This window comes from Chiloscyllium plagiosum, unplaced genomic scaffold, assembly GCF_037043375.1.
Source record: "Chiloscyllium plagiosum isolate Xiang-an unplaced genomic scaffold, Cpla_swu_hap1 HiC_scaffold_4, whole genome shotgun sequence".
NCBI classification, from domain to species: Eukaryota; Metazoa; Chordata; class Chondrichthyes; order Orectolobiformes; family Hemiscylliidae; genus Chiloscyllium; species Chiloscyllium plagiosum.
In genome coordinates this window covers 33,567,781-33,856,138 of record NW_028270142.1, presented here as the reverse complement: position 1 = coordinate 33,856,138, position 288,358 = coordinate 33,567,781, and the positions used below count along the sequence as shown (strand labels likewise).

The window sequence follows — 288,358 nt, the reverse complement described above, 5'->3', positions numbered from 1 at the left end:
GCAATTTAGCATGGCCAATTCACCTGACTTGCACATCTTTGGACTGTGGGAGGAAACCGGAGCCCCCGGAGGAACGTGCAAACTCCACACAGTCAGTCGCCTGAGTCGGGAATTGAACCCGGGTCTCTGGCGCTGCGAGGCAGCAGTGCTAACCACTGTGCCACCGTGCCGCCCAAATTCTTCTGTCCCAATACAAAAAACTTAGTGAATGATGGCAAATCCCCACTGGGTAGCATGAATCTTGGAGATTTTCATTTCTACCTTTCAAAACTGCCTTTTTTTAATCCCAAGTTTTACGCTCAGCTGCACGTCGGTAATTTGCCTCACTCTTCTCCATCTGCAGGTATCCTGCACAGAATATTTTAAATCAGACTAAAGTTCTTTGGGTTTAATCCCTGCATGTCTTTCTACTGATCCAAAATACTGCAATTTTACATTGAGCAGGCTGATTCCCTGATCCTCTTCCGGAGGAGTACCATTTCACACTGAGTGGGGTGGACAGCAGAGCTGATTGCCAGGGGATGGAATTACTGAGCTGATTCAAACACCAACCAGAACCAGAAACTCAAGGATAAATATCATCATGTGAACTGCAGGCCTATAGCCACTGAAAAGAATAGGTCATTAAATAGTTTTTTAAATTAATTATTTGTTCATTGGATGTGGGTATTGCTAACTAAGTCATCATTTACTGTCCATTTATAATTGTCCAGGAGGTAGTTAACAGTCAATTACATTGCTGTGGAGCTGGAGAGATATCTAGGCCAAACCAGGTGAGGATGGCAGATTTTCTTCCTTCAAGGATATTAGTGAACAGGTTGGATTTTTATGACAGGGGGATCCAAGATGGCAGCTATCTGAGCAGACTGCGTTGCTGGACTCTGCACCTCAGCACAAGCAAAGCAGTGCGTTGACCCACCCCACTCAAACCATTTCATTAAATCTAAACACTGAAATAGCCATAGAATCTTTATCAATCACTTCTTTGTTGCGTGGAAAAGAACAGAAAAAAGTTGAGTAAGTCCCAATACGTGTGGGGCACTTTCTGGAGGCATTGAGTTCATCTGCGGCTGCGGACCCCGGACCAGTCCAATGGACTCGATTACTCACCAGGCTCTTATCACGGAGCTCGCAAAGATGCACAAAAAGCTCGAAGGCAGGATCGAAGAAAAGTTGAATAGTAAGTTGGACCCACTCCCTGCCATAATTCAAAAACATAATCAGCAGCTTGAGGACCTCAAAGAAGAGGGCAGATGATGGTTGAACGCTGAATCACAATGGCAGAGACAGCAATCGATTCATCCAAAGATCAGATCCAAGCCCTTGAAAAGCAGGTCCATAACTTAACTGATCAAGTTGACGATCTCAAGAATAGGAGCAGGACGAAAAATGCTTGCATCATCGATCTACTAGTGGGGATGGAAAGCAGTCAGCCAGTGACATTTTTCAAGGAACTGGCTGCCGCGATTCCTCAAAGTGGAAGCCGAAATGGGGAGGGTGGAAATTGAAATTGAAAGAGCTCGCCGAGTTATGGCACAAAAGTCAGGTCCAAACCAGTGCCCACGTGCGGTTTCACAGCCACGGGGACAAATGAAGAATCACGGAAGCCTCTAGAATCCAGGGAAAAAATCCAAAGCTTTACTTCACGAGGGATCTATGATCATGACTTTTCAGGACTTCTCAGCGGCGGTGGTCCGATAAAGAAAATCTTATGTTGCTATTTAGAAAAGTCTAAGGGAGCTTTGGATCCAGTACTCTTTAAGGTATCCAGCAGTGCTTCAGTTTAGATTAGATTCCTTACAGTACAGTGGGCGGCACGGTGGCACAGTGGTTAGCACTGTTGCCTCACAGCGCCAGAGATCCGGGTTCAATTCCCGCCTCAGGTGACTGACTGTGTGGAGTTTGCATGTTCTCCCCGTGTCTGCGTGGGTTTGCTCCGGTTTCCTCCCACAGTCCAAAGATGTGCAGGTCAGGGGAATTGGCCATGCTAAATTGCCCGTAGTGTTAGGTATAGGGGTAAATGTAGGGGTCTGGGTGGGTTGCGCTTTGGCGGGTCGGTGTGGACTTGTTGGGCCGAGGGTGGACCCATTGGCCATTGCACTCTTCTCTTTCTATCCGATTTGTAGGGACTGTCTATTAATGTGGTCTTCTATATATAATCTCATATTTGGAAATACCAAAAAAGGTCTCCATTAGGCAGTCCAAACTTCTGGTGTAGCTGCTCAAAAGACATCATAAACTCCCGATCAAACAGGTCCCCTAAGTGAGAGACACCTCTCGACCGCCAGGTTTTAAATGTAGCATCTGTCTGCCCTGGCTGAAAATCCAATGCTCCCACTATAGGAGTATAAGGAGAGGTTGTTTGTAAATTACCCTCATCTTGCCGCATTATCCTCCAGGCTTTAATTGTATTTAATACAATAGGGTTTTTACAATAGTCCATAATAGCTCTCATCTTATCTACAAATAAAAGATTGATGAGGGGACACTTTGCTTGGAAGGTCTCGATGTCTGAACAGATTGATTGTGGGTCACAAGCGACCCAATCGGCTTCACAGCCTAATAGAGAGCTCAACTGATACCTCCTAAAGTCTGGAAACTCCAGTCTTCCCCTTGCTTGTGGAAGCTGTAGCTTTTCTAATTTGATAAGGGGCCATCTATGATTCCAAATAAAGGAACCAAGCCAGCCATGTAGTTTACGTAATGTCAGTCTCAGCAACATCAGAGGAGCATTCTCATAGGATATAAGAGAAGAGGCAGATTATTCATTTTAACTAGAGCTACTCTGCCTAATCAGGATATTGGGAGATCTCCCCAGCCTTGAAGGTCCTGCCTTATTTTTGTTTTAGTCTTTGTAATTTTTATGTTCTGTGGATTCACTTTCATTGAGGCTCAGCAATTTAAGATTCGAGCTCTTCCTCTCTGGAGTCCAAATGTTACTACAGTGTGTTATGGCTAATGACATGCGTAAATGGTGTACTTGGAACATCAAAGAGAGCCACTCACCAGTCAAGAGGAAAAGGGTAATTTCAAGTCTTAAAAGGGAGAAGGTGGATATTGCCCTATTGTAGGAGATGCACCTGGATGATAAGAAGCATTTGAAATTAGAACAGAGTGGGCTCGATCGGATTTATTTCTTATCTTTCAACATGAGGAGTAGGGAAGTGGCTATACTTATTTTAGATTACTTACAGTGTGGAAACTGGCCCTTCGGCCCAACAAGTCCACACCGACCCACCGAAGCGCAACCCACCCAGACCTATTCCCCTACATTTACCCCTTCACCTAACACTACGGGCAATTTAGCATGGCCAGTTCACCTAACCTGCAAGTTTTTGGACTGTGGGAGGAAACCGGAGCACCTGGAGGAAACCCACACAGACACAGGGAGAATGTGCAAACTCCACACAGACAGTTGCCTGAGGTGGGAATTGAACCCAGGTCTCTGGCGCTGTGAGGCAGCAGTGCTAACCACTGAGCCACCATGCCACCACTTGGCAGGAATAAGTTTAAGTTATTGGGTCATATTAAAGATATGTACGGGAGGTTCATAATTCTCAAAGCCTTGATATACGGAGAAGAATATGGTATTTTAAATGTTTACTGTCCCCTGGCCTACCCTCTTAAATTCCTGGTCGATGCATTTTCCAAACTCATTAACGTTACATCCTGACACATTATCATGGGGCTGATTTTAACTGTCTTATGGAACCCACAGGAGACAGAATGCCCAACGGCATCCCCCATACCCTCTTTACAATCTAAACAATTAGTGGATCTGTGTGTAGAATCAGGGCTGTTGGATGTCTGAAGGTGTCTCCACCCCACAGGCAGGGATTTTATATTCTTCTCCAACCCACACAGGTGCCACACCAGGATTGATTTCTTTATAACCCCCGAAGCACTCCTGAATTCGGAGGCATCCTGTACAATTGGGAATATTGCTATCTATGATCGTGCAGTAGAATATTTACTGGTTAAGATTAAGGGCAATGTAACAGATCGGGGACACTAGCCAATGGATCCCTTCTTTCTTAAGGATAGTAAGTTCACTGAGTATTTTACCAATGAATTCAGAACTTCCTTCGCTATTAAAACAGACTCAGCCAGCATCCCATCCATTCTCTAGAAAACTGCTAAAGCTTATGCCGGGGGGTTTTACGCCAATTAACAGTGGTTACATAGTTCCCTTTCAGTTGGCTTCCAATTCTATTATGAAAATGCTTTATATTTAATATTGCTTGTAAGACTTAAGCTTTGAAGGATTGTGGTGAAAAGGCCACAAAGTTCACTGCAGAAATTGGATTCTTTTTTAACAAGCTTTCTGGAAATCACATGACTGGTGATGCCAGCTTTCTTTGCTGTAGACCTTGCTGGGGCTGTTTTAGAACAGTGACTGGCTTGAACAGGCCGAACTGGGGGGCAAAAGCCTGCTAAGAACACTCTGAGTTGGTGAAAAGCCTACTAAAAACTTGCTGAGCTGAAGGAAAGCTTCTTATGAACAAACTGCCCAGCCGACCTCTCCCATTACGACAAACAAAATCCTCTACTGCTTGTTCTTTTGAAAGAATGAGTGAAATAACATCTAATGATGCTACCTCCAGAACAAACTCTGTCTGCAAGCCTTTGAACACAACCATGCACAATTCATGACTTGATTGCACATGTCAGAATGTTAGAGAAACAGACTCTGGACCATGCAGTCGTTATCCTTTTGTCTTCAAGAATAACCCATTAGCCAAAGGGAATTTTTTTTCAGAAAGCCAGTTCTGAATAAAGTATCCCATGTTTTATATTATGTTGCAATCTGATGGTGTTTTCCTACAACCTCAATTGTAACAATAACTAATGATATTTATTAAAGTACAAAATCAGAAAATGTAAGATCTGTGTTCTCTACAGGAAACCGATCTGTCAGTTATTGGCTGAGTAGAGACAAAATTGTGACTCAGTTTGAACTTTTACACAGGAAAATATCTTCCCAAAAGCCATGCACAAATGAGGTACCTCTTAAAATGCAAGGACAAGTGAAAAGCTAAGACATTCACTAATTGGTGTCATAGCATTTTGGTAGGTTAAAAGTCTAATAATTTGTAAATTGGAAACTGCTGAGGACATCAAGAGGGGTAGCATGTATAGCAATATTTTATTCACTTTTGCTGCAAATTTCTAACAGAACACTGGGAAGAAAAATCAATTAGTCTGACTCTCACGGCCTGGGCTTCAGGTAGATTAATTTCTCTGGAAGGCCTATTGAATACGTATCTGGGCTGAGTTATTGAGGAATCTAAAGCAAAGTCGAAGAGTGTGGTGCTGGAAAAGCACAGCCGGTCAGGCAGCATCCGTGGAGCAGGAGAATCAATGTTTCGGGCGTAAGCCTGATGAAGGGCTTATGCCCCAAACATCGATTCTCCTGCTCCACGGATGCTGCCTGACCGGCTGTGCTTTTCCAGCACCACACTCTTCGACTCTGATCTCCAGCATCCGCAGTCGTCACTTTCTCATAGGAATCTAAAGCAGTAGAGTTTTGATTACCCAACACAATCGACATACTCTGTCCTCCCCATCTAACTTTGTTGGGTTGTAACTTGTTTTTCCTAATTCCAGACAAGGAAACATTAATAAGGAACCCAAACTGAGTGGCTAAGATCCTACAGCTTGGGAGTACAAAGTCTCCTTCTTTGTTCCAACACAAGCAACCCTCCAACAATCTGGGTCATTACACAGGAACTATCCCCACCTATCGTTTGCTCCTTACTCCCTCCTCCCCACCCTTTCCTCTGCATGAGGAAAAAACATTTTCCTAGCTACCATCCATTCTGAGGAAGGGTCACCGGACCCAAAACATTAACTCTGATTTCTCTTCATAGGTGGTGCAAGACCTGCTGAACTTTCTCAGCAATTTTTATTTCTGTTCCTTTTCACTACTGCTTGTGAAAAATCACTTCACAATGGCATCCCACCAAAATTAACAGAGCTGGCATAAGAACCACTAATCCAGCACCACTAATCCAGAAAGTGAAGTTAAGCAGTTCCAGGCCATCCGCACCAATAACACTTTGATAATTTGGAAGAATTAACAAAACCCACCACAGATTTCTTCAGAGTGAATCATGTTTAACCAACTTCATTTTTTTTTAGAAAGACAGTGGAGAGCATTGACGTGGGCAAAACAATTGATGTATTCTACATGGGCTTCCACATTGGGAGAGAAGGTTGTACAGAGATATTCAAACTCATGAGAAGTATGGACATTATAATTAGGGTGAAACTGTTCACATTCGCAGAATAGGCTAGAACCAGAAGACGAGGTAAAAACAATGACTGCAGATGCTGGAAACCAGATTCTGGATCAGTGGTGCTGGAAGAGCACAGCAATTCAGGCAGCATCCGAGGACAGGCAAAATCGACGTTTCGGGCAAAAGCCCTTCATCAGGAATGTGCTCTTCCAGCACCACTGATCCAGGATCTAGAACCAGAAGACGCCAATTTGAGGTTTTTGGCTAATGAACCAAAGGCAACATAAGGAATGATTTTCTTAATGCAGTGAGGAGTTAGGATCTGGAATGCACTCAGAAAATGATGGATGCAAATTCAAAACAAGAATTGGGTAATCATCCTCAAATTTGCAGGCTACAGGGAAAAGGTGGGAACAAGCTGAGTTGTTTTTGTTGAGCAGTACATGGACATGATGGACATTTTTCTATACCAGAGTAAGTCTATTATTCTGCAGCTTTTTTGGGAATCAGTTAGCTGAGTTGGTTTGCAATGTAGAATGATGCCAAAGGCATGGGTTTAATTCCCAAACTGATTGACACTCCTTCTCAATCTCTCCCCTTGCTTGAGGTGTGCTGATTGTCAGGTTAAATCACTGCAAGTCATCTCCCTCTAATGAGAAATAAATCCTATGATCTGGTAAGACAATGGCAAGCAATATATACTGTGCATGTGATCTGTACCAAACATTGATCCATTGCACACCCAAAAACAGATGGACTGTCATGCCAACACATTATAAACCCAAGTTATATATGGAGGTTGAACTTTTAAGTATAACAAGTATTTTGTTTTCAAAGAAAGGCATATAAGTCAAAAGATGGCTGATGATGTAAGTTCAGTGGCTGTGCGGTATCCCTGCATGGATTACATGTAGCTGAAAATGTGTTGCTGGAAAAGCGCAGCAGGTCAGGCAGCATCCAAGGAACAGGAGAATCGACGTTTCGGGCATAAGTCCTTCTTCAGGAATGGATTACATGTAGTCCTGTCAAGGAAACTTAATATAACAACAGAATAAAAACTGAAAGAATTGCAGATGCTGGAAATCAGAGACAAAACCAGAAATTACGGAAAAGCTCAGCAGGTCTGGCAGCATCTGTGGAGAGAAATCAGAGTTAACATTTTGGGTCCAGTGACCTTCCTCAGAGCTAGTTCCAGAGAAAGAGCAATCCCATTCAGAAAACTGAAACGTGATCTCCTGTGGATTGTGTCCAAGATTACAGATATGATGAGTTGAAAGAATAGTGGTTCTGATTGAAAGACATCTTTATGTTTTATCTTTCCAGAAATAACAAGAAAGGAAGTTGTAACCAATTGTTACCACCATAAGATCTCTTGTGCTTTTGAGTGCTGGTGTGCAAGTGTACAACTTGTTATTGAGTTACACTGTGCTGCAAAATAATGCAGCAGAGAGGTTCCACTAGACACCCCTGCAAACTCAGATAAAATGAAATAAAGACTCTCCCTCTCCCTGATTGCCAAAAATCAGTCATTTACAAAGCAACTGTTGAAGAAAAATGGCAACTCCATTGAGCTAGCTGCAGAACCAAGAATCTCCAAACAACTACTCAACTGCCAAAGTCAATACTCACAAATCACCCACTGTAATAATTATAATGTTTCACAGTCTATTGATTATGAATAAGTCAAAGGCTTATTTGTATATTCTTTATTTTAAAATTTTACTTTTGCACTCATCTCTCATTTCTAATCTGTGTTTGTATGTGTGCCCCATTTTGTTGAGTTTTCTCATTATTAACATAGTGTCACAGAGTAATGGAGTCATACAGCACAGAAAAGGACCCTTATGAGCAACTCATCCGTGCCAACCAGACAGCCCAATCTGACCTAATCCTATTTGCCAGCATTTGGCCCATTTCCTCTAACCCCTTCCCATTTATATATCCATCCAGACGCCTTTAAAATGCTGTAATTGGACCCACCTCCACCTCTTCCTCATTCCATGCATGAGTTGAAAAGGTTACCCCTCAGATCCTTTTTAAAATCTTTCCTTTTTAACCTAACCCTATATCCTCTGGTTTTGGACTCTCCTAACATAGGAAAAAGACCTTGGCCAGTCACCCTCTCCCTGCCTCTTATGATTTTATAAACCTCTATAAGGTAACCACTCAGTCTCCGACGCTCCAGGGAAAAAAGTTTTAACCTATTCAACTTTTCACTGTAACTCAAACCCTCCAGTCCCAGCAAAATCCTTGCAAATCTTTATGTACCCTCTCAAGTTTAACAACATCCTTCATATAGAAAACCGACCAGAATTGTACACAGTATTCTAAAAGAAGCCTCACCAATATTCTGCACAGCTGCAACATGACATCCCAACTTCTATACTCAATGACCTGGCCAATGAAGGTAAGTGTGCTAAATGCTTTCTTCACCACCCTGTCTACATGCAACTCCCCTTTCAAGGAACTATGCATCTGCACCTCAAGGTCTCTTTGTTAAGCAAAACTCTCCAGGGCCCTACTATAAAGTGTATAGTCCTGCCCTGGTTTATCTTACCAAAATGTAACACTTCACATTAATCTAAATTACACTCCAACTGCCACTCTTCAACCCGGTAACCCATCTGATTAAGGTCCCATTATTCACTAAGATAATCTTCTCCACTTTCTACCACCACCTATTTTGGTGTCATCTGAAAACTTGCTAACCATACCTCCTATATTCACATCAAAATCATTTATATAAATGATGAAAAGCAATGAACTCAGCACCAATTCTTGTGGCACACCACTAGTCACAGGCCTCCAACAATCCTCTACCACCACCCTCTATCTCCCACCTTCAAGCTACTTTTGTACTCAATTGGCAAGTTCCCCCTTGATCCCATGTGATCTAACCTTACTAACAAGCTTACTGTGTGGATGCTTGTTGACAGCTTTGCTGAAGTCCATGGCCTCAACATCTTCCACTCTGCCACAATCAATCCTCTTTGTCACCTCTTCAAAAATCTCAGTCAAGTCAGTGAGACGTGATTTCCCATACACAAAGCTATGCTGACTATCCCTAATCAGTCCTTGCCTTTCCAACGGCATGAAAATCCTGTCCCTCAGATTCCCCTCCAATAACTCTCCCAACACTGATGGCAGGCTCACTGATCTGTACTTTCCTCACTTTTCCTTACAGCCTTTCTTAAACAACGGCACCAGATTAGCTAACCTCTCGTCTTCCAGCAATTCATCCATGGGTGTTGATGATACAAATATCTCAACAAGGGGCCCAGCAATCACTTCCCCAGCTTCCCACAAAATTCTGGAATACATCTGATTAGGTCTCTTTCTTTGACTCAGAAAAACCTGGTTTCAAAACATTAAAACAATTTGAGTTGGGAAATGGTAATACATAAAGGCAGGATTTTTTTTAACTAACTGAGCAACCAAATGAAGGGTTGAGTGAAGAAGGAGAGCTAACTCATCTCTCCTCACCTGGGAATATAACCATTTGGGAACATCCATCCTGAATGGTAAGAAATTAGGGGCTCTCACAGGGACCAGAAATAACAGAATTGAAAAACAATTCTCTCCCACTATTTTCAGAAGCTCACCCATTCTCTGTGTTTCTGGATCTGCTATAAACTGTAAAATCCTGTGTATGCCCTGTACATTTTGGACTGTCAAAGAACGAATAAACAATAAATTGAGTGTGGTGTTTTATAAATCTGTTTTAAAGCAATGATACAGTTAAGCATGAACTAAGAAATCATGGACATAGTTCATTGTGGTTGTCCAACTCTCACAGTATGCAGTGAGATTGTCAATCCAAAATGATTGAACTGGAGAGTCCAGGAATTAAACATTTTTGTTTCTAGCACATTTGTACCAAGAAAATAATCATGGGGTACTAAAAAGTTGGGGTCGCTTTTCTTTTATTTCAACACTGTGTTATTAGTTATTTAAAAATGCATTGGCGATGGAAAGAAAATGATATTAAGCTTAGTGGAATGATTAAAGGTAAGATGTCATATGATGAAATCTTCAAAAATATGTTTAGCATGACCAACCTGATATAGAGTAGGGAGCAATGCAGCTGTGAGAAATGGAAAATCTCAAGTTTGTGATAAGTGCTCACTGAGGAATTGTTCACCTGTGAATACCCATGTATTGGATAATAATCTACATTCTGCCTTATAAAACAATCCAGAATTGTTACAGTTTGATCTGCCAGCTGTTACAGTATATCACCTTTAGAATATAGCCTAATCTTTCCAAACTCGTTCCCAAAGCAGATGTTTATCCATCACTAAATGGAAGTTTCATGAATTATCTTTATACGATAAAGATCATCTCCACGTTTCAAATATGAGATCATTCCCCATTAGCGATATTTCCAGAACCTTCACAGCTAAAACATTTCTCTGACAGAATGATTTAATTTACTTGACATGAGAAACAGAGTGATGGAAGATGGTTGCTGATTTAGAGACAAAAGTTCAGATATTATTTTTTTAAAATACATTTGCTTAGTTTGAATCTTATGAATCCTACTGTTCTAACCGTAAAAATGTGAAATAGCAAATCATCAGCATTAATGCAGTGAAAGCAGAACATACATTTATCGCAATTACAGCAAGGATCTTTGAGTATGAGAAAGGCAGGTAGTGCTTCAGGACAATAGACTCATAGCATAGATAATCATGGATAATTACTTCCATTAAGCACTTAGCAAATGCTTTCAGCAGCTGAGGACATTTTAATAACATACATTTAGGCACATTTTACGACCAGTCATACAAGATAGAATGGAGCTTTACTGTTGCTTAAGGGTTTTATTTCAAATTTATACATTTATTTTTCAAAACCAACAACTATGTACAGTTTCATAACCCCATTAATATGCAAAACCATTCCAAGGCACAGTGATATAATCAGACAAATATATTCTGATGAAAGGCCATCAACCTGAAATGTTAGGGCAGATTTTGGTAGCACTGGGTCAAGAGGCTTTAAAATAGCAGGCAGTACCTGGAAGTGGGGATGTTCCTCGCATTTTTGATATGACAGGTAGCTTTACCTCAGAGGTAGAAGTCAGTGACTGGGGCTGGAAAGGGGAAAGTGTATCTGTGTGAACTCCTTGGACTCCTCCTTGCTTCAGGCAGCCAAGTGGATGACATGACAAGCTGCTAAGCTTGCTGGGTGAAGGGTATGTTGTGAAGGAAGTAAGATGACAAAATAGTGCCTTCACACTTACAGATGACAGAGGGAGGTCAATCACAACAGCTTGTGGTCATAACCAGGGGACTCAGCCAGGAAATGGCAAAGCAATCACAGAAAACAGTCAAAAGGAGGAGATCTTGCCCTGAGCAAAGAATGCATGAGAGTCTCCGAAGAAGTTTTCTCAACATGACCAAGAAACAATACAAGTGAAGACTTGGAATTACATGATGAATTATTAGAGACATCTGTGCCATGGTGAAGGAAGTATTGAGGACCATGTTAAATGGTGCAGACATACCTGAGACTGTTGGTTCTGCATTTGCATCATGCCAAGCTGTTGTCAGTGGGTGACATATTACAGATGAAGTGTCTGGGAAAGAGACCCAAAAAATTGTGGAAGGATGATAAAATGTTGTCAGAATCCTCACCCTGTTTGCCAACTCCCACAGTCTTGGATTAGCATTCAGATGGTTATCTGAGTTTGGCTGCTGGGGAACAACAGGCATCCCCTCCAGCCACTAGCATGAATAAACTGTTGTGGGTATGCAGCTCCTCATAGACCCAATGGAGATCAGCACTAATTCTGTGATCAGCCTGCTGCAGGATAGTGAACATTGAATACTTTGCAGGACATCATGCTGCTCCTGCATGCACTCAAAGTGACGCTGCAAATGATTTCCATTCTATGGAAAACTGGGTGGCCTGGCATTTGTTGGGTGCATGCCAACATGGCATGGTGCATTCCAAAATGTAGATATCCTCTTTGGCCATGTACATCCGTGTCACATTCATCTGTAATGACATTGTGCTGCTATGGATAAGACAGACACACCTGGTGTATGGAGCTAAAAGTGTAAATGTAAGAGCTAAAGGTCCCCAAGTGAAGTTTATAACTATTAGAAAAGATGACGATTTTATGATAAGATCACTGGTTTAGTTATTCATAAACGCAACTAATGATCTGGATCATCAATTTGCATCCTAACATGGCAATTAGTAAAATTTAAGTTCAATTAACAAAATCTGATATTGAAACCTAGCGTTTAGTAATGGTGACCCTGAAACTATTATTAATCATCTTAAAAACCTAACCGATTCACTAACGCCATTTAGGGAAGTTATTTTGTATTCCTTCTGCTTTAGTTATGTCAGCATCATTCACAAATATCCCATATTCTGTTAATATGTTTGTGATAACACTGGTCAAATGGGACATGACCTGCTCAGATGATAGTTTTAATGATGAAAACTTTTAAATGGGAATAATATAAAGATTCTTGAAGCTTTTAAGAATTGAAGCTGGAGCTATTTTTTTTGCAGCTTGTTCTATTGTGGGATTATTCTTGGTGATGTATTGTCTTGGAAGCAAGTGAATTTTATAGCTTGTGTGGATGACCACCTCATGATTTGTAATTTCCAGAGGACACAAGATACTTGTTTCTGGTCAGTTCCTATGGTTCTTTTCATTCCTTACAGAACATGATAATCTATTGTTTTCCCTCTTTTGCTGTCTTGATCAAGGATAAGTATATTTCCCAAACTGAGTCAGAGAGAATTGCGCAGCATGGTTTTGGATCAATTCGCTCTTATTTTTATCTCTTGAACAATCCTACACACAGCTTGCATTCTCCAGGATTGGACAGGCAAAGTGTCCAAAGATCCTTTCCCGAAATCTAAAAGCCCTGTTTGCTATAGAGATTATCTGCTGAATGTTGAACCCCATTGAAGATTGTTTTTTAAGATGAACCCCCAAGGATTGTAGTGCTTCTGCCTTTTGGAGAATTAGATTACAGAACTCAGTTATCTGTTATTAGACCCTTTTCAATGGTGATACAACATTTTTGGCCTTGAACACCATCTCCTATTGGTCCTGCCATTTTTTGTATTTGCAGAAAATTATCTTCAATTAAATATGATTTTGAATCTTTTGTGTTGCATAATTTATGCAGCCATCTGTAAATAGACAAAATCTACTTTTAATTTTGTGGGTTGGTCCTTTATGTATTTTAAGAAGAGTAAATATCCCAGCACAATTCTCAGGGGCACTCCAAAGAGGATATCTCATGGGATGACGTGACCTGGCATCGGCAGCTCATTGGTAGGGACTCATGGTGGAGGCAGCAGATAGACTTCCTTTCAGATTTGTCTTTTCATTCTTGATTGAGTTTTTGGAAGAAGTAACAAAGAAGATTGATGAGGGCAGAGCTGTAGATGTGATCTATATGGACTTCAGTAAGACATTCGACAGGGTTCCCCACAGGAGACTGATTAGCAAGGTTAGATCTCACGGAACACAGGGAGAACTAGCCATTTGGATACAGAACTGGCTCAAAGGTAGAAGACAGAGGGTGGTAGTGGAGGGTTGTTTTTCAGACTGGAGGCCTGTGACCAGTGGAGTGCCACAAGGATCGGTGCTGGGCCCTCTACTTTTTGTCATGTACATAAATGATTTGGATGCGAGCATAAGAGGTACAGTTAGTAAGTTTGCAGATGACACCAAAATTGGAGATGTAGTGGACAGCAAAGAGGGTTACCTCAGATTACAGGATCTGGACCAGATAGGCCAATGGGCTGAGAAGTGGCAGATGGAGTTTAATTCAGATAAATTCGAGGTGCTGCATTTTGGGAAAGCAAATCTTAGCAGGAATTATACACTTAATGCTAAGGTCCTAGGGAGTGTTGCTGAACAAAGAGACCTTGGAATGCAGGTTCATAGCTCATTGAAAGTGGAGTCGCAGGTAGATAGGATAGTGAAGAAGGCGTTTGGTTTGCTTTCCTTTATTGGTCAGAGTATTGAGTACAGGTGTTGGGAGGTCGTGTTGCGGCTGTACAGGACATTGGTTAGGCCACTGTTGGAATATTGCGTGCAATTCTGGCCTCCTTCCTATCGGAAAGATGCTGTGAAACTTGAAAGAGTTCAGAAAAGATTTACAAGGATGTTGCCAGGGTTGGAGGATCTGAGCTACAGGAAGAGGCTGAACTCGCTGGGGCTGTTTTCCCTGCAGCGTCGGAGGCTGAGGGGTGACCTTATAAAGGTTTACAAAATTAGGAGGAGCATGGATAGGATAAATAGACAAAGTCTTTTCCCAGGGATCGGGGAGTCCAGAACTAGAGAGCATAGGTTTAGGGTGAGAGGGGAAAGATATAAAAAAGACTTAAGAGGCAACTTTTTCACACAGAGGGTGGTATGTGTATGGAATGAGCTGCCAGAGGATGTGGTGAAGGCTGGTACAACTGCTACATTTAAGAGGCATTTGGATGGGTATATGAATAGGAAGGGCTTGGAGGGATATGGGCCGGGTGCTGGCAGGTGGGACTAGTTTGGGTTGGGATATCTGATCGGCATGGATGGGTTGGACCAAAGGGTCTGTTTCCATGCTGTACATCTCTATGACTCTATGACTCTATTCTTGAAGTATTCAAATGGCACTGAATTATGGTGACAGTTGAAACTTTTCAGTGTACTTTATCATGTTGTTCATTGTAGAGTATGTGGGAAATAGGTAAAATAGTATTACTTCTGCAATCATAATTACTTATGCAAGGTAAATGAACTCACACCAGTGTATAATTGTTTCAGCCAAGAGCTGAGTTAACAAGAATGAAAACTATGTGAAGGAAATGCATAATTGTTTTTGTATTAGCTAAAATGTGCATATAAGAATGAAATTTGCCTGCAAACAATGGTAGATGTTACAGACAAATAGATAAGATGCTGTGAGGGGAGGGGGTTAAGCTAGATATGCCTGTATAAACATTAGTTATAAGCATCTGTTTCCTGCTTCTGCAAAAACAAGCACAAACCACAATCAAGAAGTCATGAGGTCATAAGATCATACAAGTAAGGGAAACAGATGGTAGTGAAGGAGGATATACCTAACAATGGACCACAGCAGGATGTGGTCAAATGGCCTTGTGAGGTCAGAAATAAGCATTTTGTCACAGACAAGGCCGGATAATGCAAGAGATGAACAAGAGTAATGGGTGCCGGTCTTAGAGAAGTAGGAGATGTAAACAGAGGAGGAGCAATGGGAGGATGGAATAGGAACGAATTACATAAATATTGTGGACAATGGACACAACACCCCTCTTGCAAGAGCGTAATAAACGATACTACTGACTCAGATCTTGTCTTGGACTGAAATTATTGAAGTGCATGAGCTTCGTTTCTCACAAGTACAAGTGATAATAAATCATCATTCATTCTCTTTTATTGGTGAGGAAGTACAGAACCCAGTTTAATTCCATTGGAATTTAGACAAGGACTTGTTATTTTTTTTATATTCAGTCATGGGGCGTGGGCATTGCTAGCTAGCCAATATTTATTGGCTATCCCTAAATGCCCTTGAATTGAGTGGCTTGCTAGGCTGGCACAATCTGGTATTACCACATGAGTAGATTTGAAGATAAGTCATCAACTGTCTATGAAAGCTATATTTGAGTAGAATTTTTTCACACAAAAAAACTCTGCTAACTATCTATTAAGTACTTCATGACATAGGAATGAATGATATAAACAAGCAATTTGGAAATAACACTGTTGAGAGATACCAATCTGTATTTCTCTGGCTTACGTCTATCCCTTTTTCTGAATAAGCCACAAATATAAAATTGTTTCCACAAGTTCTGTTAGTAGCCAGGACTCTTGAAAGAAATTGATCAATACTGGAGCCAGTTAATCAACAACTAAGAAAGGGATTTTATCCAGGCCTGGAACTTTATTTGGGATTATTTCTTGAAAGCCTTAAGAACACCCTGATTTTTAATAATCATTTTAGTATGTCTGAAAAGTGGTCATTGTCAAAACTGGTATCTGCGTTAAAACTTCTCTGATAAATATACTGAAAAATTCACCACTTCGAGTTTCTGCTTTACCAATGGGATCACATATACCATTATTGATGATCTCAGTTAATACAGAGTTTTGGAACTTACTGAAGCTGCCATGATGCTGCCATTTGCATGGCTGAGTCTTGTGAAGCTCTATCACCATTAATGACTGTTGCGAGATCCTTCATTAAACAAGATCAATAGGTACCATTGAAATCAATAGCCTCTCATTGAAGGCCCATGATTATTTTAAAACACCATTTAAGTTAACTTGTTGGTCGTCAGATTGAGAACTCTCAACATGCAATTATCCACAATGCCTTTTCTAAAAATTATTTATATACAGAACTTTCACAAGTGTGTATTATTTTATAAGAAATAACAGCAGTAAGGTGCACCATCAACAAATATCTTCTTAGGAATCAATTTGAATTGACATATATCCCTCAGCAGCCAACATTACAAGGTCAGTGTGTGATTTATGGTGAGTAGGAAGAACCAAAGAAAAGGTGAGGACAAATGCTTGTATGCTGTGAATTGTTGACCTCAAATGTCTCAATGGGAAGTTGAATTAGATGACTTGGCAGCTTTCAAAAGAGAATTGGATATATTCTTGAAAAGGAAAGAATATATAGGACTATTAGGAAAATGCAGATGGCTGGCACGAGCTGTGGAATGGGAATGGAGCATGTTATAGGTACTAGGCTAGCTCTCCAGAGACAAAAGTAAAAATACTGTCGATGCAGAAGAACTGAAATGAGAACAAAATTGTCTGGACAAACTCAATAGGTCAGGCATCATCTGTGAAGAGAAGCAGAGTTAACATTTACGGTTGATAGCCTTTCATCAGAACTGTTTCTAGTAACTCAGAGGCCCATGCAAATTCTTTGCCTCCCTTCTCTCCCTCTCCTCATTTCGCTGCAACTTTGTTTTAAAAAGGATATGTTTGGCAACTTAATAAGTACAAAACTGTTTACACACTATGACCATAAAAGAATAAACCAGTCAGGTTTTCTTGACTTTTACAAAGAAGGGGCATCAGTTCTTTATAATTAAAACAATTTAAGCAATATAATAAAATAGCCTCTAACTTTCACACACACATACACTCAAAGCTGGTATGCAGACAGATACAAATTATAGAGTGGGGTAAAGAGTATAGAGCTTATATTTTTAAAAATGAGAAGAATATAGAGTTTGTAGTTTAGTGACTTGGCTAAACTCAGGGTGAATTAATTCAACTTCCCTTTGGTAGACCCGAAGCTTCTTATCTAAAAATGAAGCTAGTTGATATGCTTTGCTTGGCTGAACTATTTAAAGAAGTCTCTACCTACAACAGGGACATTCCTGGATGGTCACAGTAAACAAACAGGACTCAAAGCTTGCTACTTGATTGTAGATAAATGGAGGCAGAAGGGATCCTTTTTTTCTCTCTCAGGTTCTCAGCTACCTGTCCTCAGTCCTGCCGAGAAAACATGTGCTCAATATCTAAAACTGGTTGGTTTGACACGTGGCCTTGCCTTTCCAACTGCCAGCAGAATCCATGTAGGACTACTGTCAACAAGTTCCAAGGCTAACTTAATTAGAAATTGTCTGGGAGTCTTTTTAAGCCAGAATCCTATTGTCCAATTGATTGAGCTTCCTGGTTTGTCTCCAAAAGTTGAATACTCTGGTAATTATCGTAATGCTGTATCAATGGAACTGGAGATGAATTGATCCTTTACATTCCTCAGGAAGTCTTTGTGTTTGGTGAGTTTTGCAGTAATACACTTACCATTCTAATGAATTAGAATGCTGAATGCTGATGTAATTTCGATGTAACTTCCTGATAAAGGACTTTTGCCCGAAACGTCGATTCTCCTGTTCCTCAGATGCAGTCTGACCTGCTGTGCTTTTCCAACACCACACTCTCCACTAACTTTTGGTAGTCATTTTTAACTTTAGCTTCTGTTATTGTTTCAAAGTTTAATACATGTTTCCAGGCAGTGGATTTGAAATGTAAACCAATTTTGACATAAAGCACATTCTCATAACACAATGATTGGCACAATCAATAAGGAACTATTGCTCCTATAACTGAACAAAAAACCTATTTTCCTATCTGTATTGAATACTGCATGAGATAGATTTAGCCAGTGGGTTAAAAACAGCAATTGAATTAGTTATTAGATGGTAGATAATAACCCTGAGTAACACATTAGCAAGTGTATAATTTATCCAAATTTATTTAACAATGTTCTATGACTACTACAACTGCAATTGTGTACTGAAACCAACACAAAGCAACTATAAAAGAATTAAGAGAAAGGTGACAGAGCAGGAATTAGTCCCAGCTTTCTCCAGAAAGGGTTCACTCAGGTTATTCCAACTACAAATGGCAGAAAATATTTATCTAAAATGTTTACTGTCTGTGTCATTGACTGAATCCAGTTTGAGTCAGTGACTGTTCTTTCAGTGTCTATGAGATTGATAGCAGCTGTAAAATTCTGCTGCTGGGATCATTCTGGATACTGAGACTGACTCACTACCATCACAGTGTACAGCTAACCTGCATTAGAGTGCTGCAAAATGGGCTGCTCCGGAGGCTGGAATGCTGTACACTTTCTGCAAGATTCCCAAGACAAGTTGTCAGATGGAAAAAATTTCAATGTTAATGCTGACATCCTCAGAGTCTAGATGTGACAGACTAAGTTCATACAGAGATAAAACAGACGGTCACTCAGTCCAATTTGCACTAGTTCCCTCAGTCCATCTGCAGAATTAAACAACTTGCATTGTCGATTAGTTTGAAATTCCTGGGACTAATGTATTTCTCTTTCAACATATGAGTAAATTATATTGACTAAATAATATTTAATCAGAATGATTAGTCATTAGCCTGGCTGTTTGCAAAATGCCAGTTTCAAGCCATTTTAAATTATGCATCTGCAGATAGAATCATGTAAAGAGATCTTCAAATCTCCCCAAAGGCTTTGGTGCTTTTATTACATTGGCAGAGCTCTACAATGCATATCATGAGGAAATTACCAACTTAGTATACATAGCCATATGGAAACTTTGTTAAAGATATTATGATTGGATGTTTCCTTTTCATTGAGGAGTTTACTGACATTCTGTAACAGCCCATGTTCATTCTTATAGCAGGTGATCTATCTAAGTCACTGATTAAATAGTCACTGAATTGAATTGTCACTGAAGAAATGAACTGCGGCAGAAACGATGTCAGAGGCAATGGCTCTTGCGTAAAGTATCCAGATTGACAAGATGATGCAAAACAGACTGCTGCTCCTTAATACAAGATAAGCTAATTTAATTACCTTTTCAGTTGAGGATTTATGGCATACTCAAACAGGGCCAGGTAGAACGTCTAGAGTAGCATCACTGAAAGGGGAACTGGCAGCATTTTCTCAAATGGTTGACAGAAACACGACACTGAAGTGGGTCAATACAAAAAAAAATTCTTTGGCGATCCTATGCAATAAATAACAGAGAGTAGCATCAATCCTTTTGGTATAAAGTGACATATTCCAGTTAGGACCATTTTGCGGGAAAGCATTACTCTAAACCTAACAGAAGTTATGTCTAATCTTACTAAAGTAGAAGGATTTTTTGTTGCAAAGGTTCTGGACAGATGTATGATAACATTACCTCTGTCTTCTGCATCCATTTGAAAATACACTTTCTCAGCTAGACTATATTAAAAGGTCAATTCACTGTTAAAAGTTTGTCAGTTAACAAGGGATTCAAACATTTTTTAGCTTAGACACAAAACTTCGGGTGAACTTTGCTTGAAAGAGATTGTTTCTATGCTAAAGCGAGTTGTTTTCAAATGTTAAAAAGCTGCTCTTTTTGAATACAGAATCACACACATAATTAACTTATGTTGAACTTTTCCCACCTTTGTTTATGTCAGAGACAACCTAGATGCACGATCATTTGCTGAAGGCCAGGATGTTTACCAGAAATTACATATAGGACTCGATTATAAAGTTCTGAGCTATAGTAACAAATTATCATATGCTTGATAAAATATCTGCAATTATGTTGTTCCTTGCTGCTATAACAATTTTGTTTTGAAGGTAAATGGCTGCAGCAGCATACTTCAATGAATTTCTCCAAAAACACTGCTGGATTATGGTCATCTAGAATGAGGTCTCTCTGGTATTCTTTAAAAAAGCATATGTTAAAATGTTATGGGGCCAAAACAAGTTAAATGTTTCCTTGTCAATTGTGGAGGATTCTGTTGACAAGGTTAAGTTTTCCAAAAAAAGTGACTAACTACCTGCTCAAATCAACATCATCTTGTAATAATATAGTCCCCATATCCACATCACTAGAATCAACTGTCATTTGGAAGGGCATGTTGAAATTTGGAGCAGCAAACGCAGGTTCATTTATTAAGGCAGTGCTTAAACTCTTAAAGTCTGACAAGATTCAGTCCAGTCATAATTGACTTCACTTCAATAGATCTGTTAATGGTATATTGACTGTACCAAAAATCTGGATTCCTTGCCTGGTAAATGTACGTATTTGAAGGAATTGCATCATCTCTCAATTCGTATTGCAATGCAAAATTTCATAGTTGTTTGAATATTAGCTTCTCTGGGCAACACTTAACCTTGACCCACAACATGTCCCAAATAAACTACCTTGACCTTTTCACCAAATTTACCACTAAACTTCTTTTAGTCTTTTGAATAACTTACTTAGATGGTTCACATACTTTTCAAAGTGATCCCGTATACAACGTTAAAAATCACACAACACCAGGTTATAGTCCAACAGGTATATTTGGAAGCACTAGCTTTTGCAGAACTGCTTCTTCATCAGGTGGTTGTGGAGAATAAGACCATAAGACACAGTCCACCCTGTGGACAGTTAACTCTGTCCACCCCAGTCCAACACTGGCATCTCCAAGTCATGGCTACCTGTACTCAATAGCATTGTAGATATAGACAACATAGTTCGATAGTTCATTAATAAATTGATTTCCCATAGACCACCTGAAGTTACAAAAGCAAGAAATTTCCAAGATTTGCTCTGTACATGGCACTGGCCAATTTTAATAAAGCCAATCTCAGTGATAAAAAATCTGGATTTCAAACTCTATCAATTAATCATCAATCCATGGTAAAGGACAAGAATCTACTTTTGTTGTGGCATTTCCTTTAGGATAATAAATGCACAATCTTTGAGTTCGTTAGGTTTTGGTACCAACTGAACTGATAAAGTTCAACTGCTTTGATTCAGATCAAATCATTATACAACTTGAAGGTGTTCTTTTTTATGAATTGAACCAATTTCTCATGATTCAGCCCATTATTAGTCTAATAGATGGAAGACTTTTCAGAGAAATATCAAATGGATAGCTAAAGACGTTTGTCCTAATCTATCTGTACGTAGTGACTCATATTCTTTAAACAATTTAAAATGTCATTTTGATGATAGTCTGGAAGATAGTACAACCAGATAGTTTTACCCAAATTTATTCATATTTCTGCATAGACTAGGCTTGATTTGAAAACTTTCAATTTCTGTCTCATCATTTAATCCTCAAATAGAGTCATACTACTCTATCCCTTTTTTAAAAATCCTTGAGAACAACATCCACACTTGCCCAAATGGGGTGTCTCCTGATTTTGGGAAGAACTTTAGCCTATTGTTTTTCATAATATTGTTTCGACAAATTTACATGATACACTCATTGACTTCTCCTTCTTTTTGATGCGTTAATGACATAGTTTAACCTCATCAAGTTTAATTTGAACTGAATAAAGTCAAACTGAATCTAGTCTTCAGAGATTCATCCTCCACAGTTAACAGGGCTAATATCTCATACTCAGGTTTAAAAATATGTCAATTGGCTCTCTCAGTTCCTTGATTTTTCATCACATTTTGGAAACCCTAAGGTATCTTCAGACAACTGTTCATGCTTTTGACAGTTTCTCTCAGAAATTGAACACATAGGCCTGGATTTTCTCTGCAACAGAAAGCCCCTCCATCATAGTAAGCATGGTCAAAGTTCCCCAGAAATAAGAAGTTCCGCTCTGGAACTTGTAATTTCCAATTTTCAGGTAGGATTATGGAAGCTTGGGTGTGCACAGTTCATGGAGACAGCAGGCCATTGAAATGATTAGCAGCATGGTGGCTCAGGGACCCGTGTTCGATTCCAGCCTCAGGTGATCGCCTGTGTGGAGTTTCCATGTTCTCCCTGTGTCTGTGTGAGTTCCTTCTGGGTGCTCTGATTTCCTCCCACAGTCCAAAAATGTGCAGGTTATATGGATTGGCTATGCTAAATTGTCCATAGCGTGCAGGCAAGATGGATTAGCCATGGGAAATGCAGGTTTACAAGGATGGGGTGGATCTGGGTGGGATGCTCTATGGAGGGTCAGTGTGAACTTGATGAGCCAAATGGCTGCTTCAACATTGTAGGGATTCTATGATCAGCTGTCTCAATTTAAATCCCAAGGTTGCATCCCCACTGTCTGCAATCCAGTGTGCACAGACCATAGAATCATAGGGACCGAAACAGACCCTTTGGTCCAACTTGTCCATGCCAACCAGATATCCTAAATTAATCTAGTTCCATTTGCCAGCAATTGGTCCATATCCCTCCAAATCCTTCCTATTCATATATCCAACCAGATACCTTTTAAATGTTGTAGTTGTCCCAGCATCCCCCACTTCCCCTGGCAGCTCATTCCATACACACACCACCCTCTGCATGAAGAAATTCATCAGGAAATTTATTTTGGATAGCCAAGCCACCACATTAAATAGAAAATAGGAGCAGGATTAGGCCATTCTCACCTTCAAGCCTGTTCCATTATTCAATGTAATCATGGTTGATCATTCAACTTTGTGCCCACTTTCTCCCCATACACTTTGATTCCTTTAGCCCTAGGATCTACAGCTAACTCTTAAAACATTCAATATTTTGGCTTATCTATGGTTAAGAATTCCAGAGGCTCACCACTCTCTGGGTAAAGAATTTATCTTCATCTCAGTTCTAAATGGTCTACCTCATATCCTTAAACTGGACTCCTTGGTCCTGTTTCTGGGCTCCTTCATCATCAGAATATCCTTCCCGAGTGTACCTGATCTAGAGCTGTTAGAATTTGATAGGTTTCTAAGAGATACCCATCATTTTGCCAAACTCCAGTGAATATACTTCCAACTGATCCAGTCTTTCTTAATACATCAGTCCTGGAACCTCAGGAATCAGTCTGGTAATTTTTTGTTGCACTCCCTCCATAGCCAGAACATCCTTCCTCAGATAAGGAGACCAAAACTGCACACAATACTCAAAGTTGTCTCACCAAGGCTCTGTATCCTTTTGGAGATCTGACATACTTCTTCATGAATGTCTCAGGAAGCAGCGAAGTGTCCTTATGAACATGGCATAATAGCAACTTGTGGGTGGTGAGCGGTTGGGGGGGACGTAGGGAACTGTGAGGGAGGATCAACCACACCCCCACTAAGCTGCTGTTCCGAGGTTCTGCGCAAATTGATTGCTCTGCTGATGTCAGTCCTAGGATACGCTTCCAATTTCAAAAGTCATCGCAGTGCATGGGCCTCTGCACAGAAGAAAACAAAGTTATATAGGTGGCCAGGTGCCAATAGAGGGATTGGGTACTCTTAGGAGAGTCAACACCATTTAGCATTAACAAAATATCTCTAAAAAGTGCACAGACCCATTAGAACTGTCAAAGAACAAGAGTAAAGTCTGCATACATGTGGAGACCTTTATTAAATAGAACTTCATTTCTTCTCTTCCACGCATGGGTCTTGAGTTCTACCAATGGTGGATACTAGGCAACATGGCATGGTAGATGAAGGAACATAGGTTGGTGGGTAGGTGTATTGCTTGACAAGAGCTGAGAGTAGGTTGGAATAAGGGCTATAATAGGTCAGAGTGGTGAGTACAGGAACACAGGTTGGTATGGCAGTATGAGAGGCTTGGGGGATATAGCAGGCATGGAGGACATGGGAAATATGAGGTTGCTTGGACTGGCACAATTAGAGCATAGGAGTGTGTAGGAGGAGACGATATGATGAGTGACTGATGGCTTTGGCTTAATCCTTCTTTTACTAAATGGTGCTAGTGCATGTAAACAGGCCTTACACCCAGCTCACACTGCAGCCAGCAGCCTCCAATCTGACTGGTGTGCCTCCAAATGAATCCTGCCATCCTGGATGGAAAATTTGACCTTCGACAGTTTTTCCCAAGTTGGTTCTGCAAAACCAGAAATTGTCCTGGCTTTGCACTGCCAATCCTGGAACTAAAATAGTCTGAGAAAGTAACTTCCTTTTCCTGATTCATAATTTTGTCTTTAATAAATTGAAGTGCCCTCTTACTTCATGTTAACAAATAAAAACAAGGGTTGCAAATTATTGACTCATTAGTACATCTGTAATTGCCAACAATAAAAACTAAATTTCTCTATCAAGGTAATCATTGTCATTAGGTTTTCATGGCCTCTTTACAACTCCCCTTATTCCTACGCAGTTTAGATTAGATTACTTACAGTGTGGAAACAGGCCCTTTGGCCCAACAAGTCCACACCGACCCTCCGAAGAGCAACCCACCCAGACCCATTCCCCTACACCTAACTCTATTGGCAATTTAGAATGGCCAATTCACCTAACCTGCATATCTTTGGACAGTGGGAGGAAACCGGAGCACCCAGAGGAAACCCGCACAGACACAGGGAGAATGTGCAAACTCCACACAGACAGTTACCCGAGGTGGGAATTGAACCCAGGTCCCTAGCACTGAGGCAGCAGTGCTAACCACTGAGCCACCATGCTGACGATTTAAGTTGTTTTGTTTCCAAACTGCACACAATTTCCTGGAATACTGTAGCAATAAATTTGACCCTTGCTCAGACTGAACCTCTCTGAGCAAACCTTACCTAGTGAAACTACCATCTGAGCAATCATTCTTAAGAGAATGGCTTTTGAAAACTTATAGACAAATCCATGATAGTTAAAAACAAATATCAAGTTTTAATTTTCAATATGAATCCCACATAATCTACTGGAATCTCCAAAATAGTTAACAAAAATGATATAGGAATCAATGGAGTTGGATTAATTGATAGCTAAGTTCTATTAATGTGCTTCACATGTCTCACAGAACTCAACCATAGCCCTATGCAATCCCAGCCAGTAAAAAAGTTTCATTGTTTTGTATTTTGTATTCCTATATGATCTGCCAATGGAATCTCATGCTGGGGACTGTAGTGGGATTCATACATTGGCAATTTAGAATGCTTGCACAATCCTTACAATACCCTTTGATCACCACAAAATACAATAATTTGATGGATTATAGTCCTCATCCACTGGTCCTGGAGAAAGTTTCTATTTCCTAATTAATATAACTCTTTTTAAAATATTCCTTTATAGATTTGTTCACATGATCTTGATATGTGCTAATTACCTTGGTCGACAATGTTACTACACACATCTGGAGCAAGTAGGACTTGAAATCAGGCCCCCTGATTCAGAGATAAGGTCATTACTATTGCACCATAATATCGCCTGAAGGATATTTTATCTGGATATTTTCTAATCAACCTGTTCAGAGAGGTTATTAAAAATCTTAGGATCTATCTCAAATGAGATAAAATATCTTTCAATCCTGTCTTCAATAAATTTATAAGCAGATATCTTTTGCCAAATAAAAGCTTGGAGTCCATCCCACCAGTTTGCCTTCACAGTGTGAATGAAGCCATTTCTATATAATGCAAACTGTCACTCCATCCTTCACATTTTTAAAGCTGCATTTGCAATTCAAGTTTGAGCTTTCCTTTATTCCTTTCCAATACAAGTTGCTTTATCTGCAATTGCATTTAACTGTCTCAAGTTGTATTTTGTCTGGTTTGGCCCTTTGTTCTTCCAATTCTAAAGGTATTCTAATATATTCACAATTTGTGTCTTTTCAGTGTTCACATTTACATAGAACAAAGAAAAATACAGCGCAGAACAGGCCCTTTGGCCCTCGATGTTGCGCCGATCCAAGCCCACCTAACCTACACTAGCCCACTATCCTCCATATGCCTATCCAATGCCCGTTTAAATGCCCATAAAGAGGGAGAGTCCACCACTGCTACTGGCAGGGCATTCCATGAACTCACGACTCGCTGAGTAAAGAATCTACCCCTAACATCTGTCCTATACCTACCACCCCTTAATTTAAAGCTATGCCCCCTCGTAATAGCTGACTCCATACGTGGAAAAAGGTTCTCATCTAAACCCCTAATCTAAACCCCTAATCATCTTGTACACACATTTAGTACTAAAGTAAACTCTCTTGCTAATTCTATTTACGTAAAGTTAATAGTTACAAAACCACGCAGAGATAATTTTTACCTCACACAAGACGTCTTTGCAACTGCTGCAACCATCTCCACTGTGCATTGCAAAAATGATCATGAACCCCTGTTAACATAAAACCTTAGCTGATATCTCAGTGTGCTTGTCACAATGTATGAATCCCACTACAGTCCCCAGTTTTAATGACCTTAGTAGAGACTAATGACATTTTTATTTTTTTTAAATCGAGAAAACAAGGTATTTACTAAAAGAATGAAGCTATCAGCCACAATTTAAACAAAAACACTAAAAGAGTCAAAGAAGATGAATACCAATAAATATGTAGTTTTTTTAAAATAGTCAGTTAATGATAATAAAAATGCACTGAACTCAATTACTTATAACTTAAACCCAACTCCTTGAATCTACTTTTCCTCTCGAGCTTTACACCCATAACCCAGACCCAGCACAGGCCTCCACTCCAGCTGCCACACTGGGTTTCTGACCACCTTCTCTGTCAGTCTGTTTCTTTTCTAGGGTTTCCTAGAGAATGTTGGTTCCACAGTGAAATGGGTCAATCAGTTATTTAGAAAAACTGCTCCAGCTCATCAAATCACACATTCATTCTCTCCTGATCTTCCAATCAGCCAAAGCTATGTTTTTTTTTGAGTTGCAGTCAGAAATACTGATGGACCTGGAGAGGGGCTAACCAGAGAGTGGTTAATTAGGAGGGATGGAGTGAAAACAAATCAAAGTAGCCAGTTAGCAGGAAGTTGAGGCAGCAATCATGAGGTGGACTGTTAGTGGTGACTGAAAGCATTCTACGGTTTTGACATGAAGGCTGAAGGAGCAACCTTGCACTTTCAGGCCCACTGTGTTTCTTTTCAGGCAAACATTTTGGTTTGGCTGCATCATGGAACTACTTCTTCTGGATGCAACTGAGTTGAAAACCAATCAATCTTAAAAAGGAATATCAAACGGGCATTGACATCTTGCATCTTGCAAGGGCCTGGGTGCCTCTTGTAATAAATTAGCAATATGGCTCAGAATGTGTGTACATGCGTGGACTCTTTGACAAATATTTCATACCATAATGTAATTTCTGGGTTTCTATATTTCCCATCTTTTGAGGCCCAGCAAGACTGGGGCACTCTGAAAGTCATAGGTTCCTGAAATAACATGGGTGCTACAGCTGCAGTGGGGTGATTTACAATTAAATGACTGCGTATCATGCATTCGTCAATTGCATTAGGCAAGATGAGAAGTGCAAATTTATAACATCATATTAAAAGAGTTTTAAGTCTTCAGCCACGTCACTGTCCAAGCTACACTACAGGAGATGCCACAGTTAATTGACACTCCTGAGGATCGAAGCTGGTTGACTACTGCCAGAAAAGCAAAACGCTGGAACCCCTCCGAATTATTCAAAAGTTCCCAAACCCTGGGCAATTGTCAGACAAATGTCAGCCATTGATCCTCACTGTGCATGTTCCCATTCTGTCAGCTGCCGTCAATAGCAAGTGAAATATGAAGGAGCAGAAGCACCAGCAGGTCAGCTTGCAAATTGAAAGGACACAGAAGCACAGCTCTGTGCAAGTTCCACACTATTGTGGCCAATAAAAAGTATACCTGTTCCCTTTAACTGTTTAGGTATAGTAGTCTGAATGGGAATATGTTGTCAACATTAAAAATACTGATCCAAAAATCTAGGCTGGTTTCTACATAAGTAATATTCCCACAAGAAATATTCTATGTGTGTGAACATTGATTTTTATACACGTCACACCGCATAAAGGTTGCATATAAAAATAGCACACAGCAATGCAAAGTTTTGCTTTTTTTTGCTGCTTGCTACAGCCTCCGTTCAATTATTGACCATCCTTCAGTTCCTAGGAGTCCTTTTGTACATTTTTTTAATAAATCTCTGCAGAGTGTCAGAAACAGCAGATTTATTTTTAGCAAAGGATGTCACGTGGCTCAATTTCTGCACGTTGTTTTGGCATATGATCCATTTTGTTTTCCCCAGTCACTTTCTATTGAACAGAAGACAGAATGAGTACATCTGCAGAGTGTGAAACAGTGGCTGGTACTTGTCTGGAGCAGACTTCTGATCAAATGTCAGTCAGCACAAACTATAAGTAGCGGTACAATGTGTTCTGAGGACTACAGTAGCCACTCCTCATTCCTTGTTTGTTTCATGTTGAACATTGTTGGTTGCTTCAATATATACACATGACTAATTTCATTATCATTGACATACAGTACAGTGCTCTGAATAATTAATCTCCTCTTGCTTAAGTTTTTTTTAACAGCCTATTTATAACAAGTTATACAATGTTTCACTAAAGCATTTGTGTGCACTTTCCTCCTTGCCTCATACTGATTATTCTCAACACCCATCGGCAAAAGCTTCATCAATATATTTCAGAAGAATTAATTTACATTTACAGTGTGAAGCTCCTCCATTCCTTCCCTTCTCATCCCATAAAACTTTCCATTTGGGAAGTTGCTCTAATTTAAAGGAGACTAGAATGCACAGGGGAGATAATATTTTCCAATTCTGTTGACTACTTTTTGGATCCTGTTAATGCATTTAGTTTTGGGTACTAATCTGAAGAAGGACCCTACACATTTGTCAAAACTATTCCAACAAAGCTTATTATGAGGATAGATAGGACTTTGTTGCTTTAGTATAAAAGATTGAGGTGCAGTTTGATCAGATGTTTAAAATGTTAAAACAATTTAACAGGATAGATGTAATAAAAACCATTTCTTCAACTGAGGGAGTCAGAAATAAGAGGGCATGGTTTTAAACTTTGATATAAGCCATTTAAGGGAGAACACAAAGTAGACATTTTCACACAGAGGCTAATGAAAATTTGATTTTTTTCCCCAGAAGTTTGTGAATACTGTAATATTTGGAATTTTCCATACAGAAGTCAGGAGATTTTTGTTGGGTAAGAAATCAAGAAATATAGACCTACTTTTAACAAATGGAGTTTAAGTTCAGATTAACATGTACAAATTGAATTGCAGAACAGATTCGGGGGTTATACAGTCTATTGCTGTTTCGCTGTTTTAATAGAAATCTGGAAACTAGTTTTGCAAATGGATGTTAAGGTTATGATTGAACATCAACAACATCAACAAAGATTATGATTGTGCAACATACAGAAAAAGGAAAAAGCATTCAGCAAAAGATATTTATTTGATATACATGAAAGAAAACAATGTCCAGAGTTAGAGACCGCAGTTCATTTGTTCTATATAGTAGGAGCAATCAAACTTTTAGTTTTAAATGGAATTAAGCACAAAGAATTGCTGAATTTTTGCAATTCACCAGATACTGGGTCGTTACAATATAGATTTGCCAAGTCATAGCTTGATGATTTGTTCCATTCTTGCAGATTGGCATACATTCCATTTGGATGTCAATCAGTTTAGTGTCATTGCGTCATCAAATACATAAATGAGTGCTTCATCTTACTCATAGCATATGGAAATAGTATGCCACTTACTGCTATTGGCATTGCATTTTACCATCAATTCAAAATAATTTATTTCTTAATTAATTTCTTACACTTTCTATTATTTTCACACGGTACAACTGTTGTGGCTTCTGCTGAGCTGCTCCCCCCTCAGCTCTGACACATGAATTACTCCTTACAGACCTTCTCTTAGTTTTAGATCCCTTGAGAGGCCTGCAGACTGCCTCACATGTAGGTGTACAGAGACAGGCTTGGTCAACATTACAGGGAGCCGTGTGAAGAGTCAAGGGTTGAGAAGTGTCTCTGCTGCCACGTGACATTGTTTTTCTATTTATGGAGAGTGGCAAATGGGGGAAAGGTGCGCAATAAGATGAGGGTTTGTGGGAGTGTTGACTGACTGTCTAGAGATTTGAAGAGATATCTGGAGGGAAAGGAATGTGTGCAACTGCAGGGTAGGTCAATCAGAACAATACTGTGCAAGAGTATTGGGAAGTCAAAGAGTAATGGCTGACATTTGAAAGTGTTGTGGCAATTAAATTTCTGGTATAAACAAGTCATTAACTTTTTATGACATTCTCTAGAGATCTAGGGCACCACATTCCTATTGCTAGCTGCCAGAATGTGCAGGCTAGTGATCTGTATCAGCATGTACTCAGTAATCTGCTACATCTGATGCTCCTAGCAGGTAGCCTTGGAGGTCATCATCAGTGTAAGTGCACATGTTACAGGCAGGTGAGGATGAGAAATCAGCTCCTCTCTTTTAACCCTCGCTCAGTGGGTCACAACAAATAGTTTAAATTTCCTTTATATCACATAGATATCACGATTCGCCATAAAAAGGAGCAAACCTGACTTCAGTTAAAGATATAGGAATTTTTTCACCTTTTCTCTTTTCCAAGAGAAAAAAGTAATGAAAACACGACATCAAATACACATACAATCAACAGTAATAAATTTAAAATATTAACTCGTTTCTCTCAGCAGATGATGCCAGACCAGCTGAGTTTCTATTTCTGTTTTAGATTTCCATCATCCATATTTATTTATTTTAGGATATAAGGAAATATAATTTACATGTATTAGAATCCTGAGTTGTGAGCATGAAACCTGAATCCACAATTGTTTAACTATTGTTTTGGTTCCTCAACTGTCATGACATTTGTAGCCCTCTCGAGTTCACAGTGGAAGGTTATTTTCCCAAGTTGCTTTTTCACTGGGCACTGACCTCAGAGGTGGAGAGAAACAGGAAAAGACAGAGAGAGAGAGAGAGAGAGCAAGACTGCAGGTTCTGTTGTTATAAATCCATATTCTTCTCTCTCTGTCTGCTCTGCCAAGCAAGCTACTAAATTATGTTTTTTTTTATATATTTCTAAGTCTAGCTCCATTGTCTTTCCAAACAGAATACCCTGCAGGCAAACTTTCATCACCCAACATGTGAACTACATGGGATTCAATTCTTTTGATTTAATTAGCTGTTTGAATAAAATGGTAAATTCAGTGGAGCTGCTTTGTTCTATTCCATATGGGTTCCCTTGACTTGCTTCAACTTATGATTTGATATTCTCTGTAGCTCTTTTAATTCCATTTAGATCATTTTTAAAAATCACTTCAGCCCATGAAGGTCTCAGGTATTAAAATCAAATGATAGAGGTTGAACATCAGCGGTCCATGTTTACATTATTGCAACACTGAGGCAACAAGGCATTCATGGTGGACATAAACGCCTCCAAACTTTCTTCGATGTGTGAACTGCCTCTGGAAATGTTTATGGCAGCACATATATTTTCTGTTGCTGCTTCTCAAGTTCCATTTTCTGGCATGACCCCCAAGGTGCAGCACCACTGTCAGGCGAGGTAGAGTAAGGTGTATCCTGTGTTTTCAAATGGGAGCTCTCCACAGCTGAATCCAATTCCAGTACTTACCCCTACATGTGACTCGCTCCTCAACAAGTGTCACTCCATCTGTCTGCTATGTAGGAGCCACTGAGGTGTGTACATCTGTACTGGTGGAGAGTATTCATGAGTCATTAGAAATTTATCCTTACTGTGGATGCTTCAGGTCCTTTCCTCAATCTCTCCATCTGGACCCATAAAGGACCTGTTGGAAATTAAAGACATGAGTAAGTGTTTAAAGTGAAAAGGCATACGAACCCAACACTGTACAGATCATGATAACTCACAAACTGGTGACATCAATTCAGCATGAGTGACTGGTGAGCTACCAGGTGGCAGTGACTAATCTAATGCTGTCAGCGGCTAATCTAATGCTGTCAGCGGGTCTCTGGACTACACCACCTCTCCATTGCTGAGCCCAGTATGTGTGCCACTTCTTAGTTCCAAAGAAAAATCACTGGAGAGTGTGCAAAAGAGGTTTACCAGAATGTTACCTGGATTGGAGTTTATTAGCTATCAGGAGAGGTTGGACAAACTTGGATTTGTTTTTGCTAGAGCTTTGAAAGCTGAGGGGATGACCTGGCAGAAGTGTATAAAATTGAGAGGCATGGGTAGAGTGGACAGTCATAGCTTTTTGCCCAGAGTGGAAATGTCAAATACTCAGGAGCACAGTTTTAAGGTACGAGGTGGTAAGTATAAAAGGGATGTGTAAGGCAAGATTTTTACACAGAGAAAGGTAGGTGCCTGGAATGCACTGCCTGGGGAGGTGACAGAAGCAGATATGATAGCATAAGAGGCATTTACACAGACATATGAACAGGCAGGGAATAGAGGATTACAGACCATATGCAGGCTGATGGGATTAGGTTACAGAGACATCATGGTTGGCACAGACACGGTGGACGAATGGCCTGTTCCTGTGCTGTACTATTGTATGTTCAAAAACATTGACTCTGTTTCCCTCATCATAGATGCTACCAGACCAGCTGAGTTTCTCCAAAGGTGTCTGCTTTATTTCAGATCTCCAGCTTTTCATGTGTGCCACCATGCCAGATTCCAGAACATTCGTAGGTGTGGCAGTAAGGGTGGTTTTTATTGAAGCTCTCCCTGCTGGTTCCCTGCCTTTCCTTCAGGGGCTCTCTTGTCCTGAAAGAGAATAGGTAGAGATGCAGCAGAATGAGCAGTGAAGTGAATGTTGAGCATGCAATGGGAACATTTGAGGAGGTGAGGGATGAAAGCAAGATGAGAGTGAATGTGAGTGATGTCTGGTGAAATGGAGAGAAAGGAATATGTATTTCTGCATGTGTGTGACCAGAGAGAAGCTAAAAATCACACAACACCAGGTTATAGTCCAACAGGTTTAATTGGAAGCACACTAGCTTTCGGAGCGACGCTCCTTCATCACCTGATGAAGGAGCGTCGCTCCAAAAGCTAGTGTGTTTCCAATTAAACCTGTTGGACTATAACCTGGTGTTGTGTGATTTTTAACTTTGTACACCCCAGTCCAACACCAGCATCTCCGAATCAGAGAGAAGCTGTGCAGCAAACTGCTAGGAAAGTCAGACAGTGATGGCTGCCAGCCAAGAGAGGTCTACAGGCAGGAGGCTGGAAGCACACAGCAGGCCAGGCAGCATAAGGAGGTGGAGAAGTCGATGTTTCAGGTGTAGCCCTTCTTCAGGACCCAAAACATCGACTTCTCTACCTCCTGATGTTGCCCGGCTTGCTGAGTTCTTCCAGCCTCCTGCCTGTCTACTTTGGGTTCCAGCACCTGCAGTTTTTTTTAATCTCTAGCCAAGAGGGGTATAGTATTTACCCTTCCAGGCTTAATAAGGTCATTAAAACATTTTCAAAAAGTTTTATTAATTGAATTTTTGTAAGTATTTATATATAAACATATGAACAATGATGAAAAGAAAGGGACTTTATGGTCTATTACAATACAGATATACATGTCACTGCCTACTCCTCCCCACATCATGTGATCCTCTGGGAGGAACAAAAAGATAAATATAACCTTGGGCCATCAGGTAAATAAAACCTAGGAAATTCTGATCCTATTCCCTTAGGCCATCAAAGTTAGTGTCCTGGCCCTAGTTAATGTCATATTATACACTCAGTTGGTGTTTTTATTCAGATATATATAATATATATATATACATATATTGCTCACTATGTAAGTGTTGGATGTAAAGTGCATTTGATTGACAAAGTGAAAACAGAACTATAATGTGGGCAAGGCAAAGTAAAGGGGAAATCCTTAGACAGCAAGTAACTGTGCAAGAGGGGAGACAGCAGTTGAGGTGAGAAATTGGGCAGACTTTCATGAAAGCAACAGTATCAGAACTTCTATGTGTCCCTCGGATGTCTGTTTCTGGCTGCAGACCCATTACCTATGTACAGGGAGCACTTGACAGGTTGACTGATACTGAAAGGAATCACCAGTGCTACAAAGAAAACCAAGAAGTCATTACACTTTAAAAGGGTAGATGTCCCTTAAATAATAGATAAGTGAGACAAAATTCAGATCACCTACTGTCTCCTTCTTCCACATACTTCACTTTGGGAGTGGTATGGTTGCTACTATGGGTCTACTATCACCATCTGCCAGACAAGTCCTGGAAATAATTATGATAGGCCAGAACATCAGGTTGTATCTCCCAGGCAGTACTTACATACAGTGAGCAGAGAAGGAAAGTCATTAGTGGTTCCGACAGTGGCAATGCAGGAAAATCTGGAACACGGGAGTCGGCAGCACACTTCACTGCCCATTTCACCCCTATTTTCACTGTTTTCCTGGGATATCGAATGGTAATTTCGCCCAATGGTAATTTCGCAAAAAATCAAAAAGAAAGCAGACACTTGGGAAGACAAAAAAAGTTTATTATATTGAAACTGTCTATTATTTTCAGTCTGGTGTATCAATCGGTACCGCCCATTTACAGTTCAGCCAATTTATTTCTCATTAACACTACTATTGCCATGTTGCATTGGGAGCCTAGAAGAATTTGCATTCAACTCTCTTGATAAAACAGGCTCTATAGCTAATTAATTCTTGAGGGCAGGTTTTGCAAGTGCACATTCCAGTTAGGAGCCACGCCTGCTAGAAGTCTTTCTGGGGAAATCGCATACACTGAAATAGACAGAAGTATATCAATACAATAAATAGAAGCTGAATCGAAGTTAGACATTAATAAAGCATTCATCATTTATTATTGAGTCTAGTCTCCTTGTTGTATCACGTACCACATCAGGACTTGCATGGTATATTCCATATAAATTCCTGACAAAGGGATGTGTAAACTAATTACCATGAAAAGATATTTGAGCACATTATAATCTTGAACCCATTCGAAACGACACAAACTGAAGCAGAAAGCAATGATCTTGGCTCCTTTTCACTGCAAAAAAAAACTCCTAAATGTCAATTCTCTCTTGATTCTTTGTTATATCCTTTTTAAACCACAGTAAGCGAGGAACTGCAACAGTAAATTCAGATAATCGAGTGTCTATAAGCTTCATCAAGACATGCTGAGCAACGTGACTTTCGAGAATCTAACAGGCTTTGCAGAACGTCACAAACTGGAACAAAGCAGTTCCTCAGCTTTCAATGGGATAGGTTGCCCCTGAGATTTAACTTGAAATTGACAGAAAATGCACAGGATTAAAATTCTTCTGAGTGCTATTTTTACCAAGATGATTATCACATCATGTCAGATTTTGTGTGCATGTGTCATTCTAACAAGATCATTAACTCGTTTTGGGTTAACAACTTTGTGGGAACACAAGGCACTAGAACTGATAAGGATGTGTTAACGAGTATGAAATAAACATTGCACAGAGGGATGTTAACCCCATAATCATTTAGCAGCTACGTAATACTCAACAGTACCGATATATACCTTTGATGTCGTAAAGGTAGGCTGAATTTCACCAGCCCTGCACGAACGGCTTAGAAAGCATGAGGACATGAAAATGGAATCATGCACGTGGCTCTACCAGTCTCTTTCTCTGTAACAGGGTTCATGTTTTACAGCTATTATCAACAGCAGGTAGTCATTTAGGCTACCTAATAAGATATTCAGTCCTTCTTCTGACAAAGGATTGAAATTTTCTTAATAGCACAGCAGCAGATATGGCTTTACAGCAGAGACTCCGCAATGTGATACATTTGAGGCCTATTATTAATACTGACAATGAGTGACAGTGTTCAAATATATTCTTTATTCATTCAGGATGTGTGCACATTGTTGTCTAGGCCAGTATTTATTGCCCATCCCTAATTACCAAGAGGACAGTTAAGAGTCAAACCACTTTCTTGTGGTTTGGAATCACATGTAGGCCCGACCAGATAAAGAAGCAGATTTCTTTCCATTAAGGGCATGAATGAACCAGATTGTTTTTTTTAAAGCAATTGTTATTATTTATTCCAGATTTTTATTGGACTTGAACCTCACTATCTACCATGGTACAATTTGAAGCTTTATCCTCAAAACATTACCATGGGTCTCTCAATTATTAGTCCAGTGACATTACTATCCCACTACTTTATCCCCAAGTAGAACGCACTGTATTGCAGACATTCATGGAGATTGAGTCTGTCTAATGTTGTTCCACTTACAACCACAGCCATTATCCTCCACCAAAGGAGTCTCTATGGTACTGTTGCTATTCCTGCTGCTGACCCTTCAGTAGCTCCCAAAGCGTGAAGGAGGCGATAAGTCCTATCTAACCCTGGAAACTAGCCGCTGCTGAGTTGGACAGGGCTCCTGGATGCACCTTCCTAATTGGCCACATCCAGGAAGATTGCAGCCAACATCCCACTGCAGCCTTTCCAGGTTCCCAAACAGGAATTGTGGCTAATAGTGTAGAGTTAAGGTTTAATTATAAATGTTTTCTAAGAATAGCTATTAAGCATGTGCATAAGAAACTAAGTCATAGTGATATCATGGAATCCAATGAAACTGAAGCCTGAGTCTAGAGGGTTCCAGAAGGTGTCCTTTCTTACCATCCCTTGTATATAGTTTTATAATAGATAACAGTTCTGAAAGGGTTAACTCTGAAGATTTGATTTGATTAACTATTATCACACGTACTGAGATACAGTGAAAAGTATTGTTTTGCGTGCTATCTAAACAAATCATACCTCACACAAGTACATCAGAGTAACAGAACAGAATTCAGAATAGTGTTACAGGTACCGAGAAGGTGCAGAGAAATGTCAGCTCTAATGTATGAGAGGTCCATTCAAAAGTCATAACAGCAGGGAAGAAGCTGCTCTTGAATCTGTTGGTATGTGTTTTCAAACGTTTGTATCTTCTGCCCAATTGAAGAGGGTGGAAGAGAGTATAACAGGAGGAATCTATTGCGACAGTAGGCAAATTGTAATGGACCAACGCAATCTGGGAGCCTGGAGTTGATGTGTGATTGCATTAAGTTCTAGTTAAACTGATGATGTCACAAGTATTTGGGTAGAAAGACAGAACAAGTCTGGAGTTGGAAGAGGATGGACCTACCAGCTAAGTTTCCTTGTTGTCTTTATCACAATGTCTATTATAGCAATGTAAAGTTTACCTGATTCATACCCTGCAACAGAATCCAGCTTGGTTAAGACAACAGTCTCACTTCATTTGACTGCCTAGCAGTTTCCTCTACTGCACAAAATGAAGCAGGCCCTGTAGATCCAACCTAATAAGAGGCGGATTGCAGCAAATCTATCTCATGGTGAGCAAGTGTCCAGTTAGCTCATGCAAAATGGTGCCAGCAGTGGTCACCTGCAGCATCCCCTTTCATTTTTTTTTCTACTGTGCATTTCTCCAAGGTCCATGGGCGGCAGTCGTTTTCAGAACCCAGAGTCAATGCCACCATCCATATTCGACCGCTGGTTATCATGTGTGGAACATTACAGCAGTTTTGTACACATGCAGCTTAGAGTATGCCCACACAATCGGTAGCAGTGCAGAATGGAATTCAGTTTAGCTGTAAAGAACAAATTTCAGGGGGTCCAGAAATAATTTCTAATGAGCACTTGAAGAGCAACTCAGGCAAACAGTCAACAGCAGAAGGAACTAAATAATCAGGTGTCAATAGCAAACCAAACGTGTTGTAAAATTCAACAGGGGAGAATCTACAGTCAATGGTAAAAGCATTTTAGACCTTAAGTGTGAGCTAGAAACTACATGAAGTTGGCTTGATTTTATTTGCTTTATTATTGTCACATGCACCGAGATACCTGAGATACAGTGAAAAATATTGTTTAGCGTGCTAACCAGACAACTCGTACCTTACAGAAGTACATCAGGGTAACCGAACAGAAGGCAGATATAGTGTTACAGTAACAGAGAAGGTGCAGAGAAAGACCAACTCTGTCATACCTGGCAGTTACAAATTGCATTGGGTACAACCAATTGTCGGAATGGCCCCGAGTCAAGGTTCAGACAGAGAGTGGATGGACATCAGTTTCCATAAGTAATGTTGAAGTCCCTGGTAGGCAAAGAGAATACTTAAATACAGCACCGTAACAGGTTGAAAGGCCTGGATGCAAAAAAAAAGTGTCACTGCCATGTCATGGTGGACAGCAGGAAGCTCAATACAGTGGTAGAATAGGGCTACTAAAGTATTTTAAACCAAATTGTAGCATTCGGAATGTGACAAAGCTAGAATTAAAATGTTTAGGGGATAAAATAGAAACCTAAGCAGAGTCTAATAGAAGGAGAAATGAAAGAGAATTCAGGCCACAATAAGAAGAGGCAGTCAATAATTAAAGCTGTAGTTAAGGCAGAACAAACTTAATGAGGCTGGAGAACCTGTTAAAACCAATTGGAATAATTCATAAATTGTCAGGCAACAGGCATTGTTAGAAATGCCAAGGACAGCACGAATTGTCGAGGGAATGCTGTTAGACAAACAGAATTCAACTTTTAAACAGTGGGATTTATTCAGTAAAAGGATGGGAATCATTTATTAGACCTCGAAAGGCAAGAAGCCTCCAATTTGACCACAAAAACATGAGAAAACTTCCCACTACAGCAGTATAGAAGAACAGCATTGTCTGACTGCAGAATTAGAAGCCTTTAAGAGAAGGAAAATAAAATAGCAATGTTTGACAGCAGATTTAAAAAGTATTTCAAACAAAGAGAATAATACAGCATTGAGTTGTATAGAACTGAAAAGCTGTAAAGTAAGAAGGATAAACAAATTAGGAAGAAATGGCAGGAGAAATGAGATTGCCAGGAGCATTTTGAATCATAGAATCCCTACAACGCAGAAAGAGACCATTCCGTCCGTGAAGACTGCATTGACCCTCCGAAGAGCATCCCACCCAGACTCACCCTGCCTCCCAATTCCCATAACGCGACATATGCTTGTTTTAACCATGGCCAATCCAACTAACCTGTACATCTTTGGACAGTGGAAGGAAACCAGAGCACCTGGAGAAAACCTACGCAGACCCAGGGAGAACATGTAAACTCCACATTTAGAGTCACGCAAGGTTGGAATCTAAACAGGGTCCCAGGTATAGTGAGACAGCAGTGCTAACCTCTTTAATTTCAGAGAACTGCCAAATAGAACACAGAATTGGATGTCATGGAGAACACTGTTCCTAAGGTACATAATTGCTTTCAAATTAGACACTAAATCCACAACTGAACAAATAAACATATTTTTGTATTCAATGGGGATAAAAGCTGATGATGTTTCCACCCACCAAGGTACAGATACTTTTGATGACGTTCTACAAACTTTAAATAATTCCATTAACCTTAAAGCAAATTAAGTTCTGTAAAGAGCAAGATTTAACAGTAAGGTTCAGTATCCAGGGGATTCCATACCTAATTTTATCCATGATCTTTACAGGTTAGCGAAGAAATGTGACTATACATTTTAAAGTCAGATTCACAAGAGACAGAAATGTTGCTAGAATTACTGACAAACCTTTGTCAGATTTATCATGATCAAAAGGGATTTGATTTTTGAGAAATCCAGTTGGATAATATAAGCGGCAGAAATCAGAAGAACTATAGAGAATTCCTGAGATGACATGGTGAACCTTTTCACAGAAGATCTCCTGCACCTTTTCACTTCTACAGGTAGAAACACCATAGGCAGAGAAAGTGACCAGATAGCAGACACTAAGAATCAAAGTCCGTGCTGTGCAACAAGGAAACCTCACCGAAACAAACTGTGAACAGCTATTAAAAAATAGCACCATAGCCAGGAAACAATAGGTCACTTCCAGAACATGTACAGAAGTAGAAGTTTCTGGAGCAAAAGGTCAAATAGCTACTCAAAGATGTTGGTGAGACAGAGCAACCTAAAATAGAAGATAACTCAAATTATTTGTTGGGGAAACTGGTGATTCAAGACAATCATTTTTGAAAGAAAACAATATATATCAACAGTAATCTCATTCGTGTAAGCTTGATTCTGGGTGAGGGTCACTACATTATCAGATCACATACCATGAATAGAGAAATGTTGATAGCCTACAACAGTGTAACTATATGGTCCTGGAGGAGTACGGCTTAAGGTTGAAGGTATGGGACAAGCAATTCTGCAAGGCAAGAGATATGATACAAAATTTAATTTGAATAAAGTATCACATTTAGAATGATACTAAGCCATTATTTTTCTATACCCCAGAAGACTCTACAGCCTCTAATGGAAAGAAAGTTCAGAAGCAATCTGTAGAGATTACCAGAATGAGTGCCATTTCCCTGATGACAAAACCTCCTGAATGGTGTTCAGCCATGTTTATTGTACCATGTTTATTGCTGTATTGGTGTACTGAGTACAATTCTGTTCACCATGTGACAGAAAGAATATTATTAAATTGGAGAGGATTCAGAAAAAATTACCAGGATGTTGCCAGGACTAGAGGGTTTGAGTTATAAGGAGAGGCTGGATAAGCTGGGACTTATTTCACTGGTTCATTGGAGGTTGAGCGGTAACCTTATAGAGGTTTATGAAATCATAAGGGGAACATATAGGTAAATAACAAAGGTCTTTTCCCGAGGGTAGAGGAGTTCAAAACTAAGAGGCATATTTTTAAGGTGAGATGAGGAAGATTTAAAAGGGACCTGAGGAGCAACTTTTTTCACACAGAGGGTGGTTTGTACAGGGAATAAACTGCCAGAGGAAGTGATAGATGCAATACAGTAACAACACTTAAAAGACATTTAGATTGGTACATGAATAGGAAAGGTTTAGATGGATATGGGCCAAATGCTGGCAAATGGGTCTAGTTTAGTTTGGGAAAATTGGACGGGTTGGACCAATCAGTTTGTTTCTGTGCTGTTATGACTCTATGTCTCTATAACCAACACCAGGTTCTCTCAGAAGCTTGCCAAAGAAGATTTGAAACCTTTACTCATGAGAATACAGCATCATCAGAATACATCAGCTATTGCTGTAAAAAGGTGACACGACTTCTGAATAGATTCACTTGATGCAACTTGAATGGTTTGCTAGGTTACATCTTTTGGGATGGATCCTGCAGTGGACGTCATACTCAAAAAGCCATGGGAAGGTAAGCAAGTAAGAAAAAGGGATTCCAACTGAGATTGGAAATTTGGTTCAGTTAGAGCTTAACTAGCACACACAGAGGCAATATGCAAATTTTCTGCTTAATTCTCCTGTTATATCTGTGACCATATAAACAAAAAGCCTAAGTAGCACTTCATGAGATGTCTTGAAAATATAAACTGTACTATTAAAAATGCAAGCTCTTTCTTCCTTTTACCTTCCAACTTGCTTTGAAAGGGTGTGAGTTCAATTCATTTATAGCACTAGTTTTCCCTCCTACATTCATAAAAGCCTTTCTCAAATTGATACAATATTCTATTACTCAGCAAATTGCATCATTGTGCAGACTCAAGATATTATGATACCTAAGCGGTTATTCACACTTTCAACACATACTTGGTCAGATAATTGCAGGGTAAAAACAATGACTGCAGATGCTGGAAACCAGATTCTAGAGTAGAGTGGTGCTGGAAAAGCACAGCAGTTCAGGCAGCATCCGAGGAGCAGTAAAATCGATGTTTCAGGCAAAAGCCCTTCATCAGAGTGCCTGAAGGGTTTTACTCCAGGATAATTGCAGGAATGATTATATTGGCTCCACTACTGTGTGATCATGAGGACACATACAACCTCGAAACACGTCAAGGAAAAAGACAATATTCAGTAGGTTCAACATTACGTATTTAATTATGGCAAGAAATTAACTTCTAGTTTTTCACTAAACTTTGCAAAGTAAAACAGAGCCCCAAGAAAGTTTAATTCGAATTTTAAGAGTAACGATGAAAACATCTGAATAGGAAGGGTTTAGAGAGATATGGGCCAAGTGCTGGCAAATAGAATTAGGTCAGATTGGGATAACTAGTTGGCTCGATGAATTGGACCAAAGAGTCTAATTTTGTGCTGTAAGACTCTTTGACTCTAATATTCTGGAGGAAATTTCATTAAGATTCTCTACATTAACATAAGTGATGCTCTCTCTCTTTTTCTCTCCTTTTCTCTGTGCTGCACCTAACCTCACACCTGCAGGTGCTAATGAGATGCAGCTCCAAATGAGCTGAGGAAATGTAAATTAGACACCAAGACAGTGTGCTGGATTGGGCTTTGCTCTGGCTCTGTTACTTGTCAGACTGCAAACTAATTGATGCCAAAAACGAGCAGACAGATGGCAAACTATACTAACTCCCACCCTAAACCAATAGGATTGAGTAAAAAAAAATCACTGTTGCTGGCATTTAACATGAAAGAGTCACAAGGAGAAATGTTATTCAGTAAAGTCAGGATTTGTTTGCAGGCATTTTGAATGGACTTCAAACAACACAATCACATGCAAACGCAGAAACCTTGCATAATCCATTTACACATTCAAAGGCAGTCAACTAGGCCTTTTTTTAATGACTCCAAAACCAAAGAAAAAGTTTTTCAGAATCCGTGAGCAAAAGACTGATAAAAAAGATGTTTTTTTAGAGGAAGTCTGAAAGGGAAAGAGTAGAGTGGAGTGGAGAGATGTAGGATTAAAGAGTAAACCAGAGTATGGACCTACGCATATAAAAGCAAATGAAGGGGAATGCACAAACGGTAGGTTAAAGCAACGGATGTTCTGAACTATTGCATGGTCAGAAGGGGTCATGGAGCTGGGGAAAAGTAAGGTCATAAGAAGATTTAAATATATGAATGATTTTTTATTAAATTGGAATGTGGATCAACGATAGATGGTGATGGATGATGATAAGACTGCTGCCTCGTTGGTGGAAAAATCCTTAACTGAAAAAAAAGATCTGACCCTATTAACAACTCAGGATGTCTGTAAACTGAAGAAAAAAATTATTTAAATAGAGTTATCAAGGGGGAGACATTGTACTCTTATGACATGTTCACTTACTCTGCTCAGTATAGACTCCTTGCCCAGTTCTCTTTATTCTCTGCATCTCACTTTACTTGCATTGTATCTGCTGGGTTCTCAGATTTACCTATTCTTATCTTGATTTCTCTATCTGATATACTGAAAACCAGCTATTCAATCCATGACTATTGTGGTAATGTTGGGTGTGGTATAAAAATCAGGAAATTAGGAATCAGATAATGTGGGTAATTCAGTAATAATGCATGATTTCAATTTAAACACATACTCAGTTAGCCACATTAGTACTAATGCTGTAAAGGATGAATTGCTGCAGTATGTGGAAGATGGGCCTCTGGACCAAAATAATAAGGACCCAACCAGGATATGTGCAATTTTTCATTTAGTGTTATGTAATGAGAAATGGAAATACAATAGGCTTGCTGTAAAGTAGTCCATGGGTAACAGTGACCATACATTGAAGAAGTTTGCATCAAGTTTGAATGCAATACAGCACATTCAGAAATTAAGGTCTAAATTTAAAGAAAATAAATTATGAATGCATGAGGGGCAAGTTGGCTATGATTAGGGAGTTGCTTGAAAAGATTTAATGGTAGCCATGCATTTAAGTAAATTCTAAGTGATCTATAACAGACACATATTCTGCTAACGCACAAATGCCAAAAGGGAAAGGTAAAACAACCCACAGTTAATAAGGAAAGTTAAAGATTGCACTCAGTCAAAGAAAGAGGTTAATAAGAATTCCAGAAAAGTGGTAAGTCTGAGGATTGGGAGTAATTTAAAACACAGAAAAGGAGCACCAAGAGATTGACTAGAAAAAAGAAAACAAATGTTATCATTCAGACATGGGACATGGATGTCATTGGCTGGGCTAGCAATTATTGGCTGTCCCCAGTTGCCTTTCAAAGGTGCTGATGAACTGTCTTCCTGAACTGCTGCAGTGTACATGCTATAGGTAAACTAACAATGCCGTCATTGAAAGAACAGCGATATATTCCTAAGTCAGGATGTTAAGTGGGATGAAGGGAACGTGCAGGTGGTGGTGTTCCCATGTATCTGCTGCCCTTGTACTGCTAGATACAAGTGGTCATAGGTTTGGAAGTACCTTCAGTGAATTATGCAGTGCCTCTTCTAAATGTTACACACTCCTGCTACTGAGCATCAGTGGTGGAGGGAATGGATGCTGGAGGATGTGGTGCCAGTCAACCAGCTGCTTTGCCCCGTACATTGTCAAGCCTGTTGAGTGATGTTGGAGCTGCACCCATCTAGGCAAGCGGGAAGTATTCCATCACACTCCTGATGTGTGTCTTGTAGATGGTTCATAGGAGAAAGTGAGGACTGCAGATGCTGGAGATCAGAGCTGAAAATGTGTTGCTGGAAAAGCGCAGCAGGTCAGGCAGCATCCCAAGGAGCAGGAGAATCAACATTTCGGGCATGAGCCCTTCTTCAGGAATCTGGTTCATAGGCCTTGGGAATCAGGTAACTTACTTGCTGCAAAATTCCTAGTCTTTGACCTGCTCTTGTCGGTATTGTATTTATATCGCTAGTCCAGTCGAGTTTCTGGTCAATGGTAATCCCCAAGAAACTGAAAATGGGGGAGTCAGCGATGGGGAACATCATTAAATGTCAAAAGGTGGTGGTCAGATTGTCTCTTATTGGACATGGTCAAATTTGTATATATTAACTAACTAGGTAGAGATGGCTGGTCAGGTGATGTGCTGTAGCTGTATGGTGTGGGAGCTGGCTGATCCCATTGTGAATGGCAGTGACCACATCTGCAACAAGTGTTGGTTGCTGGAAGAACTCCAACTCAGAGTTGATGATCTGGAATCTGAGCTTCATACACTGCGGCACATCCGAGAGGGGGAAGAGTTACCTGGACGCTTTGTTTCAGGAGACAGTCACACCTGGTAGATTAAGTAATTCAAATTCAGTTAGTGATCAGGGACAACATGGTGTGATTGTTAGTGAGGCCCGGTAGGGGGATCCTGAGTTTACGAGTAGAGGAGCCTCAGTCTTTGACCTTATCCAACAGGTACAAGATTCTTGCTCCCTGTGTGGATGAAAAAAAGGGCTGCAGGGAGGGTGAGCCAGCTGACCATGGCTCAATGGTGCAGAAGGCCATTGAAGAGGGGAGAGCAAAAAGACAAATGGTATTTATAACGGATTGTGTAATTCGGGGGACAGATAGTATCGTTTACAAGCCAGATCGGGAGTCTCACATGGTGTCTTGCCTGCCCGGTGCCAGGGTACAGGACATCTCCGATCAGCTTGAAAGGATATTGGAGCGGGATGTGGAGGATCCAGTTGTTGTGGTCCACACTGGGGCTAACAACATAGGCAAGGGTAGGATGGAAGACCTATTTGGGGATTATCAAGCACTAGGAACATAATTAAGAAACAGGTCCTCAATGGTCAGAAACTCCGGATTACTGCCCAAGCCACGTGATAATTGGCTTAGGTACAAGAAAATTAGGGAAGTAAACATGTGGCTTAAAGGACTGGTGTGTGAAAGAGGGGTTCCATTTCATGGGGCATTGGCATCAGTTTTGGAACCGCGGGGATCTGTACTGGTGGGACAGTCTCCACCTAACCGATCTGGAACCAGTGTTCTACCGAAAAGGATAAATAGGGTGGTCACTAGGACTTTAAACTTCTGAGCTGGAGGAAGGGAAATGGAATGCAATAGGAAGTATGGTGATCAGTGAAAAGGTAAGCAGCAGGTTAGCATGAATGCTGAAGGGTTTAAGTTCAAGGCAGATTATGAAAGAAGCAAACAGGAAGAATAACTCACGAGATATTAGAGATGTTGTGAATCATGACAGTAAGACAGCTAGCATAAAGGTACTTTACCTGAATGCTTGTAACATTCGTAACAAGGCTGATGAATCAATGGCACAAATCATTGTAAATTAATATGATTTGATAGCCATCACGGAGACTTGGTTGCGGAATGGTCTTGACTGGGAATTAAATATCCAGGGGTACCAGACTATTCAGAAGGACAGACAGGAATGCATGGGAGGTGGTGTAACACTGATATTCAAGGACGACATCAGGGCAGTGCTGAGAGATGATATAGTTCTATGGAGCATGAGGTCAATTGCAAGAAGAAAACGTCACTGATAGGTGGTCTAGAGGCCACCAAATAATAACATTACATTGGGGTGGGCAATAAACAAGGAAATAACTAATGCCTGCAAAAATGGTATGCTAATTATCATGGGGGATTTTAATTTGCATGTAGTGCATCTGTGATAGTTCTCTTGAACAGTATGTAACGGAACTGACGAGGGAGCAAGTTATTCTAGATTGGTCCTCTGTAATGAGACAGGAATAATTAATGACCTCATAGTCACGGATCCTTTTGGAAGGAGTGATCACCGTATGATTGAATTTAAAATACAGCTAGATAGTGTGAAGATAAAATCCAATACCAGGGTCCTGTGCTTCAATAAGGGGGACTATGATAGAATGAGGGAGGACCTGGCTAAAGTAGATGGGAAACAGAGACTTTATGGTGCTACAGTTGACAAGCAAAAGTATATTCCAGTAAGAAGGAAGAACTGAAAAAGGAGGGGTATTCTGCCATGGGTATCGAAAGAAATAAGGCAGGCTATTAAAGTGAAAGAGAAGGCAGAACAAAGTGGCCAAAAACAGCAGGAATCTAAAAAATTGGGAAAACTTTAAAGGTCAGCAGAAAGCCACAAAAAGAGCTGTAAAGAAAAGTAAGGTAGAGTATGAGAATAAAACTAGCACAGAATATAAAGACCGATAGTGAAAGTTTCTATACATGTATCAAATGAAGAAGAGTGGGTAAAGTAAATGTTGGTCCTTTAGAGGATGAGAAAGGGCAGTTAGTTATGGGATATGATGAAATGGCTGAGGAATTGAACAGGTACTTTGCATCAGTCTTCACAGTGGAGGATACTAATAACACGCCAGTAAGTGACGAAGAGAAGAAGGTAGGTGTGGACCTGGATGCAATTATTATTACGGAAGAGGTAGTGTTGGGCAAGCTAATGAGCTAAGGATAGACAAGTCTCCTGGCCCTGATGGAATGCATCCCAGGGTACTATAAGAGATGGCAGGAGAAATAGCAGGTGGACTGACAGTAATTTTCCAAAATTCGCTGTACTCTGGGGCAGTCCCAGCAGGTTGGAAAATAGCAAATGTGACGCCACTGTTTAAAAGAGAAGTAGACAAAAGATGGGTAATTATAGACCAATGAGCTTAACCTCTGTAGTTGGGAAGATGCTTGGGATTATTATCAAGGAAGAAATAGCAGGGCATCTCAAAATAAATTGTCCCATTGGACAGACGCAGCATGGGTTCATGAGGGGCAGGGTCATGCTTTATGAATCTTTTAGAATTCTATGAAGACATTTTAAGCAAGGTGGACAACAGGGACCCAGTGGATGTGGTGCACCTAGATTTCCAAAAGGCCTTTGACAAGGTGCCGCATATGAGGCTGCTGCATAAGATAAGGATGGATGGTGTTAGGGGTAGAGCATGGATAGAGGATTGGTTGACTGACAGGAAGCAAAGAGTGGGGATAAATGAGTGCTATTCTGGCTGGCAATCAATGACGAGTGGCGTACCTCAGGGATCAATTTGACACCACAATTATTTACAATTTATATAAATGATTTGGAATTGGGGACAACACATACGATGTCAAAATTTGACTGTAGATGCTTCTTTGGGCATGTGTAAATGAAAAGATTAGCGAGGGCAAAGATGGCTCCATTACGGATGCAGACAGGGGAATATATAAAAGAAATCAAGAAAATGAAGGCAAAACTAAAGTGTTACTTTGCGTCAGAATGTTTTAACGAAAATCTCCCAAAATACTGGGTGCCTAGAACTGAGGAACTAAAAGAAATTAGTATTGGTGAAGAGGTAGTCCTCAAAAGATTTAATAGATTTAAGGTTCATAATTCGCCTGCAACAAATAAGCTTCATCACAGAGGATTAAAAGAGATGAATAGAGACATAATAGATGCTTTGGTGGTTATCATTCAAAATTCTATCAATGCTGGATTCTTGTATACTGGTACATTAGCTGGAAAAGCACCGCAGGTCAGTCAGCATCCAAGGTGCAGGAGAATCAACGTTTCGGGCATAAGACCTTCATCAGGAATGAGGCTTGTGGGTTGCGGCTGAGAGATAAGTGGGAGGGGGTGAGGTTGGGGAGAGGTAGCTGGAAAAGCAATAAGTGGATGAAGGTGAGGGAGAAGGTCGGGGGGGGGAGTGATGGACGGGTCCGGAGGGCGGTGCTGAGTTGGAGGCTTTGGACTGGGATAATGTGGGGGGAGGGAAAATGAGGAAGCTGTGGAAATCCACATTTATCCAGTGTGACTGCAGGGTCCCAAGGCGGAATATGAGACATTCCTCCTCCAGGCATCGGATGTTAACAGTACACCTCCCACCAATCCAAACCCCACTCCTGGCACCTTCCCCTGCCACCGCAGGAAGTGCAAAACCTGCACCCACACCACTCCCCTCACCTCCATCCAAGGTCCCAAAGGATTCTTCCACCTCTGTCAGACATTTACCTATACCTCTACCAATATCATCTACTGCATCTGTTGTACCTGATGTGGTCTCTACATCGGGGAGACAGGACGCCTTCTTGCAGAATGTTTCAAATAACATCTCTGGGACACCCACACCCATCAACCCTCTGCCCTGTGACTGAACAAGTCAACTTCTCCTCCCACTCCATCAAGGACATGTAGGTCCTGGGCCTCCTCCACCGCCAAACCGTTACCACCCCTATGGCTGGGGGAAGAATGCCTCATATTCCGCCTTGGGACCCTGCAACCACACAGGGATAAATGTGGATTTCAACAGCTTCCTCATTTCCCCTCCGCCCACATTATCCCAATCCCAAGCCTCCAACTCGGCACCATCCTCCGGACCCGTCCATCACTCCCCCCTCTGACCTATCACCTTCTCCCTCACCTTCATCCACCTATCACTTTCCCAGCTACCTTCCCAGCTACCCAACTCCACCCCCCCCCCTCCCATTTATCTCTCAGCCCTGACCCACAAGCCTCATTCCTGATGAAGGGCATATGCACAAAACGTCGATTCCCCTGCTCCTCAGATGCTACCTGACCTGCTGTGCTTTTCCAGCACTACACTTTCGGCTGAGCTCCAGCATCTGCAGTCCTCAGTTTCTCCTGCTGGAAAATTACAAATGTAACCCCACTATTTCAGAATGGAGTAAGGAGAAGAAAGGAGAAATGCACACCATAGTAGTGTTTCCCTCCTTCCCTTCTCCTCTAAAGGGGACATAGAGAGATGTGTTACTGTAAAATTTGTTAGTAGCAGCGTAAGTGGTTTGGGGCCTGAGTGGGAGCAAATGGGGAGTAGCCAGGGAATGAAAGAAGGGGCGGCTCAGTGGTTAGCACTGCTGCCTCACGGCACCAGGGACCCAGGTTTGATTCTAGGCTCAGGCAACTGTTTGTGTGGAGTTTGCACATTCTCCCCGTGTTTGCATGGGTTTCCTCCAGGTGCTCTGGTTTCCTCCCACAATCCAAAGATGTACAGGTTAGGTGAATTGGCCATGCTAAATTGCTCATCGTTTTCAGGGATATGTCGGTTAGATGCATGAGTCAGTAGTAAATGTAGGGGAATGGGTCTGGGTGGAACAATCTTCAGAGGGTCAGTGTGGGCCTGAAGGGCCCGTTTCCACACTGCAAGGTTTCTAAATCTAAAAGCTGTGAGTTTGACACCAGTAGTTAGGAGAATCTATCGTAAAAGATGTCATAACTGGACACTTAGAGAAGAAAATTGGGCACCGTCAGCATTGATTTATTAAAAAGGAGAGTCATGTTTTTACAAATCTGTTAAAGATTTTTAATGATATTGGAGCATGGATAAATGAGAACCAGCAGATGGGGGTGTATTTGGATTTTCAGAAGGCTTTTGGTAAGGTCCCACACATGATGTTAGTAAATTAAATTAAGGTGCATGAAGATTGTGAGAAATATATTAGTATGGTTTGAGAATTGAATAATAGGAAGAAAGCAGAGTCAAAATATCACTCATTTTCAGACTGTGACTAGTGAATATCAAAAACAGAAATTGCTGGAATAGCTCATCAGATCTGACAGCAACTGTGGAGAGAAATCAGAGTTAACATTTCGGGTCCAGTGACCCTTCCTCAGAACTGGGGGTATCACAACGATTAATACTAGGTCCACAATTGTTCACAATTTGTATAAATGTTTTGAATGTGGGGAGCAGTGGTATAATTTCCACATTTGCTGATGACTCCAAACTGGGTGGGATTATAAATTGCGAGGGTGGGGCCAAGAGATTCACAACATCTTAGGCAAATGAAGTGAATGGGCTTGAACATGAAATATGGACAAAAGGTAATTAAATGTGAAATTATTCACTTTCTTAGTAAAAACAGAAAGGCAGAATATTTATTGAATAATGAGAGGTTCAGAAGTGTGGGTGTCATTTTGTACTTGATTATCCTTATTCATAATCATTGAATGTTAGCATGCTGGCAAACAAGCAATTAGGATGGCAAATGGTTTGTTGGCCTTCATTACAAAGAGAGTTGAGCACATGAATAAAGGTATCTTGTTGTAGTTGTATGAAGCCTAGCTGAGACCTCACCTGGAGTATTATACAGTTTCGGGCCCTTTATGAGGAGATTTATGCCTGCCACAGAGGGAATGGAATGGAGGTTCACATTAATCCAACGAAGGATGGATTTGGGGAGAGGTTGAGAAAACTGGATCTAAATTCTCTAGAATTTTGAAGACTGATTTCAATGAAACTACAACATTCTTACAGGGCATGATGGTACTTCCCTTAATTTAGCCTTTTAAGCGGATATGGTGTTAGTATCTGAGCTGCTGCGGGTTGAGTTTTTTTCACATTCTCAGCGCCTGAACTGAAAGGGACAGGTTTAGCTCATGGCTAGTTCAAGAGGGAAATAGGTGGTGCAATCATCTGAAGTTTGTCATGCAGAATTTGTAGAGATAATAAAAGCAAAGAGGATCATTGTGTTCGTCTCTTTGGTTAACTGTAGTCTGTCTCTACCAAAGACAGACTTAGTCTCACTTTGATATGTTTCTGCAAGACATTTTTATTTATGCTAGTAAACACCACTCTGTGTGGTATGGTACATCACTCTTTGGTACAGACTATTCTTTCTCTCTTCTGGGGATCTAACACATGATATAATCACAAAAATCACGATCTCATTACTCTATAGATGCCAGTCACCAGGCTGTGAATTCGTGCAAACATCCTTGAAAATTATTGCAATCTGCATCCAAACCTTACAGCCCTGAACTGCTCAAAGTCGTTCCCTACAGCAATCCATGGCACTTTGTCACCATGCAGGCGACAACTAGTACTGCCACATCCTGCTTTTCCTTGTTCATAAGGAAGGTTATTTAACTGTTCCTCCTCGTGCAGAGAGCTTTGACAGATTTCTGAGACCTGAAAACAGAAAATGTAGCTGATATTACTTGCTACAGTCTGAAAGGAACCTATTGCATGAACCAGCAGTACCCAAGCCGTGGATCGTGATCTCAAATGAGTTTGCACAAATTGCGAATAAGAGTTATGAACTCTCACTCCTCCAAGTCAGCCCTGTGTAAACACCACAGCCCAGATGGCACCTAGCCCTTAGTGTTCATATTTATATGATGTATTTATTGGTCCATAATGCAGAAACTTTGTAAATTATATACTGAATACTACTGAATTGGTTTATTAAAAATTGTTTTTGAAGCTATGTTAATTTTCAAGTGGGGTGACATAACAAGAACAAAGAATTATCCAGAACAGGCCGTTCAGTCCACCAAGCCTGCACCAACACATGAGGCCTTTCTAAACTAAAACCTATTTGCCTTTATGTGGTCTGTATCCCTCTATTCCATGCCTTTTCATATATCTATCAAGATGCCTCTTAAACATTGCTATTGTCCCATTGCTTCTACCATCTCCTCTGGCAATGCATTTCAGGCACTGACCATCTTCTGTGTAAACAACCTTGCTCCTTACATCTCCTTTAAACATTCCCCCTTTTACCTTAACCAATATCCCCCAGTAATTGTCATTTCTACCCTAGGAAAAAGACTCTGACTATCCATTCTGTCCATGCCTCTCATAATGTTGTAAACTTCAGTCAGGTTACCTCTCAGCCTCCATCGTTCAAGTGAAAACAAACCAAGTTTGCTCAATATCTCCTCAGAGCTAATACCCTCCAAACCAGGCAAAATCCTGGTAAAACCTTTCTACACCCTTTCAAAAGCCTCCACATCCTTCTGATAATGTGGCAACCAGATCCAAATGCAATATTCCAAATGTGGCCCAATTAAAGTTCTGTACAGCTGCAACATGACTTGTCAATTTTTATACTCTATGCCCTAAATGATGAAGGCAAGCACGGAACCTTATCCACATATATTGCCACTTTCATGGAACTGTGGACATGTAGGCCTAGATCCCTCTGTATGTTAATGCTTCTAAGGGCACTGCCATTTACTGTATACTTCCCCCCTACATTAGCCTTTCCAAAATGTATCAACTCACATTTGTTGCAGTAAGTTCCATCTGCCATTTCTCCACCCAAATTTCCAGCCTATCCATTTGCTGCTGCATCCTTTGGCAATTCTTCTCATTATCTGCAGCTCCCCCAATCTTTGTGTTGTCTGCAAACTTGCTAAGCAGGCCTCCTACATTAGGGTGACATGGTGGCTCAGTGGTTAGCACTGCTGCCTCACAGCACTAGAGACCTGGGTTCAATTCCAACCTCAGGCAGCTGTCTGTGTAGAGTTTGCATATTCTTCCTGTGTCTGTGTGAGTTTCCTCCCACAGGCCAAAGATGTGCTGGTTAGGTGAATTGGCCATGCTAAATTGTCCATAGTATTCAGGGATATGTAGGTTATGTGCATTAGTCAGTGGTAAATTTAGTCTGAGGAGAAAGTGAGGTCTGCAGATGCTGGAGATCAGAGCTGGAGATGTGTTGCTGGAAAAGCGCAGCAGGTCAGGCAGCATCCAGGGAACAGGAGAATCGACGTTTCGGGCATAAGCCCTTCTTCGGGCATAAGCCATTCCTGAAGAAGGGCTTATGCCCGAAACGTCGATTCTCCTGTTCCCTGGATGCTGCCTGACCTGCTGCGCTTTTCCAGCAACACATCTCCAGCGTAAATTTAGTCTGGGTGGGTTACTCTTTGGAGGATCGGTTTGGACTTGTTGGGCCAAATGGCCTGTTTCCACATTATATGATTCTGTACTCTTCTAAATCATTTATTTATATATTACAAACAAAAAGGGTCCCAGCACTGAACCCTACTGAAGCCCACTGGTCACAGATCTCCAGTTAGGAAAACATGCTTCCACTGCTACTCTCACTCTTTCTGGAAGCTTCATTAAAGCTTCCCTCTACAATAGCTTTGAATTTGTATCTTTCTCAAATTTATCTCTTATTTCCCCTCCTCCTTCTTCTAGCTCATCTTATCTATAAGATCTATTTTCTACTCTTTCAACCCTGTTCCACTAACCTATTCCCACTAACACTACTCAACCTCTCTCCTGGTTCTGATGCTAGCTGACAGGACTAATTGTTGTCTCTCCTCAAACGCTATAGCCTTGTTCCTTCAAATATGTTAACCACCAACCATTTCCAACCCATCTCTAGCTTCTCTTTCCTCCACAAGGTCTTTGTATCAAGATCAGCTGCCTTATTTGCTTTACTTTTGGATTGTTCAACGTGCAACGACATGGCTACAGTTTTAAGTCGTGTTTACTGGAGGACATTGTGAGTTATATACACTGTTGCAATCTTTTCCTGGGGGAACAAAAGCAGACACCATGGCACCAGCTCCATTTTATTTTAGTCCACTCTCTTGTTTCCTCCCTTTTTAAAAAATCTTTTATTAGTTATACTGCACCAAAGGACCATTTTTTAAATTTGCTGTTTGTTAACTGGGTGATTTGGTGATAGTTTTTTTAAAATACAAATAAAGAACTGAGTACTTAAGGTAGCCAGCAACAGGTCCAGCAGTGAGCCATGGAGAGGCCTTGACTACCTGCCTCAATTCCATCGTTACCTTCTTGCCGTGGTGGCCTTGGAGAGGGAACACATGCTGCCTGTTGATTCCCGTGAAGTCACTCAGAATATGAGGATATGTGGGCACTGCAAGGGCTGAGATGGGTTACCTCTCCCTCGAATACCATTTTGATTTATTCCCTTCCTCCCCAACTCCTTATTCCCCTCTTTGGTTTTTGATTTTTTTTTGCTTTTTGTGTCATTGTTTTCAGTGGGCAGTGTTTATTATTGGGTGATTTATTAGTTTCGTTTGTTTAAAAATAAAGAAAAGATTTGAATTATCGGGAGGATGTTGCACACAGCATTCCTGTGCAATTGTAGGTTAAAGTGGTTCATGAGCTCCCAGGCCAAATGTCTATTCTGCCAAGTCTGTGAACCACATACACATGGAATGTGGGAGGTTGTGTTCCTCGAAAGTTACTTAAAAAAGCATTTATCACTCTTTTTAGTCCCCTTCAGCCTCACGGTCCTGACCTCTGGACATCTGGTGTGGGCAGTGAAAGGCTGGTCAGAGGACTTCCTTGTGGGCCTGCTCCTCAGCCTGCCTAAAATAGCCACTGATAGGTCCAAACAATGGGCCATGGATGGGTCATAATTCCTAACTGCCCGCCTCTTGTTCATGGTTACATCCACACCCAATGTCTTTGGGAAGTGGAGAATGTGGTGTTCACAGTCCCCTTAAAGTTTCTCAGAATAGGTTGGTACCACAGGGTCTGGGGTCCATTATTTCCTCATCTAATGATATTTGAATTAGTCCCCGTAGTTCCTGTCTTTTAAGTTACAGCACCCCTGGTGGACAGTTTCTGTCTTCCTGCTCCTCGGATGCTGCCTGACCTGCGTGCTTTTCCAGCATCACTCTAATCTAGTTTATGTTTCTGATTACAGTCTTGTTAATTGGTTTGTTAAGAAAAATAACTGTTCTTCCCAAGTGGGGAGGAGCTTGTGGAGAGGAAAAGGGTTCAGAAGCTAAAGGTGGAAACTAATATTTGGACTTTACTAAAGATTTATAACAAAAACCTTTGCTGCTAAATTCAACATATGGGTATGTGTCTGTAGTGAGTACCAACTCCTTGTCTTCCAAAACCTGTCCACTATCTACAGTACATGGTACAAGTCAGGACTATGATGGAATACTCTCCACCTTGGATAAGAGCAGTTCCAACAAAACTTGAGAAACTCAACTTTATGCAGCCAAAAAGTCCAATTAATTGACAACCCCATCAATCACCTTCAACATCCACTCTCACAGTCGCACAGTGACACCAGTGTGTATCATCTACAAGATATCATAGAATCATAGAACCCCTACAATAGGGAAAGAGGCCAAATCAAGTCAGCACTGACCCTCCAAGGAGCATTCCATGCAAACCTAACCCCCTACCAAATCCCTTAATCTTACATTTACCATGTGTTGTAACAACTTATCCAGGTTCCTTCGACACCATCTTCCAAATCCACAATTTCTTCCATCTACAAGAACAAGGACAAGAGGTACATGGGAATACCATCCTGATGTGGAACAATGTTGTTGTTCCTTCACTTTTGCTGGATCAACATCAGGGAATTCTCTTCCTAACAGCATTATGGGTGTATTTACACCATCTAGATTGCAATGGTTCAAATCAGGGAACACCATCACCTTTTCAAAGGGAGATGGGAAACAAGTGCTAGCCATGCCCATAAACACCTTTTTGTTAATTAAGAAAATCAAGGCTTACATCTTCAAGTCTTGGAGTATATCTGATCTGACAATCTTCTGACTCAGAGGCATAAGTTGCAGTTTTGTAAGGTTGACACGGATGATGGCTCCTTGCGTCCAAATTTCTGCCCAATTTTCAAATACAGTGGATAAATTATTTATTGTGAAAATACATAAATGATTTATTGCTCTCTCTACTTAAAAATTGTCAGATATGTATCAACATTTAATCCTGTAACAATTGTAACTCAGAACTGACTGGATTTAGGCAGAAATTTTAAATCTTTTCTGTCTCAATATTGTGAATCATCTAGTTAAAATATAGTTATATTGCTATGTTTAGGTAGGTGGAGAGTCACCAATTGCTAGAATAAATATTGTGTTGTGTAGGCAGAGTAATAGCCTCTTGTATTCCTCAATCTTGCCATGATTTAGATTTTGCAATGAACGAGATGCATAAGTCCTCAAAGTGCAGTAAGAATCTTCTAATTTCAATGTTAACAGTATTGGACAGGAGTCTATTATACATATGAATTGCTCTTTGACAAGTAGCAAAGTCCTGGTCTTTTCCTCCCCAGGGGCCTCCTGTATTTCTCTATATTGCTATGATTTAGATTTTGCAATGAAGTCCTTATGAGATATAGTTTGCACACACAAGGCACATCAAAATATTTATTCAGATTCAGATTAAAATAAGCAAACCTTCAAATGTGATTGGAGCTGCAGAACACATTGCCACATGAGTTTTTAATCTCAGTCAGACCATCAGAGACAATGTAAGTAATTTGCATCCTGGATGATGATGTAAGCCAGTTCAGATGGTTTCAGATGCCATTATGCATAAAATCATAGAATTATACAGCTCAGGAAGCTATTTGCATGCCAAAGATTTAAAAGGGACCTTAGAGGCAACTTTTCACGCAGAAGGTATTGCATGTATGAAATGAGCTGCCAGAGGAAGCGGTGGAAGCTGGCATAATTGGGCCAAATGCTGGCAAATGGGATTAGATTTATTTGGGACATCTGTCCGCATGGACACTTGGACCTAAAGATCTGTTTCCGTGCTGTATGTCTCTATGACTCTATAAAATGTTTTATTTTCTAAAATGACATCAGCTCCATGATCATTGGCCACCGAGGAGGCAAACCCTGGCCATATTTTACAAGTCCTGGACTGCATCTTGCTACTTGCCAAAGAACAATTCATATGTAAAACAGATACAGTCCAACATTGCTGACATTGAAATTAGACCATTCATACTGCACTTCGAAGACTTATGCATCTCGTAATTATTAAATCATTGGTGCGATAATAGCCCAAAATTAAAATAGTTTGCCCCAGTCCCACCCGCTGAACATGTATTATGTCTGGTGCAATCATAGTGCAGTAATGAATCTGTAACAGGCAGAGCGCACATTTTCAACCGGCGAGATCCTCATTGTGGGATATCGGTGAATTAATGTTACTTCTGCAATTATAAGTTCTGATACAGAGTCAATGAACTCACATCAGTGTGTAATTGTTTCAGCCAAAAGCTGAGTCAACAAGAATGGACACTATATAGAGGAAATGTATAATCAGTTAAAATTGTATGCCAGCATGAAACGTGATTGCAAAACAATGGTAGAAATACAGGCACTAGATAAAATGCTGTGAAGAGAGGCCTGTATTAACAGTAGGTTTCCCACTTGTACAGAGACACAGGAACAAACCCCAATTAAAAGGGCTTAGTGATAAGATGCTGTGAGGGGCAGCGCAGATGGAGGGAGTAGATAATGGTAAGCAAAGGATGGGATGAGGTCAAATGGCCTTGTGAGGTCAGAGTAAGCATTTTGTCACAGACAAGACCGGATAAACAGGAATAATGGGGCCAGTCTTAGGGAACTGGAGGATGTAGATAGGGGAAGAGCAATGTAAAACAAAAGAAGCCAAATTATATAAATATTGAGTGTTTGTCGAATTCGGTGTGTGTTGCAAGTGTAAAATAAATGACACTACTGATTCAGATTTTTGTCTCGGACTGAAATTATTGAAGTGAGTGAGCTTTGTTTCTCACATCATGTACAGAGATTAGTTGATGAGTTTTCTTCAATGCCACGTGCAGCCTGCCAACCATGACCGGACACAACGTTAAATAGCTGCTCACAGCTTCCAGACTACGGAAATATTCGGTCTTCTGCACTTCCCAACACTACAGAAATCCTGAACATCTTTGGTGACCTAAATAAAACAATGTTCAATTCCGGGAGTTCATTCTCGTAACTTTACATTATCCCAGTTTTTAACAAGAACCTTGCAGCATCGATCCCTCCGTTCCCTGCAGACATTAAGCTGAATTGTGTGTTTGTACCATAGTCTCTTGTAGCCTCATTCAACCATCGCAGATTTTTTAAGTTCTGTAATCATCATGATTCCTGAAGAAGGGCTTATGCCCGAAACGTCGATTCTCCTGTTCCTTGGATGCTGCCTGACCTGCTGCGCTTTTCCAGCAACACATTTTCAGCAGCAATCACCATGGTCAGTCTTCTTGACCTTTCTTTTCAACATAGGAGACTAAGAGCTATACAAAACTATGAGCTCGGCGAATGATTTTTAGAGACTCGTTACATTATTACCTAGAGGTGCATTCGAGTAATTTCGCCTTTTACTGACAACTATTAAATACCGGCAAATGGAGAGGGCATTGCTGCAATTTCTCAAGTGGCGCTGCATGCAAATGCTGCTACCAACCAGGAGCAGCAGATCATGGAACTAGCCCTGGACCGGATACTTTTACAAGTGATTTACATTCTCCCTCTTCAAAGAGAAGAAAGCAAGGACTGCAGACGCTGGAGATCAGAGTCGAGAGTGTGGTGCTGGAAAAGGACAGCAGGTCAGGCAGCATCTGAGGAGCAGGAGAATCAACGTTTCGAGTCATTCTTAATGAAGGGATTATGCCCGAAACATCGGTTCTCCTGCTCCTTGGATGATGCCTGCCCTGCTGTGCTTTTCCAGCACCTCACTCTCGACTCCGTTCTCCCTCCTCAAATCTGGTTGCGTTTTGACGTTTTGCTAAAGGATAAGACAATTTAAAAAGACACTGGGCCCTTGTGTAAAACCAAAGCCATAACCAGAAGGATTTGAACCTCAATGAATTCAAAACAGAACAAATGCTAAATTAGTATTGCCAAATGCCAAGAGTCAAGCTGCTCCGGTGTCGAGATTCGGAACTTTTGGTTCTGATTTTTGGTGAGGAACGATCTGGTGGGAACTCCTTGAAAAGTATCATCTCGTACATGGCTACTCTGGTTACTTAGCTCCCCCTTGGGGTTCAGTCCGCAATAGTGCAAAACATTACTTGTTCTGATATTTTATGAAAATGCTGAATATTTAAGAATATTGCGAGTATTTGGAATGTGTTTCAAGTCTAGCAATAAAATTGATCAAATATTGATACTCGGTATGAAAAAATAATATCAAAGCTGTTCTGTGAAAATAAGACATAGGGAGCCCCAGTGAACGTATAGAGAGTACCAATTTCAGAGCTTTGTAGTACAGTATCCTGGTCCTTATTTTTGGAATCATACATATTTATTAATTCTGTCAGCAGCCACCACAAGGGAAAACTGTTCCCACTAATCACAGGACAATTACTTTAAAATAATTGGCAAAATAAAAACCAGGGAGATTGGGAGAAATATTTTATACACATGAATAAAGTTAGGAATGCATTGCCTAAAAGGATGGTCTAAGTTTCAACAACAACTTTTAGAGGCAATTGGATATACAATTGAAAAGAAAATGTTTGTAGGTTTATTGGGAAAAAGGAGGATTAATTAGATAGCTCTCTGAAAGAAGTAACATCAGCATGATGAACCTTATGGCTTTCTTCTATGCTGTAGATATTTTCTAATCAATAATTTGGAGATGTTATTACACACATCTGGAACTGGGAGGGTTTAAACCCAGACTTCCTGGCTCATAGGTAGGGACAATACCACTGCCCCACAAGCGTCCTTGTGTAAAGCCATAACCACAACTAAAAGGATTTGAACCTCAATGAATTCAAAATTTATCACCTTAACCACTCAGTCATGATGAAAGGCCAAAATGAAGAGCTGCCATGTAATGTAAGTAAATCTGCAATGTTAGCCAGCACAAGCACTGAACCCCACAACATGGCAGCATTTCCTCCTAAGCTGTATAATTCTTTGTTCTACGTATTACCTTTGTTTGGGAGGACTGAAAGGCTTACAGACTCCAAGGAAGCGTTCATAATAAGAACAATTTTGTAGACCCATTCAGTCAAGTTGCAAACTAAAACTCACATTGGGTGTATGTGGAGGTAACCTCCTACTATTTTCAAAACCCCTACTCTATATAAGTAAGCAGTACTCTGAGAGACTTAGCATGCGACCAGTCGTATGGAGGTCTGAGGGAAGTAAATTCTATCTAGGATAAAGGTACAGTACCAACGTTCAATAAGGAGATTGTATCACATGCTTTTCAACCAAACCTTAACTATCTTCACAAACATATACTGCACGATTTGGAGATGCCGGTGTTGGACTGGGGTGTACAAAGTTAAAAATCACACAACACCAGGTTATAGTCCAACAGGTTTAATTGGAAGCACACTAGCTTTCGGAGCGACACTCCTTCATCAGGTGATATCAGGTGATATCAGGTGATCATCAGGACTATCACCTGATGAAGGAGCGTCGCTCCGAAAGCTAGTGTGCTTCCAATTAAACCTGTTGGACTATAACCTGGTGTTGCGTGATTTTTAACAACATATACTGCAGTTTCTATCCAGGTAGGATCCCCTAATTTCAATAACAGAATATTTTTAGGTCTGTATATTTCCATTTCCCAACCCAGTCATAGAATTTCTGAGCATGGAAGCAGGCCATTCAGCCCATCATGGAGAATGAGAAAAAAATGTTGCTGTAAGGGCTGCTATTTTTTGAGGCATTTCCAATGTTTAAGTTGATTTACTCAAATTCTAGGAGCAGTAATTACTGTTTTGTAAGTTGTTGAATTGTTTTGGAACTGTGGAAAATAGAAAGAGATCAAATCAACAGCACTGTAAAAAGGAGAAAGAGAGAGAGAGACAAAGCAGTGATGACGTGGGAGGTCAAACAAACAGAGAAGTAAACCTTCACAGTATCTGACCCAGCAGTGAATCTTGGTTGCTCACTGTGACACAAAGCTAGTCCCTTTTTTTCTAAAAGCTGTGCCTTGGCTCAAGGAAACTCTGTCCTTGATTTTTTTCAGAGGGGCAATAAACCGGGCTGGACTTCGATCAGTCTAGTTTGGTGCAGGGATGAAAAGGATTTTGACAAGCCTTTTGTTTATATGTAAACAAATGAGACTTCAGGCCAAAGTGGTCATGTTTTAGAAGTGACCTATATAAAGAGAGGGGGGTGGTCAGCTCTCCAGCTAGCTGATCTGAGCTGATCTGAGCTGAGCTTTTCGTAGTCTTGAACTGGGAAGTTCAACAGGGAGCTGTGTGAAAACTCTCTCTTTTCTGTCCTTCAACTTCAACCTGTGAGCATGTGTTCCATTTATATTGGGTTTTAAAGGGAGTTTGCTTATTGGGACTGTTGTGTGTATTCAGACATCATAATTAAATCTAACTGGATAGGTTGAGTTCTGTAGGGATTATTTATTCTGTTCTCTGTATTTCATTGTGTAATTTTGTGAATACATTTTTAATCTGTTTTAAAATCCGGTAGTCAACCGAGCTAACTTAATCAGGGTCATTTTCACTGTACACTTACCGAAACAAGTTGCAAAGGTAGGTCTGGAGTTGCCTGCTTAAGAATGTTTTGAGTGGTCTCGCCTAGTCCAAAACAAATTGGGGGATCTTTGCGGTATTTTAAACAGCGAGTGGTAGGTGCTAGTGTCTTTATTTCGGGTGTTGGTTTGGTTGGGTAGACAAAGTTAGGGGTAGTAATGGCTCTTTCAGTTGCCAAAAGTTTTCTGGATGTGGATGCAGTGACTTTGGACGTTTCGCAAAAAGTGAATAAGACTAAGTTTCAAGAATTAATAGAGAAGCTGGAATTGGAACTGTCTGCTTCTGTGAGGAAAGGAAAGATGATTACAGCAGTAGGTCAGCTTTTAAACTTGCTGGAGAAACCATCAGAATCTATCGAGATGGCAAGAATTCAATTGCAAATGAGGCAGCTTGAGTTCGAGGCGAGAGACAAGGAAAGGGCAGCAGAAATGAAACAGTTTGAGTTACGATTAGAAGCAGAAGAGAGGGAAAATTAGAGAGCAGCAGAACAGAGAGAAAAAGGAGAGTGTTTGAACTTCAAAAACTGACAGTTAAAAAGGAAAGTCAGGTTAAAGGCTGAGGGGAGGCTTACTGAGGAAGAGAGTGAGAATGAGCAAGCCCCTGGTAGTCAGAAGCCTAGTGAGAAACTGTTTAAATATGTTCAAGCATTGCCTAAATTTAATGAGAAGAGTGTGGAAGCCTTTTTCATCTCATTTGAAAAGGTAGCTAAACCAATGCAGTGGCCAATGGCAATGTGGGTTTTGTTGATCCAAATGAAACTTGTAGGTAGGGCTAGTGAGGTATTTGCATCACTATCAGAGGAGAGATCTGGGGAGTATGAGGAGGTGAAAAAAAACATTTTAAGTGCATATGAGCTTGTACCAGAAGCCTATAGACAATGTTTCAGGAATCTAAGGAGGGACCCTGGTCAATATGAAAGGATCAAACAGAGTAATCTCGATGGATGGATAAGAGCTTTAAAAATCGAGCAAAACTATGATGCCCTTAGAGAGGTAATTATATTGGCGGAATTCAAAAATTCACTGTCTGAAGTGGTGCGGACTCATGTGGAAGAGCAGAGAGTTAAAACAGCAAGGTTAGCAGCTGAAGTGGCTGATGATTATGAGTTGGTGTATAAATCACGCTTTGCCTTCCAGAATTAATTTCAGTCCATGAGGGATAGAAATTGGGGCAAAGAGAAATCCTCACGTGGAAAGGGAAAGGTAGATCTCAGTGAAGATCATAAGGAGAATTTACCACAGGGTAAAAAAGAAACCCTTGAGGGGGACAAAGAAGTTAAAAAAACTCCAGTGTTTTCATTATAATAAAGTGGGCCACACGAAATCACAGTGTTGGTGGGTTAGGAGAAAGCCAGATGTAAAAAAACTAGACAAGCCTGGGAGGTTTGTTGGAATAGTAATGAAAAGAACAAGGGAAGTTAGACAACTGCCTCAGAGTGTACAAAATGGTCAGAGGTTGATTAAGGAGTAAGTGCCTGATCTGCTTAAAATAATATACATGCAAGGGGAAAGTTTATTCACATAGGCCTGGAGCAGTAGGTAAGGAGGTTACAATATTAAGGGACACTGGATCCTCTCAGTCTGTAATGCTGAGGGATGAGGAAATATGCACTCCTGAGAGACTATTGCCAGAGAAGGTACTGGTACCAGGAATTCATAGGGAGACAAAAAGTACCCAGTTATGTAAAGTGAGGCTAGAGAGTCCAGAGAAGAGTGAAGAATTTGTAGGAGTACTGGACAAACTCTCTCAGCTCCAGGAATACAGTTGGTCCTTGCAAATGATATAGCTGATTCACCAGTAGGCATGCTGTCTACTCTAGTTGAAAAGCCAGTGGAGACGCAGGAAACTGAAAACCTGGAGAATGCTTATCCAGGAATTTTCCCTGACGGAGTGATCACAAGATCACAGAGGCACAAATTAAAGCAGGAGAGATCAAAAGGCACAGATAAGGAAGCTGACTGTAGTTTTACCTGAAACTTTCTTTGATCAGATAAGTGGAACAGAGAAGGAGCAAATAGGTAAACATGCAAGGACCTTTAGCTCTGCTAAGCTGACTGAATTGCAGTAGAAAGATGAGAGCATAAAACAGATATATCAAAAGGCATTTACTAAGAAAGAAAGTGAATGCATTCCTGTGTGTTATTACTTAACAAATGATGTCTTAATGAGGAAATGGAGACAATCACACATTCAAGCAGATCAAAAATGGGCAGAGATTCATCGAATTGTTTTGCCAGTAGAGTATAGAAAGGACGTGCTGCGAGTGGTGCATAAGCTACCACTTGGAGGTCATTTAGGGGTGAGGAAAACACAGGCTAAAATACAAAGACATTTTTACTGGCTGGAACTATACAAAGGTGTAGTTGAATTTTGCCAGATGTGTCATATCTGTCAGCTAATCGGAAAACCACAAGCTGTAATAAAACCTACACCTTTAATACCTATTCCAGCATTTGAGGAATCTTTCACAAGAGTCTTGATTGATTGCGTGGGTCTCCTACCACAAACAAAAAGTGGGAATAAGTATTTATTAACAATAATGGATGTGTTGACTAGATTTCCAGAGGCAATCCCATTATGCAACATCACAGCTACAAGGGTTGTAGAAGAATTACTTACATTTTTTACTAGATATGGACTACCAATAGAGAACCAGTCAGATCAAGGATCAAACTTCACACCCAAACTATTCAAGGAGATAGTGGATAACTTAGGAATAAAACAATTCAAATCTACTGCGTACTATCCGTAATTGCAGGGAGCACTAGAGAGATGGCATCAAACACTGCAGACCATGTTGAGGGCTTATGGTCAGGATTATCCAGATGATTGGGATAAGGGATTTCCATTTGTACTTTTTGCAGTCAGAGATGCACCGAATGAATCGACCAAATTCAGTCCATTTGAATTAAGTTTTGGGTATGAAGTAAGAGGACCATTAAAATTGATTAAGGACAAATTAATAAGTCAGAATTCAGGGACCACCCATTTGGACTATGTGTCATATTTTAGGGAACGATTAAATAGAGCTGGAGAGTTGACGAGACAGCATTTAAAAGTATCACAGCATACAAGGAAACAAGAGGTCGATAAGCAATCACAAATTCGCAATTTTGCAATTGGGGATAAGGTATTGGTGTTACTTCCAGTAACAGGTGAGCCTTTAAAAGCAAGGTTTAGTGGACCTTATCAAATTGAGAAGCAATTGAGTGAGATGAACTACTTGATAAGGACTCCAGACAGGAAGAAATCTCACAGAGTCTGCCATGTGAATATGCTCAAAAGGTATTTTGATAGGGAAGGAAAGCAAGAGGAGAAGATGTTAATGATTAAAGCACAGAAGGCAGAACCTAGTTCAGAGGATTCTGAATTGGACATTCCTCAAATCAAATTGGACATTGAGGAAGTTGCCAAAAATTGGGATAAATTATTGAGTTACCTTCCACAAGAACATCAAAATGACTCAAAAGAGTTATTACTATCACATGGGGAAACATGCGGAAATAAACTAAGTACTAACCTAATTGTACATGATGTAGATATAGGAGATGCTGTTCCGATTAAGCAACATCCTTATAGGCATAACCCTCTAAAGTTGGCATAGGTTCAGAAGGAGATAGAGCGCATGCTTCAAGATGGTATAATCGAAATGTGTTATGGTGACTGAAGCTCACCCATAGTCATGCTGCTAAAGCCAGATGGTACCCAATGGTTATGCGTGGAGTATCGCAAAGTCAATGCCATTACAAACATGGATGCATATCCAAATCCACAGTTGGAGGACTGTGTTGAAAAAGTGGGACAAGCAGCTTACGTTTCTAAGTTGGACTTGCTCAGAGGCTACTGGCAAGTATCTCTGTCAGACAGAGTAAAGGCAATTTCAGCTTTCATAACGCCAAATGGACTATATCAGTTCAAAGTCATGCCAGTTGGTATGAAAAATGCTCCAGTCACATTTCAGAGGCTGACTAATAAAGTCAATGCCGGATTACTAACTACGTGGTGTACATTGGTGACATGGTGATTTTTAGTCACTCATGAAAGGAATATTTGCAGCATTTATCGTACTTGTTCGATCGGAAGGCAGGCTTGGTGATAAACCTGGCTAAAAGCGAATTTGCCAAAGCCCAACTCATCTTCCTGGGCCATGTTATTGAACATGGACAAATGGCCCTACAGGTTGCAAAAACAAAAGTAATTGGAGAATTTTCCACACCATTGATGAAAAAAGCAGTACTATGGTTCCTGGGATTAAGTGGATTTTACTGAAAGTTTGTGCCGAACTTTAGCAAAGTGGCTACTCCACTTACCGGATTGTGTAAAAAGGGCAAGAAGTTTCAGTGGACAGCAAATTGTCAAAAGGCATTTGACAGCCTAAAAACTGTGTTAACCACTGCCCCAGTATAAGCCACACCAGATTACACAAAGCCTTTCAAGGTAGCTATCAATGCCAGTGATGTGGGTGTCAGTGCGGTGCTCCTGCAGGAAGATGATGATGGAATAGAAAGACACATGGGGAATTTTTCTTGGAAGTTGAACATTCATCAACAAAAGTATTCAATGGTGGAGAAAGAGACTTTAAGCTCAGTGTTGGCATTACAACATTTCAGTGTTGATATTACCAGCAATGCATCTGAGACAATTGTATACACTGATCACAACCCATTGACATTTGTGGAAAAGTTTAAGGACAAAAATGCCAGACTGTTTAAATGGAGCTTGTTGTTGCAGCCAATACAATTTGACAAATGTGCATGTGGCAGGTTGTGAGAATGTGATTCCCGATGTATTATCAAGACTTGAATGAGTTACGGAGGCGTTCGGTGGTGGGTGGACCGCGGTCTGAATTTGCATGTGGTTGTGCATGTTTGCATGTTTATAGTTAGTATAGTGTATATGTTGTTTAGACTACTAATCAGGGTTTTGAAGGGTTAAAAATGAAGCCATCTTTTGGTATTGATGGTTCATTTTTTTTAAAGGGGGAAGGTGTCACAAAGCTAGTCCCTTTTATTCTAAAAGCTGTCCCTTGGCTCAAAGAGACTCTGTCCTTGATTTTTTGCAGAGGAGCATAATTACTGAAAGAAATTGCAAAGTTAGGTCTAGGGCTGCCTGCTTAAGAATGTTTTGAGTGGTCTGGCCTAGTCCATAACAACTGCCTCCGCTGCTTGATTTCAAGTATCTGAAGTTCATTAAAGTGAGAGGGGAAATATTTCAAAGGGCCCTAAGGGGCAACATTTTCATACAGGGAGTGGTGTCTGTATGGAATGAGCTGCCAGAGGAAGTGGTGGAGGCTTGTACAATTAGAACATTTAAAAGGCATCTGGTAGGGTATATGAATAGGAAGGGTTTAGAGGGATATGGGCCAAATGCTGGCAAATGGAACGAGATTAATTTAAGATATCTGGCTGGCATGGACAAGTTGGACTGAAGGATCTGTTTCCATGCTATACAGCTATATATCTCTATCCACACTGTCCCTCCAAAGAGTATCCCACCCAGACCCACCCCATCCTTATACCATTGCATTTTTCCATGGCTAATCCACCTAGACTGCACATCCTTGGACACTATGGGCAATTTAGCATGGCCAATTCACCTAACCTGCACATCTTTGTACTGTGGGAGGAAACCAAAGCACCTAGAGGAAACATAGACCCAGGGAGAATGTACTGAACCTGGATCTCTGTCCCTGTGAGGCAGCAGTGCTAACCACTGAGCCATCATGCCACACCGTACAGTCAGGTTCGTGTAAGGACTCTCATTTAGTATATCCAGTTACAGGTATTTTTCTATACCATATTCATCCTCATTCTAAACAGAGTTGATGTGACCAAAATCACTTAATTTCAGAATCTACTAACCATTTAAAAGGGAGACTTCATACCATTGGTAACCAATGGAATAAAATTTGAACTTTCCAATTTAAAGTAGCATTGTTTCTGTTTTGTCCAGTGGTATTACAGCATTGATGCATCCATATTGAATACTCTGTTGAAATAAGTCACATTTTTATGAGATTGCTGCTGTTAAAGGGAAGCGTTAAGGAATTTATTGGAACTTGCTGTCAATTCCAATTAAAGACAAAAAGCTGCAGATGTTGGAATCCAAGGCAGATAGGCAGGAGGCTGGAAGAGCACAGCAAGCCAGGCAGCATCAGAAAGTAGAGAAGTCCGACATTTCAGATATAACCCTTCATCAGGAATGGGGGTGGGGTAGGACAATTTGCAAATAAAGAGATAGGGTGAAAGGTTATGGTGGGGAGAGGTATACACAGGTGGTAGGTATGGCCTGGGAGGTTGATAGAATCTGATTGGTAGCTGGAAGGAGAGGTCAGTTGGAGGGATGGAAGGGAGGAGGCAGGACTGGAAATGGAGTTGGAGGATTGGTTATTTGAAATTGAATAGAAAATAGGTGCAGGTGCAGGCCATTCTGCCCTTCAAGCCTGCACCACCATTCAGTATGATCATGGCTGATCATCCTTAATCAGTATCCTGTTCCTGCCTTATCTCCATAACCCTTGATTCCACTATCCTTGAGAGCTCTATCCAACTCTTTCTTAAATGAATCCAGAGACTGGGCCTCCACTGCCCTCTGGGGCAGAGCATTCCACACAGCCACCACTCTCTGGGTGAAGAAGTTTCTCCTCATCTCTGTCCTAAATGGTCTACTCTGTATTTTTAAACTGTGTCCTCTGGTTCAGCACTCACCCATCAGCGGAAACATGTTTCCTGCCTCCAGAGTGTCCAATCCTTTAATAATCTTATGTCTCAATCAGATCCCCTCTCCGTCTTCTAAACTCAAGGGTATACAAGCCCAGTCGCTCCTGTCTTTCAGCGTAAGGTAGTCCCGCCATTCCAGGAATTGACCTCGTGAACCTACGCTGCACTCCCTCAATAGCCAGAATGTCTTTCCTCAAATTTGGAGACCAGAACTGCACAAAATAGATTAGATTAGATTAGATTAGATTAGATTACAGTGTGGAAACAGGCCCTTCGGCCCAACAAGTCCACACCGACCCGCCGAAGCGCAACCCACCCATACCCCTACATTGACCTCTTACCTAACACTACGGGCAATTTAGTATGGCCAATTCACCTGGCCCTGCACATCTTTGTGACTGTGGGAGGAAACCGGAGCACCCGGAGGAAACCCACGCAGACACGGGGAGAACGTGCAAACTCCACACAGTCAGTCGCCTGAGGCGGGAATTGAACCCGGGTCTCAGGCACTGTGAGGCAGCAGTGCTAACCACTGTGCCACCGTGCCGCCCACTACTTCAGGTATGGTCTCACCAGGGCCCTGTACAGCTGCAGAAGAACCTCTTTGCTTCTATACTCGATCTCTCTTGTTATGAAGGCCAGCATGCTATTAGCCTTCTTCACTACCTGCTGTATCTGCATGCTTACCTTCATTGACTGGTGTACAAGAACACCCAGATCACTTTGTACTGCCCCTTTGCCTAAATTGATTCCATTTAGGTAGTAATCTGCCTTCCTGTTCTTGCCACCAAAGTGGATAACCATACATTTATCCACATTAAACTGCATCTGCCATGCATCTGACCACTCACCTAACCTGTCCAGGTCACCCTGTAATCTCCTAACATCCTCCTCACCTTTCATCCTGCCACTCAGCTTAGTATCATCAGCAAATTTGCTAATGTTATTACTAATACCATCTTCTATATCATTAATATATATTCTAAAAAGCTGCAGTCCCAGCACTGATGCTTGCAGTACCCCACTGGTCACTGCCTGCCATTCCGAAATGGAGCTGTTTATCGCTACTCTTTGTTTCCTGTCAGCCAACCTACTTTCAATCCAAGTTCGTACTTTGCCCCCAATACCATGCACCTTAATTTTGCTCACTAACCTCCTATGTGGGACTTTATCAAAAGCTTTCTGAAAGTCCAGGTACACTACATCTACTGGATCTCGCTCGTCCATCTTCAGAGTTACATCCTCAAAGAACTCCAGAAGATTAGTCAAGCATGATTTCCCCTTCATAAATCCATGCTGACTCTGACCTATCCTGTTACTACTATCCAGATATGTCATAATTTCATCCTTTATAATAGACTCCAGCATCTTTCCCACCAGTGAAGTCAGACTAACTTGTCTATAATTTCCTGCTTTCTCTCTCGCTCCTTTCTTAAAAAGTGGTACAACATTAGCCACCCTCCAATCCGCAGGAACTGATCCCAAATCTATCGAACTCTGGAAAATAATCACCAACGCATCCATGATTTCTCGAGCCACTTCCTTCAGTACCTTGGGATGTAGACCATCAGGCCCCAGGGACTTATCAACCTTCAGACCTAACAGTCTCTCCAACACCAATTCCTGGCAAATATTAATTCCCTTAAGTTCAGGTCCTTCAGCCACTGTTACCTCAGGGAGATTGCTTGTGCCTTCCCCAGTGAACACAGATCTGAAGTACCAATACAATTCTTCTGCCATTTCTTGTTCCCCGTAATATATTCCCCTATTTCAGTCTTCAAGGGCCCAATTTTAGTCTTAACCATTTTTTTGCCTTTCACATAACTAAAAAAGCTTTTACTATCCTCCTTTATATTTTTGGCCAGTTTATCTTTGTACCTCATTTTTTCTCTGCGTACTTCCTTCTTAGTAATCCTCTGTTGTTCTTTAAAAGCTTCCCAGTCCTCCGTTTTTGGCCAGTTTATCCACTTATCTTTGCTATGTTATACTTTTTCTCTTTTAACTTAACTTCCCTCGTCAGCCACAGCCACCCATGCCTCCTCCTAGGATCTTTCTTCCATTTTGGAATGAACTGATCCTGGATCTTCTGCATTATACACAGAAATATCCGCCATTGTTCCTCCACTGTCATCCCTGTTAAGGTATTGCACCATTGAACTTTGGCCAGCTCCTCTCTCATAGCTCCATAGTTCCCTTTATTCAACAGAAATATTGTCACTTCCGATTGTGCCCTCTCCCTCTCAAATTGCAGCTTGAAGCTTATTGTATTATAGTCACTACTTCCCAATGGCTCCTTCACTTTGAGGTCCCTGATCAATTCTGGTTCATTGCACAATACCAGATCCAGAATTGCCTTCTCCCTAGTAGGCTCCAGCACCAGCTGTTCTAAGAATCCATCTCGGAGGCACTCCACAAAGTCTCTTTCTTGAGGTCCAATACCATCCTGATTCTCCCAGTCTACCTGCATGTTGAAATCCCCCATAACAACTGTAGTAACATCTTTGCGACAGGCCAATTTCAGCTCCTGATTCAACTTACATCCGACATCCAGACTACTGTTTGGGGGCCTGTAGATAACTCCCAAGAGGGTCTTTTTACCCTTAGAATTTCTCAGCTCTATCCATACTGACTCTACATCCCCTGATTCTAGGTGCCCCTGCGCAAGGGACTGAATATCATCCCTTACCAACATGGCCACCCCGCCCCCAATGTTGCATCTTCTGGGCTGCAGGCTGCCCAGGCGGAAGATGAGGTGTTGCTCCTCCAATTTGTGGTCTGATTCAATGCAGCAATGGAGGAGTCAGAGGGTGAACATGTCAGAGAGGGATTTGGAAGGGGAATTGAAGTGGCCAGTGACCAGGAGGTCAGGCTTGCCCTTATGGGCCCGGCTGCGATGCTCGGTGAACCATTTCCTCAGCTTACATTTGGTCTCCCTGATGTAGAGAAGACCACGTCGGGAGCACCTGATGCAGTAAACTAGGTTGGAGGAGAGGCAGGTGAACCTCTGTCTCACCTGGAAGGACTGTTTGGGGCTCTGGGTGGAGGTGAGGGTGTGTTGTGCCAACAGCTTTTGCATCTTTTCTGGTTGCAGGGGAAGGTAGCTGGGGGTTCGGGAGGGCTGGTGGAGAGAGTGGTGCAAACCAAGGACTGTTGGAGGGAACAGTCCTTGCGGAAGGCAGAGAGGGGCTGGGAGGGGAAGATGTTCTTGGTGGTGGGGTCTAGTTGGAGTTGGGGAAAGTGTTCGAGGATTATACATTGGAAGTGTAGACTGGTGGAGTGGTAGGTGAGGACAAGGGGGACCCTGGCTTTATTATGTTTGAACAGAGAGGGGTTTAGAGCAGTGGAGCAGGGAATGTACGAGGTGCGGTGGAGGTTGTCTGGATGACAGAAGGGGGAAAGCATGTTGTGAAAATAGATGGACATCTGGGATGTTTCCTCATCAGAACAGATGCAACAGAGACCGAGGAATTGGGAAAATGGGGTGGAGTTTTTGCAGGATACTGGGTGGGAGAAGCTGTTGTCCAGGTAGTTATGGGAGTCTGTGGGCTTGTAGTGAACGTCAGTCCATAAACTGTCACTGGAAATGGAAACGGGGATGTCAAGGAAAAGGAGGGAGGTGTCCAAGATAGACCAAGTGAATTTAAGGGCAGGGTGGAAATTGTTGGCAAAGTCGATGAACTACTCCAGTTCAGCCTGGGTGCAGGGTGCAGCACCGATGCAGTCATCAATGTAACAGCGTACGAATTGGAGAACAGTACCTGTACATGTACTGAAGAGGGACTGTTTGATGTGGCCATTTGACAAGCAGGAGGCTGGAACATATGCAGGGACTAGCAGGAACAGAAGTACTGCTCCAACTTTCTGAAGACCCGATCAGAGTCTCTTGTCAAGAGCTCTTTCAATATGTAAAAAAAAGGGAGTGGAATGGCAATCTGCAGGACAGCAGGACTGCAGAGAATCCTGCTTTGTGTTCCTTCAATTCCTGTTACACTGCATAATGTGAGACACGCACCTGCCCATATTATTGCTTTTGAAGTTTAAGAACTATTGGAAAATTTGTCAGAGTAAACTTTTATCTTCAGTGCTCTTGATGCAGAGCTTTGTTCACGGAGCATTTCTGTGGCCTCACCACTTGCCATACATTGATCCATATTACCAACCAGCCTGGCTCTCTAATAATGACTGAAAACAAAAAAATGCTGGAGTTCACAATGGGTCAGGCAGCATCAATGGAGAGAAAGCAAGCTAATGTTTGGAGGCTAGATGACTCTTCATCAGAGTTAAAGTGAAGTGTGGAGGAGACAGTATTTATGCAATTATTGGGGAGTGGGGTAGGGGAGGGATGTTGGGTTGGAGTGCTGGGGAAGAAATGATTTTGACACAGCACATTAAGTGATTAGAGTATGAGAATGGCAAAACAATGGTGTGTCTAACTGCCAGACTTGAAAGAACCAACAGTCCCACTGGAATGGGGCGAGCAGACATGGTGTCAGAGAATGGAAAAAGTAAAGCTAAAGGAAAGGGAAGGGAAGGGAACGGTTTCACAATTCAAAGGTGGTGAACTCAATATTGAGCCCAGAAGGTTGTAAAGTTCCTAGTTTGAAGATGAGATGTTGCTCCTCCAGTTTGCACTGTGATTCACTGGAACACTGCAGCATGCCAAAGACAGATATGTGGGCATGTGAGCAGGACACTGTGTTAAAATGGCCAGCTACAGGAAGGTTGGGGTCAAGCTCGCGCACAGACCAGAGGTGTTCTGCAAAGCGGTCACTCAGTCTGCGTTTGGTTTCTCTAGTGTAGAGTTGGCAACATTGGGTGCAGCGAACACAATACACAAGATTGGAGGAAGTACAGGTGAAAAGCTGCTTCAGGTGGAAAGACTGTTTAGGCCCCTGGATGGTGAGCAGGGATAAGGTGAAGGGGCAGGTGTTGCACAGTTACAGGGGAAAGTGGTGTGAGAATGGGAGGGTGGGGTGGGGGATGGTGTTGGTTATTGAGGAATGGATTAGGGTGTCCGGGAGGGAACAATCCTTGCAAAATGTAGATGGGGGAGTGAGCGGAAGATGGGTTTGATGGTGGCATTCTGCTAGAATTGTCTGAAATGGTGGAGAATGATCCCTTGAAAGCGGAGGCTGTTGGGATCAAAAGTGAGGACAAGAGGGCCCCGATCATTAAAAAAAAGAAACTGCTGGAAAAGCTCAGCAAGTCTGGCAGCATCTGTAGAGAGAAGTCAGAGTTAACGTTTCAGATTGAGTGATACTCAGGACTGGGGAGGGACAAGGGCAGAAACATGGGTGATCGGTCAGATGCAGTTGCGGGCCCTGTCAACCACAGAGGGTGGGAAAGCAGGAAGAAGGAAGCCATGTTAGCAGCACTGGTTTGGAAGGTGGCATCATCCAAACATCTGAACACACTGTTATTCTGCCATTCTCATATTCAGAATACTTAATCTGAACTACAGTTCATTCTGCTATACCATGCATTTTGTCAGTGTGAATTGGCTATAACATGATTGACGAATTGTGGATGCTGTTTGGATGACATGAACTTTCTTATGAATGGGTGTGACAATTTCCTATTAGCGATCTTCTACAGTGTGATTTTCTATAGTGGTTTTCCATAGCACGATTTCCTGTAGCGCGAGGTTGCAGAGGAACACAACTGTCACGTTATAGCAGAACAGCCTGTAAAAAAATCGTTTATCCCTCAGCACTCCAACACCCCACCTCACTATTGTATAAAGGCTGACCCCCTCACACTTCACTTAATAATCACCCCTGTCCAGTTCTGAGTATCACTCGATCTGAAACGTTAACTCTGATCTCTCTCCACAGATGCTGCCAGATCTCCTGAGCTCTAATAAAGAATCATCACTGTGATCTCCAGCACTTGTTATTTTCAGTACAATTTCCGGCATCTGCAGTAACTTGCGCCTACATTGGTTCACTAATACTGCCCAGTGGCTGATATTGAGTGAACGGGGGTAGGAATCTCCCCATTTGGCTCCAGCACAGCAATTTAATGCTCTAACAGGAAAGGTGGTTGTAGCTGAGCAAATACTAAAATGTTTACCAGCACTCCATACTGGTAAGCTGCAGTTTTAATTGGTCAAATGTATTTGGACAATGTATAGGCTTGGCTCTGCTGATCTGTGCCAAGCTCTCTGTGTTTGGGTTTGCAGTTTTTTTACCTGTAGGTAAAGAGTGTGCACTCCATGCTGGCTAAAAAATAAATTCTATATGTAAAAACTTATTCACAGTTTGGTTTACAGACTTTTAAATATTATGAATGGTTTCTGCACATTGGCCGAAAATAAAATCCAATCGATGCTTCAGAGTCTTCTGACCCCATCACTAACAACAAATTGCTTTTATATAGTGCTATCAACATAGTGAATACTCCAAGACATCATAAAGCAGGTGTGTTCTGATGCTGTGTAATGTTTAACAATTCTCGCAAAAACCTCTTTCTCCATCCTTCCTCAAAAAGCAGTAGAACCTAATTTTCTCAAGATGCCAAGTGTGTCCATTGCTTCATGCCACCAGGAACTAGCTCTCAATATTGAATAGGCTTGACACTTGAACCTTCAGGGCCAGCAAGCAGGCACAATAACTTCAGCTCCAAGTTCCCTACTCACGCCTGACAACCTACACTTATGATCCGACTCTTTGCATGAAAACATAGGCAGATACCACCGCCGTCTGCCACACTAAGCAATTACAATTTTTACTGAACTGCTCACTACCTAGCTCACACTTTGGTGCTGTGACTATTTCTCTAATTATGCTCGAGCCATTTTACAATGTGATTCATTGTGATTTTCTTTTGGCTGAATGCAACTTCAAATGTCAGACTCTCGTTGAAATCTGCAGTTGCTATGGTGATGAAAATAGAGCAGGTGCACAGGAAGTCATAATGCACTAAACAGCAGTTGTTCTGTGACTTTGATATGCAAATTGCCTTGTTCTGGATTTATTTATAGAAGGTAATAATTAATCTGAGAACTTTCATTTCATTGAGGGAAATGTATTATGATTAGCAAGCATGCTAATTATCTCCTGTATTGAAACTTTTCAGGTTTATAGCAGCACTCAATGAATTAAAGTGTGAACTTTTGAATTGTGAACTTTCACGCTGAAAATTATTAATAAATGTATGACAAGCTTTTATAAATAAATGCTGTAACACTGAAAGCTCAAGGCAGGGGATGAAAAGGAAACAAACAGGGCACTATCAGCACTTCTTTCTTGGAAAATAAAACTTCTTTCCTGTAGTCCTTCTGTGTGACTAATCTATCTTTATCCATAAGGGCAGAAGTGCAACTCCTCAGAGTTAACCCCAAGAAGTGTTACATTGGCAACATGTAGCCTCTGCCGCAACATTTGTCTCCAAAGACATTTGAAATGTTGTCAGATCCTCTGTTATTTTCCTGAGGTTTCCATCAGCAGTCTAGGATGTTTGCACATTTTCTTTATAATCCTCTTCGCAGGCTTCTCAATCTTAACATTTTTCCGTTCTACATTTTCTATACAATTGTTTCCTAATCATTATCCTGAAACTTGTTGCATGTCTTTTAAGTACAACTCCTCAATTTTGACGAATCAATTAATTCAGATTTTGCAGTAGACTTTACTTTTTAAGGGAAAATATTTACTTTATGCCCCAATATTTCCCTTTTGAACGTTTTAAATGATATCATAAACATCCATTACTGCCGTATTGAATGTTAGTACCATTGCTGAACCTACACAGAAATGCTCTGTGATTATAATCCCAGGTCACCCATGGTCCTACTGAACTACAGATTGTAATCATGTTTTGATTAGAGAGGAGGTACACCCAGATGTTGCCTGCTGATATAAATTCATTGGCTATCTGGAGACAAGCTTGAAGGTGTTAAGGAAGCTTCAAAAGGGATCATGCACCACAAACTGAACTGTGATCTCCTGAGAGTACCCCAGTTGGTGACCAGTAAGTGAGAAAAAGACAGTAGTCTGGGTGAGAAACATGATTATGTTTTCCCTTTTCAAGAATACACAAGGACGATTAGGCTGGGGCTGTTTTCTATGGAGCATTGGAGGCTGAGCGGTGACCTTATAGATGTTTATAAAATCATGAGGGGTATAAATAGGGTAAATAGACAAGGTCTTTTCCCTGGGGTGGGGGACCCCAGAACTAGAGGGCATAGATTTAGGATGAGAGGGGAAAGATTTAAAAGGAACCTAAGGGGCAACTTGTTCAGGGAGAGGGTGGTGCGTGTGTGGAATGAGCTGCCAGAGGAAGTGCTGGAGGCTGGTACAATTGCAACATTTAAAAGGCATCTGGATGGGTATATGAATAGGAAGGGTTGAGAGGGATATGGGCCATGTGCTGGAAAATGGGACTAGCTTAATTTAGGACATTTGGTTGTCATGGCTGAGTTGGACTGAAGGGTCTGTTTCCAGACTATGCATCTCTTCGTGACCAAGGTTAAAAACCAGTTCCACCCTGGTCTGTGTGTGCCTTATTGGACTAAAGTTCTTGTGAGTACTGGCCTGGGATCGAGCGTTAGTGTGCTGTGACAGTCACAGTTAAGAATCATTTACTAGCTATCACTGCATTATAGGTAAATGACTCTCTTGTTCTGAGTGCTGGAGGCTGGTCAGCGAGTCAGTCAAAGGGAAATAGAACAAAAGAATTTTAGCTAAGAGAAAAGCCAAGAATCTCAAAATCGACTGCTGAGCTATCAACATTCCACTGCCTACACTACATAAACAACCCAGACACTTTTATTGGGCTCACTTTTAATTTCTAACTCATGCATTATTATTTATTTTTTTTTAGATTAGATTACATTACAGCGTGGAAACAGACCCTTCGGCCCAACAAGTCCACACCGACCCGCCGAAGCGCAACCCACCCATACCCCTACATTTACCCCTTATCTAACACTACGGGCAATTTAGCATGGCCAGTTTGTGTTTAATAATAGTATTGCTAACTCAAAGCCTGGTCAAATTGGTTCTATTTAAAACCAATGCACTTGGCCTTGGAGAATGCTATCCAAAGGGGAGGGGATCTGTTTTAACTAACTTGTTGCGACCAACCAAGTAAATAAAGGAGAGTGAGTTCATCCCTCCTCATCTGGAGCTTGACAATTTGAGGGATCCCATCTGAAACAGTCATTAATCAGGGAATTCCATGAACTCAACATACCATCCAGAGTGAAAACACAAGAACTCTTAGGATTTGAGCGGACCCTTGCTCCCGTATGGAATCATAGAATCCCTACAGTGTGGAAACAGACCCTTCAGCCCAACAGGTCCACACCGACCCTCCGAAGATTAACCCACCCAGATCTATTCCCCTACTACTCTACATTATGGAATGCCCTTCCAGTAGCAGTAGTGGACTCTCCCTCTTTATGGGCATTTAAATGGGCATTGGATAGGCATATGGAGGATAGTGGGCTAGTGTCGGTAGGGTGGGCTTGGATCGGCGCAACATCGAGGGCCAAAGGGCCAAAATACTGCGCTGTATTTTTCTGTGTTCTATTTACCCCTGACTAATGCACCTAACCTGCACATCCGTGAACACTTTGGGCAATTTAGCATAGCCAATTCACCTGACTTGCACATCTTTGGATTGTGGGAAGAATCCGGGAGGAAAGATAATTCATGGGACGTAGATGGCGTTGGTTAGGCCACAATTTATTGCTCACCCTTAGCTGCCTTTTTGAACTGTAGCAGTCCTTCAGGAATAAACACACCCACATTTCTGTCAGGAAGACTCAGCAAAACTGTATAGACTCAACAACAGTGAAGGGATAGTGATTATATTTCCATGTCAGGATGGTGAATGGCTTGAGGGGACTCTTGCAGGTGGTGACGTCCCTGTACCTACCATCCTTGCCCTTCTAGCTGTCAGAGGCCACGTGTTTGGTACTTAGCAAACCTTATTTGAACTGCCTCCAATGCAAATATAAAGTATACAGCTCCTTCGGAGATTCAAGATGGCGGCGACCCAGTCTGTATAATGCTCTGCCTAAGACTCGGGCAAAGTGGGGCACCCACCTTCACCTCACCCTTTAAATCATTTAGAATAGCTTTTGCCCAGCGTACTCATTCATTTTACATCAAACTTGGACAGTTTGGTGTTTTTTTTAAAATGACTAAGGGCAAAAACTCCCACAGCTCACAACAGGCAGGGACCCCTTCCCCATTCCCTCCCCCACCCCCTCCCGCAGAAGTAGAGACGTCCGCGGTCGCTTCGGGAGACTTACCTTCTGTGGCGAGTCTGCTCTCCGGGATCACCAAACTCCAGGAGCAGATCGCCGCTTTCATTGAGGAGACCTGGTCCAGGTGGGAGTCGATCTCGGCCATGCTGCAGAAGCATAACCAAGAGATTGAAAAACTCGAGCAACGTGTCGAAGGGGCAGAGCAAAGGGCTGCGGCCTCGGAGGCAGCTGCCGAGTCATCCGTGGGTCAGGTCCGGGCTCTCGAGCAGCGAATCCGGACTCCAGAGGAGCGCATCAACAACCTCAATAATCGGGGTCGTCGGAAACATATTCGGTTGCTGGGCCTTCCTGAACAGGAAGAGGAAGGCCAGCTTGTGGACTTTCTGGAGCGATGGCTCCCACAATTATTGAAGTTGGAGTCGGGACCGGGCTGGGTGCGGGTGGGGTGGGCCCACCGGGTTGCTGTACGCAGGCGAGTTGGACCAACGCCCCCACCCGGTTCTAATTCGACTCCAATGTTTCAAAGAAAAACAAATGCTCCTGGAAGCCTCCGGAGTCCTGGGGAATGATCCCCAGGCCATGATGCACAAGGGTTCCAGGATAATGTTAGTCCAGGACTGCTCTCCAGCCGTGATCCGCAAGAGGAGGACATTCGATGAGGCGAAGATGTGTCTGAGAGATCTAAATATTCAATACTCCACACATTATCTGGCAACGCTGCGCCTCAGCCATGGAGGATCCGCTTATAACTTTGCATCACCAGAGAAAGCAAAATAATTCTTGGACTCTCTTAAATAGACTGCGGGACTTGAATCGTATGGAAAACGACTCTATTTTGTCTCTCCTTTGTTTACGCTTCTTTTCTTCTTCATCTCTCTTCGACTCATCTTTCCCTGGGGGTGGGGAGGGGGGACTTGTTCTTTATTCTTCCTTTGGTCTCTTTTGTTATAGTTGGTGTGGCTTACACGGTTTGTGGGGGAGGGGGGGCTTGTTCTGGTTTGTCTTTTGTTCTAGAGCAGGATTTTCCTCTTTCTGCATCTTACTAATAATTACTGGGATTGTAATTTTGTAACTTTATATATTTCTATTTTGTATTGTGTTTGCTAAACGCACCCAGGTGTTGGTACATCGGGGAGAGGGGGGGGGGGGTCACACTTTTAATTCTGGTTTTATGAAACACTTGAATTTGTTCACTCCATTCTATTATGCCTGGGCCGAGGGCAGGGCCCTAGCTAGGAAAGGTTATGGCAGGGTTAGTGATAGGTAGTTATGTCCCTGGGAGCAAGGGGGAAAGTCTCCTTTCGAATATGTTTTGCGTTCTTTTTATTTAGGAGTAGTTTTTAATTGTGTTGGTGCAAATGTTTTAAAGAATTTTTGTATTTGTGAATTTTCTATGGTCTTTATTCAACGTCTTTTGTGTGGGGTTCTTCCTATGGGGGGGGGGAGGGGGGGCGGGGGTGTCTCGGACTTGCCTGGACAATCATGGTTAGCCATTCATTTAGGTGGTGCACCTGGAATGTCAAGGGGAGCAATTCACCAATCAAAAGGAAAAAGATATTATCAAGTCTTAAAAAAGAAAGGGTCAGTGTAGCTCTCTTACAGGAGACACATCTACTTGATAAAGAACACTTAAAGCGACAACAGGGTGGATTTGATCAGGCTTTCTTTTCATCTTTCAGTTCAAAAAGTAGGGGAGTAGTCATTCTTATTCAGAAGAATCTTCCTTTCCAAATGTTAAGCCAGATAAAAGATGAGTCTGGACGGTATGTATTGATCAAAGCCCTAATACATGGAGAGGAATATGTATATATAGTGTGTATATATAGTGCAATGGTGGTCACCTGTAGTGTGACATGAACCCAAGGTCCCGGTTGAGGCCCCCCTATGGGTATGGAACTTAGCTATCAGCCTCTGTTCAGCCACTTTTCGCACTGCCTGTCCCAAAGTCCGCCTTAGAGGATGGTCACCCGATGGTCCGAGGTCAAATGTCCTGGACCACTGAAGTATTCCCCAACTGGGAAGGAACACTCCTGTCTGTTGATTGTTATGCGGTGCCCATTCTTCCATTGCCATGACCTTTGCTCGGATTCCCCAATGTACCATGCCTCAGTGCATCCTTGCCTGCAAGGTATAAGATAAACAACGTAGGCTGAGTCACCTGCCATATGCATGGCGGGAGGTGCCCCCACAAATAATGGTCCACACTCTGACACGTCTTGCAGCACCTACCATGACAGGATTGTATGGAGTTGTCCTGACAGCCGGGCAGCTTGCTACGAACAATGATCTGTTTGAGGTTTGGCGGTTGTTTAAAGGCAAGCAGTGGTGGTGTGGAGAAGGTCTTGGCAAGGTGCTCATCCTCATTGATAATGTGTTGCAGGTCACGAAGAACATGGCGTAGTTTTTTCAGCTCCTGGGAAGTACTGGACAATGAAGGGTACCCTGTCGGTTGCAGCACGTGTCTGTCTCCTGAGGAGGTCATTACAGTTCGTTGCTGTGGCATGTCAGAACTGGCAGTTGATGAGTTGAGCATCGTACCCCGTTCTTATGAGGGCATCCCTGAGTACTTCCAGGTGCCCGTCACATTCCTCCTCATCTGAACAGATCCGGTGAACGCGTAGGGCTTGTTCATAGGGGCTGGCTGTTTTAATATGTTTTGGGTGGAAGCTGGAGAAGTGTAACATTGTGAGGTTGTCTGTGGATTTGAGGTAGAGTGTGGTGCTGAGGTGTCCATCCTTGATGGAGATGCATGTATCTAAGAATGAGACAGATAGTCAAGAGTAGTCCATGGTGAGTTTGCTGGTGGGATGAAACTTGTTGATATCGCTATGTATTTTATCAGTGACTCCTCACCATGGGTCCAGAGGAAGAAAATATCATCAATGTACCTGGTGTATAATGTTGGTTGAGGTCCTGCGTAGAGAAGAAGTCTTGTTCGAACCTGCGCATGAAGATGTTGGCATATTGGGATGCAAATTTTGTCCCCATGGCTGTTCAATGTGTCTGGTTGTCAAAGGTGAAGACATTGTGATTGAGGATGGTGTTTGGAGATTGGCAGTTGTTGGTGTTGAGTACTGAGGCTGTTGCCACGATGCCATCATTGTGGGGGATGCTGGTGTCAAGTGCTGAAACGTCCATTGTGATGAGGAATGTTCCCTGTTTGACTGGTCCGGGGGGTGCTGAGTTCCTGTAAGAAATCCGTAGTGTCACAACAGAAGCTGGGGATTACCTGTAGAATAGGTTTCAATATGCCCTCAACATTGCCGGATCCCATTGCCCGATACGATGGGACGTCCTGGTGTGTTGGCTTTGTGTACCTTTGGAAGGCAGCAGAAAGCGCCTACACAAGAAGTACATGGGATGAGGGCGCATAGGGAACTCTAAAGGACTGGATCCAAAGTCCTGATCAATGTATTCAATTCACGGGTGTGTCCTTTGGTCAGATCAGCTGGTGGTTGCCTGTAGTGTTCCTGGTTGTTCAGTTGTCGATACACTTCCTTGCAGTAATCTGTTCTATTCTGAATGACAATGGCTCCTCCTTTATCTGCTGGTTTGATGACAATGTTGTAATTGGTTTTGAGAGCCTGGATGGCGTTGTGTCGTGAACAGGTGATGTTTTGCTCTACCTTGTGAATGCAGCTGATGAATCTGGCATTTACATATTTCCTGACGGTTTGAGCATACATGTCAAGCCCAGGGCAGCGGCCCTCCAGTGGGGTCCACAGACACTCACAATCCCTCCCACCCCAGACACACACACACACATGCACACATACACATACACAGTCCTACAGACACACACACTCCCACACTCATACATGCAATCCCTCACAGACTTAAGACACTCTAAACACACATACACACATATATATACACATATACACTCTCTCTCACACTCACACCCCCCACCCCAGACACACACATGCACACATATACATATACATTTGTGGGGTGAATTTGTACTTGCAGAGTTACATTGTACTTTGCTCAAAAACTGCATGAATTCATGTAAGACTTGTTATCTCACTTTTTAGATTAGAATCAGTCTAAACATTATGGCACAGACAGAGAACACAGTGGGCTAACACTTTCAACATATTGTCTGGCTAACACCAATTGTTATAGTTAACCTGAGAATGTAACTTGATTTACACATGAAAGAAGTGAAACTATCATGGTATTCGAACAGATAAAAGGCTCAACAAACAATTAAGGTAATTTTCAATGTATAATTTCAGTTACATTATACTGTAAACTTTTGCTATAAATTCTGTGCCTTACAATCATGTCCTCCACAACCACCTGATGAAGGAGCAGCGCTCCGAAAGCTAGTGCTTCCAATTAAACCTGTTGGACTATAACCTGGTGTTGTGTGATTTTTAATTTTAGAAAGTTCAATTTTGAACTGTATAAATCACAGGACTGTCAGGATAGAACTGGGAAGATGGAATCCTTCTTTAAAAATTTCGCCCTTCTGGCCTTAACCTCAGAGCAGGTGTCGATCTTGAATGCCCCCCCGACAACCTGGGAAGTACTGGACGCAGTTAGGCAGCTTCAGAGTGGCAAAGCACCTGGGCCAGACGGATTCCAGGTTGAGTTCTATAAAGAATTTATAGGGGATCTGGCCGGGCCACTCATAAATATGTACAATTACTCACATAGTCAGGGCTGCCTCCTGCCTTTGTTGAGAGAAGCAAATATCTCTCTCATTCTTAAAAATGGAAAGGCCCCAGAGGATTGCTCATCATGTAGACCCATGTCCTTGCTAAATGTGGATTTCAAAATTCTTTCCAAAATGTTAGCATTAAGACTGGAGAGGGTGTTTTGGTTCTGTTCGCCGAGCTGGAAGTTTTTGTAGCAAACGTTTCGTGCCCTGGCTAGGCGACATTATCAGTGCTTGGGAGCCTCCTGCAAAGCGCTTCTTTGATGTTTCCTCCGGTGTTTATAGTGGTCTGTCCCTGCCGCTTCCGGTTATCAGTTTCAGCTGTCCGCTGTAGTGGTTGGTATATTGGGTCCAGGTCGATGTGTTTGTTGATGGAGTTTGTGGATGAATGCCATGCCTCTAGGAATTCCCTGGCTGTTCTCTGTCTGGCTTGCCCTAAGATAATAGTGTTGTCCCAGTCGAATTCATGTTGCTTGTTGTCTGCATGTGTGGCTACTAAGGATAGCTGGTCGTGTCGTTTCGTGGCTAGTTGATGTTCATGTATGCGGATTGTTAGCTGTCTTCCTGTTTGTCCTATATAGTGTTTTGTGCAGTCCTTGCATGGTATTTTGTACACTACATTAGTTTTGCTCATATTGGGTATCGGGTCCTTTGTTCTGGTGAGTTGTTGTCTAAGTGTGGCTGTTGGTTTGTGTGCCGTTATGAGTCCTGCGGGGGGGGGGGGGGTCGCAGTAGTCTGGCTGTCAGTTCTGAGATGCTCCTGATGTATGGTAGTGTGGCTAGTCCTTTTGGTTGTGGTATGTCCTCGTTCCGTGGTCTCTCTCTTAGGCATCTGTTGATGAAGTTGCGCGGGTATCTGTTTTTGGCGAATACCTTGTATAGGTGTTCCTCTTCTTCTTTTTGCAGTTCTGGTGTACTGCAGTGTGTTGTGGCCGTTTTGAATAGTGTCCTGATGCAGCTTCGTTTGTGTGTGTTGGGGTGGTTACTTTCATAGTTTAGGACTTGGTCTGTGTGTGTGGGTTTCCTGTATACCCTTGTAGTGAATTCTCCATTCGGTGTTCTCTGTTCCATCACGTCTAGGAATGGGGGTTGGTTGTCCTTTTCTTCTTCTCTCGTGAATCGGATTCCTGTGAGTGTGGCGTTGATGATCCGGTGTGTGTTCTCTATTTCTGTGTTTTTAATGATTACAAAGATATCATCTACATGTCTGACCCAGAGTTTGGGTTGAATTTGTGGTAGGACTGTTTGTTCTAACCTTTGCATAACTGCCTCTGCTATGAGTCCCGAGATTGGTGATCCCATGGGTGTTCCGTTGATTTGTTCGTATATCTGGTTGTTGAATGTGAAGTGTGTTGTGAGGCACAAGTCCAGTAGTTTAAGTATGCCGTCTTTGTTGATAGGTTCAACGTCCTGTTTTCTGTTCTGTATGTCCAGTAAGTTGGCTATTGTTTCTCTGGCTAGGGTTTTGTCAATCGAAGTGAACAGTGCCGTCACGTCGAATGATATCATGGTTTCTTCTTTGTCTATGTGTATATTTCTGATGATGTCCAAGAATTCCTGTGTTGATTGTATAGAGTGTTTGGATCTGCTGACCAGGTGTTTCAGTTTCTGTTGTAGTTCTTTGGCCAGTTTGTGTGATGGTGTCCCTGGTAGTGATACTATGGGTCTGAGTGGGATGTCTGGTTTGTGTACTTTAGGTAATCCATAGAATCTGGGGGTGTTGTTGCTTTCCGGTTTCATTCTTTGTAGGTCAGCTCTGGTTATCTGTCCGTTTTTTTGTAGATTCCTTAGTGTGTTATTTATCCTATTGGTGAGTTGTGGTGTGGGGTCAAATTCTTTCATTCGGTAGGTGTTGATATCTGCAAGTAGTTGTTGTGCTTTTTGGATGTAATCAGATTTATCTAGGATAACCGTCATTCTGCCTTTATCTGCTGGTAGTATGATTATGTTCTTATCGTTTCTTAGTGATTTCAGTGCTTCCCTCTCCTTGGTGTTGAGGTTATGTGTTTGTCTTTTCCTTATTATCATAGGTACGACAGTTTGTCTCACTGTTTGTTGTGTCTCTTCTGTCAGTCCATTGTTCCTGAGTGTGCATTCTAGTGCTGCTAGGAAGTCTGCTGTCTTGGCGTCCCTGTGGTTGTAGCTGAGTCCCTTGGCCAGTATTGTTCTTTCCGTGTCTGTGAGCTGTCTGTGGGAGAGGTTTTTAACCCAGGTGTGTGTTGTAGTGTCCTCTTTGTTGTGTGTTAGTTTGGCAATTTTTTCTTTTAGTGCCGTTTTTTTGCGGTGTGTAGTCCTGTTCTGTCCTATGGTGACGGCCTGTTCTATGGTCCGGGTCCATTCACAATTAGTGATTTTTGAAATTAAATTTGGCGCGCAATTTCTTGTTTGTACTTGTGGAGTCGGTTGTGCGCGTCTGTGATCATTATCTGGATCATCCTGAATCCGTTCTGCTTGGCTGTTTCCCTGGCTTGTGGGTTGTTGACTGGCGGTCTGTATCTGACACATTGTGGAAGGATTCAATTCTTTCGGCATTCGTGTAGGAACCGGAGTTGTTCGTATGTGGCATTTAGTCGGTTAGCGCAGGATTCCCATTTCCTGGCTTGTCTCAGCGTCTCTCGCCCGTAAGTGTTCAAAGTTTGTGCGAAGATTTGTAGCTCTGGTGCTCGTTGTTGTGGTTCTGTTCGCCGAGTTGGAGGTTTTTGTTGCAAACGTTTCGTCCCCTGGCTAGGCGACATCATCAGTGCTTGGGAGCCTCCTGCGAAGCGCTTCTTTGATGTTTCCTCCGGTGTTTATAGTGGTCTGTCCCTGCCACTTCCGGTTGTCAGTTTCAGCTGTCCGCTGTAGTGGTTGGTATATTGGGTCCAGGTCGATGTGTTTGTTGATGGAGTTTGTGGATGAATGCCATGCCTCTAGGAATTCCCTGGCTGTTCTCTGTCTGGCTTGCCCTATGATAGTAGTGTTGTCCCAGTCGAATTCATGTTGCTTGTTGTCTGCGTGTGTGGCTACTAAGGATAGCTGGTCGTGTCGTTTCGTGGCTAGTTGATGTTCATGTATGCGGATTGTTAGCTGTCTTCCTGTTTGTCCTATATAGTGTTTTGTACAGTCCTTGCATGGTATTTTGTACACTACACCAATATACCAACCACTACAGCGGACAGCTGAAACTGACAACTGGAAGCGGCAGGGACAGACCACTATAAACACCGGAGGAAACATCAAAGAAGCGCTTCGCAGGAGGCTCCCAAGCACTGATGATGTCGCCTAGCCAGGGGACGAAATGTTTGCAACAAAAACTTCCTGCTCGGCGAACAGAACCACAACAACAAGCACCCGAGCTACAAATCTTCGCACAAACTTTGAACTGGAGAGGGTCTTACCACACATCATAAAAAGGACCAGACAGGGTTTATAAAGGGTTACATGTCAACTAATAATATTAGAAGGGTCTGAAGTATGATACAAGCCTGTCAACAGGGAACAATATGGGTTTACTTGTCTCCTTGGAGAAGGCATTTGATCGGATAGAATGGCCATATCTTTTTTATTGTCTGGAAAGGTTCGGTGTCGGAGAGGTATTTAGCATATGGGTTTCAGTATTATATAATGATCCCAAAGCAGTGGTGATCACCAATGGTTTAATTTCAGATAGCTTTAGTGTTGGCAGGGGCTGTCGTCAGGGATGTCCTCTCTCACCATTATTATTCACGCTGGTGATTGAACCACTAGCGGAAGCTATACAAGTTGACCCTACCATAACGGCTCCGAGGGTTGGATTGGGCAAGCACAAAATTACTACTTATGTGGATGATGTCCTCCTCTTCTTAAGTGATCCTTTGAAATCTGTCCCCCGCCTAATTCAAGTGGTCAATCTATTTGGTATGTTCTCAGGTTATAAAATCAATTTTATGAAATCGGAAGCCATGCCATTGGGAGGTCTTGCTCGTGTATCCAATTTACCGGATGGATCTTGCTCCCTCTTTCAGTGGTCACCCGAAGGTTTTCTATACTTAGTTATTTTTTTTACTCCAGTATTTGGTCAGCTGTATAAAGCCAATTTCGTGCACTTATTAGAGAAAATAAGGTAGGACCGTCAAAACTAGGGAGATCTCCCAATATCCTGGTTAGGCAGAGTAACCTTAGTTAAAATGAATATTCTACCTCGTCTTCTATATCCTATGAGAAGGCTCCTCTTGATGCTGCCGAGACAGGCGTTGCGTAGGCTCTATGGCTGGCTTGGCTCCTTTATTTGGAATCATAGCCAGCCCCTTATCAAATTAGAAAGGCTGCAGCTTCCAGAAGCAAGGGAAGGACTGGACTTTCCAGATTTCAGGCGGTATCAATTGACTCCTTGTTATCCTATGGAGCTGATTGGGTCTCTTGTGACCCACAGTCAATCTGGTTAGATATTGAGACCACCCAAGCAAAATGTTCCCTCATCAATCTTTTATTTATGGACAAGATGAGAGCTATTATGGACTATTGTAAAAATCCTATTGTATTAAATACAATTAAAGCCTGGAGAATAATGCGACAAGATGAGGGTAACCTGCAAAAAAACCTTCCCTTATACCCCTATAGTGGGAGCATCGGGATTTCAGCCAGGGCTGACAGATGTTACATTTAAAACTTGGAAGTCCAGAGGTATCTCCTGTTTGGGAGACCTGTTCAATGATGTCCTTTGAGCAGTTCCACCAGAAGTTTGGACTGCCTAACAGGGACCTCTTTTGGTATTTCCAAATACGAGACTTTATACAAAAGAAGACCACACGGACAGTTAATCCCTACAGATTGGATAGGGAAAGGAGAGTGTTATGGCCGATGGGGCGGCTCTCGGTCAGTATTCTTTATCATTCATTATATAATAAGGTGTCGAAGGACATGGAACGATTATTTAAAACCTGGAATCAAGAATTAGGGTTGGAAATGTCTTTCAAATTGTGGGAGGACATCTGGGAAAATGCCAGAAAGATCTCTATTTGTAATAGAACTCAGGCTATTCAATGAAAGATACTTCACAGGGCTCATTTGGCACCTGAACTCGCAAAATTCAAGGCAGGAGCATCCCCAATGTGTCCTAAATGTAAAATAGAAGTTGGCACTCTGACGCATTGTCTATGGACATGCCATAAGATCCGCAGGTATTGGGATAGAGTAGCAAATGCCTTGACAGAGATCTTGGGTATGGAGATTAGATTGGATCTAGTGTCCCTACTTTTGGGCTCTTCAGATTTTCCCTCCCTGGATTTACACGGGAGGAAATTATTTGCCATTCTCCTTTTCTGCAAGGAAAAATATTTTAGTGAATTGGGCAGCTGAAGGCCCCCCAGGACTTTTGAACTGGCACAGGATAGTCATGGAATATATTCCCCTTGACTTCCTCACAAATATGGTACACCAAAAAATTGAATTATTTTATAAAACATGGCAGCCCTTTTTGAACTATATCAACACAGATATTTCGGCCATGGGATTTTATCGAGCTGCGATAATAGTTCTGGCTGGTTTGGAGACCCCCGGGTGGAGGCATCCCGTAATAATATGGGTTTTATTATGTCTTGATGTAAATCTATTTTGCGCATGTATCTAGTTATTTAATTATTTTGTTGTTTACTGCTGGTAATGTATGATATCCTATTTTATGTTTTGGTTGTTTGTAGGAAAGATTAGTAGTTAGTTGGGTTTTTTTTCCCTTTCTTTGGTTATTATTTTTTTTCTCTTATTTATTTAATTTTATATTGGTGCTTATACTTGTTTGGATTACTCTTGTAACTTTGTAAAAAATCTTTAAAATTTTCTTTTTTTCCAATAAAAAATACCGATTTAAAAAAGTGTACAGCTCCTTCAATATCTTCTCACCAATACCTTCTGCAGTAATAAGATTCCTCTATTTTTATACTCCATCCCTCAATCAATAAAAGCAAGCATTCCAATTGCTGTTCTACCTACTTGCTCTATTTGCATGCTAACTTCTTGTGATTCAAGTAGAAGTCCATCCAGATCTCTCCATACTGTAGCATTTTGAAGTCTGCCTCAATTTAAATAATATTTTGTTTTCTGATTTTTCTGCCTCATCTACCACACTTCTGACCCATTCACTTCATCTATTAAAATCACAGAGAACTCTAATATTCAATGGAAGGACAAAAGTACAATTCGTGCAGTAAGCATAACTTCCATAGATAAAATAGGGGAATGAAGCCATTTATTTGACCAGTACCAGGCTATTTTTAACAAAAACAGATATTGCTGGAAAAGCTCTGAACCCATTCTGGACCTGAAACATTAACTCTGACTTCTCTCCAAAGATGCTGCCAAACCGGCTGAGCTTTTTCAGCAATTTCTGTTTCTGTTTCTGATTCCCAGCATCCGCAGTTCTTGTGATTTTTATGCAAACCATTTTTACTTGGGTGTACTGATGTATTCACTGAGCCCTCAGATGTTGTGGTGAAATGTTGAAGTAGTAACACCCATTCTTTCTAATACATTGAATTAATGGCACCGTTTGTTTCTAAATAAAGTCTTTATTTCACAGAAAGATCTTGACTTGCATGACCTGTGCAGAGGTAAGCAAATACATCATCTTACACACATACAGAAAAAAGCTTTTTCTTAGACCTTTACTATGACTCCAGAACTAATTAGATGCAATAAGCAATCACTGACTCATTCAAAATTCTTATTATCCAATTGTACAGGTGGTAGATTCATAGGCTTCAAATTGTCGACGGCCCTTGGTACCATTCATTTATGAATCACTTTGTCCTCTTTTCAGGGTAGCACTGGTTATACCGTAAAACATAAATCAGTCGATAAAATGTGGAACTAGAAGAGCACAGCAGGTCAGACAGCATCAGAGGAACAGGAAGGTCGATGTTTGGGGTCCAGACCTTTCACCAGGATTGGGGAAGGGGAAGGGAGCTGAGAAATAAATAGAGGGAGGAGTGAGGCTGGGATAAAGGTAGGTGGAATGGTGGAATAAAGTAGGAGGTTATTGTGGTTGATCAGTGGAAGAATGCAGTGGATAGATGAGAAGGAAGATGGAGAGACAAAGTCAGGTCAAGGGGGTGGGAAGGAGAGGGAGGGCTGGACATGGGATAAGGTTGGGGGTGGGAGATTTTGAAGCTGGTGAACTCTATGTTGAGGCAATTGGACTGTAAGATCCTGAGGTGGAATATAAGGTGTGTTCCTCCAGTTTGCGTGTGGTCGCCTTTTGATAGTGGAGGAGGCCAAGGATAGACATGTCGCCAAGGGACTGGGAGGGGGAGTTGAAGTGGCTGGCAACTGGAAGGTGGTGTTGATTGGAGCGTATAGAGCACAGGCGCCCTGTGAACTGGTCCCTCAGTCTGCGCTTAGTCTCTCCAAGATAGGGGAGACCACGTCAGGAGCAACAGATGCAGTAGACCAGGTTAGAAGTACAGGTGAATCGCTGCTGGATTTGGAGTGATTGTTGGGGCCTTGGATGGAAGTGAGAGGGGAGGTGTAGGGGCAGATGTTGCACTTCCTGTGGTTGCAGGGAAAGGTACCGAGTGTGGAGAACAGGTTGGTGGGGAGTATGGAATTGATGAGGGAGTCACAGAGCAAACGGTCTGTACGGAAAGCAGACAGGGGTGGGGTTTGACTGCAAGTGGTGAAAGTGGCGGGAGATGATGTATTGGATTTGGAGATTGGTGAGGTAGTATGTGAGGAACAGGGTACTCTATTGTGGTTGGGGGGATGGGGTTTGAGGGCATTATTAATCATGAGAGATAGAGAATTATGGTTTTTGAAGTAGGAGGACATCTGCGATTGTCCTGGAGTGGACTCCCTCATCCTGGGAGCAGATGTAGCAGAGGCAGAGGAATTGGGAGTATAGGATCACAATTTTGTAGGAGGGAAGGTAAGAGTGAGGAAGTTAGAAAGCCACAAAGGGATCAGTTCCATATTTTACTTCTCTTTCAAGGCATACTGGGGACTGAAGGGTTAAACATTCCACTACCAAAGAGACTCATTGCAGTATCAGTTGCATGTCTGTCCTCTTACAGAATAGACAGAACAGCTCATTAGGGAGGAGGCTGACTGAATCTTAGAGAAGGAATCCATTGGAGCCACACGTGTGGATTCCTCTGCAGCCTCAGGCAAAGGTATTTGTCCTCCCCAGACAAGACTGATAGCCTTGGCCACAACTCTGTTAAACTGCCTCCTGCTCCCATTTTCTTGCTTCCCCTCCGTATTAACATAGGTATGTGAATCCCCCATTGAGAACAGACAAACCCTTCTGTTTTAATCTCTTCCCATCAACATATGATCTTGAAGAATACAATAATCAATCCCTGTAATCCATTCAATCGTTCTCAAGGACATGGGCATTCACTGGGCCTTGTAAAATTATAATTGTCCATCTTAAACAATGTAACGACAACCAGCCATGTGACTTGTAGACCTTTTGTATTATTCCTATAAAAAAGTACTGCCTTTGTGTGTAGAGCAGAGATTCATGGAGAAGTGTCACCACAAGCAGACGCATGACTACTTTTGGGGACATTGAGAGTCCTTCACAGGCTGTCCGATAATAAAGCATCTACCATTGTACTGAAACTTGTGTTGCCTGGATTTGTGGAACAAAATATACATCAACAAGAGGAGATGTAGCCGAGGTAGCTGTGGGATTCAGTGGGTTTGAAATGGATATTGGTGCTAAGTCGGTTACCGAAGATGATGATAGAGAGATTCAGGAAATGGAGGGAGGTGTCAGAGATGGTCCAGATGAATCTGGTGTCAGGGTGGAAGGTGTGGGTGAAGTTGATGAACTATTCAAGCTCCTCATGGAAGCACGAGGTAGTGCCAATACAGTCATCGATGTAGTGGAGGAAAAGGTGGGGGATAGTGCTGGTGTAGCTGTGGAAGGTGGATTGTTCCATGTATCCTGTGAAGAAGCAGGCAAGCTGAAACCCATGTGAAACCATAGCCACCTCTATGGTTTGTGGAAGTGGGAGGAAAAATTGTTGCAGGTGAGGAACAGTTCTACCAAGTGAATGAGAGTGTTGGTGGAAAGGCGACTGGTTGGGCCTGCAGAAGAGGAAGAAATGGAGGGCTTTTAGGCCTGCCATGTGGGGGGTACAGGTTTAGAAGGACTGGATGTCCATGGTGAAGTTGAGATATTGGGGGCCGGGGAATTGGAGAAGGTGGGGGGCGTGTGTGGGGAGTTCCTGGACCAAATAGGAGAGGATGGAGTCAAGATAAGAGGAGATGAGTTCAGTGGGACAGGAGCAGGCAGAGACAATGGGTCAACTAAGGCAGTCAGGTTAATGGATTTCGGGTAGGAGATAGAAACAGGCGGTAGAGGGTTAGGGAACTATTAGGTTGGAGGCTGTGAATGGGAGATTTCCTGAGGGATGAGATTGTTGAAGGTCTGGGAGATGATGGTTGAGTGATGAGAAATGGGGTCATGATCAAGGGGACCTGTAGGGGGAGGTGTCAGAGAACTGACGTCTGGCCTTGGTGATGTAGAGGTTGGTGTGCCATAGTACCAGCGCGCCCCCCCCCCCCCCCTTGTCAGCAGTTTGATGGCGAGGTTGGGGTTGGAGTGGAGGGCTCATGTTTGGATGGGGAGAGGTTGGAGTGGGTGAGGGGGTGGAGAGATTCAGGCGAGTAATGTCAGTTGGAGATGAAGAGGTCGAGGGAGGGCTTGAGGCCGGGAGTGGGTGTCCAGGAGGATGGAGTTTGTTAGAGGTTGGAGAAGGAGTCTTCGGAGGGTGGATGGGATTCAAGTTCGAAGAAGTAGGCATAGAGGCGGAGGGGGTGGATAAAGAGCTTGACATCCTGGCGTGTGCAAAATTTATTGATTTTTGGGCATGAAGGAATAACAAGGTAATATTGCATTGCTAGTGCCTGTGAAACGTGCATTATCTAACAACCCTTCTTCATGTGTATTTAACATTCCATAGAGGGCATCGAACCTTGATATCGAAGACACATGCATGTTTCACCCAGGTTCTTGCCTACAACCTGCATCCATCTTTTACTCAGTTGCTGATATTATTATCGTTTGCTTTCTTAATTCTACAATTTTATTAACCCATATCTTTAACATTAAGCACTTTACTCAATTCACTCGATTTATTTACATCATAAGATCAACACACAACAATAGAGAAGTAAATTGGAGATATAATCCTCAGATGCTCAGTGAACAGAAGGAAAATGTTACCAGAATGAAAGATAGAGCATCTCACACCATGGGTTGGGTTTAGTGCTGTTTGTCTGTGGGGGTTTCTTCAGGGGCACCCCCCACCCTTGGGTTTACTTTACTTAGACAGTCTGAAAGCACCTTATAAGTTTCCACAGAACTGATTGAATAAATATTCTGTATTCAGAATATTGAACAAATGTTCTGAATTTCATACATGGATAAGGTAGCAAACAGAAAATGGGGACAAAAGGAATATCACAGAATTGATAGACGGTGATAAACTGTGTCATCCAGGAAGATTTTCTGGAGCCCAATTTTTCCATTCTACATACAGATAGCCCCAATTATATGGACAAATGATATCCAAGTTTGCACAGAACATTATGTTGTTAGATTCTCTGGTAAGGGCGAGAGCTAGATTAGTCAAAGGTGTATGATTTCTATATTTTTTAAAAGTGTTTGGATTTTAAACTAGTGCTGCTTGGAAGTTGGTCTATTTTGTATAGGGTGTTAATAATCAACTAGGCCAATCTTTATCATCCCATGATTTTAAACCACCATGTGTCAGGGAGCAGATGACTGCTGTCACCTTTGAAGAGTTAGTGGAAGTTGTTGATACTATGGAAGTTCACAACAGAAGAGAAAACTATGATAAAACCATTAACTGTAACAGAATATGTGATGGGCAAGTCTTATTATTTAAAAGAAACTTTGGGTTCAGTTCAAAGGACAAATAACTGAAGTCAGCTGCAAGCTGTGTCTCCTAGAAAAATGAGATTGTTCAGAGCAAGTAAGTGTTGCCGCAATGTAATGTTGTGGTTTGTGTAAACATTTGGTTAGAAACCTGCATTGGTCATTCAAAGCTGAGAAATTATAAGATCTTAATTATGTGAGAATTCAAGGAACAGTATTTGCAAGTCACAGGACAGGAAATTGAGAAAAAGCAGTTAAATGAGATTTAAAGTTTGATAGGGAAGGAAATTTATCCAATTTTGATTAACTTTAAAGAATAGTTTTTGGAGGATAGCTCAGATTTTATTTTGTCATGTGCTTTGAAATCTTTCAAAATGTGTTAAAAATACATCGATTGATTTGTTTAATTTAGTGAAGGGACAGAATGTACAAATGTCATATTGCAGAAAGGAAATATAAAATTATTGGGAAATTTGCTAATGGAACATTCTCAAGGGTTTTGCATCTTAATGTGCAAAGCATTCGAAATAAGGTAGACGAACTGATGGCACAAATTAAAGTAAAGCAATTTGACTTCATAGCCATTACAAAAATATGTTTACAAGGAAACCAAAACTGGGAATCTAACATTCAAGAATATTTAATCTTTCGAAAAGACAGGAGGGATGGAAAAGCTGGCCAAGTAACACTGTTAATATGAGATAAAATGAAGACAGTCATGAATAATGATCTAGGCTCAGATGATGTAGAGTCCTTTTGGGCAGAGGTAAAAACAAAACACAGCAAAAAGACATTGGGAGGAATAATGTACAGACCCTCAAACAGTAGTCACTCTGGAGGAAAGGGCTATAAATCAACAAATAATAGGAACATGAAAACAGAATAGAGCAATACTTATTGGGGACATTAATCTTCACATTGATTGGGTTAATCAAATTGAAAAGGGTAGCTATGAAAACAAATTCTTAGAATGCATTAAGGATAGTTTCTTAGAGCAACATATCATGGGGTCAATCAGGAAGCAGGCTGTCTTGGTCAGGTAATGGGTAATGAGGCAGACTTAATAAATGACAAAGTAAAAGATCCTCTGAGGAAGTCGAGATCATAATATGATACAATTTAATATTCAGCTTGAGAGTGAAAAATTTGGGTTTGAAACATCAGTGTTTAGCTTTAGTGATGGGAATTCTAATAAAATGATGTTAGAATTAGCAAAAGTGAACTGGGTGAGTAGCTCAGCTGGAATGACAGTAAGCTGACAATGACAGACATTTATGGAGGTAATTCATGACTCTCAGCAAAAATATATTTCAGCAAGCATGAAGATTCAAATATGGCTAATGAAAGAAGTTAAGAAGAATATTAAATTGAAAGAAAAAGCATATATAGAAGTAAAAGTCAGTGATAGTCCTGAAGACTGTGATAAATTCACGATCTAGCAAAATGATAAAGAGAGAGAAAATAAACTACAAGGGCAAATTAGTGAGAAATATAACAACTAACAATAATGCTTCTTTAAATATATAAAAGGGAAGAGAGAGATCAAAGTGAACATAGGCCCCTTTGAAAATTAATCTGTGGAGACAGTTATGAGAAACAAGGAAATGGCAGGAGAGCTAAACATACATTTTAAACCAGTCTTCACAGTAGAAGATACATTGAACTTTCATTAATATTAAAGAATACAGGGAAAGAATTAAGTAGCATCATTTTCACCAGTGGTAATAAACAAACCAGTGGGACTAAAGGCAGATAATTTCCCTGCTCCTGATGACTTGCACCCAAGGATTCTAAAAGAAGGAGGCACAAAGATACAGAATGCATTGGTTGTAATTTTCCAAAAATCTTTGGATTCTGCAGAACTTCCAGTGGACTGGAAAATTGCCAATGTGACCTCTCTACAAAAAGTGAGAGAGACATAAAGTGGCTAACTGTAGACTAATCAGTCTAACATCAAACGTTGGAAAAGTATTGTGAATCAATTATTAAGGAAGTAATAGCAGAATGTTTGGAAATTATAATCTAAGCAAGCAGAGTCAGCATGGCTTCATGGAAGGGCAATCATGTCTGACTAATTCATTAGAGTTTTTCTAGGAAGTCTCAACCAGAGAGAGTAGATGGGAACCAGTCAATGTGTTTTAATGTGACATCAGAAGGCACATGTGAGATTGTGTTCAAGTAACAACCGAAATCAGTGAGTAGCAAAAATAGCCTCTTTATTTATTTATTTTAAATAGCTTTTTTTTATTTCAGAAATGTACTTTATTTATTAAAGGTTTTGATGATCTGTACAATTGGTGGCGCCATTCATAGGCACACCTTACATTTATTTACATACAGAGATCGGAATTAATCATTCGTATATTCAGGTCTGTACGTTTACCATCCATATATTTAGCTGAGGCTTCAGTGGAGCCCACTTACTGAGTGGGCCCCCTGTTCTTCTTAGGCAGGCAGACATTACACGGTGGTTTTTTCCCCACCGCTTCAGCGCGTCCCTCAACACGTAGTCCTGGACCTTGGAATGTGCCAGTCCACAACACTCAGTCGGAGTCAGTGCTGGGACCGCAACTATATACAATACATATTAATAACTTAGAGAAAGGAAACAATTGTACTGTAGCGAAGTTTGCAGATGACACAAAAATAGGTGAAAAATCAGGTTGTGAAATGAACACAAACACTTACAGAGAGATATTGACATATTAAGTAAATGGGCAAAAAGTTGACAACTGGCGTATAATGTGAGAAAATATGAAGTTGTTCATTTTGGAAAGGAGAACAAAAGAGTAGAATATCATTTAAATAGAGAAGAACCAAAGAAAATTGCAATACAAAGGGATTTGGGAATGCTTGTGCATGAAACATAGAAAGCCAGCATGCAGATGGAGCAAGAAATTAGGAAGGCTAATGGAATGTTATCCGTTATTGGAGTATAAGAGTCAGAAAGTCTTACTGCAAAATGTACAAGGTGCTTGTCAGGCCACATCTGGAATACTGTGAGCAGTTTGGGGTCACTTTATTTAAGATATTCTTTCACTGGAGGTACTTCAGGAAAGGTTCACTAGGATAATCCCAGGATGGAGAGATTGTCTTATCAGCAAAGGATAAATAGGTTAGAACTCATTGGAGTTTAGAAGAATGAGAGGTGATCTCGTTGAAACATGTTGAGAGGATGTTTCTCCTCTTGGAAGTGTTTAGGACCAGAAGGTATAGTCTCAGAACTAAAGAATACCAATTTAAAACTGAGGTGAGGAGAAATTTCTTCTCTCAGGGGGTTGTGAGTCTTTAGAACTCCTTGCCACAGAGATCTGTCGGGGTAGAGTCCGTGTGTATATTTAAGGCTGTGATACAAATTCTTGATCAGTTTAAGAATTAAAGATTTCAGGGAAAGGGCAGGAAGGTCAGATAGCTATGGTCCTACTGACTGGCAGAGCAGGCTCAAGGGGCGGAATGGCCTACTCCTGTTTCTATTTCTTATGCTCTTCTGGACTGTTGACTATGGGCAGGTCCCGAAAATACTATAGACACTTTCAGTTCCAAAATATGTCTTTCTAATAAAAGGCTAATACGGTCAAATATAGCTACAAATGTAAATTAAATAGTGTTTGGAGTGAGAGATAGACCCCTCAATGTCACACCTAAAGATGCAAATGGAATTTCAAACAATAACCCTTCAAAGGGGGAAGATGTCAGTCAAAGCAGATTGGACTGTGATTGCTTGTGACTACAAAGATAACAAGAATCCCTGATGACATCTTTTAGCTCAACATCTTTATGGGCGGCACAGTGGCACAGTGGTTAGCACTGCTGCCTCGCAGCGCCAGAGACCCGGGTTCAATTCCCGCCTCAGGCGACTGACTGTGTGGAGTTTGCACGTTCTCCCCGTATCTGCGTGGGTTTCCTCCGGGTGCTCCGGTTTCCTCCCACAGTCCAAAGATGTGCAGGTCAGGTGAATTGGCCATGCTAAATTGCCCGTAGTGTTAGGTAAGGGGTAAATGTAGGGATATGGGCGGGTTACGCTTCGGCGGGTCGGTGTGGACTTGTTGGGCCGAAGGGCCTGTTTCCACACTGTAAAGTAATCTAATCTAATCTAAGCAAGCATACCTACTGTGGATTCCTAATGAAAGGCTTATGCCTGAAACATTGACTTTCCTGCTCCTCGAATGCTGTCTAAACTGTTGTGCTTTTTCAGTTCCACACTTTTCAACTCTGATCTCCAACATCTGCAGTCCTCACTTTCTCCTCCACTGTGGATTATGTTTGACATTGAAAACATATTTTGTTTGCTTCTCTTTGAACAATGCACAAGGAAAGGAGTTTTAGAAAGCCATTTTCAACTCTACTGGAATGTGCTAGTTGGACTGAGATTATCGTGTATGTTCATAGAACTAAGGTTCCCTTGAGCACTGGTGGGTTAGAGTACCTATGTATACTAGCCTAGGTTCAAGAAATAGTGTATTGTAAAGATTACAATTGTAAAGCTGTCCCTGAGTCACCTCTGTGTTGCAGATAACAGGACTATCACTCTGAGCACTTGAAGCCAGCTAGCTACCAATCTAGAGGAAAAGACTCTCTCTCATCCTGAATACTGTAGTCCAATCTTGGTGAAAAGAATAAGACCAGCAGCATATCAAACAACTTGCAAAGCTAAAAATCTTGAAATTGACTGTTCAATTACCAGTGTTAATGCTACCAGTAACTTCCATTGCAACAGTCACAATATTCACCTATCTACACTTCATGGACAGTTCAGAGATTGATCTGTATATCTGACATTTTTAATACTTTCCCTTTTTGGACTCAACTCTTATTTCTAATCTGTGTGTCTGTGTGTTGCTTTATTAATTATTCTTGTAATTATTAATTAATAAACCCAGTCCTTGTTAACTCAAGAAAGTCTGGACAAATTGGCTCTTCTTAAAACATAGGTTCATTTGTGCCTGGGAAAAGATATCCATAAGAGAAGGGGTCTGTTTTTAAATTAACCTTGTTTTGACTCACTATGGGGACAAATGAATAAAGACAGGGAGCTCATCCCTTCTCACTCAGGAGCTGAATGATTTGGGGTGCCTGTCTTAAACCTTAACAAACTGGAGAACCTTGCCTGTTCATAACTAAACTATAATTAATCAATTATGATCAACTTACTGTAAAATCATGCAGGCACTCCCAGTATTGCCTCAGATTTTGATGCAGGTATCTAATGATACAAGAGAGTGCTGTGTCCTTAACAATATGCTGTAAGCCCATTTATTGCGAGCCATTACAATTCCCATTACAAGAAATATGATCTCGTAACCTAATCCTCATTTGAAGCATCACTACATGTCCCACTGAAGAGATTATTTAATCAATTGCTCTTTTCATCAAGCCAGCGAAATCCCCCTTAAAAATTCTTCCCCTTCTGGACTTGGTCATGTCAACATGTCATCAGTCAAAGTTTTAAAGATGAAGCTTTTGAAATGAATCTTATACTTAACTTTGTGCTCTTTGGACTTCTTGAATTGATAACTATGGCTCAGGATCTAACATTTTACAGTTTGGAGATACCTTTCAAACTGATTTCCAATGCCAGCATTTTCACGTAATATTAATGAGCCTGAAGCCATCAGACACGAAATGACAAAATAACCCCTGTTGAGGTCTGATGTGTTTATCAGAGACTTTGGAGGTGTTTGTTTGTTGGAGAATTATCATGTGTTATCTCTGTACAGGTCGTTCTGCAATAACATGACAGTTGTGTTCCTCTGCAACCTCACGCTACAGAAAATCGTGCTATGGAAAACTATCCTAATTATTTTAACACAACACATTGTGTAGCCATCCCTATAAAGTGTACTGCAATAAGCATTTGATTCAGAAAATAAACTGATTTCTTATGGATTTGGAGTTTATGCTATTCTATTTCTTAACCAAGTAATTTGAAAGTCAATAAGAAAATTAGATTAATCTTCTGATGTTGAGTTGTGTAATATTCTCAAAAGTTCAGTGAATATTACAGATGTTTTTGTAGGATTTTGTAATGCAGCAATCCTAATCAACCCTTTAGTCTGTATTGAACTGATGCATGTTGAAGTGAGATTCAGTGATGAAGTCAGGCGTAGGTGGCACAAATTTCAGTGTTTTATTTGACTGCTATGAACAAAAGCTGATAAAAACCTATATCCAATGATAGAGATGCTCTGACAGAACAAGCAGCCTGACATAAGAAAACACTTCACAAAAAAGCAAAACTAACTAGATTCCTTTTGTAAAAAAATGTCAAAACAAGTCAAAACATTAACTTTTCAACTTCATGCAAAATAATTTTTGACAGGTGAAATAACATTAAAAAGGTTGTTTGTATTTGCAATTTGCATTTGTAAAAGCAGCTATTTATTTATCTTAGTTTCAACAAAATCAATGGAATCAACCCACTCCCATCACTTTCCTCCTTTTCTCAGGATTACTATTCTGTTTAGATGCTTGGACACGCTAACCTTCTCTCTAAGTTTTTGACCATAACATTAACAACTTAATTTAATGAACATCCTAAAGCGACTCTGAGGCATGTTATAAAACGAAGCACCAAGCCCAACTGTCCAGGTTTTAAGAAGTGCCTTAGATAAGGAAAGCTTTATCCAAATCACCAATTACAAGAATAATCTAACAACAGCCTAAACTACTCCTCCCTCTGACCCCCCGGACTGTTTTTCCTTCCCTTACTTGCTGAAATGTCTCCTGCTGAGCTTTCCTCCTCTGCTCCTCACTCTCCCCCTCCCTGAGCTGTCCTCTTCCCTCTCCATCTGTCTCACTCCCTGAGCTGCTATTCTCTCTCTCTCTCTTTCCCTCTAAACCATTATTTTCTCTCTCTCAGCCTTTCTAGCCTACCGCTCAAAATTGTGAATGTGAGATTTAATTTATTTATTTTTAGTGGCTAGGAAAACTACAATCTATTTGGATTGAGAAACATTAATAATTTGGGACCAATATAATTGGCATTTATCAGGCATTTGCCACACCTTCTGCTATATAAGCTGATCCAACTACATAATAATCGCATAAAACATAAGACCATAAGAAATTAGTGCATAAGTAAGTAATTCAGCCCATCAAATCTGTTCTGCCATTCAATGAGATCATGGCTGATCTAATAACCTTCAACTCTCCATTTCTGCCTTTTCCAACGACCCTTGATTCCCTTACTCATTAAAGACCTGTCTCTCTCAGCTTTAAACATACTTAATTATCCAGCTTCAATAGCTTTTATGGTAAAGAATTTCACAGATTCATTGAGAGATTCATTTCATTGAGAGAAGAAATTCCTCCTCATCTCTCTATCACATGTGCAACCCTTTATTCTGAAATTATATGCACAGGACCTAGACTCTTCCACAAGGGGTAACAACCTTTTCACATCTAACCTTCTAAAGATATTTTGTTTCAATAGGGTCACCGCTTATTCTTGAATAATCTAATGAATACAGGTCAGATTTATTCAATCTCCTCTCATAAGACTATCCCTCTAAACCTGGCAACAGCATAATGAACCTAACCTGTAGGTCGTTCCTTAGATAAGGAGCTGCAGTATTTCAGCTGTGGAAAGAATAGTGCCTTGTAAAATTTTAGCAAAACTTCCCTACTTTTATATTCCAATCCCATTGAAATGAACGCCAACATTCTATTTGCCCTATAATCTGAAGAACTGCTGGAAATGTAAAACAAAAACAGAAATTGCTGGAAAATCTCAGCAGGTCTGGCAGCATCTGTGCAGAGAAATCAGAGATAACATTTTAGGTCCAGTGACCCTTCTTCAGAACTGATAGTAGCTAGGGAAAGGATGTTTAAATGCAGAAGATAAGGTGGTGGTGGTGGTGGTGGGGGTGGGGTGGGTAGCAGCTGGTGGGGGAGGGGGGTAAACAATAGGTGGATCTAGAATCCAAAGAGAGAGAAAAACAATTGGACAGACAAAGGAGTAGATAAAGACCAGCCTAGGAGAACGAATAGCTGCTAATTGGGATAATTAGTAGCTGGCAATGGGTTGTGTGTGGTAGCAGCCAATGTGATGACAAGGCCAGAGTGTGGGGGTGAGGGGGAAGCACAGGGGAAGGTGTTCATGCCTTAAAATTGTTAAATTCGATATTAAATCCAGAGGATTTTCTATTTTGCTTCCAATTTCCACCCACTCTCACCTTCATCTAGTTAACTCTGATTTCTCTCCATGGATACTGCCAGACCTGCTGAGATTTCCCAGCAATTTCTGTTTTTATTCCACTTACCTTCATTACTACACGCTGAACTTGGATGCTAGCTTTTAGTGAGTCATGGGTGAGGATCCACAAATCTTCTGTTCTGTAGCTTTCTGCAGTCTTTCTCTAGTATTCATCTCCTGTATTCTTCTTGCCAAAATGCAAAACCCCACGTTTCTCCATATTATATCCCATCTGCCAAGTTTTTGCCCACTCACTTAACCAACGTATAAACCTCTATGTGATTCTCACCACTTTGCCTTCCCACTTACTTTTGCAGGACATGAAAACATGGCTACAATCTGTTCACTTTCCTCATCCAAGATATTAATACATACGAAAGAATTGTGGCTAACAATTCCACTTCAAATGTTATTCATCATTTAGGATGCATTTCCTTTGTGTCTGGATTTACAATTAAATGCTAGTCTACGTAGTGATATTGACATCCCAAGAACAAACTTAAACAGTACTAATGCATGGATTTTTGTTACAAAATCAAAAATATCAGGTTGCGGCTATTACTAGAATCAGTGGTCTATCACAAATGTACACAGGCCATATATAATGTTTATGAACTCATTTGCAACTTTAAACCTTTATTATCTTAGATATGTACATGAAAGAAGTGAACTGTAAACAGTATCATAGAATCATCGAAACACATAGCACTGAAGAGACCCTTCGGCCCATTGAGTATGTACTGCCAAAAATACATTACCAGCTCCATTAATTACACTTTCCCATACTAGGTCTATAGCCATGAATGTTATGACATTTCAAGTGTTTATCTGAGTACTTCTTAAAAGTTGTGAGGTTTCCCACCTTAACTCCCTCCCAGGCAGTGTATTCCAGACCCTCACCATCCTCTGGGTGAAATAAAAGTTTTTCCTCAAATTCCCCTTCTGCCTTTTTCTTTAAAATTATGCCCGCTTATAATTTACCCCTCGAATTAGGGGAACAGCTGCTTTCTATTTACCATGTCCAGGCGCCCCACAATCTTAGGAGTAAGTCAGGACTGCAGATGCTGGAGATCAGAGTCAAAAAGTGTGGTGCTGGAAAAGCACAGCCGGTCAGACAGCATCTCCTTGGATGCTGCCTGACCAGCTGTGCTTTTCCAGCACCACACTTTTCGACCCCCATAATCTCACACAACTCGATCGGGTCCCACCTCGAAATTCTCTTCTCCAAAGAAAACAACCTGAGATTTCCCAGCCTCTTTTCAAGTGCATCCTGGGCAGCATCCTGGTGAATCTCCTTTGGAAATCACATCCTTCCTACAGTATGGTGTCCAGAACTACACCCAGTATTCTATCTATGCCTAACCAAAGTTCTATACAGCTCAAATATGACCTTTAACTCCTGAGTTAGAATTTATATGGTGTGGTTGATTGGTGCGGGTGTCTCGGAGATGTTCCCTAAAGCGCTCTGCTAGGAGGCGCCCAGTCTCCCCAATGTAGAGGAGACCACATCGGGAGCAACGGATACAATAAATGATATTAGTGGATGTGCAGGTAAAACTTTGATGGATGTGGAAGGCTCCTTTAGGGCCTTGGATAGAGGTGAGGGAGGAGGTGTGGGCACAGGTTTTACAGTTCCTGCGGTGGCAGGGAAAAGTGCCAGGATGGGAGGGTGGGTCATAGGGGGGGCGTGGACCTGACCAGGTAGTCACGGAAGGAACGGTCTTTGCGGAAGGCGGAAAGGTGTGGGGAGGGAAATATATCCCTGGTGGTAGGGTCTTTTTGGAGATGGCGGAAATGTCGGCGGATGATTTGGTTTATGCGAAGGTTTGTAGGGTGGAAGGCGAGCACCAGGGGCGTTCTGTCCTTGTTACAGTTGGAGGGGTGGGGTCTGAGGGCGGAGGTGCGGGATGTGGACGAGATGCGTTGGAGGGCATCTTTAATCACGTGGGAAGGGAAATTGCGGTCTCTAAAGAAGGAGGCCATCTGGTGTGTTCTATGGTGGAACTGGTCATCCTGGGAGCAGATACGGTGGAGGCGGAGGAATTGGGAATACGGGATGGCATTTTTGCAAGAGATGGGGTGGGAAGAGGTGTAATCCAGGTAGCTGTGGGAGTCGATGGGTTTGTAAAAAATGTCAGTGTCAAGTCAGTCGTCACTAATGGAGATGGAGAGGTCCAGGAAGGTTAGAGTCTGTTTGTATCCCAATGTTGAGCTAGACTGGTTCTATTCCAAAGTAGGAATTTGTAAAATGCTATATGAATTAACTGCCTGCAGGTTATGTGCTTTTTGAGCAAAAACAAAATGTATCTGCAAATACAATTCTGCAAATACAAATTCACCACATACACTTACATGTGTATGTGTGTGCATGTGAGGGAGAGAGAGAGGGTGAGTGTGTGCATGTAAGTGTGTGCGTATATGTGTATGAGCGTGCATGAGAGAGTGTGTGTTTGCATGTGTGCGTGCTTGGTACAGTATGTGCATGAGTGTGACGGAGTATAAGCCTATGAGAGGGTGTGCGCATGGGTGTGAGTGGGTGGTGGTGTATGTGTGTGTGTGTGTCTGAGAGACAGTGTGTTTATGAGAGAGGGTCTGCATGACTGCGTGTGTGTGTGTGCGCGCATGTGTGTGTGAGAGAGAGTGTATAGTGTGGTGGGGTCACCTGTAGGTGACATGAATCCAAAGTCCTGGTTGAGGCCATCCTCATGGGTTCCAAACTTGACTATTAGCCTCTGCTCGGCCACTCTGCGTTGTTACATATCCCAAAGTCCACCTTGAAGCACGCATACACAGGATCTGTTCAGATGAGGAGGAACGCAACAGACACCTGAAGTATGCCCTCATAGGAAGAGGGTATGACGCTCAACTCATCTATCACCAATTCTGATGAGGCACAGCAAGAAATTCAGGAGATAGACATGGGACGCAATCAATTGCGTCTAGTACTTCCCAGGAGCAGAGAAACTACGGCATGTTCTTCACAGCCTGCAACACGTTATCGATGAGGATGTGCTCCTTGCCAAGACCTTCCCAACGCCTCTACTTCGTGCCTTTAAACAACCACAAAATCTTAAACAGACCATTGTTCACAGCAAACTGCCCAGCCTTCAGGACAACATCGACCACAAGACCATACAACCACGTCAAGGCAACCACTGCAAGACATGTCAGTCTCAACATGGATACCACCATTACACGTGTGAACACCACCCACCACATACGCAGCAGGTACTCATGTGACTTGGCATCACCTCTGTGGGTGAATTTGACCAAAATTGACACAAAACTGTGTAGAAGCCATTTTGTCACAAAGCATTTTTTGCAATAAGATTTTAGCCTGCTAGGTATATTGCTGTCTGAGCTCTGGCTGATGAATTCTGTTTTGCTAGCCTGATCTTGCAGCTACAGGCTGTCTCTGCTCCTTAGGCCATTAGATAGTGCTACTTCATAGAATGATGTATTGTTTCTCTCTATCCATTATCGGGAATTGTGGCCTGGCTGAACCTGAATATAAGATAACATTCAGTTTTGTAGACATTTAGAAATGTAGGTCTGGACAATGTAAGGGAACCTTACAACTGCCCCTAGGTTGTGTAATTAATGAGAAGTAGGCTTGTATTTTACTATATGACTTATAACATTCTGTATTGCATTGGAATATGTCATACTTTGTTCTGAATGAAGATGCATTCCGCATGGCCATAATAAAGCTAGTTAATGCAAAATTGTCTCCTGACTATTTTGGTTTAAATGATTTTCCCCAACAATCTCATATACTGCAGGGGAGGATGCCTCAAGGCATGGTAAATTGGCAAGACCAGGAAGATGCTACGGCAATGGATGCGTGGACACCAGGCAACAATCACCAGACAGGGGTGTTCCCTCCCAATCGGGGAACACTTCAGCGGTCCGGGACATTTGGTCTTGGATCTTTGAGTAAATCCTTCAAGGTGGACTTTGGAATGCGCAACAATGCAAAGTGGCTGAGCAGAGGCTGATAGCCAAGTTGGAAACCCATGGGGATGGCCTCAACCAGGACCTTGGGTTCATGTCACACTACAGGTGACCCCACTACACTATACACTCACACATACACACACACACACTCCTATATACTCACACACTCATGCAGGCCCTCTGTCATACACACGCTCTCTCAGATACACAGACATACACCTCCAACCCTCACACATGCACACAGCCTCTCATGGGCTTATATTCTGTCACACTCAAGCACACACTCTACCAAGCATGCACACTCGCAAACACATACTTTCTCATGCACACTCACTCACACATACACATACAGACACACACACACTCACATGCACACTCTCATTCTCTGTCTGGCTCTCTCTCTCTCTCCCTCACATGCACACACACATAGTTTTTTTTATAAAACCTTAAGTTATCTCGAGAATGTGATTTAAAAGTAGTTCTAGGATTTACATACTAATGAACCAAAACCCGCAACCCATTCTAAAAGATGAAAGACTTAACAGCAATCTAGGCTTGTTCAATGTATCGCTTCATTTGCATGACATTGATCCTTTGCTATAAATTCTGTGTCTTATGATCCTGGCCCACTAGTTACCTGATGAAGGCGCAGCACTCTGAAAGCTAGTACTTCCAAATAAACCTGTTAGACTATAACCTGGTGTGTGATTTTTAACTTTGTCGATTCCCATAGAGACCAATAACACTTTTAAAATGAAGGAATTTCCACAATGCCAATAAAAATGATCCAATAACAAACTTCCCTTTTTAAGAGCTTTTATTCTGGAACATCAATATGGGTCCAACATTAATGAACTGATACATCAGACTAAAGAAAAAGGCAAGTTTTGCAACCAAAGTACGCCTTAAGAATGTTTTTATTCTACTCCAAGTTATTTGCAGATAAGTAGCACTAAAACGAATACAAACTTCATTCCTCGCCCTTCACTTATTTTACCACACTCCAATGCATCAGGTCAAAATGTCCTTCAATAATTTTCCAACTCAATCTGAGTTTTTTTTGCATACAATTATAACTTTCAATACACACCCTGACAAATTCCCCTCCTGAGGTCACCACTGTCCCAAAGACTCAGAATTCCAGTGATTTTGCATTCAACCTCACTATATGGCTTAGTTAGTTCTTGTAAAGCGGTTTACCTTTATATCTCCTCCCACCATTTCCTACTGAACAGCAAAGACCTATTCCTGGGAGAGTTCCAATTATTTTCATCCTGCTTTGCAGCAGCAACTTCTGTTCTGTACTTCTGAGAGTTATGAACTGTATCTCGACAACTCAATAGGGTTCAAGGTCATCATCCTTTTCAACTTCAATCCCCACTGCAACCTTAAGTCACATAGGCACTTCCCTGCACTGAAGTATTAACAAGAATTCACCAACCCTCTTTTCAGAACAGTTTTATTTTGACATAATATAATGACACAATTTAAAACATAAAGGTTTTGCAGATTTCAAGTGACATAAAGAAACGTGTCTTGTTCCCAAAGTTTGGAAATGCCCTATAGGGGGCACTATGCTGTTTAGGTTCTTGTGTAACTGCAAGTTGGCGTGTAATATCTCTCAAAACCTACAAGTATAAAAGTAATGAACAATTGGTACTAACCATTTGCTGTTCACTGCAAAATTTAAGGCATTAATGTATTCAGTGTAGAATCTGAGCTTTAATCAAATTTGGTAAATGGACCACATTTGTTCTCCCACTTGCGTACCAGCAGAAAAGCCAACGGGAACACCAGGCACTCCTGCAGGATTTGCAATGGATGATTGGAAGAGCTATTGGATATTCACCACAGTGGATGAGATTCTCAGCACTAATGATGAAATCAAATGGCTGCAGCTACATGAACAGTGTTTGAAGAACAGGATTTCTTATTGAGGAGGGAAAAAGAGACACATGGAGCAAATGCCATCCCAAGTACAATGAAGCACAGCTAGGGAAGGATGATAGAAGCTCAGGATTTTCTGCAAGTGGTGCAAAGGAGTTTGTAAAGTGTGGACCTATCCGCTGTCATCAAGGTGGCGAGTGTTTCAGCAACAGTGAGGAAATTGAAATAAAATATCATTCTAGTAAATTACTTGATATGGCATTTAAAACTCAGGTCATGTTTGAGGACACAAAGGTTTCGCCATTTTTCAGTACAGATTGAGATGACAGCCAGAGAGATAGATGGCAACAAGGCGAGAAGGAGAAAGAGACTAACAAAAACCAAAACAGGAAGGCTGCCATCTGATCAGCATTAAGATGAAAGAAGTTATGACTCATGCACATCATGTGGTCATGTGTATTTATTTATGAACAAGTTTGTTCCTTTTTTTCAGAAAAGTACATTAAAAATATTTTTTATCTGAATTAGTGCCTGCTGTTTTGGAAGGAAATGGCTAATCCTTATAAGAAATGGAGCAGTGCTGACCCCTGGTGCTGTTGAGTAAATACTTCATTGCCGTTTGTACTGAGAATTCAAATTATTCTCACTGCAGTTTCAAGGTAATGTAAAGATGATGTTATTTGGGAACGCAGTGCCACATTTGGGAAAAGACCCAGTTAGACTGGAAATGGGCTTGATCACATAAAACATACGCTAATCTCATAAAATCCCCACAGTGTGGGGGCAGACCATTCAACCCATCAAATCCGCACCAACCCTCTGAAGAGCATCCCACCCAAACCTTGCATTTCCCATAGCTAATCCACCTAACCTGCACATCTTTGGACTGTGGGAAGAAACTAGAATTCCACACAGATACAGGGCGAACATGCAAACCCCACACAGTCACCCAAGGGTGGAATTGAACCCAGGCCCTCATGCTAACCACTGAGCCACTGTGCCATGTCATCTGTTTGAGAACCCTATGGTCTTATGCAAGTATAAGAAATATGCCATTATAAAGTATCTCCCATCATATATGCCTTGCTCCACATTGATATTTAGCATTTAACACAGACTTATGATGGGGAGTAGAATTAAAACGTAATTGGAAGATTTTAGCAGCACAATCAATCCCAAAATGATTGGTTGTGTTTAAAACGCCACTGAAAAATAAACTACATTTTTTTTGCTGTAACTCCCACAACTTAAATGGCCCAGCCTTGCTATTTCATTGTTTTTAAACGGACCTAAAACTTGCATAATGGTACAACCTTGTGCCGCTCAATCCAAGGAATAATGTAATTTCATTGTCATTATGAATAATGGGCAGAAAATGCCCTATTTTCCTATAGCATCCATACCTTCTTTCAATGGCTACTGGCAGCTTATTTCCTCTGCATGCTGCCCTTGTCTTCTTTCCTTCAGCTTCTGATGATGCATCTCCCTTTTGGAACTTTTGCTTTTGTTTGGTAGATGAATGCCTGAGCTGGGTTTCTAGGTAAAAAACAATGACTGCAGATGCTGGAAACCATTTCTGGATTGGTGGTGCTGGAAAAGCACAGCAGTTTAGGCAGCATCCAAGGAGCAGTAAAATCAACGTTTCAGGCAAAAGCCCTTCATCAGGAATACAGGCAGAGTGCCTGAAGGTTGGAGAGATAAATGAGAGGAGGGTGGGGGTGGGGAGAAAGTAGCATAGAGTACAATAGGTGAGTGGGGGAGGGGATAAAGGTGATAGGTTAGGGAGGAGAGGGTGGAGTGGATAGGTGGAAAAGAAGATAGGCAGATAGGACAAGTCATGGGGACAGTGCTGAGCTGGAAGTTTGGAACTGGGGTGAGGTGTGGGAAGGGGAAATGAGGAAACTGTTGAAGTCCACATTGACGCCCTGGGGTTGAAGTGTTCTGAGGCGGAAGATGAGGTGTTCTTCCTCCAGGTGTCGGGTGGTGAGGGAGCGGCGATGAAGGAGGCCCAGGACTTCCATGTCCTCAGCAGAGTGGGAGGGGAAGTTGAAATGTTGGGCCACAGGGCGATGTGGTTGATTGGTGCGGGTGTCCCAGAGATGTTCCCTAAAGCGCTCTGCTAGGAGACGTCCAGTCTCCCCAATGTAGAGGAGACCGAATCAGGAGCAACGGATACAATAAATGATATTGGTGGATGAGCAGGTAAAACTTTGATGGATGTGAGGGTCTTGGATGGAGGTGAGGGCGCAGGCTTTGCAATTCCTGCGGTGGCAGGGGAAGGTGCCAGGATGGGAGGATGGGTTGTGGGGGGTGGCATGGACCTGACCAGGTAGTCAGGTCTTTGCGGAAGGCGGAAAGGGGTGGGGAGGAAATATATTCCTGGTGGTGGGGTCCATTTGGAGGTAGCGGAAATGTCAGTGGATAATTTGGTTTATGCGAAGGTTGGTAAGGTGGAAGGCGAGCACCAGGGGCATTCTGTCCTTGTTACGGTTGGAGGGGTGGGGTCTGAGGGCGGAATGTGGACGAGGTGCGTTGGAGGGCATCTTTAACCACGTGGGAAGGGAAATTGCGGTCTCTAAAGAAGGAGGCCATCTGGTGTGTTCTGTGGTGAAACTGGTCCTCCTGGGAGCAGGTACGACAGAGGCGGAGGAATTGGAAATACAGGATGGCATTTTTGCAGGAGGTAGAGTGGGAAGAGGTGTGGACTGTGACTTTTCCAAAGGCAATTTATCAACATCTGTCTAAGGCAGTTAGAGATGGGCAACAAATGCTGGCCTTCAAACAACACTTACAACCTATAAACCAAGAGAAAGAAAACATCTCAAAAATATAAAACAAAAAAAACTGTGGATGCTGGAAATCCAGAATTACGAACAGAAATTGCTGGAGAAACTAAGCAGATCTGTGGAGAAAAAGGGTAACTGGACTCAAAACATTAAGTCCACTTTTTCTCCACAGATGCTAAATAAGAAATGTCATCCCATTTCCCTTTTTATTTGTCCTATGACTGTCCTAATGCTGTTAAAGGAACTAAAAAACCTGAAATGAAACTACTCCATGTTTCAAATGAAATGGGAATTCTTAGCATTGGTGTAGCTGATTTGGATGATCACAGTCTTTGCTGGTTCTTCAAGATTGTTATAAAAATGCTTACAGCACATGTAATGACCATTTTGAAAATAACAACCCTTGCTTAAAAAGTCAGCTAACACCAGTCTCAAAGATGTCTGCAATTTATTTTTGCTATGTGTTTATTATTTCCACGTGCAGAGTGTTTTGTTTAATCCCATGTCCTATAATTAAGTTGTCTCTCTTGGACTTTTACCCCAAGTTGTTTTTCCATGAACACATTGATAGTCTAGTACTATTTCTAATATATAAAGTGGGTTCAAATCAGTATTTTGCACAAACTATCACACAATGTGATCTGTACTCAATGCCTTCTGAAACATAAACATTACTTATATAAAATGCCAATCAGTAACCTCAGGTGTCCCAATTTACAGACTTTATTGAATCCCTTTTGAAGGTCACTAGTGAATCATCTTCCACCACCCTTCTACAACAATATTCAAGATCATAAATTACTGCCAAAAAGTTCTCATGTCTCCCACCCCTATGCCGCACTCCAGACCTTGTTAAAGTGTTCTTAGCATTGATCCAGAGTGCCTTTTTGCTCTTTGAGTTTATTTATTCTTTGGATCTGGATTCTGGTTATTTCTCCTAGATTGACAATCAGCTGTCGACCTGGGCTGATTGTCAATCTAGGAGAGCTGAGGCTGGGCTAGTTTGGGATCTCCCAAAAGTGTTCCTCCCACCTTGTCTCCTAGTCCTCGTCAGTAAATAGCACCATACCTTCCTTGCATTTGCTGAATAAATGGAATTTCTGCAAGTAGCAATTAGTTCCTATAATGCCCTCTATAATGCCCTTGTGCCTCTTTTAACTTTATTCATTCTCATTTGTCGCTCCTTCAGCTCTTCTCCACAACTTTATCCAGTCTTCTGTACTTCAATTGTATTCTCAGCTTTGCTTAATGTTCTTTTCCTGGTCCATCTTGTTCTTTGCCAGTTTTTAAAAAATCAATCAACATCCATGTATCCATTGCGGTGGCAACTTCAATCTTTGTCAATAAGTAATGAAACAGAATTGTAAAGGTGTCACAAAATTAGCAATGGTGGAAGATGACTTATGTAATCACTTGTAGAGATAGCACCTTTAACAGAGAAAGGCTACACAGATCTGGTCAGAGGCACCTATAGCACATTGTGATGGAGAGATTACTACAACTACAGGAAACGTATATTGGCTGTGCAACATATGCCCTGCCAGAGTGGGAATTGAATGACCACCACCAGTGGGAAAAGACAACTGGATCAGCTGAAGAAGTGCTGGCAATATACATTTGAGGAGGACCTTCAAGAACGGGACACTACTTGGAGTGAAATTGTCTGACTGAGACAGACCAAGGCCAGTGATAGATTCTAGCAGCCCATCAGCTACTATGAAATTGAAGAGCACTGAGCCAGATTGGGCCCAATGGTAGAACATTGCAGCCCATCATTTCTCCAATTCCATGCAGGACAAAGTCTAAGGAAGTCATTTAACCCTAGTTCTTTGGTTGAATATCTTAAGTCCATATGCCTCCAGGTAGTGGTTACTGTTTGCTCCATCTACTCTATTGAAACCTTTCATAAATTTGAACACCACTATTAAAGTTCTGCATCATTTTTGTTGGGAAACATCTGTAGAACTTTTCAATTCATCTTTGCTACCATTTCAGTGGATCTCTGTATTTTCAAGCCTTGACATCATTTCTAAAGTGCAACGCCAAGAATTGGAAGGAAAATTCACACCACTCAAACTTGAGAATCCCAACAGTACCACATATAGATTTCAGTCTCTGATATCAATGCAGATGATTTAATGAATGCACAAAGAAGGCAGCCGCATCTTTCAGGAATATATTTGACATTTCAAAACAAAGTTCAGCATAGATCAGTCTTAGATTTGAACAAGTTAGAAAAATTAAAGCACACTGGATGGGAGACATTCCCAAATGATATAAAGCTAAACGGGAATGTGTATTGTTAAGATGATGTAAAGTGGATTCATGAGGATTTGGACAGGTTTAGTGAATAGGTAAGAACATGATAGATGGAATATGAAAATACATGAAAGTATCCAGTTTGGAGTATTTCTGTAATAGAAAGAGGTTGGAAAGTGTCAACGTATGATGGGATTTAGATGTTTTTCATTGATAAGTCACTGAATGTTAACATTCAGGTGCAGCAAGCTATGAGAAAAGCTAATGGAATGAGAGTCTTTATTGCAAGAGGATCTGGTACAGGAGTAGCAAAGTCTTGCTTCATTTTCATAGGAGCTTAGTGAGACGATCCGAAGTAGTGTGTGCAATTTTGGTCTCCTTTTCTCAGAAAAGATATCATTGCCATAGAACGAGTGCAACAAAGATTTACCAGTTCCGTTCCTAAGACTGCACAACCATCCTATGGAGAGAGATTGAGCAATCTGGGCCTATATGTAAGGAATGAGCACGATTTCATTTAAAAACTTACAAAATACTTAAAAGGGCTAGACAGAATAGATGTAGGTAAGATGTTCTCCCTGGTTGAGGAGTCTAGAACCATGGGCACAATTTAAAAATAAGGGGGATGCTGCTTAGGTCCAAGATAATAAGAATTTATTTTATCTCGAGGGTTGTGAACCTTTGTAATTCTCTGCATCAGCAGGTAATGGAACTTCAGGCCTTGAGCATGTTTAAGGTAGAAATTGATGGAAACTTGATTACTAATGGCATACAGGGGTTATGGGGGTGGAGTGGGAAAGGGGCACTGAAATGCTCGATCAGCCGTGATTGTATCGAATGGTACAGCAGGCTCAATGGGCTGTTCTTATATTCATTCTCAGTCCACTGAAAGAATAGAAACAATTAAATATTTATCTTTGCCTTCATTAAATAGAGGTTCTCAAAATACAGAAAGAGGTCCACATCTTCCATAGTTCCTAATTCATCTAGGAGATGTGCATTGGGGAAGATACTGTGCTATTCAAAGCCAGTTGGAGGATCACATTAATTTTCATGTATCTAATTAAAGGACTGGAGATGAAGTCAATAATGACCGAGAACTCAGTTTCGGAATATGCCTGCATCCAAGTGTCATCTACATACCAGAGCTCAATTTCTGACATTGTGGAGTAATTTGGGTTTTAGGCGTAAGGTATTATTGCTTGAACATATTCTGATCTGTTCTGTAATTGTCTCCATATCACTGAGTTGTTTACTGGAGATGAAGTTCAGTTCTACAATGAGAAAAATGGAGAACAACTTTGTGTGTGAAACTTGGCTTGTGTGTCATCAGGGGATTGGGTTGGGGGTGGGAGGTGGTAACAAATTTAAAATAGTGAGGCAAGTAGTCAATAAGCTTTCAAGGTCTTAGAGGGATAGAACATGGAAGCTGATCCTTTGGTCCAACTAGTACATGTTGGCCATAGTCCCAAACTAAACTAGTCCCACCTGTTTGCACTTGGTCTATATCCCTCCAAATATCTCTTATTCATGTACTTATCTTAAAATTCTTTTAAACGCTGCAACCGTACCCAACATCCACCACTTCGTTTGGAAGTTCATTCCACACTCTAGCCACTCCTCTGTATAAAACAACTGCCCCCCCCCCCAGTCTTGAAGTATCCTACTCTGGGGAAAAGACAACTGCCATTCACTTTATCTGCACCCTCATGATTTTACAGACCCCTAGAAAATCAACCCTCAACCTCCTATATTCCAATGAAAAACATCCCAGCCTATCCAGTTTCTCTTTATAACTCAAACCTTCCATTACCAGCAACATTCCAGTAAATTTCTTCTAAACCCTCCCTATAACAGAGTGACCAGAACTGGATATAGTACTCCAGAGGTCTGATCAATGTGGTGTACAAAGTCAACAATGTCCCAACTACTGTACTCAAATGTCCGAGTATGAAGGCAAGCATGCCAAACACCATCTTAACTACCCTGTCATGCAAACTTCAAAGAATTATATACCTGAACTCCAGGTCTCTGTGCTACTACACCCTACTTTTAATTGCATAAGTTCTGTCCTTGTTTGTTTTGCCAAAGTGCAATATTGTACATTTATCCAAATTAAAATCCATCTGCCACTCTTCAGCCCATTGACCCATTTAATCCTGATCTCTTTGTAATTTTAGATAATCTTCATTGTACACTATACCACAATTCTGGTGTTATCTGCAAACTTACTAATCATACTTTCTATTGTCTCATCTCAACCATTTATATCAATGACAAACAAAAGTAGACTGAGCACTAATCCCTATGGAACACTGCCAGTCACAGGCCTCCATCACGCTGTCTCCTGCCTTTAAGCCAACTTTATACCCAACTGGCAAGCACAACCCGAATTTCATGTGATTTATCTTTACTGGTCTACCATGTGGAAACTTGGCAAAGCCTTTATTAAAGTCCAAGTAAACAATGTCTACTGCTGTGCCTTCATTAATCTTCCTCAAAAAGTCATGTCTCAAGTTTGTGAGACATGACTTCCCTCACAGAAGATCATGCTAATTATCCCTAATTATTCTTTGCCTCTCCAAATTCATTTAAATCCTCTTCCAACAATTTAGACACCAAAGTCAGAGTCTCAGGTCTGTAGTTCCCTGGCTTCTCCTTACATCACTTCTTAAGCAAAGGCACAATATTAGCCACTCTCCAGTCATCCAGCACTCCATCCATAGTTACGATACAAATAACCATATATATAAATAACAAGGTTGACTGAGTCAAAAACTTTCAAAAGAGGTGACATACAACCATCTTAGCAGTTTCTTGCATTTTTTCACGAATTTTCTATGCAGCAAGTAGATTATCTGTGATGTAGCTCAAAATGTAAAACTGGAATGCATCTCCGGGAAAAGCTCTTTAGCCAATGGGAGGTGACAATTAAACAGAGTCCTTGCAATAATCTTCCTTGTAGTAGCCAGCAGGGAGACTCCTCCATTGCTATAGATATTGGACTCGCCTCCCTTCTTGAATAGAGTCAACAACACAGTATCCCTTAGATATCCTAAACTTGTATTGCTTGCCCATGAGGGTTGAATTAGGTTCAATAGTGCAAGGAATGCATCTCTAATATATTCCCGAATTCTGAAGGGGGGTTATACCCAAAACGTTGACTTCTCCACCTAACACTGGCCTGGCTTGCTGTGCTCTTCCAGCCTCCTGCTTGTCTACTGTGGATTCCAGCATCTAGATTTTTTTTGTCTCCAACTATATTTCAGAATTCTGACAGGGATTCATTCCAAAGGCTTTTTCTTCTTCTGATGTTGAATACTTTTTAGAACTTCAATCAAACTCGTTGTCACCTGGGTCTAGCATTAAATAAAGTAATTGAGGACAAAGTTAAAAATCACAACACCAGGTTATAGTCCAACAGGTTTATTTGGAAGCACTAACTTTTGAAGTGCTGCTTCTTCATCAGGTGGTTGCAAAGCAGGACCATAAGACACAATTGATAGCAAAAGATTACAGTGCCATGCTGCTGAAATGTTATATTGAACAAACCTTTATTAGGGCTTTCATTGTTTAGAATGAGTTTGCTGGTTTCAGTTCTTTAATATGTAAATCCCAGAACTTATTTTAAATCACATTGTCAAGATAACAAGGTTTTAAAACAAAAGTGCCTCCTCAGCTCAGAGAATGCATTAAAGTTGTGAGGTTAAAGTCTGCCTGTATCTCAATCTTGATTCAGACTGGTACTAGTTCTGAAATGGAATTTACAAAATATTACATTGATTGACTGCTTGCATTGACTGCCTGTAGGTTATGTATGTTTTGATCAAAAAAAGAGAATGTAACTGCAAATACAAATTAATCCCATTCCTTATATGTACACGCACGAGTGAGAGTGCAGATGAGAGTGTGTATTTGCGTGTGCACGAACTTGGTAAAATATGTGAGAATGTGATGGGTTAGAAGCCTGTGAAAGGGTACATGCGTGGGTTAAAGTGTGTGGGGGGTATGTGCGTGAGACAGACAGAGAATGAATAGTGCAGTGGGGTAACCTGTAGTGTGGCATGAACCTAAGGTCCCGGTTGAGGCCAACTTCATGGGTACCGAACTTGGCTATCAGCCTCTGCTCAGTCACTTTGCGCTTTGTCTGTCCTGAAGCAAGAAATCTAAATACATAAATAGAAAGTGGGACATAACACCAGTGCTTCACCGGAGACTCACTGATGATGTTACCTAGAATGGTGACGAAACATCTGAAACAGAACCTTCCAGCTCAGCAAGCAAACTCACATCCACAACCTCAACCCGAGCTACAAATCTTTCAAAACTCGCTATGTGGTGAAGTTTTCAGTCTGTCTTATGGTTTGTGAAAATACAAGTTATACACTTAATCAGGCACAGTTTATGCAAAGTGAAACAAAATAACATTTTGCACAGGTTAGTTGCAGTTTAAGGGCTAGTTTCAGAGTCCCATTCAAAGATTCAGAGATACTATTCAAAACTTTCTCTTCAATGAATATTGTGCTGCTCAAGGCAAATACTCAATAATAAGTATTTCCACCAATCAGTATCAGGTAGAAGGATAGGAACAAGAAGTGATGTACATGAAGGCACTTTGTCCCAATAAGCATAATCCCATCGTAAGAAGGTAGCCCAGAATCCAGCAGTATAATTTTTGCATTTTCATCGACTCTCATGTCATCTGAATACTAATGAGCATCTTCTGATTTGTCATGCAACAAAGAACTGGACAGTTTGCAAATAACATCCACTCTCAGCAATGTGGTTATGTGAAAAAGTAACTTTTTAGAAGCACTCCAGATACCCCCAAAAAATGACAATCATATTTTTCATGAATGTTTCCAAAATAAAAAGAAAGAAACATTTGATTACATTTTCTTCAAAAGATCATGCATCTTTGACAAAACAATCGAAGGAATGTGTGTTGCTTTGTAACAACCACTTCAAAATTATACTTTCAAAATAATCAGAAAGAGCCCTGGTGCTAAAAAAAAATGCAAGATCTTCTTGAACTTCAGAAAAGTGAGTGGTTTGAGTACTACACTCAATTCAAACAATTCCAAGCTATTGCAGAGAAATTGCAATCAATGCAAATAGATTAGCAGAGCTAAGAGACAAGAATTTTGACGAGGAACAGTTCCTGCTATTTTGCATTCCTTCAAGTAATATCAAGTTTGAGATCACTAGGCTTTTGAAATGAATGTTTGTTGACAACTAAACGGTTATAAATTGTTTCAATAACTACATACTGCTATTAATGCTAAGAACACCAAGTTTCAGTCTTGATTTTTTTAATGTAATTATACCTTAATTTACCATAAGATTTACAAGGCCCTGATTAAACAAAACAGTATGTAGGAAATAACAAAACTAGAGACAGAGATAGTATAAGCAAATATGACCATGAAGTATTACTCAAAGTCGGCTCTACAAACACAATCTGTTTTATATTTGTGCAACATTTCAGACCCCATTTCCAAAACTGGTTTAGGAAAAAACAACTAAACAAGATATTTCACATAAGCAGTTTGTACTAAATTTGTTTATGCAAAAAAAAATCAGATTTGCTAAATTAATCCTAGTGTTTGCCATTCTGAAAAGTTACATTTAGTGCAATCTTAAGATTTTTAACAGTACATCTTAATAGCATTTAGCTCAATAATATTTCAGAGTATGCAGTAGATAAAGTATATGAGGTAATTTAAAAATTAACCACAATGTAAGAATCTTAAACACACAATGTGTCTTATTGCTGGTAGAATTGCTGCGGAGGGTAAGGGTATCCTGGCTGTTGAGGTGGCTGAGGGTTTTGGAAAGGTGGCTGCCCAGGAGGCTGGTACATGTATGGCATGCTGTACTGACCATAAGCATATTGGTTATACGCCATTGACATAGGAATTGGGTAGTACCTGAAAAATGAAATATGCAACATAAGGACAAGAATCAATTATGCCAAATCAAACTCAATGCTCTTTTCTATATCAATGCGAAGTCATACCAGCAGAATTAATCACTTCCAATAATGCTGGTTTGAAATCTGACCAAAGCATACTTTTGAAGGTAGCATGCAAAAATGCGACCCAACTACCGATGAACACAAAATTAGAATAAATATTAAATTCCCTCAAAATGTCAGAATTTACCTTTGTCACTGATTCAAAAGACTAATCAAAGCTTACTTTAATAAAAGCTTTCGCTACTACTTTCATATGCATCTTTGCTGGCTTCTGTTGCATTATACACCATGTTAATATCTATTAATATTCTTTTACAACTTAGCCCATACAGCTAAACAGCCTATATTCCCAAATATAGGTCAAATATAGCTCTAAGCAATTTGGTGAGGGAACGGGGAATAGCAAAATATGAGAATTTAAGGAACAAAATTAATCATACTTTTCTGGGAGTTTCCAGATCACGTGTTTTGCGAGGAATAGACAAAATGTCATAACTTAATACAATATTCAAATTTCACTTCATCTGCTTACTTAGCCAACTTTCAACTGTATGTTTCCAATCCAACATCCTATTAAGCATTATTACACAAAAAGATTCAGCAAAAAATCTCAAATATTGATTGACATTGCAATTACTGAACCTCTTACTGCTATGCTCTGCCACTTCTGGCTTTTTTTTTTAAAATGGCCCCTGTAGGCTTGAGCTTTGTTTTTACAACACACAGTGCATCATACTTTTCATACTTCTACTCCCAAAACAAATAAATGCACTGCATCAAAAATGTACTGTATCAAATGCACTGTGGGACAGCATGGTGGCTTAGCGGTTAGCACTGTTGCTTCAATACCATGGACCCAGAGTTCAATGCAGCTTTGGGCAACTGTCTATATGGAGTATACACATTCTCCCTCTGTCTGTGTGGATTTCCTCCAGATGCTTCAGTTTCCTCTGACAGGCCAAAGATACGTGGGTTAGATGGATTGGCTATGTTAAATTGCCAATAGTATCCAGGGATTTGCAGGCTTGGTGGATTAGTCACGGGAAATCCAGAGGTAGGGTAGGGGGGTGGGTCTGGGTGGAATGCTCTTCGGAGGGTCGTTGTGCAGTTGATGGGCTGGATGGCTTGCTTCAACACTGCAGGGGCTCTACTATGAAAAAGGTGGCCGTGTAAAGGACAAAGCTATGCAGCCAGAAGACAACTCGTCCAAAGCTATCCCATAGCATCACATTAGTACTATTTTAAGGATTACATTATATCACTGATCCATGTATTTCTGAAAATAGTGCACTACTAACTGCCTGATCTTCTGATTGAGAGACTCAAATGCTCTTTTCTAACACTTCAATGAAGCAGTGAACTTAAAATAATTGTTAAGCATTTTAAAAGAAGGTTAATAGATTTGATTTGAGTCATATGGTGAAAATAGGCTAACATTTTGGGGATAAGTTTAAAAACACACGACAGCTGGTGGAATCTGAATTTTTTTTTGTGAAAGCTGGTCTTCGTAATCATGACCAAGAAATAATCAACAGCTGTCATAATATCCCATTTGATTTGTAATAACTTTTAGGGAAAGGATCTTCAATCCATATCTGATCTAGCCTTGATGTGACTCAAAATTCACATTAATTTGGCTGATTTCTAATTTATCTCTAAAGTGGCCCATAGCAAGCCACTCTGTTCAAGAGCAACGAGGGAATGTTAATGAATGCTGGCCTGTGATGCCCACATTCAAGAATAAAGGGGGAAAATATTGGATACCATTGGCTTACAAAACCCTGTCCAACCCCGCCCCCTCTCCCAGGCAGCCAGACTGTACACCAAAAATAAGACTGCTGCTGCCGCCGTCGCTGCCTTTGTGGGGTAAGTCTCTAAATAGCGCGCGCACACATACAACCACAGCCACACACACAACTTTTGATTGCACCTTTTTGACAGGTTCCACGTTTGCCATGTACAGGACAATGTTGGTCAGATTATCTGGGGGTGGGCGGGGTGGTTAGAGTATACCCCTCTGTAGGGCTCCAGGGAAAGTGTGGGGAGAGACAGGGTGGGAGGTCAGTCATTTGGAGACGGTGCCTGTTTAATCATTGTAAACAAAAGACACGATTCACTGTGGGAAACAGTGTTGATGTAATGTTTCTGTCGGGACCTTGAGATCTCCTTCGGATAATCTGATTTTCGGATAATTGGTATTCAGATAACAGAGGTTCCTCTGTATCGGAGGCAAAGTTTGTTAATTTGCAGATGACACCAAAATTGGTGGTATAGTGGTCAGTGAAGAAGGTTATCTAAGAGTTCAACAGGATCTTGATTAACTGTGGGCCAAGGAATGGTAGATGGGAATTTAATTTAAATAAATGTGAGGCATTGCACTTTGGTAAGACAAACCAGGGCAGGTCTTACACAGTTAATGGCAGGGTCCTGGGGAGTGCTGTTGAATGGAGATACCGAGGGACACTCTACATAGTTCCTTGAATATGTCAGAATATATATCACATCAAGTGATGCAGGGAAGCCAAAGACACTCTATGGAGGAACCTCGATTATCCAGCATTCAATTATTCGAATACTGGATTGTCCAAGCATGTCCCGATGCTCTGCTATACAATGCTATCTGGCATTCAATTATCTGGAATTTGATTAACCGAATGAAATACTCCCCCACATGTCCCCTTTGGACAATCAAGGTTCCTCTGTATTACAAACTGAATAGCATTTATTCATCAAACTTTGCAACTGGTCCTTGGCCCTTAAGCATATTTAGCAGAAATAGTTTTGCACTAGAATGAGAATGCTTCTAAATCCAAACGCGCATTTTCAAGTAGCACGGAAAGTATACTTAATTGACAGAAGTTCAAGTGTAAACACCAACTCCCCAACTTTTCTTTCAACCTAGAATTAGGTACAGCATTGCAAGAAAAGCCTGGAACAACTAAATCAAAACAAAAACTTTTACCTTTTCCAATCAATGCAATTATTTCATTCTAAAAAAACGATGGTTTACACTTAGATTGACAATACTAAACTCAGTCAAAACCTACCCAGGAAATCCTTGGTATGTAGGATACGGAGGTCCCTGGGCTTGTGTTAGCACACCAGCGCCCCCAACAGAAGCAACTGGAGCAGGAACAGCAGGGGTGTTTGTGGTTGTAGGAGTTGCAACATTGGATCCAATAGATGGAGGTGGGGGCCGTGCAGGAGGTTGAGGTTTAGGTTGCTGTAAACAAAGAGGGCTTGAAATGAGATTGAAGAGCACATTAAAAATAAAGCCATTTTATAATACTACTTCCTATGGGCTGAACATACACAAAGCATTTAAATACAAAGAATATTCCCAGCAAACCACAATTCTAACAATATCCACCAACAATTATTTTCTATAAACATATCTACACCACCACCCATAATAAAGATTGTTCCAACAGTATGGTCCAACTCTGTCACAATCAATTATTTCACAAGCTTAATTTCATAGGTACCAGAAGTATTTTGGAGAAATAAGGCATTCATAATTTATTGTTATTCATCCAATAGTTGTCGTTTTGTTGGCAATGATTTAAGAAACTTACATTGCACTGTTTACAAATGCAAGTCAAACAGCAACGATAGTAACAGGACTTTTAGCTGCCATTAAGTAGCAAAGTTGGACACTAGTATGCATTCTCATATTGGAGGAGAAAGTGAGGTCTGCAGATGCTGGAGATCAAAGTTGAAACTTTATTGCTGGAACAGCACAGCAGGTCAGGCAGCATCCAGGGAACAGGAGAGAAGGGCCTGTGCCCGAAACGTCGAATCTCCTGTTCCCTGGATGCTGCCTGACCTGCTGTGCTGTTCCAGCAATAAAGTTTCAACTGCATTCTCATATTTCAAAGCTTTCCTTTGTAAACTACTTACTGCAAAACCAAACCTGCTTACACCATGCACACAGAAGAATGGTTAGATCAATGGACAAAGAAAATTCCAGTATTTTACATTAATTATTGGATACTTTTGTTGTGTTTGTGAAGTAATTAGCCATTAGAGCTCATGGAAGAGTCCCAATTAACTTGTATTAGGCTGTTTTCAAGACTGGGCAATGAATCCTATACACATTGCATTTACAGCATGGGAGAAATTCCCATTTTAATTTCTACACTGCAGCAACACCCCCTCCCCATTTCATGACACCATCCCAAAGTGAAGTGGAACCTGAACCAGATGACAACAAAGAGAAATACCAAGCAAGGGATTGCACTGGCTTAAACTGGACTGGAGGACAGAGAACACACTGAGGATAGAGTATTAAGATGGGTGGAATGTTGGAAGATTGGGTACTTGGACTGAGGGAGAAACACAGATTGGAAACAAAGGTTTCAGGGTGGAGGTTTAGATGTTAGGGAGAAATTTGGACCAAGGAGGGAATAAGAAAGAATGAAATTTATTTTGAGGAGGTAACAAGCAGGATATGGTGAACTTGTATATGTAAGGTATTTGATTTCCAAAGGGCATTTGATAAGTAGCCTGATGTGTGGTACCTTAAGATGAGGTAGCACATTCCCACAGATAGAGAGAGTTTAATAATGCGCAAAAGACAGTTAGGATAAGGGGAGGATTTTCAGATAGCAACTAGTAAGAGTGCCAAAATTAAATTTGGGAGTGACATAAAAGTAATTAAAAAGATAAGTGGTGATGATAACTGGCAAAAACGTGGCAGCTGGAATATAAATGTGAGAAAAATGTGTGCTTATGCACTTTGGTAAGTGGAAGAAGAAATGAATATTATATAAATGGGGAAAAAGCACAGAAAGCTGCACACAGAGGTATCCGGGGATCTTTCTGCATAAATCACAAAAAATAACATTCAAGTTCAGTAGGTAATAGGGAAGGTAAACGGAATGTTGTCTTTATTTCAAAGAGAATGGAGTATGAAATAGGGAAATCTTGCTTTCAATTATATTTGATGAGGGACCCAGATTTGGTGAATGATGGCTAAACAAATAACGTGGCAGATACAGTCACTTATCTGTATGAGTGAGGGAGATTAATGGATGAATATTCACAGAAGAAAATAAAGGTGAAATGACTTGTTGATAGAGAGAAACAGACATTACAGGAGGACTGACAGAAAATTAACATTTGGAAGTGATAGATAAAGAAGAGGTTAAAAAAAAATGTGTGCACGTGGTGGCTGTTTAATTACGGTTCTTCAATTGAAATGACCTGCACCAATGTCAATCTCATCACTTTCATACAGTCTTTCACACACTCATTTCAAAAAGCTTAAAATAACCTTATTTCTTTCTTTTAGGATTTAAATTCTCTGATCAAAGCATGGAATCAGGAACTAGGGCAGCATGGTGGCTCAGTGGTAAGCACTGGTGCCTCGCAGTGCCAGGGACCTGGGTTTGATTCCCACTCTGGGCGACTATCTGTGTGGAGTTTGCACGTTCTCCCTGTGTCTGCATGGGTTTCCTCCCGGTGCTCTGGTTTCCTCCCACATTCCAAAAGATGTGTAGGTTAGGTGAATTGGCCATGCTAAATTGCCCATACTGTTAGGTGCATTAGAGAGGGGTAAATGTAGGGAAATGAGTCCTGTCGGGTTACCCCTCGGAGGGTTGATGTGGACATGTTGGGCCAAAGGGCTTGTTTCCACACTGTAGGAAATCTAATCAAACTTGACACCTTGGTTGTCTTCTCAATACTTCTGCCAGATTCTCACAGTAGATTTCAATTCTCACTGTCTCTTTTCCTTTTGTTACTTTGAAACCACTGACACTGTACTGGTGCTGTCAGAGATAAGACTGGAACTTTCAAACCTGGTATGCTATGGCAACTATTCAAGGTTTGTACGTCAAGAGGTAATAGCATTGATGTAAAACACAAAAGTTTGTATCTGTCCAAGATGACTGTTACATATGGCAATTTACACTTTTCGGTATATTGATATCAGTCAGTAGAATTATAATTTAATTGGTTCCTCCTTTACAAATGATTACTTGGTGCATTTTTAGCTTTTTGCCTATTTTTAGCTAACAATCTAAAATTTCCCTTTCATATGCAGATTCATGTGCATTTCCAAAATTTTTTGTTTCCATTAATAACAAATTGTTCATTTAACAGTGTACTGTATAACTGAACTACAAATAAAAGCTAACTGAAGTATTCTCCAAAAAAAAAATTTCAATTCTCTTTTTGACGTCACATGTTTTCGATCCAGAAATAATAAATCCTCTTCCAAGCCTAATTTAGAAATGGGATAATGATTCTGTCTGAACTCTTGTGCCATCACACATACACAACAAAAAGTATTAAAAATAAATTACAAAGTTAAAAACTAGCTACATTTTCACAACCACCAGTGGATGAAGATGCGTCAGGTTCAGGAGGTTCAGGTTTGGATGGCTGGAAAAAAGAACAACTTTGAATGTGACTAAAGAGAATATTACAAGACAAGGACACCATAACATACAGTAATTTCATGAGATTCTGCTGTCAATACAAAAAAAAAGTGTTATTGGACATGATCATAAGTTAGATACAGCCTCAATATTCTGACTCCATGTGGCTTGAATGGACTATCGGAAATTATCCTGGAATCTTCAAATGTAAAAATTCTTGCAAACAAAACAATAAATTATATTGCACAAAAGACATACAGGATAATAAACTTGATTGTGTTGGTGCATTCAAAATGGGCAGACATTTGAAAAAGACGAATTGGTCAATTTCACATAGATTAATAATTTGAAAAGAAGGGGGTTAAGTGATAAGTCAAAGATGTATTTTGAGTGGTCATCCCAAATTCTAATTAAAAGCTAGATGATACTACACTCACATTTGTTTTAAAAAATCTTTCAAACATTAAGATTGCGGTCAGAAAGCAGGACAAAATTTTATTCACGGGAGAAATATTCAGATTTCACAGAAGATTGTTAATTTATCTTTAAACAATAGTTGCAAATTAATTCTAACTCAGTACGTTGACAGGCCAATGAGGGGAGAGGCCATTTTGGATTTGGTGCTCGGCAATGAGCTGGGGCAGGCGTCAGATCTTGCGGATGGAGAGCATTTTGGTGATAGTGATCAAAACTGCCTCACATTCTACATAGCTATGGGGAAGGAGAGAAGCAGGCACAATGGGAGGATATTTAACTGGGGAAAAGGAAACTATGATGCTATCAGACATGAGTTGGGAAGCATGGACTGGGAGCAATTGCTCCATGGAAAGGGCACTATAAGCATGTGAAGATTATTTAAGGAACAGTTGTTGCGAGTGATGCATAAATGTGTTCCTCTGAGACAGGCAAGAAGGGGCAAGATAAAGGAACCTTGGATGACGAGAGCGGAGGAGCTTCTCATCAAAAGAAAGAAGGCAGCTTACGTAAGGTGGAGGAAGCAAGGGTCTTGCTCAGCTCTAGAGGATTACAGGCAGGCGAGGAAGGAGCTCAAAAATGGTCTGAGGAGAGCCAGGAGGAGGCACGAAAAAGGTTTGGCAGGAAGGATTAGGGAGAATCCAAAGGCACTTTACATGTACATGAAGAATAAGAGAATGATCAAAGAAAGATCAGGGATAGCATAGGGAACTTGTGTATAAAGTCTGAGGAGGTAGGGGAAGCCCTAAATGAGTTTTTTTGCTTCTGTCTTGACTAAAGAAAAGGACCTTGTAGTGAATGATACCATTGAGGAGCAGGTAAGCATGCTGGAACAGATAGAGATTGAGGAAGCTGATGTGCCGAAAATTTTGACAAATTAAGATTGACAAGTCGCCAGGGCCAGACCAGATTTGTCCTTGGCTGCTTTGGGAAGTGAGAAATGTGATTGCTTTGCCATTTGCGAAGATCTTTTTGCATTCTCGCTCTCCACCAGAGTCGTACCCGAGGACTGGAGGGAGGCAAATGTAATTCCTCTCTTCAAGAAAGGAAATAGGGAAATCCCTGGCAGTTACAGACCAGTCAAACTCACGTCTGTCATCTGCAAGGTGTTAGAAAGAATTCTGAGGGATAGGATTTATGACCATCTGGATGAGCATGGCTCGATTAAATGCAGTCAACATGGCTTCGTGAGGGGCAGGTCAAGCTTCACAAACCTTATCAAGTTCTTTGAGAATGTTACTAGACAAGTTGATGAGGGTCCAGTGGAGGATGTGGTGTATATGGACTTCACCAAGGCATTTGAAAAGGTTCCCCATGGTAGGCTCGTTCAGAAGGTCAGGAGGAATGGGATACAGGAAATTTAGCTGTCTGGATACAGAATTGGCTGGTCGACAGAAGACAGTGAGTGGTAGTGGAAGGAAAGTATTCTGCCTGGAAGTTAGTAGTGAGTGGTGTTCCACAGGGCTCTGTTCTTGGGCCTCTACTCTTTGTAATTTTTATTAATGACTTGAATGAGAAGATTGAAGGATGGGTGAGCAAGTTTGCAGACGACACAAAGGTTGGAGGTGTCGTTGACAGTATAGAGGACTGTTGTAGGTTGCAGCGTGACATTGACAGGATGCAGAGATGGGCTGAGAGGTGGCAGATGGAGTTCAACTTGGACCACGCGAAGTGATGCATTTTGGAAGGTCAAAATTGAAAGTGGAGTAGAGGATTAAAAGCCAGGATTCTTGGCGCTGTGGACGAATAGCGGGACCTTGGTGTGCAGGCACATAGATCCCTTAAAATGGCCACCCAAGTGGACAGGGTTGTTAAGAAAGCATATGGTGTTTTGGCTTTCATTAACAGGGGGATTGAGTTTAAGGGCCGTGAGATCTTGTTGCAGCTCTATAAAACTTTGGTTAGACCGCACTTGGAATACTGCGTCCAGTTCTGGTTGCCCTATTATAGAAAAGATGTGGATGCTTTGGAAAGGGTTCAGAGGAGGTTTACCAGGATGCTGCCTGGAACAGAGGGCTTATCTTATGAAGAGAGGTTGACTGAGCTCGGACTTTTTTCATTGGAAAAAAGAAGGAAGAGAGGGGACCTAATTGAGGTGTACAAGATAATGAGAGACATAGATAGAGTTGATAGCCAGAGACTTTTTCCCAGGGCAGAAATTGTTAACACGAGGGGTCATAGTTTTAAGCTGTTTGGCGGAAAGTATAGAGGGGATGTCAGAGGCGGGTTCTTTACGCAGAGAGTTGAGAGAGCATGGAATGCGTTGCCAGCAGCAGTTGTGGAAGCGAGGTCATTGGGGATATTTAAGAGACTGGTGGGCATGCATATGGTCACAGAAATTTGAGGGTTCGTACATTAGGTTTACCTTACATGAGTATCAATGGTCGGCACAACATTGTGGGCTGAAGGGCCTGTTCTGTGTTGTACTGTTCTATGTTCTAAAACTCAAGAGACCAAAGAAATTTTAGTGGCTCACAATAATTAGTTTTTTCCAACAAGTTCCATGGGAACCAATGATTTGTACAGTTCCACAAGCTATAAAATTGGCCTCAAAGTTCCTCTAAGCTGAGCAGTATTCAATCTACCTGACTTAAGTCTCAAAAATATGAACGAGTGAAACAAACATTTTACAGTAGAAACACAACTAGTATTGATACGATATTGTCAAGGCAAAAATATTCTGTCTACCACATAAATGAACAATGTAATTTATCAATGTCGGTGCTGATGAGATAACAGGTTTGCAGGCCATATATCCCAATGACTGGTACATCATTCCAAACTGCACGCCTCTTTGGCTGTTCACAGACATTACTGACCATAGTCAACCAACTCACAATTGCAAATTCAAGAACTCAGAATCAAAGTCAATGTTGGAACCTATGTTCAAAAGCACTTACTAATATACACTAATAAGCAACTATTACGATATAATATCATTTATATAAATGATTTAGAGAATTTAGGACGTATGGTTACTATGTTGGTGGATGACACCAAGACTGGTGAACAGTGAAGGTTATCTGGGAATGCAGCGAGACCTTGATTAACTGGGCTATTGGAGTGAGGAATGGTAGATGGAGTCTCATTTAGATAAATGATAGGTGTTGCATTTTAGTAAAGCAAACTAGGGTAGGACTTACATAGTCAATGGTAGGGCCTTGGGAAGTGTTATAGAACAAAGATCTTGCATTACAGGTTCATAGCTCCTTGAAAATGGAGTCACAGTTAGAGTGGTGAAGAAGGCTTGCAATATGCTTGATTTCATCAGGCAGAGCACCGAGTATACAACTTGGGAATCTTATTGCAGCTGTACAAGATGTTGGTGTGGTCACATTTGGAGTACTGTATGCAGTTTTGATTGCCTATTATAGAAGGAATATGATTAGACTAGAAGTAGTACATTAAAGATTTGCGAGGATACTACCTGGACTGGAAAGTTTGAGTTATAAGGAGAATTTGGATAGGCTGGGACTTTTTCCCCCTGGAGTGGAAGAGACTGAAGGATGACCTTATCGAGTTTTATAAAATAATGAGAGGCACAGATAAGGTAGATTGCCAACTGCTTTTCCCCATGGTAGAGGTTTAAGGGGAGAGATACAAAAGGTTCCAGGGGCAATTTTTCCCACACAGAGGGTGTTTAGTGTCTGGAATGGACTGCCAGAGATAGGGTGGAAGCGAATTTAAGAAATATTTAGACAGGTACATAGATGGGACAGGTGTGGAGAGACCAAACACAGGCAAATAGGTCTAGTTTAAATAGTGAAACCCAGGCGGTATGGGCAAGTTGGGCTGAAGGGCCTGTTTCCATGCTGTAGATCAGTATGACTCTCTAACTTAACATCATGTATCAGGCTTGTAGTATGCTTCACTTGCTTTTGCTATAGTTGGAGCAGCAGGAGAAGAACATTTGTGGTTTGTTTAATACAGCTCCAAATTAATTTATCTGAAAAAAATTTAAAATCTGTATTAAGACCTGATGAGTAACCTTAGTAAATGACTGAGTTACTTAAAAATTAAACAGGAATATCTTCCAGTTATTTTTTGCGAAGTCTTCAGTTCTGAGTAAATTTGAAAAAATATAAACTGGAGAAGCTTTAATGATGTGCATATTTGCAGCTGTGTGCCCAAAACAAAGTTTAAATTTTAGAGTCTCCTCAAAAAGGCCTGCAACCAAAGGCAACACAATGATTATTTCATTCTGAGATGACAACTAGCTTCACTGACATGGTCAGGTTCCAGTGCAATGTTTTTAAATCGATTAACAAAAATAACCTAGAAACGAGATATGAACATAACTTGGGCTTTAAGTTCCAAAACCTGACATGATTTGAGTTGACTTTAGATAAATTGCTTTGTAAAATATCAACCTGAGCTGAACAAGTTTATATGCTTCCAATACATAATTCTCAACTGATATTTACCACAATTATTCTGATCAGTCTACTTACAAATACAGTTCTGGGTGCAGGAGTTGGAACAGCTGGTGTGGTTCCTCCAACAGAAGCAGCAATTTGATATGCAGGTACCGCTGGAATATTAGGAGCGCTGGGTTCTCTAGCTATGCTCTGTTGTAAATCCCTAACACAAAGAGAACAAAAAAAAAGTATGAACCTGAATATCTAAGTTTGTCTTTTTCGTTACAGAGTTAAGTCACATTTCCCAACTGCATAAAACCAGATTCAGGTAAAAGATAAGTGAGTGCAAGCATCTGTGTGGGATGTCTCAAAATCATGTTGTTACCAAATGTTTTAAAGCTGCTTTATTCCTTATATGACAGAATAAAATCTGCTGCCAACTCAATATAGCAGTAAGATATTCAGCTCCTGGAACTTGTTCCATCGCTCAAACAAGTCATGACTGCTCTGCATCTTAACTCCATCCACCTACTTTGGTTCCATATAATTATTTTTACCCTTTTCTACCAAAACCAACCGAGTTAGAAACATTAATTGAGCTAGTGTGCACTGTTTTGTCCTACGTCCAAAGACATTCCTCTGTTCATTAGTTATTACTGAACTAACTAAATAATTTGGTTTCCTCCTATGTGATACTTGTAATAATCCCTCAAAGACTTTCTCTCAGTTCAGATTTCTCTACATTCTATGTAGCTGGATCCTCAACTTCCTGACCCATAGACTGCAATCAGTAAGAATAGGTAACATCTCCTGCACCATAATCCTCAACGCCAGTGCCCTGCAAGGCTGTGTACTCAACCCCCTATTATACTCCTGACACTCCCACGACTGTGTGGCCAAATTCTACCCCTGCATCACTAAGTTTGCTGATGACAAGACTATTGTAGGTCGTACCTCAAACAACAAAGCAGAATACAGGAAAGAGATTGAGCGATTAGCAGCATGGTGTAAAGACAACAATCTCTCCATCAATGTCGACAAAGTGAAAGAGCAGGTCATTGAGCAAGCCAAGTGGAGGGCATGCCCCTGTCTGCATCAATGGTTGTGAGGTGGAAATGATAGACAGCATCACGTTCCTTGGAGTAATGATCACCAACCATCTGCCCTGGTCCACCCATGTTGACACAACAGTCAAGAAAGCACAACATCTCCACTTCCTCGGGAAGCGAAGGAAATTTGATAAGTCTTGTGGACATGACCATTTTTACATAAGCACGATAGAATGCATCTTATCTAAATGCAACTGCTCTGCCCAAGATTGCAAGAAACTACAGAGTCATGAACACAGCCCAGTCCACCGTGCAAACCAATAGTCCATCCGATGACTCAATCTACATTTCACACTGCCTCGGGAAAACAGCCAACATAATCAAAGACCCTTTCCACCCCAGTTATACTCTCTTCCACTGTGCAGAAGATATAGAAGTCTGAATAAAAAATACGAACGGATTCAAGATCCGTGTCTTCCCTGCTATTATGAGACCTCTGAATTAACCTCGCAAATATTAATTATGATCTTTCTCCCTGCAGCTCTAACACTTTTCTGCACTCTGTTATACTACAACACTGATGCATTTTGTGTGACACGATCTGCCTGCACAGTACACAAAGCGGCACTTTCCACTATATCTCAGTACGTGACAACAATAAATCATTGTTCTTTATTCAAGATTGCAATAACTTGCCAGATCTAATGCTAGACTAACAAGTCTATAGTTGTGTGGTTTCTCACTGTCACCTTTCTTAAATAATACTTACTTTTGTTATTTTCCAAAATGTAGAGAATTTTTGAAATGAAAACTGCTTCAGAAGATTACAGCTCAAAAGAACTTATGATTTTCACTCATTTTCTTCAAAACTTTTATAAAAACCGTCAAGTCTTGTCATTTAGTCAGAAAGGAAGGTACTAAAAACTAACATAACATTGCTGTTATTTTAAATTTAGTGAGCTCCATCTTCGATACATTAGAAACTTCCCTCAGATGTTGTATAGTATTTTCTCTGTTGTCTGCCATTTCCTTTTTTTCATTTGCAAATGTTACCCCCATCTGCTGTTAAAATAGTCCACATTAGAGGAATGAATTGTCAGGGGTAAAGTATTTCTAATCACTACAGTTGGGTGCCTTTGTTCTGAATTTCCTGTTTCATCACCTATTTACTCTTCTTAATTGTACGTGAAAACACTGGTCCTATCCTAACCTTGAGTCATAAATTTAATCGCAGCACTTGGAAAAAGACTGGAATGCTGGAGAGGAGAAATGTATTTGTATACTGTTGCTATGCAGTTTCAGGAGCAAGGAATGACATGGGTTAATGCTACAGTCCAGGCAGCACTCTTCATAGATATCATTGAAGATTGCAGTGCTTCTTGTGAACTGATGCAAGCCTGCATAGTACTGCTTGAAGCAGCACTAAACAAAAAAAAAAATTTCCCTGGACTGACAATTATAATATCTTTGCAAGGCCGAATGAAACCAGATTACCACACAGCAGTAAATAATTACTGAACAGCAAAAATATAAGAATAATTGTCAAAAAATGAACATCACCCAAAATGGTTAAGAATATTGTAGAAAAATAGAAAACATTCACTTACTTCAAAAGTTCATCTCTCTCAGTTTTACGAGCAAACACAATATCAGTACATTTTGTTTGGAATTTCAGGAGATGTTCAGTGATTCCATTGTAAAACTACAAAGGAGAGATACTTATACAAATTAGTATGTCATATGGCTGACTGGTCCAATCTCATCTTACTGATGTTATTGCTATGAATTCACTGAGTTATCTCCTATGGTCATAAAAGTAGAAAAATACAACAGAATAATGTCTAATTTTAAAGTAGCTACTTCAATGGCAAGTGGGGTTTTTAATACCAACAGTTCTGTCATTGAATCCTGCAACTGATACTAGTTAGAAGAGAAGGCTGTATCCTTCATGGATGCATTCAACCTCTCATGTCAATGAAGATCCCTACTTATGTGCAATTTCTGATAAAAATGTTCCTTTGAAGTGATTGAATAGATGCTGCCTCAAGCTGTTGAGTACCTCAGCATTCAGGATTCAAGTTTATTTAAAGATAATACAGCGCTTGGGAACTCAATTGAGTGAGTCTGATTCCTCCAATTGTTTTGATACTTCTTTACCAACAAATGGTGCACTCCTGAAAGGGCACTATTGCAGCTACACAAATTCTGCTTATGTTTGAGCTAATTATTTGAAATCTGGAACCTTCTTAGAGTCAGAGGTATACAGCATGTAAACAGACCCTTTGATCCAACTCATCTATGCCCACCAGATACCCTGACCTAATCTAGTCCTATTTGCCAGCACTTCACCCATATCCCATCCAGATGCCTTTTAAAATGTTGTAATTGAACCAGCCTCCACCACTTCCTCTGGCAGCTCATTCCATACACGCACCACCCTCTGCATGAAAACATTACTCCTTAGGTCACTTTTATATCTTTCCCCTCTCACCCTAAACCTATGCCCTCTAGTTCTGGACTCCCCCACCCCAGGGAAAAGACTTTATCTATTTATCCTATCCATGCTCATGATTTTATAAACTTCTAAGGTCACCCCATAGCCTCCAATGCTCCAGGGAAAACTGCCCTAGCCTATTTAGCCTCTCCCTATAGCTCAATGTCTCCAACCCTGGCAACATTCTTGTAAATCTTTTCTGAACCTTTTCAAGTTTTACAACATCCTTCTGATAGCAAGGAGACCAGAATTGCACATAATATTCTAAAAGTGGCCTAACCAACGTCCTGTACAGCCGCAACATGATCTTCAAACTCCGGTTCTCAATACTCTGACCAATAAAGGAAAGCATACCAAACGCCTTCTTCACCAGCCTACCTACCTTCGACTCTACTTTCAAGGAGCTATGAACCTGCACTCCAAGGTCTCTTTGTTCAGCAACACTCCCCAGGACCTTACCATTAAGTGTACAAGCTCTGCTGAGTTGCTTTTCTAAAATACAGCATCTCACATTTATCTAAATTAAACTTCATCTGCCACTCCTCAGTCCATTGGCCCAACTGATCAAGATCCCATTGTAATCTGAGGTAACCTTCTTCACTGTCCACTACACCACCAATTGTGGTGTCATCTCCAAACTTACTAACTATACCTCTTATGCTCACATCCAAATCATTTATATAAATGATGAAAAGTAGTGGACCCAGCACCGATCCTTGTGGCACTCCACTGGTCACAGGCCTCCAGTCTGAAAAGCAACCATCCACCAACACCCTCTATCTTCTACCTTTGAGCCAGTTCTACATCCAAATGGCTAGATCTCAACGTATTTCATGAAATGTAATCGCGCTCACCAGTATCCCATGGAGAACCTTGTCGAACGCCTTACTGAACTCCATATAGGTCATGGCCACCCTTCTGCCCTCATCAATCCTCTTTGTTACTTCTTCAAAAACATGATTTTCCACGCACAAAGCCATGTTGACTACCCAGAATCAGTCCTTGCCTTTCAATATGTATATGTAAGTTCTGTCCCTCAGGATTCCATTCAACATTGACATCAGGCTCAGCAGTCTATAGCTCCCTGGCTTTTCCTTACTCCTTTCTTAAATAGTGGTACCACATTAGCCAACCTCCGGGACCCAGCAATCACTTCCCTCATTTCCCACAACCTTAAATAGCTTTTGTGAGCACAATTAATTTTGGATAACCTTCTCAATAAGATGGTCTTATATTTTGCAGCAAAAAATTGCAAAATGAGTCATAATAGAAATTAAACTTTCAAGCTAAAGCTGTGTTAAATCACTTTAAAATATCTGAACTTGAAAGCATTCTACAAATTCAAAATTGATCTTTTTAAAATTATCAGTGCACTGAGATGTTTAATGATAGCAGAATGGCAACAGGTAAAATTTTAAACCAATAAAACATGAAAAATCTCACCTGTGTTCCTTCTTTCAAGTTACCAACAAGTTCAACAAACTGATCATGGCCCGCTGCTAACTTCTTGAGCATTTCCTCCCTCTGATTAGCATCTGTGTTTGATTGTTTTGACTTTGAAAATTCCTCATGAGCAGCCTAGGCAGAACAGACTCAAGATTCAGGTTATTTGTTCCAAATTATTGGTCAGAAAATGTCAATCTAAAGAGTACTATGAAAACAAGCACAATAAACAAACAACTCTTTGGTTAAGCACCAGTAAAATAAATACTGAACATAATTTGGCTGCTGGGATGACTCCTGGAACTGACTTGTTTGATAAAAAATTCAAAAATCGGTTGCAAGACAAACAATGAGGAAATGCCTAGTTTGTGTCTAACAAAATGTGTGAAACACACTACCTATCACAGTATGGGATGCTTGGAAAAAATGCAAGCTGATCCTATGCTATTTACTTTTAGTACTCTTATTAACAAGCAAATAAAACATCCTCCATCAACCAATTCACATCTGGAAGTGTACCCAGGTCCCTGGCACTGTGATGCAGCTGTGTTAAGCAGTGTGCTACCTGGATTGTCTCCTTGGAAAGAATACTGGAATCTGACAAGCAATGCAGGTCTCAGCATATCAAACCAAAATTTAAAACTCTGGGCCCTTCAAACATATCTGCAGTTAATTTCAACACAGTAGAGAATACTGACACTATCACCCTCACATTACTTAACAATTCTTTTATAAGAGTTGGAGAGCGCGACACATGTTTTGTTCTCCCAAAGTTGAATATGTTTCTGTCTTTTAGGTGCAATCTGACAGGCTGTAAGATTCACTTTTATTTCAGACTTTCATAGACTCAAAATTAGTTCAAAACAAAAAAAAAAGTTCTTCACTTGTTTGTACTGGCCCTCTGCAGGAATACTTCAACTAGTGCCACTTCCGCACCTTTTCTCCACAGCAATACAAAATATTCTTCTTCAGAAAATGACTAATTACTCTTTTGAAAACCATGACTGAATCTGCCTCCATCACTGTGACAGTAAATTCCAGATCCAAACCATTTGGCACATTAAAAAAAAAAAGCCTTCCACTGCCATTGCTTCTTTTGCAAATTGCAATCACTGTAAATTGCCATCTTCCTATTTTCTATTGCCCCAAGGAGGAGTAATTCCTCCTCATCCAATCAGTCCAGGTCATTCACAACTGTGAACAACTCCACCAAATAACCCCCCCAGTCACCTCTTTTCCATGGAGGAATCCCAACCTCTCCAACTGCAATGAATTTCCTCATTCCCAAAACTAGACTTCTGAATCTTCTCTGCATCTTCTCCAAAGCATTAGCAATCCTCCCAAAGTATAGTGTCCAGAAATGCATGCAACTCCAATCAAGACCATCAAACATTTTATAAAGATTTTGACAAGTGCGTTGTTCCTGAACTCCATAACCCACTCAACTGTCCCCTCAACCTACCTTGTCAACCTCAAAAGATTGGAACCTCAGGTCCATTTGCTCCTGCACTGAGGTTGCAGCTTTTTATTTTACATTACTCTCTAAATTCAATTAAATGAACCATTTCACACATCTCTGCATCGAACCCTGCCCATCATTAGTCTCCTCATTCTAGCAAACGACCTATATCGTATTCACAGCTCACAATGCCTCCAAGTCTTGGATCATGCACAAATTCTGAAACTGAGCCTTGCAGAAAGCATAGGCAATCAATACACAACATGAAGTGCAGGGGTACGAGCAATAACCCTCACGGAACCCCACCACAGAAGTTCCTCAATCTTTTATTTCCTAACACTCTACCAACCCATCTATATTATTAGTGTCTCCTGCTTTCTACAAGTTCTAACTTAATTTACAAGTCTCTTGTTCAAGACGTCATTAAATAGACAGACCCTAGCCTTCCTTGCTGTCACCAACAAATTTAAGTTGGTTCAACAGGAGTTAACTATAAAAAAGCCATGTTAGCCTTCCTTAATTCACTCTCATTTTCCAAAGTGACTAATAATATGGGTCCAAATTATTATCTCAAAAAGCTTTTCCATCATAGAGTTTAGGCTGACTTCAGTTGCAAGACTGAGCCTTACATCTCTTGAACAAGGCTGGAACATTTACAATTCTCCAGTGCCAGAGGACTATCTTCACAGCCAAAGCAGGATCACAAAATCATTGCCAGTACTTCCACCTTTACTACTTTAACATTATTAGATGCTACTTATCTAATCCTGGTAATTTACTAGATCTACCATCATAATCTTGGATTCCCTTCCAGATCAAAATAGATATTTAATCCAACCTCCATTGCCCTCGTCAAATATAAACAATTGTTCGCTGTTTCATACTATTTGATTCTATATTCCACCTGAAACCGACTTACATTTAGCTAAGAGGTCAGTAAATTGACCTTCGATTCAGAGCCAACTTCTTTTTCCCCATTACCTCGACAATGTACTTCAATAGGTAGACTCACCCATTTTCCGCAAATGCTGCTCTGCATTCCAGGTAATAAGTTTCTCATAAATCCCAAATCTCCTTAATTCATCACAAACAACGACATCACTTTCATCTGGCATCTCAAAACCAGTCAGAGATTGTAAGCAGTGACAGTTACAAGGGATATGGTCACTGTGCTTGTAAAATTTCCCTAATGTGACACTGCTATACACTTCTTCCAAGATTCTTTTGATTCTGGTTTTCAAAGAAACGTCCAATGTCCCTTGGAAACTCCACTGGAGCAAAGTAGAGTTGGGAAAAGAGAGGATATGGTTGTATCTACACAGGTTTACAGTCTTTGAATGTGAGTAAATATGTGAGTGAGCTTATTAGGTACGTAGGGAAGCAAAGCAGGTAGTGTACGTGAGTTCAATAAGTTGTTAAGCAGGTAGGACCAGGAGTGACGTGTGGATTAGTCACGTGAAGGAGTTTGAAATGTAAAGCCAGTGTGGTAGTCAGGGGGACTAAATGGGTCAGATCAAACAGCTAGTTGTGTATTTGGAAGGGATATTCAACCCAGGCCCATTGGATTTAAACGGTTATTTGAGTCAGGGAAATTAATCAAAGGTTGAATGGTCTCGATGGGGTTTGGTCTTGCAGGGCAGTCAGATTGGATGGAGGTTTTGGTGGGGCATAGAATTATTTTGGAACAGATTGAGAAGAGTCAAGGTGGTGGTGGGTGAGCCGAGTCAATGGTGAAGTTATTCAAGTGTCAGACTAGATTTAATCTGTTTACAACTTTAAGGTAATTACTGCAGAACTGTCCAAAAATACTTCGACAGAAAGTCCAGGGTGTACAGAGTAATTTGCCTCAAATAGTTTCAACTTTTTGTCATTTCCTACATGGACCCCATGAACATCCTGATCTAAGTGCATCTTCAGTGTACGTCAGCTGTCAGACAATCCAAAGACCAGGTGATTTCCCCATTGTTAGGTTAGTAACAAAGTAAAGAAGAAAATCAAATGTGCCACTTACAAATTTTATGTATGGTCTTATTAAATTGCCAAAGTCATCTTTATGATAACCCAACTAACGAATACCAAGAGGTTCCTGAATATCCAAGTTCTGAAAACCATTGCAATAAATTTAAAAACAAATGAAAGAAAATGTTGCTTCTTGCACAAGGTTTGCCTTTTATTCTGGAAAGCGGCACTTGCAAAGGAATAATGCGCTCGGTGATACTTGGATCGGTTTCCACCAGGGCCAGACTCTGACTTTTTTTTGAAAAAATAGCTTTGGACCAAACATGGACAAAAACATGTCAAATCCAGAAGTAGGGGGCGAGTGACTGCATTTGATGTCAAGGCAGTATTTGGTCAAGGTTGGCATCAGTGAAGTGAGCAAAATTTGCATCAACAGGAGAGAAGAACTGATCATTGGTTTCAGTCACATCGAGCACAAAGGAAGACCATCTTGTTTGTTAGCAGCCAAACATCTCAATTCCAATAAATCACTGTAGGAATTCCTCAGGATGTGTCCCAGGCCCAACCACTGCCAGCTGCTTCCACAAATTTCCCTCTAACACAAGGTTGGAAGTGGGATGTTTTATGACTCCTCTGATGCTAAAGCTGTTTGTGTCCTTGACAACATTGAGGCTTGGGCTGACAAGCAGTGAGAAACATTTGTTTCACACAAAAGTCAGTCAATTGCCAAATCCATCAAGAGAAAATCTTGTCATCATTTCCAGATGTTCAATGGTCTAACCATTGGTGAATTTCCGGCAATCAATATCCGAGGATTTACGATCAGTCAAAAACTGAACTGGAGCAGCCATGTAAATACAGCATCTACAAGAACAGGTCACAGGCTCAGAAATCTGCAGCAAGTGACTCACTTCCTGTCTCCCTAATGGTTGTCCATCATTTACAAAAAAAGTCAAGAGTGTGAGAGGAATACTTCCTGTCTGGATGTAAGCAACTCCAAAAACGCTTGACACCATCCAGGACAAAGCAGCCAGTGCAACTAGTAATATGTACATCATGGTTAACACTCATTCCTTTAAGCACCAATGCCCAATGGAAGCAGTGTGAACCTTCCATAACATGCACTGCAGTAATTCAACAATGCTCCTTTAATGACATTTTCCAGACCCATGATTTTTACCAGAAGGAAAAAGGCAACAGATGCATAGGGAAAACATCATGAATGAATAAGTAAAGCAAAAATGAGGTCCCAATTTTTTCATAATCAGGGTAACAAAGTGTGTAATAACTGGCAATATTGTCCTCAAGCAAGGCAATTAAACAGCAAGTTCATTCTTTTACAGGTTTAATGTTACAATATAGCAGTCTGTCCAAACTCCTCTCGTGTGTTTGGAAGTCTTTAACTTAAATTTTCAATTAGAGGTGAAATAACTGACCACCTTAAACATTAGTGCTATATTTGAGTAATATTTTCTTCAGTAGTTAAGTACTCAAAATAGTTAATTTACTGAAGCGTGAAAAGTTATTCCACGTTTTATTTTAATTTGTAGAATTCGCACACAATTTTTCAATTTGCATCATATCAAAAAGAGAAGCTTTTCAGTTTTCATTTATTAGGATGAAATTGTTGTAGACCCACAAAAAGGGCCAAAGCCACCATTTTGGACTCAAAATTGCCTATCTACCTTAGATTACATTGGAAGGGAAAGGTGTCTCCAAAATCTAAGCAATGGGTTAAGTTAATGGTTCAAGCAGCTATTAAGTAGAAGCAAAATGAATGGTATTCTCCATTAACAAGATGCTACCCAGTCAAAAAGATATTATGCCCACCAGAAATCAATAAAGTGGTATACAAATTTCAGTGCTAGTGCTGCCAACTTTGTAGGCCATACATCCCAATGACTGGCAAACTGCAAATGAAGAATCCTTTTGGCTGTTCACAAGGCAGAGTAATGATCATATTTAACCAGTTATTGCTTGCAAAATTTACAAATATAGGGTCCAATATTAGATATAATTCTGAGATTGTTGAGTAAATAATGTTCAATTGAGAGTGTGCAAAAAAAATATAAATAACCAATTTCAGATAATTGGTCAGTCTTGCAGATTGGCTCAATCACACATACGAAAGCTACTTAGATTCACATGCTGGACCTGATTCTCTAAACAGCTAGACCCTGTACACTTCTTGTATCTTTTTCAACTAAAAGTGTTTCAGGGACAGAGCAGTCCCCATAGAAATGCCTTGGCCAATCAACATCAATTTGTCTGGTTTGAGTTTATAGAAACGCTCGGTACTCAACTATTCTGTGATGTATTCTCCATGGTACTGCCTCTACAAATCCCCCAGTTAACAATTCAGTACCCACTTCTCCAGCAGCAAAAAATAAATTATGCCGTTTGAAATCTAGTATTCTTGTAATTTTGGCAGCATGTCTGTATTTTCAGCAATACTCAAGTTCTATACGACTAAGTGATTATTTTTATCAAAATGTCTATTTTTATTTAAGTGAGAGCCAGTTTGTCAGTTGCTCCAAATAGGATCAGCGTTAGACCATTTATCCTCATGAATCTGTTGCAGAGGGAGAAAACTTGACTAAATAAATAGCCCTTGCAAAGAATGGCATAAACGCCTCCCTTGCCTGCTGCAAACAAATTCTATACCACTGTGTAATATTAATTACCTGAATATTAGCAAGCAACTCCTCCTGCTTTTTCAGATTTTGCTGCACCCTCTGAGTGTGACTTCCATAAATTTGATCAAGTTCAGACACTGAGATAGCTTCTTCATTTATGGCACCATCTTGAGCCAGTGCTGTCAGAAACTTACTTGTCATGTCAAACTGCACTGACTTGATATCATTCTCAAAAGTTTCTCTCTCCTTCTTGATTTCATTCAAAGAAGCAAGAAGTGTTTTCAGCAGCATAATAACCTACATCAAGAAAATGATTTGTTAGAAGTAGGTCAGAGAATTCAATTTTTTAAACTCTTATTATAAACAAAGCAACGTTACTTCAGAACAGTAATTTCAAATACATGGGTGAAAAATCTGATGCAAGTTCCATTTTCAGGCATTCAATTTGCCAGGTAAACAAAGGATGATGGCATTGGTTATAGATTTTAAAGCTGGACAAATGGTAACTACAACATAACATTTTGTTTTAAAAGTTTGCAGATATATATCTGCACTGCAACCAAATTTTAGAGTTAAAAATCTCACCACAGAATATTAATTCTGTACTAATAGGCAAGGTAACCATGAATTCTAGTACTGGATTGTCAGGCCAGAGCTAAAGTGTTCAGATTTTATCACTCAACAAACAAGAAATATGTAGGGTTTGTACCACTGAGACAGCGAGGCAGCATGAGGAAGGAGACATACATAGAACATAGAAGAATACAGCACAGTACAGGCCCTTTGGCCCTCGATGTTGCGCCGATCCAAGCCCACCTAACCTACACGAGCCCACTATCCTCCATATGTCTATCCAATGCCCACTTAAATGCCCATAATGAGGGAGAGACCACCACTGCTACTGGCAGGGCATTCCATGAACTCACGACTCGCTGAGTAAAGAACCTACCCTTAACATCTGTCCTATACCTACCCCCCTTAATTTAAAGCTATGCCCCCTTGTAATAACTGACGCCATACGTGGAAAAAGATTCTCACTGTCGACCCTATCTAAACCCCTAATCATCTTGTACACCTCTATCAAGTCACCCCTAAACCTTCTTTTCTCCAATGAAAACAACCCCAAGTGCCTCAGCCTTTCCTCATACGATCTTCCTACCATACCAGGCAACATCCTGGTAAATCTCCTCTGCACCCGTTCCAGTGCCTCCACATCCTTCCTATAGTATGGCGACCAAAACTGCACACAACACTCCAGATGCGGCTGCACCAGAGTCTTATACAACTGCAAGATGATCTCAGGACTCCGGAACTCAATTCCTCTACCAATAAAAGCCAGTACGCCATATGCCTTCTTCACCGCACTATTTACCTGGGTGGCAACTTTCAAAGATCTGCGTACATGGACACCAAGATCCAAGATCCCTCTGCTCATCCACACTACCGAGTGTGGACCATTAGCCCAGTACCCCATATTTTTGTTACTCTTACCAAAGTGAATCACCTCACACTTAGCTACATTGAACTTCATTTGCCACCTTTCTGCCCAGCTCTGCAGCTTATCTATATCCTGCTGTAACCTGACACATGCTTCCTCACTGTCAACAACTCCTCCAACTTTCGTATCATCCGCAAACTTGCTCACCCAACCTTCTAGCCCCTCCTCCAGGTCATTTATAAAAATGACAAACCGCAATGGTCCCAAAACAGATCCTTGCGGAACACCGCTAGTAACGGCACTCCAAGATGAACCTTTACCATCAACTACTACCCTCTGTCTTCTTCCAGCCAGCCAATTCCTAATCCAAACCTCCAACTCACCCTCAATGCCATACCTCCGTATTTTTTGAAGTAGCCTACCATGGGGAACCTTATCAAACGCCTTACTAAAATCCATATACACCACATCTACCGCTTTCCCCTCGTCCACCTCCTTAGTCACCTTCTCAAAGAATTCAATAAGGTTTGTGAGGCACGACCTGCCCTTCACAAAACCATGCTGACTATCCTTGATCACATTATTCCTATCCAGATGTTCATAAATCCTATCCCTTACAATTCTCTCTAAGACTTTGCCCACAACAGAAGTGAGACTCACCGGCCTATAGTTACTAGGGTTATCCCTACTCCCCTTCTTGAACAAGGGAACCACATTTGCTAGCCTCCAGTCTTCTGGCACTACTCCTGTAGACAACAGGACATAAAAATCAAGGCCAATGGCTCTGCAATCTCCTCCCTTGCTTCCCAGAGAATCCTAGGATAAATGCCATCAGGCCCAGGGGACTTATCTATTTTCACCCTTTCCAGAATTTCCAACACCTCCTCCCTACATACCTCAAAGCCATTCATTCTACTTAATTGTGACTCAGTATTCACATCGGCAACAATGTCCTGTTCCTGAGTGAATACTGACGAAAAGTATTCATTCAGTGTCTCCCCAATCTCCTCAGCCTCCACACGCAACTTCCCACTACTATCCTTGACTGGACCTATTCCTACCCTAGTCATTCTTTTATTCCTGACATACCTATAGAAAGCCTTAGGGTTTTCCCTAATCCTACCGACTAAGGACCTTTCATGTCCCCTCCTTGCTGCTCTTAGCTCTCTCTTCAGGTCCTTCCTGGCTACCTTATAACTCTCAATCGCCCCAATTGAACCTTCATGCCTCATCTTTACATAGGCCGCCCTCTTCCATTTAACATGGGATTCCAATTCCTTATTAAACCACGGCTTCCTCACACGACCCTTTCCTCCCTGCCTGACAGGTACAAACAACACTGACTAACAACATGAAACCAGCACTTTTCTTTATTATACGACATTTGGATACATACAAACAGATAGCCAGTCAGGTCTCAGATCTAACTGGATTCAATGTTAAGTCAGGCCTACCAGGGAGACAAACATGGTTCTAAAATTACCAGTACTCCAGTAGGAATCTCATGTGAGAGAACTGAGTGATGCAAATATCCAAGAATTAAACAATCTCCTCAATTCGCCAGTACACACTGGAAAATAGTAGCTATTTAACTCAAGTCACAGAAAGCACCTGTGAAACTTATCTACTCAAGGAATTAGAAGGGCAAAAACATGACAAACAGCTTGTGCACTCTACAGTCTCAGCTACCATTTCAGGGGACATGGTTTTTTTTTCAAAACATAGATTGATGGTTAATAACAAATTCTATTTTACCTCACTGCCTTGAAGAGATTTGGTAGGATTGCCAGAAGGTATAGCTGCATTCAGCTCGGCTTCAGGTTTGCAAAGCAAAGCAATTATTTCACTGTTAGTTGCATAACGTTCTTTGACTACTTTATCTGCTTGGGCAGCTCGGTCCAGAGTAGCTCTCAAATTGGCTCCCTCTTTGAAAAAAAGCGAGAAAGAAACACATTATTTGAAACTTTCTACATAACATTTTTATTGTGCATTGTAAACATCCTTTTGGTCACCCAAACACAGCTCAATGCATTTCTTTCTCCAATTCAGAAATGACAGTCAAGAAGCAAAGCCCAGATAGCAGGTAGCCAAAAGAGATCTAAAAACCAAAACCAAGATTAAGCAAATATGCCGATGCAACTTCAGTTTTAAAAACTAGCTGAAATTTTCAAATCCTCTCTCGCTACTGGCAAAAAACTAAACAACTGAAGGACTGCTAATGCTGCCCCACTATTCAAAAAGGAGGCAATAGATCAGGAAATTACAGGCCAGTTGGAAAGTTTTTTTAAAATACGCTGAGGGACAGAATATATCTGCACTTGGAGAGATAAGGTTTCATCAGGGATAGTCAGTATATATTTGTATTTGACAAACCTGATGAAGTTTTTTTGAGGAAGTAACCAGGAACATTGAAGTAGGTAATACATATGGTCTATATAGTCCAAGTGAACTTGAGGAAGGTTTTTGATAAGGTCCAGAACATAAGACTCCGTGAGATCCATAGCATAAAGGAGAAAGGTGGAGACAAAACTGGCTGAGAAGCAGGCAGCAGAGGTGATGTTAGAGGGATGTTTCTGTGACTGTACATTTTCAGTGGGGACCCACACACCTTGGTTTTGGGAACCTCACTGTTTGTAGTGAACATTAATGATTTAGACCTAAAATGTGGGGGGTATGATTAAGAAGTTCACAGATGACATGAGGACTGGAAGCACTGGAAATAATGAGGAGGATAGCTGTAAACTGCAGGGGAACTATCACTCAACTGATCTGCTGGCAAAGTAGTGGCAAATGGAATTCAACTCAGCAAAGGTGTGAGGTAATGCACGTAGGGAGGTCTAACAGGCAAGAGATTACACTATAAATGATAGCACTTTGGAAAATATTGAAGATTAGAGGGATGTTGATGTGCATTTCCACAGATCCCTGAAGGCATTATGACATGAAGACAGGCATACAAATCAAATCAGCCTCTTTACCTCTGTACTCACAGCATACTAAAATTGAAACATTTCAAATGGCAAAAAACTGACCCAGACAGTTTGGAATAACCAGTACCAGGTTTTACGAATAATTAATAGTAGACACCCGGTTTATAGCTTAAACAAAAGGCTTGATTTAGTCATTATACAGTAACTTTAGCACAGCAAAGTTAAACAACAAAGTAATCTAATCAACATTTAAGATTTTAAACCCAACCTGCCTTGATTCTAGCACACACTCAGGCAGAAACAGTTAACGGTTAAATCAGAAGGGAAAAATTCATGAAGTTTAACTGGCCAGTTCACTTAAGCAGGCTCTGCAATCCATAACAACACTAGTATGGGAATTATATTTTGTTTGGCTTCTGATGACACTGCTGCATGCAAACATCTTCCAACAGACTCAGGAATATTTATTTAATTCTTATAACTGGGATTCTATTCTCTGATTTTCAATAATGAAGGAGAACCAGGGAACAATACAACTTCTGTAGCTTTTGCTGGTACAATCCTTTTGACCCTAATAGTCCAGAAACTAATTCAAATTCTGGCCTCACTGCCTGACTGACCAACTTCACAGGAAGTCCCAGTTAACGTTCAACATTTGCCATCTGTCTCAGCATAAGGCTTCTCCGGACTCAAACAAGAAACAATCTGTAATTAACTTTTAGGGCTGGCCCCAAAAACAAGTAACAGCCTGTATGTTCTTAAATAAAGCACTGTTCTTAGGTCAAAAGTAACCTTGCAGCTATCAGTTCCAAGCCAAAAATGATAAGAACAATTAAATACAATAATGAAATATCAGCAAGCATTCTAACAAAAGTTAGCCAAGTTGGCTAAGGTGGTCTATTGGACACTTTCCTTTATTAGCCTAGAGGTTATGCTGGAACTGTATAAAATTTTGCATTTGGAATGAAGCTTCAATACCCACATTTGAGGAAGGATGCAAATGCACTAGAGATGATGATGATGGAGATTGACCAGGATGTTGCCTGGTCTGGAGGGTCTGATATTTGAGGAAAAAATTGAACAGGCTGGACTTGTTTCCATTTGAGCAGAAAAGATTAAAAAGGGGAACCTGACAGATGTAAGTTGAGAAATATGGATAAGATGAATAGGAAGTCAGTTTTTCCAGAGAGGTCAATAACCATGGAGCATGGAATTCAAGTAATGGGTTCAAAGTTATGAGCAGAGGAGGTTTTTTTTCCCCCACCCAAGTAGGCAACATTTAGAAATCACTGCCTGAAAAGGTGCCGAGGCAGAAACCCTTTAGTTAGATAATTATTTGCATTGTCATAGCCTCCAGGGTTATGGACCAAGCTCTGGAAAATGGACTTAGTCATCAGACCTTTGTTGACCAGAATGGGTACAATGGGCTGAACTGTGTCCATCTACCAATCTAGAAGTAACTTTTTTTCCTTCAAGAAGGAAAAGAACTTTATGGAAGAAATCCCTAACATACTGATACGGTTTGTTTTGACATTAATGGATTATGAAAGAGAAAAGGAAGGAACCAAAAATGTCTTGTTCTTTCTTCTGATAAGAAAAATGAAACAGCTGTCAGACATCGAAATACTTCTGGACCCATTTAAGATCATGGTGGCGATTTAAGATATAAATGGATAACAGTGGTGGTAGCGAGAAGTCACTGAGGGGGATTCTGGGAGAAATCAACTCACCATAACTGAGAAGGAAATCATGCAGATGCAGTGCTCAATAGGAGAAAGAGCAGCAGTGAGACATCACTGAGGAGGATTCTGGGAGAAGATTTTCCTTGCTACAGGCAGCATGTGAAAGGGAGACAGGCTCTAGCAAGCCCATTTTGAAGAGAGCTAGGAGGTTGAAGTGTGGGCTTTCGATGAGGCGAAGAAGTGTTTAAGGGACTTAAACATTCAGTACTCCTTATGCTACCCAGCGACGCTACGCGTTAACCATGAAGGATCAGTGTATAACTTCGGATCGCCAGAAAAGGCTAAGGAATTTTTGGACTCTCTTAGATAAATTGTAAGAGACAATGGATGTTGGTTTGCCTTTCCCCCACTCCAGTTTATATCCCCCCCTTTTTCTTTTTTCTTACCTTACTGTTTAATATTATCTTGGGATTTGGGGAGAGGGATTTATTTATTTGTTCTCTATTTAACAATTTTCTCCCCCCCCTTGGGGTTGTTTTTTTTATTATTCTATGTATGTATGTGTGTGTATGTGTGCATGTATGTATGTATATACACACACACATGTATATATATATATATATATATGTCGGGGGGGGTTAGTTAATGTTGGTGGGGGGAGGTGGTTACCTTATTCTATTTTACCTCTGTCTCTAGGAGCGGGGTTGTTTTCCCTTGCTATTTTGTATTATTATATTTAATTATTATTTGTTGAGGTTGTAATTTTATAGTTATATATGTTTATACATGGTATTAACATTACCAAATATATCCAGGTGTGGGTGGGGGGGGGGGGCGGGGTAGGGTGCTCACTGTTAACTTGTTAACTCTAGCTTTTGTATTATATCTGAATTCTCCTCATTTTATTGAGGAGCGCTTGGGTCAAGGGTGGGGCATTGGTTGGGAGAGGATACGATGGACCTTTGGAAAGGAAGTGACACCCCCTGGGAACAAGGGGGAAAATCTCCATTTAAATACGTTTTATTTTTTATTATTATTTAGAAATAGTTTTTAGTAGTTAGTTGAGTTTTGTTTTTTTTTCCCCTCGGTATTTTTCTTTTGTTAAATTTTGGTTATTATATATTTAAGATTTAATTGTATATCAATGTTTGTACTTGAGAGTTTTGTTTATTTTTGTAAACTTGTAAAAATGCTAAATTTCTAATAAAAATATCTATATTTAAAAAAAGCAGAACCTTTACTGTATTAACCTCTGGATTACACCCTGTGCCATGTGCTAGTGAGGCCAGAAATAGGAAGATAATATAGCTGAATTCATGGTTAAAGAGCTGGTGTAGAAGGGAGGGCTTCAGATATTTGGATCATGTGAATCCCTTCCAGGGCAGCGCAAAAAGGACAGGCTGCACTTAAACTGGAAGGGCACCAATATTCTTGCAGGGTGCTTTGTTAATGCCTCTCCGGAGAAGGGGAACAGGAGCAGAGTAGGTGGTCAGCATGTAGAGTGATAGAGAACATAGAGCAGATTGAGGAGACTTTAAGTCAAGTAAATCTAATAGAAAAGAACAGATAGGGCCAAGTTAATGAACACAGTGGGACATTTATTTTAATGTAAGGAACATAAAAAGCCAGGCAGATGTGTTTAGAGCCTGGATTAGTACATTCGACTGCATGAGGATTTGAAACATCTCTAACTAAACCGCTAACAGGTGTTTGCAATTTTGGAGAATAGAAACCAAGTATTATTGACTTCCTCTGAATGAGGTGAAAATGTGACCTTGATATTCAGAAAGTTAACCAAGAAATAATCATCTATACTTGTGGAACAATGCATTGGTGAAAACAACTTGAGTATGTTATGAATCAGAACAAACCCCTTGAAAACATGTCAAGGAGATAGGTTTGATCCTAACTTTTTCTTATTTTAAAAAGGATGTGCCAGGCATTGTGTTTTCGATGTAATTGGATTGCTCAAAGCAAAACTTTATTCGTATACTATAGTTAAAATACAGACAAAATAATTGAAACTAAAATAACTGTGACTATCAAAATACTTAAAATAAACTACTCATTAATTGTTCCAATATAACAACATCCCCATATCACACCCTTGTGCAAATTTTGAGGGCATTTAAAGGTTTGATTTTTACTGTGTTGTAAATACAAAGATAGCCAAACCAAATCAGCCATTCTCCACGTCTTAGCCATCTAATGGCAACTTCTGGATACAAGCTTTAAAAGCATGTGTACTGATGTTGGAAGTTGCAGTCTGACTTCTCTCACTATTCAAAATGTGTCGCTTGAGGGTGAGAAATTGGCAGAAGAGAACTCAACTTAGCGTATCTCATACATTCCCAATTGCTCCCACCAATTAAAAACGTATTTTGCCTTACTCTAAGAATTTTAGCATTACAAAGTTTCGAAATAAGATACAGCCATGCCTCATCACAATGTTGTTCTGACAAATATCACAATAGTGTGGAATGTCTCAAAGCAATTTATGTAACATTAGATGAGATGATAATATACTAACTGACCCAAATTCTTTGGTTTTGTTATGGGTTTGCACTTCATCTTTATGATCTCACTTGATCTAAAATAGCATGTGGTCAATGACAGAATTGAAATCTGTCCAACATGGTCTTCATCAGACTTTAAGAGTAAATGAGAAAAACACACTTTAATTTCCATCCCTGGGGATTGTTGTTGTACAGAGAGACCTACAGGGTCAGGGAAATAGTTCTTTGAAAGTGGCATCATAGGTTGACAGGATGGTGAAGGCAGTAGTTGGCATGTTTGCCTTCATTGGTCAAAGCAATGATTATAGGAGTTGGGACATCATGTGACAGCACTGGTGGGGCCACCTTTGGAGTACTGCATATACTTCTGGCACTTGCTATGGGAAGCATGTTATTAAATTGGAAAGGACACAGAAAAGATTTACAGAGATGGTACCAGGACTAGGAGATTTGAGTTATAAGGAGAGTCTGGATAGGTTGGGGCCTTTTCCCCTGGAGCACAGGAGGTTATGGGGTGTCCTGATAGAGGTTGAGAAAATCACGAGGGGCATAGTTACAGTGAATTGCAATGGTCCTTTCCCTCGGGTAGGGGAACTCAAAGCTAAAGATCATTGTTTTAAGGTGAGAGGGGGAAAAAAATTTAAAAAGGGACCTGAGGGGCAACTTCTTCCCCACAGTAGGTGGTTTGCAATGAGGAATGAACTGCTGGAGGAGGTAAATGCAGGTAAAGTTACAACATTTAAAAGACAATTGGACAGGTACATGAATAGGAAAGGTTTAGAGGGATATGGGCCAAACAGGCAAATGGGACTAGTTCAGTTTGGGAAACTTGATTGGTATGAACATGTTGTAGTGTAGGGTCTGTTTTCATGCTCTATAATCAATACACTGGACAACCAGAGAAGCTTACAAGTACTGGTGTACCCAAAGCTCTGGTGACTGCTAATGTTTCCACTGTTTAAGACCCAAGACAAAACATCCAAAGTCCTCAATCCTGCCATGCCTCTCAGAAAGGGTCAATTGGGAACTTATATGCAGAATATAAAGATAAATGCAGTCATCAAATTGTACCAGGAATCAGTGTTACATTATCAGTGGCCAGGTTAGACATTGTAGATGAACATGTTTAAGGAATAAATATAATGGCCCAGATCTTCTAGAATATCCAGCACAGACTGCAATTTAATTTGTGCCCTTTCCATCTTGCAGTGAAGCCTCTCAAATGTCTTAAACCGACTCAGGGGAGGTCATGTCTTACTAATTTGACTGACCTTTTTTTTTTTGAGGTGGTAACGCAAGTAAACAGTGAGGGTACAGCAGCAGATATTGTCTGCATGAATTTTGGTAAGGCTTTCAACATGGTCCCTCATGGTAGGCTGATCCAGACACTTAAGGGTGCATGGGATCCAGTGACTTGGCCACTTGGATGTAGAACTGGCTTCCCCATAGAAGGCAGAGGGTACTGGAGGAAGGGTGGAGAACAGTGACTAGTGGTATTCTGCAGGGATCTGTACTGGGACATCTGCTGGTTGTAATATATAAATGACTTAGATGAAAACGTAGATGGGTGGGTTAGTAAGTTTGCAGACAATACAAAGATTGGTGGAGTTGTGGATAGTATTAAAGGTTGTCAAAGGATATAGCCAGATATAGGTCAATTTCAGATCTGGATGGAGAAATGGCAGAGTATAATCAGGTTAAGTGTGAGGTGCTGCATTTTGGGAGATCAAATGTTAAGGAAAAGTACACAGGCAATGGTACGACCCTGAACAACATTAATGCACAGAGGGATCTTGGGGTTCAAGTCTATAGCCTCGTGCAAGCGGCCATGCAAGTAGATAGGGTGGTAAAGAAGAAATATGACATGCTTGCATTTATTGGTCAGGGAACGGAGAAGAAGAATAAGGATGTCATGTTGCAGTTTTACACGACTTTGGTTAGGCCACACTTGGAATACTGCAATTGTGGTCACCATTTTACAGGAAGGATGTGGAGACTTTGGAGGCAGTACAGACCAGGATTACCAGGCTGCTGACTGGATTAGAGTATATAAGCGAAAGGAGGGACTACAGTATTTACTGTGGAAAAGGACATGGAAGATATAGAATGTATGGAAATAGTTGGTGACATCTAAAAAAATGTCTATATTACAGAGGAGGAAGTGCTGGATATCTTGAAACGCATAAAAGTGGATAAATGCCCAGGACCTGATCAGGTGTGCCCTAAAACTCTGGTAGACTAGGAATGTGATTGCTGGGCCTCTTACTGAAATATTTGTATCTTCAATAGTCACAAGTGAGGTGCAAGACTAGAAGTTGGCTAACATGGTGCCACTGTTTAAGAAAGGTGGTAAGGACAAGCCAGGGAACTATAGACCAGTGAGCCTGACGTCAGTGGTGGGCAAGTTGCTGGAGGGAATCCTGACGGTCAGCATGTACATGTATTTGGAAAGGCAAGGACTGATTAGGGATAGTCAACATGGTATGCTTTCCTTTATTGGTCAAGAGTATTGAGTACAGGAGTTGGGAGGTCATTTTGCGGCTGTACAGGACATTGGTTAGGCCACTGTGGGAATATTGCGTGCAATTCTGGTGTCCTTCTTATCTGAAAGATGTGGGAAACGTGAAACAGTTCAGAAAAGATTTACAAGAATGTTGTCAGCGTTGGAGGATTTGAGCTATAGGGAGAGGTTGAATAGGCTGGGGCTGTTTTCCCTGGAGCAACAAAGGCTGAGGGGTGACCTTATAGAGGTTTGTAAAATCATGAGGGGCAAGGATAGGATAAATAGACAAAGTATTTTCCCTGGGTTGGGAGAGTCCAGAACTAGAGGCCATAGGTTTAGGTCGAGGGTGGAAAGATATAAAAGAGACCCAAGAGGCAACTTTTTCACACAGAGGGTGGTATGTGTGTGGAATGAGCTGCCAGAAGAAGAGGTGGAGGCTGGTACAATTGCAACATTTAAAAGGCATTTGGATGGGTATATGAATAGGAAGGATTTGGAGGGATATGGGCGGGATGCTGGCAGGTGGGACTAGATTGGATTGGGATATCTGGTCAGCATGGACAAGTTGGACCGAAGGGTCTGTTTCCATGCTGTACATCTCTATGACTCCAAGACTAGAAAACTTCATTGCTTTCTTTGGAGCGGCAGAGGCTAAGGGAAGTTTATAAAATTATGAGATGCTTAGACAGGGTTGACGGTCAGAAATTTTTTCCCCAAAATTGAAATGTCTAAAACCAGGGGGCATGCATTTAAAGTGAGAGGGCGAATGTTCAAAGGAGATTTAAGAGGCAAGTTTTTTTTAAAAAATATGGAGTGGTAGAAGTCTGGAACATTCTGCCAGCAGTGGTAGGAGTGGCAGATGCAATAGAGGCATTTAAGAAACTTTTAGATAAGCACATTAATATGCAAAGAATGGAGGGATATGGACCAAGCAGTAATATGGATGTAGGACAATATTCCCCCCAAACAGTAGTACGGATGGAGGGTGTAAGTTGAATAAGGAGTTGAAATTGGCCTGTCGCAAAGATGTTACTACAGTTGTTATGGGGGATTTCAACATGCAGGTAGACTGGGAGAATCAGGATGGTATTGGACCTCAAGAAAGAGACTTTGTGGAGTGCCTCCGAGATGGATTCTTAGAACAGCTGGTGCTGGAGCCTACCAGAGAGAAGGCAATTCTGGATCAGGTATTGTGCAACGAACCAGAATTGATCAGGGACCTCAAAGTAAAGGAGCCATTAGGAGGTAGTGACCATAATACAATAAGCTTCAATCTGCAATTTGAAAGGGAGAGGGTACAATCGGTAGTGACAATATTTCAGTTGAATAAAGGGAACTATGGAGCTATGAGGGAGGAGCTGGCCAAAGTTCAATGGTGCAATACCTTGACAGGGATGACAGTGGAGGAACAATGGCAGATATTTCTGTGTATAATGCAGAAGATGCAGGATCAGTTCATTCCAAAAAGGAAGAAAGATCCTGAGGAGGCAGGGGTGGGCGTGGCTGACGAGGGAAGTTAAGAAACATATAAAGTTAAAAGAGAAAAAGTATAACATAGCAAAGATGAGTGGGAAAACGGAGGACTGGGAAGCTTTTAAAAGAACAACAGAGGATTACTAAGAGGAAAGACGCAGAGAAAAAAAATGGAGGTACGAAAATAAACTGGCCAAAAATAGAAAGAAGGATAGTAAAAGCTTTTTTAGGTATGTGAAAGGCAAAAAAATGGTTAAGACTAAAATTGGGCCCTTGAAGACAGAAACAGGGGAATATATTACGGGGAACAAAGAAATGGCCGAAGAGTTGAATTGGTACTTCAGATCGGTGTTCACTGGGGAAGGCACAAGCAATCTCCCTGAGGTTACAGTGGCTGAAGGACCTGAACTTAAGGGAATTAATATTTTCCAGGAATTGGTGTTGGAGAGACTGTTAGGTCTGAAGGTTGATAAGTCCCCGGGGCCCGATGGTCTACATCCCAGGGTACTAAAGGAGGTGGCTCTAGAAAGCGTGGATGCGATGGTGATTATTTTCCAGAGTTCGATAGATTCGGGATCAGTTCCTGCGGATTGGAGGGTGGCTAATGTTGTACCACTTTTTAAGAAAGGAGCGAGAGAGAAAGCAGGAAATTATAGACCAATTAGTCTGACCTCAAAAAGGTGGGAAAGATGCTGAAGTCTATTATAAAGGATGAAATTATGACACATCTGGATAGCAGTAACAGGATTGGTCAGAGTCATCATGGATTTATGAAGGGGAAATTATGCTTGACTAATCTTCTGGAATTTTTTGGAGGATGTAATCTGAAGATGGACAAGGGAGATCCAGTGGATGTAGTGTACCTGGACTTTCAGAAAGCCTTTGATAAAGTCCCACATAAGAGGTTAGTGAGCAAGGTTAGGGCGCATGGTATTGGGGGCAAAGTACTGACTTGGATTGAAAATTGGTTGGCTAACAGGAAGCAACGAGTAGTGATAAACAGCTTCCTTTCAGAATGGCAGGCAGTGACCAGTGGGGTACCGCAGGGATCAGTGCCGGGATCGCAGCTTTTTACAATATATATTAATGATATAGAAGATGGTATTAATAGTAACATTAGCAAATTTGCTGATGATACTAAGCTGGGTGGCAGGGTGAAATGTGAGGAGGATCTTACGTGATTACAGGGTGACCTGGACAGGTTAGGTGAGTGGTCAGATGCATGGCAGATGCAGTTTAATGTGGATAAATGTATGGTTATCCACTTTGGTGGCAAGAACAGGAAGGCAGATTACTACCTAAATGGAGTCAAGTTAGGTAAAGATATCTGGGTGTTCTCTCTGGTAGGCTCCAGTCAATGAAGGCAAGCATGCAGGTACAGCAGGTAGTGAAGAAGGCTAATAGCATGCTGGCCTTCATAACAAGAGGGATTGAGTATAGAAGCAAAGAGGTTCTTCTGCAGCTGTACAGGGCCCTGGTGAGACCACACTTGGAATATTGTGTGCAGTTCTGGTCTCCAAATTTGAGGAAAGACATTCTGGCTATTGAGAGTGTGCAGTGTAGGTTCACGAGGTCAATTCCTGGAATGGCGGGACTATCTTATGTTGAAAGAGTGGAGCGACTGGGCTTGTATACCCTTGAGTTTAGAAGACTGAGAGGGGATCTGATTGCGACGTATAAGATTATTAAAGGATTGGACACTCTGGAGGCAGAAAACAGGTTTCCACAGATGGGCGAGTCCCGAACCAGAGGACACAGCTTAAAAATAAGGAGTAGGCCATTTAGGACAGAGATGAGGACAAATTTCTTCACCCAGAGAGTGGTGGGTGTGGGGAATGCTCTGCCCCAGAAGGCAGTGGAGGCCCAGTCTCTGGATTCATTTAAGAAAGAGTTGGATAGAGCTCTCAAGGATAGCGGAATCAAAAGTAACGGAAATAAGGCAGGAACAGGATACTGATGGAGGATGATCAGCCATGATCATGATGAATGGCGGCGCAGGCTCGAAGGGCAGAATGGCCTACTCATGCACCAATTGTCTATTGACCAAGGGCAGGAAGAAGGGATTAGCTTGATTTGTCATCACGTTTGGCACAACATCACGGGCCCAAGGTCCCATTCCTGTGCTGTACTGTTCTATGTTCTATTACTCCAGCAGGGCCATGAACACTGTTAGCCAGTAAATTGTTTAGTGTAATACTTCAAAGTTTGGGAGAAGATTTGTAGCTTGGGTGCTCGTTGTTGTGGTTCTGTTTGCTGAGCTGGGAATTTGTGTTGCAGACATTTCATCCCCTGTATAGGTGACATCCTCAGTGCTTGGGAGCCTCCTGTGAAGCGCTTCAGAGATGTTTCCTCCGGCATTTACAGTGATTATAGTATTACATTTATAGTGTAATACTGCTGCATCTATGCATCTTTTTCTCAATGTGAATTGAATACACCTTCCTTAAACAAAACAATCAGCCCCAACATTCCACCATCTCCTCTCATCTACAGTACTAAACCCTCTCGCCCACTGAGTTTAGTGGGGTGAAAATTGATGTGGGTATTAGAACACGACAACAGTCTGATATATTATTACACTTGAGTGAATATCAGCCCTGCTACAAAGACAATCAAAGTAAATCCATTCAGCATGCTGGTCAAGTATAAGACAGAGTATGCGTAGCTCTGGTCAGTCATTTAGGTAGGGTAAGATGGTCATAAAAAGTTTAACCTTCCTGTATAAGGAGCATGTATGTGCTATATGGAAATATCAAGGGACTCAACGTGTACCAGTAACAAAATGAGGCCTCCTCCCATATCAGAAGATCAGGACGAGTTATCCAGTTTTAGCAGCTGAGCTCTTCAGAAATTGTAGCAGTAAATTTAAGACATGATTACTGACAGATTGGAACAAACTAAACTTTTAAAATGAAATTTGACATGCTTTTCACCTGCTCTTAGGGGTTTGTACAATTCATTTGAAGGTGTTCGTTGCCAACGTTCTTTGAATTTTGCTTTCAGTTCATTATCTGTGACTTCCTCTTGATCAAGTATTCTCATTGCCTAAAAAGAATTCACATGAAAATGTAGTACTGTAGCATGCATTACTGCTTTTAGGTAAATTTTACTTTGAGAAAGAAAACAAGATTACTTTGGCTGCAATTATAAATGGATAATTAACACATTTTAGTTGTTAAATTTTCAGTTACACAAGTTACAAAGTAGCTAAATACTTAAACTCATTTAACCATACTAAATCTCAAATTCCTGCAATACAAACTCATTTAATTCAGAAGACTTTTAAATAAAATGTTAATTCACACCAGCTAAATATTTTCCAAGTGCTCATCTTATAAATGGAGTGTAAAAAAATGGTTAATGCTTTTGAAAAACAGCACAAAAACATCTAGCAGAGCAAAGGATAGGAAGCGAAATAATTACCTCATCAAGAATTTCTTTGTTTCTTTGTAGAAGTCCTGGAAGATCTCTGATAAGTTGATCTATAGTCTGTAGGCCACCTTGCTGAATGACTGCTTTGGACTTGTCCAAGATAGACTGAGGAATGTCGTCCCCAGAAACATCCTCTATGGCAGCTGGCAGATTTAGGGAGGCCAGCACACTGAGAAATGATGTATATATTTTTAAAAATCACTCCATATGCAAGTATGAGTATCTTAAGAGCAAAACAGCAACTAGAGAGAGTAGGACCCCTTAAAGATCAAAGCGGTCGTCTTGGTGTTGAACCTCAGGAGATGGGAAAGATATTAAAAGAATATTTCACTTCAGTTTTTACTGTGGAGAATGAAATGGTAGCTAGAGGACTCAAGAAAATAAATACAGATTTTTTGAAAACAGTTCACATTACAGAAGAGCAAGTGTGGCAGCTCTTAGAAAATGTGAAGGTTGATAAACTAGATCATGTCCAGAAGATTTATCGTAGGACATAGTGGAAAATTAGGGAGGAAATCGTGCAGCCATGTGCAGAAATATTTGTATCATCTAAAATTATAACTATGGGAGGCATGCCAGATGACAGGAGAATGAAACAAATGCACAACATTAGCCAATGTCTGAGCTGAGATGTCACTTTTTTAAAATAAAATCTTAAGTTATCGCGAGAATGTGATTTAAGAGAAGTTCTGTGATTTACATATTAATGAATCAAAACTTGCAACCCATTCTAAGAGATGAAAGACTGAACAGCAATCTAGGTTTGTTCAATATATCAATGTGTCACAGTGACCTTTTGCTATAAATTGTGTGTCCTATGATCAACTCCACTAGCTACCTGACAAAGGAGCAGCGCTCCAAAAACTTGTACTTCCAAATAAACCTGTTCGACCATATTCTGGTGTTGAGAGATTTTTAAACTTTGTCCACCCCGGTCCAACACCAGCACCTCCACATCATATCCGGCAGAGGACACCCAGCTGGCCCTTGTGTACACATGCATACTTGCCAGCACAAACCACAAAACAGCTCTCAAGAACAGGAACCATGAATGGGTTTCCCATCTCAACTCAGAATCCAGACAGCCATTTTTGCCTTGGATAAGACTGGTTGAAAGTAACATAAAATCAAGCCTGGGGCCTCCCTGCAATATACAACTAAGTTTTACAAATTTTTAAAAAAAATCTTTACTGATTCAGCCACAAGTATTCTTCAATTTGTTCTGCAACAAGACTACCCCAGAATCTAACCAGGTTTGGAACGATGTTCAAATAACGACCAAAATCGTGAGTAGCGAAAATGCCTTTTTATTCGGCAAACACAGTAGCATAGTTCAAGGTGGTGGTGGAATCCAAAACATCGTTCTTACAGTAGCTTCTTTATACACACTGTGCTTACATCCATTAAAATTCTATGATGTTACATAATTTTAACATGGTGAACAACAGATAAAACAAAGGTTTGTGAGCAGGAGATTGTTTGAACATTTGCTAAGTGCTGGCTACTCCTGATTGGATTAAGTGTGTCCAGTCTGCTTGCATAATTAAGAGGTGTTAGTCCTTTTGTCTTTTAAAGTTAATAAATGCCAGTAGGAGTACTAGGCCTTTCTGTTCTAAATAAGTTAGAAATTGTACGTGTACTTAATAAAAGATAAAAGGATATTAAACTGATTACCGCAGCTGCGTCATGAGATTTTGTTTCTTATTTGTTGGTGCAAGTTTCATTCATTCATGCAATTTCACAGAAGCTCTGTTTTGACAGTAAAGGAGTTAAGCCCCTGTTTAATGAATTTACTTGTTGGAGAAACTATTTGATGTTCTGCAATCTATTCAGGTTCTGAGAAATGGCTGGTAAGGGCTGATTAATATTGTAATCTTCCCATAGTTTCAGGTGAGTCATGGAGACACTATGGGTGGTGGGGGTATTTTTTCTGAATAGGTTAGTAGTCTTTGACGTAAATAGGTCTGGTAAGGTTGAAGATGTGAAGGAGCAGTAATGGGCTTGAAAGTAATGTTTCAATTTAGTCTATCTTGCAATACTAAAATGCATCATAGAAACACGCTTTTATGAATGAAAGAAAGAAACAACAGGTTAGTAAAAGGATTACAAATAAATGAATAAGAACCCAGTATTAATAAATATACCAAGCTGGTGAGTGAGTTAGTAAAAATACGTATTACACAGGATATAATTGTGATTTTCTCATCTTGCTTTCAGAAAAGACATTTATTGACAAAACATGCATTAATAAAGTCAAGGACAAAAGGTCTGCAGAGAGAAAGCTGACCAACTGGTATTAATGTACTCCAATTCACTTGAGGTAGACTGAAGTTTCACTTATCAGCAAGTGATGTTACAAATTGAATATTTTGAAATAAATTAATTCATCTAAGGAACCAGGAAACAGTTTCTGACCTGTATTAAACCCTACTGTAGAAAATTACAGTGCATCCACCACTTTGAGAGTTAAATTGAGGCCATTGATCTAATCAAAACATATTCAGATAAATAGCAAGATCAACTTGGAATGTTAAGCCTAAATTGCATGTTGCTGAAAAAGATAGTTTGTTGAAGCTTTTTTGTTTTGCACCTATAGGGACATGCTAAACTGTTAAATCATACTTTACACAAATATATCGCAGTAATAAAACAGAATGCAGAGTGACAGTTGACTGCTAGCTTTGCTTAACATTTATAGCCAACCAGCCTGGTGTAAATCAGTCAAGACATTGCCCTTAGAAATGAACTGTGTTAAGAATGGCTGTCACCTATTTTGTGGAACTGAATCAGGTGCTCTACGTACACATATTTTTCTCTGCTTGCAAAGTCTACCAGATGTAGTTTCCAGTACACTCAAGTTTGCCATATTGCAAGCTGGGGACTGAATCCTATGTTGGTTGCCAGCCTAATTCCTCAGATGTTCAGGATTATTCTCTAGTTCATTTTTCAAATTTGGTCAATCAACTAAAGCTCATCAGACTTCATAAACTGATGTTCCACCATGGCAACAAATCAAAATCCACACGTGGCAATGAGTCAGCACCAACCAGAATATAAATGTTGTTTTCCCTCAACTCTGGTATTTAGCGTCATGCAGCACGGAAATAGACCCTTCGGTGCAACTTGTTTGCGCCGACCAGATCTTATAAATTGTCCTGATGAGCGCGTGATGAAATGCTTTGACTAAACGTGCCTTCTCAACAATACTTAAGCTCTAAAGCCAAAAGATTATGTAAGCACAAATAGAGATTTTTATTTAGGTACAATATTGTTGCATGTTTTCCTATAAACAAGTTCACAATGAAGTCCAAATCAAAAATGCCATCATACAGAACTTGCTAAAGAACAGCTCTTTCCTGACTAACAAAGCAAACTCCAAAATTATCTGTACCTAAGTGCCAAGTATAGGTGCCAACTATTAGTCATATAGAGCCACTATTAGTCATATACTTACCCGTTGGCTAGATTTGTAGATTCTCTCATTTGTGCAATCAGTCTATTCACTAAGTCAGCCCTTCGCTGATTGTATATGCTCAGAGATTGCTGCACTGCCAAAGGAACCATCTTCACAAAGAGATCTAAATATGTAAGTAAATATACAAGAAAGTTTTAGGAATTTAGCCATACTAACTCTGAATTGAGAAATATTACAATGTGATTATCCCCCACCTCCAAGTTACACATTATTTTGATGAAAGAAAACATATTCATTACTAAAATTGGAGTCAAATGGTCAAGTGAACATAATTTAGAAACTTAGAATCAATTTCACTATTATACATAGATGTAACAACTGTTGTACAAAAGTGTGATCCGAAACTACTTAAAACAGCAACCCCTAGCTCTGTGTTCCACAAGAGGAAACATTTTGCCATATCTCCCTCATCGAGACCATTTAAACTCTTACACACTTTAATCAAGTCACTCTCTATTCTAAACTCAAATGAAATAAGTCAGAACTATCCTCATAAGGCAAACTGCTCATTCTAATCTGCTCAATCAATCTAATAAATCTCCTCCGAAACCACCTCCAAAGTATTTACATTACTCTTTAATTAAGGAGACCAAAACTGCACTATTCAGGATCTGGTCTCACCAATGCCATGTATAACTGAAAACTAACATCCTTGTTTTCATGTTCAACTCCTCTTGTAATAAAGGAAAGCTTCCCATTAGCCTTCTTGATGATGGGCTGTAACTGCATACTAATATTTTTGACTCATGCACTACGACACTTCTGCTATTTTATTCTCCCAACAAAATGAACAATCTCTTTAGTTAAAAATGGATGATAGATGGCTCTCTCATTAGAATTTATCTTTCTAAAAGGAATTCACATTCTGAAATATCCCTTTGAAATGATTGTCACTGATCCGATCAATCTGTTCCTTATCCTAGTATGCCAGTTCACTTAATCTCGCTCAGTTGTCCTGCCCACCTAGTTCTCCTCATTCAAGTTTAAAATACCTGACTTAGACCCAGTCTGCTCTCTTTCAAAGTGGATGCAAAATTCAATCATATGGTGGTCCCTGCTATCTAAGGGCTCCTTCAAAGGCTGTTAATTCATTCTGTCAGATCACCTAACACCAAAGTCTAATATAACCTGTATTGTGGTCAGTTCCAAAACGTGCTGCTCTAACTCTAAACTCTTCATCCCGGCTACTCATGCCGATCTCATTTTTCCAGTTTATTTAGTCACCCATGATTATTGCCATTACTGTACCACATTGCTTCTTGTATACTTTGTCCTGCTTTGTAATTCTTGTTAGGGGTTCCGAATACCAATCATGCTCGTGAATGGTCTCCCCTACAACTTTTCATCCCCACCCAAACCAATTCTCTACCCTAATCACCTGAACCAAGGTCATCTGTAACTATTAAACAAATGCTATCCTTGATTAAGTGCTACTCTTCAACCTTTACCTAGCTTCCGATTCTTTCTCAACGTCAAATGTACCTCTCTATATGAATTGAGCAGTGTCTTCAAAAGGCTGGTACGGGGATTTTTTTCACTTGCTCTTTTTGATTTCCCTTCACTTATTCTAAGCAAAGCCTCTCAAAACATCAATAGTACTGCAGTTATCAAATATGAAACTGCAACAAAATAGGTTTCAAGTGCACACTTTTGAAGGATTCTTTTACTGTGAACTTACCAGTGAATTTCTGACTCATGGGGACACTGACAGGAGTAGGCTTCACCAACGTGGCTTTTCCAATAGGGTCCAAGTCTTTCACATCTGGAACACGGTCATGATAAATGAAGTCATTGTCCTTTTTTGCGGCAGTTAATGCACGAGCAATTTTGTCTGACAGGTCCTTCACGTTGATATACTCATCATACCGAGAGCCAACCGTCTTCACTAAGTCAGATGCGTGCTGAGATTAGATTAGATTAGATTAGATTACTTTACAGTGTGGAAAGTAGAAGTAGAAAAGTATGAGCTCATTTTTCTTGAGTAGCTAAAATTACAAGTTTTTATTTTAAACTATGGATATAGACTATGGCTACAGGTTGTATCCTTGATTCAAAGAAAGAAAAAGTGAGCTAAGAGACCATAGCAGTCTGACATTGTTATTGTTCAGTGTCATCAAATCTAGTTTTAGAAATCAAGTATGGTAAAAGCTCAATTATGCACAACTGCAAACACCACAAAAGTCATCCAATGCTGAAATTACACCAAGATCTCTGTCGCTGTGAGGCAGCAGTGCTCACCACCGTTGCCTTCAGTTTTTAAATAAATTTGTATTTATCTAATAGTGCAATCACACATGATGATACAATAACAGAATCCTTATAGAATCAAGTCCGCACCAACCCTCCAACAAGCAACCCATCCAGATGCATCTCCTCAGCCCTTCAATTAACATAGCTAGTCCACATAACCTGCATATCCCTGGATACAAGGGAGCAATTCGTATGGCCAATCCATGACCGTTTGCCAATTCTGCCTTCACACTGAACCACTTAAGTCGAGGAAACTGTACTTTGAGTTGCCGTAGCAACTTCTTTCCATTCACCAGATGGTTAGGCTGGTCAGATTGTGGAAAAGGTGCTTCGAGAATTTGAATGAGACACTAAGTGAAAGTGAACTGAACTTATGGTACAAGTTTTTCACAAACCTCAGTGTTCTCCTGACAGCATACTCATACTTCAAATATGAGATTCAATTTAGGTTGGGGAGTGAAGCAAGATGGAGTTGGCAGACTCTCTGGCCACAATATTTAGCCTTCCTTGGACTTACTAAGAATGCCAGAGTTCTGAAAATGGCCAATGCAGAAGGCAAAAACTGTAAACCTGGTAATATGAGGCCAAATCAGCATAATGCTGTGTCGGAAACTACCAGAGACTATTGTCCATAGAAGAATCTGCACATGGAGAACTCGGGTTAATAAGAAAAAGCCAGCACAAATTTATTAGATTAGATTACTTAGTGTGGAAACAGGCCCTTCGGCCCAACAAGTCCACACCGACCCTCCGAAGAGCAACCCACCCAGACCCATTCCCCTACATTTACCCCTTTATCTAACACTACGGGCAATTTAGCATGGCCAATTCACCTAACCTGCACATCATTTGGACTGTGGGAGGAAACCGGAGCACCTGAAGGCAACCCACGCAGACACAGGGAGAATGTGCAAACTCCACACAGACAGTTGCCTGAGGCGGGAATTGAACCTGGGTCCCTGGTGCGGTGAGGCAGCAGTGATTACCACTGTGCCAATTTGTGACCGATGAATCTGGTTAAATTATTTGATAAAGAGAGGATTAATGAAGGCGATGCGGTATGCAGCAATTTGGATTTCCAAAAGGAATATGATAAAATGCCACATAGTAGATCTATTCGCAAAATAAAAGGTGTCTGATATTAAAAGGACTACGTAAATTGAAGTACATAATTCAGTGAAAGGAAGGAAAAGTGAGTAATTGATGATATTTTCTTGACTAAAGACACGTATATTGGGGGTCCCCCAAAAATTTTGCAAGAGTAATTAAGAAAGACTTCAGAAAATGTCAAACAGCAGATGCAATTTATTGCACAAAACATCTATTTCCCTTGTAAAGTGTAATCCAAATATTATAAGGGGAATGCAAGCCATGTCCAAAGATTTCTTTGTGGCATCTGGAAGATCACTCCTCTCCTGATAAATAAGGAGAACATTTTGAAGTAAAATTGGACAAGTTCAAAGAAGGCACTGAAGACAACGGGAGATAAATTAAGAACTATTCAAGAATTAGGGTAATGTTGGTATGGTTTGAGAGTATGGACAGAGAAAGCTGAGGCAATGAATGGATTATCTCAATCTAATTGTCAAAAATGGCTACAATTCTTTGCATTTGTCAAACAGCATAAAAGGATAGTTGGCAATGGATAAAAGATCTCAGATTTGGATCACAATGGGCTTTAATTTGTTAATGAACTCGAACAATTATGACTCCTGAGGTCTTCAGCCCTTGGACTTAAACTAACATAAGGCCATTCCATATAGCACGAGTACAGTCAGGGAAAGGAAGTATGTTGTTGAACACAATGGCAAAAGCAGGATGTCACTGAGCAGAAACAGGTACAAAAATAGCACAGAGGAGAGGGGCAAAGAGTGGACTGTATTAAAAAGTATTATTCCAAGTGTATAGCAAGACAGTCTCCCGCCACTCAACCCTACGTCAGAAACAGAAGGAAACCGAGCAAAACTTCTTACACATAAATGGCTTTTTCTGCGATGCCGATGAAGGGAACAGAAAGGTCATATGAGATGGCATGGTTAAGAGGGTCATAATTTATAGAGAGCCTTGTTTAATTGTAAAGACCAAAAAAAAAATCACTCTGTCGTAAACTTGGAAATGTATCTTTTATTTGATAAGAAACACAAACTCAAATGGTAAACATTTCTTAACAGGGTTACAGGAGGTTCTGCACTGCAGAGGGCAGTTAACTTCAAACACTGCTGTGAGATAATGGTTATTAGGCTTTATGTAAAATGTTCTTGGTGAAAATCATTGCAAATATACGTTCCAGCTGACCAAACCCATTTCATATTGGACCCTATGGGATAATGGTAAACTGTATCTATCACTATTATAATGGTGCTTTGCAGGGATATTGAAAAATTATTTTTTTAAAAATGGAAAAAGTACTGAACAATACATTTAACTTACAAGCACTACAAATAGTACTTAACAATACAAGACTTACCTGTAATCTGGAAATTTCCTCACCAAACTTCTTCTGTTGTTTAGCAAGAACAGATTGATGATATTCTGCATTGGCCTGCATCATGCAATGTTTTGCAGCAAGAACAGGTAGCACCTCCTGGAAATAAAAATACTGACCAGGGGAGAAGTCCAACCACAAACAACCACAGACAACAAGGGAAGAAGGAAAGAGAAGGAGAAAGAGGAAATTAGAATCACATTAATGGTTTTTAGAAAGTCCGATAGATTAAATCATTTGAAATGTAAGTTGGGCAATCAAGTGACTATGAATGGCTTGAATTTTGACAAAATAAAACAACTGTATCCTTTAAAAATGAACTATTTACTAAAAGCACTCTTGTTAATATTCTGGCAACAAATGAGTCACGTACCAAAAACAAAAGCTCAATCCCCAATTATTGAATGTAATTTTGAAAATATTACTTAACGCTCGAGCTAACTTGTCCAATCATTTATTAGACATTAGGCAAGTACCTGTTGTGAAAGTACAGACAATCATGTAGTCAGATGTGAACTGGAAGTTAGTTATCATTTTCTCAATTAATAACAGGAAAGACATAAAAAAGGGATCAAACGGGAAATAGATAATGCAGGAGCTGAGTTAAGGTCTCTATGTTATAGAATTAGATGGTGAGACTCAACTGCTGAACAAAACTTTGGCGATATTTTGAACATTTTATATTTGACCCATTTGCTTTCAGAATTTAAATTCAACAATTTGCTTGCATGCAACTTACAAGCACTACAATTCACCCCCGTCTGAATACTGAATACTAAATCCAAGCCAGTACATGCCACTAGTAGTGGAAATTTTTCCAAGTCAACCAAGTTCCTCAGTTATAGTTACAGTATGTTGCTGCTAATCATTTGGGGCAATAGACATCTGGTCAGATTACCAATTTACCATTTTTTTCTGAACTACAATACCACTCACTTGAGCTGGCAACTTTCACAAATAAGCAATGAAATAAATGTATTTGAGATATATTTAGCAATTGTTTCACCCTATTCAATAGTGTACATAACCAATATATTTTAATATCACAAGTTGAACTATCACCTGTGGAATACCTCAAAAGAACTAAAGCTGACATAACTTAAGAATCAAGAAAAATAGATCATTTGATTCCTTGAGCATGGTCTGGCATTAAATAACATAATAGCTGACTGGATTGCGGATTTAAACTTCTTTCTTGTCTCCGCCAAATTAGGCAGTGTTCTGTGGTATATGCCTATGCCTACTACAAACTGGGTTCAAGGTACTCAAAAACATTTAACATAGGATTGTTAAAGCCAGAGACAGCCAATTGATTTCAGCAAGATTAATGTGTAATCCTTTGAATCAAGAGACTCTGAAATTCATTGTACCAGCCAAATATTCAACAGCAATTAAAGCTTCGTGGTTCTTCAACTCCATGGTTGCTATACCAGCATTTAGAGCCAGGAATCACATTTAGATATACCATCTGGAGAAATCTACCCTACCATCTCGACAAGATGAACGCTTCCTTCAGATAAACGCTTTCTGACCTGACCAATGTGAACATGATAATTGCATACACTGGCTATCTTTTATGGAAATAGAAATCTGTATAATTTTATATCATATTTAACTGTCAAACCAATAAAAAGGCTTGACTTGCCAGAGGATAAACATGTCTCTGCTGCAGTGTTCAGTTAATTCAAACCAGTTCCTGCAATTTGACAAGGCTAACTAGAAACAAATCAGTCCCTACCTGTGGATTTGCTTTGAATTAGTGCTCAAAAATGCATTAAATATTTAATTGCCTATTTGAGGTACAAATTTCCATTTAATGTTACTACTTTTAACATTATTGAAAATTGCAAGTAAATTGCTCAAATACAGTAAAAAAAATTCTTTTGGGTGTACTGAAATTCAGAAAAGAATAAAATCTAGCCCAGACAGCATTCTGTAATAACTGAGAACATATGGAGTTGTTTTGTAGATACTACAATAGGCTGCAGTGTCCACACTACATTAGAGAGTAAGGTAGGGAGAGGACAGAATGACACCTCATTCAAAGGATCATAAAGATGAGTCTGGTCAGGGAGTTGGTTAGTCTGTAAGATAAATAGTAATGGGAAGGTTAAGAGACCAAAAGGTGGCAGAGATGCAAAATAGCCAATAGTTTAAAATCTTACAAGAACAAGGCAGAACACAACAACATATAGTCACACACATTAAATAAGTGAAAAATCTCATTGGTTTCATTCATTTTGACAAAAAAAATTCATCTTAAAAGTCAAGTTTCAATGACAATTAGAAGTGACTTTGTCATCACATTCACTGATAAACTAATACACATCCACATTTATATTAACTATTGTTTTGATTTTATAATTGTTTTAGTTACATTAGTGCATAAGCTCTTCTTTACTATACAAGGATTGTACAAAACTGAAAATGAATAGCTAGTGACTGAACAAACATGATTACTTGAACACCGTTTTTAGTTTAAAAATCTGTTATTATCAACTTATTTCTTGAATGAGTTGATGATCTAACAAAATCACAAGGAATGAATTAATAATTATTGCTTACAAAATCAAAATGAGGGTTCTTATGGCACAGTGCTAGTGTCCCTACCTCCAGGATAGAATATAGAGGTTTTTTGGCCCATCAAGTATGCACTAACCGTATGAAGAGCACCCCATTCAGACAGCCCCCACCTTAATTCCCTGTAACCCTGCATTTACCATGGCCAAACCATCTACCTTGCACATGTCGTTCGACTGTGGCAGGAAACCAGAGCACCTGGCGGAAACCTATGCAGACATGGTGAGAACATGCAAACTCCACACAGACAATCACCCAAGCGTGGAACCGAACCCACGTTCCTGGCAGTGAGCCAGCAGTGCTGACTAAAGACTGGGTTCAAGGCCCACCTGCTTCAGATGTGTCTCATCATACATCTGAACAGATTGATTAAAATTATCAATGAAATCAAAAGGAACACTTAAATTCAACTTGAGGATGAAAAAATATATTCACAAAAATGCAATCTCTACTATGTTTCAACAACTAAGTATTGATTAATGATTACAGATTCAAGCATGCAAATTTGACAAATTCAAATTTATAAAAACAGTGCAGCTATGAAATGTAAAGAAAAATGAAATACCAAAAAATCTGCTTTTGAAGAAAATATTATGAAGCAACAAACAACTTTTTAATGAATCAAATCTCATTTTTCTTGTAAAATATAAATTACGGACATAGAGTCATAGAGATGCACAGCATGGAAACAGACCCTTCGGTCCAACCCGTCCATGCCGACCAGATATCCCAACCCAATCTAGTCCCACCTGCCAGCAACCGACCCACATCCCTCAAAACTCTTCCTATTCATAAACCCAACCAGATGCCTTTTAAATGTTGCATTGTACCAGCCTCCACCACTTCTTCTGGCAGCTCATTCCATACACGTACCACCCTCTGTGAAAACGTTGCCCCTTAGGTCTCTTTTATATCTTTCCACTCTCACCCTAAACCTATGCCCTCCAGTTCTGGACTCCCTGACCCCAGGGAAAAGACTTTGCCCACTTATCCTATCCATGCCCCTCATAATTTTGTTAACCTCTATAAGGTCACCCCTCGGCCTCCGACGCTCCAGGGAAAACAGCCGCAGCCTGTTCAGCCTCTCCCTATAGCTCAAATCCTCCAACCCTGGCAAAATCCTTGTAAATCTTTCCTGAACCCTTTCAAGTTTCACAATGCTGCCTTCTATATCCTAACACAAAAAAAAATGCTCAAGACTTGCTGGGCAAGAGGAGGAAAATGTGATTACAATTTAGATGATCTGTTGAAAACAGTAACCCTTCAAGGACAACACAAAGTTCAGGTCTTTAATACAAGCTGCTCCTTCAGTTACTATGTCAAAGTTTTTGTGCCAGCTTAACTATTTAGCACTCCATGCACAGAGCTTCATCCATTGTGTCAACCCACAATTTTTCATATATTAAAATTGATGAAAAATTGAACACAATGTGAGCCGTGTATACTGACATCTGTGTCCCAGATGCACTTACTCATAGGCTTCGCACCAAAATTGCTAAATTGAAGAATTTACTCCAATGTCGATATAAGAAACTGAACATAAAGTAATCTCAGCACATAAAACTTCAGTTAAAGACGTGGCAAAAGTCCTTAACTGAATTAAAAGTAATTCAGTTCAAAAGTAATTAAAACTGAATTAAAAGTGATGTAATTCACTTTTCAATGAATTACATCAAGATGAAAAATATATAAAATACAATTATGCAATATCCATTTTACAGAAGCCTTGTGAGCTCCATTAAAAATTTATTAAATATAAACATGCTGATCATTTCAACTAACAACTATCTTTTATGAACTTAAGTCTAAACTGCTCCCCGTCTGCAGTTTTATCTGGCCAATTTATAACCCCTTCCTTCGATGATATATTATCCTCAAGTTCCTTATTAGCCTTTGTCGTGCCACCTTTTATGCCAGTACCAGAATGAAAACAATTGGTGCAGTTCCTCCATGCGCTCTTTAAGTGCTTGCCAATGCCTGACTATTGTCATCCCTTTACGATAAATCGATCAATATTACTTCATTAGCTCATGCCTCATACCATCACAGTTTCTTTTATTTATAGATTCAGGACCCTAGTCTCAGAATTAACTATACCAGTTCCCATATATTGGAAGAATTCACCATATTATGATGACCACTCAACCCCAAGGATCCTTGCACATCTAGACTGCCAATTACATAATACCTAGTTTAGAATGACCTGCTCTCTTGTTGGGTCATCAACATATCAATCCAGAAAACTATCCAAAATAAAAAAAATAATAATATCACATGTTAATATTCAATTTGTTTTGACATTTGTTTTATGGGATGTTTAAATCAGCAATTCCTAACACTTTATTCATCAGCTTTCCTTATTGGGAGAAAGTGAGGACTGCAGATGCTGGATATCAGAGTCAAAAAAAGTGTGGTGCTGGAAAAGTACAGCTGGTCAGGTACCATCTGAGAAGCGGGAAAAGTCTACGTTTCGAAACAGATTCCTGATGAAGAGCTTATGCTCAAAACATTGACTCTCCTGCTCCTTGGATGCTGCTTACCCAGATTTCCTTATTGGCAAGCATTGTAAGTCCATCAGAATGGAACAGTCATTAGACGGTCCATGATTTGTAACTAAATGGCTTCTGCAACCTTTCATAGTTCATATAAATGCAACTTAAACATATTGGTAATGACATCGGTTGGGATTATAACAATACCACCATACGGGAAGCAGGCCATAGAACCTGTAGCCTACTTTAACCTTAAATCTAGTATCCTTCCCAATCCGCATGCCCTTCAATTCTCTTTGAATCATAAAACTGATTGATGATTGAGCACCTAGTGAATTCCAAAAGATTCACAATCCTAAGTGAAGATATTTCTCATCTCATTCCTGAAGAACCATCTGAGTACCTGGAGATGATTCCCCAGCCAAGGCAATCAAACTTTTGGCATCCACCATGTAAGATTGAGAGCACTTGACATGTTCCAGTGAGACCATCATTCTTATGTCACAGGATAAAGGCCCTTTTGCCTGAATAACAGTCAATTTTATTCATATTTACTCTACTTTTGACCTGTAACCTAACGAATTTTAAACCTTGAAACTATATACAGTGGTTTTAATATAATAAAAAAGACACTTAACGGGAACAGTATGAAACAAAATTATTTTCTGAGCGACCATTCCATGACAGAATACTAGGTTAAGATAGCCAAAAGCTTAGGCAAAGATGTAAGTTTTAATAATCTTCTAAGAAAGAGAGCAGAGAGCTTAGGGAAGGGAATTTTAGGAGCTGGATATCCAGTCAGTTGATCATGTAACCACCATGGTACGGTCAATCAAAGATGCAAGAAAGACCTGTGCCAGAAGTATGGATTGTGAGGTATTGTGGGATTGCGCAAGATTAAGTAATCTGGTGAAGCCAAGGAGGAATTTGAATATCAGCGTATGAAATTTAAAACTACAAAAAAAAAAGCAAGGAATTGCTTAAATCTGCGTCAGTTTGGACAGAGGCAGTCAGTAGTAGAGTTTTAGAAGAGAAGAGGACAGAACCTGAAAAAAAATGGTTAATCCTTTCAGTTAACAGGAGGCAGGACGGGAATTTGGCTGGTAAGTATTTTACTGGGAACAAGGTCAAAAGAGCACAAAGGAGTCAACAGCTGGATGAGATGAGCACAGTGGTGATTTCAGCAGAGATGGCAAAGAAACATGAGAAAGATACAAATTTGGGCTACAGTAGAAGAGTGCCTCAGAGCACGTTTGGCTTGGTGGGTTTAGGGAAAAGAAGGAAGTTGCAGAGGCATCTACATAATTACTTTGTAAAGAAATGCATTGAAGCAAAGGCATTTGCATTGTATTTCATCTGCAAGAATCGCTGTTATGATATCAACTGAACATACAGCAATAGCTAGTTTGGTGTAGGAAAGATTATACTTTATTGCTTGATGAAAATAAATAGATACACAAAGTTAGTACTAAGTTAACTTGCTAACTGTGTCACATGAAATGGAATAATTGAGAGTAGCAAGGTTGGTTTGTTAACTTTATATTAAGCGGTATGTAATCATGCCACCTAATTTTACATAAGACTGTTACTGATCATCCACATTGCATTGGATTTACCTAACATTTTCCAAGAAATGTTTTCTCTTCCATCCCCCTCCATTAAAAAGAAGTGATCATCATACTTGATTAGAACGTGCAAAAGCAAATCTTAGCAATTTAAAGTATATTTTGAAACAGATTTGATGCAGCGAGAAACTTTTCATTGTAAAAATAAGATTTGAGATTTAAAATGCATTTAAATGGCTTTATATTTTAAATGTACTGCTAAACTGCATATAACTGAGTAACAAAACTATGAAATTTGGGAAAAATAAATTTATGGCATAAACCTTTAAAATCAGCTTTATTTATGCACACAAAACCTTGGTAACTCTTACCACTAGCTTGAACTGCACTTTTATCTATTTAATTAATAATGAGATGTCACCACTGTCTATACAGTTTGAATTTACCTTGGGCAAATTTTCCTTAAACTGGCACTGTTTGAAGGCATCTCCATAGTAATCAGCAGCTTGATTGGCAAGTTTAGCGATAATTGCATCTTTCATTTTATCTGCAAGACAGAATTGTTAATAGTAATTTAAGCACAGGTCTTTACTTCAAAGGTCATGATCAAGCATAGTCTTTATACATCCCAATATAATCTAAATGGGTCCTGCTAAGTGCCCTTTAAAAAAGTCACAGTAAATGCTGTTATACAGTAAATACTACCATTCATGAAAGATGTTTTCCTGGAGAATGTGATTTTTATAAGTGGTACAAAATGACTGAACGCACATACTGTAAATCAATGAACGTATAAAAGCAAGCACAGTGAGATGCAAGCACAGTGCTTACGATTACTCTTGGGAAAACTGTTGGTGAGCAAACAGAGCTGCACTGTGAGAAAACGTACAAAGTAATGTGCAAATCAGCAATTTCATGAAGGGCCAACCATGAACAGCTGGACTTTACTGTGACGATATTTGAAAAATTCAAAAACGTTAGAACGAGACGTTGTAGCAGCATGTACATTAAATGGTTAATTGAAAGTTAAATTATAATTAGTGTAATTAGATAAAACACATCATTCTCATGCGATAAGATCGGCTACTATAGTAGCTCGAAATCTTCAAATCCTGCTAAGTTGGCCCCTTCAAGTCTAGACAACTTAATATTATGCATGTATGTGTTCTTTACTTTGCTCTAAAGGAAGTTTTATTAAACTCTTGCCTCACAGGTGGCTAAATTTTAAATTAGAATACCAGGAGGTTCAATTGGTACTAGCAATAATTTTTAATGCCTCTCTGGCGACAACAGATGTGCCAGAGAACTGGAAGATAGCAAACATGAAATCCACATGATCGAAGGTTTGTGATTGCAGAGGCCAGACTGGAGAGAGATTTAATTTTGAAGACAGATTGGATAGACTTGGGCTGTTTTCCTCAGAACAGAGAAGATTGAGAGGGGACATGATTCAGATGTATAAAATTATGAGGAGCAGAGACATGGTAGACAGGAAGAAATTTCTCCCCTTGGTAGGAGGATCATCCACCAACAGCATAAATTTAAGTTCGGGCCAGGTAGTTTTGAGCATATATGAAGAAAAGACCTTTTCCACCCAGAGGATGGTGTAAATCTGGAACTTTTTGTCTGAGGGCAATAGAAGCAGAGACTCTTATAACATTTAAGAATTTAGATGCACATTTGTAATGCCAAGACATACAAGCCTCATGGGTTAAGTGATGGAGAATGAAATGAGAATACTCGGGTGGTTTGTCTTTGACTGGTGGAGATTTGATGAGCTAAAGGACTTTATTCTGTGCTGTCGACTTTGAGGACTTAGTCCCTTAAACCCATATTATGTTTCTGTGCAGCTCATGAGAAAGAGGTTTTGTTTTGGTGAAATTGATCCAATTTGCACTGGAGATTATTTTCCTCATCAACTCCAAAACAATTTCATCAGCCCACTGAAAGAATACTATTAATAATAAGTCAAATAATGCAGTGAAGAGTGGGTTTTCAAACAGGAGTCACACCATTGTCTACAGACTAAATATTACTGCATTCTCTTTTATAATATCAAAATGGGCTTCAAAAAGATGCACATCTGCTTATATTGCATAGCCCATAAATGTAATCTACATATGAAGAATTTACATCAAATTCCTCCAGGTACTGAACATTTAGGTGAAAATTACAGACATGCAAGATGGCAAGCTGCGTACTAATGTTAATCCAGACAGAATGATAAATTCAGACCAGCTAATATTCTCATCTTCCCATGAGAGCTCAGAATTATTTAGGACTCTGCGAGCATATACTACTGACAATTTAGCAGGCACAAAACCAACAGAAAATGCCAACAGAATTCTTTTCCAATTTGAATAATAGCACAATTTAGTTCCCAACATCTTATTAATTGCTTGTTTTAGATTCCTTTTCAGTTTGAAGCAATATTCAGTTGGAGGTGTACATAATGTATGTTTCTGTCGAGTCACAGTTTTCACTGAGTAGCTCATTATAAATCAAGTGCGTAGATAGTTTAGGAGGCAGTTTAGGACTCTAGCTCACAAGCTCGTTTAGGGGGAAATGAGCAGTCACCATGAAGCTGACCCAGACTGGAAAGCTGTACCCATATTTGGGAGTTCTAATTCAACATAGAGTGCTGAACAGGTTTTATGAAAACCTGGTTTACCAATGTCCTTTAGGAAAGGCAATTTGCTGTCCTTACCTGGTCTGGTCTGGTCTGCATGTGACTCCAGACTCATTACAATGTGGTTAACGTTTAAGTGCTCTCTGGGCAATCAGCAGTTGCTAATAAACATCCACATCCCATGACTGAATAAAACAGAGGTTTCTCAGCCAATTCTTCTTGCACCTCCAGCCTTCCACCTTGCTTCCCTAGTGCAATCCTTCTTGTCTCTATTTTCTATAAAGTATCAGATTGACTCCTTTAATTATTACTTGGTTCCTTCTCAGCTCCAAATTTGTTCTGTACATTTTTAACTTCTTTAGATCCTCAATACTTTTAAGTCCTACTTCAGATCACTCTCAATCTTCAAAGCTGACAAGTTCATTATTGCTTAACTTTGCCACATTTGTCAATTTAACACTGGTTGCTCCCATGCCATCTTCTTAATAAATGCCATTGGCTCACAAGCTTAAAATCCATACCTGTCAGCCATCTTCTTCATGAATTTAATGCATCCTACTTCTGCAATCTCTCAAGCTCCAAGTTTTGGATACCTCTTCACTGTCCAAACCCGGCTAGTTGCCAACCCTTCATTAGCATATCCAATTCCACTCTATGATGGGATTCTCAACATTCTGCAATAAAATGCACCCTGCTAATTCTTGCTTTGGAGGGGGTGCAAGGGCAATATTGCCATTCGATCCAAAAAAGCATTCTATAATTGATTTTATATTTAAATCTTCCAAATTATACTTCAGGGAGAAGAGCATTACTTGGGAAATGACTACAATTGTTACTTGCACCATTTTAATTTGCATAGCTGAAAATATGCTGAGAGCAAAATGATAATCAGTTTTTTTTGGTTTTAACCTTGCACGTGTATATTATACAAGAATTAAATTCATTAACAAGTACAAACAATACAAAATTCAGATAGTCATATTTACCAGCTGCTGCTTTAAGGAAAAATACCTCCTGTGCTTGAGCCAACATGATCAGGCTGAGGGTCCCAACTGTATCTGGAGAGGTATCCATTGTGAGCTCTCGATTCATTGTTGATAGTACAGTATCCTTGATGTGCTGGAAAACTCCACTGGCAAGCTATTGCAACGAAGAAGAAAAAACAACCATTTCATCCCATCTGTCCACATGATCAAACTTGGATTAGGTTAAGATTACTTCAATTTCATAAAGTTCCAAGATCCTGACTCATTACTTATGAGTACAGCTTTCGGTCATAAAATCTTAAATTACAGTTGAGGGTAATCAAGAGACATGTTCCGTGCACAAAAAAAAGTGGAAATCTGGAATTTCTCTCCCCAAAAAGCTGCACATACTCAGACAAAGTTTTTAAGATTGAGAGTGATAGATTGCTATGCAAGTTATTAAAAGATATGCAGTAATGACGGGCAAACTGAATGAAGTTCGAGATCAGCATTGATCCAAGTGAATGATACAGCAGGCTAGGGATACAAAGTAGCCATCTTCGCTTCCTATGGGTATTACATCAGTACTCATTTTCAGTCCAATTTAATACAATACAAATTCACTAACCTGCAAGAAAGAAAATGCAGTTTTGCAAGTTTAAAATATCAATACATCTTTTAACTATTAAGCTACTTACAAGTAATATGGGGGGAGGGGGGGGGGGGGGCATTAGTGGGAAGAAAATCAACTTTGGGATTTTTCAGCTTATGCCCATTTTTGCACGATCACCTCAGATAGAAACTGGATAACATGATGAAGACAGTCAAGCAAAAGAGAATCAAGAACAAAACTGAGGGGAAGACAATGGAAAACAAGGACAGATGGCTAGAGAAACCAGAGAGAAACAATTAACTACATAACACTAATAGAAAAAGTTTTATGCACGTGTAACATTAGCAGGAATAAACATTAAAAAATCTGATTTTAAGTACAGTTAACATTGACAATGATCTTTCTACCCACCAAATTTACACTTTGAGCACCAGAGGGCAGTAACAGCACCATTTTAGCCTCTTCATTTTTGAGAAACGGAAAACTACTGCAGTTATCAAAATACTTCCTAGTAAATACTACAAGTGCCATTTTTGAAATAGCTTCACTTAAATCTAGAAATACCATAATATGGTAAAGCACAAAGGAATTATATCAAGGCGAGGCAGAAAGGGAATTTGTGTCACATAATCTACATATTTAGCCCCTTATTTCAGTTTATCATCAAAATCAAATTTCAAGATGCTAATTTCTCCTCACAGATGGATAAAGTTGAAAAACAAAAGCAAATCTGAAAGCCAAATGTGTCTGTCTTTTCTCCTCATTTCTCTACCAACTATCATCTTGGCCAGAAAATGACTTGAGTTTTTTTTTTTGACAACAATGAAGAATTTCCTTGACAACAACATTCATGTGCATAGACATTCGTATGAGATATGGAGTCCACTGGCACCACAATTAAATTACCAATCCTTACGTTTGAACTCGTAACTTCCAGTCATCAGTATTGATTAACGAATAGAAAGCAGCAGGAACCCAAAACATTGCTTGCTCCTTAACAGCTGTGGGTCAGTGACGTCAAGTTAGAAATCTGACCACAGTCACTAACTTGTCTAAGACCAAGAATCAAATTGATGCAATGTTCATTGCATGACTTAGGATAACAGCAAGAGATGCCTTTCCCTAGAGTCATTATGGCCCTCTGGAAAAATAAAGATTTGTTATCCTCAAAAACACAGTGGGGATTTGCAGCATCAACATTCCGTAAGCATGAAGATGCAATAATTGTTTTGAGATGTTTCCTACAAGTTGATGACTTTGTCCTTCTGTGGACACTCTACAACAGCATGCCTAACTGGACCTAGAAGCAAGAAATTGAGACACATGTATCAATGTTCACTTCAGCAACAGCTGATAACAAAGTAGCATATTATTTTGATTTTAACACAGATGATCAGAATTACTATTAATTGGTAACTGAATATATCTTACATGGATTTCAGGACTTGGTATTTTTTACTCCCCCCATAGCCGCCATTTTTGCTGTTTTGAATCCTGACGATCTTCACAAATGTCACTATGCTGTTAATTTCAAATATTTTCTCTTTTAATATTTTTATGATATGTTCAAGTTCTTTCCAAAGACAGAATACAAATTCGTAACAGATGAATGAAAATTAAAAAAAAAGAAACCTTGCCCATGACTGCTTTGTGCAAAGTTACAAATAATATAAAGAAATGTACACCATCGAAATTTTAATTTACTGGACCAGAGCATTAAAAAGCATCATGTTTTGCAAAAGACCAATGCCTAAGTTTTAAATTATGACTCCTAGTTTTAGATTTACCCTACAAGGAGGAACATCGACTCAGCATTCTTCCTGTCAAGTCAGAACTTTATGTATTTCAATAAGATTGACTCTCATTCTTCTATGCTTCGCTTTGCAATCAACACCAGCCATGCGTTACCTTGTAAGTTTCTATTAGATCTCCCCTCAACCTTCTGCCTTGCCAATAATTTGCTTTATCCGGATGTTAACTTTTCGCAATTTATTTTGGATAAAAAGGTTCTTTTTCGGAGTGGCAGCCACAAGTGGGGTCCCACAAGGTTCAGTGTCGGGGCCGCAGCAGTAAGTTTATATATTAATGTTCTGGATGAAGGGACGAGGAGCATTCTGGCAAAGTCTGCCAATGATACGAAGTTAGGTGGACTGGCAGGTAGTACTGAGGAGGTGGGGAGGCTGCAGAAAGATTTAGACAGTTTAGGAGAGTGGTCCAGGAAATTGCTGATGAAATTCAACGTGAGCAAACATGAGGTCTTGCACATACAGGCATGGAGTATTTTCTAAACGGCGAGAAAATTCATAAAGCCGAAGTACAAAGGGATCTGGGAGTGCTAGTCCAGGATTCTCTCAAGGTTGACTTGCAGGTTGAGTCCATGATTAAGAAAGCAAATGTAATGCTGTCATTTATCTCAGTAGGGTTGGAATATAAAGGTAGCAATGTGCTTCTAAGACTTTATAGTTAGGCCTCATTTGGAATATTGTGTCCAATTTTGGGCCCCACACCTCAGGAAGGACACAATGGCACTGAAACGTGTCCAGCAGAGATTCACATGGGTGATCCCTGGAATGAGAGGCCTAACGTACGATGAATGGCTGAGGATTCTGGGATTGTATTCATTAGAGTTTAGAAGGTTGAGGGCAGATCTAATAGAAACTTACAAGGTAACGCATGGCTTAGAAAGGGTGGACGCTGGGAATTTATTTCCGTTAGGCAGGAAGACCAGGACCAGTGGACACAGCCTTAGAATTAGAGTGTGGTGGGTCTGTGGAATTCATTGCCACTGAGCACAGTGAAGGCTGGGATGTTAAATGTCTTCAAGGCAGAGATTGATAAATTCTTATCTTATGATGAATTAAGGGCAATTGGGCAAGCGGAGTTGAAATGCCCATCAGCCCTGATTAAATGGCAGAGTGGATTCGATAGGCCGAATGGCCTTACTTCTACTCCTATGTCTTATGGTCTTATATACCATGATCCCCAGATTTTTCTGTACCATCAAGTTCTGTCCAATCTCACCATTTAAATAGTACGTCCATTCTCTAATGTTCCTGCCAAATGTGAATAAGTTCATCTAATTGATGACAGAAAACAAACGAGTCGAATACATGTTCCTGACCTGCTGAGTACTTCTAGTCCTTAGTTTTTATTTCAAGTTTTCGTTATCCATGGTCCTTTGCTATTTTGGAGAAAAATACAAGATATTTTCAGGTAGGTTTGTCACGCACAAATGCGCAACGCATTGCTAATAAGGTGGCAATGTTTCAGTTGGAAGATGCCACACGGGATTATGACACCATATCTGGTTCAAACAAGTGAAGGATTTGAAACTTTCCCGACAAAAAAAAAAGTTCAGGAAAAAGCTTTTAAAAAGTTTAAAATGTGAGGTAGTGACAACGTTGACCAACTATACTTCCCAGGAAAAGCTTGTGCTTGAGGATTCAAAGATTGAAGTCATTTAGGTAGACTAATGGAAAAAAAGAGGAATTATATCCTGCAGGCCAATAAGAAATGGAAAAGATGTAGAGAAGCAAATCTGCAAGCAAAGCTCAGAAAGATGCAAAACTAAAGGATATCTATAATGGGAGCTTCAACTATCCGAATAGAGACAAAGGAAAATTAGAGTGTGAAATGGGAATTCCAAAAAGATGCACAAGAAAACTTTCTTGATCAGCACATTTCCACTCTAACAAGCAAGGTCACTGACCTGAAATGATAATTCTATTTTTCTCTGCAATGCTGCTGCCTAGTTTGTTGAATATTTCTAACATTTTCTATTTTAATTTCAGATATCCAGCACTAGAAGAATTTTGTTTTGTTGAAAAGGAATAAAGCAGCTCTAGCATAACTTTTAGAAATGACTAATCACATTACTAGGCTGAAAGATAAGGTAATTGGCAAAACAGCCAGAGATTAAGTGATTTTTTTTAAAGGCAGCAAATCATGTTTGGATGCAATGCTATTAGAGATGTGAGCCGTGAAGTTCACTTTTGTTTGCTTTAAATCAAAGAAAGTGTCTGCAACTTTTAAAACGAGTTTGAGTATAGACAATGCTGCCGTTTGGAGCAGTAAACAAGATATTCAGACAAATCCATAGCACCTGTGCATACGCAGGGCAATTCCACCCAGAAGCAGGCTTTTGACCAGCTTTTCAATTGGGGCCAAGTTGTTTTAGGCTCAGAAGAGTTCAACACACAACCTTTTAATTTATTCCTGGCAAAAAGCTATAGCCTTGAGTGTAGTCCGTGCAGCAGAAACATCCAACCTGCACAGAAAAATAACCCATCTCTTCCTCTCCATTTGGAGAAGTTTCTTAACAGATCCCTAATGTCTCACATTTCTTGATCATCATTCCCCTCAATTGCTCTCTGCAATTCCCCTGCTGAAAGGGAAAAAAAAAGTCACTGATGGGTAAATTCTCACCCAGTGAAAGACAGTGTCGGTGTATCCGCAGATTCATGTCATCAGCGGAGATTCAGAAGGAATTAAAAAAAAAACATGGTCCAAATTGGTGGACTTGAACAGAGTTTCCCATATTTTTCTTTCGTCCACCCATGATATTTGCATCTTTCTTTCTGTGCCTGTATAGTGAATGGGAATTTTTAAAAAGGGGTAAAATTTCAGTTGAACAGTTGTAGATTAGCAATTGGTCTATTTTTTGCTATTAGTTAAAAACTGTTTGATACAACGTATAGTTTATTTTTTGGTTGAAGCAAAATACTGATTTACATTCGTGACTTTAATTAGATGTTTGGATAAACTGGGCAATTCAGTGGTTTAATCAAATTCTTATATTTGTGACAACTTGGGGAACAGTGGGGCTTGATTTACAGCATCCTATTCCCATAAACTGTGACAGTGGCAAGGAAACAAATTCAACTTTTGAAGGGAAATTGAATAATCATACAATAAGAGAAAACTGCAGGTCGAAGTGGGGCAAACTGGATAGCACTTCCAAAGGCATGACGGCTTAAAATGACAACTCTTGTCCTGCAAGATTGTTTATGATTTCACGCATCTGCAAACATTAAAAACACTGGAGAAACACAGCAAACCTGGCAGCATCTGTGGAAAGGAAAACAGATAATGTTTCAACTCCACTATGGCTCTTCTTTAGAGCAAAGGAAGTAATTTGTGGACTTGAAAGACGAATGTTGTTCCCCTCTCCAAAGATGCTGCCAGACGGCTGACTTTTTCCAGCATCATGCGGTTGTTCCGCGATTCTAAGATTACACTCACTCGAGTCCAGGTATTTAAGTTAAGGGAACCCCAAAAAGCATAACCAGGTGACAGTAAAAGGTACAAAGGCAGTTATAAAAAGTTGCTGGAGATCAGAGGCAGAGTCAGAGTGTGGTGCTGGAAAATCACAGCTGGTCAGGCAGCATCCAAGGAGCAGGAGAGTCGATGCTTCGAGTATAAGGTATTCATCTGCTTATGCTCGACTCTCCTGTTCCTTGGATAAGACAGTATGGCTAGGAACAAAAAAGTTATAAAGAGCCTGCAATGACATCTGCATACCTGGTAATACTTAGCTGCTGCTTTCAACCCTTCATCATTTTCAAGATTCTGTTCTGATGCAATTTGGCTGGCAAGAGCTCCAATGTTGAACAAAATACAGGTCTTTTCAAATCCCAAACTCGCAAAGGCTGCAATCAAATACGAGAAATAAGAAAAGTACAGTAGTTACAATTGCTTAAACTGGAATAGTTTTTGGATATTATAGATTCCGATAGGGAATTTTACTAATGTAATGTTAAAAGACTAAATGGGAATCTCTCTCTGGACATTAAATTAAAGAACATTCTCGAAGTGGGTGGGGACAACAGTCAGGCAAGGATGGGAATGACGCCCCACTCCAATTAGACAGTCATTTGCTACTATTCCCCTACTATTATCAGATTAAACTATCATTCAATCTCTTCCATTCAGAAATGCTTTCGAGCCATCCTCCAAACTTATGAGGCATCATACCTACATTGTCTTGGGGAAATCACTGGGTCAGGAAATCATCTGCATAACGATTCCCCAGGATTAGGTCTTTAGCATTTTCTCAGAGGATGATCTCATCCTGCCATTGCACCTGGGGTAACATGTGACTGAGTGACTCAGGGTTGTCTTGTGTGGCATGTGACTGTGGGGGAGTAGCCAGAGCATCTGTTAGCAGAGCAACTGACCTGTATGAAGGGAATGTGTTTTCTTTGTTCAGTGCCTCACTTTGACTCGACTTCACATGCCTGCGAAGAGGGTCAAAGAGAGTCACCTAGCTTTAATAAACTTTAACTGTCTGGAGAGGTTGGTGCGTGCGAATAGCATCTCGTGTGAGAAACCTCGGGAAAAGAACCTACCTCGGGAAAAGAACCTAACACAAGGAACTAATTTGTGTTTTATATGTCAAATTGTTTTGCACTAAATACAATGTCGTTAATGTCCCTGTTCAGTTAAGATTCAGTATCAGTAATGCACCAACTCAGTGGTGACACAAAGATTTCAGTAAAGCACAACATATTCATACTAAATATATGGGGATGAATTTTAACTTCAATGGTCACAAGAATTTGTGCCAAATTTGCTTAACATACCAGATTTGCATCTCCCTTCACTTTTGAAGTTTTTTTCCCAAATACAAATCAACTAGTTTGGGGAAGGTGGCTGTGTAGTGGTAATTCAGAACTCCAGGCTAACATTCCAGGGAAACGACATTTCGGGCATAAGCCCTTCTTCTGAAGAAGGGCTTATGCCCAAAACGTCAATTCTCCTGCTCCTTGGATGCTGCCTGGCCTGCTGCGCTTTTCCAGCAACACATTTTTCAGCTCTGATCTCCAGCATCTGCAGTCCCCACTTTCTCCTAACATTCTAGGGACATAGGTTTGAATTCCACCATAGCAACTAGTGAAATCTGAATTCAATAATCTGAATTTAAAAAGCCTGATCAAATAGTAATAACGTAACCATTGTCAATTGTCATAAAAATCCACCTAGTTTACTGACATCTTTTAGGGAAGGAAATCTGCTACCCTTGCCCACAGCAGTGTGGTTGATTCTTAAATGCCTTCTGAAATGCCATAGGAAGGCATTCAGTACAAAGGCAAAAGAAAATGCCAGCCCTGCCAGCCATGTCCACATGCCATACAAATATAAAGAAAAATTATTTTGATAATAGCTAACCTTTACCTTGAAAATGCAAGAGTGATTAGCTTTCTGGAGAAAGACCTGCTTTATGCCCATGATATTTAACGCCTTTGAGACACAATCATAATTGGCTGTTCTTAAAGTCAGTGAATAAATTCTCGACTGCACCCTATCTCCATAACAGAATTGTTTTTGTCAATCATTCAGTAAAGGTATGAAAAAAATTTCCCACATGGTGCATTATCTCCAATTGTTACCCACACAAAAGATCTTACAGAGAATTGTGCTTCTTTCCTTTGTCAAGAGGTCTTACTTCTTCATAAAGGAGCAAAAATGGAACTTTTTTTGATGAAACATGAAATAAAGTGTTATCATTTTAGATTAAAAATCACAACACCAGGTTATAGTCCAACAGGTTTAATTGGAAGCACTAGCTTTCGGAGTGCCGCTCCTTCATCAGGTGGATGTGGAGGACACAATTTTAAGACACAGAGGTTATAGCAAAAGTTTACAGTGTGACGTAACTGAAATTATACATTGAAAAATACCTTGATTATTTGTTGAGTTTTTCATCTGTTCGAATACCATGATAGTTTCACTTCTTTCATGTGTAAATCACAAAACTTTATTAAAAAGTTACATTATCAGGTTAACTGTAACAATTGGTGTTAGCCCCGTGTTCTCTGTCTGTGCCATAATGTTTAGACTGGTTGTAATCTAAAAAGTGAGTTAACAGAGTCTTACGTAAACTCATGCAGTTTTGAGCAAAGTACAATGTAACTCTGCAAGTACATGTTCACCCCACAAACATATGTATACGTGTGCATGTGGGTTTGCGTGTGCGCATGTGTATCTGGGGTGGGGGGTTGTGTGCGTGTAGGAGCACGCGCGCGTGTGTGTGTGTGTGTGTGTGCGCAAGTGTGCGTGTAATGCAATGGTGGTCACCTGTAGTGTAACATGAACCCAAGGTCCTGGTTGAGGCCCTCCCTATGGGTATGGAACTTAGCTATTAGCCTCTGCTCGGCCACTTTTCCCTGCTGCCTGTCCCCAAGTCTGCCTTGGAGGATGGTCACCCGAAGGTCCGAGGTCGAATGTCCTGGACTGCTGAAGTGTTCCCCAACTGGGAGGGAACACTCCTGTCTGTTGATTATTGTGCGGTACTCATGCATCTGTTGCCATAGCCTTTGCTCAGTTTCCCAAATATACCATGCCTCAGGATATCCTTGCCTGCAACGTATAAGATAGAAAACGTTGGCTGAGTCACATGAGTACCTGCCACATACATGGTGGGAGGTATCCCCATGTATAATGGTGGTAAGCATATCCACACTCTGACACGTCCTGCAGCGCCTACCGTGACATGGTTGTATGGAGTTGTCCTGAAAGCCGGGCAGCTTGCTACAATGACCTGTTGGAGGTTTGGCGGTTGTTAAAAGCAAGCAGTGGAGGTTCGGAGAAGGTCTTGGCGAGGTCCTCCTCCTCATCGATAATGTGCTGCAGGTGGCGAACAACATGGCATAGTTTTTCAGCTCCTGAAAAATACTGGACAACGAAGGGTACCCTGTCGGTTGCGGCACGTGTCTGTGTCCTGAGGAGGTCATGACAGTTTGTTACTGTGGCACGTCAGAACTGGCAGTCGATGAATTGAGCATTATACCCCGTCCTTATGAGGGCATCCCCGAGTACTTCCAGGTGCCAGTCCTCCTCATCGGAACAGATCCAATGTATACGTTGGGTTTGTCCATAGGGGCTGGCTGTTTTAATATGTTTTGGGTGGAAGCTGGAGACATGCAACATTGTGAGGTTGTCTGTGGATTTGCAGCAGAGTGTGGTGCTGAGGTGCCCATCCTTGATGGAGAGGCGTGTGTCCAAGAATGAGACAGATAGTCAAGAGTAGTCCATGGTGAGTTTGATGGTGGGATGAAACTTGTTGATATCACTGTGTAGTTTTATCAGTGACTCCTCGCCATGGGTCCAGAGGAAGAAAATGTCGTCAATGTACCTGGTGTATAATGTTGGTTGGAGGTCCTGCGTTGAGAAGAAGTTTTGTTCGAACCTGTGCATGAAAATGTTGGCATATTGTGGTGCAAATTTGTTCCCATGGCTGTTCAATGTGTCTGGTTGTCAAAGGTGAATACATTGTGATCGAGGATAAAGCAGATGAGTTGTGGGATGGTGTTTGGAGATTAGCAATTGTTGGTGTTGAGTACTGAGGCTATTGCCACGATGCCGTCATTGTGGAGGGTGCTGGTGTGGAGTGCTGAAATGTCATCACACTGTAAACTTTTGCTATAAATTCTGTGTCTTACAAGAAGAGGGTTACCTCAGATTACAACAGGATCTGGACCAGATGGGCCAATGGGCTGAGAAGTGGCAGATGGAGTTATCCTAAGAATAGTTAATGCAATGTCAAAAAAGGTACAAAAGAAAGTGAAAAGAAATAAAGATAGAATTCAGGAAGAGATAAAGCAAAATAAACAAAATTCAACATTTTAAATTCTACACAAGTCACTAAAATCTGACGAAAACAGACTCCACAACTTGTCAAAGCATATTTTCAGTGCTGGAGATATTAGTTACCAGTAAGTCACAATGCTTATGGTTTATTTATAAAGAAGCAAAACACTGCATAACCTGGTAATCCAATGACAGAACAGAAATTATGGGAAATAAACAGGCATGAAGGCATGTGAGGAGAAAGTAAGTGTGAACATTTCAGAACTGGATAAAATCGAATCTATAACAGGTTCTAAACAAATAAAGATGCACTGAAGGAGGGGTGGACAAACAAAGGTTTACAGTAAAATGAAAGGCAAGAGTAATTAAATGATTAAAAAAAAAGTGTGATAACCCAAGTGAAAAATTACATGGCAATTGGGCAAGAAATAAAAAAAAAATGATGGCCTTAAATTCAGAATAAATTGAGATCTCAATTATCGACAGCCATTTTCCAAAACAAAGATTATGATCATAAATTGTTAAATTCAACGATTAGTCTCTGAAAGGCTGCAAAGTGCTTATTTTAATGAAGTATTAGTCATCAAGCTTCTGTTAAGCTTTTTTGGAATAGAAGGTTCAAGTTGGAAATTGGAGGAGAATTCAAGTGAGAGGTAATCTGAAGCTCAGAGTCACATTTGCAGACTGAATTATGGCATTCTTTAAAACAATCTAATCAAGAGTTTGGTATCCCAAAATAATAAAAAAATGTCACTGTCGGCCAGGAATAAAACATTATTTAAATAACTGCAGGTAAAGTTCTTCTCTACAGCAACAAAATAGGGAGGGAAAGGGGAAAGGGAAATGTTAAAAAAAAAAGAGACAATTTCTGGGGCTTTTGGAGCAATGGAGTCAAAGTCTACTAGCAGGAAAGAGCAAAAGAGGAGACAGGAAGGTACACAGGCAAAGATGCAACTAATTAGGGAGAATTTTAGAGAAAAAAAGGGGATAGAGAAGGAGGATGAAAAAGATGATTGATTGAATAAAACAGTAAACAAAAGTGGCTGAGGAGAGAGAAAAGTTCAGCCAGGATTTTTAAAAAGTAAGATATTTCTCTCGGGAAACCCTGAAAATAAGTACTTACAAAGTTTAACAGATCCTCCAAATAGCGACCCTTTATCGAATGCATCTTTCCAGGTGAACGTTAAACAAAGCTTTTGGCAGGGGGGGGGGGGGAAGAAAAAAAATCATTAAGTCACAGATTGTCAGGTTTCTTGAAACATCAGCTTTGAAAAAATTAAGCATTTCATTGCATGTACTACACTACCAATTAGTAGCCTTTTTGTGCATGAAATTCCAGTGAAGGTATCTTGCATGGTCAAAGCTGGATGCACAGAGTTTAAAATTTTATTTCTTTACTCTTGTACCATGATAGGGAGATAGCAACTGTGGTCAGGGAAACAAATAATATTTTAAAATTGCCTAAAAAATATATTAAACTATTTAAATGCCTTTTTTGAGCCATGTAGCATTTCTAAAAAAATAAATCCAAGTGAAACAAATCATATGCACACAATCATAAATTTTGACACCTGTAAACGAAATGAAAATGGAATTGTATTAATTTTAGAATAATGCTCTCTCAAGGACAGAACATTTGATTTGCTTATGATCAAAGAGCCAACAAATTGAAATGTCTAGAGCAGAAGTACTTGTCAAGTACTTGTCATGTGCTTAAACCTTCTCACAAACCCTGAAGGCTTGTGTGCTCTATTTTTTAAAAGAAATCAGGAGTTACCAATATCTGAAATTCAAAATACTCATTCTTATGCCCATAGCCACATTTTGTATCGATATAATCCTGTGCAGCCCAACCGACATTCAACCCCATCCCCTTGCATGTTCCCAATTTGCATGGCTAGAGTGTACGGTCACCCCAAGTATAACTGACTCAGCTTCAATCACTCGGGCTGTAATATCTGGAATTTGATTGTTAAATGTCTACACATTTGTTTTTTTGAACATTCTTTCTGAAAGATCATTCAGGCAACCTTTTATTTCCTCCTAAAACTGGCTGAATTACCATTCTCAATCAGATTACACGTCTCTGAAGCCATTTGTAATATTTTATTATATTAAATATTCTGGATAAATTTAGTAGAAGGCAGCACTGCAACTATTTTAAAGCCTTTACAGGCCACCAGAGTAATTCTGGTACTATTATAAGGGTGGAAACTTACTTAAATGGATTTCAAACATGGAGTTCCAAGAAAGATGAGGTCAGGTTTTGGAGGTGACAACACATTCAAGGACGATGAAGTGGAAGGGATTTGAAATGGATTTTATTTTTGGACAAAGACAGAGTGGTGTTGATAGCAGATTCACAGGGGAAGAAAACAGCATTTGAAATAAGAACACAAGTAACTGTATCCACACCTGAGAAAACCAGGAATTTACAAGGTTATCAATTTAGTAAACACGAGTAAGGGAGCAGCGTGTTGGTTGTATAGTGAAGGTGAGGATCCAAGGAACGAGAGAGAAGCTAGAAAATAATCCATATTTAGTGTCTGAGGCCAGTCTAAGTGGAGGGGTACCCTTTGGGCTTGGAGAAGGGAGGTCGCAGAGGCACCTCACATTTGTTCTTGGAGACAAGGATGAAAGAAGTAGTGCACAGCAGTTTAAGATGACCACTGACTATAGAAAAATGCCCCTTAGAAGCAGAGCTGAGGGCAGTATCAGGGGCAACAGTATGTTGAGAAAGCAATGGGGCTGCAGCATGAAAATAGAGGTGTTGTGGATGAGGAAATCAGTACCTGCAGAAGTATGGCGATAAATGGAAAACAAAGGCTGGATAGGTGGAGTTTTTTCAAAGTTCAGGTCTAAATGCAATGGGGAGATGGTGGTGGAAAAGTTAAGATTTGTGATCTCGAGGCCCAGCCTGATGCTCGAGGGTCATGGGTTCAAATCTCACCACAGCAGTATGGTGTGTTACTTTGTGTCTGTTGCAAAAACTCACATGCTTCACTCATCTCTTTTACATAAGGAAATGTGCTATCTCGCCTGTGTGCTACTCTGTATCCACAACAACATTGTTGATTCTTAATTGCTCGAACATCAAAAAGTGTGTTTTGGATCTTAAAGTTTTAGTTCTGTTCGAGGGGTTTGGCTATGAATACAATGGCTATTCCCTTGCCGTGTAACGATCAATCATTCTTTATAATGTGCTTTGGAATATCCTGCAGCTATGATTTAAACAAGAACCTTCTTTGTCTTGGCTTAAATGAGTTCTTCTTCAGTCTTGCTATTTGGTTGCAGAGCTAAATTTTCCAATGTAAACAAGAATATATTTAGTACTTTCTATTATTTGCAGAGGCCCAGAAACTTGTTTAAACAAATCAAATCAATTTTCAAGAGTTTTTAGTTGACTTTTTGAAAAATTTGAACACGAAAAATGTGTCTGTGCTAAAACAATTTGCTTTTAAACCTTTAAGTCAATTCTACATGATTAACCATGATTTTCAGAATTGAAAAACGTTTCAATGTATGCCACTTAAATGCAATCTAATTTTCTCAAAATAGATGAGAATACTTATTAATTGATTACAATCATTTTTGTTTAATTTGATTTTTAATTTTGTAATTCCTTTCGTTTTGATTAAAGTATGACTGAATACAATTAAGTAATGAACAACATTTGCAATAACTGGAAGCCATGCCTATAACAAATACCCAACTTTCAACTCAAATTCTTGAGGATTTTAAACAGTCAGATGCTTCAGTTTGGTGCAAAATTAGCTGGGAGTGAAAATTTCTGTATACGTGGGTGGCACAGGAGGTTAATAATTAGTACTACTGCCTCAGATGCGCATATGTGAAAAATTCCCAGGGGAAAAAGTTTTTTTAAAAAACAATCAAATGACATCGGACATTTCTCCAGAGCTTCACAGTTGCAATCACCAAGCAGGAAATCTCAGCGGAATCCCTAGTAATAGGTCACTGTAATGGAATCCTATACAAAGCAGTTTTGGACAGTCTACTGAAGACAGAAAGTCAATTAATTAAGTCAGCAGTGGGACAGTAAAGCACAATCAAATTCCTGCAGTTATTTGATCAACCTGTTCAGAAGTACTATTATATATCTGAAAAAAATGGAACTTGAAGTCAGATCTTCTGGCGCAGAATAACCAGAAGTGCTGAGCAGATGATCCATCGTCGCCTACTCCAGAGGTCCCAAGCATCACAGTCTTCAGCCAATTCAATCCACTCCATGTCATACCAAGAAACAGTTGGAGGTACTGGATACTGAAAAGACTACAGGCCCTTCTGTCTGTAGAATCACACTCCTAACAATGCAGGAGGAGGCCATTCAGCTCGTTGAGTGTACACCAAACCTCTGAACAGCATCCCATCCAAACCCAGTCCTCTACCCTATATCTCAGTAACCCTACGTTTGGGGTGGCTAATTTACCCAGCCTACACATCCCTTGACACTACGGTCAATTTAACATGGCCAAGCCACCTAATCTTCACATCTGTGAATGGGCAGGAAACTGGAGCAAACTGTGGTAGAAAACTAGAGCATCTAGCAGAAACCCATGCAAGCATGGGGAGAATGTGCAACTCCATACAGATGCTCAAGGCTGGAATTGACCCCAGGTCCCTGGCGCTGAGGCAGCAGTGCTAGCCACTTAGCCATTTTGCTGCCAACAGTACTAAAGATTTGTGCTCCAGAACTTGCCACACTTAGCCAAGTTGTTCCGTTATGTAGTGACAACACTGGCATCTACACAACAATGCAGAAAATTGCCCAGCTGTGTCCTGTACATAAAAATCAGTACAAATCTAACGAGGCCAATTACTGCCTCAATCTACTCTCAAACAACATTAATATTACAAAACATCACACACAATGCTATAAAGTGACACCCAGTTTGGGTTTTGCTCCTGATCCCATTACATCCTTGGTTCAAACATGAACAAAAAGAGTTGAATTCCAGAGGCAAGACAAGAGTGACAGGTCTTGATATGAAAGCTGCATTTGACCAAATGTGGCATCAAGGAGCCCTAGCAAAGCTGGGACCAATGGGAATCAAACAGAAAACTCTTTACTGGTTGGAGTCATACATGGCATGCAGGAAAATGGTTGTGGTTGTTGCAGGTCAGCCATCTCTTCTGGAGTTCCTCGGGGTAGTGTCCTACTCCCAACCACCTCCTCACTATCATAAAAGGTGTTACATGGGGATGTTTGCCAATAATCAATGTCCAGCACCATTTGTGACTCCTCAGATAATGAAGCAGTCCATGTCCAAATGCAAGAAGAGCTAGACAAGATCCAGGTTTGGGGTGGAAAATGGCAATATTTGTGCCACACAAATATCAGGCCATGGCCATCTCCAACAAGAGACAACCCACACACACTGTTCTGGACATTCAATGGCAGTATCATTACTAAATTCTCATGATTAATATCCTGTAGGTTATCTTTAATCATAAACTCAACTGACACGCCACACAAATTCAGTTGCCACAACAGACCAAAAACTAGACATTCTGCAAGGAGTAGCTTGCCTCCTGAATCCCCAAAACCTGTCCACTATCAACAAGGCATCAGTCATGAGTGTGATGAATACATTCCACTTGCCTTGATAGCTGCAGCTCCAACAACACTCCAAAAGCTTGACACCATCCAGGGTCACGTGAGTGATGGATAAGTTGGAGCCTATTCTGAGGGTCAGGATTTACATGCATTCAGAAAGGCAAGGACTGATTAGGGAGAGTCAATAGGCTGTGTGTGTGGGTGAAATTGTGCTTCACTAACTTGATTGAGGTTTTGAAGCGGTGACAAAGAGAAGAGATGAATGTAGACATATAGACACTGTCTATACAGACTTCAGCAAAGCATTTGACATGGTTCCACATGGTAGACTGTTAGTAAGATTAATTGGCTTGAAGGTAGGAGACAGAGGATTGTTTCTCAGACTACAGACTGCGACCAGGGGTGTGCCACAGAGCTCAGTGCTGGACCCACTGCTTTTTGTCTTTTATATAAATGCTTTGAATGTGAACATAGGAGGCATGGTTAGTAAGGTTGCAGATGACACCAAAATAGATGGTGTAGTGGACAGTGAAAATTATATCAGTATATTGGAATCTTGATCAGATGGGCCAACAGACCCAGGAGTTACAGATGTAGTTTAATTTAGGTAAATGAGTGGTGCATTTTGGGAAGGCAAACCAGGGCATGACTTATACACTTAATGGTAGAGTGCTGCAAAACAAAGAGACCCAAGAGTGCAGTTGCATAGTTCCTTCAAGCATAGTCGTGGTGACAGGGTGGTGAAGCAAGCATTTGGCAGAACATTGACTATAGGAGTTGGAACATTAGGGGAGGCGACTTTTAGAATACTTCATACATTTCTTGTTGTTAAACTTTAGAGGGTGCAGAAAAGATTTACAAGTTACCAGAATTGGAGGGTTTGAGTTACAGAGAGAGAATGGGGCTTTTTTCTCTGAAGCATTGGAGACAAAGGGGTATGGATAGGATGAACAGCCAGTCATTTTTCTATGGCGGGAGAATCCAAAACTTGGGAGAGAATAGGTTTAAAAAATGAGGGGGGGGAAAAAGACTTAAAGGACCTCAAGGTAACCTTTTCACAAAAATACAGTGCACGTACTGAATGAGCTGCCAAAGGAAGTGATGGAGGTATATACAACATTTAAAAGGCATTAGGGGAAGTGTATGAATAGGGTTAAAAGGACATAGGCCAAATGCTGGCAAACAGACTCTGAAAATTGAGATGTCTGGTCAGCACAAATAGGTTGGACGAAAGGGTCTGTTCCCATGCTGTATGACTACGACAAAGCAGCTTGCTCTTTGACACCACATCCACCCCTTCCACTACCGACACTCAGTACACAGTGGCACAAATATCTATAAGATGCACTGCTGAAATTCACCAAAAGGTCCTTAGACAGCACTTTTCAAACACATGACCACTTCCGTCTGGAAGGACGATGACAACAGATACACGGGAACACCATATCTGCAAATTCCCCTCCAAGTTATTCACCATCCTGACTTAGAAATATATTGCTGTATCAAAATCCTGGAATTCCCTCCAAAACATTGTGGATTGACATATAGCACTTGGACTATATGTAGTTCAAGGCGGCGTTTGACCGCCATCTTCTCAAAGACAGTTACAGACACCCAATAAACATTGGCCCAGTCAGACAGAGGTCCCACATCCCACAGTAGACAATAGCTCTCAAATTTTCCTGCACGATTTTTAAAAATTTGCTATGCCAAAAAAAAGTGTTAAGTGACTTGTACATCAATCTGACAAAATACTGACAATGATAAGACACAAGCATGGTAACAAAATCTGCAGATTCATAGCTATTAACAAAGCACAATGTTAACCAATAAAAGATTCAGGACTTGCTTACTGGAAAGCAAAAGGCTAATTCATGACAGATCGCAAATTAAACTGATAAATCCTGTCTCTGGTTAGCTATTAGGGGGTAACAGTTTTTGACTCAATGTGATTCATTAAATTTGATGACCAGATATAGCCCTGGAAATATAATTTGCAATGGAGTGCTTCTAAATTATTAGCACATTTAAGACAGGCATTATTTCATAACTTCACAGAATCAACACCACATCAAACCTCCTCCAAGCCCAAAAGCATACATTTCTACTCCTTTATCCATGCACTAATCAAGCTTAACCCTAAATTAACATATACTATTCACCTCAATCACATCCTGTAGTAAAGAATCTGTAGTTCCAAAATCCCAACACAAAAAGCAGGATAAATGCAACTGAACTCATTAACACCGTATCGATCTAGATTAGATTTGATTCCCTACAGTGTGGAAACAGGCCCTTTGGCCCAACAAATTCCACACCGACTCTCCGAACAGTAACCCATCCAAACTAATTTCCCTCTGACTAATGCACCTAACCTATGGGCAATTTAACACGGCCAATTCACCTCACCTGCACATCTTTGGACTGTGGGAGGAAACTGGAGCACCCGGAGGAAACTCACACAGATACAGGGAGAATGTGCAAACTCCACACAGACAGTTGCCAGAGGCTGGAATCGAACCTTGGACCCTAGTGCTGTGAGGCAGCAGTGCTAACCACTGAGCCACCGTGCTGCCCTACTCTCAGTTAAAAAAATGATGGAAGGGGATCTCCACAATGTTATCAAGCAACACTTGCAAAAGGTATAACTTACCTAATGATCTTTGCTTAATGACACTCTGTTTGGGTTCTGCCTTCATCAAGAAACTTGGACAAAACTGGACTAAATGGGAATCAAGAGGAAAACTTACCACTGGTCAGAATCACATCACACAATGGATGATAGTTGTAATTGCTGGAGGTCAACTTCCTCAGCCTCAGGACTTGTTCTAAAACATGCCTGAACAGATGGGTTTTGAACCCAGCCTCTGGCCCAGTTGTAGGAACACTCTTAAGAGCACCACAAGAACCTCTCACTCTTCAGGGTAGTGTCCAAGACCAATCATCTTCAGCTTTTTCAATGACTTTTCCTTAATCATAAAGGCCAAAAGTGGGAATGCTTGCTCATGGTTGTGCAATGTTCAATACCATTTGTATACCCTCAGATGCTGAAAAAGCTGACGTCCGCATACAGCAAGACCAAGACAACATTCAGATTTGAGCTAGTCAGAGGCATGTAACATCCCAACCACACATGCTGAGGAATGACCATCTCAAATGATCACATTCAATGGCATTACCAACAACAAATATCCAACAATCAACATCCTGAGGATTATTATTGACCAGAAACTGAACTCATCCAGCTCTATGAATATTGCAGCTACAACAGCAGGTCAGAAGCTAGACATTATGTAGTGTGGAACTCATCTTCCACCCCCCCCTCCCCCAGTGTTTGCCCATAGCTACAACGCACAAGGCAGGAGTGTGATGAAATATTTCTGTCTGGGTGCTTTAGCAACATAAAAAAAAACGCTATACATCCAGGGCAAAGTAGACCAATTGATTGGCACTCCATCCAGTCTTTACCTGCAAGATGCACAGCAGTAACATGCCAAGGCTACCTCTAAAACACTTTCTAAACTGTGACCATTGCCTCCAAGAAGAAAGGCAACAGATTCGTAGGAACATCACCACCTGCAAGCTCCCCTCCAAGTCACACGGTCCTGACTTGAATGATATCACTGTTCTTTCAATATCGGAGTCAAAATCCCAGAACTCCCCTCCCAACAGCACTGAGTGTCCCTACACCCCAATGACTACAACAATTCAAGAAAGCAACTCATCACCAACCTTCTCAGGGCAGTTAGGATAGGCAAGTACTGCTGGCTTTGTGAATAATAATCTTTTTTTGACCCATTGAATGATCAGACTCAATGTCCGATTAAACAATTTCGTAAACACAGCTATCAGAAAGGGAACCTTCCATTGCAAAACTAGAATGTTGCACTATGGGTAGGCAATGATTCTCTTTTTTGGCAACTTATCACGAGTATATTACCAGATATCAATGCTGAGACTATGTTATTTACAATATAGATCAATGATTTGGATGAGGAAAGCAAATTACTACAACCACCTTTGCAGATGACACAAAAATAGATGGAAAGGCAAGTGGTTAGAATGACAAAAATTCTGCAGAGGGATTGTCGACAGGTTAAGCAGGAAAACCTTGGCAGATGGAACTTAATATGGGGGAAATGTGAGGTTAACACTTTGGTCGGACAAATACAGGAGATGAAGAAAGACTGTGGAAAGTGGGAACGCTGGGATTTGGGAATCCTCATCTAAGAATCACAAAAAGCTCGCATCCATATTCAACAAGTTAGAATGCTATTCAATAGAACAATGCCTGATCTTATAATTCAAGTCCACTTCCCAGCCTATTCTCAATGGAATAGTTGAGGATCCATAAAACCGTGTCAATGCCAAACTTGGTAATGCAAGCTAACATTCGGCTAACTACCTGTTAAAAAGAAAATTAAAATAGACTTGACAATTGGCTATTTCTCCAAGCTTGTAGAGGTTCCATGATTTAACATCACAGGAAGAACCAATCAATATATGACATTCTTTTATTTAAATTTTAACTGAAGCCTTTCCCCATTAAATATTTCTTTCAATTTTGTAAGGATACAGGCAGATTTAATTACTATCCGAGTATCAAATTCTAATACCAGAGTAATAGGAACATGAAAAATAAATTCTGAAGATGGATAGATGGAAGGTTTTGACAAACATTAGATATCTCCATGAACTCTAACAGAATCAATGCGAAGATAATAATGACTCTTTCAGCAACTGGAAATTCCATTTTTAAAAGGCTTTTCACAATCATTAGTAATTCTAAAGCAATTCAAAGCCAATAAATGACTTTGGAAAATTCTTGATTGGTGCACTAGGCAGGCATAGCAGCCAACTTGCAAACAACAAAGGATGCAAAAACAGCAATGAGGTAAATGGACAGAAATTCTAGCTGTAATGCTAGTGCATTTTATCCTATGTTTCTTCAGGTCTTCAGGTGTGCCAACAGATAAATGGCAAATTCTGTCTGCTTCTGTTTCAATCAGGTAATGGGATCTTTTATGTCAAGCTGTGGAGGAAGACCACTATGAGAAAGTCCATAGTCTTAAAACTTGTCCTTAAACATTTAGACAAAAATATAATGCTGAATTATAGAACACATTTGCTGCACTAGAAAATAGACAGGCAGGGAGGCTCAGAAAAATGGGGGAAACTCGAAGAATGCAGAAAACATTTGTTAAAAATCACAACACCAGGTTATAGTCCAACAGGTTTATGAAGCCTGTTGGACTATAACCTGGTGTTGAGAGATTTTTAACTTTGTACACCCCAGTCCAACACCGGCATTTCCAAATCATGAACATATCTGTGCTCACCAAGTGATAATAGGATGCCCTAAGGCAATTCAAGAACATTTGCCTGAGCATCAGTGAATCTGTGTGAACAGGACACCAAGTGATAACATTCACAGCCGTTGCCTTGTGAAATTAATAACAGCATTTGATTCTGACCCTGAAACGAAACTCTGTACGATCAAAAGCCTTGTAATTGACAGTCAGATCCTGTCAATTATAATGGATTCTTATTACCCCTTGCAAGCGGGGCAAACCCTGAGAAAAAACATCTTTGATGTTACAAGACCCTGACTTGAGAGTTCAAAAGGTCACGAGAGAGACCATTTTAGTGCTGAGGCTGTTGAAGCCAGTAGAGAATTAACTCTTAGTGCTTACCTGCTATGGATTGAATTTATTTGCATTTTGGGACTTTATGATGATATTGAGTAGCCATTACCAGTTATTAAATACAAACTGTAAAAGGTAATAGTGATGAAGCTTTAACTTATTTGCTGTCCTTGCAGACCACTCTACAGACATTACAGACTGCCCCACTATCAATTCTATCTAATCAGATCTTATGTCTTATTTGAATTTGAATCACAACCCTGAAAAGAAAGCATGTTTAATTCGAAGACTAATGAATCAATTTAAATGCAACCTTACGGTAACATCTCAGCCGCAAGTACAGAATGATTCAGTGCTTAAAAAGCAGGAGTCTGCTCCTAGCTTAGAAATTATTCTAGGCCTCTATTGAAGAGATTCTGGCACAATGTGTCAGGGAGCCATTTTATGGTCAAAGGATTGCCCCCCCTGCTAAGAAGCCATTTTGTAAAACAATTGTATCAGACATGTGAGCTGTGCAAGGTTATTTTATGAACTCTCCAATTAGCGGAGACTGGTACCTCTTTATGATAGGAGTTTATCTCTTTAGCAGGCGCCTAACTCAGCTGGGTATGTTTTTCCCACTTGATGAATGGCTTAGGGCCTGTAGGAGTGATCAGTCAAGCGTACACGGACCTGTCAATTAACTTTTCTTCCTTAGGAATTATTGTCCTTCACTGTTAACTATCCAAATAAGAACATGCAACGTTTTTGTAAACTTTTGTATAAAGGAAGCCACTTTACATCAATACTTCGGAGTAGCTTGCTGGGGCACTTGAACAGCTGGTACCCTACTCTCCTAGATTATGAGAACCTAGTTAGTTTTGCTTATAGGTATCAGTGTTATGTTGTAACAGTGATGCTATTGGTAAATAAAAGGGATGACTAAAATTAAACTAATCTGTCTGTAAGAGGTTTCTTATTCCAGACTTCCAAAGAGTACGATCTCTGGGACGAACCAAGAGAGGCGCTTACAGGTCTGAGTCCATAATGGATTCCCTGGGCCATCTCAAATCTGTACTTTAACAACTACAAGAGGTGGGCAACATAGGAGTACTGTGAAGCAGAATTTACTGACATGCAGGAATGAAACAATTGAAAAAAATCAGTACAAAACATCTACTTAAAGAGCAACAGAGATTTAAATACCTGATTTTCTGAGAATGGAAACTTGGGCTCAATGGCACACAGTTGATCATAATATCTGAAACAGAAGCAAAATCAGTAAGGATAAAAAAAACTTAGATGTTCAGTATATTTTCTGCTATTTTGAGATTTAATCAATTCCCCGGCCTTTTTGAACAGTACAATGTTAACTTTTTATGCTAATGGAAGATGAGGCCTTGGTCGAAGATTTATCCAAATCTTCAATTTAGGTGTACCCAAGACAACTGAATAATGCTTTTAATTTGGAAGCCTGATATTGTTGAATCATAATGTTATGCACTAAGACTTCACAAAAGCTTCTCAAAGTAGCAAGCTCCTTAAAATTACAGAGTAAAAAGTTATCCCCAAATATAACAGACAATGCTTCAAGCAATTCACACAAGTGTTCAGGTAACGTTGCTTTTGTTTGATAGCAGCCACACAGATGAATGCAGCAAGATGTTTTACAACTATCATAATCTAAATTAACGTTAGCTACAAATTAATTGTTCAATTTTTCATTGCTATTCATTGATTACTTCTGTAATTAACTCTGCAATAGAATCCTTGTTACTGGAGCTCAGATATCTTCTTCGTCAGACCCTAACTGAAAGGTACATTGGCCCTTCAAGTTAAAGTGAAACAATGACTCAAATTGTGTAGTGGTATCTGTGCAATAGGAGCTTGCAACAGAAAAATATAGAAGATTTTCATAGATGCATGCAACTGTCCAAAAACAACACAAAGATGTGCTAGTAAGTCTATGCTATCAAAAATCTCATTTGCACAGCTAAAGGAGGTTCCAGATAAATGCTTCTAGTAAAGACATTGCCAATCAAACATAAAAATGTGTTTGTGAGCTGCTATTAGATGAAAATCTATAGCTAAAATCAAAGAAAAGGATTTAGAATTCCAATTGAAGAATTTCCAAGTTCTGAAGCAATGTCACTGTTCAGGAACCCTCAGATACAATACTGGTTCTCAAGTCTGACTACTTCCAAGTGTCTGATAAAATCTCTGCATACAATTTGATCAGACTAAAAAGAAACTATAAATAGTACAAAACTTTGAAATATACAAAAACATATTTAGAGACTCATGATGTGAAGTCTACATTTACTGTATAATTTAATAAAAGTTTGCAAGATAAGTGAAGACATGCTGATGAAGCAAAGATGACAAACATTTATTCCCAAAAGGATCAGTAAGATGTAATTCGGTTATTGTGTCTGTTTTGGACCATTGTACACAGGAACTGCTCTGAACAAAAGCATTTAGTGTTACAATTCCCATAGATATCAACAAAAGAGAATAAATTTATCCAATGACCCCATGAGAAAACCAAAGAGGACAAAATTTCACCTTTTATAACTTGTATTTGAGCAATCAAACCAACATCAATAAAAAAACAACCATGAATCAAGGAGGCAGACTGCAGTTGATATTTGAGAGTAAATTACATTTTAAGAATAGCACCGACAAAGTATATAATCTCACAGATGTGACCAGGCTGTCCACTCAGTACACATGGCACTAACTTCAGCGACAATAAGACCAAGGCCAGAAGAAATAGGAACAGCAGTGGGCTGTTCAGCCCCTACAGCTTACTCTAGCATTTAACAGGATCATGTCTGACCTGAAATTTCTCATATACATTTTCCTGCATTACCCCATATTCTTGATCAGTCAGATGATCAAGGGTTATCTATCTCAAAGTTAAAACATACACAATAACTCTATCTCCACAGGTCTATGCTAAGGAGTTACAAAGACCTCTCAATCCTCAGAAGAAATTCCTTCAAATTGGTCTTTATTCTGAGACTATGCTCTCTGGTTCTAGACTCTAGAATAAGGGGAAACATCCTCTCAGCATTGACCTGGTCAAGCCCCTTAAGTATCCTATAGGTTTCAATGAGATCATCTCTCGAATTGTCTGAGCTCCAATGAGTCGAGCTCCAAACTACTTAGCTTTTGCTCATAAAACCCCTTCATACCAGGAATCATCCTTGTCAACCTTCTCAGAATTGCCTTCAATGAAATATATTTTCTTAATAAAGGGAACAAAGCTTCTCAGTACTCCAGATGTGGTCTGATCAGCACATTGAGTAGAGAGGTCTTGCTGCAACTGGTCAAACTCCAACCCTCTTGAAACAAGGGCTAACATTCCATTAATCACTAATTACGTGCTGCACCTGTGTACTAGCTTTGTGAATTTTGCATGCAGGTATCCCAAGTCCCTTTATGTTGCAGCTATCTGCAGGTTTTTTCTGTTTGAATACTGTTCTTTTGCTCTTTTTCAAAACGAAAAACTTCATGTTTTCTCATATTCCTTAGCCAACCTTTTGCCAATTTACCTTAAGGGGCAGAGGTCAGTGTATGGAATGAGCTGCCAGAGAAAGTGGTGGAGGCTGGTACAATTGCAGAATTTAAAAAGACATCTGGATGGGAATATAAATAGGAGGGGTTTGGAGAGATATGGGCCAAGTGCTGGTAAATGGGAGTAGACTGGGTTGGGATATCCGGGCGGCATGGACGAGTTGGATTGAAGGGTCTGTTTCCATGCTGTACATCTCTATAACACTATATCAATACCACATGCATCCTTGCAATCTGTCTTTGTACCAGTTCTTGCATCAGCTTGAAATCGGACTACAGTGCATTTGAATTCCTTCCTCCAAGTTATTAATTTAAATTGTAAACAGTTGTGGTCCCAGCTGATTGCTGGTAACTAACCTGGGAAAAAAAAGCCCCACATTCCCACTTGCTGTTTCCTGTCAAAAGGCAACTTCATGGGTCTCCTGGTCCAGTGGTAGGGACACTTGCAATGCAAAGAACTCTTACTTCTATTTGTATGCTTAACACCCAATGCACTAGTTTGATCACTTTGCTCATCTGTCCTGCCATCTTCAAAGATTTGCACATAAGCACCCAAGGCATCTCCAGCATCTCCCTTTTAAAGTTTTACCATATATTTACTCTTTGCATTCTTCTAGAATAGATCACTTAAAAGTACTTTAAAAATCATATCACCTTATTCCAGTCCTATTCATTGATTCCAATCTACTGTCCCAGTCTCATTTCATCTGTGAATTTCATGAATGCTCCTATTCCTCAAGTGAGAGTTAAGCCAAATTAAAAACAGTAGTCGATGCATTGAATCTTGGAAATGTAACTTCCATATCTGGGAAACAGCCACTACAACTCTCCATTTTCTATCCATCAGCAAATTTTGTATTCATACCATTGCAGCACCTCATATTCAATAGCTTTCCATTTTGCTAACAGGCTTAGAATGCAGCTCTTTATCCAATGCCTTGAGATAGCCCATGCTATTATTCCTTCCAACCTTTCCATGCAACATTAATTTCATTATGTGCACCATTATCAAGACTGGGTGGGTGCAACCCACATAAATATGAAATAGAAACATTTACAAAGATACCATAGGTGTAGGAAAACAAAAACGAACGGAAGCAATAATTAACAAATTGCACTGCTTAAGTATTTGATTTAACTGAAGAAATATTAACACTAAAATTTTCAGTAACCTTTTAGAATCTTATATGTATCTATAAGGCATAAAACAAAATAAATCAATTTTCTTGACGCAGGAGCAATGTTGCTCAATTCTTAAGGTTAAATACAATCTAAAATCATTTTTATGTAATGTTTGAAATTAAAGTTAGGACTTAATTTGACAAGGTTATTTATGCAAATACACCAAGTCAAGTCACCTGCATTTTGTTTTGATATACAAAAGAAATTGACCTCCATTTGACGAGTACTGTATGAATCTGAAAGGGCTTTCAGATATTTCTTGTTGTGAAAATGGTTACATAAATTTAATTCTCTCTGTCCCTCACGACCTCAAAAAAAGTCTCTGCTTTTCCCAGTGATAACGTTGTCAATTTTTTTGTTGCCATGATTCTTTTTTCTCATTCCAAATCCATGATTTTCTCACTCACTGTCATATTTACTTAAAGCCATCTTAAAATCTCTCAATTCACTAGCCCACTGGCGTACAAGGGGCATAGAGTTCTGTGAAGACTGTTCTTCAATATAGCTGTGCCTCATTACAGACATTTATACTCCAAGGAACAAAAATACCATGATTCTTGCACTAAATCTCCAGTATCTTATTTTTCAGGCTGGTATACACAACCTCTAAAACTCCATGACGTCAAATATATATATTTTTTGAGAGTGATTGATTTAAACACAGTTTGACTTCTGCCTGATCCCTCTTCCCTTTCCATAACCTGTTTCACACTTCCTGTAACAAACTGAATTGTGCATAATACAGTTTGCTGTTTTAGCGTTATAAGAACAACATTGTTATTTATGACTACAGAAAGTTCATATGTATTTTATAAACTTTTATTCCGTCCTTTCTATCTGGAACAAGCTTTTTCCGAGATTTAGGAAATATCGACTGAAATGCCTGCCACTGCTAATCCACTGACTTTCCCCACCTGTTTCACACAACTCTTTTTACATACATCTAATTGCCCATATTTAAAGTTTGAGGGCAACGGTTTGAGACCAAGGATTTGCACAAATGGAAGGATACAGAAAATGTAGAAAAATAGAGTCGTCTTAGAGTAACCATGTATAAGTCCTTGAAGGTAGCAGGGCAAGAAAACAAAAACGTGGTTTGAGGCAATTTACAAAATATTGTTCATTCATATTCTGTCCCAGAATAGAACAAAAATATTATGCTGCACTAGCATAAAATACTAGTAAAATGAAATATAGAACACAATATATTACAGGAAGGATGCAACCACAGCAGAGTAACAGGGATGTTTCCAGGAACAAATACTTAACAGTAGGAAAAGCTTAGATCCAAGGTCTTCATACTTGGTGGCCGAGGGGAGGAGCATAAAATTATAAAACAAAATTAAATAGAGTAGCATAGTGGCTCAGTGGTTAGCACTGGTGCCTCACGGTGCCAAGGACCCAAGGATTCTTGTGCATGTTAGCTTGACTGTCTATGCTAAATTTACCCAGAGAGTCAGAGGATATATGGGTAATCCGTAGTAAAATGCAGGGTTAAGAAATAGGGTTGGGGGTGCTGGGTTTGGGTGAGATGTTCCAATGGTCGGTGCAGAATTGATGGTCCAAATGAACAGTCCTTTGCTGCACTGTAGGAATTCCAAGATTCTAAAATTATAAATTGCCTATGTAGTGTGGTAAGGAAGGAGCTATTTTAGAAGCAAATTCATATAACTTGGGGGGAGGGGGGGGGCATTGAACTACGTTGTACCAAGTGTATGAAGAATGGCAGAGAGGTTAAGAGAATCCTTTCACCCAGAAGACAACTCACTGTTGGAAAAGTTACAGAGCTACAGACCAAGTCTGGAAAGAAGGATTAAGCAGATACCTTATTTTTCAGCTGCCACAAACAATTCATCAAATGGCCTCCCCCTTGCTACAACTTTTCTACGTTCTTATGCTGCAAATCCGATCTAATAGCCATTTCATCTAAAATTGGTGTAAGGTTTCATCAGTAATGCTATCCAGTGGCACTTACTCACTAATACCCCATTCAATGATGCTCAATTCGCGCTGCAATAGGATCACTCAACTCCAGACCTCAATACAGCCTTAGCCCAAATACAGAGAAAAAAAAATCAAATATTTTAGAAGGGAGGAGAGTGTTAATACTTCAACAGCAAACTTACATTTGATGTCATGCAGCAAAGGTACCAGGAAAATACTTGACTGCTTGCATTATAAACACCAGAAAGGAAGTCAATCATCTGTCAATGGACATTAATACAGGAGTTCTTCAGGATAAGGTTTGAGTCAGAATCATATAGCATGGTAATAGACCCTTTTGTCCAACTAGTCCACACTAACCATTTTCCCCAAATCAAACTAGTCTCACTTGCCTGTGTTTGGCCCATGTCCCTCCAACCTTCCCTATTCATATCCTTATCTTTTAAATGTTGCCAACGAACCTGCATCTACCACTTCCTCGAGCATTCATTCCGCACATGAACCAGTGTATTTAAAAAATTGCCCGGTTGTCTTGCTTAAATTCTTTCTCCTCTCACTTTAAAAATATGCCCCCTAGTTTCGAACTCCCCGACCCCAGGTGGAAGACTCTTGCTATTCATCTTTGATGAATAGACCCTTGCTACCCATGATTTCACAGACCTCTGTAAAAGGCCTCTAAGGTCACCCCTCAACCTATGCTCCAGTGGGAAAAAAAAAGTCCTAGATTATCTTTATCACTCAAACCTTCCACTCCCAGCAATCTCCTGGTAAATCTTTTCTGGACTCTCTCCAATGTAATATTATCCTTCCTATACTGGAGCGACCACAACAGTAAACAATACTCTGAGCTCAACCACCTTAACAGCTTTCCCTGTGTTTATGATTGTAATGTGAATAATATGAAACAAATCTTTAAATAATGAACCAACATTCAGACTTCAGTTGATAAATTGCAAATAACATTTGAGACACAAGACAATCTCCAATAAGACAGGGTCTAATAATATCTTTTTGTCATCTAACAGTTCGGATATCGCTAAAGCCCATATAATCACGTCTTTGAGCTCACCACTGACATGAAACTTAACTGGACTGGTCACGTAAAATACTGTTGCTTCAAGAGCAAGTCAGAGGGGCTCTGCATCAGGGGAGTCACCTCCTGACTATCCACAATAATTGCTACTCCACCACAGAAGAAACTTGTCACCACAAAGCAGCTTACTTAATTGGCGACCCAAAACTTGATGTTAAACCTTCAACTCTTCAAACAAATTAGAAAATCATGATAGCAATGTGAGCCAGCTACAAGATGCATTGCAGTAACAGACAAAGGAGTCTCAGATAGAGGGTAGGAGTTTGGACAGTACCAAGCACATAGGGAACAGAACCACTTGTAACCTACCTTCCAAATCATATCATCAAGCCAACTTGGAAATAGATCACCATTCTTTCACATTAAACAGTCAAACTGCTCTGCGGGTTTACCTACAGTTTACCTACAGAATGCAGCATTACAAGGTGATGGCTCAACATTAATCACCCTCTCTCAGAAAGTTAGAGTGGGCAATACATGCTGGCTTGACAGAAACATTTGAATCACATGTACAAATGAAGAGTTTAATTGTCTAGTTCCAGCATAAACATATCATTTATGCTTTATTCCAATATAGGCAGAAGAAATGGAAAGACTTTTTTTAAAAAAATGTATGAACATGACAAGCAGATTCACCTGTACAACTCTTGTAACAATTATGCCAAAAGCTTCACACAAACCACTGAAAATTCAACTCCAGTTAAGCAGTTATTCACAAAATGTTCTGTCATCAACTCCCACTACCACACAATTGAGGATTGTTAAGTGTGGTATCAAGGTAACTCCACATATCAGTGATGAATGACTAGTTTACAAGAGACATGCCGTGTAACAGGCTCAACAACACAATCAGATATCAAAAGTCTAAAAGTTACACAAAAACAAAAGCACCTGACAAGAAAATATACAAAAGGAAAAAGAAAAGTACAAAAGGAAAATCAGTATCAGATAGACTGGGGAGGGAAGGCTCAATAAGCAAAAGTTCTTGAATACAGGTGAGACGGTAGTGAATATTATGATAACAAAATAAACCAGAGTGCTTTCATTTTTAAAAAATACTTTCCACAGATATGGGTGTTGCTAGCTAGACCAGCAATAATTGTCCAAGCTAATTGTTCTCAATATGATATAGAGTAAGACAGAATGGGATGTGGCTGAGAGGGGGACTTGCAAATGGTGGTGTCTCATTTCTGCTAACCTAGGATAGATGCTAGGAATTCTGAATTTGGAAGATGCTGTCTAAGGAGCCTTGGAGTTGTTGCAGAGCAGCTTTCAGATGGTGCATATTTCTGCTAAAGTGCAGTGTGGCAGGGAGTAAGTGAATGTTGAATGTGGTGCAAATCAAATAGGCCTCTTTGTACGGGATGGTGTCAAGCTTCTTGAAGATTGTTCAAACAGTATTCATTCAGGCAAGTATAGTATTACATGACATTACCAAACTTGTGCCATTCAGCTGGAAGACAGGCTTTGAGTAAGCAGGATGGGAGTTACCACTAAATTCCTTGCCTTAGATTACTTACAGTGTGGAAATAGGCCCTTCGGCCCAACAAGTCCACACCGACCCGCCGAAGTGCAACCCACCCATACCCCTACATTTACCCCTTCACCTAACACTACGAGCAATTTAGCATGGCCAATTCACCTGACCTGCACATCTTTGGACTGTGGGAGGAAACCGGAGCACCCGGAGGAAACCCACGCAGACACTGGGAAGAACGTGCAAATTCCATACAGTCAGTTGCCTGAGGCGGGAATTGAACCTGGGTCTCTGGCGGTGTGAGGCAGCAGTGCCAACCACTGTGCCTTGTTACCTGGTTTTGTAATCACATTATGTGCAGCTGAGTTATGTTTCTGATCTGTGGTAGTCCCAATAATGGAGGATTTGAGAGATATTTAATGTCACGATAAGATTCCTGCTTTGGGAGATCTTCACTTCTTGGAATTGTATGGCACAAATGTAACTTGCCACATTAAGCCAAACTTGAAATCCAGATAGTAATTCATTTGGACAATGACTGCTTCAACATCCGAAGTGTAGAGAACGCTGTTGAATGTTGTGCAATCATCACTGAACCACTGAATGACTGGTATTATAGATATTTCTAATTACAATACACACCTGGGGCTTGAAACTGGGCCTCCTAGGTCCAGAAGTAGGATACTCCAACAAAAGCCCCTACCTTTGAAATAAATATAGTCATTTTCAAGTTAGTGAAGATGGTTAGTGCTATCTGCAGGACACTATGCTCAAAAACTCCTGCAGTGTTTGATTGAGATGACTGACCTCCAAGATGATACTATGGCATTCAAAGTGTAAGTCTGCTCGCTGGAGGTGGAAGGTTTGTTTTCATATATTTAGTCACCATGCTGGATAACATCATCAGTGAGCCTCCGATGATGTGCTAGTGTTCTGTCCCACTTTCTATTTAGGTGTCTTGGTCTCGTAAGGTGGGTCATGATATATCTTTTCCTCAGAGGTTGGTAAATGGGGTCTGTTTTAAAAAATTCTCAAGGTCAAGGACCAGGCTCGCAGGAAAGTAGTCTGACACAGAACAAACAGCCAAGAGGCGAGTCTGCTAGAATATAAGTGTTTTATTCCCCGCAGCGTCGCCACAACCAGGTCTCGTACTTACAACGGGTCTGGTTTATACTCACTCTACGTGTTACCGGAACTGGGAGCCGTCAGTTCTCGTAGAGCGGTTGCCAACAACCCACGCTCGGCGGTTAAACGCAACCCCGGAGCAGACTCTACCGAACTGGAGACTTTTCCAGCTGATATACTCTTTTCGAGATCTAAACATTCATGTGAACAGCAGAGCAAGGCTGAAAAACACATTCCATTCTGGTCACATACAGATAAGAAGATTCACACGGGAAGGTGTGTAATAAGATTCATACGGGACTAAGCGACACCTTCCATTTTCGGTTAGATTCACACATGTATTGGGACACAATTTTAACCCTTTCACCACATTCCACTGCTTGGCCCATCACACATGTATTGGGACATAATTTTACACCACAGGGTCCAATGTGTTTATTGATGGGAGTTCTGGTTGCAACGCCACACCTCCAGGAATTCCCGTGCTTGTCTCGGTTTAGCCTGTCCTTGGATAGATGCATTGTCCCAGTCAAAGTGGTGTCCTTCTTTATCTGTATCTAAGGGTGATAGTGGGTCATGTCGTTTAGTGGCTCGTTGATGTTCATGTATCCTGGTGGCTAGTTTTCTGCCTGTCTGTTTGATGTAGTGTTTGTTACAGTCCTTGCATGGTATTTTGTAAATAACATTCATTTTGCTGGTTGTTTGTATAGGGACCTTTTAGGTTCATCAGTAGTTTAAGTGCATTGGTAGGTTTGTGGGCTACCATGATGCCCCATTTACCAACCTCAGAAAAAGTACCGCAAATGATATCACCCACCTTAAGACACAAATAGAAAGTGCAACAGAATACCAGCACTTCACCAGAGACTCACTGATGTTACTTAGTGTGGTAATGAAGTGTCTGAAAACAAACCTGCCAGCTCAGTGGACAAAATTACAACCTGAGCTACAAATCTTCTCAAAAATCACATACTGCAGCACTGTCCTTTGTACTAGATATGACTCTACGCAGAGAGACTCCACTCCCCCCCCCAAACTTTCCAACAAATCCAGTTTTACCTGATTTGCTTTACAGCCATACTCCATCAAATGCTTACCTAATGTTAAGGCAGTCACTCATAGCATGCCACTAGAATCCAGATTCTTTTGTCCGTGTTTGGACAAAGGCTGAAATGCGGTCTGGATTTGGATGGGCCAGACTGAATCCAAACAGAGTTTCAATCAATCAATCAACCAACAAGTTATTGTCCAGATATACACTGGTAACTTTCTACACTGCTGGTTGGCTGCTGCAACGTGCTTGTGGCAGGGACAGTTTGAGCACAAATCTTCAGTAATATGTCCAGAATGTTGTCCAAATATGCAAATTTTGCTCTCTCCATTGCCTTCAGCTGTTACTTGATGTCACAAAATTAGTCAAAATTGGCTGAAGGCCAAGTCTGAGAAATGAAACAATAGACCAAAAGATGCAGGAGAAAATTCCCATCAAGTCTGCTTTGGAAGTATTTGAGATGATGGCATTTTTTGAATGCTCAATGCAACTCCTGCCTCATCTGCATAACCCTTAATTTCCTTACTGATTAAAAAACTCACTCTCAGCCTTAAACATATTCAGACAGTCCTCTGCAATAAAGAATTCAACATTCATTGTAAACAAGTATACTTTAACAGTAACCAAATTTAGTTGAAACTGAACAAATTGTTAAAGGCTTGAACTGCAGCACTTTACAACAATACGAGTATGAAAATGAGATCAACTAGGAGAAAGTGAAGACTGCAGATGCTGGAGTAAGAGTTGAAAAATGTGGTGCTGGAAAAACACAGCAGGCCAGGCAGCATCCGAGGAGCAGGAGATCATTCCTGAAGAAGGGCTTATGCCCGAAACGTTAATTCTCCTTCTCCTTGGATGCTGCCTGGCCTGCTGTGTTTTTCCAGCACCACATTTTTCAACTATGAAAATGAAATAACAGGATACATGTAACTGAGCTTGCAAAATTATAATACTCGTGTTATTTTTAAATGAATAAACATTACAAGTCAAAAGTTTAAAAACAACTATTCAGGCAATGCCTGCACACACAAATTGTGCTCATTTTAGGTTAGATCATTTTCCCTCCAGTATGGAAATAGGCCCTTCGGCCCACCAAGTCCACACCAACCCTCCAAAGAATAACCCACCCAGACCCTTCCCCTATCCTATATTCAACCCTGAAGAACACACCTAAGACGATGGGCAATTTAGCATGGCCAATTCACTAGACCTGCACATCTTTGGATTGTGGGAGGAAACCGGAGCACCTGGAGGAAACACACTCATTTTAGACAAGGAAGATAGTGATGTAGTAGTAATCTTGTCACATGATTAGTAATCCAGAGACTCAGGTAATTCTCTAGGAACATGGTTTGAATTCCCCCATGGCATGTGGCAGAATTTGAATTCAATTTTAAAAATGTGGCATTAGAAGTCAAATGAAAACTACGTCATAAAATTCCATCTAGCTCATGACTGCCTTTAATGAAAAAAAAATCTGCTGACCTTCTATTCTAGCCGACATATGACTCAGGCCCACACTGTGTGGCTCACTCAACTGTCCTCAGAAACTGCTCGTCTCAAGAAAAGAATTAAACTAGAAGGACCAGCATGATTGGTACCAGAAACAAAAAAGGTCAAAAGCAATCCTTACGTCTCTATAAAGTGCTCACAGAAACAAAGATAGGAGCAAGAGTAGGCCATTCAAGCCTGCTCCATCATTCAATATGATTGTAGCCCTCCCTCCATATCCCTTTAAATCACATCAGCTAAACCTTTCTCATTCTTGAAGACAATGCTTTGGCCTCAATTACATTCTGTGATCATGAATTCCATAAGCTCACCACTTTTTGGGTGAAAAAGTTTCTCCTCACCATACTTAAAATGTTTACCCCTTACCTTTAAACTATGACTTTGATTCTGGACTTTCCAATGTCAGAAAATTTTATAGATTTCTAGAGGATCCTTCCTCAGGTCTTCTATATTCCAGTGAATACAATACACTCGTGTCCCCCCCGTCGTATCTGCGGGGGATACTTTCCAGAGCCTATCACAGATATGTGCAAACCCATTCATTTAAATGGGAAAGGTACCTTCCCGGCAGCCTTCTGGCCCTGGTTCCAGAACGTTCCCTTTTATGCAAGGTTTGTAGCTCAGGTTGAGATTTAGGATGTAGGTTTGCTCGCTGATTTGTAGGTTTGATATCCAGACGTTTCATTACCTGGTTAGGTAACATCAGTGGTGACCTCCAAGTGAAGTGAAGCTGTTGTCTCCTGCTTTCTATTTATAAGTTTGTCCTGGATGGGGTTCCTGGGGTTCGTGGTGATGTCATTTCCTGTTTGTTTTCAGAGGGGTTGATAGATAGTATCTAGATCTGTGTTTGTTTATGGCATTGCGGTTGGAGTGCCAGGCCTCTAGGAATTCTCTGGCATGTCTTTGCTTTGCCTGTCTCAGGATAGATGTGTTGTCCCAGTCGAAATGGTGGTTTTTTTTCATCCGTGTATAGGGCTACGAAGGGGAGAGGGTCATGTCTTTGTGGCTAGCTGGTGTTCGTGTATTCTGGTGGCTACCTTTCTTCCTGTTTGTCCTACGTAGTGTTTGTGGCAGTCCTTGCATGGAATTTTGTAGATGACGTTGGTTTTGTCCATGGGTTGTACTGGGTCTTTTAAGTTTGTTAGTTTTTGTTTGAGAGAGTGTTGGTGGGTTTGTGTGCTACTAGGATTCCGAAGGGTTTTAGTAGTCTGGCTGTCATTTCTGAAACTTCTTTGATGTATGGTAAGGTTTCTGGCTGTGTTTGGTCTGCTAGTCATGGTTTGTTCCTGAGGAATCTGCGCACTATTTTTTTTAGTATCCGTTCTTCTTGAATACGTTGTATAGATGGCTCTCCTGTTTTCCGAAGTTCGTCTGTGCTAAAATGTGTGGTGGCTCATTGGAATAGTGTTCTGATACAGCTTCGTGTGTGCGTTGGGATGGTTGCTGGTGTAGTTAAGTATTTGGTTAGTGTTTGTCGGTTCTCTGTACACGCAGGTTTGTAGTTCCCCGTTGTCCTTTCTTTCGACTGTGACATCCAGGAATGTGAGTTTGTTATTGGTTTCTTCCTCCTTGGTGAACTTTATGCCTGTGAGGGTGTTGATGATGTTAAATGTCTCTTCCAAGTTGTTTAGTTTCGTGATGACAAAAGGTGTTATCTACGTAGCGGATTTTTGGGTTTGTTGGTTGGTAGGGCTGTTTGTTTTACTCTTTGCATTACCGCTTCTGCTATGGATCCTGATAGCGGAGATCCCATGGGTGTGCCGTTGGTTTGTTTGTAGACTATGTTGTTGAAAGTGAAGTGGGTGGTGAGGCACAGGTCCACTAGCTTCATGATGTTTTCATTGGTAATGTGATTGATGGTGGTTGGTGTGTGATGATCTCTTCTAAAAGTGTGGTGTTTCCTTTGCCAGGTCGATGTTGATGGAGGTGAACAGTGTTGTTACGTCAAATGAGATCATTGTTTTGTCTTCCTCATTTTGGTGTTTTTGATGATTTTTAGGAATTCCTGAGTGGAGTGCTGTGACTCTTCTACCAGGTATTACATCGTCATATTACCTGCAGACAAGCGCTGGCTCACAGTCATCCCGAACAGAAGGGACTGCATAGAGAAAGCCAATGCACTACTCGCAGACACCAACACCTACCAACAGGTGGCGCTAGATCTGACCCCACAGCTACGAAACAAAATTACATGTCTCCTAAGAAAATTACACAGTTCCGGACAATTAAACAAGACGGAATTCCAGAAAATGCAACCAGACGGGACCAACACCCCACGATTCTACGGATTACCAAAAATCCATAAACCAGGAGCCCCCCTCAGACCCACAGTCTCACTACCGGGAACACCAACTTACAGACTGGCCAAAGAACTACACGCAAGACTAAAATACCTAGTAGAAGAGTCACAGCACTCCATCCACTCCACCCTGGAATTCAATGCATTCCTCCTAAAGCAAGAATATCTTTCCTCAGATAAGGAGACCAAATCTGCACACAATATTCCAGATGTAGTCCTACTAATGCCCTGTATAATTGCAGGAAGACATTGTTGCTCCTGTACTTGAATCCTCTCGCTTTGCCAGCCAACATACAGTTTTTGTCATCTTTACGGCCTGCTGCACCTGTGTGCTTGCTTTCAGCAACTGGTGCACAGGGACATCCAGGTCTCGTTGAACATTCCTCTCTCAATTTATAGCGATATAAACATCTTCTAATTTTTCCTACCAAAGTGGTCTAACTTCACATCTATCCTCATTATATTCCATCAATTAGCCATGCACTTTCCCACTCATTCAGCTGGTTCAAATCACACTAACATGTCTGTATCCTCTTCACAGTACACCTTTCCAACCAGCTTTGGGCTACCTGCAAATTGAGACATCGATGAGAAAATTAACTACAATATCATCAACACATCTTGTGAAGAGCTTGGGTCCTAGCACCAATTGTGCAGTATCCATTAGCCATTTCCTGCCATTTGTTTAAAAAAATCATTTATTTCTACTTTGTTTCTTATCTGCAAAATCAGTTTTCTATCCACCTCAATACACTATCCCGATGCACTTTAAATTTTACACACCAGTCTCTCATTCTGAGTTTCAAAGCATTCTGCAAGCCCAAATAAACCACAGTAACTGACTGCCCTGATAAAGTCTGCTGGTTCCATCCTCAAAGAATTCCAGAAGATTCCCCTTGCTATATCTGATTTCACTACTGTTTTCTAACTGGTCTACAATTTCCAGCATTTTCTCTACCTCCCTTTTTAATATAGTGGGCTGCATAATATCTTGGAAGATGACCACCAATGCATCCACTATCTCTAGGGCCACATTCTTACGTACTCTGGGATGAATGTTATCAGGCCCTGAGGATTTATTGGCTTTCAATCCCATCAATTCTCTACAAATAAAATTTGCTTCAGTTCCTACTCTCACTAAATGTGGTCTTCCCCATCATTTCTGATATGTTATTGATGTCCTCCTTTGTGAAGAAAGTAGCACGAATTTAGTTTGTCAACCATTTCTTTGTTTCCTCTTATGAATTCCTATTTCTGACCAAAAGGGAAAGATTAGTTTTCACCAATCATCTTGTCTTTACATACTTGTAGAAATACTCACACTTAGCTCTTATATTCCCCACAAGCTTACTCCTGTATTCTATTTTCCCTTCTTACAATAAATCCCTAGGCCCTCCTTTGCTGATTTCTAAACTGTTCCCAATCCTCAGGCATATTACTAAACATCCTTATTATCACCTGGGGACTGGCACTAAGAATTGGGAGAGCCATTTCAGAACTCATTCAGCAACAGTGTGACAGATAAATTCACAGAAATCGTACCTTACAAACCATGTCCCAAATAACATCACAGTTCCATATGCAGGGCAGAATTAGAGACATTGTGGTATACAGTAAGGAAGAATCCTAAACAATGATTCTAGTTCCCATAAAGTCTCATGACATCCAATTCAGAACATTCTGTTGGTTATCATTTACACCTTAAGAACTGGGAGCAGATGTGCTGTGACCATCAGCAATAGAACTGTATTCCAACACAATCTGCAACTTCATAGCCTCGCATATTCCCCACTTTATAATTACCATCATTCAGGGGAGCCAATTCTGGATTGAATAGGGCAGGAGGACGTGACAGGAGCATCTAAAATGAGGTGTCAAACTGGTTCATCCACCAAAGGACTTCTTGTATGCAAAGCAGCAAGTGATCAGAGTTAAGCAATTCCACAATCAATGAATTGGATTGAACTCTGCAGTCTTGTTAGTCATCTAAGGTAGTAGACAATTAAACAACTCACTGGAGAAAAGGGCTCCATAAATATTTTCATAACCAGTGACGTGGAGCCCAGCACATTGAAAACAGGCTGTAGCATTTGCAACAATCCTCAGCCAATAACGCAAATTGATGATCCATCTCTACACTCTGAAATCTGTCTCATTCAGAACAACTTTGCTTTGATACTCTGAGATGATTAATTTGTAATAATAGTTAAGTAAACTTAAACCGGTGAGTTCAAAATGGAGTATTAAAAGATTAAATGGGACTCTCTCTCTCTGGACATTAATGTAATATTAATATCAAACTCTCTTTGGGTGGGGGCGACATTCTGTCTCACAGATCGCATGCAGGAATGTGGATGATTATCCATTGTAATTCACACTTCAGTTAGACAGTCATTGCTACTACTCTCTTACTATTATCAACTTAAACTATCATTTAACCTCTTCCATTCAGAATTGCTTTCTAGCCATCCCCTGAAGCTAGGTTTGTCACACTTACATTGTCTTGGGAAATCACCAAGTCAGGAAATAGTCTGCGTAACGATTCCCCAGGATTAGGGCATTAGCATTACTTCAGAGGATGATCTCATCCTACGATTGTACCTGATAACTATGAGTGACTGGGGGTCATTGAGTGACATGTGATTGTGGGGGAACGGCCAGAGAATCTGTGAGCATGATCAAGTGTGTTTTCTTTGTTCAGGGCCTCACTTTGAATCGACTTCGCAGGCCTGCGAAGGCTGTCAAAGGGGTCACCTAGCTTGTACAAGCTTTAATAACCTTTAACTGTTTGGAGAGGTTGGTGCGTGTGAATAGCATCTAGTATGCAAAACCTCAGGAAAAGAACCCAACAAAAAGGCCATCAGTTAAACTCCTGCTCTGTGACCAATTAGTTTCAGGCTGCAGATTAACACATCATTCAATACCTATTAGGGAAAATCCTCCCTGACACCTCCTAATCCAATCAACAAACTAACTGATCTGAAGAATTGGAATGTATTGTAGAATTACAAACTTGCTAGGTCCACTGTGAGATGTTAACGTTCTCTCAATTACACAACATCAAGCAGTGTCTTGAAACCAATTCAACCATTTTCCATGGGTGAAATGGAGATCCAGGAGGTGTGATTGACTGAAGTGATATAATGGACCAGGAAGAAAGACTTGCACTTATGTAGCTTCTTACACTAAACACTGTTTGAAGTGCTTTGAGACAACCAAAACACATAATTGGTTGTGAAGCTCCGTCACCATTGGAAAGCAGGAAATTCACCAGCCAATTTGGCATAAAGCTCTCCCAACCAACAATGATAAGATAAAACTTATCTGTTTTTAGATGAAGAAATAAATATTTGCTAGGACACCAGGGACAACACCCCCATCTACTTTGAGTTTGTGCCACAGGGAAGCCAGCTAGTACCCTGAATAACACTTCATTCAAAAAACTGGAAACTGTGATAAAGCAGCATTCCTTTGGTATTGCACTGGAATCTTAGTCCAGATTTTACACAAGTTTTGATGTTAGACTTACTTGCAGAACATTCAAGTTTGAGTCAGCATGATAATACATAGTCCTGAAGTTTAAAAAGATACTATCAAATAAAACTTGGAGGATGTGAGCAAAAGAGAGAGGCTGAATAGGCTGGGGATGTTTTTGCTGGAACGTCAAAGACTGAGGGGTGACCTTATAAAGGTTTATAGGGCATGGATAGGGTAAATAGACAAGGTTTTTTTCCCTGGGGTGGGGGAGTCCAGAACGAAACGGAATAGGTTTAGGGTGAGACAGGAAAGAAATAAAAAGGACCAAAAGGGCAACTTTTTCACGCAGAGGGTAGTGAGTGTATGGAATGAGCTGCCAGAGGAACTGGAGGAAGCTGATGCCTTTTAAATAATGCAATTGTATCTGGATGGCTATATAAATAGGGAGGGTTGAGGGGGATATGGGCCAAGTGCTGGCGAATGGGACTAGATTACAATGGGATATCTGGTTGGCATGGACAAGTTGGACCGAAGGGTCTGTTTCCATGGTATACATGTCTACGACTCTAAAATCAATAAAGGTTCATGTTCAAACTGCAATATGAAACCAGAAAATACAAGTAGGACAGTGGATTTACCTATATGAAACAAAGAGTTAGGTATCCACCAACATTATGCACACTGATCATAGGCCTCCAAACTGAAAATATCAACACCCACCATGTCAACCTCCACAACTGCTGAGAGCATCTCATTGCAAAAGCACTTACAGTTCTTAAGTAAATGGAGTGCAGTTTTGTTTTGCAGTTATTAAGTCAATTTTAAGTCCAAGGATTGCCCAGTGCCCATGAAAAAGATGACAAGATGTGAATTCAAATTGCTATATCTTCAGAAGTCTTTTATATTCTCTGACCCAAGTTTATTTCAGCCAGAACTAAATCTTTTCAAAACTCAAAAAAGTATCAAATTTTGACCCCTTGACGAAATTACCACATGACTGGTCTAATGATTGAATCCCTATCCTGATTAAAATAAATTCTAAACCCATCTAAGGCTTCAGTACATCAGTTTCACTGGTATTTTAATAAGGGAGCTGCAATATTAGCAGTCTGGTCTTTCAAATAGGCTACTAAAACAACTGATGAAAGGCTTTTGCCCGAAATGTCGATTCTCCTGCTCCTCGGATGCTGCCGAACCTGCTGTGCTTTTCCAACACCACACTCTCGGCTCTGATCCCCAGCATCTGCGGTCCTCACTTTCTCCTATTAAAACAAATGTCCATCCTGGTGTTTGCAATGGTCCTATGGCACCAACAGAAGTGGGCCCGCTTTTAAAAATAAATGTAGAAAACAAAGCTAAAGAAGCTCAATAAGGTAGTTAGCACCTGTGAAGAGAAAACAAGGTTAACGTTTCAAGTCCCGTGACCCTTCGTCAGAACTGACAGCTGCTCGAGAATGGTGGTATTCGTGTTGATGAAAAGAGTCGGATGGATTTTGCCTCAGCCCCATCCTGTTCTGACGAATGGTCGCTGGACTTCAAACGTTAACTGTCTTCCTCTGCAGCCATATCAGCTGAGTTTCCCCGTACTTTTTTGTTTATGATCTAACATCTAGTTTATTTTTGCTCACATCTTTCGTACAGATTGGCAGTTACGTTTGTACATTCAAAAACGAACACGTTTGAGCAGTTAAATGCTCTGGAACATGCCAGATTCGGCATAAACATAAATGGACTATTTCACAGTTCCAGTAATATGCAGCCAATTCTCCAACTGTTCAAAGTTTTTTTTCCCGAACTTTGTCATATAAAAAAGAATAGGTGTTCATTTCGAATGTGGCTCAAGTTCATTCTATATGACTAGAGTTGACCTCGAGCTCAAATATCTACAGTCAGCCCATGAGGACACCATGTAAGATAAATAGCACAAAGAGGTCATTTCGTCCAGCCAATTTATGCAGATGGTCGATAACTGTGCATCAAACAAACTGATTACCACCAAAAATATATTCGCCAAGTTTCCAGTAAGCGTGCATGATCCCGTTCCCTGGATAAAAGTAGTAAATTAATTCAAACATTTCCACTTTTATTTACAAAACCACGAATTGGGCCAATCCAGGCTAAGGCCCTCAGAGGCGAATCGGTGCTGGGACTGCGTATTCTAGCCGACAAATCAGCAACCCTGCGGCGCACGGAACCATCCCTGGCCACTCCACTGTTTGTTCACCCACCTTCCTCCCCTAAACATACCTCTTATTGTTTATAAAAAGAACTTTCCGCAGGCCCTAGTCCAGGAACAAACTTACCTCAACAAAATTTCCAGAGAACTGTCGTGTTTGTCGAGGGCCCTGCAAACGGCACTTTTCCGCAGGCTGTTCAGCTCTTCGGCCGCCTTGACGTACTCGGCCTGTGATTCCCCACTCGGGTAAGTGCTCTGGATGAACTTGGAGAGTGGCTTCGCAAGGTCCACTTCGGATGATTTCTTCAAAGGCACCGAGACGAAAGTAGTCGCCATCGTCCCCGAAACTGTTGGAAGGTGAGACCGCTCGCGAGCTCTGGCTTCGACGTCGTCCCCCGAATCACTTCCGGAATGATGTCAGCTCCTTCCCTTCCACGGTAACATAAAGCAGCCTGTGTGTGCGTGGTGCAAGATGGTGAGTCACAGGGTTGGGTTGTTTGTATTTTTCCAGCCACTTAACGCAAATCTAAATATGAAATGCTAATATCTCCTGAACGCATTTTGAATATTCTTCCCAAGACTTGCTTGACCAAAGGTCTCATATGAAAAGGTGGCTAAGGAAAGAGGAAGAGCGTGTTTAATCGAGAGGAGACGGAACTAAACTCTGGCTAAACTTTACTATGTTTTATAACACGGAAACAGGTCATACGACCCGATGCAGGTATTCGAAATCATGAATAAACCTTCACGTATGTTTGAAGTTTCCTGAATGAGTTTTTAAAAATCACGTTTCTGCTTCATCGCACCCACCAAACCTGACAAAAGAGTTTAACAAGTCTGCGCAAATATTTTTTAACCCTCTTGCAGTGGCCCTTCAAGTTTAATACCACAAAAACTGGAATCAGGCTGCTCGGAGGTTCTTTGACTATATCAGGATTTTGTGCTGGACCATTTCATGACTTGAACGCCACAGAGGGTTTCAACGTTTGAAGTTTTTTTAAAATTGTACGTTTCACAGTGCTACTTCAATTAGAGTTGTACATATAAATATCCTTAGAAACAGATACTAAAGTAAGTATTTTAAACTAAACGCATCATTATAGACTGCTCACTACAAAAAAAATCAATCACACGTTATAGAAGTATTTTGGATCTCACATACCAAATAGGGTGTTTTCATGTAAACAATGCCATGCAAATTCTGGAAACCAACTATCTAAAAGCATTCCTATCATTTCACTGGCCAAAGTGACAGATAAAACAAGGATGTAAAGAAGGTGTTTGGCTCACTTGCCTTCATTGGTCAGAACATTGAATATAGGAGAAGTTGGGATATCATATGGCTGAATAGGATATTGGTTGGGTCACTTTTTGGAATACTATGCAAAATTCTGGTCACCCTTCGAAAGGAAGGATGATGTAAAACTTGAGAGGGTGCAGAAAAGATTTACAAAGATGTTGCTGGGACTGGAGGGTTTGAGTTGAGGGGAGACGCTGAATAGGCTGGGCCTTTTTCCCCCAGATTGTTAGAGGCTGAAGGGTTATTTTTGTAAAAGTTGGTAAAACCCTAAGGGGCATGGGTAGGGTGAATAGCCAAGTTATTTTTTCGCAGTGTGGAGGAGTCCAAACCTAGAGGGCATAGGTTTAAGGTGAGAGGGGAAAGATTTAAAATGAACCTAAGGGGTAACTTGTTTATGCAGCCAGAGGAAGTAATGGAGATGGGTACAATTACAGAAGGCATCTAGATGTTACATGAACAGGAAGGGCTTTGAGGATATAGGCCAAATAATGAAGGTGGCATTTGGTATGCTTTCCTTTATTGGTCAGAGTATTGAGTACAGGAGTTCGGAGGTCATGTTGCGGCTGTACTGGACAGTGGTTAGGCCACTTTTGTAATATTACATGCAATTCTGGTCTCCTTCCTATCCGAAGGATGTTGTGAAACTTGAAAAGGTTCAGAAAAGATTTACAAGGATGTTGCCAGGGTTAAAGGATTTGATCTATTGGGAGAGGTTGAATAGGCTAGGGCTATTTTCCCTGGAATGTCGGAGGCTGTGGCGTGACCTTATAGAGGTTTATAAAATTATGAGGGGCATGGATAGGATAAATAGACAAAGTCTTTTCCCTGGGGTGGGGGAGTCCAAACCAAGAGGGCATAGGTGTAGGTTGAGAGGGGAAAGACATAAAAGTGACTTAAGGGGCAACTTTTTCATGCAGGGTGTGCTATGTGTATGGAATGAGCTGTCAGAGGAAATGGTGGAGACTGGTACAATTACAGCATTTAAAAGGCATCTGGTATATAAATAGGAAGGGTTTGGACGGATATGGGCTGGGTGTTGACAAGTTGGACTAATTAGGTTGGGATACCTGGTCAGCGTGGACGAGTTGGACCAAAGAGTCTGTTTCCGTGCTGTATATCTCCATTATTCTATTAGTCTAAATGGGACTAGGTCAGATTGGGATGTCCAGTTGGCATTGACAAGTTGGAACAAAGGATCTGTTTCCATGCTGTATAACTTTATAACTAATTTACCTATTATACAGCAGGTGAAATTTAGAAACCATTGCCCAATCTTTTGATGCAGGATGCACTTGTTAAAGCTGACAGGTCTGTAGTGCAAATGCAAAACAGAAATCCACAGTAAACAAAAGACACTACTATACAAAAATTCACGTTCCTTTTGCGCCATACACAAATATTGACTTGCAGCATTTGCCTCAGTTATCTTTCCAACTCATTCCTGATCTGATATACTCGACAGCGAGCTTGTCATCCTTTTCCCTCTAGCTTGGCATGGTCATGAACATCTACAGCAATACCTTCCAAATGATTTCTCTATGTGACCCCATTTTATTGCCCCTGGCTTAATGTGACTCCAGAGTGAAATTTGGGGATGTGAGGGTTGATAAGTGGTGAGGTGGATGGAGTAGTGACGTGAAGGAGTGGGGGTGGGGTAGGATTCTTATGCAACCCTGCAATATAGAAAAGTCAAGATTTAGAAACAGCACTTAAAATTTTAGCACTGTAATAGCACCACAGCCAACACACGTTTTAAAAGTTTGCGCTATAGAAACAGCGTCCCCAATTAGTCAATCGTGTTACAGTGAATTCGTGTTGTCGAAACGCACGTTGTAACAGAACGATTTGTACTTAGACTTTCAGAAGACTTCTGACAAAGTACCCCGGAGGAGACTGTTTGGTAAACCTAAAGCATATGGGATAGAAAATAATGTGCTAGCTTGTATTAATGGCTAACAGACAAAAAATACAGAATAAGAATGAAAGGGTCATTGTGGTCTGCAGTCACTGTTGCAGTCAGATAAACGGGTAAAGTGGCCTGCAGTCACTATCACAGGCAGACTGGAAGAGAAGCTTGAAGTCTCCATTGCAGAGAGATAAACCAAGAAGCTTGGCCTGCAGTCACCATTGCAGTCAGACAAACTCAGACAAGTGGCCTGCAGTCACTTTCACAGTGAGGCTGACTGGCTAGAGTGGTCCGTTGTCACCATTGCAATGATGCAGAGTCGAAGGAGGGCCTGCTGTCTTTGTTGCAATGAGGCAGACTTGCAAACAGTTAAAGTTACCAAGCTGCATGACATCTTTAGCACCCCTGCAAATGGAGCACAGTGTAGATACACCTGACCACAGCCCAATAGGCCTGTCCGCTCAAGGATAGATTTCCTGTTTGCATCCTGACATTCTTGGTCAGATCCACTGATGTCAAACCAGTGTACATCTCTCACCAGTGCCTTCTGCTGGCCAACTGTCACATAGAGGATGACCAGTGGGCCGGCAAGAGACCGTGGAAGCCGAATGTGAAATTGTTGATCCCAGAAAACATTGAGCTCAAAAGGGAGTTCATACATTGGAGAACTGTGAAGCCCCTCTTTGTGTCTCCATCGGACTGGTGGGAAACAGAAAAGTGAAACATCAAGAGGTTCTTTATCCTCAAAGATGTTCTCAAAGAAGGTGAGAGAGAGAGATGGGAAAACTGTTCAAACTCCAGAAAAGCATGCAGAACCTACTTCTGCTGCAGACAACGGGGGTCGATGTCACAGAGGATCTCCAGGAGTTAAAGAGCCAGCAAGCCTTGCTCTTCACCTTGGAGGCCTCCAAGATAATCTTTTGGTCCTGGGTCCTTACTGTAGAGCATGGTGAGACATGCTCATATTCCTGCTTCCAGAAGGTGCATAAGAAGAGGACAGTACTCAGTAGCCTGAAGGAAGAAGATAACTTCGTCATGTCATCAGCCTGATATACTGAGGATCAGCAAATCCTTTTATGCCAGTCTGTACGACACAAAGGCCACAAACAATGAAGCCTCACAGTCGTACTTGTCCGCTGTCATGGAGGTCTTAGATGACACCATGCAAGAGAGGCTGGATCAGCTGTTATCTCTGGATGAGACTACTAAGGCCCTCATGTCCTTAGAAAAGAGTACAACTCCCATAAGCGAAGACTTAACGGCTTAATTGTGTTTAGCTCTGTGGGACTCTAATAGTCAGGACCTGCTGGAGGTGTATGACAGTATGCTTCTGTCTGGTAACATGTGCGAATCGATGAGGAAAGGTATCATCATCCCCTCATCTACAAGCGGAAGGGGAAGAGGGAGGAAATTCAAATTGGCGATGAATTTCACTGCTAAATGCAGATTACAAAATCCTATCTAAGGTCATCGCCAACCGAGTCAGGTCTGCTCTAGGATTGGTGATTCACCCAATCCAAACCTGAGCTGTACTGGGCAGAATGATCTCTGAGAGCCTTGTGCTCCTCAGGGACACAATTGCATATGTGCAGGACAGGCCTCATCAGCCTGGACCAGTAGAAGGCATTTGACAGGAAATCGCACACGTACATCTGGGACATGCTGTCAAAATGGGATTTGGGGAGGGAATTCGCAAATCCTGTACACCAACATCGATGGTGTAGCCTCAATCAATGGGTGGGAATCAAAAAGCTTCCTGATCAGATGCAGAGTCGGGCAGGGCTGCCCACTCTCTCCTGCCTTGTTTGTGTGTTGTTTAGAGCCTTTTGCTGAGTCCATCAGGAAAGGTGTGATCCTGAGAGGGGAGACTATTCCAGGTATGAAGCATGCAGGTCAAAGCCTCCCTCCACATGGATGACGTCACCATTTTCTACTTCAGTCCACTGTGTCATAAGCATCTGCGACCAATTCAAACTGGCCTCGGGAGCCGAAGTAAATCGTGGCAAGAATGAGGTCCATGTTCTTTGGGAACTGGGCTGACCAACCCTTTAATCCCTTCACTAACAGGACAGATTACCTGCTGGGAATATGTTTCAGAGGTCTGAGGTGTGCGCAAGATCTTGGGAGGAGCATATCACCAAGGTGAAGCAGAAACTGGTCTTTTGGAAACACTGCTCCCTCTCCACTGAGGGTAAAAACCTGGTCATCAGGTGTGAGGCACTCTCTCTGTTGTACGTGGTGCTGGTCTAGCCCATTCCCCGAAACTGCACCATTGCATGCACCCAAGCCATCTTCCACTTCATCTGGAGATCTAAGAGGGACTATGTCTGGAGTCCGTGTACAAAACTCTGGATAATGGTGAGAGGAACATAACTCACATCGCCCTCAACCTGATGGCCACTTTTGTGTGCAAATGCATAGACCCCCAGCAGGCAAACGTGAGGCCTGCAGATGCTGGAGATTAGAGTCAAGACTAGAGTGGTGCTGGAAAAGCACAGCAGGTCAGGCAGCATCCGAGAAGAAGGAAATTCGACCTTTCGAGCAGGAGCCCTTCATTAGGAATCCTAATGAAGGGCTCCTGTCTGAAACGTCGATTTTCCTGCTCCTCAGATGCTGCCTGACCTGCTGTGCTTTTCCAGCACCACTCTAATCATAGACCCCCCAGTATACAACCACCAAATGTTAATACATATTGAGGTTCTACCTGTACTCAGTGTTGCGAAGGATGGGACTGGCCTTTTGCCAGGGAACAGTACAAGTAGTTGGACCATTCTGTATCACCTGTCCTTCATGTAGAAATTTGCAAAGAAAAACATTTTTGACCATAAGTTCATTAGGAAGTGGTCAGCACATAGCATCCTCAAGACCCTGCAGGTTAAGGAGAAGGGTGGATTCAGTTGTGCAGTTCGCTGAGCAGACTGTCAAAGTCATTTGGCAGCATGCCTCGTCATCAGAACTTTCCAATAACCATAAAGACATCTTGACTGGTGGTGAGATCCTTCATGTATAACCGGTCTGTCCTCAAAGCAGATGCGGGGGAATTGACACTAACATATTTCCTTTTGGAATGTGTCTTTGCAAAGTTGCAGTGGTTTTTGTCGAGGTTTATCCAAAGCAGCTCTGTGCTCTATGATTTTGTTCCCAGGAATACACACCGAGACAAACATAAACTGTGTTTGGAGGACCACCAACTTGGTGAAAGATGCTTTTTGGTCTATGAGAAATTTGTTGGTCTTCCAGAACAGGGTGTTGACCCTGACCAAGTGTTGCAGATTGGCACATTCCAAGGTCCAGGACGACATGTTGATGGACGAACTAAAGCTTGGGAAAGCTGCTTCCAAGGTGCGGTGGGGAAAGATCACTCTCTAAAGTCTTCCTGCTGAAGTTAAAGGGATCTGTTCAGTTATCAGACCCTCCTGGTGCCTCAAATGCATGTAAATGTAGTCTTGTATGAGTAAGAGATATCTTTGGTTAGTTGGATAGTGTCAACCTTCAATGTTTTTGTTTTCTTAATATGCTACTACACAGGACCAAACTGTGTTTGTGACTATGAATATATATAAAGATTTCTTGATGAATAAGTATATTTTTGAAATTTAAAAAATCAGGTAGACTGGAAGGAGTGGCCTGCCCTCAGTTCCTGATGGAACAAAAAACAAGAATGACATAACAAAGTTTGGAAGGTCAATATTTGGTCTTAGAAAGGGAGGGTTTGAAGGCAGGAAGGTCTAACTAAACTTCAAATCAAGACCTGACACAACCACTTGTATTTCAGGTGTGAGTACCTCTTAATTGGTTGAAGCCTATTCTACTCTCAAGTCTTGGTGTAGTATCCAGATTAGTGGTAAGGTATAATTTGTAAAAAGAAATATAAATAAGTTAATAACTAAAAAAATTAACATCTAATTAAGAGTTAATTTGCATTTGGAGAGGCAGGCATTAATCAAGATCTGTCAGCATTGTTTTGTTAAAGGATGGTTGAATTGAATTTTCAAATAGGTGACCAAGTTTGTATTTGAGGGCAGTGCTTTTGATGTAGTCTACTTGGACTTCAGCAAAGTTTTTTGATAAAGTCCCATATGGGAGACTGGAAACAAATTTAAGAGCCTGTGGGATCCTCGGAAGTTTGGCAAATTGAATCCACATTTATTTGAGTGGCAGGAAGCAGAGAGCAATGATTGAGGGTATTTCTCTGACTGAAATTCCATGTCCAGTGTGGTCCCATAGGAGTCAGTGTTGGGGCCTTTGCTGTTTATGGTATATAAATAATTTAGAGTTGAATGTAGGAAGGTTGATCAGTAATGCTGCAGATGATACAAATGTTGTTGGAGTTGTAAATAGTGAGGAGGATTGCCTTGGATTACAGAGGGATATAGATGGCCTGGTCAGATGGGTTGATGAGTGATAAATGGAATTCCACTCAATTCAGATAAATATGAGGTGATGCGTTTGGGCAGGATAAGTAAGGCATTGGAATACTTAATGACCTGGGAAGCACCAAGGATCAGAGGGACCTTGGTGTGTATTAAGGTATGGTTCCTTAAGGTCAGTTGGATAAAATGGTTAAGAAGTCTTATGGGATACATGCCTTTATTAGCCAAAGCATAGAGTTCAAGAGCAGTGAGGTTATGCTAGAACTGTACAAAGCTTTGGTTAGCCCACAGCTAGAACATAGCAAATCTGGAAATTGTAGATGTATAAATGGACCTCGATGTTCTTGTTAAAAGTCACTGAAGGATAACCTGTAAGTGCAGCAAATTGTTAGGAAGGCTAACAGAATTTTAGGCTTTATTGCAAAAGGATTTCATCAAGAGAGTAGTGAAGTCTTGTTTCAGTTGTATCGGCATTTGATTAGAGCACAACGTGAGTACTGCGTTGTCCTCTGATCTGGAGGCATTTGGCTTCATTGTCTCTGTTTCTGGGGTCTCCGACCTTGTACTAACCTATGCTAGATTTCCGTTTCCATGAGTTCTGACCCTGGACTAACTCTTGCTGTTTGTCCATTTCTGTTGCAAGCACTTGGTTTATGGCCCAATCATTGATCAGAAGTTTTCACCTTCCTTTAACCACTTGAATCCTGGCTCTGACATAGATAGTTGGTCTCTTAATTAAGGCTCAGGCTGGATGTCTGAGAGCTTAAGATTAGTTAGGTGCAACGTTGGAAGGCTACCTAGGACACTTCAACAAGATTATGTATTAAAAACACATTATTCGAATGCTCTTGTCAATGAGGCAGACAACAAGACACAAAAGTTAGTTTATGGTTCAACTCGATTTTATTAATAAAATATTCCTTATTAAATGCACCACATGAACATTTCCTAAATTCTCATCATATTTATTCTTTGTTAGCTCTATCCATCTGAGAAAGGATATTACCCGCAACAGTCCATGCTTGAGCTGAACCAATGAAATATCTGTCCCTCTCTGATGAAGGACTGGCTGTCTTCCATCTGGGAAAAAGCGAGGACCACAGATGCTCGAGAATCAGACAATTGAAAAGTGTGGTGCTGGAAAAGCACAGCAGGTCAGGCAGCATCCGAGGAGCAGGAGTGTCGACGTTTCAGGCATAAGTCTTTCATCTCTTAGTGGGTCAACCAGATTTTCTCCTGGGTCGCCAGATAGTCTTTTGCCACAAGTCTTGCTGCATGTTTTTGCTGAGGGGGTGGCTTCTCAGTGTGTGTTTTTATCCCTGCCCTTGTCCCAGACCTTCCCGAATGTTCTGTGACCTTTGGCCGATGGTGTTGAGAGAGGTTCAAAGCATCCAATGGGGTCACACCAACACCGTTCATTATTTTCAGGGAGGTGAAAAGTGCACATCCTCAGGCACTGGTCAGAAGTTGAGGTGTCAGTAGGTGTGATCAACACTTCTCCATACACAACTTTCGGGCTGGTTGTAACTTGTTCCCCCAAGCCTTTGTGACTCTTTGATCTTGGTTTCCACTGTTCTATGTGGCCATTAGCTGCTGGCTTTAATTTAGCTTGGCCAATTTTCTATCAGATCTGATTTCTCCAGCTGTGGGTCAATTTAGAATGTTGAATTTTGATCCCATGCTTACTTGACCACAAAGTCATACAGATAGTTCTTCTACGATGCAATGGTTGCATTTTTGTGCAACCCCGCATTATAGAAAAATCGTGCTTTAGAAACAGCGCTTAAAGTGTTGGCGATGTAATCACATTACAACCAACACATGTTTTAAAAGTTCGCACTTTAGAAACAGTGTTTCCAATTCATCAATCGCGTTACAGCAAATTAGCATTAACAAAACGCATGTTATAGACATGTACAAGGGGAACAAGAAGAAGAAATGGAGTGAGCAAGGTATCTTCAAGTACAATGGTTACAATCGTAACAAGCTAGTTTGAAAGTTAACCATTGCAAAGAACCAAATTATTTCATCAGATAATGGACATAACAGATACTAACAAACATTTCAATATCACTTTTTTAAATGTTTACTAGTGTCAAAAATATCATTTTTCATTCCAGCTTTACTGATCAAACATATTCATAATTTGGAGCAATATTTAAGATGTGTTGCCAATACCAGACAATAAACTCAGTATTCAACTGCAATGAGGTTCCAAATCCTGGCTATACACATACTTCTTAAAATGTGGGTGCAATGTTCATCAGATCGTCTTGATGTCTGCTCATGCCATACTGCTGTTAATTTTGCTTTATAGATTTCTTTAAATACTTTTTTTAAACCTTTAGCTTTTACCCATTAAGCAAGGGTGTTTACACAAGTTTACTTATTTCTTTATTTTGTGCTTTAAATCAATACTGCTACCTGCACATTGAAATGCTCCAGACCAGTATCACAGGTTGTGAGTATCTACAACTACACTGTCTCCGAGGCTTTTTAGACTTTAGAACTAGGCATACTTCTTCAATTTCTGGATTAGTGATGCTGGAAGAGCACAGCAGTTCAGGCAGCATCCGAGGAACAGTAAAATCGACATTTCGGGCAAAAGCCCTTCATCAAGAATAACTCTCTCTTCACATGCTCCTGCTAGACTGCTGTCTTCTTTCTTAATGATGATGATAGAGTCAGGTGATTGTCATGATTTAAATGAATTTCATTATACCACAATTGAACCAAGCTGATCTTAAATTAATGATCAATTTAGTCAATTCAGTAAACCTAATTAAATGACATGTTAGTACATATCAATTTAGATATTTGAGGCAACTTTAATTAGTTTATGAAAAGTGCAGGGAATTGTTCAAACCAGCTCTGTGAAAGTTGTCTGGTTCTGAAATGATGCCGATTTAAAAACACTTACTGTTAAAAGTTCCATTTAGTTGAATAGCATTTAGAAGAACAAAGCTATCGATCATATAACAAAGTGCAGAATTGTACATTTGTACAGAAAAGGAGCTAGTTGGAACTGGTTTTTGAGACAAAAAATGAAGGATTTGTTACAGAATGAGGTTGTTTTTCCCATGACATCTATACCTTCTCACTGCAATCAAGTTAGTCCTACAATCCTTGTCAGTACATTCAACCTGACTCACCTAGTTTTTGTGTCATAGCTTTTTGTCTGTCTAGGCGAAAGTAAGAACTGCAGATGCTGGAGATCAGGGTCAAGATTAGAATGGTGCTGGAGAAGCGCAGCAAGCCAGGCAGCATCTGAGGAGCAGGAAAAATCAACTTTTCGGGCAAAAGCGAAGGGCTTTACCTGCTACTCGGATGCTGCCTGGCCTGCTGTGCTTTTCCAGCGCCATTCTAATCTTGACACTATAGACTGGCCCCACAAAGAAAAAGGGTCATACTGCCAAATCTAGAATCCTCTTGCATTTGGGGTAAGATAAAGCAGAAAATAAAGGTCATGACAATCTTAAATAAAGTTTTGCTCTAGGGAGCTTAGAGAAGTACAACAAGTATGAGATGATGTGAGAAAGGAAATTAATATAGCAAAAGCGAATACAGAAAAACAAAGGCCAGTATAATTCAGGAAAATCCAAAGAAGTTTTATTGGTACATTAAGAGCAAGAGAATAACTAAGGAAAGGGTTGGAACGATCAGAGATGTCAATGGTAATGAGTATGTGGGCAAGTTTCTTAATGAGTATTTTGTCTCTGTCTTCATAAAAGAGAGGGCTGTTGCAGAAATTTAGCCAAAGAGGACAAATGTGAAATAGTAGATTAAATACGCATAACAAATCGGCAAGTGCCAGACAGACTGACCTCCTTGAAGGTGGATAAATCACCAAGATCTGGTGAATGTATCCTAGCATGTTGGAGGAAATCAGGAGGAAATTGTGGATGCTCGTTTTCTCAACTTCATGAGATGCAGGCAAGATACAAGATTAGACATCTGTAAAACTGCATCATTATTTTAAAAGGATGTGAGAGATAGGCCAAATAATTATAAACTGCTCAATTTGAACTCGCTGGTGGGCAAATTACTGGAATCAATGCTGACAGATAGGGCTAACTATTGCTTTTACCTTGAAGAGGTACAGATTGATCAAGGATAGTCAGCTTGGTTTTGCTGATGGAAGGTTGAGGTAAGGTATTTGACAAGGTTCCAGATGACAAACTGTTAAGAAAAATCAGAAAAGGCCATGAGATACAGTAAATTGTAACAAGCTGAATCTAAAATTGGCTCAGTGACAAGAAACAATTGTTATGGACGACGGATGTTTTTACAAATGGAAAGTGATTTCCAATTGTACCAGAGATCACGATTTTGGGTCGTTTGTTGTTTGTGATACATATTAATTATTTATATTTCAAAGTGTAAGGCATGACTGGGAAATTTGCAGATGACAAAAAAGATGCACAGGCAATTATAATAAAGAGAGTCGCTGTCAATGGCATGAAGCTATCAATGGTTTGGTGGATTGGGTGGAAAAGTGGCAAAATGGAATTCAATCAAAAGAATTGTGTGGATGTACATTTTGGGAAGGCAAGCAAAACAAGGGAATATACAATAATAGGGGACATATTGTGAGGATAGAGGTGGTGAGAGACATTGGAGTGTCTGTACACAGATTTGTGAAGGTAGCAGAACAGGTACATAAGATGTTAATAAGTCATATGGTATGCCTTATGCCTTCCTTCATTGGGTGAGGTATTGAAAATGAGAGCAGGGATGCAGTGTTTAAACTGTATGAAACTGGTTTGGCCACAGCTGGAATTTTACATGCCTGGATCTATATATGAAGCATCGGAAACTAGAAGGCTACTGTTGCTGGTAAATGAGATTAGAGTGGACAATTGGTTTATTTAGCTTGCACTGACATGGTGAATTGAATAACCTTTTTCTGTGCTATAACTTTTTTATGGTTCTGTGACTCATGTATAGGCAATTCATCACTGTAGTCTGTTCTGCCACTCAATCAGATCATCGCTGATCGATACCTGAACGCCACTTGACCTATATCTCTTCAAACTTATACCAAAGCAAAAAAGATCTTGCTAAAATAAAAGTCTGGTGTAAAACTTTTAATCAGTGCTGTGTCCAAACCATTTTAGGGAGAGAATTCTAGATTCAATTACACTTTGTTTGAAAAATTGCTACCAGATTTCATTCTTTTTTTTTAAAAACATTAATTCATGGAATGAGAGCTTCACTGGTTAGGCCAGTATTTATTGCCCATCCCTAACTGCCGAGAGGGCACTTTAAGTTCAACAACATTGCTGTGGGTAAGGAGATTCACGTAAGCCAAACCAGGTAAGGATGGCAGTTTCCTTCCTAAAATACATCAGTGAACCAAATGGGTTTTTCCAACAATCAACAACGGATTAGTGGTCAACATTAGATTCTCTACTTCAGATTTTTATTGAATTCAAATTCCACCCTCTGTTGTGACAGGATTTGAACCCAGGTCCCCAGAAGATTGCCTGGGTCTCTGGATTAACATTCCAGGGATAATACCAATAGGCCATCATGAAGTTTAAGGACATGCCTCTTTGCAACCTACCCAGTAAGGGAATAAACTAATTGTTGTATCTCTCAAAGTAATTTCAAATATCTCTATTACACCACCCAGGGCTAATACCACTAGGCCATCATGAAATTTAAGGTTGTGCCTCTTTGGAACCGACCACTAAGGGAATAAACTGATTCATCTATCTCTCAAAATAATTTCAAATATCTGTATTAGACCAACCCTCATCCCTCTACGTTTAGGAGAATGCGAAGAAGTTTGAGCAGCTTTTTCTCATAATGTAAGTCCTGGTATCTTTCCAGTGAGTCAGCGCAAAACCCACTCCAAACTTGGTAATTATATCCTTCCAGAGGTGCGTTGCCCAAAACTTCTCAGCAGACTCCAGATGGGACCTGACCAAGGCTCTGTAAAACTGAGTAACTTCCTGTTTTGCATTTCCATTAGTGCTTTCTTCAGCTTTATATTGACAGCTACAGACAGTGGGTCTGAGCTATAGTCCCAAAAGCCTTTTTGTCCCCCAAGTAAATCTAATTATAGGTCTACTAAATGTTGGATATCTTGTTTACATTTCATCCATTCAAAGGAAAGTATGATTTTACTTACTATCATAACAAAAACATTTTGAAATGGCATGTGATTTTAAGAAATTGCAGGATAAACAACAATAGCAGCTTGCTATTATGGCACAGTAAATGGAGAAAATAATTTCCCAAGACATTGTACAGGTGCATGAAGGAAAACAAATAGGGATCTCATAGAATTGTGCAAGATTATGATAGGTTCAAATAAAGTAGATGAAGGAAGGTTTATTTCATCAGCTGCTAGTGCAAGGAATGGAGGACATAGCTTACAGCTTTGGGCAAAGGATTCAGGTCACATGTAAGGAAGAACATTTTCTATGCAGCAAGTAGTAATGACCTCAACCTGCTACCTATGGGGGTGGTAGAACTGGAGACAATCACTGATTTCATACACAAACTGGTTTGGCTCTTGAAGGAGATAAACTTTCAGAGCTACAGAGATAGAGTGTGGGAATGGTATGGATTTGATTCCTCAACAACAGCATGAATTCAGTGGGAAAAATTACTTCCTTTAGTGTTATACCGACTTTGTGACTTGAGGTTGAACAGCAAAACTGCAACTGATATTTCGGGGCTACCTGATAAAGACCTGATGCCCTAAGCATCATAATTTTGCAACACCCAGCACCCATTGGCAGCCATTTGATCTCCTGGGCAAGTTGAAAAACAGACAAATATAAAACCAAGAGATTATTGTCTCTTGAATGTTCTATCTCAAAATCCAAAACAAATTGATCTAAAGTTAATTTTGAAGCTATTGAGAATATGTCAATAGAGAATAGATAGCTATCTTTAAAGTTAAAAAATAACTACACCCACAAATGAATCTAAATGAGGTTTGCATGCTATTATTCACAGTTCAGGTAACTATTCAGCTCAGCAATTAACTGTCAGTCATCATTTAAATTGTACAAGCAGTCACCTCTGCCAATCAGAATCTACTACCAAACAATCAATGTTCTATTCTCATATAGTATAAAACATTGTTGCTATTTTGAAAGATATTCTTGCAAACGTTCAGGTGTGACACATAAAAAGCTTTGTCACAACATACCATTTTTAGGAATGCTCATCTTCACCTTTTGTTATGTCATTGACCAATTCCAGTATGTCAAAATATAACAGCTGATTTTCATAATGCTGACCTAGTGTTCAAATAATTTTCCAGTTAATATTGTTGAATTGAAGTCCTTTGATTTTTCAAAAGAGAAATAGGACACACTGAAAGTACATGACTGGTCCAGGAACATCATAAAGAAAGGGCATCATTTCAGGTACACATACTTATTATAATCCTAGACCAGATGCAGGTTTACATTATGATCAGGCTAAGGACAAGTCATTTTCATTTTTAAAGTAGACAAAGTATGAAATCCAGCAGACCTACTAAGTGAATAAAGCCACAAGACTGTATGGATTTGAAAAAAAAAGAACTTTATTAGGAGAAATGAAATTGGAAGAGTAATACAATCTACAATATATGCTTAACCTTTTGCTAATACCTAAAATTAACATGTGGTAAGTATTTATTTTTATTCATCATCATGGGATTTGGGCATCATTCACCTGGCCAGCATTTACTTCCATGTCTAGTTGCCTTTGAGAAGATGATAGTGTGCTGCTTTCTGGAACCGCTACAGTCCATGTGCCATAGATAGATCTATAATTCCATTAGGGAAGGAATTCCAGGATTTTGACCCAGCGACACTGATTTATTTCCAAGTGAGGTTGACAATTGGCTTGGAGGGAAATTTGCAGATAGTGGTGTTCCCATGTGTCTACTGCCCTTGTCCTTCGAGATGAAAGTGGTAATATGTTTGGAAGGTGAAGTAAAAGGAACCTTGGTGAATTTCAGTAGAGCTTCTTTTAGATGTACACACTATTGCTATTGAGCATTGATGATGGAGGGAGTGGATGTCTAGATATATTGTCAATCAAGTCTGCTGCTTTGTTCTGGATGTTGTTAACTCCTTGAGTGTTGTTGGAGCTGTATTTATATGGCTAGTCCTGTTCAATCTGGTCAATGGTAACCCTAGAATGCTGATAATCGGAGATTCTGTGATTATAACACTTAAATTAAAGGGGCAATAGTTAGATTCTCTCTTGTTGGAGATGGTCATCACTTGGTTTTTACATAGTGCAAATTTGAGGAAGGCTCATTGGTTCTGAAATGTTAACTTTGATTTTTTCTTCACAGATGCTGCCAGATCTGCTGAGCTTTTCCAGCAACTTCTGTGTTTGCGTGCAAATTCGATTTACCACTTTTCTGTTCTGTTCTGTTCAGATCTTGTTGTATTGGGACGTGGACTGCTTTAGTTTCTGAGAAGTCAAATATTGTGCAATCATCAGCAAACAACCCCACTTCTGATCTTTGTGATGGTAGGAAGGTCCTTGATTGATCAGCTGAAGATGGGTGGGGCCAAGACCCTACCATGAGCAACATTTGCAGGGATGTCTTGGAACTGACATCACCTGATTTCCAACAACCACAACCGTCTTCCTTCATGCCAGGTATGATTCCAATTAATGGAGAGTTTTCCCCAATGCCCATTGACTTGGTGTTTGCTTCGGTTCCTTGGCAGTCAAATGTGGCCTTGATGTCAAGGGCAGTGGCTCTCACATCACCGTATTACTATGGACTGAACATGCACAGTGCAAATCAAAGAGCAAATGAGATCAAAACAGGTCCCACAGATTTCTCAGCCCCAGATGTTCATGATATATCCAATCTCATTAAACTTCACAAGGGTTTACAGTTCTTTAGGTTTGCTGATTAAAACATCTGCCCCATTATGGACTGCGTCAATGACCCAATCTGGTCAATTTTCCCTACTTTTGTGGATTCTATGCTTCCCTTGACTACAAAACTGAGTTGCAGTACTCATTCACAAACGTAACTCCAGCTCTTCAGTGACAGCCAGATTCACTGAGCCAATCCTGACCCTGGGTTTTAATCACACAAACTCCAATCTTGCTCAACTGCATTGGGCAAATACTACATGTGAGCTTTTCAACAGCCACTCACTCAGCTGCACAGATGCATTAATGCTCGCAGGCTTTTACTGAGCCCACTCACAGCTTCCCAAAAACAATCAGTAACCTTCCCATTTTCTTAGCTCCCCAGGACTTCTGTGTCCTGCCTCCAACACTTAGCTGCTCACTAAGAACTTCTTCAGTTCTAACAGCTCTGTGCCATTGAGTTGTCCTGACTCCTCACTCTGTTCACTGCACTGCACTGAATCTGTGTAGTTTAGCTGACTTCCAGCAATGCAACCAGTACTATGCTAGTACTCCTAACATGGAGTCTGCCTCTGTCTGTCTGTTTGTCTCTCTTTCTCTCCAATTCTGTATCCTTTGAACTCTGAACTGTCCTGAGCGCTTTACTGAAAACCTTGCAATAAGCCTTTCACCTACTGCCGTGCAGATTTTAATGCAGCCACCTAGCAGTTATTAGGATTGAGCATGCTCTAAAGGCTACATTCTAACAGAATGCCAGAAAATTTGGAAAACATTGCAAACTTCACAATACTCCAAATTTTGTCTGATTAATGTCCAGAGGCAGCAACACTCCAGTACTTTTATACTTGATACCCCTTGCAATAAATGCAAACATTCCACTTACATTCCTAATTATTTGCTGCACCTTCATTTAGCATTTTGTGATTCAGGTGCTGGGTCACTTAGATTGCTCTGTACCAGAGTTCTACAATCTCTTTCCATTCACATAACACACTTCTTTATGATTCTTCCTGTTAAAGTAGACAAATCTACCTTCTACCTTCCATATTATTGCCTATTCACTGACCATAGCTAATCCCTCTGTAGACATTTTGTGTCCTCTTCAGAAGTTACCTATCTACCTATCTTGAGTCATCAGAAAATTTAGCCACCATATATTTGGTCCCACCATCCAAGTCATTGATTCGGAGTTTAAATAGTTGAGGCCCCAGATTTGATTCCTGAGTTACTCTATTACTGTTTGCTCATCGAAAATCATTCACTCAATCCCTACTCTCTGCTTCCTGTTAGCTGTGCAATCTCTAACTATCCTCTACATTATGAGCTCTTATTTTGTTTAGTAACCTTTGAGTAGAATTGTAGAATCCTACAGCGTATAAGCAAACTATTCAGCCCATCGAGTCCACACTGACCCTCCAAAGAGCATCCCACCCAGACTCACCCCACCTCCTATGGCTAATCCACCTAGCCTGCACATCTGTGGACCCTACGGGCAATTTAGTATGGCCAATCCACCCAACTTGCACATCTTTGGACTGTGGGAGGAAATGGGAGCGCCTCCAGGAAACCCACGCAGACACAGGGAGAATAGTTTGTTACTTTCTCAAAGAACTTGAACAAGTTAGTAAAACATAAATTCTCATTCTTGCTCTGCCTTATTATATTACCATTTTCCAAATATACTACTATTCAGTAAAAATCACTTATCTGAGACTGAGGCTTGGAAAGCTAACACCTGTCTAGCATCCCTCTCCGCTCATGCATTGATGTTGCTTGATGTCCTATATCTATCCCACTGACTATGGTCACTGATGGCATTTATTTTTGCCGGGTGCAAGGTATCATTTACTTGCTTGCAGCGTTGAAATGTCTTGTTTTGGATCCCATGAATGCAAAATACTGCTGCTTCGGCCATCTTGATCAAGTGGGAAGGCTTCCTGCTGTCATCATTAGGAAAGAAGATGCCCAGACAGTTTGGTGGAGAACCTGCAGGGAAATATTTAAACAGATTTTGGTACTGGAACACAGCAAATGTGGGTATTCACTAGTGGTGGTGTCACAGTTGTTATATAAATCCACACAAATCCAGTGGGAATGACATATCTGAACTGGAAAGGTTACAACTGTTCTGCAAAATCAGAAGTAAAAGATCAGAATGATGCAAGTGGGGTGGGGGTGAGGAGGTGTTCTGCAGCAATTCTACAAATCCAATTGGAGGTTACAGATTAAAATTAAGTGGACCACAGTAGTTTCCAAAATCATTAACTGTTTACAATTGGCAATGCTGATTTTGCTGGTATGGATGATAGAGTGTGGATTCCTGTCAGATGCCTGGGTCTTCGAACTCATGAAGTAAAGGTGAGGCTGGTGAATTCCTGTCTGCTCCTATTACATGATTGACCAGGGCACTCATTTTGACATCTCATTTTGCTTGGCCATCACATGATAACACATTCTATTTTCAAGCTGAAATGCCAGGCACTTCTGGTCCCACTAGCTGAATATATGATGCTGGAAAAAAATTCTGCTTTAAGTTCCTATTTTTGAAAGTAGAAAATTGATAATTTTTAAAACATGTAACAACACATATTGTTATTTTATAAATTTGAAGGAAGCCAGGTGGGTAAATTAAATTTTACCTGTGAATCTTGGATTAGCAGAGCATATTGATACACAGCCAAAATTAACAAATATTCTTGTGAATTCATCTGATTTAAGCTTGACTGCTTTTATAATTTTTATACATTTGAGAAACAGAATCGACTAATACACACTTTTAAAATGTAGACTTATATATCATGCAAAAATGTATTTGTTTTTATGACTCATTCCTCTAAAGAAGTTGGATAACTAGTTCAGTAGTTTATCATCATAAGCCTGAAGAAACCAGCTTCTCGATGAGGTTGAGGCACCAAATTAAGCCTCTAGAAGTTTGAAATATACTGCTTTAAATTTTGTTATGTAGTTCTTGAGCCTTCTGCCTGTTATGATCCCAGACAAAACTGAAAACTATGCTATAATCTGGTTTGGGACAGTTTATTTTTAAAGGTGACAAAAAGTGATTTTCAATGGGATTATTAAAAGAAAAAAGTCACAAGATTCCATGTCTTTGAACAAACAGTACTTTCCAATATAAATTGGAACAATAGGATAATCTACAACTTATTTCTACTAACCAGAATTAAGAAGTGCTAAAAATAGGTAATACATGTGATCGAGCACCCCACTGTGCACATCAAATAGCAAATGTGATCAAGACAGATCCTGTGGATTTCTCAACACCACTTCTCATGGTAATGTTATAATGGGTCATCAAATCTCATTAAACTTCACAAGGGGTCACAAACTTTTATTTGGGATCACAATTCTTAACCTGTGTCAATCTGGCCTTAAAACCTGTCTTGAGAGCTTGTCTGATATGGGCTACCTCACTATTTACTTCTAAAATTTCTTACTAAATCTGCTCTCCTTGAAGAGGTTAGAAAGCCACAAAGAGATCAATTCCATATTTTACTTCTCTTTCAAGGCATACTGGGGACTGAAGGGTTAAACATTCCACTACCAAAGAGACTCATTGCAGTATCAGTTGCATGTCTGTCCTCTTATAGAATAGACAGAACAGCTCAGTAGGGAGGAGGCTGACTGAATCTTAGAGAAGGAATCCATTGGAGCCACACGTGTGGATTCCTCTGCAGCCTCAGGCAAAGGTATTTGTCCTCCCCAGACAAGACTGATAGCCTTGGCCACAACCCTGTTAAACTGCCTCCTCCTCCCATTTTCTTGCTTCCCCTCCGTATGAGCATAGGTATGTGAATCCCCATTGAGAACAGACAAACCCTTCTGTTTTAATCTCTTCCCATCAACATATGATCACGAAGAATATGATCATTAGTCCCTGTAATCCATTCACTCGTTATCACAGGACATCGACATTCACCGGGCCTTGTAAAATTATAATTGTCATTATATTGTTTAAGATGGGCAATCACCCATGTGACTTATAGACCTTTTCTATTATTCCTATAAAAAAGTACTGCCTTTGTGTGTAGAGCAAAGATTCGTGGAGAAGTGTCACCACGAGTAGACGCACAACTACTTTTGGGGACATTGAGAATCTCTCGCCGGCTGTCCGATAATAAAGCATCTACCATTGTGCTGAAACTTGTGACTCCGGATTTGTGGAACAAAATATACATCACCGTTTGGTGCCATGACTAAGACGTCAACATCGGGAATGTCTCACTGGGTTGAGTAAGTGAAACGCAAGTCGGAATTGAACAGAACAGAGCAATAAGTGCGCCTCGGGGTATTTTACCCAGACTGCTCCTTGTGTTCAACCAGACAATCTGTCCCTCGCCCAGTGGAACTGGTACCTTGAAGAGGTCGAACGAACCACCTGGATTCAGCTTGTAAGGTTGGAAAATTTTGTCAGATTGTTCTGAATTGCTGCGGGTAACATTGGCTCCTCTGTATTGTTCCTGTAGGAAAAAGGTCGGGACCTGGAGACCCCAGTCAGGGAAGTGATCATCACTACCTGACAGGTTCGGTTTAGGAAGCTGCCTCTTTCAGATATGGCCGGTGGAAATTACTATATAAGGAAAGAGGGCAGCTCAGTAAATTTCTCACCCCGCAGTATGGACAGTGGAAATTGTTTATAGCGGAGCAAGGAGTCATAAAGTAAAATGGGATAGTCCCTCTATGTAGTTGGGAAGGGGGACAATCTGTGAGAAAATACCTGATCAGGAAAATGGTTATAGGCCCGTCTAAGAGATTGGTCATTTTGGTAATTTGTAATATACAAATTAAAGGATATCCAGTTTGAATTTTTGATTGATTGTGATGGAATGTGTGGTGAAAGCTTTCATTTGAATGGTAAATTGATTCCAAAACTATGACTTAGCACTTTTAATTGCAATCACATTAAATCAATTGATCAAGGTGCCAGTGTTTAGGAGAAAGTGAGGACTGCAGATGCTGGAGACCAGAGTTGAAAAGTGTGGTGCTGGAAAAGCGCAGCAGGCCAGGCAGCATCCGAGGAGCAGGATAATCGACGTTTCGGGCATAAGCCCTTCTTCAGGAATGAGGCTGGTGTGCCAAGCAGGCTGACATAAAAGGTAGGGGGGTGGGAATTTGGGGGAGGGGTGCTGGGAATACGATAGGTGGAAGGAGGTGAGGGTGACAGGCCGGAGAGGGGGTGTGGGTGGAGAGGTCGGGAAGAAGATTGCAGGTCAAGAGGGCGGTGCTGAATCCGAGGGTTGGGACTGAGACAAGGTGGGGGGAGGGGAAATGAGGAAGTTGGAGAAATCTACATTGATCCCGTTGGTTGGAGGGTTCCTAGGCGGAAGATGAGGCGCTCTTCCTCCAAGCGTCGTGTGGCCAGGGTCTGGCGATGGAGGAGGCCAAGGACCTGCATGTCCTTGGTGGAGTGGGAGCGGGAGTTAAAGTGTTCAGTCACAGGGCAGTTGGGTTGGTTGGTGCGGGTGTCCCAGAGGTGTTCCCTGAAACGTTCCGCAAGTAGGCGGCCTGTCTCCCCAATGTAGAGGAGATGACATTGGGTGCAGCGGATACAGTAAATGATGTGTGTGGAGGTGCAGGTGAATTTGCGACGGATATGGAAGGATCCATTGGGGCCTTGGAGGGAGGTGTGGGCGCAAGTTTTGCACTTCTTGCGGTTGCAGGGGAAGGTGCCGGGAGTGGAAGTTGGGTTGGTGGGGGGTGTGGACCTGACGAGGAAGTCGCGGAGTAAGTGGTCTCTCCAGAATGCTGATAGGGGTGGGGAGGGAAATATATCCCTGGTGGTGGAGTCTGTTTGGAGGTGGCGGAAATGACGCAGGATGATACGATGTATCCGGAGGTTGGTGGGGTGGAAGGTGAGGACCAGTGGGGTTCTGTCCTGGTGGTGATTGGAGGGGCGGAGTTCAAGGGCTAAGGTGCGGGAAGTGGAGGAGATGCTGTGGAGAACATCGTCGACCATGTCGGAGGGGAAATTGCAGTCTTTGAAGAAGGAGGCCATTTGGGCTGTTCGGTAGTGGAATTCGTCCTCCTGGGAGCAGATGCAGTGGAGGCAAAGGAATTGGGAATATGGGATGGCGTTTTTACAGGGGGCAGGGTGGAAGGAGGTGTAATCTAGCTGGCTGTGGGAGTCAGTCGGTTTGTAGTAAATGTCTGTGTTGAGTCGGTCGCCCAAGATAGAAATGGAGAGGTCTAGGAAGGGGAGGGAGGAGTCTGAGACGGTCCAGGTAAATTTGAGGTCGGGGTGGAAGGTGTTAGTAAAGTGGATGAACTGTTCAACCTCCTCGTGGGAGCACGAGGTAGGACCAATACAATCATCGATGTAGCGGAGCAAAAGGTGGGGGATGGTGCCAGTGTAGCTGCGGAAGATGGACTGTTCCACATATCCGATGAAGAGGCAGGCATAGCTGGGGCCTATGCAGGTGCCCATGGCTACTCTTTTGGTTTGGAGGAAGTGGGAGGATTGGAAGGAGAAGTTGTTGAGGGTGAGGACCAGTTCAGTCAGTCGAAGGAGGGTGTCAGTGGAAGGGTACTGGTTGGGTCGGCAGGAGAGGAAGAAGCGGAGGGCTTGGAGGCCTTCGTGATGGCGGATGGAAGTGTATAGGGACTGGATGTCCATGGTGAAGATAAGGCGTTGGGGGCAGGGGAAGCAAAAATCATGGAGGAGGTGGAGGGCGTGGGTGGTATCCTGAACGCAGGTGGGGAGTTCTTGGACTAAGGGGGACAGGACAGTGTCGAGGTATGCAGTGATGAGTTCGGTGGGGCAGGAGCAGGCTGGGACAGCGGGGGCAGTCGGGTTTGTGGATTTTGGGCAGGAGGTAGAAACGGGCGGGGCGGGGTTGTGGGACTATGAGGTTGGAGGCGGTGGATGGGAGATCCCCTGAGGTGATGAGGTTATGGATGGTCTGGGAGATGATGGTTTGGTGGTGGGAGGTGGGGTCATGGTCAAGGGGGCAGTAGGAGAGGTGTCAGCGCGTTGGTGTCTAGCTTCAGTGGTGTAAAGATCTGTGCCCCAAACTACCACTATGCCTCCCTTGTCTGCCGGTTTAATGGTGAGGCTGGGGTTGGAGCGGAGGGAGTGGGTTGTGAGGGTGAGAGGTTGGAGTGGGTGAGAGGGTGGACAGGTTGAGGTGGTCAATGTCGCGGTGGCAGTTGGATATGAAGAGATCGAGGGCGGGTAAGAGGCCAGCATGGGGTGTCCGGGTGGATGGGGTGGTGTTGGAGGCCGGAGAAGGGGTCGTCAGAGGGTGGGCGAGAGTCCTGGTTGAAGAAGTAGGTGCAGAGGCAAAGGCGGTGGAAGAAATGTTCGTTGTCTATTCGCGTGTCGAACCCATTGATCCGGGAGCATAGGGGGATGAAGGTGAGGCCTCTGCTGATCGTTGCCATCACCGCAGCCACTTCCGACCCCATAGCTGCCATCGCCGCAGCCACTTCCGCCCCCGGAGCTGCCGTCGCCGGAGCAACTTCCATCCCCAGTGACGTCACTCACCTGCTCAAGGACCACACTGCACGCTAAGCCACACCCACGTCGATCTCCGCCCCCACGACCAACTCCGCCCCCACGATTAACTCTGCCCCCACTCCCAGCTCCAGTCCCACACCAGATCCTAGCTCCCAGCCCTGCCATATTTTCTCCATCCCTCCAGACCTCCCCCTCTCTGAGGATCATCGAATGATCAATAGGAGGGAATGAAGAAGTCAGAAACCACAAAGGGATCAGTTCCATGTTTTACTTCTTTTTCAAAGCATATTGGGGACATATGTGGTTAAACATTCCACTACCAAAGAGACTCACTATGCAGTATCAATTGCATGTCCGTCCTCTTAGTAGGGAGGAGGCTGACTGAATCTTAGAGAAGGAATCCATTGGAGCCACACATGTGGATTCCTCTGCAGCCTCAGGCAAAGGTATTTGTCCTTGCCAACAAGACTGATAGCCCTGGCCACAGCTCTGTTAAACTGCCTCCTTCTCCCATTTTCTTGCTTCCCCTCCGTATTAGCATAGGTATGTGAATCCCCCATTGAGAACACGCAAAGCCCTTCTGTTTTAATTTCTTCCCATCAACACATGATCATGAAGAATATGATAATCAGTCCCTGTCATCCATTCACTCGTTATCTTAGGATATCATCATTCACTGGGCCTTGTAAAATTATAATTGCCCATCTTAAACAATGTAATGACAATCAGCCATGTGACTAATAGACCTGTTGTATTATTCCTATAAAAAAAAATACTACAAGTAGACACACGACTACTTTTGGAGACATTTAGAATCTCTCGCCGGCTGTCCGATAATAAAGCATCTACCATTGTACTGAAACTTGTGTCGTCTGTATTTGTGGAACTAAATATACATCGACACCCTCTCCCTTTTTTGGCATCCATTCCAGATCGTAACAACTCTTTAACTCCTCAGCTCCTCTCTCCAAACCTCCCCTCCCCTACCCCACCCCAAGTTCTTTTTCTGTTTACTGATCCTCCACACCTCCCCTCCCCTACCCCACCCCAAGTTCTTTTTCTGTTTACTGATCCATCTGTCAGTGGAAACTGTTTCTATCTATCCATTTGATTAAAACCCTTAATGATTTCTATTAATTTTCTCTGTTCTTTGAAGAAAATTCTAGTTCTTTACGTCTCCCACATAACAAAATTTCTTGTCTTTGGTACAATTCTAGTAAATTTACTCTGCACTTGCTCAAACGTATCCTTCCTAAAGAGTGGAATGTGATGAAGGTTCATAATTCTTATTTGGAAATTTAGATTTAAAGTAGGCAGAACCATACAGTCTTTTCCTTTGATTTGCATTTTCATATTGTGCTGTTTGGAAAGGAGAAAACATAGTTTTAGTTCTGTGAGTTGTACCAGGTTTTCTGGAAATTCATCTACTGGATTTGAATGAGATTTTAGAAAAAGGCTACACTTGCTGATACCAAGGAGCATGTGTATTATCAGTATTATCACTTATAGTTACAAATATCAATTAAAAATAATACTTTAATGAAACAGTGTTTCAGGTCACAGAAATAAACTGCAGAATAAAAGAGAACTTTTGTGCCAATTTTTGAAATTTAAAATAATATTTGCATGTATAACTGGAAGTAATCAGCAATATTAAAATAATATTTTTATAAACAGTTTATTATGATAGTGTTATTTTATAGGGGTCATAAATTGTAAAACAAAGTATAACACTTATTTTCATATTCAATATTGTCATAATGTTTGGGACATGCATGCGCACATGTATGCGGTGTGTTAGTATCAGTGAGTGTTAGTGTCAGCAAACAGAATATTTATAGAAAACCTTGAAGTGAATAGGTCAGCACTTTAGAAATCAAAGGATATGAATGAATTAATGATTTATTGTCACATATATCTTAGAATACAGTGAAAAGTGTTTTGTTGCCACAACCTGGCACCATTTGGAGTTACATTAAGGATAAAAATGATTTGGAGGAAAACATGGCTGGTCTAATTAGTAAATTTGCAGACAATACAAAGATTGGTGGAGTTGCAGATAGTGAGGAGGTTTGTCAGAGGATACAGCTCAGTTAGAGGCATGAGTAGAAAAATGGCAAAATGGAGTTTAATCTGGACAAATGTGAGGTGATGCATTTTGGAAGGTCAAGTACAGATGGAAATTATACAGTGAATAGCAGAATCCTTAGGAGTATTGATATGCAGAGGGATCTGGGTGTGCAGGTCCACAGATCATTGAAAGTGGCAGTGCAAATAGATATGGTGAAAGGCCTGTGGCATGTTTGCCTTCATTGGAAGGGGCATTAAGTATAGGAATAGGCAAGTTATGTTGCAGCTTTGCAGGACTTTAGTTAGGCTACACTTGAATATTGCATACAGTTCTGGTCGCCACATTACCAGAAGGATGTAGATTCTTTGGAGAGGGTACAGAAAATGTTTATCAGGATGTTGCCTGGTATGGGGGATTTTCGTTATGAAGAAAGGTTGGATAGACTGGAATTGTTTTCACTGGAACACAGGAGGTTGAGGGGTGACCTGAATGGCAGGAATACAGTGGAAAGTATGAGGCTTTTTCTGCAGGGTGGAGGCGTCAATTACGAGGAGACACAGGTTCAAAGTGTGTTGAGGGGAGGGTTGGTGGTGAAATGTTTAAAAGAGATGTGCAAGGCAGGTTTTTCAGACAAAGGGCGATGCGTCTGGAATGCAAACATGCCACAGACCTTTCACCACATCTATCTGCACTGCCACTTTCAATGATCTGTGGACCTGCACACCCAGATCCCTCTCCAAATGAGGTAGTGGAACCAGACATAATAGCTGCATTCAAAAAAAGAGGGATGTCGATTCTGTAAGTGAAGACAGTTTTAATATAGAAGGGCAAAATGTGTCATCACAGCATGGAGGGCCTGTTCCTATGCTGTATTGTTATTTATAAAAAGAAATTACTTAAATAAGCGTTCACCTTCTGTTCAAACTGGGGTCTCAAGCACGGCTTCAGGGCTTCTGCAAGGTCTCTGGAAGCTGTTCTGAGTCCCGTTCCACGAACAGCAATGACTGTGTTGATGCCCCAGGAGACCATGGGTCTGCTACAGCCGCCACCTTGCCATCACTGCAAAGAGACCAGGCCCCGGGCTGAAAAATAGCGCAATTGCTGAGCAAAAGCTGAACGATGACACAGGGAGATAGACAGAGTAATAAACTAAAGTTTTCTTTTTGAAAGACAGAATGACCTAGAAGGTTAATGAGTGTACAGAATCATTACAAACAGAGACAGAGACAAGTCAACCAGGAAGAATAGGCCTGTGAAATCAAGAGTGCAATTTAGATCCCTCAAAAAGTCAAGGCAGAATAAATGAAGTCATGAGTTGTTAAGTGTGTACAGGAAAATTTTCGGATGTGGAGAAGGAGCAAAACATAACGTACTCTTGGGAAATAGGGCAGGGCAGATGAGTGAAATGTCAGTGGGGGAGCACTTTGGGGCAAGCGATCATAATTCTATTAGTTTCAAAATAGTGATGGAAAAGGATAAACCAGATCTAAAAGTTAAAGTTCTAAGTTGGAGAAAGACCAATTTTGATGGTGTTAGGCAAGAACTTTTAGAAGTTGGCTGGGGGCTGATAGTCACAGGTAAAGGGATGGCTGGGAAGTGGGAAGCCTTCAGAAGTGAGATAATGAGAGTCCACAGACAGTGTGTTTCTGTTCGGGTGAAGGGAGGCAGAGATGTAGGGAATGCCGGATGACTAGAGAATTTGAGGTTTGTTAAGAATAAGAAGCAAGCAAATGTCAAGTATAGACAGCAGGGATCAAGTGAATCCCTAGAAGAGTATACAGGCAGTAGAAGTATACTTAAAGAAATCAGGAGGGTGAAAAGGAGACATGAGACAGCTTTGGCAAATTGGGTTTAGGAGAATCCAAAGGAGAATACAAATACATTAAGGACAGAAGGGTAACTAGGGAGAGAATAGGGCTCCTTAAAGGTCAACAAGGCTGCGTATGTGTGGAACCGCAGGAGATGGGGGAGATACTAAATGAGTATTTTGTATCATTGTTTCATGTAGCGGATATGGAAGCTAGAGAACCTGGGGAAATAGATAGCAACATCTTGAAAAATGTCCATATTACAGAGGAGGTGATGCTGGACGTTTTAAAATGCATAAAGGTGGATAAATCCCTTGGACCTGATCAGGTGTACCATAGAACTTTGTGGGAAGTTAGGGAGTGATTGCTGGGCGCCTTGCTCAAGTATTTCTATCATGGATAGCCACAGGTGAGATACTGGAAGACCAGAGGTTGGCTAATGTGGTGCTACTATTAAAGAAAGGTGGTAAAGAAAAGTCAGGTAACAATAGACGAGTGAGCCTGATATCAGTGGTGAGCACTGGAAAGGATCCTGAGGGACATAATTTACATGTATTTGGAAAGGCAAGGACTGATTAGGGATAGTCGACATGGCTTTGTGTGTGGGAAATTCTGTCTCACTGACTTAAATAAGTCTTTTGAATTTGTGAAAAAGAGGATTGATGAAGGCAGAATGTTGGACATGATCTCTTTGGACTTTAGTAAGGCATTCAACAAGTCCTGCATTGTAGATTGGTTAGCAAGGTTAGATCACATGGAATACAGGGAGAACTAACCTTTTAAATGCAGAACTGGCTCAAAGGTAGGAGACAGAGAGTGGTGATGGATGGTTGTTTTTCAGACTGAAGGCCTGTGACCAGCAGTGTGCCACAAGGATCAGTGCTGGGTACACTGCTTTTTGTCATTGATATGAATGATTTGGATGTGAACACAGCAGGTTTGGTTAGTAAATTAGCAGATGACACCAAAACTGGACAGCCAAGAAGGTTATCCTCAGAATACAATGGGACCTTAATCAGATGGGCTGATCAGCTGAAAAGTGCCAGATGGAACTTAATTTAGATAAATGTGAGGTGTTGCATTTTGGAAAGGCAAATTAGGGCAGGATTTACATATTTCATGGTAAGGTCCTGGATCGTGTTGCTGAACAAAGAGACCTTGGTGTGCAGGTTCATAGTTCCTTGAAAGTAGAGCCAGAGGTAGACAGGATACTGAAGAAGGCATTTGGTATGCTTGCCTTTATTGGTTAGCGCATTGAGTGTGGAGTTGGGAGGTCATTTTGCAGCTGTACAAGACATTGGTTCAGCCACTTTCGGACCATTGCATTCAATTCTGGTCTCCCTGCTTCAGGAAGGATGTTGTGAATCTTGAAAGGGTTCAGAAAACATTTACAAGAATGTTGCCACAGTTGGATGGTTTGAGACTGAATAGGCTGGGGCTATTTTCCCTTGACCATTGGAGGCTGATGGCTGAGGGATCATAAAATTATGAGGGGCATGGATAGGGTGAATAGCCAAGGTCTTCTTCCCAGGATGGAAGAGTTAAAAAAAATAAAGGGCACAGATTTAAGGTGAGATGGGAAAGGTTTAAAAGGGACCTAAGGGGCAGCTTTTTTATGCAGAGGGTGGTGCATGTATGGAATGATGAAGTGCTGGAGGCTGGGACAATTTCAACATTTAAAAGTCATCTGGATAGGAAGTGCTTAGTGGGATATTGGCCAAATGCTGGCAAATGAGACTAGATTAGTTTAGGATATCTGGTCTGCATAGAGAAGTTAGATCAAAGGGTCTGTTTCCATTGTGTACAGCTCTGTGACTCTATGAATGGCTGAGAATTTGGTGAGAGAAAAGCTCAAGAAACAGAAGGCTTTAAGGAATCAGAGAGAAAGACTGAAGTAGCTTGACAGCATCAGAAGTTAAGGTGACACCAGGTTATAATCCAACAGGTTTATTTGAAATCACAAGTTGAAGTTCACCTGACGAAGGAGGAACACTCTGAAAGCTTGTGATTTCAAATAAACCTGTTGGACTATAACCTGGCATCTAATTTCTAATTAGCATCTAACTTCTGTCCTTGTCCACCCCAATCCAACACCAGCACCTCTGCATCATAGCTTGATAGCATCTTTGGAGAGAAATTTAGCTAATGAGCCCAATTTCAGCTCATACAAAGGCTGTTCATGTACACAGGTTTTCAGGTTTCTGACCTGAAATGTTAACTCTCCACATTCTGCCAGATTAAAGTATTTCTAGTACTCTCTATTCTGCTATCAACTTGAGGAGCTTCATCAATAGTTATTTGTTATTAACAGGTGAGGAAGAGTAATTTGGCTCCCATCTTTATTATACCCTCTTAGATGGTGACAAGAAACAATTTTACTTCTTTTTAACATGCAGCTGTCATGCTTCAAGTAAAGATACAGTTAAGTTGATTGAAATAAGCTAATTACTAGGATTAAAGAAAGATAAATTTTATTATGTTCTAACCCTAAGAAAAATAATAAAACTACAGCCATGGAAAAGTTTATGTATAACATTGACTTCTCGGTGAATTTTTTTTTCAGTTTGTTTTTTAGTTGTTTTCTGAGCTGTTGAAAACAAACCACAGAGAGATTAACCAGGAGACAAAGTCTTCCAGTTTTGCCTGTTATCAATCCATGTTGTTACTCCCTGCTCTGTTTCTCAAAAGCAGGAGTTGAAATATAGTTTAGTGTGTATTTCTGAGAGGGTCTCCATTGCCTTTCCAAGCTAACTGGCAGGTGAGTTTTTCATCTCAATTTAAAAAATCACACATAACTAGGTTATAGTCCAACAATTTTAATTGAAAGCACTAGCTTTTGTAATGCTGCTCCTTCATCAGGTGGTTGTGGAGTATAAGCTTATACTCCACAATCAGCTGATGAAGGAGCAGCGCTCTGAAAGCTAGTGCTTCCAATTAAACCTGTTGCATTATAATCTGGTGTTGTGTGATTGTTAACTTTGTACACCCCAGTCCAACACCAACATCTCCAAATCATGACTTTTATCTCCAGTGTGTGAAATACTTGTACAAGTATGAATTGAAACAGGAGATGTCATTTCTTTTTTTAAATATATTTTTTAAAAAAGGAAATTTTTTTTCTTTTGAATATTACAACAAACACAAAACCAAACAATTCAAACCAATGTTTAAAAACAAACCCACTAATTACATTAATAAGTGATAACAAATAACTAAGCTAAGAAGGGAAAATCTTAACAACAATAATAATGATAATAACCATAACTCAGCTCAGCAAAACAAAGCAATAGCCCTAGCGCATAAGTTTATACATATTCATATGTTCTTAGTTCCTCCCCTCTGGACACCACATTCATTATATAGAATTGCCATGGCTACCTAAAGGATCCTATTAATATGGCGGGCAAATCTGTACCCAGGTAGTCCATAAAGAGCTGCCACGTCTTATAGAAATTCTCACTTTTATGGTGCACCATACTCACAAGAAAGTCCAAGGAGATGTGCCCCATGACTAGCTTATGCCAGCCCCAGGGGTTTTTCCAACATCCAACCTGATAGAATGTTCTTTCTTACATAAAAAGTGAGGATACTGAAAATCCTTTTTTTTGCATGCATTTAGTGGAGGTGAGTTAACAAAGCCAAGAAAAAGAGATACCAAGCCCATTTCCATCTCTGTGTCCAAAGCCTTCTCTATCTCGCTTACCACAACGCTCCAGTATACCTGCAGTCTGTGGCAGGACAAAAGACAATGAGTAACATGCCCATGCTCACTTCACATTTAAGGCACTCACTTCACATTGAAGGTACTCACGCTTTAAATTTAGCGAGGTGGTCTGAGACCAAATGAACCCTGTGGAGAATCTTTAGTTGCCAGACATAGGTCCTGTTGCAAATCGAGATCCTTCTTGCATTTTCTCAGATATCCTCCCTTTTTTTTAGAAGAGATCTCAATGTTCAGCTTGCTCTCCTGTACCTTACAGAGCCATTCGTTCTCATCCGAGGAACCTTGTCCCAATAGATGATAAGCGTTGCTTGCAAGTAATGTACCCTCAGCACTCAACATCCTCTTCTCCATGTTGGGCTTATAAGGATCAGTTAGAAATGTGGTCTCTATTTGTATGAAATTTCTAACTTGAAAGAAATGAAAGAAGTCATTCTGAGAAATTCATATTTCCGAGCCAACTGGTTAAAGGACATCAATACGTCCCCTTCAAATAAATCACCCAGGCAAGACACGCCCCTAGCTGCCCATAGTTAAAACCCAGAGCCCAGCATAACAACTAAGGGTATCAAAAATGATGTTTTGACAATACTGCTCTCACCCTGACGCATTGCTCTCCACGCCTTGACAGAATTGATGACTATGGGGCAATGGCAGTCTTCCTTAACTGTTCTCATTTTGTCTAAGAACAGCAGACTAATAAGGAGGCATCTTGCCTGAGATGCATTGATGTCCAACCAAAGTGAGTGAGGGTCCCCCCAGGCCCAATCATTCACGTAAGATAGCAATGAGCTTAACTGATGGTTTTTCATATCTGGGAGGCCCACTCCTCCCAGCCTGTAAGGTAACTGCAATTTAGCCAATTTAATTAGGGACCGCTTGTGATACCAGATAAAAGAACTGAACCAGTCATTCAGTCTTCTAAATATTTGCTTAGTAAAAAGTAGAGGCAGCATTCACATAGGATACAACAGGCAGGGCAGAATGTTCATTTTAATGAGGGCTATCCGACCTAACCGAGAGGTCGGAAGCGCCTCCCAACTACAAAGGTCCTACTTGATTCTGTTGAATAAATGGGCAAAATTGGATTTAAATAGCCAATCAAAAACGGGAGTAATAAATATACCTAAGGAGAGAAAGCACTCCTGTGACCATCAAAAGGGGAAATGAGATCTGCCCTCAGGATCAGGCACTCTCCGGAGACAACCCATGGACATGGCCTCGGACTTCGCAAAATTGATCTTATAACCTGAGAAGCCACCAAATAGAATGATGCATTGTATCAGGTGTGGCACTGAGATTGTTGGGTTTGGTAAGAAGACAAGAATGTCATCTGTATACAGTACGATCTTATGTGACTTGGTCCCCACTTCTGGAGCAGTTATATTGGGATTCCGATGTACTGCCTCCACCAACAGTTCGATCACCAATGTGAAAAGCAATGGTGACAAGGGACAGCCCTGTCGACTGTCCCTACAAATATTAAAATTGCTTGGCTGTATACACCATTGGTGAGGACGGCAGCAAGAGGATCACTATGCAAAACCTCCACCTACCTGATGAAAGTCTCTCCCAGGCCAAACTGCTTCAAAGTATGAAAAAGATATGGCTGCTCAAACCTGTCAAATGCTTTTTCCGTACCTGAGGAGATCTCCAATCCCTGTACTGATCACTGTTGATATACTTGGATCATGTTAAATAATCTCCTGACATTATCCGTCCTTTTATGAACCCTATCTGGTCATCCTCAATGATGGAGGGCAGTACAGTTTCTAGCTAAGCTTTTGAAGTTGACATTAAGGAGTGAAATGGGCCTACAGGAAGCACAGTCCTCCATGGCCTTCCCTTTTTTAAGAATGAGAGAGATGTTCGCCTCTCTTAGAGATGTTGGGAGGAGGCCGCGACAATGTGAGTCATTAGATAGACAAGGCATCAGCCCTGACAATACACTTATAAATTCCTTATAGAACTCACTGGGGAACCCGTCAGGACCTGACACCTTTCCATTCTGGAGCCGCCTCAGTCTCCTGCACCTCTTACTCTGACAGTGTAGCATTGAGGAGAGATTCTTGTTCAGGGGTCACTCTGGAAGGTCCAAATTCTTATAAAAAGATTCCATCCTAATCCACCCACTCTCACAGCTTTCAGATTGGTATAATTCAGAGTAAAATATCCGGAATGCTGCATTAATCCTTTCAGAATCGTAGGTCAAATTTCCAGTGTCCTCTCTGGTTGAGGTAATGGCTTGGGGGGCACTCCTTTCCTCACAAGGTACGCTGTACTTGCCCAGCTTATCCCCATCCTCAAACAGCCTTTGACTTGCAAATGTAAGCTCTCTCTTGGCTGCCCACATGAGCATGGAGTTCAGCGTAGACCGAAGCGCCGTGATCCTCTGCAGTTTAACCAGCAATAGTCTGTCAAAGAATGCCTTTTCAGCTACCTTCAGATGCGTTTCGAGCAAGCATTGCTGCTCACCTGCCTGTTGCTTCTTACTGGCTGAATTGGAAATAACCAACCCTCTAACATAGGCATGAGCTGTTTTCCAAAGAATAGATTGGCTACTGGCCGAGCCTGATTTAATATCTAAAAAAGCCATGTACTCAGGAGAAAAGAATACAATAATTTTGCTGTCCTTGAGGATGAAGGGGTCCAGTAGCCAGTGCCTCAAGCCTACCACAGTATTCTTACTCTTAACCATTAAATACACTGGGGCGTGATCGGAAGTAGTGATATTGCCATTTGTATATGACGCCACTGAGTCCAGATGTGCTGTGGTGGTCAGAAAAAGATCAATCCTAGTATGGCATTTATGTGGGTTTGAAAATAACATGAAGTCCCTGCTAGTAGGGTGAAGGCTGCTGCCAAACATCTATGAACCCCAATTCAGCACACAAATCCCTTAACTATTTAGATTGTGAAGAAGATATTGGCAGGTCTTTGGGTAATCTGTCTACCGTGGGGTCTATGAGACAATTGAAATCCCCTCCTACAATAATATGCTGGGATACAATGTTAACCAGCCTAGAAAGTGTGTCTGTCAAGAATTTAAGGAGGTGGGCCGGGAGACAGCAAACATTTAAGATCCCGTATTCTTCCCCATGTACCAAAGCTTTAAGGATTACAAACCTCACATGTGTGTCTTTAATGCACTCAAATAACTTTAATGGGAGATTCTTTCTAACTAAAATGGCCACCCCTTTACTCCTCAAATTGAAAGATGAAAAATAAGCCTGATCATACCCATTCTGTTGCAGCTTCAAATGCTCTGCATCATGCAAGTGTGGTTCTTGTAATTAGGCAATATCCACCCTCTCCCTTTTAAGGCTGGAAAGTACCTTCTTCCTCTTGACAGGCAAATACTCCCCTTAATATTCTAGGTGCACCACTTAAACACAGCCTTAGTCATAGCCTTCTATAGCACCATTTAGATTCCAGAGAGGAAGAACTCGAACTACAGATCGCTGAGCTTTAATGCAAAATAATCCACAAAACCCAAAAACTACACAGACTAAAATAACTACAGCCAACAAATTTATAAACCTTACAAAAACCATATACAGCAAAAATAGAAAAACGAAGCAAAAATCACCAAAGACACTGAGTGGAGGAGTTTACCCCCCATTCAAAGGGGGTACCTGCACATCCAGAACCCTACTAACCGTAGAGAAAAAAAACGCCAAGAGCAAGGTTACCACTATAGACAAGTAAACTAAAAATAAATATGTCACCTATCCCTTAACATAACTTAGAGATTAAAGATAAATACTCTAGCCATCTCAGAAATCATTTCACGCAACTTTTTACGAGAAAGGAGACTCCATCAAGTCCTTTTTAATGAGAAACAAACTCTGTTCGGCTATTTGACTTAAGTCAATATGTCCACAAAGTTCTTTGCTTTCTCTAGTGAGTTGAACACATGTATGGATCCATTATGATTGATCTGAAGCTTCGCTGGATATCTTAAAGAATACCAGGTCTGAAGCTCTCTCCAGCTGCAAGAACAAAATTGAATTTTACAGGTTTCTAGCTTCTGTACTGTGTGTTTACTCACAGTACAGTGTTTGGGAGGGGTTCTGGCTCTGTCGGGTTGGTGTTGTAGCGCGGAGCCCATCAAATGCAATCCTAACAGGATGCTGCCACCTTGGATTCCCTGATGTGATTTTCTTCACTCTGATTTGTTGCCTGGTTTTGAAGTCTTTTGATAAAAATGGTAATTTAAATGTAGATGATTTTATTGATTTCAACTGGTCTCACAAAGCTTGCTGCAATCTATTGTCAGGTACCCACTCCAGCATTTCAAGTACTTTTTTTTAAGAAAAGCCTTTAAACAATCAACTGGTGGAAGTTAAAATTCAACAGTCCATATTTACCACTAACATGACATTTGTCAGACATGATTTGTGAATAACAATTTTATGAAGGTTGTGATTATTCATTCATATTGTTCTAAAAATTAATTTAGTTCCTGATTATGTTTTGTAAATGTTTTCCCATTATAGTCACAGCACCTACAAATTGGATAAATTCTATTGTTCTGCGATATAACTTTCAAACACAAATTGCTGCAAAAATCTGTAATCAGATACTGAAAAACACAAAGAACCCTTGCAAGAAAATGAAAGAAAGATCATTCAGAAAATCCAGGAATCTAAAAAAGATTTTCAGAAACTGATAGTACTCCAAAAGAAAATTTAGAAAATAAAGTAATTGACCTGGAAATACTAAGGCTGAGCAGGACATATTGTACAAAAAACCCCAACGAACTGTGGATGCTGGAAGTCAGAAACAAAAACTGAAATTGCTGTAAAAACTCAGCAGGTCTGGCAGCATCTGTGGAGAGAAAACAGAATTAACATTTCAGGTCCAGTGAACCTTGAAAGGTCACTGGACTTGAAACATTAACATGGTACCTTGTACAGTTGGTACAGGGAGATTCTGAACATTAAATCAAAACTTCAAAAGCACACACTTCAAATGGAAGAACTGAAAAAGGAAATGAATAACAGTACTGACGTCAGACAGCAAAATTAGTGAACTGCACATTCAACATCAAATCACATGCAGAAAATGATTTCCTGGAAACCGATAAAAAACTGAGAAATGCGGAGTGCTTAAACCAAAAGAAATATGAAATGTAGGAAGTCAAACAGATCAGACATATCAGGAAGCTGAAAAACTGGTAGAAAACAGACTTATAGAGAAAGGGAAGAGAAACCTAAGTTTCAGATTTGTAACATAGAGCTCAAGAAGAAGTACAGCTGGGCAAAGGACATATTGCAGGATGCTACTTTATGTCAAATGAAGACGCACAACATTTTTGTGTCCAGCAATATGTCATTCTGCCACAACATGTTTTGTTAACACAAATTCGCTATAATGCGATTGAAGAATTGGGGACATTATTTCTAAAGTGCAAACTTTTAAAACGTATGTTGGCTGTAACGTGATTACACTGCCAACACTTTAAGTGCTGTTTCTAAAGCGCGATTTTTCTATAATGCGGGGTTGCAGAACAATGCAACTATCATGTTATAGAAGAGCTACCTGTACAGGGGCTTGTATATGGTCAGTCAGCTGCCCAGGGTGGTTACAGTCAGGAAACCTGGCACATAGTAGGTGAGGGAGAGAAGATATCCTGTCGGGTGAGTAGGCTGTGCAGAAGACATTCAGGATTAGTCAGGGTCAGATGTTTGTGAGGATGAAAGTGAGTAGGGAAAATGTTGCAGGAAATGGTAGGTAACAGAGACAGAGTGTGAGTGTGAGGTATCAACAAGAAGATAGTGGCACTTTCACTAGCAGAGTGGAGAAGGTCATTGATCTTCTTCCTACAATTTGTGCATTCCTTAGGATGGTTGACACTACACTGGCCTGAATGGTAATCCTAGGCAAGAGTGAGGACTGCAGATGCTGGAAATCAGAGTTTAGATTAGAGTGGTGCTGGAAAAGCACAGCAGGTCAGGCAGCATCTGAGGAACAGGAAAATCGACGTTTCAGGCAAAAGCCCTTCATTATCAATTTTCCTGCTGAAAGGTAATCCTGGTCCAGGTTGGTGTGGTTCCAGTAGAATGTCTGCCTGGGAGAGAAGGACGTACTGCCTCTGCATCACCCCAACCCCATCTGCCACATCCAGGCCAATGTCAGAAACCATGCAGACTGACAGCTGTTGCCTGGGTGCACAATATCTTTTTAAAGATGGTGCACCAGAATGTTGGTCAAATCTGGGATATCCAGGAAGTGGTGACTTGTTTTGGAAATGGCACATAGTATGATGGTGCTAGAATGTGTGAGAGGAGCACTAAAGGGTGGGGTAGGTCATAAATCATAAATCAGGTGTGTTTTGGGGAAAAAAGGTGATAGACACCCCCAAGCATCATAATGTGAAACCCTCTGAAAAACTTGACAAAACTGACACTTAGTGAAAGAAATTAAGATTCAACTCTTGGTCTATCAAGACAGGTTTCATTCTGTGATCGGACTTGTGCAGTGTTACCATTGGATAGGATCAGAAAGATGGCTGGAATGTGCTGCAGCCAGCAGATACAGATGCCAATTGACAGTAATCAGTTGGAATTGCACTATACATTACCATAGAACAGGTCAGTTAGAACAAGTCAAAATTTACTTAGACTGTGTTATCTTTTGTGTTAGGCTAACTACTACTTTTGTTTCGATTTTTACTGGCTCGCCCCAACCATGTTTTTCCCATAGGCCTCATTCTTTCTGTTGCATGATTTTCTATAACACAGCTTCATCTGAGAATGCAACAGTAGCATTATAGGAGGACTACCTGTACCATTGTTTTTGGAAAAAAAAGCAAAAGACTTGGGGTAATTAATTTATTTAGAACTCTAGACAGATGGACAGTTTTTAAAAAAGAGATGCATTTTCAAATACAAATTAAAATAAACTGGGAGACAAAATTTAATTTAGAGTCATATAGAATTGAAACAGACCCTTTGGTCCAACTTTTCTACGCTGACCAGACATCCGATCTGACCAGAGCCCCATTTGCCAGCATTTAGCCCATATCCGTCTAAACTCTTCCTATTCATATATTGTTCCAAAGGCTTTTAATTGTTATAATTGTATCTGCCTCCACCACTTCCTCTGGCAGCTTGTCCCATCCATGCACCACCCTCTTTGTGAAAAAGATATCCCTCAGGTCCTTGTTAAATCTTTTCCCTCTCACGTTAAACCTATGCACTCTAGTTTTGGACTCCACCGACCTCAGGAGAAAGACCTTGGCTATTCACCCTATCCATAACCCTCATAATTTTATAAGCCTCTATAGGGTCACCCCTTATCTGTTAAAACTTATGTGTTAATGAATAAAATAACAAGTAAGTGTTAACACTTCTAAACAAAACTAAAATCAACAAAAATTAATTATTCGTTAACAGGAAAATAATACACCAAATGAAAGCAAAAAGCAAGATTTGCATTCACTCATTAAAACAAATAAAATATGTCTTATGAAATGCTTTTACACAATTTTCTCCTTTGAAGGCAGTCCCTCAGGACTGAGGATAATTTTCTTCCGCTGTTGTCTCCTGAGGTGATTATACAGTCCAATATTGGATCCACAACATTGCCACAGGTGGAGTTTTCCAACGTGGGTGGAATGCTCAGGTTTTTACACGCTCTGTTTACTTTTTGCCTTGTTTTCCATCTGGGCCTGTTGGAGATGCTCAAAATGATTGGCTACTTCATAGATACTTCTCCAAATTAGATGGTCTTGGACGGGAGATTCCGATGAATCAGTGGAAATATTACATTTCTTTCAGAGAAGATTTCAGGACATCCTGAGGGAGTCATTTGAGGAAGATATTTTCAAAAACATTCAATGTGCCAGACAGCAAGAATACCACTCAATTGATTTTATCTCTTTTCTTTAAGAACTAAGAAGAGCTAAGAATGGAGTGGCACTCACGATGATCACGGAAGTGATGAACACTCTCGTTTGAGGAAGCACCTTGAGGATCTCCACAATTGTCACTCAGCCCTCTATGTGAGTGAATTTGACTGCACTCCATCATCTGTCACCATCTCAGAGCAGCCCCAACATGAGATTGAAAAGATCATCCAACAGCTGAGAATCAACAATGCTGACATTGCAAAAGAAATCCCTGCTTAAATACTATTATATCCTGAAGAAGCCGTCTTGACCTGAGCAATTGCCACATCCATGACAACGTTTGCTGGCTAGTTCATTATACATGTCTAAAATACATCTTTTTTTCCGAATTTACACCCAGTCCATAAAAGCAGAATGAATAAATTACAAATTTTGCTATGGGCAATTGGGCATTTTCAGCTACATACCCAGAGATATCGAAGTGATGAAGCAGTTACAGAACAGATTTGTTAGCCTGTTGCCCGATATCAGGATGTATAAATCTGACTAAGGGGTTGGTGGGTGTCCTGGGAAATGGGACAGTTTCCGTTAGAACAGAGGAGATGGAGATACCATTTTAAACACCGGGTTTGACAAGCCAAGAGGATCATCTTAGCAAATCCTGTGGAACAGGTCCATTGAACTGTCTACCTTGTCTTTTCTTATGTCCCAAGCACCCAGGGTTGTTTTTTATCTGTCTGCATTTGTATATAGGGGAGTTTTATAAGGCTTATTAGAATTTTAATGAGTAGTTATATGTAAGTGGTTCGTAATTGTTTAACTGTAGCAGGAATCTAGTTACTTGTTATAAATAGCAGTTCTTAAGTACAGAAACTTGGTCCATGATTTGTTAGTCAGGGTCTAAAAATTAGGTAAATTGAGAAACTTTGAGTATTCTTCTAAAATCTTTAACTTTTGTAACAACCCCAGGAATAGTGAGACTTGATTTCCAGCCAGGCTTTCCCAGTGAGGTGTAACAAAAAGACTAATCTTTTGCTGGTGCAAAAGTGACAGGAGGTTTATTCATGTCATAAATGTTTGAGTGCAGTATTTTTCTATTCATTCATTCATTTAAAGTCATAGAAATGTATAGCATGGAAACAGATTCTTCGGTCCAATTCGTCCATGCCGATCAGATATCCCAACCCAATTTAGTCCCACTTGCCAGCACCTGGCCCATATCCTCCAAACCCTTCCAATTCATATACCCATCCAGATGCCTTTTAAATGTTACAATTGTACTAACCTCCACCACTTCCTCTGGCAGCCCATTTCCACACTCACACCACCCTCTGCGTGAAAAAGTTGCCCCTTAGGACCCTTTTATATCTTTCCCCTCTCACCCTAAATGTATGCTGTCTAGTTCTGGATGCCCCCCACCCCAGTGAAGAGACCTTATCTATTTACCCTATCCATGCCCCTCACGATTTTATAAACCTCTATAAGGTCACCCCTCAGCCTCCAACACTCCAGGAAAACAGCTCCAGTCTATTCAACCTCTCCCCATATACAGCTCAAATCCTCCAACCCTGGCAACATCCTTGTAAATCTATTCTGAATCCTTTCAAGTTTCACAACATCCTTCCGATAGAAAGGAGACCAGAATTGTATGAAATATTCCAAAAGTGGCCTAACCAATGTTTTGTATGGCCGCAACATGACCTCCCAACTCCTGTACGCAATACTTTGACCAATAAAGGAAAGCATACCAAACGCCTTCTTCACTACCCCTATTTACTTGTGACTCTACTTTCAAGGAGCTATGAACCCACACTCCAAGGTCTCTGTTCAGCAACACTCCCTAGGACCTTACCATTAAGTGTATAAGTCCTGCTAAGATTTGCTTTCCAAAAAAGCAGCACCTCGCATTTACCTAAATTAAACTCCATCTGCCACTCCTCAGCCCGTTGACCCATCTGATCAAAATCCCGTTGTAATCTGAGATAAGCTTCTTCGTTGTCCACTACACCTCCAATTTTGGTGTAATCTGCAAATTTACTAACTATACCCCTTATGCTCGCATCCAAATCATTTATATAAATGACAAAGAGTAATGGACCCAGCAGCGATCCATTGGTCACAGGCCTCCAATCTGAAAAACAACCTCCACCACCACCCTCTATCTTCTACCATTGAGCCAGTTCTGTATCCAAATGGCTAGTTCTCCCTGTATTCCATGAGATCTAATCTCGCCTTCCACCAACCAACCCTCACATAAACTGCATCATCCGACGACATTTCCGCCACCTCCAAACGGACCCCACCACCAGGGATATATTTTCGTTCCCACCCCTTTCCACTTTCTGCAAAGATAGTTCCCTCTGTGACTACCTGGTCAGGTACACGCTCCCCAGCATTCCACCATCCCCTACTGGCACCTTCCCCTGCCACCGCAGGAATTACAAATTTGCGCACACGGCTCCCCCCCCACCTCCATCCAAGGCCCCAAAGGAGCCTTCCACATCCATCAAAGTTTCACCTGCACATCCACCAATGCCATTTATTGTATCCGTTACTCCCAATGTGGTCTCCTCTGCATTGGGGAGACTGGATGCCTCCTCGCAGGGCGCTTTAGGGAACATCTCCGGGACATGCGCAACAATCAACCCCACCGCCCCGTGGCCCAACATTTCAACTTCCCCTCCCACTCTGCTGAGGAGATGCAGGTCCTGGGCCTCCTCCACCGCCACTCTCTCACCACCCGATGCCTGGAGGAAGAATGCCTCATCTTCTGTCTCGGAACACTTCAACCCCAGGGCAACTTCACCAGTTTCCTCATTTTCCCTCCCCCAACCTTACCCCAGTTCCAACCTTCCACCTCAGCACCATCCTCATGACGTGTCCTACCTGCCAATCTTCCTTCCCACCTATCTGCTCCACCTTCCTCTCTGACCTATCACCTTCATCCACACCCCCATCCAATTATTGTACTCTTTGCTACCTTCACCACAACCCCACTCCCCCTCCCATTTATCTCTCCACCCTGGAGACTCCCTGCCTTCATTCCTGATGAAGGGCTTTTGCCCGAAACGTTGATTTTCTTGCTCCTCGGATGCTGCCTGACCTGCTGTGCTTTTCCAGCACCACTCTAATCGAGAGTCTGATTTTCAGCATCTGCTGTCCTCCCTTTTGCCTATATGAATGGGAAGAGTTTAGAGGGATATGGGCCAAATGCTGGCAAATGGGACTAGAGTAGGTTGGGATATCTGGTCGGCATGGACGAGTTGGACCGAAGTGTAAGTTTCCATGCTGGACATCTCAATGACATGACCTCTTCTTCTCACTGGAAGGAGGAGGGCATGCCAGTGGATCTTCAAACTGCTACACTGTAACTTTTACACAATGTCACGCTTTTGGTTGATACGTCACATTACAGAAACATCAAGATCCCCATCTGTTGTTCTCCTTGCATACAGAAACCAAACTCTCAACAGTATTCTGCTTGGTGGGTAACATTGAATCAGTTCCCTCTGCTCTTACACAGCAGTAACCTCCTTTTGTAAAGCTTTAAACACGGCTGTTTCTGCAAGACAGTGGGGCTGTGGTTAGCATTGCTGCCTCACAGTGCCAGGAACCCAGGTTCGATTTCAATCTCAAAATGTCTGTGTAGAGTTTGCACATTCTCCCCATGTCTGCGTGGGTTTCCTCCCACAATCCAAAGACTTTCTAATTAGGTGAATTGGCTATGCTAAATTGCGAGGAGAAAGTGAGGACTGCAGATGTTGGAGATCAGAGCTGAAAATGTGTTGCTGGAAAAGCGCAGCATCCAAGGAGCAGGAAAATCAACGTTTCGGGCAGCCTGAAACGTCGATTCTCCTGCTCCTTGGATGCTGTCTGGCCTGCTGTGTTTTTCCAGCAACACATTTTCAGCTATGCTAAATTGCCCCTAGTGTCCAGGGATGTGTAGGTTAGGTGTATTAGTCAGGACCGAAAATGTGATTCCTGAAGAAGGGCTTATGCCCGAAACGTCGATTCTCCTGATCCCTGGATGCTGCCTGACCTGCTGCGCTGTTCCAGCAACACATTTTCGGCTCTGATCTCCGGCATCTGCAGACCTCACTTTCTCCTGTATTAGTCAGGAGTAAATGTAAGGGAATGGGTCTGGCTGGGTCACTCTTTGGGGGGTCGGTGTGGACTTGTAAGGCCAAATGGCCTGTTTCCACACTGTAGGGATTCTATGATCTATGATGTAAAATAGTCACTCCACCCCAATGTTACTCTCCAAATGGAAATTGTGTTACGTAGGTTGGTTTCCATACTGCGGTGTTTTTTCTGCTTCTGTTTGAGTCAAAGGTCCATTTCAAAACATGTAAAGTTGTGTTGATAACAAATTATTAAAGTCGATTGTAGATTTTCTTTCATTTACAATAGTTGAATTGACAAATAGAGATGTTATCTCATTATTAAATATTAAAGATATACTCATTGACTTATGCAAATAACCATGCATGTCACATCATCACTGCGTCAGTCAGTATTATGTAGGGTAACTGGAGAATTTTATTCGATGAAACTCTCGCATTGGAGTTTAGAAAGAATCATTATTTCAAACTTCTGGGAAACTAACACTCTTACTTAGTGTTCAGCTGGTACCTGCGTTAAAAAAATCTTCCCGATTCAATATCGATAACTTGAACAATAATGGCCGGTTTGTAAATGCCATTTATTGGCCGTGTGCCGGATAGCTCTTCGCTAAATAGGATACCGCCACTAGCCGCTTCTCCCTTTGATTTTTCAAACGGGAAGCATTCGCGAGCTCGAGCACGCGAGCAGATGGAGCCGATTGTTGCGTCAGGAGCGGTCCCCCCGGCGCGCGTGCGTATGCGCCGCTGCGTGAGGTGGGTGAACAGGGCGGATGTGGGGATGGGCCTGTTGCCATGGGGGGTGGGCGTAGGGACTCGGCAATTGCGAGTGCGGTACGCGCCCCTCTTTATTTATGATTCGTTTTAGGGACGAATTACGAAGTTGAAAGGGGGGAGTTGCAAGGGTTGGGAGGGGTTAGATGATATCCCGTGTCAGGAGTGACTGCTGCGACTCCAGTCGCTTAACGGAAGAGCGGGGGTGAAAAGAGTGGAAGGAGTGAGGAGTAAAAGGCCTGGGACCAGGGCGAAGGACTGGCCACTCGACTGAGATCTGTCAAGGGTGGATAACAGCAGCAAACTCCCGTGTAATCCCTTCTGAACCTGCAGGGAGGTGTACAGTGCGTCACCTGAAGTTCGGGCAGGGAGAGGAGGAAAGAGATTGCCGATTGTAACTTTGTGAGAGCCTCCGGCCCTGTTCAGATATGGAGCCTGAATGCAGCTTGGAGTATTTCTCGGAGCAGGTGGCTCAAAGGGATGTTAGTCGGCGGCTGCAAGTGGGCCAGGAGCTGATCGATTACTTGGGTGACCCCAGGAAATCTACGGACGTGGATCATGACCAAAAGCGGATGCTGGACGATATCGTCGATGAGCTAACGGGATGGGTGAACTCCAGCAACTTCAAGGTAAGAGAAGGCGGAGTCCAGTGAGGCTGGTGAAGTGATTCCCCTTCACCCTTTCGACTCCGATCCATCATCCGGTCCCTCCTCCTCTTTCTTCATATTGTAGTGGAATCCTTGCCACAGAATCCGGCAAGAAACTCAGCTGTTTTGAGGCTGGGCTTACTTGTGGCAGTAGGCGGAACATCGTCTGTGATCTGTAGTCATTGTCGGAATAATTGTCCCCACAGATTGACTTGAAGAGCATTTTAACAAATGTGCAAATAGCCGCCAGGCGTTTCCCGATGTTGGTCAGCAGATTGCACGGTCTCTGAAATTCATCAGGGACCTCTGACATCACTAAGATCCATTTGCGATCCATGGGGAAGAGAAACGTACAAACGTTTTTATTGATTCACTGCTATAGTTGAGTTGGCAAGTTGCAATGCTTTCGACTTCCTCGAATCGGTATCCCTGATATGCTGCAGCATCTGGTAGCATGCAGAATGTTGTGACATCTTTTTTGATGGTGGTATCCCTAAATGTTTGCAGCAGTATCCTGTGACGTGCAAAGTGTTGCACTGTGACTTGAGTTGGGGGATTCTGCCAGTATTTGCACCACTGTTCTGACATCAATTTTATTCTGCCGTCAACTAATTTTATTTAGCTACAGTGAGTTAATTTTATTTCACAGCATGAATAAATATCAGCCCTTTAGCGAGTTTCTTTTTCTGATGTGTTTAGATGGAATATTGTACTGGCAAGTTCAATGAAAAGTCATCAGAAAGCAGACTGTTGATTGTTGTGGAGGTTTTGCAGCGTTAAAACAGTGATACTTTTGGGCGTGTCGATGGAAAGCGATACTTAAAAAGATGCAAACAGCGAAATTGTAGTTGTCTGTCAGGCTTTGTTTTGCTTGAAATTTAAATTTTTGAGCTGGTCGTTAACAGGACCCGAAGATTTGTAGTTGACTGCCAAGTTGACCTTTTTTTTAATTTTTTTTTTCTTTTCCACCAAAGCAAAAATGTTCGATGTCTTCCTAACATAGAAGTTCGGCAATTGCTGTTTGTATGCTTAATGAAGAGTCACAGTATTTAATAGTGGATCTTTGTACTTGCCTTTTAGCTATTTCAACGTAAATGCGTCAATAAGTTTTTTTTTAATGTCAATGTAAACTACTTTTTTCCGATTTAAATGATTCTTTCGCCTGATAATTGTCAGTCTACTTTGCCAAACTTGCAAGACATTTTGGGAAGTAAAGTGAAACTGCCGAAGCTTGTGTCCCTTTAATTTTGTTGTAAAGGCTTACTTGTTTACTTATGTTACTTTAAATAGTTTGGCTATGTAGTGCATGAAATGCTCAAGCGTGCTGTGCTGTTGATCAGTATGAAATGATTTACTCTCTAGTTGAAAGGATTTCTCTTTAATTTCCCTCTAAAGCTTATGTCAATTAATTTGAATGTGAGATCCAAGTTATTGGATCTTTTGAAGAAAAATGGGTTTTAGGTGAGCTCTAATCTAAAACAACTCCATCAAATTTCCCATCAGGCTTCTTTGTTTCAGAGAAAATAATTCCTGCCTATACAGACTTTTCTCATAGCTAAAACTTTTACAGTTGTGGTTGCATCCTTTAAATCTCCTGTGCACCCACTTGAATGTGATCACATCACATCCTTCCTTCAATGTGATGACCAGAATTCCCTGCAATGCTTGAGCTGTCATCTAGTTTAGTGTTTTTGTACCATTGAAGCAGAACCTCCCAGTTGTTATATTTAATGCCTTGGCTAATAAAAGATTCCACTAACTTCTTAAACCAGCTTCCTCGCTTCAAGTATCTGTGGGCATGCAGTTGTAGGTCCTTTTTTTTTTGTTCCTGTCTCTCTTTCAGAATTATGCTATTGTCTTCATATATGTTTGTCCTCCTTGAGGTTTACCTCTGGGTTTTTTCAGATTGAATTATGTATGCCATTTTTCTGTCTATTTGATCTGTTCATTGATTCCTTCCACAACTTTTGAGCTTTCTTCTACCTCTGAAACACATGGATGATTTTTATCTCTTTTTGGAGATCTCTTAATCATTTTAATTTTAATTTTTTATGCTATTTGCCAACTGTTCAGTCTTGTGGGACCCCACACGAAACAATCTTCATCTCTCAAAAACTCTGAATGATTATTGCCCTTTGCTTCCTGCCACGACACCAATTTTGAACCAACTTTCGCTTGGATCCGCCTCAGGCAACTGTCTGTGTGGAGTTTGCACATTCTCCCTGTGTCTACGTGGGTTTCCTCCCACAGTCCAAAAATGTGCAGGTTAGGTGAATTGGCCATGCTAAATTACCCGTCTGTGGTGAAAGGGTTAAAATTGTGTCCCAATACATGTGTGAATCTAACCGAAAATGGAAGGTGTCGCTTAGTCCCGTGTGAATCTTATTACACACCTTCCCGTGTGAATCTTCTTATCTGTATGTGACCAGAATGGAATGTGTTTTTCAGCCTTGCTCTGCTGTTCACATGAATGTTTAGATCTCGAAAAGAGTATATCAGCTGGAAAAGTCTCCAGTTCCGTAGAGTCTGCTCCGGGGTTGCGTTTAACCGCCGAACGTGGGTTGTTGGCAACCGCTCTACGAGAACTGACGGCTCCCAGTTCCGGTAACACGTAGAGTGAGTATAAACCAGACCTGTTGTAAGTACGAGACCTGGTTGTGGCGACGCTGCGGGGAATAAAACACTTATATTCTAGCAGACTCGCCTCTTGGCTGTTTGTTCTGTGTCAGACTACTTTCCTGCGAGCCTGGTCCTTGACCTTGAGAATTTTTAAAAACATTTTGGCGTAGCCGGCAGGATCAATCGCAATTGAGGAAAGATTTTGATACAGAACAATGTTTTGGAAAAAGGCTAAGAAACCAGAGGAACAAACTGTGGAGGTCCCGACCGTCCCGGGATGGCATGGACCGTGGCATGGCGTGGCAGTTTGTTTGAGAAATGGTGGGGGGCGACCGGAGAACTGGGAGGCCGAGGGCGTAGGAACCCCAGGGTCGCTGCTGTCCACCCTTGAGAGGATCCCAGTCCTGCCGAAGAACCCTTTGCCTGGGGTACAGCGGAGGATGTGGGCCTGTGCGGCGGCTTGTAGACAACAGTCAGACAAGCGCCAAAAAGCTGAAGCAGAATTAGCCCTCCTGAAACATGAGCAGGGACTCAGTTCGGGAGATGCCTCTATGTTGAGGCAGGAAATTATGAAGTTAAAAGCTGAATTGACAGCATTAACTGAAATAGCAGGACGAACTATTATGTATCTGTCGGCTAAGAAACGGAAAGAGAAAAGGAAGGTCCCTCGAACCCCGGACCCAGTACAAGTACGGGCGTTTGTAGCCCAGTTAAATAACGGGGATCGGTGGGATATCGATCATTGGGATGGGAACATTTGGGGAGATTCAGATGATCAGTACGAAGAGGACCCACCCGTACTCCAAGCTAAACCAGTGGTTAGGAGAAAGCAGGTTCAGAGACGTCTCCCAGTGCAACGGGAGGTAATGTTAGATGAGGAAGGAAACCCTATACGGAATGAACAAGGGGAGGCAATTATGCATGAATTACCGCGGGCTCAGCCTCCTGTAGAATTCTCTGAATTAACGGAAGACTTCACTACCGATGAGGTGCTGTTTATCACCCAGAAAACCCGACGTAATCCTGGGGAGCCGTTAGAGCTATGGCTAATTCGGCTCCTCGAGGAAGGGGGGCAACAAGTGCAGGTAGACTATCAGGATGCTCCCAAGTTTGGTGGATTAGCAAAGGATGCTGCCATAGACCTGGGGTACCGCAGACAAGCCAAGGATATGGTAATAGATCGCAGTATGGGGACCTTATTTGGGATGTATGCCAGGGCAGTGGCCGAACAGTATCCCTTCCCGTCCGATTGGCCCCCCTTGGAAGGAACTTGGACAACAATTAAGGAAGGGGTTCAGAGGCTAACCCGTTTGTGTGTGCGGGATGCCCTGTTGCTGGGAGTGCTGGACGAGGTAGATAACACAAATGTTAGTAGACAGACTAGAGACCACCTAGTGAAGACTGCCCCCCCCCCATTATAAACCACTGTTATTAACCATAATGTTGAGTGGACGGGGAGAAACCCTAGGAGATGCCCGTAGTATGATGAGGGAGATGGGTGGTTTGGGGGATTGGGGACCCACAACCCGTGCTTCTCAGGGGGGCACGGAGGGGCGTCGCCCTGAGGCTCGGGCAGGGGGAAAAGTAAACCCTAATCAAGGAAGTAACCAAGGCCCCTCACGGCGTGCTTTGTGGCAAGCTTTGATACGGGCGCAGGTCCCAGCATCGGAGATTGATGGCCTACCTACACCGGAATTAAAAGACTTATGCAGACGAAAGGGACTGAAGGTGTCCCGGGTAGAGACGGAGTCCCGACCCACTATGGAAGACCTAGTGGAATTACTAACACAAAAATGTCAGACACGGGGTCCGGTTGTTAATGAGCCTCGAAGGGGTAGAACTTCCACTTCCCAGCGGTGGGAATCCTCGGAGGACGAGGAGGAGGAGGAGGTACGGCCTCCCCTCCGAGAGTGTTATAAAGTGGATAGGCGTGGCCGGAAACCTAGTAAGAAAGGCAAGAACAAAGAAGGGCGAGGCAAACGTCTTTACCCAGTGCTGTCTGGGGAAGATGAATGGGAGGAACAATAGGAATTGGGCCAAGCCCCAAGGGTTTGCCCACGAACGAGCCAATGGTCCGCAGACGACATTCGACCTCATGTATCATTGACTATCTATTGGCGCAAATCCGTCCAAACCGTTATGGCTCTAGTGGACACAGGGGCGGAGGCCACCTTAATCTATGGGACGCCCCATAAGTTTAAAGGAACCCCAGTCACGCTGGTTGGGCTGGGAGGTAATCTGATTGAAGGAAAAACAGTACAATTGCCCCTAAAGATAGGTACAATGCCCATTAAAACTTATTCAATTATCATTACACCAGTTAGAGAATGGATCCTGGGAATGGACATTCTGGCCGGTTTAACACTTCACCTCCAACAAGGGAAGTTTGAATTTGGAATCACGAAAATGGCTTTGCGCTGTAGGACGGTGTTAGTGGGAAAGGTTAAAATGGACCCCTTCCCCATCCCGATCGCCGATCGCGTAATAAGTCTTAGACAGTATAGGATTCCCGGCGGACATAAAGAAATATCCGCCACAATTAAGGATTATTTGGAAGCGGGAGTGCTTAGGACATGCACCACGGCGTGGAATAACCCCTTATGGCCCGTACATAAAGCCGATGGGTCATGGCGGATGACGGTAGATTATCGGCAACTAAACCGTCACACTCCGGCCTTGACGGCAGCGGTCCCGGATGCCGTCACTATTATAGGACGAATCCAACATCATCCAGGGGTGTGGTACGGAGTAATTGATTTGGCTAATGCCTTCTTCACAATTCCTATTCCCGAAGATAGGCAGGAACAGTTCGCATTCACTTGGGAGGGTAGACAATTCACGTTCACGCGATTGCCCCAAGGATATCTGCATAGCCCTACTATCTGCCACCGGATAGTTGCAGAACACTTGGCTGCCTTTAAAGTGCCTGACGAAGTGATGATCTCGCACTATATTGACGATATGATGATACAGGGGACAAGTCAGAAGCAGGTTCAGGAATTGCTGGACCAACTGGTTCAACATATGCGAGGATATGGGTGGGAGATCAACCCAGCCAAAATCCAGGGTCCCTCACAAACGGTAAAATTCTTCGGAATCGTGTGGAACAAGGGGGAAAGGGAAATCACTGCGAAAGCTAAAAATAAGATTCAGGTCTTTGCCGTCCCTCACACCCAGAAGGACGTGCAGCAATTTATTGGGTTATTCGGATTCTGGAGACAGCATATTCCCCATTTAGGACAAATTTTAAAACCTTTGTATCGAGTTACGAGGAAAAAGGCAGCGTTCGAATGGACGGAGGTCCATCAAACTGCATTTGAAATGGCCAAGCAAGCGATACAGCAAGCTGTATCCTTGGGAAAGATACAGTCAGGACCTGTAGAACTGCAAGTCTCAGCACAGGGGGATTATGCCAATTGGAGCTTATGGCAAAAACAGGGAAGAACCCGTAAGCCATTGGGATTTTGGTCCCGAAAATTACCCCCGGCAGGGGAACGGTATACCCCCTTTGAGAAACAGTTATTAGCATGCTACTGGGGCTTGGTGGAAACCGAAGCCCTGACCATTGGACATGAAGTGATCATGAGAACAGCTATCCCTATTCTTCCGTGGGTACTTAGTGACCCCACTACCCACTGAATAGGAACTGCCCAAGAGAGCAGCATCATTAAATGGAAATGGTATGTGTCGGAGAGAGTGCGGACTGGACAGAAGGGAGTGTCAGTCCTACATGAGCAAGTGGTGGAGGCCCCTGAGGAAGGGGAAAAACGGTTTGAGGTGATTGAATACAAGGAATCACCCGTTAAGATGGGAAAACGGTATGATGAACTGACCCCGGATGAACAAGCCACGGCTTGGTTCGTAGATGGGTCAGCCCAATGGAAAGCGGGACAGCGTAGATGGAAAGCTGCCGCCTTTAACCCAAAACAAGGCACTACCCTAGAAGAATTAGGGGAGGGAAAAAGTAGTCAGTGGGCAGAATTAAAAGCAGTGCATATGGTAGTCATGCAAGCAGGGGTCATGGGAGTTTGTTTGTTCTCTGACTCGTGGTCAGTGGTTAACGGCATGACACAATGGATGCCAACTTGGCAGGCCAATCAGTGGATGATCCAGAATAGGGAAGTGTGGGGTAAACAGTTATGGGAAGATATATGGGAGAAAGCTCAATACCTGGTCATATACATCCCCCACGTAGATGCCCATACATCTCGAAATGATGTGGAAGCTCTACATAACCGATATGTGGATGGTATCGTCCGAACCATGATTGTGCAAAGGGGCACCTCAGTGGACCTAGCTAGATGGGCACACCTTAAGGCTGGGCACTGGGGAGTGCAAGGAACCTTGCAATGGGCTCGAGACCGAGGAATAGATCTTATGGTAGATGATGTTAAGACTGCAGTAAACCAGTGTGAGCAGTGTCAACATCAGCGGCAGGGAGTGCCCCAACACATGATGGGACATATCCATCGGGGGGATGGTCCGGGACAGAGCTGGCAAATGGACTTTGTGGGTCCCTTACCCTCCTCACAAGGATGTAACCACATATGTACAGCTGTGGACACTATGTCTGGGGTTTTGGTAGCCCATCCCTGTCGTCACAACAATCAACAGGCTACCTTGCGATGTTTAGATTTGATTGAACAATTTTATGGATTGCCCATACAGGTCCAGAGTGACAATGGCTCCCATTTCACAGGAAGGGTGGTAAAGCAGTGGTGTCACGATAACCACGTGGAATGGGTTTATCATGTACCCTATCACCCACAAGCTGCGGGACTTATAGAACGAATGAATGGGCTTCTGAAGTCCTCACTACGAAAAGCAGGAGGTTGCAATGACTTAACAGGTTGGAAGAAGCAACTAATTCGGGTGGTGAAACAAATTAATAACCGCCCATTAGGAAATGGGGTAACACCCTTGAATAGGATGATACGAGTATGTGATACCCCAAAGACTCAGCCTATTAAAATGTGGAAATTCGCTGAGGAAGCTGATATTCCCGTAAGGGCCACGCCGGCTTCGGCTGGACTGGACCTACGAGCACTAACTGCCCAGACTTTGATCCAACTGAAACCTACGGTGATTAAGACCGGATTAGGATTGATTTGTCCCCCTGGAACCTATGGGCATATCCTCCCGCGGTCGGGACTGTCACTAAAGGGGATTGATGTGATGGCAGGCGTAATTGACGCGGACTACCAAGGGGAGTTGGGGGTGGTCCTGGTCAACATCACTGCTGAACCTTATGTGATACAGAAGGGGGACAGAATAGCGCAATTGGTCATTAAGCCATGTAACCTTACAACGGTGGAAGAGACGGGAGCTCCCGTTACGGTTACCGAGCGTGGGACAGGGGGATTTGGGTCTACTGACACTAAGGGGGCCAAGGTATGGGTGCGCCAGACGACCGGCCCCCCCAGGCCGGCCGAAATCATAGCACAGGGGAAGGACAGTCTGGTCACCATTATGTATCCCGGGGACCCGACCTGGGCAAACGTCCCGGCGAACCAGTGCTACTTACGTGAGACCTAAATAATGTTGTAATTGCTACGCACCCGCAGGCCGGCCCTCCGCCTTGAACATGGGGTGGTCATGGGGATTGCGACTCCTATTGGCGATGTTCGCGATCGGATGGCCACTCCAGGGCATCGGTATCACGGCCTGGACGCTGGTACCGGTCGCCCGCCATGAGGTGCGGTGGGAGGCCAGTAGCCAGCGACGGACGCAGGACAATTTTACATGTGAACCCGGTCAGCAGTGCGTTGTTCTGACTCTCACCAGCGACTGTCAATTGTACACGTGTGCACAGTGCTACATGCGCCGGGATGGGGAAAAATATGCATACTGCCTAATTGCACCCTGGTGGTAAATGCCCAAGACAGATGGCCCGGGCGGTACTGCACACTGATGTTCATTGGCGGGTACAGTTGCCCCTCATACCCGAGTGTCATACCAAGAGGCGGCGACGAGCGTGGTACGACACCCTGCTGGGAGGCGCAGGAATTGTTATGGGTATCTCGAATGCCATTGACTCTGAGGTAACCCGTACTAAATTATCTAACACGGGACAGGCCACCTCACAAGGACTACATACTATTGGAAGGTGGATGCCATCCGTAATGATGACTCAAGGAGAGACAGCTGAAATAATGATACGATCTCTGCAATGGGAACTGGATGTCTGGGGTGCCACTCAGGAACTGTTTGAGAACATTACGGCTCAGTTAAATTGGACTGCCTGTCATATTCAAATGTTGCATGCTCAAATACAGAAAGAACGCTTTTTGCGTGTGGTAACATCCCCCAATGTACAAGCGTGGAGGGGAATATGGAATGTATCTGAGAAATTGTGGATGATAACCCATCCAGAACGAACATGGTGTAACGCAACTATGTGTAACGGATACTTTGTTACCATGAATGTAACCCACACTGTTACGGTCTGTCGATATTATGTATTACCAGTGATTACATCTTCTGGATATTATTTTCTGAAGACAAGGGGACAGTGGTTTAGCCCAGATACCAATATTACCTATGATCTGTCCGCTTGTGAACAGACTGATCAGGGGAAAACTTGCCTACTGATGGACAGGTATCGGGACCCTTGCTTGACTAAGGGAACGGCCCTGTGCGAATGGACTGTTGAAACTCCAAGGGACATGATGTGGCAGATTGGGCCACACACGCTCTGTGTGGCTACCAATAATCCACATCCTATGCTTCCCTCAGCAACGTTCTCGGGATGCCTCTCAAATGTCTATCAGTGGCACTGGCAGAATCAGACCTATTTGTTGACCACTTATAGCAGTGCTCGCCACTTTACCAAGGTGCAGTGGAAAGTGCTGATGAATCCTTGGAACATTTCCCTGGATCGGTTTAAGCGAGCATTGGACCGATCCGAGGAGCTTAAGCAGATATTACGAAAGCATCAAACCAATGTCACCAAGGTTACGGTGTCTACCTTTATACATGGACAGGAGGTAGTACATGCTGCCCGTGTAGTGGACGTGGAGTCAGCTCATCATTGGTGGGACATATTGAGTGGTATGTCCTCCACTGCGGGGACATTCCTGTTCCCACCCTTGTCGATCCTGGTAGCGGTCCTGGTGATTTTAACATGCTGTAATGTCCTGACTTGCTTGTATATTTGGCGTGTACGTAGGCGCTTGTTAGAAAGAATACATATGGGCAAATTGTAACACATGTATTGGGCCAAGCAGTGGAATGTGGTGTGTCCCAATACATGTGTGAATCATAATGTAACACATGTATTGGGCCAAGCAGTGGAATGTGGTGAAAGGGTTAAAATTGTGTCCCAATACATGTGTGAATCTAACCGAAAATGGAAGGTGTCGCTTAGTCCCGTGTGAATCTTATTACACACCTTCCCGTGTGAATCTTCTTATCTGTATGTGACCAGAATGGAATGTGTTTTTCAGCCTTGCTCTGCTGTTCACATGAATGTTTAGATCTCGAAAAGAGTATATCAGCAGCTGGAAAAGTCTCCAGTTCGGTAGAGTCTGCTCCGGGGTTGCGTTTAACCACCGAGCGTGGGTTGTTGGCAACCGCTCTACGAGAACTGACGGCTCCCAGTTCCGGTAACACGTAGAGTGAGTATAAACCAGACCCGTTGTAAGTACGAGACCTGGTTGTGGCGACGCTGCGGGGAATAAAACACTTATATTCTAGCAGACTCGCCTCTTGGCTGTTTGTTCTGTGTCAGACTACTTTCCTGCGAGCCTGGTCCTTGACCTTGAGAATTTTTTAAAACACCGTCGTGTTGGGTGAAGGAGTAATGAGTCTGAGTGAGTTGCTTTTCGGAGGGTCAGTGTGGACTTGTTGGGCCGAACAGCCCGTTTCCACACTGTAAGTAATCTAATCTAATCTAATCCCATGGGTTTTGCTTTACTGAGAAGTCTATCATGAAGCCTTGTGAAAAACACCTTGCTCTAGTCCATGAAGAGTCCTGAAGTGCTACCCTTAACCCAACCCTTTCTGATTTGTTGATTCAAAACATTTAAAAAAGAGTAATAATGAACTGTTTGGCCCCTTTAGCCCATTTCACCAAGCAAGTGATCATGACTGATATGATCGTGATCTTAATGCACTTTCATCCTGGTCACCGAAATTAAAATAACTATTCAATTTCACCTTGGGAAAAATTCAATAATCCCAGTGTCTACTGATCATTGAGAGTGAAAGAATTCCATTAAGTAACATAACAATTCTACATCTTAAATCTTTCTAAGCACTTGCCCTGCTCAGAGGTTAGCTTGATGGACTTACATTTACTCAATTTAACTCTTTCTCCCTGTTGTTTTTTGTTCTTGTACTAGTACAAAATTACCAATTGTCTTGCCTTTTGGTAGTATATCTGTAGCCAGTGAAGTTTAGAAAATGGTCACAGCTTCCACTATTTTTCCTCCCTTGAGGCTTTCAGGATTGGTGATAGGCATTGGTTTGCAATGGGAGAATTTTAGAAGAGTCAGTGAACAGCATTAACTTGCTTTCAAGGGGTCAGGAATATTTTGCTTAGGGAAATAAACCTATAGTTAAAATCATTTTGTTTCCATTCACAGAATTTAGTTAAAACTGGATACTTAAGAAAAGAGTTAGTTCAGAACAGTTGACAAATAGGTGGTCTCAGTGTAAGGAATTTAAGTTTGAGAGTTCCAGACCAGATATGTTAGGTTAGAACCTGGAAGGTGTATTCGAAGTTGAGAAAGTCTAAGCTCAGTAATGCAAATACTCATTGGAAAGGCTTTCAAACTTGCAACCAGAATTTGAAAGCTGCAGTTAAATTGAACATTATAGGTGTGATCAAGAAAGGAATTCTCACTGGTTTGAGTTCTGTAAAGAGATCCAATTGGAATAGATGAAATATTGTGTTTTGAAAAATTTCAACTTGTGACATGTAAATCAGCTTGGATTTTTGTTAGTCCTTTTTTTTTACCTTTGCGTAATAAGCTTGTTCTGTTTTATGGTTTAAAATCAGATCTGCAGCATGTGTGCTTGGGTTTCTATGAAAGACCACCTCATTAAATTAGAAACAAAATGATATCAGTATAGATTTCAGTCTGGGATCCGACATCCTGTAATAACATAAGCTGGGATTGTAACAGTAATACCTCTAAGGTAGATGAGCCCATACAAGACTTTACCTGCCTTGAACTGCTTAATGTTCCATCCAATAGCTGTGTTAGAAACTACCATCCAAAGCCAAAACCAGCTGGAGAAGCAGTCAACCTTTTCATCTTGCTTGCTGAAGAGAACCTTGCAAGACAGAAATTGTCGTGCATGAGAAAAGGAATCCCTCGAACAGTTGGTCATTCTGGGCAGTCAAAAGACGGCCAATTTGACTTCACCTGAAAACTATATTTCTTCTGTGCACAATCTCAGCACATTTCCATATGAAAGTCCAAGCTGTGATTATTCTCCTGAATGACTGTTTGTGTGTTTGTTTGAAATTTGCATGAGCCTTTGCTCAGGTTCTTTGATGCCATAATAGGTAAAGTGTGGTCTCTGTGTCTAAGGCAGTGGGTCTCCCCTTTGGAGTTGAGTTCCTTTGTCCATGTTTTGATCAAAGGTGTAATGAGTTCAGACACTACTTATGCCTCATGGAATTCAAACTGTGAGCAGGTTATTGCTGAGTACACATCTCTTGATCATGTCGGATATGATACCCTTCATGACTTTACCAGTGAGAGAGTTAACTGATATAGCAGCAGTTAGCAAGGTTGGATTTACCCTACTATTCTTGGACAGTACATATACATGAGCATTTTTACGGATTGGGTAGATATAAATATTGCAGCTGTATTTGCCCAGTTTGGGCACATCTAGTTCTGGAGCACAAATCTTTGGTACCTTGGTGGAATGTTGTTAGGCTCTATTTCCTTGATAGTATTCTGAGCCTTCAGCTGTTTTCTTGATGTCACATGGAGTGAATTGATTAATATCTGTGAAGTTGGCTGAGATACACTTCTTCTCAGTTCTAGCTGAGAATGTTTGCAAGTGGTTTAAGCTTGTTTATCAGATCTTGAGTCTCTACTGCAGCTTTAAACAAATCTGACGTTGGGATGACTCCACTTGGAGTAAAAATGTTATCCTAAGATCTTAAAACTTTCAATATGACCAGGGAGAAGGGTTGAGGATTGCTTAGTGTCTGGTAATGTGTTCTGGGTCTCTTCAAGTTTGCTTCTTGACATCTTTTAAGGTAATTGATACTGACGAGGATCAGCTAGGATAAATGACCTGTTTCTTTCCATGACTTTTGTATGGGCTGACTGATCAGCTTGGATAGTGGATTGGAGTGGGGTGCCGCAGGGTTCAGTACTCCAGTCCCAACTATTTACAATCTATAACAATGACTTGGATGTAGAGATTGAAGGTACTATCGCCAACTACAGGTGACACTAAAATAGATGGGAAAGTAAGTTGCAATGAAGAAATAAGTTTACAAATGGATGCAGATAGGCTAGGTGAATGGGCCAAAATTTGGCAGTTGAAGTTTAATGTGGAACGAGAAGTTGTGTATTTTGGTCAAAAGAATAGAAAGGAATAGTCTATAAAAGTGTGGAAGTATTGTTGAAACTGTATAAGACACAAGTGAGACTGGATAATTTTGGTCCCATTACTTGAGGAGGGATGTGGTTGCATGAGAAGGCATTTTGAGAGGATTCACTGGATTTGATTCCAGAGATGAAAGGTTTGTCTTCTGGAGAGAGATTGAGCTGTTTAGGTCTGTACTTCTGAAGTTCAGAAGAATGAGGAAACCTAGTTGAGATATACAAGATCCTAAAGAGAGATTGACAAAATCAGTGTTGAAAGATTATTTCTTCTTGTGGAGTGGGGTAGATTTTGGGACATTTGGGGGGATAGATTTTTAATTAATAATGGATTGAAGGGTTATGGGGATCGAGCAGGAAAATGGAGTTGAGGCCAAGATGGGATTAGCCATGATCACATCGCCGAGGCTGATTTGCCTACTCTTGCTTTTAGTTCTTATGTAGAGTAGATTAGATTAGATTAGATTATTTACAGTGTGGAAACAGGCCTTCCGCCCAACAAGTCCACACCGACCCGTCAAAGCGCAACCCACCCATACACCTACATTTACCCCTTACCTAACTCTACGGGCAATTTAGCATGGCCAATTCACCTGACCGGCACATCTTTGGACTGTGGGAGGAAACCGGAGCACCCGGAGGAAATCCACACAGACACGGGGAGAACGTGCAAACTCCACACAGTCAATTGCCTGAGGCGGGAATTGAACCCGGGTCTCAGGCGCTGTGAGGCAGCAGTGCTAACCACTGTGCCACCGTGCCGCCCATAAGATCACAATCTGACATGATCATCTTTCTGATAAACTCTTATTATTCTTTGCCTTTATGATCCAAGTTAAAAATCTCACAACACCAGGTTATAGTCCAATAGGTTTCCTTGGAAGCACTAGCGTTTGGAGCGCTGGTCCTTCATCAGATGTTGTGGAGTAAAAGACCATAAGGCACAGAATTTATGATCCAATATTCTGGAACCTCTGTGCATATTCCTCTAGCTTTGTGTCTCTCGCAAACTGAGAGATTACTTTGTCTGTTTGTCAGTGCTTCCCAAGCTATTTCCTGCTGTGGGTTCAATTAATATCTTAAGGCTTCCTATGATCCTGGGTGAAGGTTTGTTGATCTAATTAGGGTTGAAAACTGCACTTTGCAGTATTTTAATAATGACTTGCCTTGGTGATAAAAGCTTGTGGGTTGCATCAGTCGACTTCATCAAATAAAATGTATGATGTAATGTAACAATAATGAATATTATTGTATCATACAAAAAAGAATACACTCAGAGCCTTGATCTTTTTTTATTTTGTAATTGCAGGTTACATTACTTGCTCTTGATGTTATAGCAGCACTTGTGGATCGCATTAAAGATCGCTTTAAGCCCTATTTTGGAACAGGTGAGTAAACCACCATATTGACTTTGCGATTTGTTTTTTTTTTCAAAAGCATCCCAAAGGGCTTGTCGTGCAGAAACCAATTGCACGAGTTGATAAAGGGTGTTGCTACCATTTTTTTCCCCATTTGTACTTTTTCAGTTGACAATTCATTAAATTGCATCTGCCAACGGGCCGCCTTTCCACCAACCTAAGTCATCCTAAGTTTATCACTGTCCTTTATGCAGATCACAGTACTTTCAAGTGTTATGCCATCTGTAAATTTTGAAATTGTTTTGTGCATCTCTGACTAGGTCGGTATTACATACATCAAGAAAGTGGTTCTAATACCAATGTTTTGGGAATCTGTAATAGAATTTCACCAGACCCAAAAAAAAAGCTGCTCTGCCCTATTTTGTTGTGTCACCTCAAATTTCCTAACCATGTGGCTGCTGTTACTTTTATTTAGTCATAGCTGTACAGTATGGAAATAGATCCTTCGGTCCACCTCATCCATGGAGACCAGATATCCTGAATTAGTCTAGCCCCATTTGCCAGCTTTTGGTTCATACCCCTTGAAACCTTTCCTATTCACGTACCCATCCAGATGCCTTTTAAATGTTGTAATTGTACCAGTCTTCACCACTTCCTTTGGCAGCTCATTCAGTACATGTGAAAACATTGCCCCTTAGGTTCCTCTAAATGTTTTCCCCCCTCACCCTAAACCTATGCCCTTTAGGTTTGGACTCCCCCACTCTAGGCAAAAGGCCTTGGTTATTCATCCTTCCATGCCCCTTATGATTTTATAAACCTCTATAAAGTCTCCCCTCAGTCTCCAACGCTCCAGAGAAAATAGCTCCAGCCGATTTCAGTCTCTATAACTGAAACCCTCCTCCCCTGGCAGCATTCTTTTCTGAATTCATTGAAGTTACACAACATCCCTCCCGTAGGAGGGAGACCAGAATTAAACACAGTATTCCAAAAGTGGCTGAATCAATGTCTTATACCACTGGCTGAAATATGACCTCCCAACCCCTATACTCAATACACTAACTGATCAAACCAAGTGTACCAATGCTGCCTTCAGTACCCTGTCTAACTGCAAATCCATTTTCAAGGAACTGTGAACCTGCATGGCAAGATCTCTTTGTTCAGCAACACTCCCCAGGACGTTAAGTATATACGTTCTGCCTTGATTTGCCCAACCAACATGTAGCACTTCTCATCACCTGAGTTTTAAGACATCCAGCAGCGTCATCTCTGTAACATCTTTCCAGATGTTGCTGTTTATTTTACCAAATTTCCTAGCTTCTCTATCCTTATTCACAGAAAACATTGATGCAAAATACTCTCTTAGTATCTCCTTGTCTCCTATGGTTCCACACTTTGGCGGCCTTGCTGATCTTTAAGGGGCCCTGTTCTCTCCCTAATTACTCATTTGTCCTTCATGTATTTGTAGAAACTCTTTGGATTCTCCTTAACCCTATTTGCTAAAGCTATTGCATGCCCCCTTTTTTTGACTTTCTGATTTCCTGAAGTATACTTGTACTGCCCTTGTACTCATCTAGGTATTCACTCAATCCCTGTTGTCACTCAATTCTTGCTTCCTTCTGTTTCTTGACCAGAATCTCCTCCATTTCTCCGGTCACCCATTCCCTACACCTACCAGCCTTGACCTTCATCCTAATAGGAACATACCGCCTCTGGACTTTAATCTCATTTTGAAGCCGTCCCTTTACCTTTGAATACTGCCCCGTCAACTTTTGAAAGTTCTTGCCTCATACATCAAAATTGGCCTTGTTCCAGTTTAGAACTTTAAGTTTTCGTATCAAGTCTAGCCTTTTCCATCACTGTTTTAAAACTAATAGAATTATAATCACTTGTCTCAAAGTGCTCCCCCCGCGACACCTACCATTACCACCCTATATTCTTTAATCAGCTTTGACTTTCTTGACCAATCTATTGTGGTGCTTTCTCAAATAACTTTGTAAGTCTCTGTGTATCATAACTGCATTGCTCCAATCAATCCTTTCTGTTAGTTCACCAAAATACTCAAGCGAGTTAGTTAAAAGCCGTTTGCTGTTAAATACGTGCTTTTCCTTAATTATTCCATACTGGACCAAGTGGCTGTTAAATTTGTCTTGGATTATTCTTGATAAAAACTTCCTCACAACAGTGTTTATTTTTCACCATTGAATAAAAGGTAAAACAATTGCACATCCTCAGTCCTTGGACACTGCCCTTGTATTAAAGGAGTATTTGAAAATTATAGTCAATGCTTCAGCATTTCTCCCCTTTTCCTCAATAATTTTAGCGCCATCTCAGCCAATCCTGGTGACTTAGCAGTTCTCAAGTACAACCACCTCTGTCTTCATCCATTGACATCCTCTCCAGTATTTCAACTACCATCTTTTATTTTGAGGAGTGATATTGATTCTAGTGGTGGTAAGTGGACTGCAGGCTGAGAAGTAGATGCATTGGTTTTAGTTTTCCAAATACCCTTGATTGAAAAATAGTGACCTGACCACTTTATTATGGAAATGAGGGGCACAAAGCAGGAAACTACAGGCTGGTTAGCTCACCATCTATTAGCAGCAAAGTGTTAGATTCTGCTTTTTATAGTAGGATACTTAGGAAAATTGTACAACAGTTTGGCAGAGTCAACATTGTTTGGTGAAAGGAAAACTGTGTTTGACTAGTTTGCTCGCTACTTCCTCAAAGAATACTAACCATGTGAGCAAAAGAACACGAGTAGAATCATAGAATTTTTCAGGACAAGGAGGTCATTTGACCTATTACATCTATACTGGCTCCGGAAAGAGCTCCCCAGCAAATCCCATTCTCCAGTCTTGTCTCTGTCGTCCTCAATTAATGACTTCCAAACACCTACCCAGTTCTTCTTTGAAATCGCCTATGAAATCCACCACCACCACTCTTCTTGGCAGTATATTCCAAATTCTGAGGAAAGAAATTTCAGAATAAGAAGAATCCCTACAGTATGGAAACAGACTTTTCGGCCCAACTAGTCCAATCACACCCCCCGAAGAGTAACCCACCCAGAAGCATTCCCCAACCTTATTACTCTACATTTACCCCTGACTAATGCATCAAACCTACACATCCCTGGACACTCTGGGCAATTTAGCACGGCCAATTCACCTAACCTGCACATCTTTGGATTGTGGGAGAAAACCAGAGCACCCAGAAGGTACACACACCCACAAGGCTGGAATTGAACCTGGGTCTCTGGTGCTGTGAGGCAGCAGTGCTAATCACTGAGCAATCTCACTCTGATCTCTGCTGACGATCTTAAAATTGTGACTAATAGTTATTGACATTCCAACTGGTACACACAGAATATTTTTCTTCACCTTGTCAAAATTATTCATAATTTTGAACACCTCAAGAAGGTCATCTCTTAATTTTCTCTGCTACAAATAGAAAATGTGCAATTTCTCTAACCTTGTATCTAAAATCTCTCACTCCTGGTATGATTCTAGTAAATTTTCTTTGCGCTCTGTCCAGGGCTTTAGCATCCCAAGTGTCCAGAGCTAAACACCATATTCTAACTATGGTCTGATTTGTAAAGGTGCAGCATCACTTCCTTTTATTCTCCTCCTCTGTATTTAAAAGCACAAGGATAAGCTCCCTGAATGATTTTTTTTTTGTAAAAAGTGATAAGTAAATGTTAATACTGAAAAATGTAACAAAAACAAATCTTCAAAAGCCAAAATCTGTAGACTATACAATTTTAAGTTGAGTCAGTTTTTTTTTCTTTGCCTCAAGATTAAGCTGCCATCCTTTTACATAAGCAAAAAAGTGTTTCTAACCAAGAGTGCATGTTTGACACCTGACACTACTTCAGAAATCTGTTCAACTTTCTCTGAATGTTTACAAAAGCATCCCTTCCCAGATAATCTGTATTGCCTTCTTCCCTTTTCTGTCTTCAGTTGGTGCCACCTCCAAGGACAGATCTGTGAAAGAGATTGCTACATCCCCCTGGTGTGACAGGAGGCATCATTTCTGCTTCATGTTTACTTGACACAAATGGGCCAATGGCCCTATTTGACAGTGTTTGACCTTAATATTGATATGTTATTGGGCCTTAAACCTGACTGAGTGGCATGATATTCATTTCAAAGTTTGTTACTGTAGTACTTGAATCAATTGATGCCATTTTGGTGTCACTTCTTCCTCATGCTGAGGCTATACTTCATGCGTAGCTTTCTGACTTGGGATCATGTCCCATAATGCACCACTGCCTGTGCCCTGAACCAGGGAATATCCACCACAGCATGATGGAACTGCCACTGACACATCTGCCATTGAGCCAGTATCCCCCTTGAGAGGCTAACATCAGCCCCAGGACTCATCATCTACACTGGACTAAACGTAGCATCCTTTTTTTTCCACTGGGACAGCACACCATTTCCTGCATGAATCTGCAGTTCTGATAATGTTCCAGAGAGAGAGAACTAAAAATCACATCGACCAACTGTTGCCCAAGAGGAAGGTGAAGAAGGTCCCACTGAATAGTGACCTGAGCAGATAGTGGACGCTATGTTGGCCAGCAAGAAGAGACACTATGTACCCCCCAAAAGATGACACCAGGCAGTGACCACAGCTTGGTCAGGGACAAGTGCCAGCCCCAGCAGGCAGTCCAGACCCCATAGAGCAACGGCCCATGGGCAGTGTCCTCTCTGGCTGCATCTCAGAGGGAAAATACTCCAGGAAGTTCTATGGGCAGAATTTAAAAGTTTTATTTTTTTCAACTTTATTTCAGGAGTTAACTAATTTATTAATGCTGGCATTTAGCTATTCAAAGTACTCTTTCTTCTGCTTGATGGTAGTGATAGAGTTCAAGATATGCCCGGCCAAAAGATTGCACGTTGTAATGTATTGATTCTGCTGTAGCTGATAACACATGCATTCTGGAGATTTGTTAAACTTTGGTCTGATTGCACCTTTTTTTAACCATGTGCAAAATCTGTTAGTTGCTCCATTAATTTTTTTTCTGATTGTTATAATTATTTGCCAAGGCTGCTGTTTACTTATTTTAAATTATATTATCACCTGTATATGCCTTTTATAGGGACCCCATTACCCATGATCATCATTTTTCTGTTACGCCAGACCCGCGAGCTCATGCCATTATGTTATGCACAAGCTATGTATTGTGCCAGTTTTTTTCCTTTTGAGCACCCCTCATTGTTCATCTATGGTTTTATCCATAAAGTGTTCTTCCCAGTCTTTTGTGATTGAAATCTGGTTCCAGTTATCATAGAGGCATAGGCGTACAGCTCGGAAACAGATACCGACCAGATATCCCAACCCAATCTAGTCCCACCTGCGAGCACCCTCCAAACCCTTCCTATTCATATACCCATCCAGATGCCTTTTAAATGTAGCAGTTGTACTAGCCTCCACCACTTACTCTGGCATGTCAGTCCATGCACCTACCGCCCTCTGCGTGAAAAAGTTGCCCCTTTAGGTCTCTTTTAAATCTTTCCCCTCTCATCCTAAATCTATGCCCTCTAGTTAGTCATAAGCCAGTGTAGAAAAAAAGAGTCCATATTAGTTTTAATGATGAGTAATGAGCAACACTGAACCAACAGGGAGGATAACATGAAAAATTTCAGTATTAGGTGTGAGAAAGACAGATTGAGTTCTGAACACATCTTCATTCAAGTCTAAGAAGATGGAACGAACCGAGAATCTCATTTGCTTTGTTCCTGTCCAGATTTGCTGTGAAGCACAAAAATCTGGTGCTTTAAAAAAATTCTGATTTTGTGATTGAACAAAAATAATTTTGTGATTACAAGCCTAGTCAAAAAAACCAGCAGTCGAAGTATTTGCCACTTCCCCAAGCATTATAAGATGGAAACACTGAGGAATCTTGCTGGTATCAAGAGACTTTGGTTACTGCTGTAAGTACTAACTGGGGTATCCAGATTAAATTGATCACTTTTGCCTCAGATGCTTCTTTTTCTCATGTCATTGCCATCCAGTGTTTTTATGATTTTGCAGCAGAATTTCTGAAATCATTGTTGAAAGGTAAAACTACAGAATATGCAACATTGACATTTTGTGTGTAAACTTAAAGTTCAAATTGGATTCATGTGTTGTTAACACATCACCTATGTCTGTATACTTTAGGTTTTCTCCTCGAATTTTTGATTTTTGTTCATGTTAAAAAGGCTGTTTATGTACCTGTCCTCTGGCTCACATGTACAGCATATGAATGCTGGTTGCATGCTAAGCATGCCATTGCTTTCTACTCTACATTTTTGTGATTTGTAATATGCATATATCTTGAATATGATTTATAATGTAGATTTACAAAAGCATGAACTACATGCAGTAAATTATTAATTCATAGGTACTGATACCTGCATTGCCCTAGAGGAATGTCCTTCATGCTACTTCATTAAATTCTATTTCATGTACTACGTAACAGTCCAATTAACGTAATGTTTTTTGCAAGATTGGGCAAGCCTGTCTCAAGTAGATTCATGTGGTCCTCCAGAGCTTAGCTGAAGTAGAAAATTGTACCAAATCAAAGGGGAGTTTGCAACTTTTCAGAGATGCTTCTGCCATTCCTCTTAAGTGAATTCATAGAATCCCGATCATGTAGAAACAGGCCATTCAGCCCAACAAGTCCACACTGACTCTCTGAAGAGCACCCTACCTCCCCCAGTAACCCTGCATTTCCTATGGCTGATCCACACATCCCTGGACGCTATGGGTAATTTAGCATGGCTAATCAATCTAACTTGCACATCTTTGGACTGTGGGAGGAAACCCATGCAGACACTGACGGAATGTGCAAACTCCACATAGAGTAGAATTGAACCTGGGGTCCCTGATGCTGTGAGGCAGCAGTGCTAACCACTGAGTCACCATTGTTGCTCTAAGAGCGTGGAACGTTTCAGTTGTTGATGAAGACTTGAAGAAATGGTCAATATGTGGATTCAACCCATGATCTTTCCTTTATTATCACCACTCTCTTAACAACTGAAATATAGGCTGACTTTGATGTGATTCTTTTTGTTTTCAGGTGTGTTTCTAAAGTCCCCAAAATATATTGTTGCGTTTCTTTTCCCCATATGGTCACCCAATTTTTGTAAGTCAAATGTTTTACTGTTGTTTGTTTGAGAGTGCTGCACCCTTTAACGACAATTGGGTGTACCCAGCACAGTGCAACTTGTTTCATGATTTTACTGATAAGTCAAAGACCATTCTTGGGCACTGCCTTGATGTGTTACATTAGTCAATTTGTCAACTTGCATGTGAGTATTAACAATCTATGTAACTTAATTGCTGTCTGATCATCAAGCTATTGTTGTGATGCACTTGGGCGCACTGATTCTCAAACCCCATTGCTCTTGGGATCTCCACAAAGGTTAATGGAATCATGCACAGTCCCTGTCTTACATGTGTGATTGAATCAGGTTGACGTAAAACACTGACCAGGATCATGTACTTGACAAGAACTCTTTATTACAAATAAAATAAATTCTGATGGAATATAACATAAATACACTTTGTTGTTAGTAACAATCCCAAGCCATGGCACCTTAATGGGGTTAACACTTGAAGAAGCAAGTACCATTTCAACAGCTATCAGTAATTTTAACAGTAATCTTCTAACTTTTCAAGGTTTAGTTTTGTTTGTTTGGTTTGTCAGTTGTAAGTGTGTAGCTTTAAGATCTTGAATTCTTACATTTTGCTTAAGATCTGTGTGGAAATGTAAATCTAAATAAAGAGAATGCTGCCATAATCGTAACATCTGCAAAGATTGGTTATTCATGCTTGCATTATTTCCCACAGTGGTTCCAGCACTTGTAGATCGTTTAGGTGATACCAAAGATCAAGTCAGAGAGCAAACACAAAATCTTCTTATCAGGATAATGGATCAGGCTGTATCACCCCAGGTATGTTTCTTGGGTTTCGTGCTATTGGTAAACATTGGAGTAGTAACTTTTATTTCAGGTTCTAAAATATTTTCACATTCTGATGAAAATTATGCAGATTATTGTAGCCTTTTCTGTGATCTGTTAGAATTCCAGTATTTTTTCAAACAAGCACGGAAATGAGAAGTTCTGAGACAGGCAAGTTTTACAACATGTCTTAGTGGAGCAAAACCTTCTCTGCAACTTATCAATGATTGGTGTTAATCATTGCCCAGGTAGTCCTAGTTGTCGAAGTCAACAACAGAGAAAAATTGAGGATGATGTGTGTATAAAAATTGGGGAGAAGAGCTTTGATGTAATTTTTAAAATTAGCTCAAATAGAAAGGAGGTTGAGTGGCTTGGCAAGCTTACAAAGAGATAAATATCCAGGGCCAGATGAAATATATTCAACACTTTTTAGTGAGGCAGGAAGGAAATAGCATGGGAATGCCAATAACTTTGAGTTCCTCTCTGGCTGCACGAGAGGTGCCAGAGGATTGGAGAACAGCCTATGTGGCACATTATTCAAGAAGGGATAAATCAGGAATGTACAAGCCAGTTGGTCTGACCTCAGTGGTGGGGAAACTATTAGAAGCAATTCTGAGGGACCGAATTGGAGAGGCCGGGATTAATCAAGAAAAGTCAGCATGGTTTTGTTAAGGAAGGGTCATGTCTAATGAAATTGATTTGAATTTTTTAGAGGTTAAAGGGGGCCCAGATCCTTGCACTTAAAAGAAGGTGTGAGGTGCTTATGCTTGGAGACAAACAGCAGCTTTTTACTTAAATTGGTAAGACAGTGTCTCTAATGTTCCAGAAAAATGTTGAGTCAGGTTGTAAATGTTATAGTTCGTATTGGCCATTTAGCTGCAGTATAAACAGGAGATGCATTGGCCGAGTGGTATTATTCTCAAACTATTAATCTAGAGACAGAGGTAGTATTCAGGGGACTGGGTTCAAATCCTGCCATAGCAGACAGTGGAAATTAAATTCAATAAAAATAAAAATCTGGAATTCAATTTAAAAAAAAAAAAAATCTGGAGTCTAATGATGGCCATCTTTGATTGTTGGAAAAACCCATCTGATTTGCTGATATCCTTTAGGGAAGAAAATTGCCATCCCTACTTGGTCAGGCCTTCAACTGGTTGACTTTTAACTGCCTCCTTGGCATTCGGGGATGGGCAGTAATGCTGCATTAGCTAGTGATGCCCTCATCCCACAAATGAATAGGATAAAACAAACCTCTTGAAAACCAAATTATCATTTTTACCTGTACTCGAGGCCCATGTGATTAATGTTGCTCTAGAAATGGGCTTTGAAAAAAGATTGGTTTCTAAGATATCACTGAAAACTCAGTTTATCAGTGAGGGTGTGGGCATTTGGGGGTTAGTGATTGGTGGGTGTTGGTGTGATGGTAGTTGAGGTTTAAAAAAGTGCCAAGGAGGCTAAATGTCTCAGTTTACTGAAATGCATGTGGAACCTCTCACTCCAATCAAAAAAATTTGTGTTTTTGTGGAAGTAAAATGAGGTAGGAAGTTTTGCTCTGATTGTGCTTTGGTGCAAGTCTCCAGTAATATTGCCTCCACCAAGGTCAACTCTGGTGTCAGAAGTTACCAGGCTGAGAGGGGAAAAGAAAAATAAACTCTCAGGATTTAAGAATCACTTCAAAATGGGTTCAGGAGAATTGAATGTTTAATACAGATATGGTGCATTGTTCTTTTGTAATATTTTGGTTGTGCTGAAAGTAAAAAGGAGACCTGTTATGTTGTGGGGTTTAAAATATAAGCTACCTACCAAACGTCTAGCTAGTTGAGTCTTTAATCCTTTGTTTCAGTAAACATCTTAAAGGATTGACATCTTGTTATGTAAATCTTCTAGCTATTATTTTCTAAATAAATAAATTTTTAATTTCTTGTTATTGTTTTCTGTGAAGAATTGTATCAAGCGTGATCACATGATCTGACTTTGGTCTGCCTGTTGGGGCAGAGATCACATCATGATTAACATTTTGAGATGGCTTCTGCATAAAATCAGTAAATTTTCTTTTCAGTATGCTTGGGAACGATTAACTTCAGGATTTAAACACAAGAACTTTCGGACACGTGAAGGAGTCTGCCTCTGCGTCATCACTACACTAAGCACGTAAGTTTTGGTTCAACTGTGTTACTCGTTAATATAATATAACTTATTCTCAATGTTTCACAGTACTGTTAATTCACAGTCTGAGTCTGCTGTTGAATCTCAACAAAGATCACTTAGAGCCCTTTGCATGTTGAAAATGGAACTTGTTTCTTCGTGACTGGAAAATTTCTGATAGTAAACAATGTTACATGTGACCAAAATTATGTGTGTTGCAGTGCCACTTCGATATTGAACTTTTGAAACTAGTCATGGTTGACTTTTATTTTTGTTTTTACTTCAACAATGCAGTATTCTTTCTGTGAGGAAGTAATCAATTGTGAATTTTTCCTGAAGTTTACAGATTTAATCTGCTCATTATGACTGTGTCAAATTTCT

General features: G+C 41.0%; 2 protein-coding genes and 1 long non-coding RNA gene across 49 annotated transcripts in view; 2 read left to right on the top strand and 1 right to left on the bottom strand.

Annotated features, from left to right (window-relative positions):
• Positions 1-118,765: 118,765 nt before the first annotated feature.
• On the bottom strand, positions 118,766-218,835 carry pdcd6ip (programmed cell death 6 interacting protein). 4 transcript variants are annotated; one of them, XM_043688855.2, is made up of 19 exons: positions 218,560-218,835; positions 198,724-198,778; positions 187,442-187,511; positions 182,251-182,378; positions 176,139-176,292; positions 172,970-173,070; positions 165,869-166,000; positions 162,830-163,052; positions 161,131-161,254; positions 157,668-157,845; positions 157,178-157,289; positions 144,896-145,065; positions 141,751-141,999; positions 135,649-135,783; positions 133,319-133,413; positions 130,756-130,885; positions 125,775-125,834; positions 122,495-122,670; positions 118,766-119,400 (listed from the first exon to the last, which is right to left on the bottom strand). In XM_043688855.2, exons 1-19 carry the CDS (start codon positions 218,766-218,768, stop codon positions 119,238-119,240), a joined length of 2,664 nt encoding a protein of 887 aa, XP_043544790.2. In that variant the 5' UTR covers positions 218,769-218,835; the 3' UTR covers positions 118,766-119,237. The 4 variants fall into 4 exon arrangements, with proteins under 4 accessions (XP_043544790.2, XP_043544792.2, XP_043544793.2 ...); XM_043688857.2 differs by having other exon boundaries at positions 165,869-165,985; XM_043688858.2 differs by lacking the exon at positions 125,775-125,834 and having other exon boundaries at positions 218,560-218,834.
• On the top strand, positions 218,795-239,768 carry LOC122549300 (uncharacterized). Its single transcript, XR_006311486.2, has 3 exons — positions 218,795-218,907; positions 234,410-234,636; positions 238,914-239,768. It is a non-coding gene; the product is annotated as an uncharacterized LOC122549300 (long non-coding RNA).
• Positions 239,769-262,773: 23,005 nt separating this feature from the next.
• clasp2 (cytoplasmic linker associated protein 2) overlaps positions 262,774-288,358 on the top strand; it is a 328,546-nt gene continuing 302,961 nt past the window's right edge. For 29 of the 44 annotated variants that reach the window (XM_087986121.1, XM_087986110.1, XM_087986108.1 and 26 more), the window contains exons 1-4: positions 262,775-263,317; positions 277,838-277,916; positions 285,723-285,826; positions 287,892-287,983. In XM_087986121.1, the coding sequence (XP_087842247.1) occupies positions 263,117-263,317; positions 277,838-277,916; positions 285,723-285,826; positions 287,892-287,983 (476 nt within the window). In that variant the 5' untranslated portion in view covers positions 262,775-263,116. Of the gene's footprint in view, positions 263,318-277,837; positions 277,917-285,722; positions 285,827-287,891; positions 287,984-288,358 lie in introns of all 44 variants that reach the window. The other 15 variants (XM_087986123.1, XM_087986122.1, XM_087986097.1 and 12 more) reach the window with 2 other exon arrangements.

Bases quoted from the DNA above. Each gene is read 5' to 3' on its own strand.
- pdcd6ip (XM_043688855.2), bottom strand. From the start codon at position 218,768: ATGGCGACTACTTTCGTCTCGGTGCCTTTGAAGAAATCATCCGAAGTG. The intron at 163,053-165,868 runs GTAAGTCTTGTA...ATCTAATCTCAG, and splicing joins AGGAAATTTCCAGATTACAG to CACGCATCTGACTTAGTGAA. The intron at 125,835-130,755 runs GTAAGTAGACTG...TCTTTTTTCCAG, and splicing joins CTGCACCCAGAACTGTATTT to CCATCCAAACCTGAACCTCC.